The sequence below is a fragment of the Argopecten irradians genome, chromosome 3 (assembly GCF_041381155.1).
Source record: "Argopecten irradians isolate NY chromosome 3, Ai_NY, whole genome shotgun sequence".
Lineage (NCBI taxonomy): Eukaryota > Metazoa > Mollusca > Bivalvia > Pectinida > Pectinidae > Argopecten > Argopecten irradians.
The window spans coordinates 54396249-54684606 of record NC_091136.1 but is presented as its reverse complement, the minus strand read 5'-3'; the positions used below and the strand labels follow the sequence as shown (position 1 = coordinate 54684606).

General features: G+C 36.7%; 14 protein-coding genes across 21 annotated transcripts in view; 8 read left to right on the top strand and 6 right to left on the bottom strand.

Moving 5' to 3' along the window:
- LOC138319106 (GTP-binding protein 2-like) overlaps nt 1-2714 on the bottom strand; it is an 11378-nt gene extending 8664 nt beyond the window's left edge. Inside the window, exons 1-2 of the mRNA XM_069262032.1 lie at nt 2382-2714; nt 1607-1633 (exon numbers count right to left, since the gene is read on the bottom strand). Coding sequence (XP_069118133.1) covers nt 1607-1633; nt 2382-2450 — 96 coding nt within the window. The 5' untranslated portion in view covers nt 2451-2714. The remainder of the gene's footprint in view (nt 1-1606; nt 1634-2381) is intronic.
- A 2027-nt stretch (nt 2715-4741) lies between these two features.
- On the bottom strand, nt 4742-6519 carry LOC138320090 (uncharacterized). The gene is made up of 2 exons (XM_069263165.1): nt 6300-6519; nt 4742-6071 (listed from the first exon to the last, which is right to left on the bottom strand). The coding sequence occupies exons 1-2, from the start codon at nt 6502-6504 to the stop codon at nt 5548-5550; spliced, it is 729 nt and encodes a 242-aa protein (XP_069119266.1). The 5' UTR covers nt 6505-6519; the 3' UTR covers nt 4742-5547.
- Nucleotides 6520-13809: 7290 nt separating this feature from the next.
- Nucleotides 13810-21457, top strand: LOC138319742 (protein dpy-30 homolog). The gene is given in 5 exon segments (XM_069262876.1): nt 13810-13819; nt 15622-15662; nt 15664-15714; nt 20300-20442; nt 20958-21457. Coding segments are annotated over 5 exon segments (312 nt in total). The 3' UTR covers nt 21025-21457.
- Nucleotides 21458-29194: 7737 nt separating this feature from the next.
- Nucleotides 29195-32366, bottom strand: LOC138319105 (large ribosomal subunit protein uL14m-like). Its single transcript, XM_069262031.1, has 3 exons — nt 32221-32366; nt 30282-30393; nt 29195-29615 (listed from the first exon to the last, which is right to left on the bottom strand). Exons 2-3 carry the CDS (start codon nt 30368-30370, stop codon nt 29243-29245), a joined length of 462 nt encoding a protein of 153 aa, XP_069118132.1. The 5' UTR covers nt 30371-30393; nt 32221-32366; the 3' UTR covers nt 29195-29242.
- Nucleotides 32367-38252: 5886 nt separating this feature from the next.
- On the top strand, nt 38253-49337 carry LOC138319104 (uncharacterized). Of its 2 annotated transcripts, XM_069262029.1 has the most exons (9): nt 38312-38363; nt 38489-38633; nt 40285-40841; nt 41142-41485; nt 42559-42762; nt 44956-45115; nt 45501-45623; nt 45902-46049; nt 46294-49337. In XM_069262029.1, the coding sequence occupies exons 3-9, from the start codon at nt 40564-40566 to the stop codon at nt 46531-46533; spliced, it is 1497 nt and encodes a 498-aa protein (XP_069118130.1). In that variant the 5' UTR covers nt 38312-38363; nt 38489-38633; nt 40285-40563; the 3' UTR covers nt 46534-49337. The 2 variants fall into 2 exon arrangements, with proteins under 2 accessions (XP_069118129.1, XP_069118130.1); XM_069262028.1 differs by lacking the exon at nt 38489-38633 and having other exon boundaries at nt 38253-38363.
- A 21421-nt stretch (nt 49338-70758) lies between these two features.
- LOC138319100 (spastin-like) lies at nt 70759-103508 on the top strand. Of its 2 annotated transcripts, XM_069262020.1 has the most exons (16): nt 70759-71194; nt 80722-80808; nt 83906-83989; nt 87085-87288; nt 90822-90979; nt 91448-91574; nt 93069-93133; nt 93683-93757; nt 93954-94025; nt 94617-94692; nt 94811-94902; nt 95224-95303; nt 95644-95766; nt 96051-96121; nt 96630-96670; nt 97160-103508. In XM_069262020.1, exons 1-16 carry the CDS (start codon nt 70801-70803, stop codon nt 97280-97282), a joined length of 1872 nt encoding a protein of 623 aa, XP_069118121.1. In that variant the 5' UTR covers nt 70759-70800; the 3' UTR covers nt 97283-103508. The 2 variants fall into 2 exon arrangements, with proteins under 2 accessions (XP_069118121.1, XP_069118122.1); XM_069262021.1 differs by lacking the exon at nt 87085-87288.
- Nucleotides 102752-117559, bottom strand: LOC138319101 (WD repeat-containing protein 25-like). The gene is made up of 6 exons (XM_069262023.1): nt 116549-117559; nt 115208-115377; nt 110673-110810; nt 110198-110338; nt 105232-105881; nt 102752-105119 (listed from the first exon to the last, which is right to left on the bottom strand). The coding sequence occupies exons 1-5, from the start codon at nt 117417-117419 to the stop codon at nt 105660-105662; spliced, it is 1542 nt and encodes a 513-aa protein (XP_069118124.1). The 5' UTR covers nt 117420-117559; the 3' UTR covers nt 102752-105119; nt 105232-105659.
- Nucleotides 117560-117604: 45 nt separating this feature from the next.
- Nucleotides 117605-143958, top strand: LOC138319102 (tryptophan--tRNA ligase, cytoplasmic-like). Of its 3 annotated transcripts, none has more exons than XM_069262026.1 (8): nt 117605-117871; nt 139367-139475; nt 139703-139822; nt 140233-140415; nt 140651-140864; nt 141247-141420; nt 142752-142892; nt 143659-143958. In XM_069262026.1, exons 1-8 carry the CDS (start codon nt 117751-117753, stop codon nt 143839-143841), a joined length of 1245 nt encoding a protein of 414 aa, XP_069118127.1. In that variant the 5' UTR covers nt 117605-117750; the 3' UTR covers nt 143842-143958. The 3 variants fall into 3 exon arrangements, with proteins under 3 accessions (XP_069118127.1, XP_069118125.1, XP_069118126.1); XM_069262024.1 differs by lacking the exon at nt 117605-117871 and adding an exon at nt 126487-126736; XM_069262025.1 differs by lacking the exon at nt 117605-117871 and adding an exon at nt 134559-134735.
- A 1760-nt stretch (nt 143959-145718) lies between these two features.
- Nucleotides 145719-149096, bottom strand: LOC138319103 (leucine-rich repeat-containing protein 73-like). Its single transcript, XM_069262027.1, has 4 exons — nt 148760-149096; nt 147437-147597; nt 146825-147048; nt 145719-146555 (listed from the first exon to the last, which is right to left on the bottom strand). Exons 1-4 carry the CDS (start codon nt 149026-149028, stop codon nt 145944-145946), a joined length of 1266 nt encoding a protein of 421 aa, XP_069118128.1. The 5' UTR covers nt 149029-149096; the 3' UTR covers nt 145719-145943.
- Nucleotides 149097-149382: 286 nt separating this feature from the next.
- On the bottom strand, nt 149383-177660 carry LOC138319097 (nidogen-like). Of its 3 annotated transcripts, none has more exons than XM_069262014.1 (26): nt 177269-177660; nt 172011-172150; nt 169263-169404; nt 168690-168898; nt 168339-168433; nt 166791-166949; nt 166211-166447; nt 165681-165878; nt 163626-163841; nt 163172-163294; nt 159991-160113; nt 159689-159820; nt 159403-159537; nt 158517-158636; nt 158017-158238; nt 157567-157719; nt 157269-157397; nt 156982-157101; nt 156717-156827; nt 156232-156354; nt 155838-156009; nt 155112-155269; nt 154462-154585; nt 153682-153800; nt 153331-153476; nt 149383-150945 (listed from the first exon to the last, which is right to left on the bottom strand). In XM_069262014.1, the coding sequence occupies exons 1-25, from the start codon at nt 177476-177478 to the stop codon at nt 153352-153354; spliced, it is 3795 nt and encodes a 1264-aa protein (XP_069118115.1). In that variant the 5' UTR covers nt 177479-177660; the 3' UTR covers nt 149383-150945; nt 153331-153351. The 3 variants fall into 3 exon arrangements, with proteins under 3 accessions (XP_069118115.1, XP_069118116.1, XP_069118117.1); XM_069262015.1 differs by having other exon boundaries at nt 153338-153476; XM_069262016.1 differs by having other exon boundaries at nt 149383-150942; nt 153338-153476.
- LOC138319099 (RNA transcription, translation and transport factor protein-like) lies at nt 174132-193697 on the top strand. Of its 2 annotated transcripts, none has more exons than XM_069262018.1 (9): nt 174132-174278; nt 180081-180204; nt 180429-180553; nt 187161-187260; nt 188363-188452; nt 189941-190029; nt 190284-190352; nt 190624-190672; nt 193114-193697. In XM_069262018.1, exons 2-9 carry the CDS (start codon nt 180144-180146, stop codon nt 193269-193271), a joined length of 741 nt encoding a protein of 246 aa, XP_069118119.1. In that variant the 5' UTR covers nt 174132-174278; nt 180081-180143; the 3' UTR covers nt 193272-193697. The 2 variants fall into 2 exon arrangements, with proteins under 2 accessions (XP_069118119.1, XP_069118120.1); XM_069262019.1 differs by lacking the exon at nt 174132-174278 and adding an exon at nt 174499-174523.
- Nucleotides 193698-196012: 2315 nt separating this feature from the next.
- Nucleotides 196013-198355, top strand: LOC138319096 (orexin receptor type 2-like). Its single transcript, XM_069262013.1, has one exon. The coding sequence runs from the start codon at nt 196864-196866 to the stop codon at nt 198187-198189; it is 1326 nt and encodes a 441-aa protein (XP_069118114.1). The 5' UTR covers nt 196013-196863; the 3' UTR covers nt 198190-198355.
- A 3681-nt stretch (nt 198356-202036) lies between these two features.
- Nucleotides 202037-208541, top strand: LOC138319095 (uncharacterized). The gene is made up of 3 exons (XM_069262012.1): nt 202037-202446; nt 204787-205224; nt 208278-208541. Exons 1-3 carry the CDS (start codon nt 202110-202112, stop codon nt 208472-208474), a joined length of 972 nt encoding a protein of 323 aa, XP_069118113.1. The 5' UTR covers nt 202037-202109; the 3' UTR covers nt 208475-208541.
- Nucleotides 208542-219607: 11066 nt separating this feature from the next.
- On the top strand, nt 219608-285025 carry LOC138319094 (voltage-gated delayed rectifier potassium channel KCNH1-like). The gene is made up of 10 exons (XM_069262011.1): nt 219608-220132; nt 262922-263152; nt 266041-266169; nt 268998-269122; nt 269401-269796; nt 270726-271143; nt 276907-277106; nt 277499-277751; nt 279556-279752; nt 280108-285025. The coding sequence occupies exons 1-10, from the start codon at nt 220054-220056 to the stop codon at nt 281548-281550; spliced, it is 3471 nt and encodes a 1156-aa protein (XP_069118112.1). The 5' UTR covers nt 219608-220053; the 3' UTR covers nt 281551-285025.
- Nucleotides 285026-288358: the final 3333 nt, after the last annotated feature.

Genomic DNA, 288358 nt, shown 5'->3' with positions numbered 1-288358 from the left:
ATACATTTAAACGAATCATAGACGTCTCGGCACTTGGAGACCTCGGCACTTGGTCACCTCGGCACTTTGATATTCGGCACTTGGTAATCTCGGCACTTTTATTTTCGGCATTTGGAATGTTCGCACTTTTATGAAATTGTTTGTGTCAGATACACAGCTGTGACGGCCGATTAAAGTCGTTGAAAAGTTGTTATATTTATATTTCAGTCATGATACAATAATTGTGGAACAAACATAGACTATTTCTAATTTATTAGCATTTAAACGTTTTAATATATTATTGATATTTTACTTATATATAATATTTAATGCATTTTGACTATTTTTCGATTGAATTTCACGGTTCGTTTTTCAAGAATTTTCCATAAATTCTGCGGTAATATAAGTGTCCTTTCATATGTGAATAGACGATCAAAATACAGTGTAACAGAACTTTGACGTCAATATCAAGTTCCGCTGGCGATAAAAATGCATGTAACATAAATATCTCTTGAATATAAGGCCACGGAAAATTATACATTCAATTATTACGGAATCTGCTAATAATCTTTCTACGATCACGAGTAATTTGGTTAAAAAACGAACCGGTGACAATCAAGATTTATAACATAAAATTGCACGTGTCCGTATCAAATACACTGCGCCTTAATCTTGTTGTTGGTATAAGCATGATAATCTTATAGCGATTCCAGTTATGAATAGTCTACTCTATTTATTTTAAAAACGCTGAAATTAAGAAATTTAAGCATTTTGCATTCTCTTACGGGATCGCGATTTAGACAATATTTTTTTAGTTACTACACGCTTCAAAAGTCTGTCGACAGCATAACACATTCCATGCATCTTTTACCATTAAACACTGGCAGCTAGTTTATAAAGATTTTATTGCCGTAATTATTGTATGATATGAGAGACAACTGACGATCTTCATATGATATAAACGTAAAATGTGAATTATGAACAGAGAAAACTTAACTACATTATTTTTGTACCAGACTACGGTACGTATGTGTTTATGAAACAACGTTGCTTAGAATAAAAAAAATTAAGAATTATTCAATATTCTTGTACATGTATTTACATATATTTGTGTAACTCAAAATAAACAAGTGCTGCAAATTGTAATCAATCTATGTTCGTATTCTGTCAACATGTATAACTACAGTAGCATATACATAAGGGATATTTTATACATCAAGGACTTATAAGTGAAACTTTATATACTAATTATGTATACTGTTGACAAAATGTCAAACCGACAGGTGCCGAGATATCTGACAAAAGTGCCGAGGTGACCTCGGAAAAGTGCCAAAGTGACTCCAACCCAAGTGCCGAGGTCTCCAAGTGCCGAGATGTCCTGATACCATTTAAACCAGTACAGTACAAACTTCATATCTACTATATACATTTACATATAAGATTGACACATCTATTGTTTTATTATCACAATGGGGATATATATAGCATAAATGAAGATACACAATGTAATTTTATAGATCATCAATAAATTAGCCTAATTAAGACGACAAAACTTGGTAGGCACAGCACTAGTACTGTAAATGAGTGGATTTGACTAATTTAAGGTCACAGTCATACCTATACTTACTTTATATTCAATGTTTCCTTCCTCTACCTGTGAATAAAGAAATTCATAATCTCAAAAGTTATCAGAGTTTGATTTATTTATTAAATTTTTTATATATATTTATTTATATATTTCTTTTTTTGAGAAAATAAAATAATGCAATGCTAGGAACACAGATTAATGTTGTTGGCCATCTTCTTCGAACATTTGAAAGGCCAATATATGCTGTGTTGCATTTTTTTTTATTGCCCTGTACATCAATAATACTGCAATAGCTGAGCACGGTCCCACTTAATAACGACAACAAACGACAACAAACGACAACACGTTAAATACAAGGAAAAGTTAGTGACAACACAAGATATGTTATTCAGTACATCTGAGCATGTATAGAATCTATACAATGTACATTCCAACAAAGCAATAACATTTGAACATTTAATAGTAACGCTATAATACTAACTACGACCTATTGATATAACGCCTACAGTACTTGGTCTATTGTGTACATGTTATAATGCACGAGTACCAGAGCACAATCGTTCATTGGCAGATGAATGTTTACAAACAAATGATGACGCGATACTTTTGGACAGGGTTCAAATTTCCGTCTGTTGATATGTGAAAATCCGAGTAACAATAGAAATACTATAAGTCAGACTCTAGCATTGTGGTAATAAATACATACATAAGAAAAATAAGGATACAGTAAACCATAAGTATAAAGGAAGCTAGGGGTAAATTTGTCATTGAACTGATAGCCTACGGTCTGTCACAAATGTCAAAACAAACTTACCTCGGGCGGTAGTGAAGCAGGTAGCTCTTCTGCTGAGCTAGTTCCAAACAAATCGACCAGATCGTCCATATTTGCCTATGTACATCTATCGTATATGAATCGATGTGTCTATATGTATACTAACTACTTCGTTTGCGTTCCTAGTTGTGCAATAATAGTCGCGGAAACTTGGCATACTGAATCAGCTGTTACCACTTTCCGGCGCCATATTGCATCAGTTCTAAGAAGGGGAAGTAACTCTAAATCAGTTACAGTTATGTGGCACTGTGTTGGCGGGATTTTTTGTATGAAACTTTGTTCTATCATTTGTCCAGAATGATGCACATGGCTTTTTATTCGTGTTCAGTTGTATCACAAGGAATAAATTTATAAAGAAAACATTCATCATCATATAATAATATAATATGGAAAATGAGTTTTTTGTTGTTGTTATTTTTTTAAATACTTTATATATATACAAGTACATAGCAATGACACAATTTACGTATAGCCTGTATATGACGACGTCTTGTTAATTGTATTTGTAGACACGCGCCATTTTTTGCACTGGTTGCAAAATAAAATAACATTGTTTTGTGTTACCTTTCATACAATATTTTTTAGACATAGCAGACATGCATGCTGATGGTAAAATTCAGAATAATAAATGGCCTTGACTTTAGGAAACTTTAATAAGCATCGGTGTCACGTGTAATTTGAATTGTTAGGAAATAGTCTACCTTTGAACAGTCTTACATGTATCTATAGAAAACTATTCTATCCATTTTGTTAGGTGCAAAATAGTCTAATTGGCAAGTGTTCAAATGCCACCTAGATTTTCAAAACTTCGCTCATTACTAGCTAAAACTGAAAATTACTTGAAAGTGGATATAGAATGATAGAGAAAAAATAGTATTCTAATATACATGTATGTCTCATCATTCTTATCTACCAGAGCTATTTCCCTTCGTTCCGTAACTCTGGTACGGTGTATCAGAATTGCAGTTTTTTTTCAATTACATAATAACTTTGCTATAAACACAAAGTTAACTGGTTGAGAAAGCACGAAGCAATTATATTAGATCTAGCCAAATCATCCCAAATTGGCTAAGTCCCTACGTTGCAATATCAAAAATGTGAATTTCTATTCTGTGACTTTGACAGATATTCCCACTGGGACATGACACGATTGTTTTAACTAACAGTATACATACATATATATTATAGTATCATAATATATATATATATGTATACTGTTGGTTAAAAATTTTCGTGCCAGGTCCCTGTGGATATTACCACCATAATGGAGCTTTCTTTATGATATGAAATGGAAGTTTCTTTTTGACCAAATACTTGAATAGGTCAGTTTTTTTTTAGTTTTTTTTATTTCTCTATAATGGAAACGGATGGGGTTTACATAATTTTCAATAAGATAATGAAATAAAATAAACATTCTATTTCAATTTTATTGCTGAAAATCATCACTGTTCTGATTGATTTACTGGCAAAATCTTATGACAATCGAATAAAGCATTTTCCAAAAATCAAGATTTTTGTCTTGCAGATTTACGGTCTTTGCCATATTTTGGTGTTCAGGCAAATTTACGTGATAATTAGTGTTTTTACTACAAAATCATATATATGGTAATTAATGGAACTCGTTATGAATAGGCTGGATAAACGCTGGCAGCTCAAAGACAGAAGCTTCATCACCAACACAAACAATAATCACAACATACCAACTGGAAGTGACAATATAATTACACTTACATACATTGAGGATCTGGATCTGAATACAGAGGCCTAAAGGCATGCGTTCAGTATCAACTAAGTAAGACTCAAGTAAGTATATACTATATTATATAGTCAACCCATGGCGTTTCGATAGAGTTATAATACGTGGGGTATTGGCAAGGGGTTGCAAACAAGAACTTTTTATAAGTGAATTTTAGCAAGCGAGTACATTTTTGTCCACTGAGCCCCTTGAAATTCCAAAGTCCCATGTTTTAACCCTAAAATGACTGCCTATATCCAGGCTATGTGTTGGGCCTTAAAAAGACAAACACAAACACCGACGCCACCAGGGCGATTCCATAAGCTTCATATCTTCAATAGGCGAGTTTAGGCGAGTCTTTTCTTTTTATTGGTTTACGACAATAACGAATTACATGTGGTTGTTGTCACAAAATGTGGTTTTCAAAGATTAAGTGGTGAGCGCCAAATCAATAGTATAGTGTAGACAATGTTAAGATTACCTTGGCGTCATATCAAGCAACTTCAATTTTTGAAGACAGCTTGAAATACTAAGAGCAATTTGTCAATTTCTCATTTATTGAAACGTATCACAAAACGTTTCACAAAAAGTTTCACAAAACATTAAGCGAATGGCGTCACTAATGCACCGACAACCAAAGTTATCAAACAATGCCACCGATCACAGTCTAAATGTGAAACAGACCCTTCACCCTACTCCGCTACAAACATGTGGAAGATCTGACAGCATCCTACAAGAGTGACGTCCTTCTTACAGCTTACTCTTTGTCACCGAGTCATTTCACGATAACGTACATATATGTATAGCTGAATTAGATTGTACATACCATATCAAAAACACCCACTTTATTACGACTATACCTGATTACTTTCAAGGTTAACAGTAGTCTTACAAGTGAAGCATGTTGCAGGAATGAAACACTTCGCCAAAGTATCCCTAATTTCAATTATGTATATGTTGGACGTAAGCCATTGTCACAAATACATACATGGACCACCTAATACAATCATCATCATTATAGATGTATTTCACGTAAGCTTCATTATAATGACCAACGTCGACATCAGGTGACTTTTTCAAAGACACCATTGAAACTGTTTTGAGGACAATAAAATGATGCCGTCGACAGACGCCCACTTTTGATACACAACACTATTGTCGACCACCGACGAATTACATTGATTTTAATTGTCATTCCTACAATGTTTCCAACAGAGTTGACCCATTTCACTGAGTTTCTCTAAATTTCAGTAACATTTATAAATCGAGCATAGCAACCATACATGACACATGTGTTCCTGCACCCGACTACACGTATTACATTTTCCCGGCAGAAAATTTATACGCTTGGATCGTCCTAAGGAAACGTGAACAGTATTTGTGATTCTTCCTGATGCCAGATCTGAAGTTCTGTTACTGTTGGACATTTTGCCGAGATTCGATGTAGCGCTTGGTTTTAGACACACAGAACGCCACATTTTTGCCTCCTCTACTGAAGTCAAGTCTGAGTCTACCGAAGTCGAGCAGGATGATTCCACCAACAACAAGTATAAGTATGACGATGCCAGCAGCTCCGATGCCACACGCACTCAGTCTGTAGTCGGTGGCACTACTCTTCCGTCGTTTGTGTTGCGACGTTGTGCGCTTGTCCACACGGGTTTCAGCTTTCAGCCACTCCAGTCGGTCTCCTAGAGTGGTGTTCTTCTCCCTGTAACAGACACACTTGTCCGTTGATGGACTGGCGGTTGAGGAGACGGACACAGAACTTGTGGTATGGACTGTAACACTTAAGATAGGTGACGTCAGCGTATCGTAGTCATACTGACAAGGAATGGGTGTGACGTCAACACTAACATCACCAGAACAGTTGTTATTCGGCACAGAGGAAACGTCAGGAACAATTACTGGATTCACAAAGTCGGTACCAGGGAAGGTCACTGAAAAATATAGATATACAGAAAATATACTAAATAATTCTTAAGATACAAATCATATTTAACATCGTATGTAAACTTCACTTTGACAATCTAACAAAAGAAATGTTGAAGACATTGATATAGGATGGAATTTTTTCAGTCTAAAAGTCTTTCCTGCCCTATTGTTTACTCAAGACCATTCACTGTCATCAGTGCCTATGGTTTTTATTGAACTGAATGGCACCTTACATGTGAAGCAGTTCTTTGTGTAGAATACTGAGTCCGGAAGACAGATATTTGAATATGCGAGACGTTCATGGAGGAAGCACGTTCCGTTGTTAGTGAGGTAGGTGATGGCCCAGCATTCGTCTCCCCCGTTAATGTGGTACATACACTGCGTCAGACATGTACCAACGCTGGACACTGTCACTATGGTACTCTGAGTTTTGCTCATATCCGCACAGGCTATCCCTGTATCCATATCACACCCGCCTGTGATAATGAGAAACAACCAGAGATTTGTTTGTGTAACAACAAATGTAATACCATACTACATAAGTATGAAAAGTGTTGAAATCACCTTAACGCAAATAAAAGATGGTTAATATCTGGATTTCTGGTAAATACTAAAATGACCTACAGTGTACTTTCAGTTTACAGTCCTTCATCTATTGGTGATTAAGGCATAAGGTGAAATAAAGAAAACAAAAAGATGAACTATTCTGTCACGTCTCTAAACTAACATGTGAGATACCACAAGTTCCTAGTCAAACGCATGTATCATTAACTTACATGGTCGGTAGGATTCACACAAAGCTGGCAGGAGTTCCGAACAGTTGGTCGGATGCCATTTGACGTCCGTGTCTAGGGAGACACACATGTGGTCAGTGGTGTTTTGGATGTTTGTTTCATTCCAGGATTGCCATGACGTCAGGTTAGCACAGTCACTCCAAACGTAGTCACTAGTGATGTCATCGTCTCTGTGAAGTCCTATCCATAGCAGCTTTGTGTTCCTACAAAAAATGTAAACCCCTCGCGATGAAACTGTAAAGTCATGCACCAGAAAACATTGAAATGAGAGTCCTGATTTCTTTTTCACGTCAAGAGTGCCATGTGTATGACCACATGTACCCTTGGTGGTGAATCAAAATTGATACCTGTCCTCTGAACTGTGAATTGTGCTTTATTTAAGACATTCAATACATTGAAATTTGGCCGGACACCGAATCAAGATCATGAACTGGTGCACGATTCTTCAAACCATGAAAGGTCGAAATGGTCTTTGACAACCACAAATCGTGGCTGCTAATGACAAGAAAATATTATTCATGCACGAATTTATCATTGCGGTGACAGTAAGTAAAGTGTATATTGTTGCGTAAAAATGAATATCATGACAATGGGGCAAAACGCAGTTGCTATTGAACTATTTACTAGACACGCAATATAATGTTCGAACATAATAGCAATGCGCCTATTATTGAATGTGAATGATATAAAAGTGTCATGGTCTTAGATTCCAATGTTAATGCTTTCGAACGCAGACATGTTTCTGCACTGGTGATAGCGGAAATTGGGCTGGTCGACACTGATATGGGATTCCAGTGGTATTTCTTGGCACCGTTTAAAGCACAATCGGCTAGAAACGACATGGAAGAATTTGATTGCCTAGCCTTGTAATTTTATATTTCAAAACATTCTTTAATCTTTGAATAGCCGAATTCGTGATATGTGTCGGATGTTCTTGTCACATCATATGACATTCATCCCATTCTAATGACAGATTAAGAAATCCAATATCATCCCGCTTGAACAACGACCTGTACCTTACAGGTTCCGCTTGTCAATCATGATTTCTGTATATCATTATTGACATAAGTGGAATCAGGTTCAATAAGTGCTGTGTCCAATAAAAACAGATTTAACTGAAATCATAGTGTACCAGGTAACCGGTATCTGAATAGAAACTGATTCTTGATTCAACTTTCCTTTTATATTTTGTCAAACTTATTACAGGTTTAATTTTTGTAGGTTATAGAGCTAGTCTGTATAAGTATTTAGTCCTTAGCACTGGTCAGAAAATCAACACCCTGATAGTTACTTACAAAAGGCTCCGGCTGATCAAGTGATTGACTGAGCTGACCATTGAGGCTTCCTTGACTTCGTTTTCTACGTTTGCTAGCTTCCCGCCATTCGCTTCGCAGACGATGACGGCGTCATTCCAAGAGAGTGGGTTACTGAGAAATGTGAACTCAGTGATGGACGTCTGGGGGACAGTGGGTACAGCTGTAATGACAGATTTCTTTTGTTACTTCAACGACGCTGTTGACTTGCTCAGACGGAGGCCTAAACAGCTAAATCAATTGGAACAATAATAAGACCCGGAAAGAAATCAGAGTAAACTATTTATTCATTTGTATGATGTTCATTGATGAACCACATGACTAAAAGAGCAAAACATCAAATCAAATTCCAAATTGCAATCTTGTGTGTATGAAGCGTAGTTTGAAGATAGGTACACTACTGTATTTGCCATGGGAAACAGCAAAAAAACATTTATATTTATCGGCAGCAGTTGAATATCATTACGCCACGCGACAAAGCAGCAAAATGACTGTTACATAGTATTGCACAGGAAACCATTGGTGTTGTAAGATGTTCTGGTATTCAGGATATGAATCTCTGAATTGTAGCCATAAAGCTCTTGAAACGTCATGTAGTGTATCTAGTAGCCATAATCTATTGATGAAACTTACAAGTAGTTTCCATTATTATGACAATATTTATTGTTAAATGGCTAAAAGTGTGATATATTTGAACGGTTATCAGTAAGTCGATATAATGAAGATTAGGGCTACCAGCTTGACAACAAAGTTTCAAGATTCTAGTTTTTCTGGGTTGTCAGATAGCGAGAAGACAGCACAAAGAATTTAAACCGAAATTTGTAAAACACAATAAGTTTTACCTTCCAGGTAAAAAATTTAACTAAAGTGCCATCAGTTTGACTGAGCTCGCGATTTTTGCTATGCGTCCGTTAGTTTCATAACAAAAATTAAGTACGTTTTTAGCCTTTTTATAAAAGCAATTTGAATAAGAAATAATAATTCTAAAATCAACCTAAACGAGAACTTAGCTGTTGTTTTTAGACTTAATTAATACATGTGAAGTTTGATAATTATTTCATGCAATAAATTATTTCCGTGTCATTTCGAATAGCATATAAACTATTGAACACTGGTTAAAATATGAACTTTTATAAATAGTGCAAGCTATCGATGAACGTTTTTTTTTTAATCTCAACAAAATTCTCTGGTTGAATTTTTATTTTGTTTCAGCAAACTCGAAAACGCTTTCAATTTAAAAGAAAAAACCTTTATTTTAATCATCTATAAAATTTAGTCAATTTGTGTGGATATTTTATCTATATCTTATTACAAGCTAATGTGACTCACCATATACCGTTGCTACACGGATCATAACGCCAACAAGGAAACGAGCCTCCATGATAAATATTTCCTCAACCAATAATTATTAGCTCGCCTCGCCTATTCGACTTCGTTACTTTGGAGTCTCAGAACACCATTTGATTTTCCTATGAAATCGGGTGACATCACACCCTGGTATTTTTATTTCCGTACGATTTCTGATGACAAGCCTTTAGCTTTGCGCCATTTATTGACCGTCTGCTGACAAGAACTTCCTATTCTCGATATTACCTAACGATTTTCTCCCTCAATTCACCGACCCGTTTTTTTGTTCTCTATATAAAATACAGTGATGAAAACAGCATTATACAATTAAGTTGACAACAACGTTTGGTTCAGTGATTAAAAGACAGCAAAATGTTGTTTCTTTTGTGACTTTGCAGATAAAAAGCTTTATCCTGCATTAATCCGATGTTATTGGAGATACCGGAGAAATTGCCGAGGAGGGTGTGAAAACATCCTGCAAATCAATAGCAATGGTTGACTTCAAAGACATCGCTGGTATATCTGCTGATATGATATAGAAATATCATAAATAAATCGGTCGATTGTTTACCTACCTGAATCTTATTGAATTCTCTTGATTTTCTTATCTCTAAATTGTATAATACAGCCGATGTCGATTATCATTAAAAAACATATTTACAACAATAGAACACCATAGAAGCTTTTGAAATGCATTATTTTGTAAATTTAGGATGAAACTGTTTTATAATATGTACATGTGAGTTAAATCTTATTATCTAGAAGCGAATGTTTAGATACATTTTATATTATTTCAAGAAAATAACCAAGAGATCCGAGATAGCACCCATTATAGAATTATCTGTCAGTCAATGGAAAGAAGGATGTTTCTCCTGCTTTTTTCTTTTCTATCCCCCTTTCTTAAAAATATTCATGAAATATATATGTATACACATATTCACAAACACTATACATTATATCTACACACTTCCGTTGTCAAATTCAATATGGTCATTGTTCGCCATGTTGTATTTGGATTGCCGCCTATCGACTGTTTTGTTTTCTGACCAATCAGTGCTTTATGGGAAATAGTGGCAATAAACATTTCCCAGAGCTATTAAATCCATGATAGCTGCCGGTTAGTCGCTAGTCACTAGGGTTCTAGGGAACCATGTGCATATAATTTGGGACATATTCATTCAGTACTTTCTGAGAAATAGCAATAACAGCCTAACAGCAATTGCTAACGAACAGAAGGGCGGACGTCGACGGAATGACGGTCAAACGGTCCGTTTTTTCTTTCTTTTACAGTTCAAGACTAGGGCGCAATATCAAATATGGTCTAGATTGTGCGGAATCCTGTTAGGCAACCTGAACGACATCGAGCATTACACATAATATGATGTTATCTCTCATCCAGGGGCGTGGGAAGCAGGGGTGGGGCAGTGGGGGCAATTGCCTCTCTCCCCGTCCTAGGACGGGGGGGGGGGGCAAACATGTCTTTTTGGCCCCCCCCCCCCCCCCATTTTCGCCGAGTGAAATGTTCTAAAAATGTACATTTGAAAGAAAAAAGTCCTCCTACACATTTTCCGTACTTCATTTTAAAAAAGTTCAAGCAAGTACAATGTCCAAACCTTTAATAATGAAAATTCAATACACACAAATTAGACTAAAAATTTCCACCGAGGGATTATACTTTTTCAAAAAAAAATGTCTCTTAAAAGATGAATTTGTTTATATGTCTTAGCAAGACAATAAATTCGTTATCATTTTGAGTTACACAACAATATGCCGATGGTGTGAATCCGGTATGTTCAGATCGAGCAGGGTTGCATAATGGTATGACGAATTTAACAATTATCATTTCTAAATGCAGGTAACTTTAAAACGAAAACTTACCGTGTTATGAACGCTTTAAAATCATAAAAATATGTTGTAAAATTCCTTTCAGCAATTCTTACTATTAATATTTTTTCCGAAGGAGACCCCCGGACCCCCCAAACATCAAAATCTCGCGTCTTCGGCGCTCGCAAAATCAGTCAAAATACATCGTGAAACTCATCTCAATCATTCTAAATACAATAAATTGTAATATTTTTCCCGGGGGAGACTCCCGAACCCCAAAACATCCAAAATCTCACGACTTCGGGAGGTTTACAAAATATTGAGGACCATTGCACCCCCCGTCCCCCCATTACGTTTCATCTTTTTACGCCACTGCCCTCGGTCGCTCCGGATGGCCTGTTAGGGTCACATTGAAAAAAAAATATTATGTTCGTAATAACGACTTAGTATGACGTAATAATGTCGTAAAGCAATTATAAAGCTGAACATTTATTTTAATACAACGGTAGAGAGAGAGTCTTACAGGGCATGCTTAAAAGGCTCCAATGTTGAGGCACATATACTACCTCTCCTCTAAGTGGTTCCAGTCAATGACTGTACGCACAAAGAAGGAATTCCTGTATTACTCACAGTTGAGTGTCGGTACCGTGAGGGGTTTTGAATTTCTGGTGACATTTTTTTCAACAATATTTGTGGTGATGTGATTATCGTAATACTAAGCTTTGATGTTTGTTTTTGGTCGTTGATTTGTTAAGTACTCATATGGGGGTATTGATGGTAGCATCCCCCGGGCCCTCCACCACTTTATACAGGAAGGTCACTCTCTCTTGTTCACGTCTGATCTGAAGTGATGGTAGTTTCAAATCCTCTGGCATTCTTGTGACCTGGTTTTGTAACCGTTGGAAATTAATCTGGCTGCTAGTCTTTGTATTCTTTTAAGTTTGACAATGTCTTTTTTTATATAAGGATCCCAAATTATTGCAACTCATTATTACTCAAGAATGGAGCGCACCAGTGAAATATATGCTGGGCTGTGTTTCAGGTTCCGTTTTAAAAGCCTAATGTTGAGCTAGCTTTTTTTTTGCAATTTTTGTAATATGAGTGTCCCATTTCAAATCGTCCGAAACTGTAAGACCAAGATAGGCATATGCATGGATTGGTTTCTTACTTGCTCCAGGATATGTCTTTTAAAGGTGTAGAATTTGTGACTTTTTCCTTTTATGTTCATAATATAGCACTTTTTTTTTTTTTTTTTTTTTTTTTGCGTTAAAGCCCACTACCTTTCCGAAACGGCTTTAATTTTTAAAATGGAAATGTAAAAACGAGATGGATAATTTTTATAGAGTCCCGCACAAATGTTATCAAACTTAACCGTTAATACTACACTTTATCTTCACCTTCTGAACATATTTAATTTACATAAATTAAAATGTTAATTTTTCATAACAGCGCGGTCGTTCTTATGTTTCCCCCGACCGTCGTCCTAATTAAGCCCTCGCGCGGTACAAGTTGATTAATCACTCTTGTGCCAACAGGCAAATCAGAGAAATGAAAACCAAACTTTTTATAACCAAAATTAAGCAGGAATATCTCTGCAAAGACTTCAATGTTTAAGAAACCTATTCTTTACGGCATCGATATTGATTTTTTCTTGGTTATCTAATATTTTTAGGAAACATTATTAAATTTTTTGCTCCGGAACAAGGTAGTGGGGCCTTTAATTTTCTTTCCCCAATTGTTTGCCGATTGTTCCAAATTGTGTAGGTCATCCTGTAATAATTGATGGTCTTGGTATTTTTTTTTATTCTCGGTATACGAGACAGTCATCTACAAAGAGTCGTACTATTGATGTGACAGAGAAACAATAGCGGTCCGAGTCCTGTTCCCTGAGAGACTCCTGAATCTACTGAGGCTTCTCGGGAGATTTTTTTCTTCAAGGGTTACTCTCATCTGACGCTGTGTCAGGAAGGTTGAGAGCCACTAATGTAGATCGATTTCCTTTGATGTCGTATTGGTTAAGTTTGTATAGGAGATTTTGGTGTGGTTTCACATTTTAAAAAAAATCTATCGGTATTGGAAAAAATCATGATAAAAATTATTAAATTGAATGCAAACGTGAATAATTAATTTTCTCTTCGTTTCTGGCTTTCTGATTGGCCTATTCATATTATCATTCCACGATGAAAAAAAAATCCGAGAATGGCGCGGAAACCCGACATTCACGCGGATTCACACAGTTGCAAAAATTTCTTTCATACTCCGATGAAATTAAAAAATAGTGACTTCAATGCTTAAATGAATATGAAAACGTTTTAAAAGAACAGTGGGTTTTTTTCTCATTTTCAAATATCCACACACAAACGCGCACACGGATTGCGGCGGATATTTTATTTGATCGGTTTTATTATTAATAAAGACATTTGTTATATCGCGAGAAAATACGTGAATTGCTATTGGTGACCAAAATGGCGGATGGTGAGCATTTTCGGGTTCAGCTGCGGTCGAAAGTTCATAATATCTTTTCATTTTCTAACCTTATCGACATCAATGACAATACTATTGTAATCGAATATGTATTTTGATTAACGAATTAACATAAAACCAGAGGTGTGCATGGATCGAACAAAACTGGCGATTTGTAAACAAGAAAGATTTGGCATTTGGCGCGCCGGGTGTTTACATCAGTGTTAACACTGATTCTAGATAATTCTATACGTCATGCCTATCGTTGTTGAACTTGACAAGATCGAGAATGTTTTTAGCAAAATGACATTTTCACAATCGGAATTATTCAACGTATCCGTTCATATACACTAGAAACTGAAATGGCATTTCAATTTCATAAATACAGATTATAACCCTACAATTGATAATGACATGTCACAGACTCAATACATGCCTATTTACCTCGGTAACTCAGAAAGACACCGGGTAGCTTATTCCAGTGGGCTCCACTTAGCGAGTAACAACACCAGCAGTTAGATTCACCTCCGCTAATGTACTAGTCATCAAGTGCTGGTATGTGACCAGTTCTAGCCAATTACCCATTCTCGCCATCACATTTGTGATTACCACTTAAATCACGTCAACAAAGTAATCATAGAAACACTACCATGCTGATTTTGACACAAAATTGTCTGGAAATTTGCATGTGATCATACAAGTACACCTGCGATGCCAGTAACCATCGTACTACAAAACTGTATACACTAGCTGTACTTCCTTGGCCTATTAACACAAGCTATGTTGTATCAGTTTTTAGCCCACCATCATCATATTGTGGGCTATTCAAATCGCCTTTAGTCCATGGTCCATATCCTAGTTGTGCATATTGCATTTTGGGCCCGATCGGTCAACAAGATGGCTGACAGGGCACCATCTTGGATTTTCACAATTGAAGTTTGTTAACGCTATTTCTAAGAATGTACAGAAGGGATTTGTCTCAAATTTCATGTGCAGGTTCCCCTAGGTCCCTAGCTGTGTATATTGCATTTTGGAACCGATCAGGGAACAAGATGGCCGACAGGATGCCATCTTGGATTTCGACAATTGAAGTTTGTTTACCGCTATTTCTCAGAAAGCACTGAAGGGATTTGTCTCAAATTTCATTTGCATGTTCCCCTAGAGGTCCAGTTGTGCAAATTGCATTTTGGGACCGATCGGTCAGGTGACAGGCCACCATCTTGGATTTTGATAGATGGAGTTTTTGTTACCGCTATATAATTCATAAAGTACTCAAAAGGATCTTTCTCAAATTTCATATGTAGTATGTAGTAAAAGTTTGAAAAGCACAGAAAAGATCCCTCTTTCCATTGTCAGATGTAGATAATTCTTTGATGGGCTCCAAGATCCCTCCGGGATCTCTTGTCTTATTTCTTTTTTTCTTATTTTTTTCGCCAGTTTCTAGGGGTAACAGGACTTGCAACCATTCCTTTGCGAGAATTGCAGAGTAATATTCATGAGTTCGTACATGGGCACCAATGTATATAGTGCAGGATGTTACATAAACAAAATCACTGCCTCTGCTATGGATCAAACTCATTTTGAAATAATGACAATACCTTGAGTTTTCACTTGCAAATAGAGCTTTATAGTATAGAGAATCAGATTGTAAATTATGAAAAACCTTCTAAATAATATTTCTTGGGAATCTACAAATTAGTTTCTAACTTTTTATTTCATTTACTCATTCTCAAAGAGATGTAGATATACCTGCTTCATCTGAAAGTCTTGTTTTTGTTTTCTATAGCTAAATTTAATTTCTTTACTCATTTCAGATCAAGCAAATATAGGTGGTTCAGTGACAGGAGAGGCAGTTTATGGAACAAACATCTACACCAACCCCATCGGAAGTTCCCGAGAATGTTCAAGTAAAGTATGACATATAGTCTGGCAATTTGTGTCAGTTCCTTACAAACTTTAATGATGAGATTGACAATTGCCACTTTTATGATCAGAAAAGTCTGTTTGAATTTATATCAAAGGGCTTCAACATTTAAAATCAGCATTCAGAAAACATCAGTGGCATATTATCAGCTTGCATTGTCCAATGAACTGTTGTTTGGAATTATAAGGTTGAATGGGACTGAAAAGGTTCAATGGGTTTATATTTATACTTGTATTTACTATTACTATAACATAGAAACAATTTCTAAGTATCTATGCTATAATTTGACCAATGCAATTTTCTACCCACCTCAATCATGATTATTATGATGGTGAGCTATTCAATTTGCTTTTCTTCAGATTGTTCTTGAAGTCCATCTGATACACAATCCAGTACATTTTTTACATTTCTCTTATAGATGCATTTAAAGTACCTGCATATTCTCGGCTAAATGCTTAGTTTGTTCGAGATTGCTCTCTATTGTTCCTTACAGAAGGAAAAAAAGCAAAATTTTTAAAATTTAACCGAATTTGATGTATTATTTTGGATGAATACCATGGTAACAAGGAAAACTACCAGCTTTAAATACACAGGGGATGTACTACATATTTTAATTACAACAGCTGAATTACTGATACTATACCACTTAGTTGTAAAAATTAATGGATTTGGGGGCCAATAATTACTGCAGTGCTACCCCCATACATGCCATACCTCCCGGCGTGAGACAAAACTCCCGTATTTTAAAAAGCCTTTTATTGTCTCCCGGCAGGAGAGTCTAAATTCCCGATTTCTATAAACTCCTCCGTTTTATTTTCGTTGCCACATTTGTGTACATGCTAGGTTAATTTCTTAGCACGAGAGTAACCACTCCCTGACCCCTGACCAACACCCAAGTGGCCCTAATTAGCAGCCTTGGGCTATTTCCCACCTTGACTTGTTGTGTCACTTTCACTCATGTCTGTGTATTACGTAAACTGAAGTCAAGAAGCCGATTCGGCCGCCTAGAAAACAATCAGCTGGCCTTTCAATAAATTTTATGACTACAGCTAGTGAACAGTAGAACAAAACAAATACTGCTTACAACTGTGAATGATTTACTCACGTTTTTAATGTTAAATAGGCCAATCTGTATTTGATGGATGTCACAAACTTTGCAATCGTAATGGCCGCCATTTTGGGTAATTGTAATAGATGATATGGATTTTATAGAATTTCCGGATTTCCTAATAACCATGTTTTTAAAAATGGAAAAAGTATTATTTTTTTTTAGAATTTCTGTGTGAATTTATTTTTAGAAAAAAAATATATTAATAATAAAGATTTATCAGTAGTAACTGAATTAAATAAAATAAAATTAAAAAGAAATTTACTGTTTTTCTCTCTCAGATTAAATTACATTTTGAATACTGCAGTAACGATTCTGTTTTTTTTTTAATTTAATGCTTGTAAATTTAAAGTGAACAGTCGGGCAAGGATGGTTAAAGTCGGTAAAAATGGTGTGAATGTATCCAGTATAATTTCTTATGAAAATGGAAAAATAAAATCTCTCGTCAAAATCCTGGTCTGCGTACGAAGAAATTAATTTAAAGTATGGAAATTCCTAAAACGTCCTCCCCGGCTCCACTATGTCCGTGGTTACATTTCCACGCAGCCTCGCTTTCAACTTTTCTTTACTTTTAATGGGTCAGAACTGGGAAAATAAGCAGAACTTAGCCGTCATATTAATATGTGAGAACTTTTGGAAGGCCAATGAAACGCATTTAGACTGGTTTTTCTTTGCCCGACTATTCACTTTAAGAACTTTATCTAAGTTAATTATCCGTTCGTTGTCAGAGATTATTAAAAAAGCCCAGTCTAATATTTCGAACAATAAAACTGCTACCAGAACTGGGTGTATATAGGGATGTGACTACTTTTGCAAAACCACACATTCCTTTATTTTTGTAAAATTCAATATGAATGCAGAATTTCATCATAAAAAAGCAGATATTTAAATTTATTCCATATATGTCGCGCGTATACCCTCCCTCTTTTGAGACCAAAATCCCTCAAAATGGTTATCAATCTCCCTTTCCACCCCTAGAAAAATATGGCATGTATGTACCCCAAACAGAGAACGATGCGTGTATATAAACCCCTACCGCTCTGGTGCGCTGACTTGTAGTCGATGTATTGAATGAGTGTACTGTAGCCGTGTTATTTATAGACTCGAGTACTGTCGTCAAAGCCTCAGTTAAATTGGTACTGGATGCTAACGCTCGGGCCTCTCATCTAGCTGAACGCAAACTGAAAGTACCTATGTGGTCTACATTTTCTTAACCAAAAAACTATCACATTTTCAGATGATTCGGTCAAGTTATCAGCAAGCATGGACAGAAATAACATCGATGTGTTTTTGAGACAGATAATTCCGGCTTTGTTGAAGTCAAAGCTCTGTGAATGAATGTCTAGTTAGCTTAACTAATATATATATGTATCATCAACAATACGTCTGTATCTACTTAAAAAACAAAGCAAATATTCTTCAAATTACATCAACATTCACTTGACTAGTATGTCTTTATTTTCAATATTTTAACAAATCTTCATATTTCAAGTAAAGTTGCACATGAAACTCCTTATAGATCTAGCAATGCTCATTAAGTAGGGAACCGCCATACTGTTCCATGTCCTGGCTGCAGGCCGTGTTCAAAAAGTCTAAACACAGGAGGGATTTTAAAGATGAGGTCTAAAACTGACTTATGTTTTAGGGGGGGGGGATTTTCAATAAGTGGTTTGCAGTTTTATTTCTGCAACAACTATACAAGCACACAAGGTAAGTGGTCATTTTTTAAACCTTACGTTTATAATAAGTATATAGCCATTCAGTTTGGATCTGGTTTACCTACTAAGATCTGGTATCGTAGTGAGTGCACTTACAAAGTGATCTCTGCTCTCTGATTGCTCTTTTAAAAGTTTGCTAATGATCTCCAAACTCCACTATATAACTTTTTGTGGCAATTTTCAAGTAAACTAGATATTTTATATATATTTTTTCAAAATAGTTCTGATAACTTCTCATATGTAATATCTCACCCCCCCCTTTGACATGTGTACAGAGTACGGCGGACTGCTCAATGTTTTTGAACATGTGTTCTGAAAGATATTTCACTGTTTCAGTTACGGTGGGCCAATAAAGAGAAAAAAACCAAAATGCAACTGGCTATATCTGTACTAAATACAACACTCTCTTTTTGAAGGTGTTCAAGCATAGTTTTTGTGAATGTTAATGCATGAAAATTACCTGATTTAGTGTTCAATCTTTTTCCGCCAAATTTATAATGCCCAAAATTAACCCTGATAGCAGCAATTTTCAGCCCTAGAAAATAAACATTCAAAGAATAAATACTTTATTTGTAACACTTACTGGTTTATGAGAAAATTTTTAAGTGTAACCGTAGAAGTGATGGTACAAGCTGATGTAGACCAGAGCTGCCAGCGGATTAACCTACAGAATTTTGTGCGAAAGTACTCGTGTCTATAAATAACACTTCTACACTGCATTCAAATATATCGAATTGCTCTTTAAAGTTTGCTAATGATCTCAAACCCACTAAATAACTTTTTGTGTCATTCAAACAATCTCACTTTTGGCAATTTCAAGTAACTAGATTATAATATTTTTCAAATAGTTCTGATAACTTCTCATATGTAATATCTCCATTGACATGTGTACAGAGTATGGCGGACCGCCAATGTTTTTGACATGTTCTGAAAGATATTTCACTGTTTCAGTTACGGTGGCCAATAAAAGAAAACAAACAAAATGCAACTATATTATGCTATTTCTTCTAAATACAACACTTCTTTGTGCAAGTTGTCAAGCATTTTTTGTGAATGTTTTGCATTGAAATTACCACCTTTATAACATCGATTTAGTGGTTACCTGGACATCTTTTCCCCCAAATTTATGAATGCCCAAAATATACCGATAGTAGATTTTTTTCAGCAATTTCAGCCCTAGAAAAAATACATGTGCAAAGTACACTGGATTGTAAGTTACACAAGTTTTTACTATATTTGTAACAATTACTATTGTGTTTATAGAAATTTTTTAAGTGTAACCCGTAGAAGTGATGGTACAGCTTATGTAGACAGAGCTGCCGCGTTTTACCTGCAGATTTGGCGACAGTACTCGAGTCTATAAATAACAGGCTACACTGATTCAATATATCGAGTCAGCGGCAGAGCGGTAGGGGTTTATATATACGCATCATGCTCAGTTGAGCTAGCACGGCAGTAACAACCCAAACCATTCATAGTCCTTTGAACTATCAAGTTGGGCAATGCATTTTCACCATGCTTACCTGGTAAATTGGTACATATTTTCAAGATGGACAAATATAACCACCAAATTGCTGTTAATCAATAACAAATTCAGTAGTAATATCCTTGATTTTAACATTTAAATGCATTTCCAAAGTAAATTGAATGTGAATGTCTTGCATGCATAAAAAAGTTTGAAATAGACATTAGATAAGTGTTTGTTTTTGATATATGTGTCATTCAAACAATCTCACTTTCAGAAAATCATCACCAGTGAAAAAGATCTCGACATGTCAGCAAAGAGACCTCGTGTAGATCTACAATCCTTACCCACAAGAGCATACCTTGACCAAACAGTTGTCCCTATATTATTAAGTGGAATGTCTGTTTTAGCAAAAGAACGGTAAGAACTAAGTTTAACAATACTACTGTTGATAGAGCATAATTGATAGTTATTATTTATACAAATAGTTTTACCTTTGGCTGCATTTGACAAACAAAATCTAATGGAGATTCTCATTTGCAAATATGGTGCTGTTTGATGCATGCGCCCATTGCTTGTGCAAACTGTGCAAATCAGCCAAAATATTTTAAATTGTTAATTTTAGCTGAGTTTTCCAGCTTTTTAAACCACTGACGGAACATTTTTTCTAAAAGCCAAATATTGTTTTGGAGACCTTGGATATCGGTATCCGTCAGACTAAAATGTTAAATAGAGTTTTGAAATTTTACATATAGTGGGGTTGTTTTTGGTCCATCGGATCCCGTGTCCTTTTTTTTGCTCTTGTTTTAAATGGAAAAGATATAAAAAGAACAAAGAAAATTACATATTGAGGACAGTCACAAATGTCCTTAAAAACACAAATAAAAACAATGTCAAGAGTTTAAGAATTTAATTATTTTCATTTTGATTTACAGGCCACCTAACCCAATTGAATACCTTGCTGCCTACCTTCTAAAAAACAAAAACCAGTTTGATCAATGAAAAGGAGTAAAGATTGGAGGATGTGGAATTCGAAATTCAATGAAAACGTACTGTTATTTCTGGGAGTATTAACATAAAAGGAAGATCAAAAGATATTTCCGATTTCATAATGAAATGAAGAACCAAATTAAGAGCACATATTATTTCATATCCCATTTTCGTTTCACCTACATTTATTTATAATTTCCTTAAAACACTTCTGTGACTAAAGGATATTTAGTGCTGATCATGAGATAAAAAAAAGTTGTGATACACTGAAAGGGACTGAATAATTCTGTGGAAACAGCTGGATTTTATGACAGAAGTTTTGGAAATTTTAAGCGCAACATTATGTGATAAGTGATTCTGTATTGTATTGTCAATTGTTAAAAGTTAATAAAATGTTGTATATTGACTAGTAAATAAATATATCATTTTATTATGTCTATATAAACATTTTATTTCTTCTTTTCAAAACCATTGAAAATCATTTTTTCCATAAAATGTAAAATATCTCCACTCTATCTTTAATAGTAGAGCCCTTCTATCAATTCAATGCTTTTTACAGCAAATTAACTGTTATCCTGTATTATCAATAAAGTCTAAATTCAAAACATTTGATGACAATTTGAAATCACCAACTTGAAATGAAATCACTATTTAAATAACAGCAGTTAGCTGGAAAGTTGAAACAAAGAACCAGGTTAACCTATTTCAATTGCCTTTTTTCGGGCATCGTGTGTTGTAAACAATTTACATGTTCTACATCTCAATAACCAGGTGGTGCAGAGATAGATCTGATATAAAGACTGTGGTAAAAGTGTACAGTAAAATGGTGTAGATATGGGTGATATTCCCTGTAATATTACCTTCATTCAAAGTCACAGGGATTATAAATTCTAAAAAGCATTAACTTCTGAACAACCAAGATAATGCGAGACCTAATATTGAAGCTGCTTAGATGAAGAGCTACAAAGTTTGCCCAAGTCAGTAACAAATGTCATGTAAGTTCATGGGTTAAATAGGCTAAAAAGTCTGTTAACAGCTTTACCATGTACCCAAAGACCTGATGTTTACATGTCAACATAAATGACATTGATCTTCATGCAGAGTCACATGGGTCAAACATATTAAATTTTTAGCTTATGTCATGGCGCGGCGTCCGTCGTCCGTCCGTCCGTCAACATTTCCTTTAAATCGCTACTTGTCATAGAGTTCTGCGTGGATTGTAACCAAATTTGGCCACAAGCATCCTTGGGGGAGGGGGAACAGAACTTGTATAAATTTTGGCTCTGATCCCCCAGGGGCAAGAGGGGCGGGGCCCAATAGGGGAAATAGAGATAAATCTTTCAAATCGCTACTAGTCATAGAGTTCTGGATGGAATGTAACCAAATTTGGCCACAAGCATCCTTGGGGGAGGGGGAACAGAACTTGTATAAATTTTGGCTCTTACCCCCCCGGGGGCAGGAGGGGCAGGGCCCAAAAGGGAAATAGAGGTAAATCCTTTAAAACGCTACTTGTCCTAGAGTTCTGCATGGATTGTAACCAAATTTGGCCACAAACATCCTTGGGGGAGGGGGAACAGAACGTGTATAAATTTTGGCTCTGACCCCCCGGGGCAGGAGGGGCAGGGCCCAAAAGGGAAATAGAGGTAAATCCTTTAAAACGCTACTTGTCCTAGAGTTCTGCATGGATTGTAACCAAAATTAGCCACAAACATCCTGGGGGGAAGGGGAACAGAACTTGTATAAATTTTGGCTCTGATCCCCCGGGGGCAGGAGGGGCGGGGCCCAATAGGGGAAATAGAGGTAAATCCTTTAAATCGCTACTTGTCCTAGAGTTCTGCATGGATTGTAACCAAATTTGGCCACAAACATCCTTGGGGGAGGGAGAACAGAACTTGTATAAATTTTGGCTCTGACCCCCCGGGGGCAGGAGGGGCGGGGCCCAATAGGGGAAATAGAGGTAAATCCTTTAAAACGCTACTTGTCCTTGAGTTCTGCATGGATTGTAACCAAAATTAGCCACAAACATCCTTGGGGGAGGGGGAACAGAACGTGTATAAATTTTGGCTCTGACCCCCCGGGGGCAGGAGGGGCAGGGCCCAAAAGGGAAATAGAGGTAAATCCTTTAAAAAGCTACTTGTCCTAGAGTTCTGCATGGATTGTAACCAAAATTAGCCACAAACATCCTGGGGGGAAGGGGAACAGAACTTGTATAAATTTTGGCTCTGATCCCCCAGGGGCAAGAGGGGCGGGGCCCAATAGGGGAAATAGAGATAAATCTTTCAAATCGCTACTAGTCATAGAGTTCTGGATGGAATGTAACCAAATTTGGCCACAAGCATCCTTGGGGGAGGGGGAACAGAACTTGTATAAATTTTGGCTCTTACCCCCCCCCCTGGGGGCAGGAGGGGCAGGGCCCAAAAGGGAAATAGAGGTAAATCCTTTAAAACGCTACTTGTCCTAGAGTTCTGCATGGATTGTAACCAAATTTGGCCACAAACATCCTTGGGGGAGGGGGAACAGAACTTGTATAAATTTTGGCTCTGACCCCCCCGGGGGCAGGAGGGGCAGGGCCCAAAAGGGAAATAGAGGTAAATCCTTTAAAACGCTACTTGTCCTAGAGTTCTGCATGGATTGTAACCAAATTTGGCCACAAACATCCTTGGGGGAGGGGGAACAGAACTTGTATAAATTTTGGCTCTGACCCCCCGGGGCAGGAGGGGCAGGGCCCAAAAGGGAAATAGAGGTAAATCCTTTAAAACGCTACTTGTCCTAGAGTTCTGCATGGATTGTAACCAAATTTGGCCACAAACATCCTTGGGGGAGGGGGAACAGAACTTGTATAAATTTTGGCTCTGACCCCCCGGGGGCAGGAGGGGCAGGGCCCAAAAGGGAAATAGAGGTAAATCCTTTAAAACGCTACTTGTCCTAGAGTTCTGCATGGATTGTAACCAAAATTAGCCACAAACATCCTGGGGGGAAGGGGAACAGAACTTGTATAAATTTTGGCTCTGATCCCCCGGGGCAAGAGGGGCAGGGCCCAATAGGGGAAATAGAGATAAATCTTTCAAATCGCTACTAGTCATAGAGTTCTACATGAATTGTAACCAAATTTGGCTACAAACATCCTTGGGGGAAGGGCACAGAACTTGTATAAATTTTGGCTCTGACCCCCTGGGGGCAGGAGGGGCAGGGACCGATAGGGGAAATAGAGGTAAATCCTTTAAAACGCTACTTGTCCTTGAGTTCTACATGAATTGTAACCAAATTTGGCCACAAACATCCTTGGGGGAAGGGGAACAGAACTTGTATAAATTTTGGCTCTGGCCCCTCGGGGGCTGGAGGGGTGTGGCCCAAATTGGGGAAATAGAGGTAAATCCTTTAAATCGCTACTAGTCATAGAGTTCTGTAGGAATGTAACCAAATTTGGCCAGAAATATCCTTGGGAGATTAAGAACTGAGTTTGTATAAATTTTGGCTCTGGTCCCGGGGGGCAGAAGGGGCGGGGCCCAATAGGGGAATTATAGGTAAATCCTATAAATCGGTACTTGTCCTAGAGTTCTGCATGGATTGTAACCAAATTTGGCCATAAACATCCTTGGGGGTAGGAGAACAGAACTTATATAAATTTTGGCTCTGACCCTCCGGGGGCAGGAGAGGGGGGGGGGGGCGCCCAAATTGGGGAAATAGAGGTAAATCCTTTAAATCGCTACTAGTCATAGAGTTTTGCTTGGATGGTGACCAAATTTGGCCATAAACATCCTTGGGGGAAGGGGAACAAAACTTGTATAAATTTTGGCTCTGACCCCCTGGGGGCAGGAGGGGTGGGGCCCAATAGGGGATTTAGAGGTTAATATTAAAATTCCTTCAGAAAAGAAACAATGAACCTGTATTCAGAACATTACTTGGAATTACAAACCAGGTGAGCGATACAGGTCCTCTGGGCCTCTTGTTAGGTCATCTGACCCAAAGAGTCCGGATAACCTTGTCATTATGCTTCGTCTGTTGTCATCCACTGTGCACTGTCGGTAAATTTTAAACTCTTTTGTAATATGATCCTGAAAATGGACCTGATTAAGTGTAGTTATTTGTTGGGTCAATCCAAAATCTAATATGGTTGCCATCTTGAAAACACTTAAGTTTACCTGTGTGATTTTGCTGAAATGATCCTGACAAATTGCTAATATTCACGTCGATCCAAAGTCCAAGATGGCAAACATGGCTGCCATCTAGAAAACACATTTAGATCTTTTTCTCAAATCCAAGATAGGCGTCAAAGGCACAATCTTGAAAAATGCTTTTCCGATTTAACTGATGCCAAAGTTGTCAGATGATGAGTAAGGGCCTTGGGCCTCTTGTTTAATAGATTCTTATCAAAGTGAAAGGACTAGAGCAAGCTGGGATTAAAGGCTACAAAATTTGTTAAGGATGCTAAACCACAGGGACCTGGCACGAAAATTTTTAACCAATAGTATACATATATATATTATAGTATCAAGGGTATGAACTCGGCGGTCGAAAAAAACAGACCTATTTTTTTAAAACCGTGATTATTTTAATAAATTGGTTCTATACAACATTGACGGATATCTTACATTAAAGAGAAATAATTTATCTTATATATTATCTTATTTATATTATAGTAATCCATTTATTAAAATAATCACGGTTTAAAAAAAAATAGGTCAGTTTTTCTAGACCACCGAGTTCATACCCTTGATACTATATTATATATATGTATACTGTTAGTTTCAAAAAAATCGTGCCAGGTCCCTGTGTGCTAAACCACCGACAGAGCATAAATGATATTCATCATTTGAGCAATAATTTGTTTAATCGTGTATATATATGCCTAATGAGCACAAAAAATAACATAAAATAATTTAGTTCGCCTTTGGTGCATGCGCAATCATTACTTTGTTCCATATAGGATATAGTGCCACAGAATTTTTTCGGGTTGCAATTAATTATTTTTCATATATTTAACTTGAAGTAAAATTAGAAGCTCAAACTTTTCAATGGTGGTAATGGTGTAAAGTAAGTAACTTTTGTAGCTGCAGAAAAATAATAAATCGTCTGTTCCTGTTTTTGGTATTGAAAAAATACCATTTGTCAGCGGTGGAGCATCTTTAAAAGTACCCAGTTAATAACTTGTGACCTTCATAGCTCAAAATGCTAACGGTAATTCCATTGCCTTAGAATGACTTTTCAATAATTTAAATGCATAAGGATCTAATATTGGTCCTATAGTATCTAGCATGGAAGACAGTCAAGTTAAAAATAGCCAGTAATCTTGTATTAGGCCTTTAGCATGACTAGTAAAGGCTACAAAGTTTGTTCAAAAGAAGTCAAATTAGTTTAAACAAGGACATAGTCATTCAGATCCCCCGCCAATGGAGATATCAAAGCTGAAGTAAGTTTGATTGTGGAGACTTATGTGTATGAAAAAAAAAACAGGAAAAAGGAAGTTGAGCTAAAGAAAGATGGAGTATAATTCAAGTAGAGCGGGGCTGCAATTGTTGAATCAGGTATACAGCCTTGACATTTATATTAGACTATATACACAAAGATGGGTGGAGTTTTGCAAAGTAACATTTACCATTTACCATATTTTCAGCAATGTTTCCATGGTAACGGAAAAAGTGCAAAAAATGAAAACCTAAAAATAGCAAAAGGTACTACTAGACCATAACAAGGACATAGTCATTCAGATCCCCCGCCAATGGAGATATCAAAGCTGAAGTAAGTTTGATTGTGGAGACTTATGTGTATGAAAAAAAAAACAGGAAAAAGGAAGTTGAGCTAAAGAAAGATGGAGTATAATTCAAGTAGAGCGGGGCTGCAATTGTTGAATCAGGTATACAGCCTTGACATTTATATTAGACTATATACACAAAGATGGGTGGAGTTTTGCAAAGTAACATTTACCATTTACCATGATATTTTCAGCAATGTTTCCATGGTAACGGAAAAAGTGCAAAAAATGAAAACCTAAAAATAGCAAAAGGTACTACTAGACCATAACAAGGACATAGTCATTCAGATCCCCCGCCAATGGAGATATCAAAGCTGAAGTAAGTTTGATTGTGGAGACTTATGTGTTTGAAAAAAACAACAGGAAAAAGGAAGTTGAGCTAAAGAAAGATGGAGTATAATTCAAGTAGAGCGGGGCTGCAATTGTTGAATCAGGTATACAGCCTTGACATTTATATTAGACTATATACACAAAGATGGGTGGAGTTTTGCAAAGTAACATTTACCATTTACCATGATATTTTCAGCAATGTTTCCATGGTAACGGAAAAAGTGCAAAAAATGAAAACCTAAAAATAGCAAAAGGCACTACTAGACCATAAGAACAATGTGTCTATGAAGTTTCATGGAAATATCTCTGCTGGTTTTAGAGTTGTGCTCCGGAAACGATTCTTACACAAAAATCTGCCATTTTCAGCAATGTTTCCATGGTTACAGAAAAAAGTACAAAAAGTGAAAACCTTAAAATAGCAAAAGGCACTACTAGACCATAAGACCAATGTGTCTATGAAGTTTCGTGGAAATATCTCTTCTGGTTTTAGAGTTATGCTCCGGAACAAACCTGGTACAAAAATACGATATTTTCTGCAATGTTTCCATGGTTACGGAAAAAATGCAAAAAATGAAAACCTAAAAATTGCAAAAGGCACTACTAGACCATAAGACCAATGTGTGTATGAAGTTTCGTGGAGATATCTCTACTGGTTCTAGAGTTATGCTCCAGAAACCATTCGTACGGACGGACGGACGGAACCCATTTGTATATCCCCCGCCAACTTCGTTGGGCAGGGGATAATTAAAGAGATTCTTAATCTTAAGAACCAAAACGGCCAGAGAACTGACAATGTGTCTGATGTGTGCATGGATAATGGACAACAAAGATTTTTTTAAAAGTTTATGACAGATTATAACGGCCAAATACTGTATGCTAAAATTCAAAATCACCAACAAAGCCAGAGAACCGATCAGATATGTGTAAAATTGTAGCGATTTTGATACCCTTTCAATTTAAATGTATCTGTCTAAGCATGTTTAAGATTTAATGTTAGATTATTTTATTGTTCATACTTTCATTTCTGTATGAGCTTGGTTTTTCATGAATACATATACAACCAGAAATCATCAGTGTTTTAAAATAATACATACTGGTAAATATGAATATTTATGGAGGATAGGAAATTTAGAAATGATAGGTAAAGGATGTATAAAATTGTCATTCAATTGACTTCTCAATAACTAAATGGACCAGCGTACTCATATTGAGCCTGTAGCAAGCTAGGCTACCAGGTTTATTCAAATGAATGACCAAGTCCGTCATTCAGTAATACCGGTTAGCTTAAATCTTTTTAAATAATCTGGTTAAAACACAGATCCTTATTATCACTCCGTTTCATAGAAGATCTGATATCTCATTACGGAATCACCAATCACATTACAACCAGTACTTCAAATTTCATGACAGGGAATAAAAATGTCATGTCAGTGCTATAGCTTGCTAAAACTAAAAGACCCAAATACCTAATATTCAGAAGGATGAAGGACTACAAAGTTTGTTCAAATGGTTAATAATGGTTAATTTGAAGGGCTATAAAGTTGGTTAGCTTGAATTACCTTGACAGACATTCAAGGTCACCGGTCAAATAGCTAGGCTTACACCTTTAAAATTTCCAATAACTTGGGGCCTGTGACAAGCCGGGATGAAGGGTTACCAAGTTTGTTCAAATGAATGAACTTAACCTTCATTCAAGGTCATAGGTCAAAAATGTTAAAATCTTTAAACAACTTCTTGTCAATAACTGAGGGGTCTATGGGGTCTATAAGTATGCTAGAATGAATTAAGGGCTTGGGTACGTTCATGGACCTTTTTGTTTTAAGTATTATAAAGTGAGAGGGGGTGGGGTGGGGGGTAATATTGGCCGAGTGCTTTAAAAGGTATTCCAACACATTACTATTACATTAATCTTATGAATTTGAAACCAACATAGGGCAGTTATAGATGGTAGCTCATTTATATTTCTCCAGGCATTCCTGCTTTCATTTGCCTATATATATCTACCTAACACTTACTTAAATGACACTGTCTGTTACTATATTAAAACGAATCAAGATTAAGTATAGTAGCTTGAAGCATATTATAGTGACAAAAATGCTATTCAAAAATCAAAAATTTTTATTCCTAAAATCATACTACATGTAAATATCACACAAATTTTGTGGCAATTGATAAAATTTTTGTGAAGTCTCCACTAAGTCCCCTTAGATGGGAAGGCACTGGCACTCGGATTCTGGTGCCAATAGGTGCTCCTGTATCATCAATTAACACCGCATTGTTACTGTCAAACCTTGGTCGCATTGTCTTCTGTTTCTGTACACACCCTACAATGATTGCCTTTTTCTTCTCCCTCTGAATGGTCACTAGCACCTTGTCTCCTACATGGGCTACTTGATTCCTAGTATACACCTGTATAATTTTCACTTTACTGCCACTCTCCATTGCCTTCTTTCCTATCACACTGTTATCCACTATTTTCACAGTCGACAGTTTCCGTAGTTCGCTCAAACTTTGTGAGGTACTGTGTAAAAATAAAAGATTATAAGTACATTTGATGACAGAGTACCTTTGTAAAGATGTCAAGTGATAGGATTTAGAATGATATATGTGTTCCAGTAAAATACTTTCAAAAAGAAGGATTCGTAGATCTGCCTTTCTTTATAAAATTAATTTCTCTCTTTTTTCATTATCTTGTCTTCAAATAAAAACTTCACCTAACCTGATATAAACCACGGATGTCACAGGAATTGATTTCTAGAGTACTCTTGGTGTCCTATATGGACAGAATCTCTACATCAAATTCTGATTTTGTGCAAATTAAAAAACAATACTTTTAGTTGTTATTTGTAGCTTGATGATTAACAGATAAAAAGTGTTTGGATAGGTACTGATTATATAGGACAGGCAGGTTCAGACACACAATGATTTCTTTGCATGAGCAACTGAAAATTTTACTGGATAAACCTAATTGATAATTCAGGGCTTGCTAAATAGTTCTTGACTAGTCTTCTATGTCTGGCATTTTTTAAACGTTACACACAATGAAATGTAGCTTGACTCTATGTACCTGTCAGTGGTACGAGACATTAACTTTTATTATTTTAATTGTTGCAGTCAATCTTTGAAGTTTTTAAATAGCAAAGATTGACTGTAATAATATAACAGCCATGACAAATACATAACTTACCTGAAATTACAGTTAATGGTACACTGTAAACATCTTAATGCAGGTGTTGGCACAAATTTTCCAACAAGTCTTGAACTGGTGGCAAACATTGTGTTTCTGTTCTTATTCCTTTCTGAAATAAAATTAAAATAGATATTCAACCCAGATTGCTACAGTGAGCTCTAACTGCATAGTCCAAGCCTCATAAAGTGTGATCGAACTGTTGTGCCAGGTGAGGAGAACTTTATTTCACCTTGGAAGTATGTTATTTTCAACATCTATTAGATGGATTGTACAGAACTTTTAGCAAGTGCTTGCTTGTATCGGAAGATCAAACAAATGAGTGAAGGAAATTACTTTAATTACATCAGACATGCGCAACTCGATGAAATCTACACGACAGAAGTCAAAAGTAAAGGTGGTCTAGAAGCCAATGGCTTTTCAATAGACCGAAGATCAGGTAAAAAATTAAGCACCTCATGTACAATAGAGTAGTAGAAATGTACAATGAAGAATGTTATGTATATTCTAAAAGCAAAACAGAAGTAAATTGTTCAAATTACCTTCAGGTAAAAGTTATCAGTAAACTTAAACTTGATACAATTACTGCAGAAAAGCATTTGATGCTAATGACAACTTTTCATACTTTGATTCTCATTACATACTGAAAAAATGTGCATTTTCTTGTCAGTACCTGGTATAAGTCCTTCACTTTAATATGACTGAAGGCAAGGCCTTATAGGGTGCAGCCAGATGTTTTAATGTGAATCATGCACCGCATACGAAGAGCGAAGCTCTACATGTTTATTTTATTTTTCATGTAGAAGACGTAATTTAGAAATAAAAGGACGCACTTTAAACTATAGAAGTATATGATGTAATAATTGTCTAGCATAAACTCAAAGAAATGAACTCAAAGATTCAGATTTTTCTGTGTCCATTCAAGGCCTGGAGTGCCGCGTATGCGAATCCTATGATTTTGCGCCATTTGTTGACGCTATGTGACGTCATGATTTCTTGTGTTTATCTTCACCTTGGTGGATATTTTGACTGCATTCTATAGCTTTTAATTTTCAAAGTGTTATTATTATCATTTAAAAAACAATAAAAATTGGTTAATTACTCCTGTTATGCATTTGCATTAGTTAAATATATATTTACTGGGGAGAGCAGTAATAGATTGCATTTGCATTAGTTAAATATATATTTACTGGGGAGAGCAGTAATAGTGTAGGATTGAATTTTGAAGATAGTGTTTTTTCTTATATTTTCGTGTATCTGTTACCTTAGAAGTGCTTTGCACTTCGCTGTGCCCTTATAATTCTACCATTTTGATGTAAAAGACTAAAAATGAGGTTTTCATCTTTTTGTTTTCTTGTGTAAGCCAGTGATAATCTCAACATTTGAGCTTTTTAAAACTCTTAACTGAAAGTCCTGTATGGAGATTCTGTTATACCGTTGTGTTAAAACCGGAGACAGGTTCTACAACGTATCATATATATAGAACCTCTATTTATCTTTCATCAATTTTAACAGAAACATAAATATATATTTTCAGATCAAGTTTTTTTTGTCAGCCAACCTCCGATACCCCGTGTCAGAAAGATACTGTATCAATCATTTTATAATATTCCATATACAGTTCAAGCATAATCATTGACTCCTTAATGTATTGTGATGAACGAGAAACTTTGCAAGGGCATTCCAAGTTACGACAAACATCATTAACATGTAGTTCTAACATTACAGTAGAGGCCTAGTATATCTGTACGGCCCCTGATTAGCTACTGTTGTAGCAGAAAAGATATCACCTTCTGACTGACTTCGGAAAAGTCAGTCAGAAGGTGATATCTTTTCCGCTACAACAGTAGCTAACGTTAGCTCCTGATATAAGCTGAAATTAAAGAAAAAGTGTTTGGTTTGGAAGTAAAAATATAAAGAATGTACTAAGTGACTATACCTTAATATAGTATGTCAACCACCACACATGTCCACAGCTACTAAATAGCCTATAGTCACTATCAGTGACTTTTTTCTCCTTGCCGGTTTATATTTAACCGGACATGCGTATCATGTCTCTAATGTCCGGACCCAAATGACGGAAATATCCTACAGTTCCGTATTCTATTCAATAATAATAGGTAAAGTAATAAGTAATGTAGGATCCAAGAAATCTGATATTATGAAAACTAGTGATTGTTAATGATATAAATTCAAATATCAATACTTCAGAAAATATATAACCGAATAGTCGCGTACACCAAGGGCGCAAATCCCAGCGTACATCAAGGACACCAACTTCGATCTTTTTCGTTGTTATCTCAAGTAGACTTAAATTCTGACTGCTGACAGACCTGCCATTTTGATACGGGCCTAAGAGGGCTTTGTCAAGGCTCGTCTGAAAGCAATATAAAATCACCAAATACGTCTTCATTTAAAGATGCTCCACCGCTGACAAATCGTATTTTTTCACTATCAAAAGGAGGAACAGATGATTTAGTATTTTTCTTCAGTTACAAAAGTTACTAACTTTACACCATTACCACCATTGAAATGTTTGAATTTCTAATTTTATAAAAAAAAATATAAAAAAATAATTAATTGCATCCCGAAAAATTCCGTGACACTATGTCCTATATGGAATGAAGTACTGATTGCCCATGCAACAAAGGCAAATTATATTATTTTATATTATTATTGTGTTAATTAGACATATATATACATGATTAAACAACAATTATTGTTCAAATGATGAATATCATTTATGCTCTGTCGGCGGTGGGGCATCTTTAACCGAAAACGGCATATTTGTCATGCCTTTATGTTTCTGCGTACACGCGTCAGAAATTTAACATCTTATTCATCTTTTAAAAACAAAATGTTAAGTTGAACCAGATTGAACAGCATTTTATACAGACACTATCAAAAACAGGAGCAGAAGATTTAGTATTTTTCTTCAGTTACAAAAGTTACTTACTTTACACTATTACGACCATTGAAAAGTTTGAGCTTCTAATTTTTCTTAAAGTTAAATATATAAAAAATAATTAATTGCATCCCGAAAAAATTCCGTGGCACTATATCTTATATGGAACGAAGTAATGATTACGCATGCACCAAATGCGAAATGAATTATTTTATGTTATTTTTTGTGTTAATTAGGCGTATATATACACGATTAAACATCAATTATTGTTCAAATGATGAATATCATGTATGCTCTGTCGGCGATGGAGCATCTTTAATACATTTATCATCTACAGAGAGTATTCAGGAAATCTTTAGACGAAGGGAAAATTCCAGACGACTGGCGAATTGCTAATGTGACTCCTTTATACAAGAGTGGGAACCACAACAAAGTGGAGAACTACCGTCCAATAAGTCTGACTTCAATCCCAGGCAAAATTCTCCAAAGAATCATTAGGGACAAACTCGTAATTCATATGGACGAGAACCATCTCTTCACAGAACATCAACATGGCTTTAGATCTGGTAAATCGTGTACTACCAACCTATTGGAGGTCCTTGAACATTGGGCAGAAGCCATAGATAAAGGGAGTAATGTCGACGCAATTTATATTGACTTCAGTAAAGCTTTTGATAAAGTCCCTCACAAACATCTACTTAAAAAACTAAAGGGTTACGGTATCACTGGAAAAGTACTGAAGTGGATAGAAGACTTCTTATCCAATCTACAGCAACGAGTTGTTATTCATGGTGAAACTTCTGGACTAGTAGATGTGACCAGTGGTGCACCACAAGGTAGTGTCTTAGGTCCTGTTCTATTTCTGATATATATCAATGACCTGCCCGAAGTAGTCCAACATAGCACCATAAAATTATTTGCTGACGACTCTAAAATTTTTAGAAACAATAACAACCCCACCGAGTCTCAAGAACTTCAAGCAGACATAGACAGTGTAGTCATTTGGACTAGAGACTGGAAAATGGCCTTGAACACTAAAAAATGCAAACACCTCAATATAGGCAATCTAGAACAAGACACGCATTATTCCTTCCCACAAAGTGAACAAATAGAGAAGGTACAGTGTGAGAAAGATTTAGGTGTACTTTTCGACAACAAACTTAAATTTAGTCAGCATGTTAGTCAAGCAGTTAATAAAGGAAATCGCATACTGGGTCTAATATTCAGGACATTTGTCTATATAGATATATAACTATGTTCTTAACCCTGTACAAAAGCCTAATTAGACCTAACTTAGAATATGCAACCCAGGTATGGTCTCCACTGCTAAAAAAAGATCAGATCGCTCTCGAAAACGTCCAACGTAGAGCCACTAAAAGAGTTCACTCTATTGAAAATTTACCATACCATTCAAGACTTAAAAAGTTGGGACTTCCCACCTTAGAATATAGACGTAAAAGGAACGATGTGATCGAAGTCTATAAAATTCTGAATGGTATAGATAAACTAGATAAAGATAAGCTATTTACAATGTCTTCAGCTAATACTAGAGGTAATAGTTTAAAACTCTTTAAGAAACAGAGCAGGACTAAAGTCACACAAAGTATATTTAGTCGGCGAGTGGTAGATTCATGGAACTCCCTTCCCAACTTCGTAGTAGAAGCCCCTACTCTGAACTCGTTTAAAAACCGACTGAACACTCACTGGAATTCAGTACCATGCAAGTTTTACCCCAGTTTTTATATGGCACAACCGGACAACTATTTAGTAAATGAACAAAACGCGCCACAACTAGCTGGAACCAGCTAACTACGGTGTCTAAGAAGAGGTAACAGGTAACAGGTATCTAAATCTCTGGAGTAAGCGATGATTAAGGTAACGTAGGCCTATTGGCCAAATTCTACATGGATTAGCATAGGATAACTGCAGCGATTTAGATAGTAACTCTCTAAATCTTTGCTTTTGTGGTTCCTTACAGCCTATGTGATCTATTGGTTTTTTTTTGTCAAAACACAAATTATGAAAATAACTGATTATATTTTATTTGAAATATTTATCAAAATCAAGTTAATGTATAAACAATATGTACATGTACATGTATATATAGATAGATATCTTTATTTCCTCCATGTGTATGAAGATTACAAAAATAGTTCATGATAATGAGTTAGAAAAAAGAAGTACATTGTACACTATATACAAAATATTATTGTCACTGATTACTTTACAATTATGGTACGATGGCCATATAATTTACCAGGATATGTGAAGTAAATTACATTTGTCACAAATATTTTCCAATATTATTTCCTAGTCGTGTCTCCATAAAGAAAGAAATCTTCAAAGAAACTACTAATTTTATACTTCTTATGCAGCCTAACGATATTCGGAATAAATCCTGACGTCATAGTTCATTAACGACGAAATCGCACATACGGGCATAGAAATTTCGGATCTCCTCTACTAAGCCGATTCCAAAATATTAGTTAATAGTTGTCAACGAGGGACTGAATATCCCATAGGCCTAAAGATTGAGTTGTCACACACGATGGTGAATCGAATTCGAACCCTCGACATCTCCTAGCTACTTTTACATGTATATACATATCTTATTATCTTGGCATATACACTAATACACTTAATGAGTCTAGCGTTTACCTGGTTTGCAGTTATGTTTGAAACAGGAAAAAAATGATTAAAGGTGTAGATTCAAATGCCGTAGCAGGTCAAAGATGGGATGTAATTACGTCAAGTAACTGTATAATAAAACGACATTTTGTGCCTAAAAATCATTTCTTTGTCATTTTAAAGTTCAAGCGTTATAAAATTAAACTTTTATGTACTTTAATATGACAGAACATGAAACAATAGTGCAATTACACGTCATTTTGTATGGAAAATCAATCATCTACATGTATGTAATTTTCTTTTTTTCTTCCAACTTTTTTATTTTTCAAAAAGAAATGTTCATATAATAATGTGATATTACATCATCATTTTCATCTTCTTCATCATCTACATCATCTTCTTCATCATCTACATCATCTTTATCATCATCATCATCATCATCATCTTCATCATCATCATCATTTTCACATTCATAGTCATTAAACTCATCATTGCCCTCATCTTTAACATCATCACCATAATCAACATCATCATCATCATCATAATCATCATCAACATTCATCATCATTCATCATCCTCATAATCATCATCAACATTCATGAACATTCATCATCATTCGTCATAATCATCCTCCTCATCATCTTTATCTTCATCATTGTCTTAATCATAATCATCATAGCCCTCGACTTAATCATCATCAAACAACAAGAACATCATCATCATCATCATCAACCATATGTAGTTATCCTCAATAATTAGTCACATTATCATCATCTACATAAACAAAATCAACATCATCATAATCAATCATCATCTTCATCATCATCAGCCACATTATTGTCATGTCTCATATTTTCATTTGACATACACAACTCTATACTCCCACATCCACACACCCAAAAACATACATTCAATGATATATATACAAGGGAGAGAGAGAGAGAGAGAGAGAGAGAGAGAGAGAGAGAGAGAGAGAGAGAGAGAGAGAGAGTGAGAGAGAGAGAGAGAGAGAGAGAGAGAGAGAGAGAGAGAGAGAGAGAGTACTGAGTATATTATAGATTTTATAGCTGGAGGTTGCAGTTATGTAAACTTTTGTATAAATACTTAATGAAGTTTGTTAAAACAATTTTGTAATAAAGTATATTTTATATCATACTGTCAGGGATTTAGTGAAGTTTCTATAAGTTTAATCCATTTTTTCCAATGACGGTTAAATTTTTCTATGTATTTATTATCTTTACCAATATTAATATATTTCTGAATATCATAATTTTCCCTTATAATAGATTTTAATGATGCTACAGACAGGTTTTGTTGAAGACACCTGGATCTGTAAATGTACTGTTTCATGATTAGTAAAATCAGGTTATCAATTATATAACACATGTTTTTATTGTTTGTTACACCGAAGAGAAGTGTTTCTTTTTTGAAGGAAAAAGGAATAAGTAATGCATCACGTGAAAATTCAAAGTGTTCAAAAATAGTTGTACTTCGCTGCATTCCCAAAATCAATGTGTTATTGTTTCTATCTTTGTCATACAAAAAAAAAGAAGTGTGGATTTTCAGATAAACCAATTTTAAATAAATATGAGTTTGTTGTAAGGATATGTTGGTTGACTCTGTATTGCAGCCATTGCAGTTTTGAGGTTGTAGCAACTCGGAAAGGAGTAGAATATATTTTTTTCCATGTTTCATCATTTATCTCAATAAGTTATTCCATTTTCTTTTGCCAGCGGACATAGTGTTATTTTGACAAAGTATACGGTAGATTTTTTTAGATTCTTTTTTTTATGATTAATAAGAAATTCTTAATTAGAATATAATTTTCTTTGTAACATTTGGATTTCAATGAAGATTTTTAATACATTTTCAATATGCATGGAATTAATAATTCAATATGTTCTACTTTGTTTCGACATTTTACATAAATTTACATAGTATATATCAAGTGAGGCAATGTGGATTATATAGCTGTTTTGTTATAGCCTTGTACAGAGTATTATACATGCACATGCGTTTGGCTATATATAAACATTTCAAGTTTCTCTCTATATATGTAGTACTGTAGTATATAGAGAGAAAAATGTCTATAGAGCCAAACGCCTGTGATATATGTAACATTTGTGTCTAATTGGTAAAAACGATTTTGCAACATTTGTGGGTACGGGTTGGAATGGGTACGAGGAGAAAAATAACGTTAGATAATATAGCTAGGTTTCTGGTACGGGTTACTAGATTCAAGTAATTTTTTCCGAATCGCTGCTAACAGATAAATGTTTCGGATTGTAATAAAAATGTCATGTAGTTTAAAATGTCCGAATACAAGGTATTTCATAAAAGTCTCTATTGAACACATATGTTATATTATTTTCCTGTACTTTATAGGAACGTCACAGCTCGTTAAAATCATTTCCCGCCGTTAGTATTCTCAGCTGTGAAATCGTACACGGTCACTTATTTGTTTCCTGTACAAAAGAGTTCCATAATTATTCCAAAAAGGAAACACGGCTTGTAGGCCTAACTCTCCGTGAATGATATTGAGGGAAAATGTGAGTAAATATGTAAATGATTCGTTTGTAACTATGATATATATGGCATTTACTAAATTATTATTTCCCTAACACTATACAGTAGGTCGTCAATGTTTCTTCATAAGTTCCCTTTAAATCCACAGTGACATTTGACGGTGCAGTACGCTTGGACATGTCAGGAACTTGATGTTCTTTCATCGGCCCGTTTGCTGCGCTCTCTATCACAGGAGCTTGACGTTCTATCAACACAGTATATATTAGGCGAATGTGTTTTTATATTGTATAGAGGTATTTTTATTTTTTATATATTTATACTATATATTATTGACAGAACGTCAAGCTCTATAGCTATAGCATATAAAAATACCCCTAACATACATATGTAGACTAAGTTATGTACTGATGCTATTAGTATTATATAGTGTATAGGGATATTTATATATATTCATGATATATATTATTGACAGAACGTCAAGCTCCTATGGTTGTAAATATCAAACGTATGTTGTCTGTAATAAATTGTTATATGATAGAAAGAGTCATTCCTCACCGCAAACAAGCAAGCAAAAAACATAAAACCCATCAAACCTGGGTTGCTTCTATAGTAAAGGGTCGTTCATTGATACGATACATATGTAACAGGAGAGGAGAAAAACTGTAGCGGCCAGACTGGGATTCAAAACCTGGTACATCCGAATACAAGCCCAATGCTCTACAGCTGAGCTACCTGCAGGTACCGATGATTGACCCAGTCCAATCCTGCTACACTCCTCCATCCTGTTTCAAAGTCTTTGCCCATGAAGACATATAAGACCCTTATGCCATCACAGTGGGTATTTTCGTTGAGCGCCAAGTTTGTAACAGGAGAGGAGAAACTGTAGGTGCAAGACTGGGATTAAAAACCTAGGACCTCCAAACACTAGCCGAATGCTCTACCGTTGAACCGATGATCGACCAAGTCCAATCCAGGCATTCAGCTACAAATATTTTATAATTAGAATGATCCAAGGACGTACATGAGAAGGATAAGTCACACTGGGTTTTGGGGAAGTCCAAGGCAGGCGCTTTTGTGTTTGTGCACTGACCGTGACGTTGGGCGACGACTGATTTTCCTTTGATATCCGCCGGCGCAGCCTTTGATGTAGCTTGCGGGTGCGAGGGTTACCGTCTTACTTTCTGAAGCGGGGCCGTCATTTCATGAGCTGTCGATTATTTTTAACGAAAATTTAAGACATATCCTCTAAATAATCTGTCTTTAAAGCAAGTAATATACGTCGTGAAATTTAATAAACTTTACAATGGTGTTTCGTTTGACTCGATAAGACAAGTATTTGTTGATAAAAACGGTTTTTATTCCCGGTTCATAGGCGTCTCGCGTGGTGTTTAGTAATGTAAAGAGACAGTCACGAATCCTTCTCACTTATAAATCCTTGGAATAATCATAAATTCATTTATACTCTGCTAGATATGGCATGGCATGCAATTAATTGTGTAGTAGCAGAAACAAATATTATATGTTGCTAGAGTAGTAAGAGCAGAAAAATGCATGGTAATGCAGACCTGGGTTTGAACTTGGGATCCTCGGTTGGTTGTGGTTGAGTGAAGTAAAGATTTGAGTTACAACCTCTACTTGAGACTTAATCATGGAGGTGTTAATTATGATCCCCTCTTCTTTTTTCAACATGGTCTTAGGACTGCCCACGATGGGAGTTACCTGGGACCATCCAAACACTTTGTGATGCTCTGACCAATAGGTTACCAGGCAATAGACCCAATCCATAACCATTACATTTGTTTTAAGCTTCTGAATGAGATTTCGAAGATTTAGCGCTAATACATGTATTAGATATAAAAAAATATTCCCTTGCATTTGTATGCAGATCTTGACGCATGTAATGAATTTGATATTTTTTAATCTTTTTTATTTTTTTTTTTTAAGGTGAGCTTGTGTTCAATCACTGGGCAAGAAGATGACATACACCAAAATAGGATGCAGTCATTTGCAATGGAAGTTGACTATCAACATCTGCTTTTATCTGAACAATCACAATCTAATTTAGCATATTTTTCAACCAAACGAAACATGTTTTACTTGTTTTTATAGTTATCAGCTTAAATTTTGGGCCTAGTTCAATGAATGGAAATGTCATTACACCAGTGACTTAGAAACAAGAACAAAACTTTTTATTTAATGGGGTTGTAAAATTCATATTTAAATATGAAGAAGAAGAAGACAATAATTTATGCAGCTTTTGTTGCTATTTGTGTTTACTTTTTTGTCCAAGTAAATTACTTTAATGAAGCTTACAGTCCTTTACAAGTTCTGTCTGATGCTAGGAGTGAAGCAAAGCGACTACTTCGGTTTATCACTCTTCAACATTTACAATGTAACTCTACTATACAAATCTCAAATAACACCTACTGGCCCATCTGTACGGAGAGGGAAGGTGGCATTAATATTGACAGTAAAGGCAAGAAAATCGCATATTCTATTGGGCAAGTATTTATTTCTTTAGTCATTTGCATATATACAGCACTTCAATGCAATATTAACTGAATTATTAATGTTTTTGATTGTACATATATGTGCATGTGTAGGATATAGATTTGTATGATTTCCTTATTCAAAATAGATCATTATTATTTCATCACTGAATTTGAATTTGAAGATATTAAAGTGTAGAAATATTTGGACATGGAGGCATGTGATTTGATTGTTTTTTATTATGAATTTATATTATTATGGACTAATAATAGCTACTTGATTTATTTATGTACTCTCCCTTATTTTTACAGACCCAAAGGGGATCTAGAATTTGAAAGGATTGTTGCCAAAAATTTGTCTTTTTACCTGTATCTGTTTGGGACTGGTCTTACAACCTCTGACTTTTCTGTGTACTCTAACAACACATGGAACATGCATATCTCTGTTGTGCCGAATGACCCTGCTGATTTTGTACGGAACTCCTACGATACTCAGACAGTTAACAATGTGATGCTCAGTCTTGGCCATACTTATATAGACATTTTAAAGATGGACCATTTTGTGGACAGCACTCATTCACACGATGTTCTCTACTTCATGATCAAAGATGATCTCTTGTCTCGAGTTGGACAGCTCCATCTTGCCCTACATATTGGTATGTAACACAGTTTATCACATACCACTAATCTACATTATCCAATGAATTTGCCTAAGTAATATTTTTGTGATCTAAGTTGATATATGACCATTGTGATATATGGGCAATGACATGATTGGCTTTTAGAAATAAAAACTAACAATCTTTTATGATCCAGTAAGTCTCAACTAGTTGCTGGACATAAGCATTCAAACTCAGAATGACTAAACACCAACTCTTGTTTACAGATGGATCTCAAAAAGTATTAACATGCAAATATATTACACCGTTCTTGTGCTGTAAATGGAGAAAATGCATTGTTTTTTGCTTTTTCAAGTTCTAAAAACACAAATAAATGTGAATAAAACAAAAAATATCTAGAAGCGTTGTACAGAAACTGCATCTAATATATATACATTTCATAATGAAGTGAAATGCTGTAAAATTAGAGCAAGTGATCAATACTGAAGGTATTAAAAGAAGGGAAGTAACTCTTATATAGACCAGAAGAAACCCAAAATAGATTGATCTAAATGTTTGTAGTGCGTTACCCTGTGAAATACTGATGTCAAGCTTTTTTTTCTGTAATAACAAATAAAAAATATTTTCATGCTTAGATACTTATAATATAGCTATACTTTTACCTCCACCCATGTATAATATAGCTATACTTTTACCAAGCTACACCCGTGTATAATATAGCTATAATTTTATCTACATCCGTTTATAATGTGTATAATATAGCTATACTTTTACCTACACCCGTGTATAATATAGCTATACTTTTACCTACACCCGTGTACAATATAGCTATACTTTTACCTACACCCGTGTATAATATAGCTATAATTTTACCTACACCCGTGTATAATATAGCTATACTTTTACCTACACCCGTGTATAATATAGCTATACTTTTACCTACACCCGTGTATAATATAGCTATACTTTTACCTACACCCGTGTACAATATAGCTATACTTTTACCTACATCCGTGTATAATAAAGCTATAATTTTACCTACACTCGTGTATAATATATCTATACTTTTACCCATGTATCTGGTATAAGATCCTGTATTTGTGTTACAGACAAGGTTGATGATGACTACCTGTACAGCTGGTACCGTGCTTTATACAACCTGTTCCACGATGCTGGTTTCCGTTTGTACCACACTGCTGCAAATGACCAGCTCTGTCTTCAGGTCACCCTGATGGAGTCGTGTGTTTATTACATGTCGTGGGTGAGGGACCCTGGCCCTAGGGTCTCCATCCTCTACCCTCCAGCCCAGGATGGTGAGTGTAGTGTTTTCTTTATTCTTTTTCAATATTTGAAGCTGAAAATATTTTCCTCTTGAGGATTCATTTTTAGCTTGCCTATTCGAAGAATAGGGGGAGCTAATGTTGTCACCCCGGCGTCGGCGTCAGCGTTGGCGTCCCATTTCACGTTAAAGTTTTTGAGCAAGTTTCTGTTTCGTCAATTGTTTAAGCTTAAGTCATCATAAATGTTTATGATTTTATTTTCCTAATGTGTATGGATGCTGAACGTGATAATACAACCAATTTGGGACCCTTTAGGTTTTTTTTGAGTCTGTTAATTTGTCATATTTCCATGTTAAAGTTTTTGAGCAAGTTTCTATTTTGTCAATTGTTTAAGCATAAGTCATCATAAATGTTTATGATTTTATTTTCCTAATGTGTATGGATGCTGAACGTGATAATACAACCAATTTGGGACCCTTTAGGTTTTTTTTGAGTCTGTTAATTTGTCATATTTCCATGTTAAAGTTTTTGAGCAAGTTTCTATTTTGTCAATTGTTTAAGCATAAGTCATCATAAATGTTTATGATTTTATTTTCCTAATGTGTATGGATGCTGAACGTGATAATACAACCAATTTGGGGCCCTTTAGGTTTTTTTTAGGTCATCTCAGGATGACCTATAGTCATCATGCTTCGTCCGTCGTCGTGCGCCGTGCGCCGTCCCGTCCGTAAACTTTTCACATTTCAATCTTCTTCTCAAGTTTGACCTGTGGGATTGAGCTGAAACTTACATGAAATGATCCTGACATGGTCCCGACAAAGTGTTGTTATTTTTCGGGTCGATCCGAAATCCAAGATGGCCGCCACAGCCGCCATCTTGAAAACACATTTTGAACTTCTTCTCAAGTTCTATCGGTGCGATTTGACTGAAACTTGCAAGAAATGATCCTGACATGGTCCCGACAAAGTGTTGTTATTTTTCGGTTCGATCCGAAATCCAAGATGGCCGCCACAGCCGCCATCTTGAAAACACATTTTGAACTTCTTCTCAAGTTCTACCGGTGCGATTTGGCTGAGACTTGCATGAAATGATCCTGACATGGTCCCGACAAAGTGTTCTTATTTTTCGGGTCGATCCGAAATCCAAGATGGCCGCCACAGCCGCCATCTTGAAAACACATTTTGAACTTCTTCTCAAGTTCTACCAGTGCAATTTGGCTGAAATTTGCATGAAATGATCCTGACATGGTCCCGACAAAGTGTTCTTATTTTTCTGGTAGATCAAAAATCCAAGATGGCCGCCACAGCCGCCATCTTGAAAACACATTTTGAACTTCTTCTCAAGTTCTACCGGTGCGATTTGGCTGAAACTTGCATGAAATGATCCTGACATGGTCTGGACAAAGTGTTCTTATTTTTCGGGTCGATCTGAAATCCAAGATGGCCGCCACAGCCGCCATCTTGAAAACACATTTTGAACTTCTCAAGTGCTACCAGTGAGATTTGGCTGAAACTTGCATGAAATGATCCTGACATGGTCCCGACAAAGTGTTCTTATTTATCGGGTCGATCGGAAATCCAAGATGGCCGCCACAGCTGCCATCTTGAAAACACATTTTGAACTTCTTCTCAAGTTCTACCGGTGCGATTTGGCTGAAACTTGCATGAAAAGAGCCTGACATGGTACCAACAAAGTGTTGTTACATCTCTGGTTGATCCCCAAACGAAGATGGCAACCATGACTCTATATCTAATTAATTTCCTATATGATTATTGCCAAGGTACTCAGATGACCGTTAAGGCCCATGGGCCTCTTGTTGAGTCTGTTCATTTGTCATATTTCCATGTTTAAATAGTAAATACTTGAACATCAACTTCTTCTGAATAGGCGAGCTTTGCTGTTCTCCAACAGCTCTTGTTTTCATTGATATAGTCTATTGAACTACATTGTACATTTACAACCCCCTCCATCTGGAGCCATAAGAGCTGGGGTCAGAAGGGGCTACTTTGACTATATGAAATACTTCTATTTTACTAGAATAGATATTATATAAAACCATGTACTTCACTCGCACTTAGCTGGTAGTATATGTCCTTATGGGCTGAGACATGTATAACATTTAGGCAAGAGTCATATGCAATAACTTTATGATGTAGCTGATGGCCTTTGTTCTTTTCCATTTCCTTGTAAAAATGTATCCACACATCATGTAATGTATGATTTCAGGATCCGAGGAATCTGAAGTGGAGCGTCTGGTTGACTACCTAGAGGATGAAGAGGCGTCCTGTTCAGAAAGTCTAGATATTGGACTGTCCAACTCACTGCCACTTAGCATTTGTTTGAATGAGGGGTACTTGCACAAGCCGTGTAACATCATTATTATTCGGTATGTGCTACCTGTAGGTATTTTATGCATGCTTACTTCAGGAAGGGAGGTCAATAAATAAGTGATTTCTATCAGACAGGCAATGATAGAAAAAAACCATTATTTGTTGAAACAATCTGCTTTGATTCAAATATTAAAATAATAAAAGATACAGAAATGATTTTTGTAGAAAAGTTAAGGATGCTTTTGCAAATTAGACATATTCATATTGAACTGATAAGCAAAATAATGAATTACAAGATATTTCTATGAAATATTTAGAGTACATGTATTTCATTCTGATTGATAAAATCAAGGGACATACTGTCAACCCTAATTGTGATTATATTTTATTGGTTGTAGAAATAAGGGACATAGTCATAATTGTGAATGCATGTTATTGTAGGAACAAAGATACCAAGTTTACAGTGTCCAGTCTGTCCAAAGGACAATGCCATGCGGTGGTACTGGAGACACAATCATCAAACTACAACTATAACATCCATGAATTCTTTGTAAATGTTAAAGGGTAAGTATTATACATATGTATGTATTAAATTTGTATTTCAGGGCTACAATGTAACCATAGAACTGGATTTGGTGGTAGTGAGAGCATATCTGCCAACTGTATACTATGACATCAGTATTATTTCATTTCACAGTTGTCATGATGGTGATTACTGAATATGGCTGCTCTGATAATGATATGCTTGTTCAATATTGAAGCAATCTTTAATCATGATAAAATAATAAAAATATTTTATTTGAGAATGCTGAAGACTGATACCATTACTTTTCGGGTAATAGGTCCTTGTTGCCAGCGATGACCCATATGACCCTGATGGATGCTTTAGACCAACATCTCCACACTGGCAGCTCAAACATTCTGTACCTAGACTTGCCAGAGCTGTTCTGGGATTTGATTGGTCCTTTACTAGACTCGGGACATATGCAGGTATGTCTACTACTCACTCTGGTGTCAGCTCAAAATCTCTTCTAAAATTCTTAGATTAGGAATACAAATTTCAGGATTTTCCTTCTTTGTGAGGTGGAGAGAAGAGGAGAGTGGGGACTTAAAGTTTGAAATGCAAATGTATGACAATGCTTCCATCAAAATTTTCTTGCAAATTAATAGACATTTAAATTAATTGTTTCCATTGTCATTCATTAATTTAACTTACCTATTATTATCATTTCAGAGCGTAAATCAACTGATAGCGGATATAGATGTTTGGAATGAACATAGTGTAAAGTCTCCACTCAATATCCGAAGGAGATACAGTGAACTTAAACGAATCGCTGCTTATGGATTCCAGATCTACAGGTCAAAGACTTTGTTGGACTCCCATGCTTTACACTTCCAGAGCAATCTTAAAACAAACAAGAAATGTTGTCATAGAGTTAACCTTGTACGTACCAAGCATGTTAGTATTACATAATACATGTCTCACGTTAGATTTGCTATAGATTTGTGTGTAATAGAGAGGTAGAGTTATTGACTTTTAACTGAACTTCAGGTTTTACTTTGTTAAAAAGCTCAACACTGAACAACTTGTGCCATGATTTATGTTTATCCATCTTTTACACTTGGAATTTTGATGCAGATTTTAAACTGAAAAAAATGAGACCACATGGTACGGTCGAGAACATATTCTTTGTCTTTATTTCATCATATGTTGTATGCAAGAGATTCAGAAATGGATTTTTGTTAGAGTTTCAAATTAGCACATGCTTGTAAAATTTAACAGCACTTTATTACACTTCATGGTTTACATGAATTTAAACACATCACATCATGCATTAAAAATTATTTGTATGTAAATTATGTATTTGAAAATTCTGTGAAAGTTTGTAGTTATTTTTGAGAAAGTACAATTTTTTATTTGTTTTATAAAATGTTAAAGGGACAATTCAGTCTAAGAGAACATTAAAATTTGTACATATATAAACAAAAACCCAGTTCTAATGGAAATTAGATCAGTCGGTTTTACTGTGATATGTCAAAAAAGTCCATGGTGGTGAAATGCGTGCGAAATGTTCAAACTCGCTCGCTGTCCGCCATTACACATTGTGGTCGAACATTTTGTATGCCGAACCCTGTCCCTTGCTCTTAGAGTAATGCTACTTTTGTCTAGAACTGCTCAAATCGCTCTGATAGTATTGTGTTTACCTTATTAGGTGAAGAGTCTTGTCCTAAAAATCATTTTATCACCTCCTCAGTGGTTATGTAGTTCATTTGTGTAACGTGCATGACTTTGGCTCGGATATCCTTTCGATGGCCGGCAGGATTCGAACTTGACTCAATTTTGATAGTAGGTTATTACAAATGCCATCTATGAAAGCAGTTTGCATCTAGATTTCGGTTTGATGCCATTTTCACGATGATAACAAACAGTACACACTACAAACAAGCAAAAACAGTCACCGGAAGTCCCCTAAAGGTCACCACGCACGGGTCATGGGAGGCAGAAACCTGCGCGTGGGACTTGTTTTTTTTGGTTTTTTTTTTGGAAATCGGTGCTATTTTCTCCTTCCTTTTCCCTTTCTCTCTATTTTCTATTACTTTGATATCTCTTCTATCGTTTAAGATCATCTGCCTGTCTGTATTTTGATAATTAAGCTCACAACGACAGGTTTCCGGGCACACCCTAAAAAATCCGGATTTCAGACCTCAATTTTTAGGTCATCTGACCCGAAGGGTCAGGATGACCTATAGTCATCATGTTTCGTCCGTCGTCGTGCGCCGTCCGCCGTGCGCCGTCCGCCGTGCGCCGTCCGCCGTGCGTTAACTTTTCACATTTTGAACTTCTTCTCAAGTTTGAACAGTGGGATTGAGCTGAAACTTACCTGAAATGATCCTGAGATGGTCCCGACAAAAGTGTTGTTATTTTTCGGGTCGATCCGAAATCCAAGATGGCCGCCACAGGCGCCATCTTGAAAACACATTTTAAACTTCTTCTCAAGTTCTACCGGTGCGATTTGGCTGAAACTTGCATGAAATGATCCTGACATGGTCCCGACAAAGTGTTGTTATTTTTCGGGCCGATCCGAAATCCAAGATGGCCGCCACAGCCGCCATCTTGAAAACACATTTTGAACTTCTTCTCAAGTTCTACCGGTGCGATTTGGCTGAAACTTGCATGAAATGATCCTGACATGGTCCCGACAAAGTGTTGTTATTTTTCGGGTCGATCCGAAATCCAAGATGGCCGCCACAGCCGCCATCTTGAAAACACATTTTAAACTTCTTCTCAAGTTCTACCGGTGCGATTTGGCTGAAACTTGCATGAAATGATCCTGACATGGTCCCGACAAAGTGTTGTTATTTTTCGGGTCGATCCGAAATCCAAGATGGCCGCCACAGCTGCCATCTTGAAAACACATTTTGAACTTCTTCTCAAGTTCTACCAGTGCGATTTGGCTGAAACTTGCATGAAATGATCCTGACATGGTCCCGACAAAGTGTTGTTATTTTTCGGGTCGATCCGAAATCCAAGATGGCCGCCACAGCCGCCATCTTGAAAACACCGAAGGGTCAGGATGACCTATAGTCATCATGTTTCGTCCGTCGTCGTGCGCCGTCCGCCGTCCGCCGTCCGCCGTCCGCCGTGCGTTAACTTTTCACATTTTGAACTTCTTCTCAAGTTTGACCAGTGGGATTGAGCTGAAACTTACCTGAAATGATCCTGAGATGGTCCCGACAAAGTGTTGTTATTTTTCGGGTCGATCCGAAATCCAAGATGGCCGCCACAGCCGCCATCTTGAAAACACATTTTAAACTTCTTCTCAAGTTCTACCGGTGCGATTTGGCTGAAACTTGCATGAAATGATCCTGACATGGTCCCGACAAAGTGTTGTTATTTTTCGGGTCGATCCGTAATCCAAGATGGCCGCCACAGCCGCCATCTTGAAAACACATTTTGAACTTCTTCTCAAGTTCTACCAGTGCGATTTGGCTGAAACTTGCATGAAATGATCCTGACATGGTCCCGACAAAGTGTTGTTATTTTTCGGGTCGATCTGAAATCCAAGATGGCCGCCACAGTCTCCATCTTGAAAACACATTTTGAACTTCTTCTCAAGTTCTACCGGTGCAATTTCGCTGAAACTTGCATGAAATGATCCTGACATGGTCCAGACAAAGTGTTGTTATTTTTCGGGTCAATCCGAAATCCAAGATGGCCGTCACAGCCGCCATCTTGAAAACACATTTTGAACTTATTCTCAAGTTCTACCGAAGGGATTTGGCTGAAAACTTCATAACAACTTTGGTCCCATAAAGGTTTCTAACAAATCTGATTCGAAGATTTACGTGTTTGGTTTTTAGTCTAGTATCAAAAAGTATCCGTTTAGCCATGTAACAATTTTGATCTTGATCATGTGGTGCCAGAGTGATTTAGAGGTCTCTCTAGAGAATAAAATCATGTTATACATGTACTTGTTTTTGAGGGCGATGTCACTCTGTCACGGACCTAGGCCAGTCCAGTATGTACTTGTTTTTTTTATATTTTCGTGTTGTTTTTTTTTCCGGGGCTCAGTTTTCAGTATAATATTAACTGAATATTTCTTGGTCTAAAATCATTTCTGTTCCATTTATGGTGAAGATGTTTTGTTTTTTTGTTACCTATTTGAATATGACCTTTTTTATTTCTTCATACTCTTTTGAACGTCATGAATTACTTGTATCTTTTTCAATTATTATTTATCTTTTAAATGCTTTTATTAGGGTATCATTAATTGCTTCTTTATTTTCAAACAATCTATTTATTTTTTTGTACCAAAAGCTGGAATTAAAGGTAGTAAAGGTTATGCAATTATATGTCCTAGTGTTTGTTGTGTGTGGTTGATTAGAAATATATGGAAGTATTTTATATATATTCTTTTGCTGTGTGTACATTAATCGATCAAGTAACACTAGGTAAAATGTGATTGATAGAAAACCTGTTTTTGGTGGATGACCAACAAAATATTACCTTGATGAACATACAACAAAAGATAGGAGAATTTAAACGATGGATATGTATCACTCCATAAGGATTTTGCCCTTCTAACTCCCAGTAAGGATTTAAATGATAAGGAACATTTTCGATATGTACCATATCTGCATGCTATTGTGTTATATTATAGGCACAAAGGTTCGGCCCTTATGTGTTGTAAATTACATTCCCTCTTACATGTGTTTCAGTTAAAAAAACAAAAGGCCCAATGGGCCTTGATGACTCATGTCACTAGGTATTACCTTTTATCACAATAACTGTGTTCATAAGCAACCTTTAGTGTGAGACACTCAAAGTACATTCTGATGGTGAGACTATTTCAATTTCTCATTTTAGTACGTCGGTACGTGGTCCCGTGGTCAGCCTGCATACTTGTTAACATTTCTTGAGTTACCGCTATTTTCTCAGAAAGTGGCTATCTTTGATGGGATCATTCCTCTAAAGTTTATCTTGTAGGTTCCCCCCACAGGGCTTAATTGTGCAATATTGCATTTTGATTGATAACCGATCCCGTCAAACAAGATGGCCGCCCCAGGCAACCATCTTCGATTTTTAGATATTTAAATTTTGTGTTAATCCTGCTATTTTCTCTAACAAAGGTATAAAAACATCCTCTTCAAATTTCACAATATGTTCACTTGGTAGATTCCCCTTAGGACCTATAGTTTGTTCATTACATGTATTAACATCATATGGGATCCGATTGATCAACAGATGCCATGCAGCCACTCCTTAGGATCATGATAGTAATAATTTTGTCACTGCTATTTATTCAGAAAGTACTAAAGGGGTCTCTCTCAAAATTTCACATATATAGAGTTCCCCTAGGGGTCTAGTTGTGCAATATTGCATTTTGGGACCGATCAGTCGAAAGGATGGCCAATAGTACGGTGGCAGATTATGTTGCCATTTCGTCTTTTCCGTCGTTTCGTCATTTCGCGCCAGATAAAGACCGAGGAATTAAGAAAACCTTAAATTTCCGTTTTTTCGTCGTTTTCGCCACCGAAAAGACGAATTTTAACAACATTATCAATTTTCGGCTTTTCGCCTGCACGGAAAAAGACGTAAAGTCCAAACACGCAAAGACGAACAGTGATACAGCGCTAATTAAGCGACTCTTGATTCTAGTCTTTTCCATTCGCCTTCAGAAATTCTCGTCATTTTAGTATCGTCTTTTCGCCTAAGGTATAAGACGAAAATTAACCAACACTTGTAATTTTCGGCATTTTCGTCTTACTTTTCGTTCTTTTCGCCACGCCGAATAGACGAAATTTAAATAACCCTTAATTTTAGTCTTGTTCGCACCCGAAAAAGACGAAATTCACAACACCTAAATTTTCGTCCTCTTTCCGTTTTGAGTGCGCCTTCCACTCAGTTTGGTTAGTGGAAGTCCAGTGGTACATGATTTTTTATCGTAATATGTGTTTAATTCCGTGTATAGAAGCATTTCAAAGTAATAGAACTGAAAATTTCTAGTTCGATTTATTTCGTGTTAATTATGTAACAAGTATGTTCATTGTTAACTAAGATTAGTAAAGAAGTTGTTAATAACAGAGTCATTCATATTTGTTTACAGCAGTTTTAGATTTCTCATACTCGTTGCAAGCCTGATGTCAACTACGTATCTTTTTCATTATTATTCATTCTTTTTAAATGATATCATTGCGGTTATGATTGAATGCAATTATTTTCAAATTCATTTATTATCTTATTTTTTTGCTGGAATAATCGTAGTATAATGTAGCAATTATATATGTCCTAGTGTTTGTTGTTGCCGTGTATATTAGGACCATATTGGAACCTTTTAGATGCTAATAACATTTGTTGTGATACTTACAGAAGTTGCCCTCCACCTATGAAACTTGTGAAAAAAAACCTGTTGTCGGCGGGTATAAATTTGAAAGCTTGATGACAACAATAAAGATAAGAGATTAAAACATTGGATAAAGTAACACACCATATGAAATTTGGCCTAACTCCCCATAAGAATTTTAAGTTAAGAAGATTTTCGATTGTTACCATAATCTGCCAGCTCATAGTGTTATTTTTAGGCAGTCAAAGGTGGCCATGAGTAGTAGTAAACTACCAATCTTGGACAAGTGTTATAGTTAAAAAACAAGAAGGACCAATGGCCTTATTTGATCATTTCACTATGTATACCTTTTATCACAAATCTGTTAATAATAACCTTTATTGTAGACTCTACCATCATCATATGGTGAGCTGTATTCATATATCTCTTTTCGGTCAGATGGTCCGATATAAATGGTCGGTGGTCCGAATCCTTCCCGCTTGTTAAAATTTCTTGTTACCGCTATTATCTCAGAAAGGGCTGAAAGTTTAAGGGATCTTTCTCAAATTTTCATATGAAGTTTTCACCACCAGAGGCCATAAATTGTGCATATTGCATTTTGTACCGATGTTCGTCGAACAAGAAAGGCCGCCAGGAAGACCAACTTGGAAGATTTTTGTATTTAAACTTTGTTACCTCTATTTCTCAAAAAGTACATCTCTCTCTCTCAAATTATTTACCCTTAGGACCATGAGTTGTACATACATGTATTACATTATGGGATACCGATTGATCAAAGATGCCAGGCAGCCATCTTGGATCCTTGATAGGTAAAATTTTGGTTACTGCTATTTAGGGAGCAGAAAGTACTGAAGGGGTCTCTCTCAAATTTTCACATATAAGGATTTCCCCTAGGGGTCTAGTTGTTTTGCATATTGCATTTTTGGGACCGATCAGTCAAAAGGATGGCCAATAGGCCACCATCTTGGATTTGCTATTTCTCAGAAGTACTGAAGTGATCTCTCTTAAATTTCATGTGCAGGTTTCACTTAGGTCCCTAGTTATGCATTTTACATTTTGGGACTGATCGATGAACAAGATGGCAGACAGGCCACCATCTTGGATTTTGATAATTGAAGTTTGTTACTGCTCTTCATCAGAAAGAACTGAAGGGATCTGTCTCAAATTTTATGTGCAGGTTCCCGTAGGGGTCTAGTTGTGCACATTGCATTTTGGGACAGATCGGTCAACAATATGGCCGACAGGCCACCATCTTGGATCTTGATAATCAAAATTTGTTACCGCTATTTTTCAGAGAGAACTGAAGCAATCTGTCTCAAATTTTATATGTAGGTTCCCCTAGGGCCCTAGTTGTGCATATCGCATTTGGCATTTTGGGACCGATAAGTCAACAAGATTGCCGACAGGTAACCATCTTGTATTTTGATAATTTAAGTTTGTTAGTGTTATATATCTCGGAAAGTACTGAAAGGATCTTTCTCATATTTCATATGTAGTAATATGTAGCAAAAGTTTGAAAAGCAGAAAAAAGATCTATCTCTTTCCATTGTCAGACGTAGATCATTTGGCGGGCGCCAAGATCCCTCTGGGATCTCTTGTTGGCATTGAAAATGATATTTATTCAATTAACAACATTTATGAAGAAATAATGAAGAGCAATAAGTCTAAATTAGCACCTGCTGACTGATCTGTATGAAGATTGTGGTTATGATGAACATTTTTTAGCCCACCATCATCAGGTGGTGGTCTAGTCCGCTAAACCTGCCTATATTATTAGGCTTTTTAATTTTTTTTTTTTTTGCCTAATATATATTAGGCAAAAAAAAAAAAAAAAAATTAAAAAAGCCTAATAATATAGGCAGGTTTAGCGGACTAGTGGTGGTCTATTCAAATCGCTTTTCGTTCGTGGTCCCTCCGTTTACAATTCTTGTTATCGCTTTTTCTCAGAAAGTACTGAAGAAATCATTCTCAAATTTCATATGTAGGTTGCCCTAGGGCCCTCGTGCATATTGCGTTTTGGGACTGAATGGTGGCCAAGATTGCTGACAGGCCGCCATCTTGTTTTTGGACAGTTGAAATGTTTGAATAAGTTTGGAAAGCAGAGAAAAGATCCTTCTTTCCATTGTAAGACATAGATCATTCTTTGGTGGCGCCAAGACCCCTCTGGGATCTCTTGGTTGCTTTTTCACCTTTAATCAACATTTTTAGCGGCTATTCAAATCGCTTTTCGCCCGTGGTCCATCGTCCGCCTTCCGTCGTCCGTCCGTCCGTCCGTCTGTCCATCTTTCTTTCCATTAAAGGCCCACTACCTTTCCGAAACGGCTTTTAATTTTTAAAATGGGAATGTAAAACAAGATCCACGATAATTTTGTAGAGTCCTAAAAAATATTAACTTACCGTTAATACTACATTTATCATCACCTTCTGAACGATTTGATTAAAATAAATAAAATGTTTATTTTCATAAACGCGGGTCGTATTATGTTTCCCGCCGTCGTCCCTAAATACCGCGCGTTAGTTGATTATCACTGCGCCAGACGGCAAAACAGCGAATTGACTTTCCACTGTTTTCATATATTACGCATGCAATCTTGCATATGTTTGGTGTCGTAACCTTATTTTAGATCATCGGGTATGCATTTTCTGGTGTTATTAATGTTTTTTAAGAAACCTTTATATTTTGCTCCGGAAAGGGTTATGGGGCTTTAACAATTCTTGTTAATGCTATTTCTCCGAAAGAACTGAAGGGATCTTTCTCAAATTTCATATGTAGGTTCCCCTAGGGCCCTAGTTGTGCATATTTCATTTTGGGACCAATCAGTCAACAAGATGGCCGACAGGCCGCCATCTTGGATTGATAGGTAAAGTTTGTTACCGCTATTTCTCAGAAAGTGCTGAAGTGATCTGCTTAATATAACCACAATTTCACATGCAGGTTCCCCTAGGGCCCTAGTTGTGCATATTGCATTTTGGTACCGATCGGTGAACAAGATGGCCGACAGGGATCTGTCTAAATTGCATGTGCAGGTTCCCCTAGGGGTCGAGTTGTGCATATTGCATTTTGGGACCGATTGATGAACAAGATGGCCGATATCTAGGATTTTAATAGTTGAAGCTTGTTACCAGTATTTCTCAGAAAGTACTGAAGTGAATTGTCTCAAATTTTATATGTAGATTCCCTTAGGATGCAAGGGACAGATGAAAAATGGTCATTATAGCCTAGTTGTCTTTATGTACACAGGTTGAATGGCGTTCAAATTGGTCATTTGGGACCCAAGAAAAGTGGTTTCATTAAGCAGTTGATCTTTGTACAGAAGTGGTAGTTAAGGCAGATTTTGCTGTACACAATTTTATCTGCTCCAACGTATGCATAGTAATATTTTTAGGTGTATCTGTAGAAATGCAATACTATTTGTAATCTTACCCCGATATTCCTAAGCCCTGTTGTATTGTACACCCTTTTTACTTTATAATCAATTATTATTTTTATCTGGTAGTGTTAATCATTCTGTATTGTAGCATTCTTTTACTTGGAACATTCATCTGTAATTTATCACCCTAATATCACCTGGTGGCCATTTTTCAAGATGGCAGCCTCCATTGTCACTAGAGGGAGCAGACAAAGAAAACACCCAGAGGCCTTCACACCTAACAAAGATAACACGTCCAGCTATAAAGTAAACAGAAGAACATTGGAGCAAGCATAAGGGAGCACAACTGTGAGGTTTCTATGACGCAAGGCAACTTTGTTTATTTTGGCTGCTTTAGGGATAGTATAGGGCGCCGAGTAGTAAAAATGATTTCTCCGTCGTTTGTGTTAGTGAAACTTGGAAGATATCGCCTGTAGATCATAGAAAAACCGCACCATCAATCACCTTAAAAGCCCAAGTGAATGGTGAAGCAACAAGCCAGTTTATTATACACAGAAGAAACAAGATATTTTTTCCCAACAAAAATTTTAAGAAGCATTAAAAAATGGACTCAGAACTGCTTGCCAATTTAAAACTCAGAGGTAAGCAGAAATGTTACATCACATCACCCTCTACAAGCCATAATAATAATCCTAAGGTCATATTTGAAAGAACAGCAATCTCCACAAGTTGCAACCAAGCAAATTATATGTCGGAAGTTACTTTTAAAGATGAGCATAATGCTACTATCTAAACCACCCACACAAATCTCCCTCAGTCCCCACACTCCATGCAACATCGGTGGAAGCAACAATTCACAAGTCATTATCATCGGACAAATCCAAAAACCATAAAGATTCTATCGACAACATGACTGCATTACGATGCTTACGAGAAGAACTGAAAACCAAAGAACAAAAACTGTGGGACAAGAACTTAAAATCTTAAAAGGGTAACCCCTTAATGAAGAGATCAAGAGCTCGGCTATACTACAAGCCATTGTGATACAGTTAAAAGAGAATATAAGCAAACTAAAACATACCAATAGACAAACCTAGATCAAAATTGCCTCGCAATATGACAGTTACCATAGTGAATCTCATGTTTGCAGAAATAAAACAAAATTACGACAGCAACATTCTACTTCATCACTGTGTGCTACAATTCCAAGCCCCTGAGTATGTCATTATCGTCTCGCAGACATTCCAGCCACTGTGGACACCTCGATAAAATTAGTTTGGAGCAATCCATTTATAATATGAGGCTTAGATCTACTTGAAGGACAGCTGAATATTATTGATGAAAAGCGATCTATGGCTAAGAAAACTCATGGCATAAAAATGAAGCATCTTGCACAGCGTATCAATCTTTAGAAGGAAGAAAGTCACCTACGCCCAACCCTTTTTACTTCAATACATTACAAACTTTTATCATTTTACCCCACCAATCTTTAGCATGGTATCACGATTATTCAAGCTCAGACGAAAAATGCCGGCAAAGCACAAAGTAGAGCTAGGCAGTGAACATGAAACACTCTTGCTGCACATAGTAGCACCAACCCTGATGTCACAATAGCAGACTCTGACAAAGACCACATTGACAAAGTCACCCAACGTTCACCAAGCTCATCGGGATATCAATTACACCCGAGACTGTCTAGATATCAGACCAAATATGGTATAATTGTAAGAACTGCAACTCAATAGATTGTGTCGAGGAGCTATCGAGATCGCCTGACATCAAATGTCTGCAGGAACGCTGGCTTTTCCACAATGAACTTGACAAACTATGCGTCTGGGCAATAGGATAGATATATCGATCATCCTGTCGCTACCGTCACGTTGAAGAAGGAAGCAAAACGCACCTAAAATGCAAAAAGACTACAGATCGCCCGGAGAAAAGATACCTAATTCAGTTAAATAAACGAAGTCAATTAAGGAACATGTTAATAATACTTTCCATAGCCTGATCCAGAAATCAAAGACTTTAGATAGTCTTCTCCATTTTAAAGGTAACACCTACAAATTCTATCATACAGGCTAGAGGTCCTAGCATCCGAGCAGTAGTTTTACGAGATACCGTTCAGAAAGTTTCTTAAACAATTTTTTTTCTCTTCCAACCAACACATCAGATGTTCCGATATACATCCTCACATGGACCATCTGCTTTAATGCCGCATTCCAAATCAACTCCTTAAAACTTGTTGTATGGTATCCATCCATTTCAGAAGAAAATGGACCTCATAGAGGAAAACACCTCGACGGATTGTTAGTACAGTGCAATTTACCTCACGTCCAAGAAATTCAACATGGAAAAATAAAGTGAAAAATCGTCGAGACGTAGTGGGAAGCATGGATCACCAGCCGACTGAAGCACTACAGCTTTCTTATATTCTTTGAAGTTAATTAACTACGGACACTATTGAGTATTATGATTTATGTTACGAAATGGCCACCATAACGTGTTTTACAAATGGGATCCTTCTACCTTCTTACCAATTTGCAGCTCAACCACACCGCTAGAACAAAGTTGATTTCAAGACCCGTCGGAAAATCAACACATGATAGCCAGGAGTATATATCGGGATCATTCCAGCAAGGTTCATCTCAATACAACTAACGGGCCTTCGATGTTTAAAATGTGAAAAGTTTACGGACGGCGCACAACATGTGGGAGTCCACTAATTCTGAATGTGTTCAACAGGTAGGGAAACGAACGTTCGCAATCGCCTCGTGAACAGGGCAAAAGTTGTGAATGTCGACCAAGATTGATTAAAAAAATGCTACTATAACAAAATTGACATAATCGGCAATATATTAGTAACAGTTGAATGAGGGTGGGATAGACATATATTCACATAAGAGAACAAATCCAGTAAATGGGCAAGTGAAGATAGGAGAAGAAAAGGAAATCAATATCGACTTCATATGTATCTAAGTAAAGGAACATTTGATTACTCAAAGGTAACATTCGTAACTACGAGTGCAAGTGGCACAAGCCGAAAGGAGGTCAAGATGGTGAGTCCATTACTCATGCAGCTTTATCACGACAACATCGGGAATGTCCACTGTATACTTGGTAAGTTTTTTTTTCTATCATTTTCAGCTGTAATTCTTTGTCAGTTTTGCTTATGATGATATTTTGTGACAGCCATATACTCAATATTTTAGACGGACAGACTCAACACGGTAAACCAACTTATTTTCGCGGGGATCAAACTTGGGGGTATTCGGGGGGGGGGGGGGGGGGGGGGTCAAACTTGGGTAATTCGGGGAGTCAAACTTGGGGTATTCGGGGGGGGGGGGGGGTCAAACTTGGGATTATTTGGGGGGGGGGGGGGGCTCAAACTTGGGGTATTCGGGGGGTCAAACTTGGGATATTCGGGCGGTGTCAAACTTTGGATATTCGGGGGGTCAAACTTGGGATATTCGGCGGAGTCAAACTTTGGATATTCGGGGGTCAAACTTGGGATATTCGGCGGTCAAACTGGGGTTTCAAACTTTGGATATTCGGAGGGGTCAAACTTGGGGTTTCGGGGCGATCAAACTTAGTATTCGGTGGGGGGGGGGGGGGGGTCCCATTGGGATATTCGGGGAGTCAAACTTGGGGGAGGGTCAAACTTGGGATCAAACTGGGGGTATTCGGGGGTCAAACTTAGGTATTGGGGGGGGGGGGTCAAAAACTGGGGGGTGGGGGTCAAACACTTGGGATATTCGGGGGTCAGTACAAACTTGGGGATATTCGGGGGGTCAAACTTGGGATATTTCGGGGGTCAAACTTGGGATATTCGTGGGGTAGGGGTCAAAACTTGGGGTAATTCGGGAGGGGGTCAAACTTTGGGTATTCGGAGGGGGGTGGGTCAAACTTGGGGGTATTCGGGGGTCAAACTTGGGGTATTCGGGGGGTTCAAACTTGGGGTATTCGGGGGTGTCAAACTTGAGGTTCAAATTCGGGGGGTCAATCTTGGGATATTGGGGGGGTCAAACTTGGGATATTGGGGGGGGGGGTGTCAAACTTGGGATATTTGGGGGGGGTCAAACTTGAGATATTGGGGGTCAAACTTGGGTTATTCGAGGGGGGGGGGTCAAAACTCAGGTATTCGGGGGGTCAAACTTGGGGGTATTCGGGGGAGGTGTCAAACTTGGGGTATTCGGGGGGTCAAACTTGGGATATTCGGGGGGCGTCAAACTTGGAATCTCGGGGGGGGGGGGTCAAACTTGGGGTATTCGGGGGGTCAACTTAGGGGATATTCGGTGGTCAAAAACTTTGGGGTATTCGGGGGGGGGTCAAAACTTGGGATATTCGGGGAGTCAAACTTGGGGATATTCGGGGTGTCAAACTTGGGATATTCGGGGGGTCAAACTTGGGGTATTCGGGGGTCAAACTTGGGTTATTCGGGGGGGGTCCAAACTTGGGGTATTTCGGGGGGGGGGTCAAAAATTGGGATTTTCGGGGGTCAAACTTGGGGGTATTCGGCGGGGTAGGTCAAACTTGGGGTATTCGGGGGGGTCAAACTTGGGATATTCGGGGCGGTCAAACTTGGGGTTTTCGGGGGGCGTCAAACTTTGAGGTATTCGGGGGGTCAAACTTGGGATATTCGGGGAAGTCAAACTTGGGATAATTCGGGGGGTCAAACTTAGGGAATTCGGGGGGGGGGGGTCAAACTTGGGGTATTCGGGGGGTCAAACTTGGGATATTCGGTGGCGTCAAAACTTGGGGGTTATTCGGGGGGTCAAACTTGGGGTATTATTCGGGGAGTCAAACTTGGGATATTCGGGGGGTCAAACTTTGGGGTATTCGGGGGGTCAAACTTGGGGGTATTCGGGGGGTCAAACTTGGGGTATTCGGGTGGAGGGGTCAACTTGGGGGTATTCGGGAGTCAAACTTGGGTATTCGGGGGGTCAAACCTTGAGGTATTCGGGGGGTCAATCTTGGGGGATTATTCGGGGGGGTCTCCTCAACTTGGGATATTGGGGGGGGGGTCATCAACTTGGGTATTCGGGGAGTCAAACTTGGTATATTCGGGGGTCAAACTTGGGTATTCGGGGGGGGGGGGGGGTTTTCAAACTTGGGATATTCGGGGGGTAGTCAAAACTTGGGGATATTCGGGGGGTCAAACTTGGGATATTCGGGGCGGGGTCAAACTTGGGGTATTCGGCGGGGGTGGGTCAAACTTTGGGGGTATTCGGGGGGGGTGGGTGGTCAAACTGGGGGTATTCGGGGGTCAAAACTTGGGGTATTCGGGGGGTCAAACTTGAGGATATTCGGGGGGGTCAAACTCTTGGGATATTGGGGGGTCAAACTTGGGATATTGGGGGGGGGGTGGTCAAAAACTTGGGATATTTGGGGGTGTCAACTTGGGATATTCGGGGTGTCAAACTTGGGGTATTCGGGGGGGGGGGGTCAAACTAGGGGTATTCGGGGGGCGGGGGTCAAACTTGAGGTATTCGGTGGGGTCAATACTTGGGATATTCGGGGGGGTCAAACTTGGGATTATTGGGGGGGGGGGGGGGTCAAACTTGGGATATTCGGGGGGGGGGTCAAACTTGGGATATTCGGTGGGGATCAAACTTGGGGGAATTCGGGGGGGGGGGGGGGGGTGGGGGGGGGTGATGGTGGTCAAACTAGGGGTATTCGGGGGGGTCAAAATTGGGGTATTCGGGGGGTCAAACTTGGGGTATTCGGGGGGGGGTCAAACTTGAGGTATTCGGGGGTCAAAACTTGGGATATTCGGGGGGTCCAAACTTGGGGATATTGGGGGGGTCAAACTTGGGGTATTGGGGGGGGGGGGGTCAAAACTAGGGGTATTCGGAGGTCAAAACTTGGGGTATTCGGGGGGTCAAACTTGGGATATTCGGGGGATAGTCAAACTTGGGATATTCGGGGGGTCAAACTTTGGATATTCGGGGGGGTCAAACTTGGGTATTCGCGGGGGGGGTGTGTCAAACTTGGGGTATTCGGGGGGGGGTCAAAACTTTGGATATTTCGGGGGGTCAAACTTGGGATATTCGGGGGGTCAAACTTGGGGTATTCGGGAGATCAAACTTGGGATATTCGGGGGGTCAAACTTTGGGTATTCGGAGGGGGGGGTCAAAAACTGGGGGTATTCGGGGGGTCAAACTTGGGGTATTCGGGAGGTCAAACTGGGGTATTCGGGTGGGGTCAAACTTGGGGTATTCGGGGGGTCAAAATATAGGGGTATTCGGGGGGTCAAACTTGAGGATATTCGGGGGGTCAAACTTGGGGTATTCGGGGAGGGGTCAAACTTGGGATATTCGGGGGTCAAACTTGGGGTATTCGGGGGGTCAAACTTGGGATATTCGGGGGTCAAACTTGGGATATTCGGGGGGTCAAAAACTTGGGATATTCGGGGGGTCAAACTTGGGGTATTCGGGGGGGGGGGGGGGGTCAAACTTGGGGTATTCGGGGGGTCAAACTTGGGATATTCGGGGGTCAAAATTTGGGTATTCGGGGGGGGGGGTCAAACTTGGGGTATTCGGGGGGTCAAACTTGGGGTATTCGGGGGTCAAACTTGATTGGGATATTCGGGGGGGGGGGGGGGTCAAACTTGGGATATTCGGGGGGTCATACTTGGGCTATTCGGGGGGTCAAACTTGGGGTATTCGGGGGGGGTGGGTCAAACTTGGGGTATTCGGGGGTCAAACTTGGGGTATTCGGGGGATCAAACTTGGGGTATTCGGGGGGGGGGGGTCAAACTTGGGTATTCGGGGGTTCAAACTTGGGGTATTCGGGGGGGGGGGTCAAACTTGAGGTATTCGGGGGGTTCAAACTTGGGATATTGGGGGGTCAAACTTGGGATATTCGGGGGGGGTCAGTAACATATTCGGGGGTCAAACTTGGGGTATTCGGGGGTTCAAACTTGGGATATTCGGGGGGGTCAAACTTGGGATATTCGGGGGGGGATCAAACTTGGGGATATTCGGGGGGTCAAACTTGGGGTATTCGGGGGTCACTGGAATTGGGGGGGTCAAACTTGGGATATTCGGGGGGGTCAAACTTGGGATATTTGGGGGGTCAAACTTGGGATATTCGGGGGTCAAACTTGGGGTATTTGGGGGGGGTCAAACTGGGGTATTCGGGGGTCAAACTTGGGGTATTCGGGGGGGGGTCAAACTTGGGATATTCGGGGGGTCAAAACTTGGGATATTGGGGGGGGTCAAACTTGGGGGGGGGGGGGGTGGGTCAAACTTGGGATATTCGGGGGTCAAACTTGGGGTATTCGGGGGTCAAACTGGGAATTCGGGGGGGTCAAACTTTAGGTAAACTTTCGGGGGGGTCAAACTTGGGATATTCGGGGAGTCAAACTTGGGATATTCGGGGGGTCAAACTTGGGGTATTCGGGGAGTCAAACTTGGGGTATTCGGGGGGTCAAACTTGGGGTATTCGGGTGGCAAACTTGGGGTATTCGGGGGGTCAAACTTGGGATATTCGGGGGAGTCAAACTTTGGATATTCGGGGGGGGTCAAACTTGGGATATTCGGGGGGTCAAACTTGGGGTATTCGGGGGGGGGGGGGGTGTCAAACTGGGGTTATTTCGGGGGGTCAAACTTGGGGTATTCGCGGGGGATCAAACTTGGGGTAATCGTGGTTATCAAACTTTGGGTATTCGGGGGGTCAAACTTGGGTATTCGGGGGGGATCAAACCTGGGGTATTCGGGGGGGTCAAACCTGGGTGATTCGGGGGGTAAAACTTGGGGTATACGGGAGGGTCAAAATTTGGGATATTCGGGGGGTCAAACTTTGGGTATTCGAGGGGGTCAAACTTTGGGTATTCGCGGGTGATCAAACTTGGGGTATTCGCGGGGGATCAAACTTGGAATATTCGCGAGGGATCAAACTTGGTGTATTCGCGGGGATCAAACTTGGGTATTCGCGGGGGATCAAACATTGGGTGTTCGCGGGGGATCAAACTTGGAGTGTTCGCGGGGGATCAAACTTGGAGTGTTCGCGGGGGATCAAACTTGGAGTGTTCGCGGGGGATCAAACTTTGGGTATTCGCAGGGAATCAAACCTGGGGTATTCGTGGGGGATCAGACTTGGGGAATTTACGGGGGATCAAACTTGGGGTATTCGCGGGGAATCAGACTTGGGGTGTTCGCGGGGGAACAAACCTGGGGTATCCGTGGGGGATCAAACTTCGGGTAATCGCGAGGGGAATCAAACTTGGGGTGTTCGCGGGGGCTCAAATTTGGGTTTCTCGTGGGGTCAAAATTGGGGGTATTCGAGGGGATCAAACTTGGGGTATTCGAGAGGGATTAAACTTGGGGTATTCGCTGGTGATCAAACTTGGGATATTCGCGTGGGATCAAGTTTGGGGTATTTGGCGGGGGAATCAAACTTGGGGTATTCGCGGGAGATCAAACTTGGGGTATACGCGGGGGATCAAACTTGGGTATTCGCGGGGCATCAAACTTGGGGTTTTCGCGGGGGGTATCAAATTTGGGGTGTTCGCGGAGTTCGCGGGGGATCAAACTTTGGGTATTCACGGGATAAGATTTCAGGAAAATTAATCGCAGCAAAATATTCAAATTTAGGTAGAGTATAAACACGAAAAGTATGCTGGTTTCGCTTCGAAAATAAGTTGGTGTCTGTGTTGAGGATGTTGTCACAAAACCAATAGGTCTTCACTCCTCTGAAGTACATGGTCCCGATTATCTTTACTCATTTATTTGAATCTTTCCTCTTATATGTTATACGCTCATTTTATCAAATTCCATTTACATATGCAAGAACACTGTATGTTAAATTTTGCTTTTTATGTCATTCCCCTTCGGGTTAATTCATCGTGCTTCGTCCGTCGTCGAAGGTCACAATGATCTAATATATTAAACTATGAAACGACTATTTCTCAAGTTCTAACAGTCTTTGAGACCCGATATTGGGCTTGTATCATGCTGGGGTGAAGGACTGCCAGTTTTGTTCATACGACTTTGAATTTCATAAGGTCGCTGGGGTCAAATAGATATTGGACCTATAGCAAGCTGTGATGAAGGGTAACGTTTGTTCAAATGAATGACTTTGAACTTCATTTAAGGTCACATGAGTCAAATAGGCTAAAAAACCTCCAGACGACTTCTTGGCATTAACTCGGAGGTTTTGAGTCCTTTTATTGAGTCTATATCTTGCTGTTTGTTCAAATTAATAACATTGACCTTCATTTAAGGTCACCATAAGGCTAAAATATTTAGTCAGTTTCTTGTCAATTACAAACGGCCCTAGAGACTTTATATTGAGCATTCGCTATGGCAAAGTGGTTAAGATGTCTCGACATAATACCACAAGCCCTCCACCTCTGGGTCGCGGGTTCGAATTCCATGTGGGGCAGTTGCCAGGTACTGACCGCTGGTCGGTGTTTTTTCTCCGCCAACAAACCTGGCACGTCCTTACATGACCCTGACCGTTAATATTGTGTAAAACTAATAAAACTCCTATTGGGTAAATAGCAAGCCAGGATAAAAGACTATCAGTTGGTTAAAATAAATGACCTTTATTGTCTTCATATCTTTACACGGTTTCTTGTCAATTAAGAGGCATAGAGACCTGTATACTGAGTACGTAGCATGATAGGATAAAAGACTGCCAAGTTTGTTCAAATGAATGATCGAAACTGACCTTCATTTATGGTCACATTTGTTGTCAATAAACTAAGAGGCCCAGAGACCTTATATAGCACCGGTTGGATGCAGGGATGAAGGACTAACTATGTTCATATTTTGCCGACTCTCTTTAAAGTTGGGTTCGGCCTCATTTTCAATTTCCATGTGTTCGCAGTTGGATATGCTTAATTGATAAAGAGGGCAACATTCATCGATACCATGTGAAAAAAGCCATCTGGATAACGGCATGTAGAGGGAGGGGGCAACGACGTTCTCACATCTTCGACTGTCCGTTTTCAACACGGGATGAGTTAACTTCTTTGAAGAGGACAACTTTGATAGTATATAATTGATTATTATTAAACGCCAAATAGTATAACACTTACCTATAGTCAATTTTATAACAGGTCATGTGAAGATACAGTCGTTATCGAAATGTCACAATTGCTCAAATAATGTTAAATAATGGCTTACATAACTATCTGCTCAGAATAGTCAAGTCTGTGGTGGTTGTTTGATTTACGTGCATAAAAGTTGCTGTAATAGTCCTTATATGTGTAAGTGTTGAGCAATAAACGGTGTATCAAATTACACTTAAGTACGAGGTGTAATGTATAATCCTAGATGTGTTGACCTGCTCCACTCTTATAATTCACTAGTCATGTGTCTCACCTCCTACACAGTTCCTCTCCGTACATGTCGCGCTCAGCGGAAACTCGCGCATTGTACTGTTCATATTTCCTGCTAAAACTTAATAGTTACTTAAGACTCCTGTCACTTGGAAATACACCAGAGTGTGTTACAACATATTTGGAAGGAACGTGTGTGAAGTGTAAAATATACAACATGTGTGTGCCACACTTGTTACCATACCGTGTTACAGTACAACGCGTTGAATGGGCTCCATAAAAGGGCATAATAAGATGCATGCAAACAAACAACACAACAACAAAATAAAACTAAACATTTTCATTTCAAATGCAAACAAAATTAACAAGAAAAATAAAGAAACAAAAACAAAATAAGGAAAACAAGTATATATGACTGGAATAAAATGTTAAACAAAACGCAAAACTCAACGAAACCTTCATATGATATAGCTCTGAAAATATATATGGGCTAATGGAGAGAATACATTCAAATGATAAAAATAAACAAACAATATTTACACGAAACTGGAAGACAGTGTGATGTGTTGTGCATAGAAGTTCATGCTTTCTAGTCTAATAATATTTATACAAAAATACAAGGAAATGAGAAAAAATGGGAAATAGCAATTAACATTTAAATGCATGCACATATACTAAAAAATGAGAACAATGGTCAATCATTATGAAAGAAAGGGAATTGGCATTACATATATATGGGAAACAGCGTATTGGTCATACAGTTCTAAACTGTATGTTACTAGTGATCGGCTGTTTCATACCGCATTTTTCATTTCAACATTGACAGGTGGTGTAGTCATACCGTATGGTTATTAAGATCAGTATCCAAAGTGGATCATTACAGACTATGAACTATATGATGTATACCATATATATATGCATAGGTATTCTAGAATGTGGTACAGTAAGTGTATACAGTATCAGAAGTTATAAGTGTAAACAATCTTGATTTATTGCAATATGCGCATGACAGGGCATGCACGCCTAGTAAATTATGATTATAAAAGTATACGCGAAAAATAAGCTGTATACACAAAAATGACATTTTATTTCACAGTTTATACAAAAACATTTTTACACAATTCACTGTGACGTTGTAATATTTATACACAATGTGATGTAACAAAACAAACCAGATCAGACAAGTGGTACATGTCGTTTTTGACTGTGTACGTTACCAGTAAATTATCCACTGGTTTTCTGTAATGTTCTGACATTAATCATCATTTCTATTCTCGACTGACATGATACCACGTCATCTATCACACCAATACAGGTTTTCACAATTGAATTCCTTTGTATTAAAATTTTTTAGCTATTGAAATATATGTATATATATAAAAAACCATTAAAAATAAAAGCACCGCTTTACAAAATGAAATTGCTTAATACATATATATTGATCTGCACAGCAGAATTTGCACCAAAATTTATTAAAAATCTGATAGGTATACAGTTTAATATATACAAAATATATGCACATATACCAATATATCAACTCTAATACAAAAATATATAATTATTTGTATAAAATGGTGGGAAATCGTCCACTCGGTTGGGATAAGATTTTGGCTATAGAGTTATTATTTAAGAATACTAATGAAACGAGTGATCAGACACAGGTTCATCAAACCAGGCGATAAAGAGAAATCCTAACAAGTTCGTAATTCAATTTCCTCAACAGTAGACGTAACATGGTCATTGCCACAGTCACCTATTGTGGCAGAGCGTATTCTAAACAGTATCGTGTTTACCGATCAACGATATCTATAATTTGGATAGCAATTAACCCTTTTGACCGAACCGGGTGGAATTAATGAAAACGACACTTGTTTTATATTTTATTCATAGTGTTGCGGCAACACATGGATTGGGTCGCTTACTTCAAACGGCGTGCGCGCTCACGCCTTCTATGAATCTGTATAAAAGTGCAAAAGTGTTAATATGGGGAATGTGTACTTTCGGACAGTCTGGCATATTAGTGACATAGATATTGTACTTTAGTAGGCCCAGCTAAAATAATGCGTATGAATGAAATATCCAATGTAAGTTTGTGACATATACGATTAACTATCGATTCGAACCTCTATTCTCGCGTCCTTATTGCGATAATTGAACACGAAATCAACGGGATGTTTTATAGTTTTCGTAAAATGTGATAATTAAATTCTCGTTATCGAGTTGAAATAAGGCTGGGTCGTGAACATCAAAATACCAACGGAGAGTGACGAAAGGTCGAATGTCCGTGGGAGACCGCTGGGTGATATTTAAAACTGTGAATAGCTGGTAATAATGTGTGAAACAGCCAGCATTGTGTGGCTCCCGTCATGACCTCTTACGCGACCTTGGAACTAGCATATGCAGTTATGCCAAAATGACAAACGAACAAACGGATTTGACATGCCTGGTCTTCTATGACTAGGTGGCATTCCATTGTTGGCTATAGGAGGGGGATTAATCTCGACATTAACATGATAACTAGCATGCCGGGCGAGGAATCCGACGTGCCGAATCAGCCACATGGGGACTATAATACCGCGGATAAGGCAAAGAGATATTGTAGTTTTATCAGATATATATTCTACCTTTGTGTAAAGAACGGATGTGTTTATTTCAAATGTTGTTCCCATGACTACGGTCAAGAGCAAGTGAAAACGGAATAGGCTCTTAAGACTACGTCTGCATTTTTTTTTTTTTTGAAAAGGTTCGGACACTCGAGTCCAACTTCCATCTGGCAAGTAAAACTGATAAACTACGTGACGGAACTTTGCCACATCTGGCTAGCCCCGTCACAAGATATATAAACACTTGTATATACATATATCCGGATAGGCTGCACTTGTATATACGAACAATGGCTAAACTGACGTCCTCTTTACAGTTACGCCCTGTATCCCTACAACGCCAGCTTTGTATCAAATGTCGATTACCAGACCTCTACCATTTGATAAAAATCTTGTAACACGATCGCACACACTTTCACTTGCGTGTAATTCAATTCAAAACTAATGAGGCGTATTTATATACGCCTTTTCAAGCACCAAAAATTATATTTAGACTGAATTATAAAATTTTGAGAACTACATTATAAAACGCTGGTACAAAATTGATCCGCTAATCGGATTAGCGACAGCGTCAAAATAAAAAATATTTATATCTCTGCTAAAACTATACACAACATTCCTTAAAAATCCAAAGGATTTAGTTTATAAATACAAAATCCACCATTTATGTTGTAGATAAATGATCACTAAAGGCATTGCATATATTACTGCGTTGTCCACTAACTTAAAAGTAAAGTATTTTACATATGCAAATATATATATAATACAGTTTACATCTTGACCCACATAGTCTATTTTCAGCGAGTGTAATATTTTGAGGCATTTGGTATCGTTGTCTATTCACAAATTTCCCATCTTCATTACATCTGTTTGCTTAATATTTTCAGAACATTCAAAATTATATTAGTCATGTATGATATTCTGGCAAACAAAACAAACGTTAATTGAATCATCGAATTTGATGGGCTATTCTAAATATGAAAGAGAATGAGGGACTTTACAAACATTTGTATATTACCAAGTGAATCCAAAGCCAGCTGCCGTACCATTTAATTAAGGGGGATGCAGACAAAGCTATGCAGTGGTCGTATAACCTGGCAATGATACTTATTTCTGCAGATTTGATATAAACCATATCGCTGCGCGGTATATCATTTCCTTTGATGATATAATACCTATTTGTGTACTGCTCGAAACAGTTCAATCTGGTCCACGGTTCACTGATCCCGCGATAAGAGGTCAAATTTCATCACATTCTCGAAGCAGATCCAAGAATGATTTGGCTCCGTCAGCAGTCCAATCTGGTTTCGAACTTTTCTTTAGAGAAACTTTGGCACGGTTTCTCAGTTTTTTCAAAGTTGGCGATTTTTTGGAGGATGGTAGGAGACAGTCGGCGATTGTGTTCTGTAGAGCGACCGAATATCGATCTCCAGTGCAACACTTGCTCATGTGATGACTGTTTGAACGGCCACCTGTGATGCTTGGAGCCGCGATAATTGGCGGGAAATTTTTGTAATGAGTTTCCAACTTGGACAATAAAGCAGACGGAATGTGTGCAGTAAGCTCACGCAGGATGCAACCCAACCCCCATATTAACGTCTGGGGTCCCTTCAGTTGACCTCCCCTCAATTGCTCTGGCGACGTGTACGCTGATAAGGCATTAGACGAGCCAGTGTTGAAATGTGCCCCACTTTTTAAAGGTAGATAGAGTAACATGTGCTCCAGTTTTATGTTTCCCTTCTCCCCTATCACAACGTGTTGAGGGTGACATAGTTCCCACGGGTAAATTCCGTTTTGTTCGAGGTAACTTAAAACATCGGTTAACTTTAACAACACTTCCCAAACCAAATGTTCTGGAATCCTTTTATTGAAAACGTGCATTCTAACGGCAAAATCTTCCAAATTGATAATTGGGAAATCGAAAACGTATGACATCATCTGGGATTGTGGATTGTACATGCTGAAGTGACAGTTCATTAAATTGTCGTGACGTAGCCACACCCACTTTTCCCGCTCATTCTGGTGTAGCATTGTTCGGTGACCTGTTGATTGACAAATTTTACATGGATCGTACAAATGCTGAGTTCTCAATAAAATTTTAGATCCATCAAACATACACTTGCCTGGGTGAATCTGATGCGTCTGGTGGTGTACGTGGTTAGGGAAGTTAGAATTATAATCCATGTATATCCCATCTAGGTCAAAGTCCATCGGAATGCGGAATGTCAACAAATACTGTTTGATGACACTGGGCAAGGGCAATTTGGTAACTTGTTGAACTCTTCTTAAAGTGAAACAGTTTAGTATTTTAGTTCTACACAAGTCCTGTAACGAATGTAAATGATGACGATCTTCTCTGTTCCCCACCAAAGTGAAATGTTTGCCTGATCCAGCCATTGAAAAGTGGGTGTCTTCTGCTCAACACGCCACGCTAACTCCAGTTGTACCTCTGGCGTGTCACACTTCACTTCCCGCAATTTATTTGTCTGGAGCGTCACCCCTTATCTCTGCATATTGTGGTAGTGAAACGTGTTAACCAATCAAATAAACAGAACAGGAAATCCCGGTGATGACGTCAGAGGGACTTCCCCACTATCCCATAATTCAGTGATTGTCAATAAAGTATGGCGGCATACGATGCATCGGCGGGGAAATGGAAGGTTTTGGGGTAGAAAAAGAGGCGATAGGGGCAAAGGACCGCCAAGAGACCGACCAACATTTCATAGCAGAAACGTTTATATTGTAGCAGCTCCACTTTTATTTATCTTTGCTATTCTTCGAATTATTGCCTATCAATTGTGGGTCGTTTTGGAGATTCTCGTTGGAAGATCTAAAGCAATACTGCCTTCGGCATGTCTACCAAACCAAAAGTCAAAATACAAATGCCAATCTGAAGCTGAAGAAGGCATGTCGGGGGCTGCCAAAGCGAGCGTTGGTCCCGCGGCCCCGGCCCTGGCCACGCAGAAGCACCACCACAGGAAGGCATTCGAGTACATTTCCAAGGCCCTGAAAATCGACGAGGAAGATTCAGGTAAGTTTGTCATTGTGTATCCAGGCAACTATCTGCAATTTCCATGTACATGTGTCTTAATAAATTATTATAAGGCCTACCACCACCATTGCATCATCATCATCATGATATCCCTCATCATCGTCATCATCATTATCATCATCATCATCATCATCATTCAATGTATCAACATCATCATCATGATACTATCATCATACCACCATATCATTATCTTCAACCTCATCATCATCATCATCATCATCATCAGATCACCACAACAACCATCATCATCATATCCCTCATCATTAACATCATCAGTTTTCATATTGCTGTAACAGGAAAATGACCACTGGCTTTGTCTATTTCAAATACTTATTTTAAAATTTTATCTAAAACAATAGATGAGTTAATTGCAAGATTTTTCACAAAATTTCAATCTCAAGAGTGTATTCTCATCATAAACTCTCAGTTTACTTAGGGTATAACTTTATTTAGAGTATCATTTTAGTGATACATTTCCATAACATAAAAATAAAAAAATGATTCATGTTAATCCTTAATGATTATATTGGTGTGCTTATCTTCTCCATGGCACATACTATATGAGAACGCATCTGTATATGATGATCTGGTATCTTCGGTCCTTATAATACAATACCAAGTAGTTGCAAAAAAATAATTACTATCAGAACTGCATGTGTATAAGCATTTTGTTTAGAATTGAGAAAGGTCATTCACTTAATGTTTTGCTTAGAATTACCGATGCAGGTATATGTATAATATGCGAAAATATGAAACGGGCATTAAAACAGCGAGGGTATAGTTTTATTTACCACTTAAATTATTGCATTTATCATCAAACTTTGTTAAAGTATGACTATTATACCTTAAAAAAAAAATTTACAGATAACCTAACTATGAGGAGAAGAGCATAGTGAAAAAGTAAGAAAAAGCAACAGTAAATATATAAAAAAAAATTGATATTATTTTCACAAATTTCAGAAGTTTACATGCAAGCTTGAGAAAAGCCTTGTATTATTTACAGTTACTAAGTTACCTTTTGATGTATTGCATTAAATTAATACACTACCCCAGGGCCATGTTCATGATGGCTGCACAATTAAATTCTGACATGAACTGCTGTTAGTCATACATGATCTTATATGAGATTTATCTCCCTTCTATTACTTGGCGATATAAATGTTTCACCTGAACACAGGTGACATTCATTTTTAAAATGGTAGTGGTAATTGATAAGGCATGGTTATGTTTGTAAACTTAAAGATACTCCACCGCTGACAAATAGTATTTTTTCTCAATAAAAAAACAGAAGCAGACAAATTAGTATTTTTCTTGAGTTACAATTCTGATTGTTGCTTGTCCTCAAATTGACATTTTATTTTAAGAGTCCCCATATGCACTCCCTAGCCATTTTTTTGTGTCAGAGATGTAAATACTGTAAATGCCTCAGGGAAAACTCTGGTATTTTCATGCACTGCACATGATGAATACCTGGCATATATTATATATAACTGACTGTACATAATGACACAAACTGATTTGTCCTATGTGTACAGGACTTTTTCTAGATAAATTGGGAAAAGGCCCCTGAGTGAATTTGGGAAAAATCATCGGCATATCGACATAAGATTCATAAATCCATGATCAGTAGGAGAAAATACTAAACTCATCATATATCTTAAACATGTAATTTAAACTGCATGATGTTACAAAAAAACCGCATTTTTAAATAGAAAAGTATTCTGTCCTAAATAAAACGCAAAGGTAACTGATTAACGCAATTTTTCAGGTGCGTTCGATCGCAATTAGACTCAAAAGTCGTGGGACTTTGCCACCATTTTCTAGGGCTGGGTATTGGAAGGTCTAAAACGATACGATACATATTGACAATACACCGAAACAATACACGATACGTATTGAAGATACAGTGGACCTCTTTTTCAAATTCAGTTGACCATTGTATTTCAAATATTGTGACAATAAAAGACAATTTTGATAAAATATATTCTATTACCAGGAAAAAATCTACCAAACATTTGATTGGGTTTATCATCTGTGTTAATTAATTTCTGTCAATTCGTATTCTTATTTATGAAAAGGCATTTCTAATCCATCTAGGTGACACAGATGCTTTAAACACTTCCTTTTGATTGAAATGCTGTTACTTGAATGATGTTTTAGAATAAATTTTGTTTGGAATTTCCTATGTCTATAACGAAAACAGTAGGGCGAGTTGTTAAAACGATACAGCGATATACAGCATGTTTGTGTATCGATATTTGATACACTGCCAAAAACTGATACGTATCGGTATATCGATATATTGATCCAGCCCTACCATTTTCAGATTGGGAAAAAAAACCCATGAGGTTGGGAAAAGTCTAGCCTAAATATCATTGAGAATGGGGCCGAATATCGGCCCCTGAGAGACCCTAGATAAAGCCCTGGTGTATATACTACATATATACAACCAGATATATGCCAATTGCTTGGTTTAACTTGATTTGTACTTCTGTCCAGTAACACTGAAATGCATGCATTGGCTAGTTGTTTCATTACACCTTTTAAAATCTTTGAAATATTAGATATAAATAATATATACTAGGTATATCTTGTCATATTTGTGTATCAAGCTCTGGAGATCTTCAAACTGTTAGAAGGAACCAGAAGGTATATATATATAAACAAGAGAGAAGAGAAGGTGTCTAAATTTATATATATGCTAGATTTGTTTGTATCTTTATAAACAACTCATCACTAATGAGAGACTTTTTCCTTTTGCCATACATAAAGCAGCCCTGTGTAGCGTGTACATATGGTGCGTGCTGAAAGATTGAATTCTTATGCTGCTGCTCTGTACAATATCGTTTCATTTCTATTTTCTCATTATTTTCGAAAGAGGAAAGTTAAGCAATGGGGTTAGATATCAATACTCTCGTGTGATTATATAATCAAATCTAACATTTGACTCATATTTATTTAAAAATTATACTAAATATAATGAGCCCTTTGAGTTGCATTTTTAGCCCACCATCAACAGATGGTGGGCTATTCAAATCGCTTTTTGTCCGTGGTCCGTCGTCCGTCCTTCCGTCCTTCCGTCCGTTAACAATTCTTGTTACCGCTATTTTTCAGAAAGTGCTGAAGGGATGTTTCTCAAATTTCATATGCAGGTTCCCCTAGGGCTATAGTTGTGCATATTGTATTTTGGGACCAATCGGTCAACAAAATGGCCGCCAGGCAGCCATCTTGGATTTTGATAGTTAAAGTTTGTTACCGCTATTTCTCAGAATGTACTGAAGGGATCTTTCTCAAATTTCACATGTAAGTTCCCCTAGGGGCCTAGTTGTGCATATTGCATTTTGGGACCAATCTGTTAACAAGATGGCCGACAGGCAGCCATCTTGGATTTTGACAATTGAAGTTTGTTACCGCTATTTCTCAGAAAGTACTGAAGGGATCTGTCTCAAATTGCATGTGCAGGTTCCCCTAGGGGCCTAGTTGTGCATATTGCATTTTGGGACCGATCGATGAACAAGATGGCCGACAGGCCGCCATCTTGGATTTTGACAATTGAACTTTGTTACAGCTATTTCTCAGAAAGTACTGAAGGGATCTGTCTCAAATTGCATGTGCAGATATCCCTAGGGGTCTAGTTGTGCATATTGCATTTTGGGACCGATTGATTAACAAGATGGCCGACAGGCCGCCATCTTGGATTTTGATGGTTAAAGCTTGTTACCACTATTTGTCAGAAAGTACTCAAGGGATCTGTATCAAATTGCATGTGCAGGTTCCCCTAGGGGTCTAGTTGTGCATATTGCATTTTCAGACCCATCGATGAACAAGATGGCCGACAGGACGCCATCTTGGATTTTGATAATTGAAGCTTGTTTACCACTATTTCTTAGAAAGTACTGAAGGGATCTGTCTCAAATTTCATGTGCAGGTTCCCCTAGGTCCCTGGTTATGCAAATTGCATTTTGGTACCGATCAGTGAACAAGATGGCCAACAGAGCGCCATCTTGGATTTTGACAATTGAAGTTTTTTTTCCGCTTTGTCTAAGAATATACTGAAGGGATCTGTCTCAAATTGTATGTGCAGGTTCTTCTAGGGGTGTAGTTGTGCATATTGCATTTTAGGACCGATCGGTGAACAAGATGGCCGACAGGTAGCTATCAAGGATTTTGATAATTAAAGTTTGTTACCGTTATATATCTCAGAAAGCAGTCAAAGGATCTTTCTGAAATTTCATGTGTAGTAATATGTAGTAAAAGCTTGAAAAGCAGAGAAAAGATCCCTCTTTCTTTTGTCAGATAAAGATCGTTCTAAGGTGGGTGCCAAGATCCCTCTGGGATCTCTTGTTTTCTCATATCACATACACTAGTGTTGTGTGTGTGATGACAGGAACATCTGTATTGCTGTATTGGTTAGTTCGATCTCAACCCCGGGGATTCAGCTGAAGCCAGACTCCATCATTTATACAACTGTAGTGTTATGTATACAGCTTTCATTGGAAAATAAAGCTGTTGCATTATTATTTAGTTTCTTATATTCATGTAATTCATTGCAATGAAATTTATAAATTAACTGTGAAAGTTCAAACAATTTCAAATTATCAGTTTTAAATATATTTGAAGCCCCATTCTCCTTCACAAGAGTTTCTGTCCAAGGCCATGTTAGTTTATGAACAAATAAACCCGTAATAAATGGAGACCAGCTTATTCAATTGGTGATTAATTTTGCCATTTTGGTTTAGTGTTAATAATGTGGTCTGATAATTCACCTTCAGTTATGGTAACCATTTTAAGGATTGCAGTTCTCTCCAGTAATGCAATGTATTGCATGATTCAATGACAAATTTTGGGAGAATGAGGTATATTTGTGACATTGCAGTGTCTCCTTGTAATAGTGGAACTCTTGCCCCTTTTTAGGGATTAGTACTATTTTATTCCGATGCATGCTATCAAATACATTGAACAGCACACCCCACATTCTTGTATATAGGGCAAACCAGTCATCTACCTTTTAGCGACAAACACTCGTGATCACCTCAAGGTAAAAGTGAGGCGGTGTTAAGGACTTCAGGCCTAAAGGGAGACTTAATAAGTTAATGATAGGAAGAAGAAAATATTCCAAATTTAGCTGCCCGTTACAATCATACAATGGAAACATTCAAACAGCAATACAATTCTAATGCCCCTACCTACAGCACATTAATACATGTATTCCAAGTTTCCACACATTCTGAAAATGATTTCAAGCTTAACATATTTGAATGTAAGATACCATTGTAAATTTAAAGTTACTAGAAAATTGTGATTGTACAAGTTGTATAGCTTGACTTGTTTAAATTGACAATTATTGTTATGAAATTATGATTGAAAATTAGAAATAATTTTCATAGAATTTTTAGGTCACCTGAGACGAAGTCTCAAGTGACCTATTCTAATTGCCTTTTGTCCGTCGTCTTGTGTCGTCCGTCGTATGTCTGTAAACAATTTACATTTTCAACTTCTCCAAAACTGCTAAAGCAATTTCAATGAAATTTTGCATAAACCTTCTAAGGCATAAGGCCAACCAAAATTGTGAATTATATGGTCCCCACCCCACAGGGAGCTATGGGAGGGGCCAAAAGGGGTAAAATTGACTAAAATTTCAAAAATCTTCTTCTCCACTCACAGATGTGATGGAATTAAATACTCTTCATAGATAGAAAGGTCCTAAGGTCCTTTACAAAAATTGTGAATTATATGACCCTGGGGTCTCAGGTTTCCCCCTGGGGAGGGGGTTAAGTTTACTATAGTTTATATAGGGAAAACACATTTTTGAGTATTGTTTTATCATTTGTAATAGGAAATGAGTCAATTATTGTCAGAATTATCAGTATGAGATGGCCATTGAATCCTATTAACCAATTTTCCATGACTGACCCCCAGGGGCCTTAGGGGCGGGGTCAAAAGGGGTCAAATAGGCTAAAACTTCAAAAATCTTCTTCTGAAATTCTGGAACTTGTAGAATCACATACTCTTCTGGAAAGGTCTTGAGGTCCTTTACAAAAATTGTGAATTATATGACCCTGGGGTCTCACGTTTCCCCCTGGGGAGGGGGTCAAGTTTACTATAGTTTATATAGGGAAAACACATTTATGAGCATTTTTTGCTCAATTTTCATAGGAAATGAGTCAAACTTGTTTAGAATTATTAGCCTGAGATAACATTTTAATATCATAACTATATTGGTCCTGGTCAACCCCCTCGGGGCAGAGGGGCGGGTCCAAAAGGGGCAAATAGGCTAAAACTTTAAAAATCTTCTTAAATACTGGAAATGGTAGAATCAAATACTCGTGATAGATGGACAGGTCTTAAGGTGTTTTATAAAAATTGTGAATTATATGACCCTGGGGTTGTTTCCCCCTGGTGAGGGGGTTATGTTTACTGTAGTTTATATAGGAAAAACACAATTTTGAGCATTATTTAGTGATTATAATAGGAAATTAGTCAATTGTCGTCAGAATTATCCCTATGTGATGGAGATTGAATCTTAATTATTACCAAATTTTCCATGACTGATCCCAAGGGGCCTTAGGGGCGGGGCCAAAAGGGATCAAATAGGCTAAAACTTCAAAAATCTTCTTCTGAAATTCTGGAACTTGTAGAATCAAATACTCGTCATTTATAAAATCACTGACTGACTTCAAGGGCCTTAATATATAGTGTTTACATGCATGTCCTCGTTTCATTCTGTATCTGAACTCAGGTGACCGTTAAGGCCCATGGGCCTCTTGTTGGATCTCTTGTATTCTTCAATGGCTTCTTGATCTGATGCATGATAAGACACGTGTAATTAACATTGACCAGCTATATATGATTAATTGATTTACTAGCAAAGATGAGCCTGACATGTACACTATAAGCTCACTTCCATAAACTTGTTATGTACATAAATTGATAAGAGATATCCTCTCAGTCTTACACAATCTCAGTCTATCAGCAGTGTAGGGAATGTCATGTAGGACCACTTTAGGTTTGGCCCTGTCTCTGTAGCAGTTGTAAGGCCTTTGTCCTAGTAATCCAATTAGCCTGACAAACAGATTGTTGTGATGGCTGGCTGGGAAGATCCTACATACAGACACTATACAGCTTCTGGCCACAGAAGCATCTCTACAGATTAAGTCGAACTATTGCAGTGTAAACAAACACTGGAATCATTTAATGTTAAAATGCAATGTCATTGTTGGTCAAGATTTGCTTTAGGTCTTAAAAATACAAGAAATGTGTATTTTAGTGATAAATAATCATTTGCTATCTAGAAGCTTAAAGATAAAAAATACAGTGCACAAGCAAATGTTCAGTGCACACAAGCTAGCTATATAGTATTATACTATAAGGAAGAAATGAGATGTTCCTGCTCTGAAGTGGGGATGGAAATGGTGTTGTTCTTGTCTATGATGTCCTACAACATCAAGTCTGTATATATACATCCCATTTGGCCTTCAATCTAACAGCTCAACAGCATTTTTTTACAGGTTTTAGTCTGACTTAGTAAAGAAGACCTGTTACATTACTATTATTCAAGGTTTCAGTTGATAGAGATACTGTCATGTCAGCACCCAGATGGAATGACTAACAACTGTAGTCACATTGTCTCTGACAATAGCATCATTAGAAACATCACCTACCGGGGGGTATATATAATACTATATAGCACTGGAATTATAATTACCCGACTAGCTCATGCAGCATTTATAAAATGCCATATTATATGTAGCACCATTGAAAAGTAGAGACCAGTCAGAACAACAATAAAGAGAATTCTGATGTCCATAAATGGGATCCACTCTGAGAAACAGCACCATGTTATAGGATTTACAACTCTGTGGGAGTAATTGATAGTGATTGGTCAGTGGAAATAACCCATCAATTAGTGGTTTAGTTCATTGTGGTTATTCAAGTATTTCCGGCTGATATCGGATTTTGTATATCCTGGTAATCAAATCAACAAGTATCAGACTAATAACTAAGAGGCCTAGATACCTGATATTAGGCCTGTGGCATGCTGGAATGAAGGGCTGCCACGTTTGTTCAAATGAATGACCTTGACCTTCATTCAAGGTCACAGGGGTCAAAAAGGCTAAAATCTGTAAACAACTTCTTCTCAAGAACCAAACGGCCCAGGGTACTGATATTGGGCCCGTAGGATGCTGGGATGAAAGGCTACCAAGTTTGTTCAAATAAATGACCTTGATCGTCATTCAAGGTCACAGGGGTCAAATAGGCTATAACCATTTAAACAACATCTTGTGAATAATGAAGAGGTTTAGAGACCTGATATTGGGCCTGTGGCATGCTGGGATGAAGGGCTACCAAGTTTGTTCCAATGAATGACCTTGATCTTTATTCAAGGTCACGGGGGTCAAATAGGCTAAAATCTTTAAATGACTTCTTCTCAAGAACTAAATGGCCCAGGATACTCATATTGGGCCTACAGCATGCTGGGATGAAGGGCTACCAAGTTTGTTCAAATGAATTACCTTGACCTTCAATCAAGGTCACAGAGGTCAAATAGGCTAAAATCTTTAAACGACTATGTTGTATTGTACTAATAGTCAGATGACCGTTAAGGCCCATGGGCCTCTTGTTTTATCTAAAAGACATGAAGAGAGACTGTCAATAAGCTTGTATTTTACACAATATACACAGGCATATGTTTCTTTCATTAGGTTAATCACTTTTTAAATCACCTGTATGTATTATATTGGACTTGTGGAATATTTTGTAATTTAACATATAGATGTTGTTTGAGCAAAACAGGACCTCTAAGACTATGTCAGTGTGCATCAGTATCAGCTGTATGCATGAGTCATATGCATGCTCTTCAATAATACAATGTATCAGCTGTGGTATTCCTACTTGTGGCTGTATAGCAACAGGTCCTTGTAATGTGATTCACAGCTAAATTGATGTTAAATCTATATATGCTTTACAGAAGTGTACTTGTTTATTTATTCTCCAACTTATATTGTATCCAATATTTACCGAACAAGCATAAAGACATTGATGATAGAGCTTATAGTTAAAAGATCCTTTTTTTTGGCCTGTCAAAATTTGTATGGACTTATGATATAGCATTGCCTTAAAGCTTGGTGTCAGCCTTTCCAGAAGAGCATTTATAAACTAGAGTTATGGCCCTTTTTGCATTTTATAGAAAACTGGCATTGTATCTTTTCCTCTCAAATTATAATTATTTTACGCGTAAAGAATGATTTAAAGAAACTTGTTGTGAAAATGGCTTTTTACTAGGTGTTGGTGTTAAAAGAAAAGACACTATATTTGCCAAAAGTTGTTTAGGTTCATTTTCAAATATGAAATGTCTAGGATGGCTGGTAAAACGTTGATCAAAAGTTATTGTGATGTACAGTTTTATTGTCTGGTGTAATAGGCAAGAAAGGAAGGATCCTTGATTACCATACATATATATGTGACAATGTAAGTTGAAAGTGTACATTTGTTTTTATATATAACAGGGAGGAAAGAACAGGCCATTGAGATGTACAAGAAAGGCATAGCAGAGCTGGAAAAGGGTATAGCTGTCAATGTGGGCCAAGGTCAAGGTGAGTGATGCCATGATGTAGATTTTGGCCATTAATTGTCAAAGCTGTGAATCGTGTTAAATTGATGGCAATGGGAAAATATTTAATTAACAAGTATAAACAGTCATTGCCATGCCATGCTATTTACATGTTAGTGATATATCTGCATTTCTTTTGTCCATCAAGCTAAAAATCAGAAGACTATTTTTGCTGAGACAACTATCATCTTAGAAGTTAACCATGGTCAAATAACATTCAAAATACATCAATCAAGTATAAACTGTAGTAGTGGCTATAGTCTGATTTTTTTGCAGGCAACTAATTATAAGCAGTAGCTAGCTAACGCTGTTCTCGCTGCTACATCAAATTCTTAGAATAATTAATAGTTTATTAGTATACATAAAAAATGTTATGATTTATTTATTAATATGTCTTTTCATTTCACCCTAACATTGCTATGCTGTTTTTTCCTAATGTGTCTTCCTGTCACTTGTTTTATCCAATTTATTCACAAGTGATATAATTACATTGATAGCACGTTTAAATGAGTTGCGATTGATCTTGTGTATTGATTGGTTTCCAGTTCTGTGTAGACGTTATGGAAAACACATAAACTGCTAACATTTAGAGGAGATGAGTTGTGCTATATTAGCTATAGGGATTAAATGGGAAATTGCCTTGATGTCCTGTACTGTTTGGTACTGTACAGTGTATGCTACATGCATTGCATATCTAACTCACCACCAGTTTTAGTCAGCCTGTATCTTGTTCAGACTGCTATATAATGTTATGGCCAAGGAGATCTTTCATTTTTAGGTCACCTGAGACGAAGTCTCAAGTGACCTATTCTAATCGCCTTTTGTCCGTCGTCGTCCGTCGTCCGTCCGTCGTGTCGTCGTATGTCCGTAAACAATTTACATTTTCAACTTCTTCTCCAAAACTGCTGAAGCAATTTCAATGAAATTTTGCACAAACCTTCTAAGGCATAAGGCCAATCAAAATTGTGAATTATATGATCCTATGGGAGGGGCCAAAAGGGGTAAAATTGACTAAAATTTCAAAAATCTTCTTCTCCACTCACAGATGTGATGGAATTAAATACTCTTCATAGATAGAAAGGTCCTAAGGTCCTTTACAAAAATTGTGAATTATATGACCCTGGGGTCTCAGGTTTCCCCCTGGGGAGGGGGTTAAGTTTACTATAGTTTATATAGGGAAAACTTATTTTTGAGTATTATTTGATCATTTGTAATAGGAAATGAGTCAAATATTGTCAGAATTATCAGTATGAGATGGCTATTGAATCCTATTAACCAGTTTTCCATGACTGACCCCCAGGGGCCTTAGGGGCGGGGTCAAAAGGGGTCAAATAGGCTCAAACTTTAAAAATCTTCTTCTTAAATACTGGAAATGGTAGAATCACATACTCTTCATAGATGGACAGGTCTTAAGGTGTTTTATGAAAATTGTGAATTATATGACCATGGGGTCTCACGTTCTCCCTGGGGAGGGGGTCAAGTTTACTATAGTTTATATAGGGAAAACACATTTATGAGCATATTTTGCTCAATTTTCATAGAAAATGTGTGAAACTTGTTTAGAATTATTAGCCTGAGATAACATTTTATTATCATATATCTTTATTGGTCCTGGTCAACCCCCTCGGGGCAGAGGGGTGGGGCCAAAAGGGGCAAATAGGCTCAAACTTTAAAAATCTTCTTCTTAAATACTGGAAATGGTAGAATCTAATACTCTTCATAGATGGACAGGTCTTAAGGTGTTTTATGAAAATTGTGAATTATATGACCCTTGGGTCTCATGTTTCCCCCTGGGGAGGGGGTTAAGTTTACTTTAGTTTATATAGGAAAAACACATTTATGAACATTATTTAGTCATTAAAATAGGAAATTAGTCAATTGTTGTCAGAATTATCCCTATGTGATGGCCATTGAATCTTATCAACAAATTTTCCATGACTGATCCCCAGGGGCCTTAGGGATGGGGCCAAAACGGGTCAAATAGGCTAAAACTTTAAAAATCTTCTTCTGAAATACTGGAACTGGTTGAATCAAATACTCTGCATAGATGGAAAGGTCTTAAAGTCCTTTACAAAAATTGTGAATTATATGACCCTGGGGTCTCAGATTTTCCCCTGGGGAGGGGGTCAAATTTACTATAGTTTATAAAGGAAAAACACATTTATGAACATTATTTGCCTATTTTTCATAGGAAATTAGTCAATCTGGGTTAGAATTATTAGCCTGAGATAGCATTTTAACATCATATCCATATTGGTCTTGGCCGACCCCCAGGGACCAGAGGGGCGGGGCCAAAAGGGGTCAAAATGGATAACATTTCAAAAATCTTTCTTCTGAATTCACATAATCTTCATAGATTAAAAAGTCAAATTTATAAAATCACTGACTGACTTCAAGGGCCTGATGGGCCAATATATAGTGTTTATATGCATGTCTTTGTTTCATTCTGTATCTGAAATCAGGTGACCGTTAAGGCCCATGGGCCTCTTGTCTATTCATATTTTTCCTTTCAGACATGGCAGCCATGGTAGCTTGTATTGATGCCTGCAAATATTTACTTTTTCTTGACGGAAAATGTCTGGTATATGATAAATATTTGAGAAGGTTATCTGATGATAGACAGGATACATAAAGTTTGAAGGGCACAAATCAACAGTGTTATATAAATTTTCACCAGCAAGTCATATCAAGATTCTGTTGTGAAACTCAAAATTCATAAATTGTTTATATTAACTGCAGAATATAGTTATTTTGCACATGAAAAGAGGGTTCTGTTATAGGAAAAGAACATAATTTCTGGCATGCTGTATATGTTTGATATATTCGTGTATTTTGATTCTTTATTCCCTTTTGGGTTTATAATGTATTCCAATTAAGTTGAATCAGCAGAAATTCATTGTATCCATATTATGCATGGGTAACTTTCTTCCTCCAAGTACAGGTACCAGCAACAGGGTATTAAAAGTTCCTCCTTCCAAAGTAAACTAAAAATATATCTTTTACCAATAGTGAACTGGTAATTAAATCTTGCAGTTGTTATAAATTAGATAATTTACCTTTACAATGGTTTGATACTACAGGTGACCACTGGGATAAAGCTCGTCGCCTACAACAGAAGATGATGACCAACATGGTGATGGCCCAGGACAGACTGGACATTCTAGGTAAGTATGGACACAGCTGATCCTTAGACAGAAACAAATTTACAGCTGACCCGCAAACAAAAACAAATTTACAGCTGACCCTCCAACAAAAATAAATTTTCAGCTGACTCTCCAACAGAAACAAATTTACAGCTGACCCTCCGACAGAAACAGATTTACAGCTGACCCTCCAACAGAAACAAAGGAGTAGATATGATAGGACCAGTATCTGGCCTTAATTTTTCAGGCCGAAAAAAATTAACTCTGATCCCCATCAATTTCATATCAATAAGTACTCTCATACTTGCCATCATATGTCATCAAAACATATTTTTTTATAACCATGTACACGATGTGTCCCACCTATGACGTCATCAAATTGATGATTTTCCTCTTCTCCCCAAATTTTGCTAGAAATTCATCATCTTTAGGTTAGAAAAGGCTGGATTTGGCCGCCACCTTGAAGCAACTTTACATTTTGCATGGATATGCGTAAATACACGATACACAACGTGTGAAAATCTCTTTCTGCTCCACGAAGGCGGCCACATTCATTTTTAGAGAAAACCACTCAAAAAGTATGATTTTTCAAGGATTTTTGTGAAAAATGGCGGGAAACTGCATGTTGATGACGTCATAGTGAACATAATTGGCACATGCGGGATATTTTCGAGATGTAATGTGTTAACAAATGTATTCAGCTGTTATATGGCAAAATATGTTGTTCTTTACTGGAGAATGAATTTTGAGGCCATATTCGAGTCTTAACGTGCCTTCTCCTTTACAACCGATACTTTGACAGAAATTTAGATTTATCTTTTTATGATTTTCTGATAAATATTCACCTTATTGTTATGTAAAGAAGAAACATTGATGAAGACAATGAAAATGCACATGTTCTCTTATCTATTTGTCTGTCTGTCCATCCTCATATAGCTGTTGTGTTGTTGTTATGCATGTATGTCCATTACACTCTTTGTTGTTGTTACTTATACATATATACCCAAGAATGTATAATTCTGATTTTCAACCCACCATCATCTGATGGATAAGATATGATTGATCACAACTGTAACACAAGTGGCTGATAAATTATTGATCATTGGTAAATGAGGTTAGTACATGTATATGAAAAATTGTAATAAATTATTGATCATTGGTTAATTAATGTGGTTTGTACATGTATATGAAAAATAATGATAAATTACAATTTCAATGAAGATCCCTTTCAACTGATCATGGTCTAATCATCTTGTTACCTGAACACTGTAACACTTGAGGCAAAAAATTTAATGATATGCATGTATAGATATTGAAATACAAAAAAGTGTACTATATTTAAAACATTTTAAAACAGACACTGTTTTAAATAAATGGAAGAAATGATTAAAAAATGATAATTTTGCAGAGTATACATACAAACGTACAGTTATTAGCTCACCTGGTCCGAAGGACCAAGGTGAGCTTATGGGATACCGCAGCGTCCGGCGTCCGGCGTCTGTCAACAATCGACTTCTTCTCCATAACCTCTGGTCGGATTTCAACAAAATTTGACTGGTAGTATCCTTATGGGCTACTAACTGAAAATTGTACAAATGATGGGGCTGATCCCCGGGGGGCCTGAGGGGCGGGGCCAAAAGGGGTCAATTTGGCTATTTCCATATAAACGACTTCTTCTCTGAAACCAAGCATGGGATAGCACCCATAATGCAATGGTAGCATCCTTATAGGGTGGGGATTCAAAATTGTACAAATGATGGGGCTGACCCCCCGGGGGCCTGAGGGGCGGGGTCAAAAGGGGTCAATTTGGCTATTTCCATATAAATGACTTTTTCTCTGCAACTTAACATGGGATTACGCTCATAATGCAATGGTTACATCCTTATAGGGTTTGGATTCAAAATTTTGCAAATGATGGGGCTGACCCCCCGGGGGCCTGAAGGGTGGGGTCAAAAGGGGTTAATTTAGCTATTTCCATATAAACGACTTCTTCTCTGCAACTAAGAATGGAAGAGCACTTATAATGCAATGGTAGCATCTTTATAGGGTTGGGATTTGAAATTGTACAAATGATAGGGCTGACCCCCGGGGCCTTAGACGGCTATAGATGCGAGGTCAAAAAGGTCAATTAGGCTACTACTTCCATATAAATTACTTTGTCTCTGAACCTATGTATTGGATAGCATATTTGTATGGTATCAATAGCATCATTGTATGGTTGTGATTCAAAATTAAACTTTGGGAGTCTATTTTGCTTATTTTTCTAATTGTCAGAGTCTTGTGATAATTACTAACAAAAAACCAGGTGAGAGATACAGGCCCTCTGGGCCTCTTGTTCAGGACTACCATTTTGATGCAATATATTGTGCAACGTTTCTATTGTTAGCTCATTCTTATTGATTGTTGAATATGTACCATTCTGCTAGAAAATGCCAGATTTTCAACAGATACATAGACTAATCAACACTGCACTAATAGAAGGCAGCAAAGCCCAGAATAATAGTATGGATCACAAATGTGATAGTCTAAACATTTACACATGAGAATTGTTACACCTAATGACACCTACACATAATGAAGGCCAGTCTGGTCATGATCCTTTATCAATTTGAAACTCATCACCATGCAGTTCATAGCAGCAGCGGATCAGAATTTGTTTTTCGCCCACAAAATGTAATGGATGTATGGAACATACATGTGTTTTGAGGTTTTAACTAATTAACCTACAACTGTTGTTATTTTCATTACTATAATTAAGTAAGTCTTATTTTATAACAAAAATGTCAAGTTTCCACCTATCATACAAATTCTGCTGTTACAATAAGATATGGGCATACTGCACTGTGTCGTACTTATATGTGATGTAATTGAACTTGAAATCTAACACAAAAAATGAATACATTTCTATGTATTAGTTTCGTGATATCAAAAATCTGAAAGGAAGTTGCAGGTGTATAATCTAACGATAAAACCATACACTTCCTTCTAAGTATTTCTTTACTTTCAGATGTTTCAATTATATCAAGATTTCAAGGTCATTTATATCCCTTTTTGCTTTACGTGTTGTTTTTTTCGTTTTAATCCTGTAGCCTGCTATTGTTTCTTTTTTTGTGTAGATAAGATGCTACATTCCTTAGCTGTTACTCCCGTCCCTACTGATGGTGCTACATGTTTACCAAATCCGTCCGAAACAAAGGAAAAAACACTTCCCTTCCCTAATGCCAACAGCACAGACACAAAATCCACTGTGCGTGCCCGGAAACCTATCGGAAAAGATGTTCCAAAAAGCAATAATAAGTCTAAATCAGACGAATCCACAGGTAGTTTATTTGTTGTCAAAAGCTATTTTATTTTGTCACTTGCACACTTAAACAGTGTTCAGCTATATAATACAGCATACTAGATTTGCCAAGAGAATGTTATTGATGCGCTCTCTAATTTGTGGTTTGTGGTAAAATCTAGATGGATGCCGTGTGGTGTTGATAGAGTTAGTGTAACACATGTAGGTGGAAGCTTCAGTGATATTTTAGGGGCAGATCTGTCTTCAGTGTCGGGCCTAATTACTAAAGATATCCAGACATTGTGTTCAAATTAAAAGGTTTGTCTGCACCTTTACACAGAAAGAAACTTACACGATTGGAAAATCAATGGATCCCTATTGGAACCAAACAGTTGTTGGGTTTTCAGACAATTTTATTACAAGGCCATCTAAACATTCAAGAAGCCCAAAAGCTTTGTCTACCACCTAATATGGCTTTGTCAATTGTACAGGCAGGATTACAAGTCTTGTATCTTAGTGTAGTTGATATCCCGACAATGAACCTGATGAGTGTTTTGGTGATAGAGATATGGTATTCTGTGTTGATCACTCTCCATTGATCTGACTACCTGTGTGTGAGTGATGCTGACAGCTATCACATAACATACCGCTTCATTACACCTAATAGCGTGCTAGCTTTATATATCATTTCAAACGTTCTAGAAACACTTCATAAAAGGTATTGATCTTGTTACATTCGTATTACATGTCAATCAACCATGTTAAAACTAGCATGTGTGAATGTTTCCTGTTTTATAGGGAATTGATGTGTTTAAAGCTTTATATTTTTCATACTTTTCTTTTCATACTTTTAATATTCAGTTTAAGTTCTAAGAACAGTGAATTACTCTAAAAGTGATGTAAGGAAATACATCTACATTCTAGGTGCTATTAACTTCTTTAGCATTAGATGACCGAACAGTATGAGATGATTCTAAAACGTGATTGGTAAATTTTAGAGGTTTTTATCCGAGATATGCAGAAATCATTCTTCATTCAAATCACTGAATGCTACAGACAGTAAGCACATTCTAACCATTTCCACCATATCTATACCAAAATAAAACCTTAATTAGGGCCCCACACCCTATAGCAATCATAGTGTCTGTCCGTCTGTCCGTCAAGAATTGCATTTTGTCTCAACAGATTTCCTCAAAAACCAATGGATATAGCATGTGGTTATAACTGATAGTTTGTAGATTGTAAATTATTTTTGAGATGGCTGCTATGACTTAAAATTTGTCCAATTTCAATGAAGATTGGCATACAGGGGTTTTATAGTTTTTAAGAGGTCTAAAAATCCAAATTGATACAGTAGCCCCGAAAGGGGTCAGTTTTTCCAGTTTTAATAAAATTGTTTTATAAAGGTTTCTGGGGACATTGAAATCAAGTACGTTTATACCATGGTCATAGTTATCCCCCGCGAAACGCGTTTGCGGGGGATATTGATTTGGGCTCTGTCCGTGCGTCCGTGCGTCCGTCCGAGTATCGTTTCCGGGCTATAACTCCTAAACCGTTCAACTTGGCTACACGAAACTTTCTGTACATGTTAGGCTAGTGCTCTAGTTGTGCCTTTTGCTAATGGGAACCTTTCATTTTCGATACTTTTTCTGTTACCATGGAAACTTATTCAAAAATACCATATTATTAAAGTTTCCTTTCTATTCCGGGCTATAACTCGAAAACCGTTCAACTTGGCTACACGAAACTTTCTGTACATGTTAGGCTAGTGCTCTAGTTGTGCCTTTTTCTAATGGGAACCTTCCATTTTCAATACTTTTTCTGTTACCATGGAAACTTATTAAAAAATACCATATTATTAAAGTTTCCTTTCTATTCCGGGCTATAACTCGAAAACCGTTCAACTTGGCTACACGAAACATTCTGTACATGTTAGGCTAGTGCTCTAGTTGTGCCTTTTGCTAATGGGAACCTTTCATTTTCGATACTTTTTCTGTTACCATGGAAACTTATTCAAAAATACCATATTATTAAAGTTTCCTTTCTATTCCGGGCTATAACTCAAAAACCGTTCAATTTGGCTACACGAAACTTTCTGTACATGTTAGGCTAGTGCTCTAGTTGTGCCTTTTTCTAATGGGAACCTTCCATTTTCAATACTTTTTCTGTTACCATGGAAATTTATTAAAAAATACAACTGGGCGCGGGGGATAATGCCAAGCTTTGCGGCTCCTTGTTTTAAAAGGGTCTGGAAAGAGCCAGTTTGGTGCATTACTACAGCTAAGGTTTCACTCAGTAGGAGGCGGTGCAGTTTCTGATGGATGTCGGTTTTCTACTTTCAACATTACATGTAGTAAAGGACTTAAGGAGTATTTAAAAAGTTGCAGTTGAGTAATGTTTGATAGAGATAAAAGAAATATTAGCCCCATAGTCATTTTGGGATATTTTCAAAAATATCCTGGTATATTTTGTATCTACATGTACATGTAGCTTGTAATGTCATTCAACAAATAATTTTGTACTGAAAAGGATTCTTTCTAACCTTGCATGGTAGTATCAGTTTTCTGAAGTTGATGATACATCACTTGTCTGACAAAAATGGGAATAATTTCACATAAAGTTAATTCTACTGTGGAAATGTATTGATTTGCTGGTATCTAACACTGTCCATCATTTTAGAACCCAGAACACTCACTTGTATTTAGACTAAATTGATTTTAGATTTCAGCTTTTCAATGTGTGCTCAACAATTTTATCAAATTTGCATCAAAATTCACTTTGTACGTAACAATCAAATTAAGTAGCTTCCATTATTTTCAAACAAAGCTGAATGAACTGTCTCCCCTTAATATAATCAAGAAGCCACACTAATTAAATGGTGAAGGGTAAAAGACACTTTATAGATTCACCTGAGTGAAACACTTCAAAATCTTCATCAAAGTATAAATAGTTCAGGTAACTGTGAATTGTGCTAACTTTGGATTATTCTACTTTTATGTGATCTAAGCATAAATAGTTGATTGATATGTGTTTTCATTATTTACTGTACTATAAAATGATTGATATCTTTCTTTTTCATCTTCATCTTTATGGTTTCGCCCTCGTCAAAAGTGACGATTATTAGCGATTCGGCACAGTGGCGTTGGGAGGGGGTTAGGCCAAGAAAAATTGTACGCATGTTTCAGGTTACATGACTGAAAAAAATTACCCGAGATTGTGTAAAAGGGCAGCATTTTAGCTTTAGTTACTGGATCCTTTTCAACTTTACCATCACAATCTAAGTATAGATGATATCTGTTTCTGATATTCTAAGTATTCCTTTTGTGCTGTTATCTGTTGTTGTTATTGGTTTAAAGTGTGTATAAGTTCTGATTTGCATGAACCTTAAAGTTTCTTTTGCACTTCTCACATGGTATTTATATAATATTACATTGTATATCATTCACTCACTTATAATATAAATATATGTATAATTTCACATAAGTCATTTTTCCACTACTGTATAAAAGCATCTATAATTTTACATTCCCCCACTGCTGTATCCTGATGATGCACTGTTGAACCTGTTTCTAGCTTCCAGTAAGATGTGGAAGCCTATGAAACAGCCTCTGGCAGTACACAAGAGTAACACCCTCCCCCGTAACAGTCGGCCGGCCAGTACAGGAGGCTCCTCCTCAGCCACCTCCTCCCCAGCTCGCAAGTTCTCTCACCAAAGGCAGCACTCACAACAGGTACTGTTAAATCTAATGATGGCTTTTAATTAGGTTCAATGATTTTTACATTCCCAAGTACATACACTAAAACACCATTATATGATCATGCTTACAACAAATTCATGGTTATAATGAAGTAATTTTGATTCTCTGTCAAGGTTCATTTAAAATGTTTGTACAGTACACCAAGTATGTGTATAATGAATTATGTTTTAAAGGAACTTAATTTAGTTGGCCTTCAGAGATTCGTTAAAACCGTGTTTTACTGTATATATAATAAAACAAGTTGATTTATTTATCTCTTTATCTTTAAAGTAGAAGAATCACTATCATCAGTTAATATGAAAGATTTCATTTTTAGAATATAGCCAAATGTATTATTTCTTGTCGTAAGTCTCTGCAGTTTTGTGGGAATCTATTGATCTATAGACATTAATTTCATTTGTGCACATCCTAATTTTGATAATATGAAATTTCCCTTCATAGAATCCAGGAGCCCGTCCTAAAAAGGACTTGTCTTCTCTGAAGTTGAAGAACATAGACAAAAAGCTTGCTGAGACAATCATAAATGAGATAGTAGACACTGGTCCCCCGGTACAATTCAAGGACATCGGTAAGAATATACACAGAGAGAAAAAGAAAGATCTAATGTTAATTCAAAATATGGTAAAACCCCTCTAACTCGAATACCCCCTATTCTTCGAACTGGTCGTACGGTCCCGACCGTCTCCCTATATAATCTATGTAGCAAAACCCTGGATAGCTCGAACAGCTATTCGTCGAATACCTCTTATTCCTCGAACAGAAATATGTCCCCGTTTCATCAAATACATAGTATTTACCCATGTATTCATCGAACAGGTGTTCAGCCCTTGAGATTGTTTTACCTGTGCCGCACCTGACTGCACCGACCGACATGGATAAATGCTCACGATCTTGTGTTTATACAGTTGGCGTGTCGAGCCTTTAGGTAATTAAGAGATTAACGGTGTCATTATTACCTACCTACACGATCGTAAGTCGTTGTTTGATGCTTACTTTATTTGAATATTTCAGAAAAGGCATTAAGTTATTAATGTTTCTCTCGTAATAATATTTGCTGTAAATACGAAAATACGGAAGTTGTTGATCCGTGTTAATAGAAAGTACGCATTGTGAAATGACAAAAGAGGCGAAAGATATTGCTGACGTCCGCCTAATTATAAAAGTTTATTTTTTTTAATTTCTTTGTTGGTTTCATTCGACAGGCTAACACAATGTTATTTATCGAAAGATGTAAACGATATCAAACGATATATGCAAAGTACATTTTATCAGTGCGTTCCGTATCTCGTAAATTGTATTTTGTAACATAACTCGTAAAGACTTGTAACCCAACGTTACGCTTTTACTAAAAAGACGTCTATAAAGATCATTTCTTATGTCCGTAAATATGCTGGTTAATAACTTTATTGTGAGTATTTATTTTGTAAATGTTTTAAATGATTTATGATCATTAAATATTAGAAATGTACTCCTTGTTGACCAATATGGATTCTACATTGACCTAGATGACGATCGCTTACTTTGCTGTGAATAATTTAGAGCGTTCTCGTTAGCTTTTTCAAACGCTAAATTTATGTTATACATTTTTTTTGCAACTTGATATTGCTATCAATAAAACACTTAAATAAAGAAATCCAAAATGTTGAAAGATAGGGTAATTAAAATGTCATTGTCGTGCATTGTTTGTCATAGTTTGAGACCGGACATTTTGACTGTCGATCGTGACTAACCTCAGATGAGTCGAATACCCCGTAGTCCTCGAACGATTGACCTGGTCCCCTGCTGTTCGAGTTATAGGGGTTTTACTGTATAGGTCAAATTGAAACTTCTATTTTGAAATATAAACTTGATCAAATTGACAAGAAATGTTTGGAAAGCAATTGATAGAAATGAGTAAAAATGAGTTAAAGTTATCTGTTGCGGGGTGTATTTACTTAAACAGCATTTAGTCTCCATTGTTAAATAACAACATTGGTGCTATGTAATTTTACACAAAACAGTCGCTTACTATTTTAAATCATAAAAAAATACTTTTACTTTATCAGTACATTCTTACTTTCAGCTGGTCAGGACACAGCAAAACAAGCTTTACATGAAATTGTGATACTCCCTGCCTTACGACCAGAGGTAGGTTTAGATAATCTTTCACTGTTACATGTACCTTTAGCTTTCACTTACATTTCGTTTGGCAATTTCAGCTATGATAAACTGTTACGCTTTAGAGCTAAAGATAAACTTTAAATCTTTAGATGAATATTTTGAAGGTTGCCAATGAATGGTTCAATTTCTGGCTAATAATTATTAATTGTAGACAATACACTTTTGATAATGATATAGAAAACTTGACAATTTAATTAAAATTAGACTTGTAATTCCACTCCACTACGATGCTCTATGATACGCTCCATACAACATCTAACAATGCCCTGTTTGGGGTCATCTCAGCATGACCCATTGCCTAAATCGGAACATCTCAGGACAAAGATTCTGTAGGCGAGACGCTGATTGGCTAACCACAGGGGACATGCTGAGGTGACCCCGAATGGGGCGTTGTTAGATCTTGTATTGGAGCATAACGTAGAGCATCATGGTGGAGCGGAATTACAAGGCTAATTTTCATTAGATTGGAAAACTTGAGTGAATTTCTTACACAATAATCATTCACGTCTGTTACAGTTATTCACCGGTTTGCGGGCACCAGCAAGGGGCTTATTGTTGTTTGGTCCTCCAGGGAATGGGAAAACTATGTTGGTAAGTTAAACCAACAATATCAAGATTCATACAGGCAGTTTACTATGCTGATCAGTGCAAGTACATATACCAAACACCTGTATTGGGGTTTGACGCAGAGATTCAGTTTTAGTAGTGTGTGCGTAGCTTTGTTATGTAAGTACTATTTTTTTATACTGTCTAACTGTATCAGTTGTTGACTCTGTTTGTGTTACAGGCTAAGGCAGTGGCCAATGAGTCCAATGCTACATTCTTCAACATTAGTGCCTCAAGTCTCACATCCAAATGGGTAAGGCACTAAAATATCTCATTGAATTTCACAGATAAAACCTCTATATTATGAGAACAATTCAATTTAATTTTTACCTGGAACACAATTTGTTTCCAATATCAAGCACAGCATGTTGGTTCATAGACCTGAAGCAGTGTTTGTATCCAAAACATTATGCTTGATTATATTATAAATGCAGACAAATGTCCAACAGACCAGATCTGATGTGAAATCTCAGTGAATTACTGAGCGTTTGTGTCCCTATGTCTAACAGACCAGATCTGATGTGAGTTCTCTGTGAATTACTGAGCGTTTGTGTCCCTATGTCTAACAGACCAGATCTGATGTGAGTTCTCTGTGAATTACTGAGCGTTTGTGTCCCTATGTCTAACAGGCCAGATCTGATGTGAGTTCTCTTTGAATTACTGAGCGTTTGTGTCCCTATGTCTAACAGACCAGATCTTATGTGAGTTCTCTGTGAATTACTGAGCGTTTGTGTCCCTATGTCTAACAGGCCAGATCTGATGTGAGTTCTCTGTGAATTACTGAGCGTTTGTGTCCCTATGTCTAACAGACCAGATCTGATGTGAATTCTCTGTGATATTGTAGGTAGGGGAAGGAGAGAAGTTGGTGAGGACTATGTTTACCCTGGCCCGAGAACTCCAGCCTTCTGTTGTGTTTATGGGTACGTGATAACATCTTAATACCAATATTTCTCAATTGTGATATTTTCTCCAGTCTGTGTTAAGTTTCGTCAAATTGATTCTTTAAAATTTGATTGACATAGTTTGTGTTTGTTGTAGATGAAATTGATTCTTTGCTTTGTGAAAGACGAGAAGGAGAAAATGATGCTAGTCGACGATTGAAGACAGAGTTTCTAGTGCAGTTTGATGGGGTATGTTATATGACAGTAGAAATATTGAAACAATAGAACTAATGTTCTCCATGTTATGTTTGTTTCAGTAATGATATCTGCTTTCCTTCCATTTTTGCTGCCTCTGTTTTTCTGTATCTGTATAGCTTATACTTGTATATTCTGTCATTGACAAATAAAGGCTAAATATATTGAGGTTTATTTTGTTCATTTCAGGTCAAGATTTCAGACAGATGATAACAACAACTGTAAATGCTAATTATCATTGCCCAAGATAGAATGGTACTTACAAAAAGTTTTATTTTCCTTTAAATGATTATATCAACCCTTGTTATTTGACAGGTGGCCGGAAGTTCGGACGACAGGGTGTTGATAATGGGAGCCACCAATAGACCACAGGAATTGGATGATGCTGTACTGAGGTAGGTGTAAACAGAAGCAGGTGAAAGATAGTCATTGTTGAAATGGTAAAATTATTTTGACAGATGTTGAACAATTTTGTCAAAATTTGACATGCATCTTGATTTTGTTGCAGAATGATGGTCACAAAAATTTTGTGTTTATTTTTGGTCATGAAATTTCGACATTTCTTACCACTGGTGGCTTGACCTTGTAAATCCTTGTTTCAGTTACATATATTAAAACAATTCAACATTGTATGGGATTTTCCTATTTTGGTTTTTGGTGTTGTTCTCAACATTCAGACAAACTCTGTACTGTATAAAGTCTTGTTCTATCAAATTTTCCTCACTTTCTTCACAGACGGTTTGCTAAGAGAGTGTATGTAAATATGCCTGGAAAAGAGACACGGAAGTCTATGCTTACACAGCTACTAGCCAAGCACAGTAACCCACTGACCAGTGATGAGCTGTCTGAGGTAGCAAGGTAAGGCCTGGACTGGACGTCATGTTATTGATGTTATTTACAAAGATAAGATCTATGTGGCGGTTTTCAAACAAAGTTTTCTTTAAAATAATAATAAATAAAATGTTTAGAATGCTGATAATGTTCTCAATGTACCCTGTATTAGAGGAAATTGCAGTGATAGCCTTTACCGGTACATACAATTCATAAATGTGTTGTTATCTTCAATATGATCCACAAATTGTGATATGTGTTTGTTAACTGTATTAATTTGAATTGAAATTAAGATTTATTGGAATCGACAGGTTAACAGAAGGGTACTCTGGTAGTGACCTCAATGCCTTGGCTAAAGATGCAGCACTGGGACCTATCAGGGGTGAGGAAACTTTACTGTTGTACGCATCATATCTGGGAGTTGGCATATTGTATGAAACTAGTAAAAAGAAACACTTTCCATCTATTCAAGTTACTCTTTATATAAAATTATAAATTATAATAAAACCTGATAGTAAATTTAAGACAAACTCTGCTTATATAGTAATACAGTACTGGATGTCACTTAGATCAGAATATTTGGCTAGTATAGTCAAGTTTCCAGATTATTTGGGTTTTAATGACTATTAATTAAAAAAGAATAGGATATAAAATACAATTATGCCAGAATATTTACAGGGATCCAGATTAGCTAAGAGCCAGTTTTACAATACTATTGCAATTGCAGTCTGCAATAGTTAAGCTATTGCAATAGTGTTTTCCTGATAACAATAGTATTGCAATAGTTAAAATTGTAGGCAATAGTCACCCCTACTTCCCACGTAGTAAAAGTATGCAAGTTGTAGATTACTACAATTCAGCTATAAATTATATTTACATCTAATTTTCAGATTTATCAGCTACAGAGGTCAAGACTGTGGATGCAAATAAGGTAAATAAACAGAAAATTAAAAAGGAGACATAATGGAGGCTGAATGTAGGTTCAATCTTACAGAGTGTGGCTGAGTATTGTGGATCAGAAACGGGATCTCATGGAGTCTCTGGCTACCTAAGTTACAGTATATGACCATCAAACAATATCTAGAGCAATTTGTGTTATGTTTGAAGAGATTTAAAATGTTTTAAATCTTCATTTGATGTTAAAATACTATAAACTCCACTATTTTATAAACTGAAATTTCATATAAATATTTCATTTCATAGGTTTGAATGTTGGTATTTTCTTATTAGCCATTTGTTTATTAACATAGTATTAAAGTGATGTTGAAGCCTGATTTGTCACTTGTCTGACTTATACAGGCAATGCTATGTATTTGGCTCATGTCAAATCAGTAATATTCTATGTGAGAAAAGATATAAACCATTGATATATGAGTCACATTTAGGCACCTTGTGTATATCTACCGACATTTGGTTACAGGTTAGGGGTATAAAGTACAGTGATTTTATGGAGTCTATAAGGAGAATCAGGAAGAGTGTGCCTGCCGACACGTTATCCAAGTATGAACATTGGAACCAGGAGTATGGAGCCCTGGGGGTGTGAAGTTTTAGACTCTAGGGTGAGAGAAGAGACAGGACGGAAGAAAATAATTGACTTCGGCAGTTGTAAAGAGGTCACAAGATCAAAGAGGTCACAAAAGGTCACACAGAGACAAGTACAGCAATTTTAACAAGAGTTCCACTAACAAGGATTTACATATTAATTCTAATTACTCAGTACATATATTCATAAATTTTCAAATTCATTTAAAAAATTTGAAGTTTTGACCAATTTTTGAAAATCATTAACTGTTCAAACTACAGATATTTCAGTGCTATTTTGTAATTAAAAGAACAATGACTAATTACACACTTGAACTGAGATGCCGATAGGGTTGATTTTGAATCAGTTGATTTTGAATCTGTATGCAATGTGACCTTTGACATTAGCAAGGTCAAAGTTTGAGTGTTGGTATGACGACTAGTTGTTCAACTGCTGATGGTGTAGACATGCAACCTTGTAGATTACAGTAGTATGTGTTGTGTATTACAGACAAATTGTCACAATATCAGTATACAGACAGTGATTTCAGAGTGTAACTACAAATATATCTATCTTTTGAGTTATATCATGAGTTGATTACAAGTTTTACATTCCAGATATTATGATGTATATTTTATGTGATGTTGAAAAATTTATTTTGAATTCTTCAAACGTTGTTTGGAGTGACTGGTGATCATATTACAAATACTCCTATGATTTTGTCCATTATGGTATTAATTGAAGTCGATTTCTGCACTTTTGTATTACAATTTAGTCTTTTCCAGATAGATCAAGTCTTCATAACAAAAAGACTACACATGTATATTAGAACTTTTAATAGTTGTGATAAGGAATACACCAAAATAACGCCAACGGCAAAGTACCAACACCTGATTTTAATAAGCTTAAGGGTTTGGTCTAACAAAGTTTTATGTATTTATTCCATATAAACATTATAATGTGTGTACTATGAAGTTGTTTTGGCATGGAAGATCCATATTGGGTTTGCTTTGAATTCGTTATTTTGAATCATTATGTAAATGGCAGCCTATATTATATATCCTAGCTTGAGAAAGTCCTCAGTGACCTTGAACATATGTGAAACTTTAATTAATATTAATTTGTACAACACAGGTGTCTGATTATTCATCTGAAATATGTATATAATGCAAAATATTGCACAATTAGTTTTGATTCACCATAATTCTTGCTTATATTGTTTAGGTAAAATGTCTGCTAAATAAAGTGTGGATATTTTATATTGCTGTACATGTAGTGCTGCTCATGTATACAGTCATTACTATCAATGCCTTTGACTATGCTTAATTAGTATTCAAATTGTTTAAAAATGAAGTTGTTGAAATCCAAAATATAAATATTCATGAGGTGACTATCATGTTTGTAAACATTCACTTACACAACATAACAGTAAATGTGATGTCATTTTATATGATGGAGCAAAAGAACATTCTTATTATATAAACAAAATGGATATGGACTTGTATATTAATTATAGAATATCGTATAAATTTGTTTGTTGATTGCCAGATAATTCAATATTTATCGGAATATAATCACTGATTTTACATGACGGTAGAACACCCACTAATCTAGTCATTAGTATATTTAATATATACAATAATTGATGTGCTATTGTTAACATTACTGCTAGCCTGATGATATCTATATATACCTATTGTAGTGGTCACCACATTATAGAAGTGACCCTGTAAATGTGTCAGTGAGAAAAAATATATAAACCTCATTTGCTATGTACCATATTCGACCCAATAAGCACCAGGCCACTTAAATAATTGAGAAAAAGAGGATTGCTTAATAGAACAAAATTTTTACTACCATTTCACAAAATTAGTGCACATAGTATGCCATAAATCAATTTACAAAAGAAATCAAAGAAACCAGTTTGGGTTTTCATATTTCCAGTCTGCATTTAATTTGAAGTAAGTGAAATTGAGGCTTCAAAATGTGGGCTGGATACTTCTTGGGTCAAATATGGCAAATATAATGTTATTGCTTTGATCTCCATTTACACCATCTACAAGTCTAAGAACATACCAGAAAATGTAAGTGATATTATTGTATTACCGTGGAGACAACCAAATTGTATATGGTAGTAGTTACGCCCCACCTACACTGTCCTCATTTACCTCACCTGTCACACACTCCTAGACATTCACAAGTAGATTCCTGTATTATAGGATAATTGTTTCTGCTTATATTTTCAGTCTACTATGCCGTATAGTTCAGTAGGTAATTATGGCAGACTTATTTTCCTTTTTGAGATATGCACTGGACTGCAAACAAAGGACATTTCTCTGGGACATTTTGGCTAGAGCCCGATTATGAAGTGCAGATTAAATGAAATCTGTGTCCACCATCCAGCTATGTGGAGTCAAATAATACAGAGAAATGACTACCAGGTTTATTTAAATCAAGGACAGATGTACTTTATATATATATTCAAGATTTTTGTGTGCCATAGTTTTCTGCATTTCCTTTTGAGGTCACTATCCAAGTAGAGGAAATTCATCGGTAAAAACGTTCTAGAATTTAATGATGAAAACGATTACAATGCATGCTACATATGATTGTTAGCATAATTCCTATACATATTCAAGTTTTTCCCTCCATCTATGTGACATTATTGTTAAAAATTTGAGGTCCAAATCGTGAAGTGATACATTTTGTACATGTATTACTAATGACCTTGGAGTGGTACACTCAAGTATCCGTTGTTCTGACAGATCGTGTAGGAGTAGGTCCCTTATTGTGTGTTCATTTGGTGTCTTTTCTGTATTTATCAGATAGTCAATGGATAGCTCTATGCATGTATGTAATTGGTATATGTTTGTGTGATTTGTTATTGCATGTGACTGGCATTGCAGTTTGTGTTGTGTTTTACCTTTAATGGTGTAGACCTGTGTATCTGTATGTTTGTGCTGTCACATCTACTCAACCTGCCTTTATTACCCTTTGTATGTGTCCTACACACCATAAAACCTGCCTACCACCAGTGTATTCTAGGGATATAATGGCCTTGAGAAACAACAATACACCAATAACTGTAATAAGTATGTTGTGAATGTTAGCATTTACACAAAGAATTCAGAGAATGTTGGCATTTACACAAAGAATTCAGAGAATGTTGGCATTTACACAAAGAATTCAGAGAATGTTAGTATTTACAAAGAATTCAGAGAATGTTGGCATTTACACAAAGAATTCAGAGAATGTTAGTATTTACACAAAGAATTCAGAGAATGTTGGCATTTACACAAAGAATTCAGAGACTGTTAGCATTTACAAAGAATTCAGAGAATGTTGGCATTTACACAAAGAATTCAGAGAATGTTAGTATTTACACAAAGAATTCAGAGAATGTTGGCATTTACACAGAATTCAGAGAATGCTAGCATTTACAAAGAATTCAGAGGATGTTAGCATTTACAAAGAATTCAGAGGATGTTAGCATTTACAAAGAATTCAGAGAATGCTAGCATTTACAAAGAATTCAGAGGATGTTAGCATTTACAAAAAGAATGTTGTTAGCATTTACAAAGAACTCAGAGAATATTATTAGCATTTACAAAGAACTTGGATAATGTTATTATCATTTACTAAAAGAATTCAGAGAATATTATGTACTGTCATGATAATAAATAGAAAACTATGACAAGAAGATTACAGGTATTTGCTGACCAGTTCTTTATCTTTACCTGTGTTGTTCAGAATGTGAAAGGTGTGTATTGAGTAAAAGATTGGGTGAATTAACTCCCTTAGACAATCACATTGTCTTATGCATTCATTAAACCTGAGTGCCACTTGTAAAAAAAATCCTTGATTTAACAAATTATATACCAGTTTCCTGGTGTGTAGAGGCAGTACATGTATTTCAATATAATATACTGTGCAGTGAGAGATCAGTGTTACAGTATGATAGGTAGTTTATTAAAATATAACACCAGTCCTTTAGTTCATAAAGTCTATGGTTGTATGAAAAAACTAAAATGTGCCTGTAAATAGTGTTCTTGTGAGAAACTGGTTCTGTGTTAGAAGTGATGATGAGGAAATTCATATGGAAATAGATGTTCATCTGTGCACAATTTCTTCCTTGTTTATGTTGACATTTTCTTTCTTCTTTTTTTTTGTCAAATTTTCTCATGCAATAGTGAATGGGCAAGCTGCAATTGTGATTTTAAGACCGATTATTAAAGTAATATACAAGTTAAATGCTGTTACAGCTGACTTTAACCACAATTAGATTGGATTGGATTGTATCTAGATCTGTCATATACGTTTTCTTCGATCCCAGTTTCAAACTCATTGTACCAAATATGCTACTTTCTGATAATATTTGATGTGATATAAAAAGAAAATGGCACCTGTTACATTATTTATGAATGATTATAATACTGTATTAAATTGGCATCCGAGAATGTTGACAGAGTCTACAGTGGCATACTTGTGTAGGTTGTACAGCTAATAACACCAACTAAAAACATTATACTGGCGTCAGTTGTTCAAGTTCATTATCTCAAACATCCTTTGAAAATTACATAAATTTATCATTAATTTATTAAGTTAGTATTTTCTCAGTATTGACAAAATTGGCTTTATTGTTTTTAGAAATTGAAGTCAAAATAAAGACATCTGTAAAATGTCTGAAACAGAATATCATTGGAATACAGGTGCTAGAGCTTTGAAACATTTAGATCATCTCACACAGGATTGTGACATTTTGCTAGACTTGGCTGCGATATCGAGTACCATCCTCTTGAATTTCTTTGAGCAAAGCAATGCTGTATTTAAAAGGTTCTTCTAAAAGTGCATTAAATCTCAATGTTTGCAATCAAATGATATTTTACATGCTAAATATTATTTGCTTAAATTGAATAGCATGTAGCCTTATTCAGATATAGCCCTACTTATTGTTACAGGACTTGTTGAGATATTTTGCAATAACAGTGCATCAAATATAAAATTACATCACTAAAAGTACATCAGTTTCTTGCTGTACTATTATGCCAAACAAAAAGTTACTGTAAATTGGGATATTTTGGATGTGGTCATATTTTGGCTTATTTGGCGTTGGGCATGAAAGAGCCAAAATTTAACACACCAAAATTTGGCTACATATTTATTTGTTTGTACAACTATGAAAACATCTACATGCCATTTATTAGGTACTCTCAGGTAAATTACTTGATCGCGTTACATAAACAGACATTTCAGGTATGTGCTGTCAACCGGAAAAAAACGTTACCTGTGTGAGTCTTTCTTTTGTGCAAACATGTATATAAATAGATGTGTGACTATTTATCACTTATTGAAGACCAATATTACAGGATTGTCTTTAAATCGATAAGGCTTAAAAACTAATCATGTCAGTTTTTCATTGTTGCAGGATCTATGTGTATAGACAAAGTAAATCTTCAGATTTGTTTCTACATGTATTTTGTTCAGCCACGACAGCAGATTATATAATTACTATCAGCTTTGCTGTTAAAGTGAATAGTCGGGCAAAGAAAACCAGTCTAAATGCGTTCATTGGCCGTCCAAAAGTTCTCACATATTAATACGACGGTCAAGTTCTGCTTAGTTTCCCAGTTCTGACCATTAAAGTAAAGAAAGTTTGAAAGCATTGAAAGCGAGGCTGTGTGGAAATGAAACCACGGACATAGTGAGCCGGGAGGACGTTTTAGAATTCCCATACTTTAAATTAATTTCTTCGCACGCAGACAGATTTTGACGAGAGATTTTATTTTTCCATTTCATAAAAAATTATACTGGATACATTCACACCATTTTTACCGACTTTAGCCATCCTTGCCCGACTGTTCACTTTAACACATTTGTACAAATGGACATTTCAACTAGATAATTATTCCCTAGCAATATACTCACAATGCTAAGCAAAATGTTTTTATTCCCCATCGTCTAAAGAAATGTATGTTGAAACTTTGAAGTATTTTTTTGACATTTTGTTCATAGATTGATCTTTATTTATTGTTATTTGTTTTATAAAACAAATTGAACTTGTTTTTGCTTAATTATCATACAATTTTATTTTATGAAAAGATTTTGTTAGAATATTTATTTGTATACAAACACAGGCTCGTAATATGGTATAGTGCTACACAGTACCGGTATATTTGTTTCACGTTGATGGGTATTGTGTTTTTATGCTTTTTCTAACATACATCAATAAAACTTCATCCATATCTTATTCTGTGGTCTTTGTTGCTTGTTGATACAAAGTATTTTGATGGAATATCATTATATTGATGTATACTGCAGTAAGAATGATGTTAATCCCAACATTAATGACAGAAATGTCCAATAGAAATTTCCTGAACTTCTTATGGTACGCTAACCCAATTGCTAAATACACGGCGTTTCTGGCGATTAGTTATTTCCAGTAGAACTGTAAATACAATTTTCAGTAGAACGAATCATTCCTATATATAGTGACAATAAGTCGGTAATCGTATAATTGTGCCGATTTTTGTCACTATAAGATGGTCTTTATCATAGAAATGTCCAGACACCATTCCATTTAACCAGGAAATTGTCCTTTTCAGCTTCACTTTGACCAATACATGTCATTCCTTTCCCATAGCAGCGGTCATCTCCATACCTGTATGTGTCCATTGGTATAGTAGAGGTCATCTCCATACCTGTATTTGTCCGTTGATACAGTAGAGGTCATCTCCATACCTGTATGTGTCCGTTGATACAGTACAGGTCATCTCCATACCTGTATTTCTCCATTGATACAGTAGAGGTCATTTCAATACCTGTTTTTGTCCGTTGATACAGTAGAGGTCATCTCCATACCTGTATGTGTCCGTTGATACAATACAGGTCATCTTCATACCTGTATGTGTCAGTTGATACAGTACAGGTCATCTCCATACCTGTATGTGTCCGTTGATACAGTACAGGTCATCTTCATACCTGTATGTGTCCGTTGATACAGTACAGGTCATCTTCATACCTGTATGTGTCCGTTGATACAGTACAGGTCATCTTCATACCTGTATGTGTAGGTTGATACAGTACAGGTCATCTCCATACCTGTATGTGTCAGTTGATACAGTACAGGTCATCTCCATACCTGTATGTGTCCGTTGATACGGTGGAGATCATCTCCATACCTGTATGTGTCCGTTGATACAGTACAGGTCATCTCCATACCTGTATTTGTCCGTTGATACAGTACAGGTCATCTCCATACCTGTATGTGTCCGTTGACACAGTACAGGTCATCGCCTTACCTGTATGTGTCCGTTGATACAGTACAGGTCATCGCCTTACCTGTATGTGTCCGTTGATACAGTACAGGTCATTTCCATACCTGTATTTGTTGATTGATACAGTACAGGTCATCTCCATACCTGTATGTGTCCGTTAATACAGTACAGGTCATCTCCATAACTGTATGTGTCCGTTGATACAGTACAGGTCATCTCCATACCTGTATGTGTCAGTTGATACAGTACAGGTCATCGCCTTACCTGTATGTGTCCGTTGATACAGTACAGGTCATCTCCATACCTGTATTTGTCCATTGATACAGTACAGGTCATCTCCATACCTGTATGTGTCGGTTGATACAGTACAGGTCATCGCCTTACCTGTATGTGTCCGTTGATACAGTACAGCTCATCTCCATACCTGTATGTGTCCGTTGATACAGTACAGGTCATCTCCATACCTGTATGTGTCCATTGATACAGTACAGGTCATCTCCATACCTGTATGTGTCCGTTGATACAGTACAGGTCATCTTCATACCTGTATGTGTTCGTTGATACAGTACAGGTCATCTCCATACCTGTATTTGTCCGTTGAAGTACAGTCAGGTCATCTCCATACCTGTATTTGTCGTTGATACAGTACAGGTCATCTGATACCTGTACAGTGATACAGTACAGTCATCTGCATACCTGTATGTGTCCATTGATACAGTACAGGTCATCTGCATACCTGTATGTGTCCGTTGATACAGTACAGGTCATCTTCATACCTGTATGTGTCCGTTGATACAGTACAGGTCATCTTCATACCTGTATGTGTCCGTTGATACAGTACAGGTCATCTCCATACCTGTATGTGTCAGTTGATACAGTACAGGTCATCTCCATACCTGTATGTGTCCGTTGATACGGTGGAGATCATCTCCATACCTGTATGTGTCCGTTGATACAGTACAGGTCATCTCCATACCTGTATGTGTCCATTGATACAGTACAGGTCATCTCCATACCTGTATGTGTCTGTTGATACAGTACAGGTCATCTCCATACCTGTATTTGTCCGTTGATACAGTACAGGTCATCTCCATACCTGTATTTGTCCATTGATACAGTACAGGTCATCTCCATACCTGTATGTGTCCGTTCCAGCCACAACATGCTACAGTACTGGGTAATACAGGATGTAGTGCCACATCAGTACACACTGGAAGACCTGTATTCAGCGTACGAATTGGACGACCAGTGTGGTAATTGTAGAAGTAAATATTACCGTCAGCACTTCCACTTGCTATGACTGATCCTTCTAGAGACACATCAAATCCAACAGCATACCCCAGTCCCTGTAACAATAGATTGGAGATAGTGATTACTGTTCACTTGATAAAGGAATCTAATGCACCTATGCATTTACAACTGAAGACTATAATTTCTATAATATAGGTAATCTAATACATACATTTTTCTAGACACCTGAACATTTTGTAACAATAATAGATACTTCTTCAATGTGTTTTATTTATTTTAGAGCTGTCATTGATATAAATTTTAAGTATCGATATATCGAAAGGAAAATATCACAATGTGTCGATATATATCGAAACAATGGTGTTGTTGAGAAAAAGAAGAAATCTGGAAAGGTTGTTTTGTGTATTACATAATCGGCGCATGAAGGTAAACATTCAGGAACTATTTCGTATATAATTTGTTGTAATTGTGAACAAGAGGCCCATGGGCCTTAACGGTCACCTGATAATTGATAAAAATTAGTTACAGTATGTCATTTACTAGCCAACCAATATCTTTTGTTCACGAAATTGGAACATACATCTAATAGGTCTACATACAAAGTTTCATTAAGCTTGGTACATATTTACTCACATTACCGTTCAATAATTATTATTGGAAATGGCAATAACTCCGTAAATAAGTTAGAGTAGAATCAAGCTTAATTTCAAACTTGTTCGATATATTTCCAATGTTAAGTCTATATGCAAAGTTTCATTAAGCTCAGTGCATATTTACTCAAGTTATCATGTTCACAAGATTCAATAATTATAATTACAAAGGGCAATAACTAAGTAAGTTACAATCTAATCAGGTCAATTTTCAAACGTGTCCAAGATCTTTCCAATTTTAGTCTAAATACAAAGGTTCATAAAGCTGATTGCATATTTATTCAAGTTATCGTATTCAAAAGGTCCAATAATCCTGACAAATGGTATTTTTTCACTATCAAAAACATGAACAGACGATTTATTATTTTTCTTCAGTTACAAAAGTTACTTACTTTACACCATTACCACCATTGAAAAGTTTGAGCTTCTTACTTTACTTCAAGTTAAAAATATGAAAAAATAATTAATTGCATCCCGAAAAAATTCCGTGGCACTATATCCTATATGGAATGAAGTAATGATTGCGCATGCACCAAAGGTGAACTAAATTATTTTATGTTATTATTTGTGCTAATTCGGCATACCTATACACGATTAAAAGCCAATTATTGTTCAAATGATGAATATCATTTATGCTCTGTCGGCATCTTTAAACTTGGTTTATATATACGAAAGTTTTCACATTCACAAGGTCCAATAGTAATTACTAGTGCAAAGGGCAATAACTCCATAAATTACCGTTGAATCATGCTGATTTTTGAACTCGTCCAAGATTTTTCTAATGTTAGTCTACACAAAAAAATTCATTAAGCTCTGTTCATATTTTCTTAATTTATTTCATTCAAAAAGTCCAATAGTAATTATTAGTGCAAAGGGCACTAACTCCATAAATTACTGTTAAATCATGCTGATTTTCCATTGTTAGTCTACACACAAAGTTTCATTAAACTTGATTTATATATATTCAAGTTATCACGTTCACAAGGTCCACAATAATTATTAGTGCAAAGGGCATTAACTCTGTAAATAACTGTCGAATCAAGCTGATTTTTGAAATCCTCTGAGATTTTTCCAATGTTTTTTTTTTTTTATAATTTTTTTTATTTTTTGAAATCATTTTCATTTTTACAGACAATACAGACAAAGACAATTCATTTAACATCATAAATACAAAAACAAAAGTATTTCATTTGTATCAATTTTACATGACATTCACATTTATACTTTTACACACACAAACACACACCCTCACACATATACCAAAGAGTTTACTTAAATCATTATATACATTCAAAGGTTTCCATACACCCACATTCGTTCAAACATACATGAACATTTATAAGAGGTTAAGAAAATAGGATAGAGAGGAAATAGTTGTATAGGAGGATAGAGTCAAGATGTGGAATATATGTATTTTTTTATCTAATGGTAGAGAATTTGTTGTAAAGTAATACCGGTAAGTTGTCAGGATTTAAATTAATTATCCTTGGTTCTTAATTTTTTTCGTAATTTAAAAGAGTTCATATATCAAATTGTATAAACGGTGTCCACTTACTCCAACTTTTTATAAATTTTGCTTTCAAAAAATCATTTTGACCATTTGATATTATAATATTCTTTTATATTTTTTGCCAATGTGTTTATATTATATTTAAGGTTTTATGAAAACATCTTGTTCTGTAAATGTATTGTTTAATGATTAAAAGTATAACATTATCAACTGGTGCATTAATGTTGTTAGTTGTAATACCAAGAAGAAAAGATTGTTTGTTAATTGAAAAGGGAATATAAAGAGCATCTAAAAGAGTTTCAAAGTTTTGCAATAGATTTTGTACTTCTCGACATTCCCACATTAAATGAATAATTGTTTCTCTATCTGAATTACAGAAAGTACACATAGGGCTAGCTACTATACTATACTTAAATAATTTTGAATTGGTGGTCAGAATATAATGAGAAATACGAAACTGAAGCCATTGAAGTTTATTGTTTTTTGTTACTTTAAAAGGAATGTTATAAATATGCTTCCACTCTTCTTCATCTAATAAAAATTCTTCTTGCCATTTCAGCTTATCTGTAGGTTCTGTTTCTGACTTATTTAGAATAGCATATAGAAATTTAAAATTTTTCATATTTGAAAAGAGAATCTGTATATATTCAGGGGAACATATGGACATATAAGTGGTAATAGGTTTTGCGGCTGAGGGTTAGGCAGACGTTTACGAACAGCAGATATTAGTCCTTGAAATTGAAGGAAATTGGTGTGTAAATTATCATATTTTTGTAAAAATTCTTCAAAAGAGTAAAAATTTATGTTTATTTGATCTTTCAGAAGACTATACCAAGCCCTGTAGAAAACAGGTTTACCATCAACAGTTATATTTTTGTTATGCCAGATACTTTCTGTTAAGTAGGATTTATTTTGTAAATCTATAACTTCTTTGGAACTGTTCAATTTATACAAGGCTTTAAAAGTATCTTTCCAAAAATCATTTGTACAAAGGTTAATACATTTTAAAATATATTCACCAACATTTAATAGTAAATCAAAACAATGTGTTCCTTTAAAATAGATTTCCATTTCCCTTCGCAGGTGTATAATCTCCTGATCCAACCTAATTTAAGGGAATTAATAAAAGCATTTAAATTTACCATTTTCAAGCCACCATTAAAATATTCTTGAACGATATTGGCTGTCTTAACTTTGTCTGTTTTACTATCCCATAAAAATTCAAATAAAATTGTATTTATTTCTTTTATAACCTTTTATCCAATGTTAGTTTACGTACAAAGTTTCATTAAGTTTGGTTTACATTTACCCAAGTTATCGCATTTACATGGAAATGTTAACGGAAATTGCATGACAGACAAAAAACTATCGTAATAGGTCAGGTGACCTAAAAATTCATCTAGTTAAAATGATCAGGAACAATTGGTATGTTGTAAAAAGAATACATAATTTGTCGACATTTGAAATTCCAACATTAGTAGGTCATAGGCAGGTCATAAAGTACAATATTGGTCATTGTATCGATTTCGGAAAATAGGAATCAATATCGTATCGGAAGATGAGTCAATACAACGATATTGTTTGTAACGATGACAGCTCTAATTTGTTTATGCATGTAGTATGCAACAGTGACATCTAATAATGTCATACAATTTCTATGTATACCTAGGATATTAAAAAAATGTATTCATCAGTTCTGCTTTGTGGACACCAGTCTGTCAAGTGGACAGGGATCTTGTCCGAGGGGAAGCTTTTCGCTGGTCAACATGAAGCTTGCCATGTGCTGACAGCCAAAACCTCGCACAAGGGTGGAGATATCCCAGTCTTTTTGACAGACCCATGTTTGAGTATTTATGTATTATCATATTTTTCTCTCATACTTTAATTAAAAATAATGAAATTACAGTTGTTTAGAAACATTTTGATTTGTCAATTATCACAATTACGTCAAATTGATGATGTCAATGGACAGAGCATGTATTGATAACATCTTGTCATTATCTAGTCTTATCCCTAACCCAGTAAAAGACACTTATCTTTTCCCTATCAACCGTGGGATATATAAAACTGTAAAGTAAGGTTAAAGGGATATCTTAACCCATATATCCAGAAGAATGTCTGTTCATCATCAGACTTGCCAACTTATCCTGTAAAGCCACTTTACGTTTTCCATGTAATATCACAGGTTACAATGTAGCTATATAAGATAAGACATGAATTAAATCAGAGTCAAACTGAAGATTTGATTTACCTTGTGACCCTGAAAGCGTTTGACCTTGTTGAGTTTGTAGGGCTTGTGTGTGGAGAAGATAGCTATGTAGTCTCCGTTAGTCTGGGCTAGGAAGTGGCCTTCTGTTGGGTGCAGCTTGAGCCTTGTACAGCTGTATCTTTCCTTATCAAAGGAAGAAATTGTGCTATCATTCTGTACATTGTATCATTTCATTACCTGATCATTTTATAAATTTGATATCAGCTCATCCATGTTATGCCCAGAACATGAAAAGAATTTTATAGTCAAACATCTTATCAGAATAATCATAAAATAGACATCTCAACAGCATAGCATATATACTATGGAGTCCCATGGTGAAAAGTTATTAAAGTTACACCAAATATCAAACAGCAATCCAGAAATTCCCAGGTGATCAAATCTATGCATGTTTAAAATTACAGATTACAATGAGATGTTTAAAATTACAGATTACAATGAGATAAAGGGAGATAACCTGGTATATCTGGTTGGACAGAACCACACCACTGCTGACATCCCAGGCCATTATGTTCCTGTCTGCAGAATCACGACTCAACACATCACAGCATGAGAAAAGGATTCTCCCATCAGAAGAAAATATCACATCTTGGACCTGCAAAGAAAATATTATAACATGATTTTTATGTACGGGTACTGTTTTTGTATGCCAATAGATGTATGTGAAGACAATTGTGACGGCGACTGACAAAATGGGCCCAGATGAGGAAAAATCACATTTTCATTTTTTCACATTTTTATTTACTTCATGGTGTGTAGATCACGTTTACAAAATATTAAAGCCGTAGGATAAAGCATTTAAGAGATATGCGACTTTGAATGAGGCAACATGTAGATTCATTAATGACAAAATTAGCGACGTGAAAGCATCACGTCATGAACATTGACGTCATGTAACAAGGCTGCCAATGACGTTACATAAAAACGTATACGTGCATATGACTATGCTTTGGACTGATCTTTAACACCTGTAATTTATTAAAAGTTTAGCTCGATCAGTGTTACTAAAACTACATCATTGTCCGTTCTATCAAAATACAAGATTATCTGTGACACGTACATGTAACAATCTAATTCTACGATGTGACGGGGTGAAACACTGCGTGCTATGTGTAACAAATACTTTCGCGTGTGATTTAGTTTCATGCTTTGGAATTTTAAAATGTTTTCGTTGGTAGAGATATTCATGGTTCGACAATGATGCCATTAATAAATCAAATATGATATCTTTTTTTTAATATTCATGGTTCCACAGCAACCGCCAAAAGAACAACTTCACGAGGAAATTTTCATGCAATGATATTGATTTGTATGTTCGTATTTAAAAAAGTCAAAGATCTGTGCATTTGATTAAAGTTTACATGTATATGCTTCCAGATTCTTTTAACTAGAATGTTGGTATACGAATAACATTAATGGAGTGACCGATCAGATATATACCGAAGAAGTCAAATAAGTCAAATGCACATGCATGCGTATGCGCTCAAGTGCTAAGAATTGACGAAGTCCGAATAGATGATGTAAATAAAACCGTCAAAACTAAATTGAATGTGGATTAAATGATCAAATAAAAAGACTAATGTATGAAACATCCTATTCGGGTTAGATGATGTTTTCAAAGTACTAGTGAATCGAGCCCGAACCCTCCGATCTCTTTGCGTTCACCTTTGGAAACCACATACAGTGTACATGATTACATTGGTAACCAGTAATATATATTTTCAATTCCCCATGTTCCTTCCCGAATGACCGGAATAATGTCGTTCTATCTCATCCACAATACGGCATATAATATATACAATTATACGGATTTATATATATATATATATCTTGTTATATCTATACATTCAAGATCCATCTTGTTTTTGTATCAGTTGTTCTTAATCTGATTATAGTGTGCTGGTTTGTTAAATGTTTTTTTTAAACAATATGACGTAGACAGTACATACATGCACTTGGGATCGAGCAAAGTGGTCACAATATATAGCACTCAGGAAATGGTGGTGGGGAAGGAGGTTATTATGGTAAACAAAGGCAATTCAGTTTAATAACTGTTGTGTTTTTTAATCAGATCAACATTTAAAACACTAAAACGATGTATGTCTTTTACTGGGTTTTTTTCTGTTAAATGTGTGTTTTAAGTCAACTATTTAGATTTCTTAAACTGTGAATCAGGAAGTGTTCGTAGTTCTCCGATTCACACATTTTAAATTTTATATCAGGTAGATATACTACTGGATTTAGTATACTGACCCATTATGGCACATAAAACAAAAACCTGTGGATGGAGTGATCAAATTTAAGAAACGATTGATCGCATTTACATTTCAGACTCTTTCCTTTCAATATATCTTATAGACAACTCAAGAACTAAACCTATTTTTCAGAGTTCTACTTTATATATATTTCGGATAAAAACCGTTAAGAGAAATTGCAATGCACACGATTGAAAAAAAAGACGAAAAAAACGTTTCAAACAGAGGGTTTTGAGAATTAGTAACAGTTTATATCAATTTGAACCCACCACAATGCCAATAGATCACTATATAGAGGTCCTAATGCTCTGGATCAAAAGTTCCACAGTTTTTTTTATCTTGATTATAAGACCCCTAAAACCAATATATGTATACTCTGGTACACAGATAAAAATTGATATAAATTGTAACTAATTCTCAAACCCCTGTGGTTTCTAAAATAGTTTTTTTTCTACATAAAGCTCTTTCTAGATGATGTAGATGAAATGAAAAATACTGTTTCACCCTAAGATTTAAGCACTGATGAGTGATTTGACTAGACTGGGTGGGGTTGGTGTGCGGGATCCTCACAAAACTGAACAAAGTATATAAATCATCTTCGTCCATTGACCACTCCCTGTACCCAGGTACCATGTACTGTATAATGTCATCAAAATTAATGCTATGGTCACAATGATCGGTCGGTATCCGGAGATAGGGGGTAATCGGGAGTACACCGCTGGTTTTGGGCCATTTTCCGATATTGGACAACACCGGTCAAAAAATTTGTCCGACATAATTTACATTAAAAGGAGGCCGTGCGGTAATCGTACGACGTCTGTTTCCAAAGATTTTTTTTTTTTTTTTTTTTTTTTTTTTTTTTGGGGGGGGGGGGGGGGCAGTGAATATCAATCTAACATATCTAATGCTAAATCGACCGATTATCATATGATGTCCGGGCGATAACTGGCCTATTCACTGGACATCGTACGAATATCGCCTTAGTTGATTACGGACAACGAAGGACACTTGTACCCCAGGCCCGGCCAAATGTCGGGCGATGTGATTGCCGCTCGATTAAACGATATGTGAAAGATATGTGGCCGATTATGAAATTCTACGGGACACCGGGAATATTCTAACTTCGAATTAAAAATCTTCGGGCACGTCCCCGATGCTGTCTGAGACACAGGGACCTGGCACGAAAATTTTTAACCAATAGTATACATATATATATACGTATACTCTTAGTTTAAAAAAAATCGTGCCAGGTCCCTGTGGTCTGAGAGTCCCATCCACCGGCCGGCCATGTCTGGTGTCCGTCCGGAGACCAGGCAAAAATGGCCAAAATGCATGCCGGGAATAAATACATCTTAAGCCTAATCGGAAGGGGATGTGACCAAAGCATAAGTACTGAACTCTACCGACGTCCACTATAAATGCCACATTCCTTGTTAGCATCGTCGCATAGTTCTACAAGAAAATAGATATCATTTGCACTGATCAGAAACTTAACTTATTCTCAAACAAAATTAAAGATCATCCACAGGTGTTTTGTTCTATAGATATTTTTGTTCTATCTCTATCTACTCGAATTACGTATGTATACATGTAAAGAGAAAACAATATGTATAAAGCCAAACACCTGTGGTTCATCTACAGAATTCAATTCTCGGCTGATGAAATCTGCTTCCTTGTCCTCTTACAATTCAGACGGAATATTTCTAACACAATTTTCTTGCCTTTATTTTGTCTTTAAAACAACATCACGCTGTTTGCATTTTAAGTTTCCGTACTCGTGATATGTTTGCTACATGTATATCAATGTATTCGGTATAATTTCAGTGACTTTTACGACTTTGACTTTCGATATTTTATTTTAAATATGTTCCGACGTATTGCAAAATATTATCAACTTGTGAAAGAGCAAAGCCTGTGGAATTTCCAGAATATCCTTGAAGAAACAGTATTGCTAGATAAGATTTGAAAATGTTAAAACTGTATTAAATTTATTTATAAATATATTTGTCCGGATCACCTGACATGTGGCATATTGGAATTTTAGTCGAAACTAATTGAGATAAATCAGAAGTTGTTTCACTCTTATCTTTGATTGATTTGCCATGAATATATTAATTGCTATCTCTATCAACGATGAGAAAAACAATCTCAATATTTTTTCTAATGTCCTGTTTGCAGCTATATTTATTTATTTATTTGTATTTTTGTTAGAAAGTACCTACATGTACCTACTGATCACCTGATACTCACCAGTCTACCCTTTATATTATGTATTGATACTGTACAGGTAGTTAAATTTATACATAAAATGCGGGCTTTATGAAACGTATTTTATTGAGAGTTTCCGCAAATAAACGTGGTGACGTCGGCAAAAAATGTGCGTAACTTTATAACGTCATTTATTCCAACGTCATAATCGCCGCATCTGGGCCCATTTTGTCAGTCGCCGTCACAATTATGGATTAATCTCGTACAAGTTTACAGAAGTAGCATTGTTCCAAGTTAAATTTCTACAGACGTGACTCTGATAAAAGCTTCTTTGGGAATAAACAGTGGATGACGCCAGGTATGAACAACTTTCACAAAAATCTCATCATTGTGAATTCAAGTTTCTCCAAACGTAATACGAGATAAGACGATTATATCTCATTGCTATATACAAAAGTATCACCATTATACTGTTATTATGTGTGATGAGAATACTTAAATCCTCGTGTACAATTCTGTAGAATTTTACCTGTCCAGTGTTATCCTTATAGATGAACTCCTGTACAGGTTGGTCTGGTGCGCGCTTGTCCCAGGCCTGTAGAATGTTATAGGATCCAGACACAATCACATTGGTATTATTTGGGTGACATTTGACACAATTAACGTAGTTTTCATGCTGAAAGGTCACTAATGGTTTACCTTAGAACAAAAGAAAAACCAAACATAAAACAACTTTCTGAATTGAAAGTTCTATAGAATGTGAGTAAAAGTGTAAATTCCTGAAAATTATGACAAAAACAGAGAAAGTCTCCTGAAGGAAATCTAAAGTGATATAACCGGTACCCTAAAATCTTGATAATAAGACGAGCCTTATGTAATTCTTTTTTTTGGGGGGTAGGAAATCCCAGGCTTATTTTCGAGACCAGCCTATTTCCATACCCACCTTCTTTTCGAAATCATTTATCCTGTATGGCATATACAAAAAGCCTATATTAATATTGAGATAAATTCCCTGTATGGAATTCAAGGCTTATTTTCAAGTTTGGCCTATTTTCAAAATACATTTGACATAAAAAAAAATCCAAGATTTACTTTCAAGAATGGCCTATTTACGATTAAGGCTTATTATCAAGATTTTGGGGTATTCAAATTGCTTTTCATTGTGCATTATTACTGTATTTACCGCAAAAATCTGCACCTTCTACAATAAGTCAGTAGGGTAAAATATGCAAGCAACCTTTTTCCTTAATACCTGACATACCCATTGACAATACATAGGACATTAATCAGGCTGGCGTGAGGAAAATCAAGTTTATTTCAATGAATGATTTAAGTGATAATTATCAAGGTTACTATTATGCAAAAATCTTAAAACTTCAGGTGGATTTGGGACTAAATAAAGGATCTTTCCCTCACAGAAAACAATTACTTTCTTGACAAAATAGATACACATTTCAAGGAAGAAGATTCTGTTGTTATTTCCCAAATTTAAAAGGTATATACATCCCCTGATATTATCAAGAAATTATAGCAAATGTGGTATCAAGAATTCTGATATCAATAATGTTTTTTTTAATTCTATAGATAAAGGTTAAGTAACTTAGTTATATGACCAGTTCAACGTTTTGTTAATATTCACCTTTTGACTGTCCCCAAAAAGCTGATATTAACAAGCTATAGATATATAGTGCCAGAAAGGGTTGAATTTTCTGTAATTATGGTAGCAATACCATGCATGTACTTCAGTTGGCAGCTGCATGGCTATTGATAATTTTAATCAATATGTTTTAGAAATAATGTTACAATGCAATCAATTAATTTTATCCACAGTATAATTTCATTGATTGATTAATTTTAATAATACAGATACCTCCTTCAACGTCAGATATGATTGCTCTTTTGTCATAGCCACAGGATATTATTTCTTTCCCAGAATGGCTCCAACAAGCATCTTTCACAGCCTTTGTATGAACACCCATTGTTTGGACACAGGGGTCTAAGCTGGACCAGAAGTTCCATAACTTCACCATACCATCCATTGCAGCAGACAAAAGTAAATGACTGTACTGTGTATTGTTCCATTTCACTCTGGTCACTGGACCTGAATGACCTATTATATTGTGTCCTCTGTCTTTTGGTATCTTAAAGAAGGGTTTCCTTTTCAGATGAGGTTTGATAATTGAATGCAAGTAAAATAATTTTCTGTTGTTGATTTGAGAATCAGTCTTTGTTTCTGCACTTTTATCTTCAACTTGGTGTTTAGAATAGATTTGCTTTGAGTCAAAACTGTGGTCTTTCAATATTTTGGATTGTTCATTATTCTTAGAAACAGTTGCTGCTTCAGCTAGCTGTGAATGCCTGTAATGCGATTGACCATATTGTCTTTTAATGCCAGTCTGTGTGTCATTACTTCTATTTTTGGTTCTGGAGGTCTTGAATGGAGTAATACCAAAAGTTTGAATAGCATTCTTAGGCTCTTTCGTTTCTGTGACGAACTTGATGTCCTCAGCAGAAACAGGTTCCCAGAACTCTTCGGCAGGCACTTCAATAGAGAGACCTGATGGTGTCCTTAATTCCCGCTTTAAAAGTTTCTGTTGGTCATCACTTGATTCTTCGTGATTACTTGAGGCCAAATTAAAGAAATCCACTTTATCATGTAGAAAACACTTTTCTTCCTCAATATCCTCGAGTTTATTGTCATCATGGGAGTCATCGCTTCCGTAATCAAGTAAAGCATTCATTGCACATACTGTGTTGTAAGATCATTGCCAACTCCAGTCGTGTTAGAGATGTAGAATGCGGTTTCCACAGGGCGCTGACATATTGTAGCTCCGCACAAAATTTTAATTTTCGACCAATCAACGACCCCGTTACAAAAGCCTAGGACGTGGTGATGCAACACGTGAGAAACCGAAAGCTGAAATATTGCAATATTGTACGATGTACGCGACATATTTATTAACATGATATAGGAGTTTTACTTTTAAAAACCCTGATTGATACTTGAGATTTAAGTGTTTCAGCCTTATGTTAGGAACATTAACTGGAAAATAAGTGATCTAGGACTTAATAATGGCCACAGACGCAGAAAAGCTTGCCAAATTGTCCATGGAGGAAGGAAATGGAGATGTTGTAAACCCATGGAATGTGTCGAGTTCTTCACAGAAAGGCATTGACTACGATAAATTAATCAGTAAGTATTAATTCAAACATACGAACAAGCTGCATACATACATTTTATTGGAAGTACATGACATTGTACAAATGTACTGGGTAAATGGAGTAATGGACCATCCAGATGTCGCATGTATCATGCATGTACTAACTTAATGTAGTTTTATGTGTAGATATCTATGTATAATGGATTTAATGGAAAATAATGGACGCAGGCTAGAAGCCTCTATGTCCATATCATAAGACACAATATAAACTAATTATATTGTCACTGGTAAAGTTGTATAGAAGTGTATTGATTTTGGAGATACAGATTGTTTTATTAGAATGGTTATTAGTTTGGTAGAGATTGTGTATATATCTGTATGATGCGGGAACATAGATTAGTTATTGTCAAGTTAATTCTACTCGAGTTGCTTCCCTTTAGGTGTAGTACGTATATTGTTAAGGCTTAGCTAGCGCTGTAATGGTTCGGTTACTAGGACGTCTGATACAGGTTAACGCATCTCGCTCAGGTTCGTGGATAGCGCTCTGCCATTTAAACTCTATAGTTTGCATACACTGAAAGTCAGTTGTTTACAGGTAGTGGATTTTGGGTAGAGACATATATGGTCAATTTCGGTCAGTGTCGCATTGCGGACAAAAGCCTTGGTCCATATTAGGCATGATGCTGATCTATCAGGAGCACGTGCACACGTTTAAGGTTTAGATTGGTCAGTAGAATAATTTGGGAGTTAATGAATATTAATTGTTATTGAAGCGGTATAAAAAGAGGTGCGCGCTTTACTTATGAGAGTTTTTTTTCCTGTAGTTTTAGAAGTTAGTGGAAGTGCCGTTACTTTGTGAGGATGGACTTGTAAATACTTATGTGAAAATGGTGTGAAATGACTTGGCCAAGTGTGAATGTACGATCATGGAACAGTGTGAATTATTAACTGTGTTTTGAACTTGCTGTGGATTAATAAAAATGTGAACTTTATCTATTGTGTCAAGTAGTTTATCTCACCACATTTCATCCCAAAAAGAACTTCGAAAGAAGTCTCGTCATCGCTAACATGTAGGCGGCCGACGTTACACAAGTACTCAATAAAATTATTTATCAGTAATTATTATAGATATTGTCCTTCATATGGTTATCTAGCAGTATCTCAAAATCTTTAGTAGTCTCTGCATTAACGACAGACTCTGGTAGACAATTCCAGGTAACAACTACCCTAAACGTGAAAGAGTTTTTCCTTAGCTCCGTGTTGCAACGTTGTTTATACAGCTTAATTTTATGGCCTCGAGTTCTTTCGTTCGTATCATAAACAAATATGTTAGAGGTAACCCTCTCGTCAAATTTTTTGTTTACAATTTTAAAAACGTTTATTAAATCCCCTCTAATCCTGCGATGTTTAAGTGTTGGGAGTTTCAGTTTTTTTAATCGCTCTTCGTATGACAGATCTTTAAATCCTGGTAGAAGCTTGGTAGCTCTCCGTTGTACGTTTTCTATCATCTGACAGTCTTTAAGTTTATATGGGCTCCATGCACTGGCTGCATATTCCAAGTGCGGTCTTACCAGTGCCTTAAATAACTGTTTAAACATCGTTTCGTCCAGATATGTAAACGATCTTCTGATAATGCCGAGGACTGAGTTTGCTTTATTATAGAATTTTGAATATGGGTCCGAAAGTCCAAATTGGCATCTACCGTTACTCCTATGTCTTTTTGCTGACAATTTTTTCCAGTATGACTTCTCCAGATTGGTTCGCGAGATGATATGTTCTGTTATTATTTGGCGATCCCTTAACTTGCAGTACCTTGCATTTTTTGATGTCTATCACTTAGAAAATTTTCTACCCATTTAACAGTTCTTGTGCTGATTCCATAATTGTAGAGTTTGTGTATTAGACGGCGATGGGGTACCTTGTCAAACGCTTTCATAAAATCCATATAGATGACATCAATTTCTCCTCCCGTATCCAGCATATGCGTCCACTCATCTAGGACAATTAGCATTTGAAGTGTTGTTGATCTTCCGGGGAGAATTCTAATCTGAATTTTGCTGAATAAATTATTCAGTTGCATGTGTTGAACTATACTATCATGTATAAGTTTTTCCATTGTTTTAACGATGATGCTGGTGAGACTGACAGGTCGGTAGTTTCCGGGATTGGTTTTTGAATCCTTTTTGTATATGGCTGTAATATTTGCGTCCTTCCAAGACTGGGGTAGTTTACCTTCAGATAGGGATTTGTTGAAGATTATCGAAATTTGTGTACATAGAAGGTTGTGGAGTTGTTTTAGGGCTTTCGGGTGCATCCCGTCGGGTCCTGGTGATTTGTTAGCTCACCTGGTCCAAAGAACCGAGGTGAGCTTATGGGATATACCGCAGCGTCCGGCGTCCGTCGTCCGGCGTCCGGCGTCCGTCAACAATCGACTTCTTCTCCATAACTGCTGGTCGGATTTCAACAAAATTTGACTAGTAGCATCCTTATGGGCTACTAACTGAAAATTGTACAAATGATGGGGCTGACCCCCCAGGGGCCTGAGGGGCGGGGTCAAAAGGGGTCAATTTGGCTATTTCCATATAAACGACTTCTTCTCTGAAACCAAGCATGGGATAGCACCCATAATGCAGTGGTAGCATCCTTATAGGGTGGGGATTCAAAATTGTACAAATGATGGGGCTGACCCCCGGGGGGCCTGATGGGAGGGGTCAAATGGGGTCAATTTGGCTATTTCCATATAAACGACTTCTTCTCTGAAACTAAGCATGAGATAGCACTCATAATGCAATTGTAGTATCGTTATAGGGTGGGGATTCAAAATTTAAATGATGGGGCTGACCCCCGGGGGGCCTGATGGGCGGGGTCAAAAGGGGCCAATTTGGCTATTTCCATATAAACGACTTCTTCTCTGAAACTAAGCATGGTATAGCACCCATAATGCAATGGTAGCATCCTTATAGGGTGGGAATTCAAAATTGCGCAAATGATAGGGCTGACTCCCCGGGGGTCTGAGGGGCGGTGTCAAAAGCGGTCAATTTGGCTATTTCCATATAAATGACTTCTTCTCTGAAACTAAGCATGGTATAGCACCCATTATGCAATGGTAGCATCCTTATAGGGTGGGGATTCCAAATTGTGCAAATGAGGGGCTGACCCCCCCGGGGGCCTGAGGGTGGGGTCAAAAGGGGCCAAATTGGCTATTTCCATATAAACGACTTCTTCTCTGAAACTAAGCATGGTATAGCACCCATAATGCAATGGTAGCATCCTTATAGTGTTGGGATTCCAAATTGTGCAAATGATGGGGCTGACCCCCCGGGGGCCTGGGGGGCGGGGTCAAAAGGGGTCAATTTGGCTATTTCCATATAAACGACTCCTTCTCTGAAACTAAGAATGGAAGAGCACTTATAATGCAATGGTAGCATCCTTATAGGGTTGGGATTTGAAATTGTACAAATGATAGGGCTTACCCCCTGGCCTTAAACGGCAATATATGCGAGGTCAAAAAGGTCAATTAGGCTACTATTTTCATATAAATTACTTTGTCTCTGAACCTATGTATTAGATAGCATATTTGTATGGTATCAATAGCATCATTGTATGGTTGTGATTCAAAATTAAACTTTGGGAGTCAATTTTGCTTATTTTTCTAATTGTGAGAGTCTTGTGATAATTACTAACAAAAAACCAGGTGAGCGATACAGGCCCTCTGGGCCTCTTGTCAGTATCTAAATTGAAAAATAGTTTCTTAATTACGACTTCATTGATTGTTGTGTCTTGAAATACTTGACTCAAAGGTCTAGCTGTGAACGAAGGTAGTTCCCCGGGAGGTTCGTTAGTAAATACACTGGTGAAGAAATTAACCAATACTTCTGCCTTATCCAAATCACTTGTTGCTACTTGTGTTTGATCTCCGTTCAGTCCCTTTAGGTCCGAAATCCCCGATCTCATTTTTCTCTTAGCATTTATATATTTCCAGAATCGTTTAGGTTGATGTTTAGCGGTAAGTGCAATCTCCTTTTCCATCTCCTTTTTTGCCTTCCGGAGTTCCCATTTATCTTGGTTTCTGAGTTTAGCATACTCCTTATATCGATCTTGTGTTTTCGTTTCCATAAACCTTGTCCATGCGCGATGCTTTTTGTTAATTTTATTCGTAAGGTCCCTGTTTAAAGCCAGGCCGTTTTTTATATTTGTGGATGCGCTCTTCCTTTTTGGAATATGCTTATCTGCTATATTATGAAAAATACGAAGAAAGGTGTTGTAAGCATCTTCAATATCTAGGTTAGACAAGGTTTCGTCCCAGTCCACTTCCCGTAGTTCCTTCTTCATGTTGGTATAGTCTCCTTTGCGGAAGTTATAATCTGGTGGAACATTTTGGGATTCCGTTTTGCGGAATGCGTATTTAAAATATATAAGGACGTGATCACTGTTCCCTATAGGGCTATCATAAGTAATATCATTTACCATCCCTTCTTCGTTACTTAATATTAAATCAAGGATGTTTACCTCGTTTCCCTCTCGGACGCGGGTGCATTTATTGGAATGTTGATGGAGGTAGTTGTCCCTTAAGAGCTCTATAAAGTTTTCTCCTTGTCTATCTCCCCTTGATATCCATGTGCTCCAATCAATACTTGGGAAGTTAAAATCACCAAATATTAAAGATGCTCCACCGCCGACATAGCATAAATGATATTCATTATTTGAACAATAATTGGTGTATTATCGTGTTTATATATGTCTAATTAACACAAAAATAATATAAAATAATTTATTTTGCCTTTGGTGCATGCGCAATCAGTACTTCATTCCATAAAGGATATAGTGCCACAGAATTTTTTCGGGATGCAATTAATTATTTTTCATAATTTTAACTTGAAGTAAAATTAGATGCTCATACTTTCCAATGTTGGTAATGGTGTAAAATAAGTAACTTTTGTAACTGAAGGAAAATATTAAATCGTCTTCTCCTGTTTTTTATAGTGAAAAAATACCATTTGTCGGCGGTGGAGCATCTTTAACAAGCGTGAAAACTCTTTATCTGCCAAAACTTTGTTAATTAGATTATGTAACTCATCATTGTTATCCTTATCGGAATTAGGACTCCTATAGATACAGCCGCGATCAACACTTTTCCGTTATCTGGCGATGTAAGTTTAACCCAGACGCTCTCTTTAAAGCTGGTTTTAATGCTCATTTCCACTGGTTTAAGGCCATCCTTGATATATATACCTATCCCACGGTGTCGATTAGGGTCGTTCTCGTTAGGGCTGGATCAATATATCGATATACCGATACGTATGACTATCGGTTTTCAGAAGCGTATCGAATATCGATACGCAAACAGGCTGTATATCGCTGTATCGTTTTAACAACTCAACCTACTGTTTTTATAATAGAAAGAGGAAATTCCAAACAAAAGTTATTCTTAAACATCATTCAAGTAAGAGCATTTCAATCAAAGGAAGTGTTTAAAGCATCTGTGCGTCCTAGATGGATTAGAAATGTCTTTTCATAGCTAAGAATACAAATTGACAGAAATAAATCAACACAGATGGTGAACCAAATAAGATGTTTGGTAGGTTTTTTGCCAGGTTATAGAATGTTTTATCAAAATTGTCTTTTATTGTCACAATATTCAAAACACAATGGTCAACTGAATTTGAAAAAAGAGGTCCAGTATATCGTCAATACCTATCGTGTATTGTTTCAGTGTATTGTCAATACGTATCGTATCGTTTTAGACCTTCCAATACCCAGCCCTATTTCTCATTGATGAAGAGTTCATATCCGGGAATATTTAGCTCTGCTTTGCTTGGTAAAAATATGTAATTTTTAGGGTAGATTTCAGTTATACCTATAACATCTGTACCGCTCTCGTTCTCTTGAACCCTTAGTTTTAATTCATCTAGTTTGTTTAGAAGACTGTCGGCGTTTGTGTAGCAGCAGCCCAGACTATCCTTTAGTTTTCTCCCCGAGTTTTCTTTTTGATCTCCACAATTTTTTTGTTCCATGGAGGACCTTTTACTCTGTGGGTGAAACCCTCAGTTTCAGTATCGTTCCGTTTTTTTGCTTCCTCTCTTAGTACAGCTTCCTCTTCTCTCTCTGTTTTTGTCAGATCGTTGCTAATCCGAATTGAATATGTATAGACATATGAAGAAGAACAACTTAAATATAAACACTCTCTCACTCTCCTCATTTCTTCCATGTGTGAGATGTGTAAGGATATGAATGATTATGACTGTGATGATTTCTCCCATGTGTGAGATATGTAAGGGTGTAAATGATTATGACGGTGATGATTTCTCCCATGTGTGAGATATGTAAGGGTGTAAATGATTATGACGGTGATGATTTCTCCCATGTGTGAGATATGTAAGGGTGTAAATGATTATGACTGTGATGATTTCTCCCATGTGTGAGATATGTAAGGGTGTAAATGATTATGACTGTGATGATTTCTCCCATGTGTGAGATATGTAAGGGTGTAAATGATTATGACTGTGATGATTTCTCCCATGTGTGAGATATGTATGGGTGTAAATGATATGACTGTGATGATTTCTCCCATGTGTGAGATATTTAAGGGTGTAAATGATTATGACTGTAATGATTTCTCCCATGTGTGAGATATGTAAGGGTGTAAATGATTATGACTGTAATGATTTCTCCCATGTGTGAGATATGTAAGGGTGTAAATGATTATGACTGTAATGATTTCTCCCATGTGTGAGATATGTAAGGGTGTAAATGATTATGACTGTAATGATTTCTCCCATGTGTGAGATATGTAAGGGTGTAAATGATTATGACTGTAATGATTTCTCCCATGTGTGAGATATGTAAGGGTGTAAATGATTATGACTGTAATGATTTCTCCCATGTGTGAGATATGTAAGGGTGTAAATGATTATGACTGTGATGATTTCTCCCATGTGTGAGATATGTAAGGGTGTAAATGATTATGACTGTGATGATTTCTCCCATGTGTGAGATATGTAAGGGTGTAAATGATTATGACGGTGATGATTTCTCCCATGTGTGAGATATGTAAGGGTGTAAATGATTATGACTGTAATGATTTCTCCCATGTGTGAGATATGTAAGGGTGTAAATGATTATGACGGTGATGATTTCTCCCATGTGTGAGATATTTAAGGGTGTAAATGATTATGACTGTGATGATTTCTCCCATGTTGTGAGTATGTAAGGGTGTAAATGATTATGACGTGTGATTTCCCATGTGTGAGATATGTAGGGTGAAATGATTATGACGGTGATGATTTCTCCCATGTGTGAGATATGTAAGGGTGTAAATGATTATGACTGTGATGATTTCTCCCATGTGTGAGATATGTAAGGGTGTAAATGATTATGACTGTATGATTTCTCCCATGTGTGAGATATGTAAGGGTGTAAATGATTATGACGGTGATGATTTCTCCCATGTGTGAGATATGTAAGGGTGTAAATGATTATGACGGTGATGATTTCTCCCATGTGTGAGATATGTAAGGGTGTAAATGATTATGACGGTGATGATTTTCTCCCATGTGTGAGATATGTAAGGGTGTAAATGATTATGACGGTGATGATTTCTCCCATGTGTGAGATATGTAAGGGTGTAAATGATTATGACGGTGATGATTTCTCCCATGTGTGAGATATGTAAGGGTGTAAATGATTATGACGGTGATGATTTCTCCCATGTGTGAGATATGTAAGGGTGTAAATGATTATGACGGTGATGATTTCTCCCATGTGTGAGATATGTAAGGGTGTAAATGATTATGACTGTGATGATTTCTCCCATGTGTGAGATATGTAAGGGTGTAAATGATTATGACGGTGATGATTTCTCCCATGTATGAGATATTTAAGGGTGTAAATGATTATGACTGTAATGATTTCTCCCATGTGTGAGATATGTAAGGGTGTAAATGATTATGACTGTAATGATTTCTCCCATGTGTGAGATATGTAAGGGTGTAAATGATTATGACGGTGATGATTTCTCCCATGTGTGAGATATTTAAGGGTGTAAATGATTATGACTGTGATGATTTCTCCCATGTGTGAGATATGTAAGGGTGTAAATGATTATGACGGTGATGATTTCTCCCATGTGTGAGATATTTAAGGGTGTAAATGATTATGACTGTAATGATTTCTCCCATGTGTGAGATATGTAAGGGTGTAAATGATTATGACGGTGATGATTTCTCCCAATGACATGGGAAACCAGTATAAAATGAAAGTAAGATTTTGGAGGTTTTATCAAAGCAGTTAGCTGTCTTAAAAGATATTTTTTACCATCTTGAAATACCATATGATTGTATATTATATGACTGTATGCATTCTCATCCCCGTTTACAAAATATTCTACATATTAAAAAAGACAAGCAAAAGAAGAATATTGAGAGAAAAACTTATTTAGTGATACTCAACAGTACATAAAAACAAAAAAGAAAGAACAAATTCCATGGTATTTGAATATACTCAAATATAGAATTTGGTATTTCCTTATCAATGTTCTATATAAAGTTGCCAGTTATGTAGTTGAAAGCTATAAATGTTTTAAATCTTTGATTATGTCATCAATCACTTTGATCATATCGCCAACTTGGTAAGGTCCTCTTCACTGATAAACCAATGTACCTATATGGCCGAGGCTGCTATGGCTGATCAACATCCCGCGGAGGAGGAGGCTATAGTTGTACCTAAGGCCGAGGCTGGTATAGTTGATCAACATCCCGCGGAGGAGGAGGCTCTAGTTGAGGGGGATATGTTGGTGACTGGACGGACACATAGAGACAGTAATGTAGATGATGATATTGTGACTCCACATTTTGTTGAAATCAAGTCTAAAACTGGTGTTGATCGCCAAAAACTTATAGGTAAAGCAAATTTTTAACTGTTTCTAGATAACAGATCATTGTCATTTAGTACTGTTTTAGATAACACTATCTGGAATGTAATACATGTATGTAGTTAATATCACTTGGAATGTCTGTATGTACCTTGTATGTGAGCTTTGTAAAAACAAAATAATGAGGATCATTTCAATAAGTGTGTAATGAGAAAAGAATAACTTCAGTGAACCATGCCATTATTAGCTCACCTGGCCAGAAGGGCCGGTGAGCTTAATTATGTCATGGCGCGGCGTCCGTCGTCCGTCCGTCCCTATGTCCCTCCGTCCCTCCGTCAACATTTCCTTTAATTTGCTACTAGTCATAGAGTTCTGCATGGATTGTAACCAAATTTGGCCAGAAATATCAGTGGGAGAAGGGGAACAGAACTTGTATAATTTTTTGATCTGACACCCCGGGGGCAGAAGGGGCAGGGCCCATTAGGGGAAATAGAGGTAAATCCTTTAAATTGCTACTAGTCCTAGAGTTCTGCATGGATTGTAACCAAATTTGACCACAAACATCATTGGGTGAAGGGGAACAGAGCTTGTATAAGTTTTGGATCTGACACCCTGGGGGCAGGAGGGGCGGGGCCCAATAGGGGAAATAGAGGTAAATCCTTTAAATTGCTACTAGTCCTAGGGTTCTGCATTGATTGTAACCATATTTGGCCACCAAACATCACTGGGTGAAGGGGAACAGAGTTTGTATAAATTTTGGCTCTGACCCCCCGGGGGCAGGAGGGGCGGGGCCCAATAGACGAAATAGAGGTAAATCCTTTAAATCACTACTTGTCCTAGAGTTCTGCATGGATTGTAACCAAATTTGGTCAGAAACATCATTTGGCGATTGTATAAGTTTTGGCTCTGACCCCCCAGGGGCAGGAGGGGCGGGGCCCAATAGGGAAAATAAAGTAACCAAATTTGGCCAAAAACATCATTGGTTGAAGGGGAACAGTGTTTGTATAAATTTTAGCTCTGACCCCCCAGGGGCAGGAGGGGCGGGGCCCAATAGGGGAAATAGAGGTAAATCCTAATAAATTGCTACTTGTCCTAGAGTTCTGCATGGATTGTAACCAAATTTGGTCAGAAACATCATTGGGGGAAGGGGAACCACTGGGTGGAGGAGTGGCGGGGCCCAATAGGGGAAATAGAGGTAAATCCTTTAAATCGCTACTTGTATTAGGGTTCAGCATGGATTGTAACCAAATTAGGCCATAAACATCATTTGGGAAAGGGTAACAGAGTTTGTATAAGTTTTGGCTCTGACCCCCCAGGGCCAGGAAGGATGAGGCCCAATAGGGGAAATAGAGTAGAGGTAAATCCTTTAAATCGCTACTTGTCCTAGAGTTCTTCAGTGATTGTAACCAAATTTGGTCAGAAACATCATTTGGTGAAGGGGAACAGAGCTTGTATATATAAGTTTTGGCTCTGACCCCCAGGGGGCAGGAAGGGCGGGGCCCAATAGGGGAAATAGAGGTTAATCCTTTGAATTGCTACTTGTCCTAGGGTTCTGCATGGATTGTAACCAAATTTGGCCAGAAACATCCTTTGGGGAAGGGGATTAGATTGTGGATAAATTTTGGCTCTGACTCCCTAGGGGGCATGAGGGGCAGGGCCCAATTAGGGACATAGAGGTGAATCCAGTAAATTGCTATTTGTCATTGAGTTCTTCAAGGATTGTAACCGAATTTGGTCAGAAACATCTTTGGGGGAAGGGGATTAGAGTTTGTATAAATTTTAGCTCTGACCCCCTTGGGGGAAGGATGTGTGGGGCTTGATTTACTATATAACAGGTAGTTGCCTATTTAAAGTATAAGCAACAGAATATTGGCTCTTCGACTCAGGGACTATACCTCGCCAGACAACACTATAGGAGAACAGTTCCCTCTGGAAAGGGCCATAATAGATTTAGTACGTCATATGACATTCATTATGACGTCATATATTTGGTCGCATGCTCATTCCCAGGGGAATATACTTTGGTATAGTTCCCGTAGTCAGGTATAGTCTCCCGTAGTTAAGCAGGTTTGATAAATATGATAAACAATATACACTTGTTGAGGAACCTTTATTTCTACTATGTTTTATGAGAAAATTTAATTTAAGTTAGTTTACCCATGTTTGTCCCCATCCCACATGCCCCTGGTGGGAATGAAGACCAGATATTAAATTCAGTTTTTAGCTCACCTGGCCCGAAGGGCCGGTGAGCTTATGTCATGGCGCGGCGTCCGTCGTCCGTCCGTCCGTCCGTCAACATTTCCTTTAAATCGCTACTAGTCATAGAGTTCTGCATGGATTGTAACCAAATTTGGCCACAAACATCCTTGGGGGAGGGGGAACAGAACTTGTATAAATTTTGGCTCTGACCCCCCCCGGGGGCAGGAGGGGCGTGGCCCAATAGGGGTAATAGAGGTAAATCCTTTAAATCGCTTCTTGTCATAGAGCTCTGAATGGAATGTAACCAAATTTGGCCACAAACATCCTTTGGGGAAGGGGAACAGAACTTGTATAAATTTTGGCTCTGGTCCCCCGGGGGCAGGAGGGGCGGGGCCCAATAGGGGTAATAGAGGTAAATCCTTTAAATCGCTACTAGTCATAGAGTTCTACATGAATTGTAACCAAATTCGACCACAAACATCCTTGGGGGAAGGGGAACAGAACTTGTATAAATTTTGACTCTGGTTCCCCTGGGGGCAGGAGGGGCGGGGCCCAATAGGGGAAATAGAGGTAAATCCTTTAAATCGCTACTAGTCATAGAGTTCTGAATGGAATGTAACCAAATTTGGCCACAAACATCCTTGGGGGAAGGGGAACAGAACTTGTATAAATTTTGGCTCTGGTCCCCCGGGGGCAGGAGGGGCGGGGCCCAATAGGGGAAATAGAGGTAAATCCTTTAAATCGCTACTAGTCATAGAGTTCTGAATGGAATGTAACCAAATTTGGCCACAAACATCCTTGGGGGAAGGGGAACAGAACTTGTATAAATTTTGGCTCTGATCCCCCGGGGGCAGGAGGGGCGGGGCCCAATAGGGGAAATAGAGGTAAATCCTTTAAATCGCTACTTGTCGTAGAGTTCTGAATGGAATGTAACCAAATTTGGCCACAAACATCCTTGGGGGAAGGGGAACAGAACTTGTATAAATTTTGGCTCTGACCCCCCGGGGGCAGGAGGGGCGGGGCCCAATAGGGGTAATAGAGGTAAATCCTTTAAATCGCTTCTTGTCATAGAGCTCTGAATGGAATGTAACCAAATTTGGCCACAAACATCCTTTGGGGAAGGGGAACAGAACTTGTATAAATTTTGGCCCTGGTCCTCCGGGGGCAGGAGGGGCGGGGCCCAATAGGGGAAATAGAGGTAAATCCTTTAAATCGCTACTTGTAATAGAGTTCTACATGAATTGTAACCAAAATCTGCCACAAACATCCTTGGGGGAAGGGGAACAGAACTTGGGTAAATTTTGACTCTGGTCCCCAGGGGGCAGGAGGGGCGGGGCCCAATAGGGGTAATAGAGGTAAATCCTTTAAATCGCTACTCGTCATAGAGTTCTGAATGGAATGTAACCAAATTTGGCCACAAACATCCTTGGGGGAGGGGGAACAGACCTTGTATAAATTTTGGCTCTGACCCCCTGGGGGCAGGAGGGGCGGGGCCCAATAGGGGAAATAGAGGTAAATCCTTTAAATCTCTACTTGTCCTAGAGCTCTACATGAATTGTAACCAAATTTGGCCAAAAACATCCTTGGGGGAAGAGGAACAGAACTTGTATAAATTTTGGCTCTGATCCCCCGGGGGCAGGAGGGGCAGGGCCCAATAGGGGTAATAGAGGTAAATCCTTTAAATCGCTACTTGTCATAGAGTTCTGAATGGAATGTAACCAAATTTGGCCACAAACATCCTTTGGGGAAGGGGAACAGAACTTGTATAAATTTTGGCTCTGGTCCCCCGGGGGCAGGAGGGGCAGGGCCCAATAGGGGTAATAGAGGTAAATCCTTTAAATCGCTACTAGTCATAGAGTTCTGAATGGAATGTAACCAAATTTGGCCACAGACATCCTTTGGGGAAGGGGAACAGAACTTGTATAAATTTTGGCTCTGACCCCCCGGGGGCAGGAGGGGCGGGGCCCAATAGGGGAAATAGAGGTAAATCCTTTAAATCGCTACTAGTCATAGAGTTCTTCATGGTTTGTAACCAAATTTGGCAACAAAACATCCTTGGGGAAGGGGAACAGAACTTGTATAAATTTTGGCTCTGGCCCCCCGAGGGCAGGACGGGTGGGGCCCAATAGGGGAAATAGAGGTAAATCCTATAAATCACTTCTTGTCCTAGAGTTTTGTTTGGATTGTGACCAAATTTGGCCATAAACATCCTTGGAAGAAGGGGAACAGAACTTGTATAAATTTTGGCTCTGGTCCCCCGGGGGCAGGAGGGGCGGGGCCCAATAGGGGAAATAGAGGTAAATCCTTTAAATCGCTACTAGTCATAGAGTTCTGAATGGAATGTAACTAAATTTGGCCACAAACATCCTTGGGGGAAGGGGAACAGAACTTGTATAAATTTTGGCTCTGATCCCCCGGGGGCAAGAGGGGCGGGGCCCAATAGGGGAAATAGAGGTAAATCCTTTAAATCGCTACTTGTCATAGAGTTCTGAATGGAATGTAACTAAATTTGGCCACAAACATCCTTGGGGGAAGGGGAACAGAACTTGTATAAATTTTGGCTCTGACCCCCCGGGGGCAGGAGGGGCGGGGCCCAATAGGGGTAATAGAGGTAAATCCTTTAAATCGCTTCTTGTCATAGAGCTCTGAATGGAATGTAACCAAATTTGGCCACAAACATCCTTTGGGGAAGGGGAACAGAACTTAAATAAATTTTGGCTCTGGTCCTCCAGGGGCAGGAGGGGCGGGGCCCAATAGGGGAAATAGAGGTAAATCCTTTAAATCGCTATTTGTAATAGAGTTCTACATGAATTGTAACCAAAATCTGCCACAAACATCCTTGGGGGAAGGGGAACAGAACTTGGGTAAATTTTGACTCTGGTCCCCAGGGGGCAGGAGGGGCGGGGCCCAATAGGGGTAATAGAGGTAAATCCTTTAAATCGCTACTAGTCATAGAGTTCTGAATGGAATGTAACCAAATTTGGCCACAAACATCCTTGGGGGAGGGGGAACAGACCTTGTATAAATTTTGGCTCTGACTCCCTGGGGGCATGAGGGGCGGGGCCCAATAGGGGAAATAGAGGTAAATCCTTTAAATCTCTACTTGTCCTAGAGCTCTACATGAATTGTAACCAAATTTGGCCAAAAAAATCCTTGGGGGAAGAGGAACAGAACTTGTATAAATTTTGGCTCTGATCCCCCAGGGGCAGGAGGGGCGGGGCCCAATAGGGGAAATAGAGGTAAATCCTTTAAATCACTACTTGTCATAGAGTTCTGAATGGAATGTAACCAAATTTGGCCACAAACATCCTTTGGGGAAGGGGAACAGAACTTGTATAAATTTTGGCTCTGGTCCCCCGGGGGCAGGAGGGGTAGGGCCCAATAGGGGTTATAGAGGTAAATCCTTTAAATCGCTACTAGTCATAGAGTTCTGAATGGAATGTAACCAAATTTGGCCACAAACATCCTTTGGGGAAGGGGAACAGAACTTGTATAAATTTTGGCTCTGGTCCCCCGGGGGCAGGAGGGGCAGGGCCCAATAGGGGAAATAGAGGTAAATCCTTTAAATCGCTACTAGTCATAGAGTTCTGCATGGATTGTAACCAAATTTGGCCACAAACATCCTTGGGGGAAGGGGAACAGAACTTGTATAAGTTTTGACTCTGGCCCCCCGAGGGTAGGACGGGTGGGGCCCAATAGGGGAAATAGAGGTAAATCCTATAAATCACTTCTTGTCCTAGAGTTTTGTTTGGATTGTGACCAAATTTGGCCATAAACATCCTTGGAAGAAGGGGAACAGAACTTGTATAAATTTTGGCTCTGACCCCCTGGGGGCGGGAGGGGTGGGGCCCAATAGGGGATTTAGAGGTTAATATTAAAATTCCTTCAGAAAAGAAACAATGAACCTGTATTCAGAACATTACTTGGCATTACAAACCAGGTGAGCGATACAGGCCCTCTGGGCCTCTTGTTATTAGGTCACCAGAGATTAAGCCAAAATCACTGAACCAAGTTCATTGAAATTTTCCAGAATCCTTTGATGACCAAGTGTCAATCAAAATTGTGAACCATATGGTCCCCAACACGCAGTGGCCTGTGGGGTGTGGCCAAAATGGTCAAAATGACATTATATTCATTTAGCTAGTGGTTAAGGTGTCTAACAATGTTCTACTATTTATTGGGGCACTGATTTGAAGGCCTGTTTTGGATAGTAGGCCAGACAGGTTATCGCTGAAGGCTAATGATTTCCTCCTCACCGAAACCCAAGCATATTTCAAAATGGCCATATAGCTGTTCAATATTATCTCTTGTACAATAACATGCACATGGATTGTTTCTTACATTTTTCAGTTGGGTAAAAATATGCCTATGACGTTCTGGATATTTGTATGATACCTGGAAGATCTATTTATAAAATCTTGAGATTCGTGGAAAAGGTCAATGTCTGTAGTGCTAAAGGGTGATGCAATCACACCATATAGCCCTTGGCATGCTGACTTGAAGGTATTCCAAATTCTTGGAAATATACTCAATAGCTATGACTCACTGCTATTTTGTAGTTCTGTGGTTCAATATGGAGTGTGTGAATGTTTGTAGTCTTGACTTATGTGTAAATATTATTGTGTTTGTATGATGCAACAACCAGTCATAATGATATATCACACAAGTGTGCTTATCTTCACTTAAGATTGATAAGCAGGCTTATTTATCATCCAGTCAACATGAAATATCTCTTTGATATGATATCAAAATAGCTGAGACAATCAGACATCATGCATACATAACAGCAACCTTACTTGGTATATCTTGCTATCTGATTACAAAAAACAAAACAAAAAAATGGATGCAGTTTAAGTTACTGCATGTCTACCTATATATTGGAATAAGGTAAAAAAAAAAGAATACATGTGTTATTTTAGTAATTTTTGATATATACACATATCATCAGACAATAGCATTAGCCAGTAAATAGCACACTTCATGTTTGATTTTTTTTTCATTGTGAACAAAGCAAGAAACATGAGTTTCTTTGTCCATGTATAAATTAAGTTCCTGTAACCATAATCTAATAGTTTATAAGACAATATAATACCAAGAATTGGGGAGTATACTGCTTTGTTTTACTGACAATTTATGGAAAATATGGCATTGCTCCAGCTTGAGATCAATGTAAAGTATATATGAAATGAAAGTAGCTTTTTATAAGCTATACAAATCATCTATCAGGTATTCTGGTTATTATAGGGAGTTGCTGATGGTTAAGAAAGTGAAAGTTGATATACAATATAGTGTTAGATACACTTACAAATTAATTAGTTAGTTGGTGTAAACCAGCAACACTAAATTCTAAATGATATTAACCTGGGGCTGTCTCTGGTGACATATGATGAATGGTTCTATTTATAAGCTATATATTATGTGGTACTGATTCAAAATGGCATTGGTCCAGAACTCTAAGCAATACAAATTACATGTGAAGTGAAAGCAGTCTCTATGCAGACTACACAAAATAGTTTTTCCTGGAAATTCTATTTTTTGTAATATATAAAATGAAAGTACGTCCACACATGGTGAGTAATGCATTCTAAGTAAACAATGATGCAACACTAGAAATCCCTCATGACCTGGCACTATATATAAGTGGCCCATTACCTGGTATAACTTAGATCTCTGAAGTTGGACGACTACACTCTCAAGCATGGCTTCGACAGATCAGGTACCAGACATTGAACAGCCTGATCAAAAGGCTACAGAGGAGGAGGATGAAGTTACTCCCTGGACAGTGTCTAGTAAATCTGAAAAGGGTATCAACTATGACAAGCTTATTGGTAGGTGTTTTACACATTACCGGATAACTCATGTCATGATTCATTTTGTCTAGTTCAAAGACGCATGCACAATCAAATGATCAACCCATGGCTGCATGGTGAGCTGAAACTTCATTGTTAAAAGTCTTATCTTACCAAAAGGCATTTGTAAACACAATTTAAAATTTTGCAAACCAATGCCATGATTATTTTTGATAAGGGGATTATAACTTATAGTAGCTGGTAGCTATCTTTATACACTGTAGGAGGACTACTGCAGCCTGCCCTCCCGATATCACATACCAACTTCTCTATAAGGAACATAATTTGTCCTAGTGTGAAGCATTGAATCTATGACACATCTCCTGTAAATACCTCTGCATGTACACTTTATTACTTTCGCCTTGCAATAACTGCCATAATATGATAGGCCACTAGCTATATATAGTCAACCAATTTACTATTGGATGTTATTTTACTGTGTCTTATGTAAACATGACATAAGTGTCTGGTCAGCCAGTTTACTATTGAATGTTATTTTACTGTCTCTAAGACATAAGTGTCTTGTTCTGCTGTACCTGTAACATTGTTGAAATAGCCTTGCAATAAGCTTATTTGATGTTTCAAGCCATTTAACTAAATTTTGCTTCTTGTAGCTTTGGTAGAATTTGCTTGTTATGCTATACCTTATAGACCTGTGACACAGTTCACACTATGATATATGTTAGGTTATTTTAGATTTATAACATGGAGTTAATACAAAATTTATCAAAAACATTTTCAAAGTTAATCAATGAAATGTCTGTTGCATCTTGCCATTGATAGTTTTGTCATTTTATTGGATGTATTGAAAGTTTTAGTTCTAGTTGCCTTCTGTTATCAATACTTTTGGTCTTTTCTGATGATCACCATCTTGATGGAGTCCTAGAAGGACAAACAGTCCCAATCTCTTTTACAGTAATGCAATGCTTCAAGATAAGGGTAAGTGTATTACTCAGCCCCATGGTTTGAGGTAACAGGTGGTCGACACAGCTGGTGTATTGTTTAGTCCCTGTGGTTTGAGATAACAGGTGGTCGACACTGCTGGTGTATTGTTTAGTCCCTGTGGTTTGAGATAACAGGTGGTCGACACTGCTGGTGTATTGTTTAGTCCCTGTGGTTTGAGATAACAGGTGTTCGACACTGGTGGTGTATTGTTTAGTCCCTGTGGTTTGAGATAACAGGTGGTCGACACTGCTGGTGTATTGTTTAGTCCCTGTGGTTTGAGATATCAGGTGGTTGACACAGCTGGTGTATTGTTTAGTCCCTGTGGTTTGAGATAACAGGTGGTCGACACAGCTGGTGTATTGTTTAGTCCCTGTGGTTTGAGATAACAGGTGGTCGACACTGCTGGTGTATTGTTTAGTCCCTGTGGTTTGAGATAACAGGTGGTCGACACTGCTGGTGTATTGTTTAGTCCCTGTGGTTTGAGATAACAGGTGGTCTACACTGCTGGTGTATTGTTTAGCCCCTGTGGTTTGAGATCACAGGTGGTCGACACTGCTGGTGTATTGTTTAGCCCCTGTGGTTTGAGATCACAGGTGGTCGACACTGCTGGTGTATTGTTTAGTCCCTGTGGTTTGAGATCACAGGTGGTCGACACTGCTGGTGTATTGTTTATTCCCTGTGGTTTGAGATAACAGGTGGTCGACACTGCTGATGTATTGTTTAGTCCCTGTGGTTTGAGATAACAGGTGGTCGACACTGCTGGTGTATTGTTTAGTCCCTGTGGTTTGAGATAACAGGTGGTCGACACTGCTGGTGTATTGTTTAGTCCCTGTGGTTTGAGATAACAGGTGGTCGACACTGCTGGTGTATTGTTTAGTCCCTGTGGTTTGAGATAACAGGTGGTCGACATTGCTGGTGTATTGTTTAGTCCCTGTAGATTGAGATAACAGGTGGTCGACACTGCTGGTGTATTGTTTAGTCCCTATGGTTTGAGATAACAGGTGGTCGACACTGCTGGTGTATTGTTTAGTCCCTGTGGTTTGAGATAACAGGTGGTCGACACTGCTGGTGTATTGTATTAGTTTATTCCCTGTGGTTTGAGATAACAGGTGGTCGACACTGCTGGTGTATTGTTTAGTCCCTGTGGTTTGAGATAACAGGTGGTCGACACTGCTGGTGTATTGTTTAGTCCCTGTGGTTTGAGATAACAGGTGGTCTACACTGCTGGTGTATTATTTAGTCCCTGTGGTTTGAGATAACAGGTGGTCGACACTGCTGGTGTATTGTTTAGTCCCTGTGGTTTGAGATAACAGGTGGTCGACACTGCTGGTGTATTGTTTATTCCCTGTGGTTTGAGATAACAGGTGGTCGACATTGCTGGTGTATTGTTTAGTCCCTGTGGTTTGAGATAACAGGTGGTCGACACTGCTGGTGTATTGTTTAGTCCCTGTGGTTTGAGATAACAGGTGGTCCACACTGCTGGTGTATTGTTTAGTCCCTGTGGTTTGAGATAACAGGTGGTCCACATTGCTGGTGTATTGTTTAGTCCCTTTGGTTTGAGATAAAAGGTGGTCCACACTGCTGGTGTATTGTTTTGTCCCTATGGTTTGCTATAGTTGTGCTGTTAGTCAGATTCTTCAAATAATGAAATTCAGAAATTACATACTGGTATGTGCTTGAGGTTCTTGAAGATTTAAGTAGATTTTTATAGTTCAAAATTCCATAGCCTTCTGAATCTTTCAATGCAATGTTTTGCTTTTTGTTGGAACTATTTCTAATTTGTTATCTTTTTGGTTCTCATCATCACCGAATGCTCGAGTTCTAGAAAGATGAAATGGCTGTATTGCATAGTACAGTTTTACAGGTGCTTTATATCTTTTGTGCAATCCTCCTTTAGGAAAGAAACACTAAAGGTCTGCCATTGATGCCATTAATGTGTCACTGATACTAGGTGACATTAAAAAAAAAGAACATTAGTATGCATTATTTATCATTCCCAGTTAATATCATGAATATGGTATTAAAAATATACCTATACAGTACTTAACAATTTTATACTGTTAAAATTTGCATGCAGCACAGGAACCATGTCTTTCATAACCATCAAGTATAATTATACATATTAATTAAGTATGGCCTTGTGCCAGAGTTGTTTAAGATTTTGTTGTAATAGACATGTGATTTGTACACATTGGTTTATGGATTTTATTAATGATAGATATTGGTTAGGTGTATACAGCTCCACGAATTTATACATGTGTTGTGTCCTTGTTTATCATATTTCATTTTTTGAAGTCTGTGAAGCATAAAGTTATAACATGTACACTTTAGGTGGTACTTAACTTATGACTGCGGTGTACTTTGATTACACATATTCTTAGTAGTCCTCATGTGAAGTCTGTCTGAAAATAAACAAAAGAAAATGTACAGAGGCTATTATTAGTCAAAGATAGACATTGACAGTTCGCCACAACCAGCTGTCAATCAAACTACTTGTAACTGCATTTTGTATTGTGTTTGCTATGACATTTTCTATGACATTGAATATGTGCATGTGCGTGTGCAAGCATGAGGCGTGGCTACATACTACCGGACGATTGATCAATTATGGAAATTACAGTCACCATATTTTGTAAATATATACGTATACTAAAGGTCACAATTCACTGGAGATATGCACACTTTGGGCTACCTAAGCCTACCTTCATTGTAAATGGTAATACAATATGATTGCCAGTATCTTCATTGTTACCTGTAGAGTGAACTGGTATGTTGTGTAGTGATGTGTGTAAAAAGAAGGAACAATGGACAATGTTAGCGCCCCAATATTAGCCTCATTATTCTGTATATGTTAGCGCCCTAATGTTAGCCTCATTATTCTGTATATGTAAGCGCCCCAATATTAGCCTCATTATTCTGTATATGTTAGCGCCCCAATATTAGCCTCATTATTCTGTATATGTTAGCGCCCTAATATTAGCCTCATTATTCTGTATATGTAAGCGCCCCAATATTAGCCTCATTATTCTGTATATGTTAGCGCCCCAATATTAGCCTCATTATTCTGTATAGCGCCCCAATATTAGCCACATAGCAATACAAACACTGTTACTAAAACCAACATTTTTGCAGTCACTTAATTTCAATTTTCATACCTATAGTGACCTTTTCACAGCAATGTACTTTTGTGATTTATAGCCATGATTCTATTTTAAATATACTCAGAACATATTCACAGCAGTTTATTTGGCAATTTAATATTGTTCAACTTCTCAAAATGTGCAAAATTATTGCACATGGAACTAAGTAGGTTTTCAATAAAAGGTCCTAAAACAACACACTAAGGATCAATGGTAGGGGGATGTAGCATTGTTAGGCTTGATATTTTTTGTTAGAATTATGTCAGACCTGTAACCCCTGACCAATTTCTGTCTGTTCTGACTCTATAGACATGTATGCATACATGGTCCCATATAGCCATCAACACCTTCACTGATCCTATAGGTGGGTTCATGTTGATGTACCTGGTATGATAACCTTTGCCACCTTTCAGTGAAGTATCTATTTACACAATGGGGTTACTTTGGACCATTACAGTTTTTGAGCTAACCATGGACCCTATTACCTTTAAATCTTTTGTAACTTGATTGTTATCTTTTTTACAGATAGATTTGGGAGTTCTAAAATTGATGATGCCCTGCTCAAAAGGATTGAGAAAGTCACAGGCAAGCCTGTCCATCATCTGTTACGGAGAGGCATTTTCTTCTCGCACAGGTATGGTACTGGTCACAATGGTCAGCTGATGGACACATTAAATGTTAATATTGTCATTATAGTAAAGGTATCTTTCATTGTTACAGGAGTCAAGTGAATAGGTTAAGGTCATTGTTGACTTTACTGTTTTTCTTATCGAGCTGTACAGAGCTTGAAGCTGTAATGTTAAGATGTACGTAATTAGTTATGTCCATTAGCTATATATAAAATGTTGATTTAATCTTCAGAGAAATGGACCTGATCCTGACAACAGTTGAGCAGGGAAAGCCTTTCTACCTGTACACAGGGAGGGGTCCTTCATCAGAGGCCATGCATCTCGGACATCTCATCCCCTTTATATTTACTAAGTGAGTATCCTACTTAAATATGTATGAATTCAAATAAACCAACTTTCATTCGTGGCTACTAAATTTCACAATTTTTATTTTGAAACAAAATTGCAAAAATTAACATTTGCTGATTTAGAAATTGAATTGGAGTTCCTTTCAATATAAATGGTGTAGATATTAATTCATGGAGATAAACCTTCGTGAATTTATTATAAAAGTTAGCTCTCTTTGCTGTAAATGTATTTAAGTGACCTTTTGTGATATACTGTAACCAATGGTAACAGTTTGTTTGTCAAATTGAAGCAAAGGAATAGTAAAATGAAACTGATAACGGTGCTGAATTTTTCATGTTTTAACATGATTGATGACTAGCTATTATATGAAGGGTGTTATCTTGTTGATAATTATTGTTTACACCTGTAAAAAAGGTGGCTGCAGGACACGTTTGACGTACCTCTGGTCATCCAGATGACCGACGATGAGAAGTTTCTGTGGAAGGATCTGACTATTGACGAAGCCAACAGACTCGCCCATGAAAATGCAAAAGACATCATTGCCTGTGGCTTCGACATTGAAAAGACCTTTATCTTCAGTGATGTAGAATATATCTCGTAAGTTGTTGTCTGACTCCACCAATAAGTTCCTATAAACATATCAAACATAACTGTTGGAACGTTACTATCATTGATGTTGGATTAGTAAAGTGCAGGTTCAGGTATAAGCAATCTTTTTAATGAAGAAAATGCAGATATTGAGAATATCAAGACTCCCCATTCCCTTTCAGCTAAAACATACTTGATTTCTTTATTTTGCAACTGAAGTACCATTAAATTGTTTCTTTTACAGCTCCTGTCCAGACTTCTACAAGTACATGTGTCGTATTCAGAAAGGTGTAACATTCAACCAAGTCAAGGGTATATTTGGCTTTACCGAGAGTGACTGTATCGGCAAAATCTCCTTCCCTGCTATCCAGGCTGCACCAAGCTTTAGTGGAGCTTTCCCTATGATCTTTAACAAGAAACAAGATATACAATGTCTTATCCCATGTGCAATAGACCAGGTATGGTGTACATGATATAAAATATCTATGTTTAATGTGACTCTGCTAATCATTTTATCATGTTATATGTTTAACATGGGGTAACCCTGTTTACCCTGAAATAAATTTGTTCCAATGAAAGTTGGAATAAAGTCATTTACACATTGGGGGTAGCAACATCTTGTAACTTGGACTTTAATCTTTACAAGCTGAGTTAATCATCTTTCGTCTATAACTATTCACTTCACTCTTATTTACCAATAAACAACTCCTAGATGGTTATTTGTGTTCCCTATGAGATTACAGCTCAGATACACTTTGTATTTGCTTAATCGTATGGCTAAATGGATAGGAATTTCATTGACTTTAATCAAAATAGTTGACAATGTAAATATGTTTACAGGATCCGTACTTTAGGATGACCCGTGACGTGGCTCCAAAGCTCGGCTGTAAGAAGCCAGCACTGTTACACTCAACGTTCTTCCCTGCCCTCCAGGGAGCCCAGAGTAAGATGAGCGCCAGTGATCCCACCTCCTCCATTTTCCTCACTGACACAGACAAACAAATCAAGGACAAGGTATGACACCGAAAATGAGATATCTCAAGGCAGTTGTGTGGTATTGTGATCTGATCCTTCTGAAAATGAGATATCTCAAGGCAGTTATGTGGCATTGTGATCTGATCCTTCTGAAAATGAGATATTTCAAGGCAGTTATGTGGCATTGTGATCTGATCCTTCTAAAAATGAGATATTTCAAGGCAGTTATGTGGCATTGTGATCTGATCCTTCTGAAAATGAGATATTTCAAGGCAGTTATGTGGCATTGTGATCTGATCCTTCTAAAAATGAGATATTTCAAGGCAGTTATGTGGCATTGTGATTTATGGCAGTTATGTGGCATTGTGATCTGATCCTTCTGAAAATGAGATATTTCAAGACAGTTATGTGGCATTGTGATCTGATCCTTCTAAAAATGAGATATTTCAAGGCAGTTATGTGGCATTGTGATTTGATCCTTCTGAAAATGAGATATTTCAAGGCAGTTATGTGGCATTGTGATCTGATTCTTCTGAAAATGAGATATTTCAAGACAGTTATGTGGCATTGTGATCTGATCATTCTAAAAATGAGATATTTCAAGGCAGTTATGTGGTATTGTGATCTGACCATTCTAAAAATGAGATATTTCAAGGCAGTTATGTGGCATTGTGATCTGATCATTCTAAAAATGAGATATTTCAAGGCAGTTATGTGTGCATTGTGATCTGATGATCATTATTTTCATTTTATGTTGGCATTGAATAACTGATCAGTATATTTATCATATTTGATTTCTTACTTGATCATCTGTGGTTTAAACCTGTAGTTTACACACTGATAACCTGTAGTTTATACACTGATAACTGTAGTTTATACACTGATAACTGTAGTTTACAATATGATTTAACCTGTACTGTTTTACACACACGATAACCTGTAGTTTATACACTGATAACCTGTAGTTTACACACTGATAACCTGTAGTTTACACACAGATAACCTGTAGTTTACACACCGATAACCTGTAGGTTACACACCGATAACCTGTAGTTTACACAATGATAACCTGTAGTTTACACAATGATAACCTGTAGTTTACACACAGATAACCTGTAGGTTACACACCGATAACCTATAGTTTACACACTGATAACCTGTAGTTTACACACGGATAACCTGTAGTTTACACAATGATAACCTGTAGTTTACACAATGATAACCTGTAGTTTACACAATGATAACCTGTAGTTTATACACTGATAACCTTTAGTTTACACATTGATAACCTTTAATTTTAGACTGATAACCTGTAGATTATACACTGATAATGTTTTACGTGTTTTAATGTGTGTGGTTTCTCTGTTTAGATCAACAAATACGCCTACTCTGGTGGCGGTAGTACAGTAGAGGAACACAAGGAGAAGGGAGGCGACTGTTCTGTTGATGTGGCCTTCCAGTATATGAAATTCTTCTCTGAAGACGATGAACGTCTGGCACAGATAGAAAAGGTATGTGTGACTTGGAATGTTGTTTATCAATATCCAACCAGTCATAGAATATGCCAAGGAAAAAATATTGCGTTTTATACATAAATCTTTGTATGAGATCCACAAATTTATTGACATAAAAAACTGTGCTGACATATTAAATACATTTATAAGTCCACTGTCATCAGATGGTGGACTATTCAAATAGCCTTTTGTCTGTCGGCCGAGGTCTGTCGTCTGTCCGTTAACAATTCTTGTTACTGCTATTTCTAAGAAAGTGCAGAAGAGATCTTTCTCAAATTTCACATGTAGGTTCCGCTGGAGTCCCAGTTGTGCATATTGCATTTTCAACAGTTTCGATCAGTTTCAACAAGATGGCTGCCAGGCCACCATCTTGGATTTTGATAATTAAAGTTTGTTACCGCTATTTTTCAAACAATACTGAAGGGATCATTCTCAAATTTCATATGTAGGTTCCCCCTTGGCCTTAGTTGAGCATGCCTATTGCATTTTGGGACCGATCGGTCAACAAGATGGCCGACAGGCCACCATCTTGAATTTTGAAAGTTGAAGTTTGAAAAGAGAGAAAAGATCTCTCTTTCAATTGCCAGACATAGATCCACCTATGGTGGGCACCAAGATCCCTCTGGGATCTGCACAAAGATCCCTCTAGGATCTCTTGTATCTCACATCAATTATATGGCAAATGCCACCAAATAAATTACAATTTTGTTTTATTTCTTTACCCAGTTTCTTTTTTATGGTTTAATGTGCTTTTTTTCCCAAGGATTACACAAGTGGAGAACTTCTGACTGGCTATCTTAAGAAGGAACTGATTGGGGTGCTCCAGAAACTAGTTGGGGAACACAGAGAAAGGAGGGCAAAGGTCACTGATGAATTAGTGCGTGAATTTATGACACCACGAAAATTGAAGTTTGACTATGGGACAGATCAACAGGCCAAAAAATAAATAAGTTAAATTATTCATAGACATTTCATTTTAGTAAGTTATCAATTTGACCAGCATTGCACTTTATCAATATGCAGAATTATATTACATCTATATAGATGTCAGCGGCTGAGCCTGTATTGGAATCTGCTGGTTAACAAATGGCTTCCTGGTGTGATTAACTTTCTGTGTAACTTTGGTGTTAGGGTGATCTTCGGATGAACTGTTTTTCATTTACATATTTCCGCTTTATAAAAAAGAAACATAGAGAAACAAACAAAAAATATAGATATATATTTCTGTTTTCTAGTACATATTTCTTGGCTTTAAGTGTTTAAATGAGCATAGGTACTTTTCCAGACTTTAATTTTGTCACAAATTCTAAATCTTAATCAAGCAATAAAAACTGCTGAACCCCATTGTACTTTATAGCTGATACAATCCGGTGTATCCTAGGGGTCAACAATCCGGTGTATCCTAGGGGTCAACCTATGGGTCAACACAGAAATACACAAAGTTCAAATGAACAAATCATTGACTCTTTCTTAATTAGCTGAACACTGTGATACTTACCTCACTCTCTTCCAATCTTAAATTTTAGTATGTCATTCAATAATTCTCAGTCAAGGGTTTTGCATTTAAAACACTCAATTATATTGTGCAGTTGAATATAAGGGTATCCCACAAACTGCCAGTATTTTTAATATCTATTGATAAGATAATAAATATTTATTGTTAACAAACAACACACTCCATTTATAGTTAATGGTATTTACCACTTTATAATACAGCTTATTAAATATTTTTCAAAGTGAAAATATCATGAAACATTTACATTGTAATGTCACTCCTGTATTTTGATGTAAACTCTTCAAGTTTCTATATCAAATTAGTAGTATATAATAATACAGAGATTTACCCTGGGTACACTAGAAATACAGTTTCTGTATCTATAAAGTGAAGCTTTTCTCAAATTGAAATCACTGAACTAATTGTTAAATTAATCATGGAATTTAATAAAACAATGAATGAACTAGAATAGTTGTTTATTATTGTTTACATTATAGTATATTTTGTTTTAACTTAATGAACATGAATAAATTATGGTCATCAACAAATTGGTAGTCTCTGATCACTTGGCATGCTGCAGATCCATCAATTAATCTAGGTATCACTTGTTTATATTAAGATGATGTTTGATTGTTTGGTATAGTAAATGTTCAAAATTCAGAAAGAAGAAATGTTTAAGCCTCTTATTTATTGAGAAGTACTTGTAAATACTACCGTATATCCTGCTATATTCGCTGGCATGTTTTTGGGATCTTATGTTTTTATCCTGATCTTTTAGATGCAATCATTGTTTATATCCTGATAGTCAAACACAAACAAACAAACAAATCCTAAAGTTGTTTGAAAGGTATGTATAGAAAAATAATTCCAAGAAATCTCTAGAGGATCGTTATAATCATGTATTATCAAACAGAGATAATATCACATGACTGTCCTGATGCACAATGGCTGACAAATGGATTTTAGAATTGCGGTATATTAATTGTGACATTCATTGAACAGTAACAGCTACCTACATATTTAATGGTATATGCTAATTATAACCTATACTTATATTTACAGTTAAGCAGATGAAAAAAAATTTTAGTTTGACATCAAAACATAATACCAACTTATACACTATTTAGTGGTAAGTATTGAACATCAGTGTAAATCCAGACAAAGAGAAGCCACCAGATGTCCAATGTGGTGACACAGACATGCATTGCCTTAGACTCTGTAGATACAAATAGGCACTGTGCAGTGACAATGTCAATATAAAATCACACAGCTAAAGAAATAGTTTGACCATGATGTTGGTTGTATTGATAAAAATAAAATGATAACCATTTTAAACAAGTTAGTAGACTTTATTAAACATGAGGATTAAAACCTCCATTGTCACATGCGTAATTACAATTTTAATATCACAAACTCTGTTTGGCTGAAATGGGAAACATATACTTGTGTACTACATAATCATGCAGTGACTAGTCAGATTCAATAATGCAAGGTTTATTTTTGAAATTTGAATAATGGATTGACATGGTGTCGATATAGACCTACATATGACCTTAATTTATGAACTCTCCTTCATCATCGTCAGCGTCCATAAGTTCACCAAGACTTTTCCAGTCAGTAGTGTGAGATGGTTGTGACACAGTAACATTCACTAATTTTCTATTTGCTTCCACAACTGGTACTTCATTAAGAATATCACCTTCGTCGTCCTCCTCTGGTACCACGTCCTCGTTAGTCTGCCCTGTCAGGCCGAGGTCACTGGTCCCCCCCGTACTTAGTCCAGCCTCCAGGGCCTTGGCTAACACTTTATAATCTTCATCAGTGGCTACCGTATCATCTTTTATATCACCTTCAGTTTCACCTAGGGTACTGATGGTAGTGTTTTTCCTATTGTTCTTTTTCACCTTTTTAATCTTTTTGTTTGTACCGACCGGCTCCACCTGCTGAATTTTGACCTCCACAGGTTTGGGTAGAGGATTAAGACTGTCGTTACCAGACTGACCAGTAGTGTAAAGGTCAGTGCTGGCTAGACTTTGGACCTCACTGTTAATGTCATCCCCTAGACTCTGTCTAATTTCCTCCTTCAACTCCTCGTTTATTTTGTTTTCTGCTAGGATTACACGCCGTAACTTCACTGGAAAGTTATCCACCAAATGGGCCACAAGCTTAAATGAAAAAAATTATTAACATGTATATCAAACTGGAATATAAAATGTACAAATTTGTAATTCAAATGTTTTACAGTACCTTTAGAAGGTCATGGTAAACCAAAATCACTTGTCTGCATTATGATTATCTTTGTCTTACTTCACAAAGAGTGGAATGTAGATATTATTTCTGCAAAATTAAGTACTTAATTTGGGCAGATGAGTTTTGAAAATAAAATATTTGCTAACCTTTGATAATTTACAGTAGAACCATACTAACTAGTTACCTTTGCAGTATGATCTGTGATCCTAGTGCCCTCCAAGTCGAGGACCTCTATTTGTCGTTTAGATGTAAGTCCGACCAGAAGACAACTAGCAGCATAATCTCCTAGTCTGTTATAGTCCACATACAACTCACGTAAGTGGCTGCTCACAGCTAGGGCCACAGCAAACTTGGCCCACGCTTCAGGACTTATACTCGTGTTGGCACTCAGGGTTAGGTCTGCCAGTCCTGTCAGCAGCAGAAATAAGAATGTCAAAATAACAAGAGAAGCAACTTCATAGCCAGGTTCCAAATAGTATTCCGCATATTCTAGTTTTCAGAAATTCTAGAAATCAGAACAGTTCAGATAGAGGAAAAAAATTATGAATCAAGAAACTTTTCTCATTAGAAAGTCATAACCTTTAACAAAATGAACTCAATAAATCAGAATAATATACATATATGTAATACCGTAAAAAATAATAAGGTCATGATTTGAGTTTGAATTGTAAAAGTGTCTTGCAGTATTACTACACAGTGACAGATTCTTTTGATTTAGCTATAAGGATTAGTACAATACACCATGATGACCAGTTGGCCACGCTTTCGAAGCTATCCAAGTATCCAGAATACCCACCAGGTTTGGCTCCGTTTTGAGGTAAAAGGTCACTAATGAACTCTAGGGAATTGTCACCAAGGTTACAGTCTCCAACATCAAGGGCGACAATGTTTGGGTGCTGAGCAAGTGATGTGCCAAGGATCTCCATTCCTTCATCTCCAAATGCATTTCCATTCACCCTACCGGTATATATATATGTACAGCTATTAATACGCCTAATGATTTCTGGGAAAGCTATAATAAATAATACTCTGAAGAAAATTACAAAATAATGATGTGATGTATTGAGCACTTAATTCAAATATCTTTGTGCGAGACTTGGTGATTCTTCTTCTTTGTCGTTATAATATGCATATTGCTCTCTGTATCTAATTGCCTAGTGATTTTTTTTTTATTGCAGAACCTCCCCCACTCTCTCTCCCTCTGCCCCCCCCCCCCCTCCAACCAAAAAAAAAAAGTATACTGTATTTGCCTTTGTTAGCACTCCTCCTCGCTTCACTTGTTAAAATATGGTAACTTTTTTAGAGTGTTTCCATCCATAGCTTACATTGTGGTTCCCTAATAAGCATCCCCTTTGCTATATATTTTTAAGTGCTCTTGACCCAGTTTCATGAACATTTCTTAAATCAAAGGAATTCCTTACCTTTAAATCTTCCATGGGAAAGCAGTACATGTTTTTAAGGAAAGCCCCATAACTTAAGATATTTTATTTAACTTCTGTAATTGCTTTCCTATTGTGAATTTTAAGTTAAGGAATGTTCATGAAACTGAGCCCTGGGCACAAATTATGGCAAATACAGTATATTGACTGCAATATAAGCTTACACGAGATCCATGTGATGAATAATTAATTGCAGTAAGCTATGTGTGATAGAATCAATAGTGATTCGTGTATTAATTAGTATACAGTAGTAGAGCAGGTAAGTCATATTTGAGAAAAGGTAGGCAAGACATATTGATCTTGGATATCAAAGTATTGGTTGATATGTGTGCTTGTAAGTTCCACACACCTAACTGATGAATAATATATAAACATCAACAAATTAGTGGAGTGTAGTCTTGATTAGCTCAATTTGTGCGACAGTTCCAATTGTGCATTAAAATGAATATAGACATACGTTCAGTCTCGTATGTCCGTCTTTATTTTTTAACCTTCCGAGGTACTGTAACTTTACCTATCAACGATCGAAGGGAAGAAGATCTAACTAATTTATTTCGATATTTCTTTTAATTATTTATGCACATTTAAGTGAATCTGTGATTTATATCATAATTGGACACCATGATTCCCATAAAATTTCGATAAAACAATATTAGCATCTTTTTTTCTAAATTACTTACAAGAGCGATACCAGTGATCTGTTCTTCTGTAGAGCCAGCGCCAGAATTTTTACTCTTGCGATATCGTTGATCACTCCGACACTTAGAGCCAACTGTAGAATGGTTTTACTGTTCGCCACGCATGCCATTATCCTTTTGAATGAATGATCGTCAATAACACATTTCCTGAGTGAAAGCATACGTAGCTTCAACCCCAATAAGGCGTCACACACGCCTAAAACACGGGCATCAGATAAATTTTCTTCTGCAATCTCAATCGTGGCCGCCATGTTGTTTGACTTGGCGACTAATGGGGCGCGACTAAAATAGGACCGGAAGTGGGTAAATATACCCGGATATAACTTTTCATAGATTTTTACAATAAAATAAGGTTACATGGTTACATTATGTGTGGTATGGAAACAAACATTTTAGAATTTTGAAAAGAAATTTAAAATTAGAAACATTTAAAATATTTTAGCAATATATTTTTTTATTTATACACTTTGAATGGACAGCGCAAGCACACTTTAAACTCAGCTGTAGGCCTATTTCATCAAGTGCACATCTAAATGATACGTCAATAATTTATTTCCACATATTGCTAAGTAAGTGAGCTAAAAATATACACAGACACTCAGAACTCTTGTCTAAATTTATTTAATCCAAACTTGTTTTGCATAGACACATTATCAACAATGCAGTTTCAATAGAGATTCCAGAATATGTTAATCTTGTAGAACTGGATAACAGACATTTTCCTTAACACAATTTTGCTTTTTGTAAAAATAATATCTCAATCACTTTGATTTCTTATGTTTATTTCAGCAATATGAATATTAATTAACATATTTTACCGGTATATGTTCTAAAACATCAATACAATGTTTAAAATGTTTATGAGTATTATATCTAAGTTATAAAGTACTGTCATAGTGTCACATAAAATGAAATTAAAATTGATACACATTTTCAAGCATTTGGCCATTGCTTACACAAACGTTATTTTGATTTTCAATAAGGCTTAATATAAAAATGCTATTTGAAAGAAACATTGTATATAAATGAAATAGTATATTACAAGTACGTGTATAAAATAGCACCATTTACTAAAAGTATAGTCTATTGGACATGGCACAAAGTGCTTATGTGAACAACATATGTTTTCATGCTAGAACTAGGAATTTAATTTATCTTATTTCAACTGATTATTAAGCTAAACAGAAATATATATCATATATAATATAATTTGGAAAGTAAAAACACAAGCTGGAACAGATATGAAAAACATAGTGGCGCCTACCATGGAAACATGGAATCCTTCTAGATTATGAAGCAAATGTCCAGTATCTACATAATCACAACACAATGTGAGAGAGGACAGTTACACACTGATCCCGAACATTTCTCTTTAAACAATTATACATTATTATAGTGTCAACCGACTTAATACCACATAAAATATACAAACAAAAATTTCTACAATATCAAATCTACACTAATCCCATGGCACAGGTTACAAAAATAACTAAAACAAATGTCTTCTAGATTCTCCTTAAAACTTTTTTCATACCGGTATACTTGACTAAAAATTGATCTCAAAACCAACAATGTACTTACAAAATACACTATAACAGGTCTACAGAGTAATGGCACAATGGCAGGATATCATAACATGTACAATGTTTGCACTTTAGTAAAAGAGACTACTAACATACGGTACAAAAATATCTGTACAAATACAAATAATTTTTGGGAGGAGTTCATATAGGATCACTGAACACTTGAAATTAATTTTTATATTGAAAGGGAGATAATCATGAATAACTGGAGAGAGACAAGTAAAGTTGATCACAAGCTTTCCTGAACTTAAGTAATACACAAGAATATAGTGTGAATTGAAGCGACAGTACCTTCACTATTCATATACGATTGTATTGACAATCGATGATAAAACAATTCAACCTTCCATTGTTCTAACACTTCATCTAAAGATTCAATGGAGACAAAGCTACAAACAACTCAATGTTCTTTGTAACAAACTGATATTGTTTGATGTTCACAGAGTGATTCCAGCAGATATGTCATTGAGCAAATAAAAGATAACATATAAAGTTCCCAGAGATGTAAAACATTGTCTCCATCTCCCCTCAACTATCCAGGAACTAGTCTTCTCGTCACTTCTCTGCTTTGAGGTTTTCTTCCTGCTTCAAAAAGACAGAAAAAAGGTTCTCTGATAAGTAATATTTTTTTATAGAACTAAAATATATAATTTCAAAGAGGTAGAAAATAGAACATATATCTTGTACAATAGATAAATCCCCAGCCTGGACACTAGGTAAATACCCACCCTGTACAGTAGATAAATACCCACCATGTAAACTAGGTAAATACCCACCCTGTACAGTAGATAAATACCCACCATGTAAACTAGGTAAATACCCACCCTGTACACTAGGTAAATACCCATTCTGTACACTAGGTAAATACCCACACTGTACAGTAGATAAATACCCACCATGTAAACTAGGTAAATACCCACCCTGTACAGTAGATAAATACCCACCATGTAAACTAGGTAAATACCCACCCTGTACAGTAGATAAATACCCATTCTGTACACTAGGTAAATACCCACCCTGTACAGTAGATAAATACCCATTCTGTACACTAGGTAAATACCCACCCTGTACAGTAGATAAATACCCATCATGTAAACTAGGTAAATACCCACCCTGTACAGTAGATAAATACCCACCATGTAAACTAGGTAAATACCCACCCTGTATAGTAGATAAATACCCATTCTGTACACTAGGTAAATACCCACCCTGTACAGTAGATAAATACCCACCCTGTACACTAGGTAAATACCCACCCTGTACAGTAGATAAATACCCACCATGTAAACTAGGTAAATACCCACCCTGTACAGTAGATAAATACCCACCATGTAAACTAGGTAAATACCCACCCTGTACAGTAGATAAATACCCATTCTGTACACTAGGTAAATACCCACCCTGTACAGTAGATAAATACCCACCATGTAAACTAGGTAAATACCCACCCTGTACAGTAGATAAATACCCACCATGTAAACTAGGTAAATACCCACCCTGTACAGTAGATAAATACCCACCATGTAAACTAGGTAAATACCCACCCTGTACAGTAGATAAATACCCATTCTGTACACTAGGTAAATACCCACCCTGTACAGTAGATAAATACCCACCATGTAACTAAATACCACCTGTAAAAATACCCACCCTGTACAGTAGATAAATAACCCACCATGTAAACTAGGTAAATACCCACCCTGTACAGTAGATAAATACCCATTCTGTACACTAGGTAAATACCCACCCTGTACAGTAGATAAATACCCACCCTGTACACTAGGTAAATACCCACCCTGTACAGTAGATAAATACCCACCATGTAAACTAGGTAAATACCCACCCTGTACAGTAGATAAATACCCATTCTGTACACTAGGTAAATACCCACCCTGTACAGTAGATAAATACCCACCATGTAAACTAGGTAAATACCCACCCTGTACAGTAGATAAATACCCACCATGTAAACTAGGTAAATACCCACCCTGTACAGTAGATAAATACCCACCATGTAAACTAGGTAAATACCCACCCTGTACAGTAGATAAATACCCATTCTGTACACTAGGTAAATACCCACCCTGTACAGTAGATAAATACCCACCATGTAAACTAGGTAAATACCCACCCTGTACAGTAGATAAATACCCACCATGTAAACTAGGTAAATACCCAACCTGTACACTAGGTAAATACCCACCCTGTGCACTAGGTAAATACCCACCCTGTACACTAGGTAAATGCCCACCCTGTATACTAGGTAAATACCCATTCTGTACACTAGGTAAATACCCACACTGTACACTAGGTAAATACCCACCTTGTGCACTAGGTAAATACCCACCCTGTACACTAGGTAAATGCCCAACCTGTACACTAGGTAAATGCCCACTCTGTACACTAGGTAAATACCCACCCTGTACACTAGGTAAATACCCACCCTGTACACTAGGTAAATACCCACCCTGTACACTAGGTAAATACACATCCTGTATACTAGGTAAATACCCATTCTGTACACTTGGTAAATACCCATTCTGTACACTAGCTAAATACCCACCCTGTACACTAGGTAAATACCCACCCTGTACACTAGATAAATACCCACACTGTACACTAGGTAAATACCCACCCTGTACATTAGGTAAATGCCCAACCTGTACACTAGGTAAATGCCCACTCTGTACACTTGGTAAATACCCACTCTGTACTCTAGGTAAATACCCACCCTGTACACAAGGTAAATACCCACCCTGTACACTAGATAAATACCCACTCTGTACACTAGGTAAATACACACCCTGTACAATAGGTAAATACCCACCCTGTACACTAGGTAAATACCAACACTATGCACTAGGTAAATACCCATCCTGTACACAGATAAATACCCACCCTGTTCACTAGATAAATGCCCACCCTGTGCACTTAGTAAATACCCACTCTGTACCCAATATTAATACCCAATTTGTACCCAGTTTTATCTCCTCAAGCCACCAGGTTACAGTCAGCAGGATCCACATCGTCAGGACAACCACAGGTACGTCCTCCATTAGGAGTGGGCAAACATAGGTACTGGCAACCACCATTGTCGCGGGCACAGGCATTGATGGCTGATGAGGAAATTAATAAAGTTACAATGATTTCATACTTATTTTCAGCTGTAATGTGATCAGGGTTATATATATGGTGTATCAAAGCATAACAGTTGGAACCACAATAAAACAGAGAGCTAATGATGGTGACTATAGGGTCAGTGGTAGGATACAGGGCTGATGACATAAGGCTCTGTGATCAAAGGTTCAGTGGTCTACTTACCCCTTGGACAGGAAGCCCTTACAGCTGTTATACCATACAGCTTTCCATTGCCCCCTACAGGTAGATCGAGGGGGTCGGCCACCTCTCCGCCATTATGACTAACTCTGAGTACGCCTGGACTGTTATAAAATAAAACAACACATTATAGACATGACTTGATATCGAGGCTTGGACATTATAAATTAAAATACTACATATCTCTGATAGAAAATGTATTACACTTTAATAAGCCGACTAAAATACGGTACATGTACTACATTGTAATTTCGTATTATTTAGATCATGCACCCATCATGAGCAAAACAGACCTTTTCCTCAACATGAGATACCATATGACCTTTGAACCATGTTCATGAAGCAGTTAACACCTGTTTCCTGTCAGATGTGCTTAATCAACAAGTGTTGTTTAAGTACCACATCAACATACTTGAAAATTAATGGAAACAGGAAGTCACAGATTCATGGAAAGTTTCCTTTTCTGGAATTAAATCTCCTAATAGACTACATTTACACTAATGAAGAAGTAATTTAAACATAACTATATTTAATAGCTGTATCTATGCAAATATTAGAATAAAATAATGGTTTAATAAAACTATAAAGATATACAGCAGGCCTAGAATTAATATACATAACAAAACTATATTAACAATATTTGTGTGTGTAAATGATTAAATGGACAAAAGACAATCATTTATATGCATTTTTGTAAAGCAAAAAATGATGTACAGGTCTCATAAGTTTTTTTTATGTAATGTTTAAATAGTGACCATTACTCACACTGTCCAGTCTGACCAATAGATGTTGTTGCTGACCATTGCGAGGTCGAATGGATAAGCTGCAGTATCTACAATAGTTTTCCTTCCTATACCGTCTGATCGTATACATTCTATTTTTCTTACACCTGTAACAAATCACTTAGAAGTTGGTATATATGTCACAAAGGAGATATGTATACTGTACACTATAAACTTGTGCTCTTTATACAACTTGTTACTTGTTCCAAACTTCATTCCCATATCAAATACCAATTCATATAAAACACTTAACACAATGTAGCATGCATAGATCAACATGGGAGATAACTCCATCAGAATGTAAAGTGTACAGTTTCTTCACAGATATACTAGGAAATGTCTTTATACAGGATCCTCTACTTACACCATGTATACAAATTAGTATCATTGACATTGTTATTCAGGAAACAACACCAATAGGGATACCTTGGATAGATCGAAAGGCATTGCAAATCCATGACTCCTATTAATGGATTAGGACATCATATCCGAGTAAATGCTTTGTAGTGCTGAATTGCCATATCTAAAGTTGAAGACAGCCATCTGGAGTGATGAAGATGAGTCTGGAATAGATTACCAATAGGACGACTTGCTGTATATGGTACCCCTGGAGTTCTATTGTGTAAATCTTACCTGCATCACCCCAGCAGACCTGCTGTGTATGGAAGTCAATGGTGAGACCATTTGGTAATCCTAGATCAGTGTCGACCAATATCTTCCTGTCTTCTCCGTCCATATAAGCCATCTCTATCTTAGCCCCAGCCCGATCCCAGTCAGCCCAGTACATCATACTGAAACAATACACTCTCACAAATCTCACACAATACACTAAAAAAACTGCATATCAACCAATCCAAAGTCAAATGTGTCGTTCAAGGTTACAAAATATCAGAGGTCATGTATTAGTCACCAAATTCAGATACAGGTAAAACTAAGAAGTTAGAGATGGCATAAGGGGACACAATGTAGCTCACGGTCACAGTATAATGACCAAAGTCACACCATATAGTCCAAGATCACACTGTATAGTCCAAGATCACACTGTATAGTCCAAGATCACACTGTATAGTCTAAGGTCACACTGTATAGTCCAAGGACACACTGTATAGTCCAAGGTTATACAGTAGAGTGAAAGGCCATGAAATGTAGACAGATGTCACATACAGTCTGGAGTCACATTGTTCAGTAAGATGTTACACATAACAGCCAAGGTCAATGAGTGTGGTCAAAAACCATACAATACAGTTAAAAAAAGTGCAGTGAGATCGATTCACATATTTGTGTTATATCATGCCAATGGCATCGTGATGACACCTTTACATAACAAAATTGGCAAAGAAATATCTTTATTAATCTTACCCTTTTGATGGGTCAAGGACGATGGCTCTTGGGTTGACAAGGTTTCCCTGGACAAGAACCTTTTTGTAAGTACCATCTAGTTTGGAGGCAGAAATGACATCAAGACCAGAGTCTGTCCAATACAGATTCCTGGACAGCCAGTCTACTGCTACGCCCTCTGGTGAGCTCAAACCTAGTAATGTATCATTAAGCTACGTAATCAATTGTCATATGATAATAAGCACAAATTAGCTCCTCATACATGACAATCTATTTTGTCTTCATCTCTCGACACATTAAGGTGATTATTGTAAAGACAGATTTAAACTTGATATACAAAACCAGTGCAATTTAAATCACACATTGATCAGCATTTATAGCAAGCCATTGTCTGATAGAAGTAGTAGTGACTTACCTGTGACGACTGGTGTGGAGTCTGTCCCATCCAGGTTGGCACGGTGAACCTGTCCGTTATTAACATCTGTCCAGTACATTGTTCTGTCCTCACAGTCCGAGTCAATCCCAATGGCAAGCTGACCTACAGCATACACATTGAATCAAGCTTTGTGTTGGATACTCTAGGTCATAAAACTAACTAGGTATCTTTACTTTGGTTAATTTAACATCTTGCATGAAAGTGCAATATTTTACACACCATCTTAACCAAATTCAGAAATCTTACATGTACACAATGTGTGATATCAAGGGAGATAATTCTTCAATGCCATAGAAGGGAGGTAATTCTTTAATATGGCCTCCCAAAGGGAAAGAATGGTTGTTGTAGCAGTAAGACCAGAATTTCAAAGGGCTATATACCAGTGATTATACAATTCCCTATTTTTATGATAATGGACTGTTTGTCAGGGGAGATAATTAATGAAAGTGGAGACAACTCTGTACCTGGGACATAAAGGACTCTTTTTCCTTTGTCATCATCTTTAGGCATGTAAGGCACACGTTGGATGGAGTAGCCACGTGAGAACAGCAAGTAATTGTTGTCATCATCCATTGCTGAAAAGTTCAAGGGCAGAATTATTCTACGGGTGAGGCATTCTGATTCTTAACATTACAGCATACAATTCCTATCTTATGTTCCAATGAAAAAACTGATATCATATTGTGTAACAAACCAAAATCTTTTGTAATGTTTACAGAGAGAACCTACCTATACAACGAAGGCCATCTCCTCTGAAGTTCTCATTACAAACACAAATGAATGTGTCTACGTTGAATACACAAGATGCATTAGGATCACAGACACGGGGGTCCCTCCGACAGTTGTTACCTAGCAAAGACACACAATTCAAAAAAAAAATAAGAATCCATTTCAATATCAAAATAAATCAATAGATAAAAAATATTTCTTTTCTTAGCTTAGCTTGTTTCTTTAAAATATATCTTTTTTCATTCTCATATTTGATTTAAAAAATCAATTTTCTAAGAGAGTAGTACCTCTTGGTCTACATGTTTGTCCATTGCCTTCGTAACCCGAGGAGCAGCGACATCTGTAGGACATGTCATCAGGACTGTAAACACACTCAGCATTCTGTCCACAGTTAAAGACTTGGTTACATGGTGTCACTGCATCATAAAAAGATAGAGATCAGGATGGAGAGAAAAGATCAGGATAGAGAGAAAAAGAATCAAGGTGAGATAAACTATAACATATCTCATTAGTGAATGTGGAAGTATGATAAAGTCACATAAAAAGCAACACACAACAAAAAGGTTGAATGAGAAATCTCTTTACCTCTCTGTCTGCATGTCATTCCATCTCCTTCGTAGCCAGGGTTACACCGACACATATACCGACTATCGGTGCGAGGATCAGGTACACACTGGGCGTTGTAGTCACAATTCCTTGCCACACTGCAATCGTCAGGCTCGCACACAACGCCATCACCTGAGGAAAAAGTCCTTGGAGTAACTATCTGTATTCAGCTTTAACACATGGATGTAGAACTATAGCAGGTTATTTTTGGGGGTGGTGTATTTAACAATTATGCTGAATATCATCATGGTTGCAAAAATATCTGTGAAATAATCATGGTATCATAGATGTTGTAATAAAATCACAAAATTCTGAAGGATGAAATTCATCATTTATCTCATTAAGTGAAAATAACAAATTGACCCAAAACATTACTGGTTATACAGTGATTCCTTAGAAGTCTCTGTGAATATTATATATAATGCTTACCTGAGTAGCCATTTTTACATAGACACCTAAATCCTCCAAAGATTGTATCATTAACACAATCAGCGTACATGTTGCAGTTTTGCTGTGTCCGGCAATCAATCGGAGAGCAGAAGTAACCATCTCCTTGGAAGCCATTGGAACACTGACAGGTGTACTGACCGGCCGCGTCATCGTACACACACCGAGCGTACTGGTGACAGTCAGAACACTGGTCAGGGACAGCTACAAAAGTGGTCAGAATTAACAGTGACAGTTCAAAGGTTAAACAAAACTTGTGTAAAGACAGCTAAAAGATAACATATCACACACCTTATAATTAATAATGACTTTTCAAAAGTTAAAACAAAACATGCAAAAATTCACAAACTATTTTCTAGAAAATTCTTCAATGATTTCTTACAGGTCAATTAACGTAACACATTTCACTGCTTCAAAAGAATTCTTGGTTATAGAGATGTCGGAGAAAAAATTTGACCTGGTGTCCTTAAAACAACACTTACTGATAGGTGTACACGTCTGCCCATCTCCGGAGTATCCAGGGTTACACTGACAGTAACGCACCAATCGGGTAGGATCAAACACACATTGAGCATCGGCACTACACAGACTGCAGTCAGAGTCTGTCCAAAGGAAAGACAAGAAAACGTTTAGTTCTATTTTAGAAGTTTTTGATAACTATGAATTTATCATTTTGTATAATGTTAAAGATGTTCCACCACTGACAAATGGTATTTTTTTCTCTATCAAAAACAGGAACAGACGATTTAGTACTTTTCTTCAGATACTTACTTTACACATCATTACCAACATTGAAAAGTTTGAAATTCTAATTTTACTTCAATATAAAAATATCAAAAATAATTAATTGCATACCAAAAAAAATCTCTGGCACTATGTCCTATATGGAATGAAGTACTGATTGGGTATACACCAAAAGCAAAATAAATAATTTTATATTATTTTTTGAGTTAATTAGACATACAAATACACAATTAAACACTAATAATTGTTAAAATGATGACTATTGTTTATGCTCCCTCGGCGGTAAAAATGATGAGTATCGTTTATGCTCTGTCGGTGGTGGAGAATCTTTAACATTGCTTTGGTCACAAACATATAACCTGTGTATCAAAGGTAAACCCTATTGTACTCTTACAGCCTCATCACAGAATTTAAAGTGATCAAAATTTTAAAGTGTTGAAATTCAATTTCCTTTAAATTTAAAATGGCAAGTTTTTTATTCTTTACTCTATCATAAAACTCTACTGGTAACAGAACAGTATCAAAGAAAATACATTAACTGTATTCTACCAAGCTAGTTGTTTGTAGTAAAGACAAGTATCTATACACCTGTAGTATTTGCACCTGTTCATAACTGTATCTTACCTATACCATAACTCTCACACACAATGCCATCACCGCTGTAGCCCTCGTTACATTCACAGATATACTTGTCCTCTTGGTCATTGTAGACACACTCAGCATCTTGGTGGCAAACATCTACCTCATTACAGTTAAACTCTGGATAAAAATCAAACTTTATAAATATACAAAGTCCAAGGTCCAGTAAGAAGTCAGAAATATAAACTGATTAAATTGCTTTTTGCTTTGCATATGGGTAACAGATGACAAAACGTAATGAGAACAGGCCATGTGGCCTAACACAACTCACCAGCAGAGCAGTAGGTTACGCCATCTCCACGGTATCCTTGGCGACATTCACACATTGGTTTTCCCAAGTCGCTGTTGTAGACACAGCGTCCATTCTCATGACAAATATCAGTTCCGCACATCTGTACTTCACCTGGAATAAAGGGTGTTCTGTTACAGTTTTAATGTTCTTTTAAAGCTGAAATATCTCCCAATTTAGACCTTATCATTCCTTAAGAAATTTCCTATCCACAGAAGCATATCATTTTACATAAGCAGCATCCTATGGTAGCACCAGTGATCATTATTAATGGGACTACTTACGAGTACAAATACGTCCATCACCACGATAACCAGGCTCACACTGGCACTGGAAACTCCCAGGTACATTGTAGCAGCGTGCATTGACATCACAAAGGTCAGAGTAAATATTACACTCGTCAATATCTGTGAAGAATAGAGTAAATGTTACACTCATCAATATCTGTGGAGAGGAGAGTAAATGCTACACTCATCTATATCTGTGGAGAAGAGAGTAAATGTTACACTCGTCTATATCTGTGGAGAAGAGAGTAAATGTTACACTCATCTATATCTGTGGAGAAGAGAGTAAATGTTACACTCGTCAATGTCTGTGGAGAAGAGAGTAAATGTTACACTCATATCTAAAATATCTGTGAGAGAGTAAATGAGAGTAAAATGTTACACTCATCAATGTCTGTGGAGAAGAGAGTAAATGTTACACTCATCAATATCTGTGGAGAAGAGAGTAAATGTTACACTCACTCTATATCTGTGGAGAGAGTAAATGTTACACTTGTCACTATATCTGTGGAGGCATGTAAACATTGTTACACTCGTGGAGAGAGTAAATGTTACACTCTCATATCTGTGGAGAAGAGAGTAAATGTTACACTCGTCAATGTCTGTGGAGAAGAGAGTAAATGTTACACATGTCAATGTCTGTGGAGAAGAGAGTAAATGTTACACTCATCAATATCTGTGGAGAGGAGAGTAAATGTTACACTTATCAATATCTGTGGAGAGGAGAGTAAATGTTACACTCGTCATATCGTGGAGAGAGTAATGTAACATTCTGTGAAGACACTCGTCAATGTCTGTGGAGAAGAGAGTAAATGTTACACTCGTCACTATCTGTGGAGAAGTAAAGAGTAAATGTTACACTTCTTCTGTGGAGAGAGTAAATGTTACACTCTCAATGTCTGTGGAGAAGAGAGTAAATGTTACACTCGTCATATCTGTGGAGAGAGAGTAAATGTTACTCCATTCTGTGGGATGAACAAATATAAACTGTATTCATGTGGAGAGAGAGTAAATGTTACACTCATCAATATCTGTGGAGAGAGAGTAAATGTTACACTCTCAATTCTGTGGAGAAGTAAATGTTACACTCGTCAATTCTGTGGAGAAGAGAGTAAATGTTACACTCATCATATCGTGAGAATCAATCTGTGGAGAGGAGAGTAAATGTTACACATGTCAATGTCTGTGGAGAGCAGAGTAAATGTTACACTCTCAATATCTGTGGAGAGGAGAGTAAATGTTACACTCATCAATGTCTGTGGAGAGCAGAGTAAATGTTACACTCGTCAATATCTGTGGAGAGGAGAGTAAATGTTACACTCATCAATATCTGTGGAGAACAAAATGTTACACTGTGGAGAGAGAGTAAATGTTACACTCGTCAATGCACTCGTCAATGTCTGTGGAGAGGAGAGTAAATGTTACACTTGTCAATGTCTGTGGAGAGGAGAGTAAATGTTACACTCATCAATATCTGTGGAGAGGAGAGTAAATGTTAACTTCAATTCTTACACTTATCAATATCTGTGGAGAGGGGAGTAAATGTTACACTCGTCAATGTCTGTGGAGAAGAGAGTAAATGTTACACTCGTCAATGTCTGTGGAGAAGAGAGTAAATGTTACACTCATCAATATCTGTGGAGAGGAGAGTAAATGTTACACTCGTCAATGTCTGTGGAGAACAGAGTAAATGTTACACTCGTCAATGTCTGTGGGAGAGAGTAAATGTTACACTCGTCAGTGTCTGTGGAGAAGAGAGTAAATGTTACACTCGTCAATATCTGTGGAGAAGAGATTAAATGTTACACTCATCAATATCTGTGGAGAAGAGAGTAAATGTTACACTCGTCTATATCTGTGGAGAAGAGAGTAAATGTTACACTCGTCAATGTCTGTGGAGAAGAGATTATGGTGGGAAGAGGATCATTCGTAGAATGAGATAAATGTTACACTCGTCAATATCTGTGGAGAGGAGAGTAAATGTTACACTCGTCAGTGTCTGTGGAGAAGAGAGTAAATGTTACACTCGTCAAATGTACACTGTGGAGAAGAGAGATTAAATGTTACACTCATCAATATCTGTGGAGAAGAGAGTAAATGTTACACTCGTCTATAGCTGTGGAGAGGAGAGTAAATGTTACACTCGTCAATGTCTGTGGAGAAGAGAGTAAATGTTACACTCATCATCAATATCTGTGGAGAAGAGAGTAAATGTTACACTCGTCAATGTCTGTGGAGAAGAGAGTAAATGTTACACTCGTCAATGTCTGTGGAGAAGAGAGTAAATGTTACACTCGTCAATGTCTGTGGAGAAGAGAGTAAATGTTACACTCATCAATATCTGTGGAGAGGAGAGTAAATGTTACACTCATCAATATCTGTGGAGAAGAGAGTAAATGTTACACTCGTCAATGTCTGTGGAGAAGAGAGTAAATGTTACACTCGTCAATGTCTGTGGAGAAGAGAGTAAATGTTACACTCGTCAATATCTGTGGAGAAGAGAGTAAATGTTACACTCATCAATATCTGTGGAGAGGAGAGTAAATGTTACACTCATCTATATCTGTGGAGAAGAGAGTAAATGTTACACTCGTCAATGTCTGTGGAGAAGAGAGTAAATGTTACACTCGTCAATGTCTGTGGAGAAGAGAGTAAATGTTACACTCATCAATGTCTGTGGAGAAGAGAGTAAATGTTACACTCATCAATGTCTGTGGAGAAGAGAGTAAATGTTACACTCGTCAATGTCTGTGGAGAAGAGAGTAAATGTTACACTCGTCACTATCTGTGGAGAACAAGGTAAATGTTACACACCTCAGTATCTGTGGAGAATAGATTAAATGTTTGTTTGATAGTTTTTTTGATAAATTAACGACCTTTTAACAGCTAGGGTCATGTAAGGACAGCCTCCCATGTATGCGGTGTGTTGCGTGTATGTGTGCGAGGTGCGTGTTTTGGGAGACTGTGGTATATTTGTGTTGTGTCTTCTTGTACAGTGGAATTTTTAGTGCTATATCACTGAAGAATGCTGCCGAAGACACTAAGCAATACATGCCACCCTGTCACATTCGTCAATGTCTGTGGAGAATAGATTAAATGTTACACAGATACAATACTAGATTATATTGCTGACATCTGAATTTTCAGTCAACCCAGTCATGAATATAATAATATGTCTGACCTTGACAAGATCCGCTGACCTCCTGGAATCCTGACAGACAGGAGCAAGTAAAGGAGGATCCATCAGGAATACACTCGGAGTACTGACCACACACCTCCTCAGGATTGCGACATGGGTCAGTGCCTACAAACAAAACAATATCAGGACTCATTCAAAACCATGAATGTTTTGATTAGGGAATTTGTTAAACAAGTTGTTTAGCTAGAAAAGTCAATTTTGATGACATTATGAAAATATGTTTGGTTTCTGCTTTATTTTATAGATATTCACCGCCAAGAACAATGATATCATTGTGAGTTAGCATAAATGTTAAAGGAGATGTCTGGCTTTTTGGAGCAAAGAAATACTTGGTGAAACAGGTTAAAGATTACATGTGTCTGTATATAAGCCTAACTGAAGTTTAAATTTAGAGAACATTTACAATTTTTCCCCATCCTTGTCTGTTTATACTAACCTGTTAATGCACCTATTGTGTTTGTCATGGCATATCGCAGAATTTCATTGAGGTTGTCGTAAATGACTCGGTTACGTTTGCTGCTCAGCCTCATTGTGTCCCTTTGTGGCTCAGGGTCATAGACACACTCCTTAAACATGATGGTCTGGTTCCATGTGTACTGGTACGCGACACCATCCACAAGGTAGGTCCGTGTGGAAGTGGATGTAATCACACCTAAATAAACAAAGAAATATCTTATTTATGAAGTGTATTCATCGTCCTGCCATCACTATTGATTACAAAGCTTTTGACACAGAGAAGTTGTGGTTACTTTAGAGGCCCTGACCTTAGCTCTCAATGACAGTAGGTGTCCTGGTCATGGTAATGCATACCATACACCATAGATTATAGAAGCAAAGAAATCACGATATCCAGTGATATTGTCAATGTTACCATGGTATCTTGCTAGTAACTGCCATCATAATGCTCCACATACCAGAGTTAGTGATTTTTGTCAAGGGAAGTTGCTGACATTTTTGGACTATTCTTTTGTTACTTATATGTCTCTATTAAAGGGAGATAACTAAACATAGTGAACATATAATCAATGTTAAGGGGAGATAACTTACCCTGACCAGTGTGTAATACTCCTTGTCTGTTATATAGTCAATGTTTAGGGGAGATAACTTACCCTGACCAGTGTTTACATACTCTTCCTTGTCAGTTATATTGTCAATGTTAAGGGGAGATAACTTATCCTAACCAGTGTGTACATACTTCTCCTTTTCTGTAATATATTCATCCTCCTTTTTTGTAATATATTCAATGTTAAGGGGAGATAACTTACCCTGACCAGTGTGTACATACTCCTCCTTGTCTTTAATATATTCAATGTTAAAGGGAGATAACTTACCCTGACCAGTGTGTACATACTCCTACTTGTCTGTTATATAGTCAATGTTAAGGGGAGATAACTTACCCTGACCAGTGTGTACATTTCTGTTATATTGTCAATGTTAAGGGAGATAACTTACCCTAACCAGTGTGTACATACTTCTCCTTTTCTGTAATATATTCATCCTCCTTTTTGTAATATATTCAATGTTAAGGGGAATAACTTACCCTGACCAGTGTGTACATACTCCTCCTTGTCTGTAATATATTCAATGTTAAAAGGAGATAACTTACCCTGACCAGCGTGTACATATTCCTCCTTGTCTGTTATATTGTCAATATTTAAGGGAGATAACTTTCCCTGCCCAGTGTGTACATACTCCTTACTTGTCTGTTATATATTCAATGTTAAAAGGAGATAACTTACCCTGACCAGCGTGTACATATTCCTCCTTGTCTGTTATATAGTCAATCAATTTAAGGGAAGATAACTTACCCTGACCAGTGTGTACATACTCTTCCTTGTCTGTTATATTGTCAATGTTAAGGGGAGATAACTTACCCTAACCAGTGTGTACATACTTCTCCTTTTCTGTAACATATTCATCCTCCTTTTTTGTAATATATTCAATGTTAAGGGGAGATAACTTACATTGACCAGTGTGTACATACTCCTCCTTGTCTGTATTATATTCATTGTTAAAGGGAGATAACTTACCCTGACCAGTGTGTACATACTCCTACTTGTCTGTTATATAGTCAATGTTAAGGGGAGATAACTTACCCTGACAAGCGTGTACATATTCCTCCTTGTCTGTTATGTTGTCAATATTTAAGGGAGATAACTTTCCCTGACCAGTGTGTACACACTCCTCCTTGTTTGTTATATAGTCAATGTTAAGGGGAGATAACTTACCCTGACCAGTGTGTACACACTCCTCCTTGTTTGTTATATAGTCAATGTTAAGGGGAGATAACTTACCCTGACCAGCGTGTACACATTCCTCCTTGTTTATTATATTGTCAATATTTAAGGGAGATAACTTTCCCTGACCAGTGTGTACACACTCCTCCTTGTTTGTTATATAGTCAATGTTAAGGGAGATTACTTACCTGGACCAGCGTGTACACATTCCTCCTTGTCTGTTATATAGTCAATGTTAAAGGGAGATAACTTACCTGGACCAGTGTGTACATATTCCTCCTTGTAGTCACCAATAGTGACCTTTCCTCCATTGACCACCTCGGGGACCACTCCACTAATTTGTGTCTCCAGACCTGTCTGGTCAAGTGTGTCTTGACCAAAGAATCTTTGACGTAGAGTGACCACCTCACCACTCTGGTAAGAAATGACCGCAGTCCTGTTAAACTCTCCACCTGTATCATGTACACATAATAAAATTGTATAAGTATATTGAAAGTAAAGCATCAAATATTAGAAATGTTGACATTGTTCTATTACATGTTCCACTTAAAGTACATGTCAGTAGCAGTCATTCTAGCCCATATGGAGACATTGTGATGAAGATAGGTTGTACAACTTTTACATTCATATCTGTAGTATTTTATGTAACAATGTAGTAATCTCACCATTCAAATGACAGTAGGCAGGTAAAATGTAACTATGATAATATTATGATTGCAACATTTCATTATAGCTAATGTATTTTAGATCTGAATTATGGAGATAAAATGTGATCATGCTTTACCTGTGATCATGAAGCCGTTGCGGGCCAGGGGGCCATTGGGGAGGGCAAACATCCAACCAATGATTCCTCCGATGGTGTTCAGTGTGAGCATGAGGGCTCCAAGCTCCGGTGTAACCTGACTGATAGCGGTGTAGGCACGGCCATCGGACGTCACCACATAGGCATGCATGTCCAGGTTATCAATGGAGATACCATTGAGGGTTCCAAACACTTTACCATTCAATCTCTGTGGAGCTTCTGTAAACGGAATGTCAACCATTACTTCTAAATAGCTCACAATATAATAGAAAACCTTTTTACAGATAATGGGTACAATGAACACAGACTAGTAGAAAATTCTCTCCTGCATATTGGTAACCTTTGTACAGTGTATGTCTAGGTTATGAAAGAGGTTGTCTAACAGGTTTATGTTAGCAGTGAGGTGCCTGTGAAATTACCCGACTACAAAAACAAGAATGCCTTACTCACCCTGTATCATGCAGATGAAGTTTTAGGTAAAACAGACTCTTTATGTATACCACATTTCCTTATATGGTAATTACTGAACCAAGCAAGGCTAAAATGTTGTAAGTACACTTACCAAATGTCAGACAGTTGCGTCCATTGCCATAACTAGGTGGTATACAAGCACAACAGATACCAAGAGCATAATCCAGACAGCGAGCACTGCTGTGACACTGCGGGTGTGTGCCTTCCCTCTGGCAGATCTGTGAGGCTGTGTCCGGGTCAAAGATTACCACTGTCAAAGAAAAGAGGCTTAATTAAAATTTGGAGTGTAAAAAGACATTGAAATGCTGGGAAAAAAATCATCATTCCGAAAGAAAATTTTACAACTGCACTACTGGAGTTTAATATCATTAAACAGATGTAATTCTTGTGAATAAGATGTAAAGGACTGGCAGGACAGAATGACATTACAATTACATGAAGGCTAACGTTCAGGGTCAAGTTAGAAATACTTCCTTTAGATATGGAACAAATTAAAGTAAATCGGATTGACGGATAAAGCATTTCATATTGACGGATAAAGCATTTTGATATTGATAGGTAATGCATTTTATTATTTTTCTTGGTTTTTCCGCCAATCTCATTGGACGTCAGTACCCCACATGACCCCCTATAAAACAATGATCGACTGATAAAAGTTGATTTAAAAAAGTTGATTGACCGATCTGACTATAAATAGATAGGGATTTCCCGATTCAGTGCATTAAAGTATTGAAGTCATTTCAGCGTTTGAATGCGACATGCATTATAATGTTTATAAATTAAGCATTTCTAAGATGCCGATTTTTTTGGTAGCACATTTTCGTTGAACACAGCGAATGATAGATAGACGGGTTTACCTCTCTGCCGGTAGTCTTGATGAGAAATGAAACATGCAAAGATGTAATTATGATACACATAAGGGCGGTGCTTTTATTTAGACAGTAATATAAGCTATACACGTCGTTTTTCGGATTTTGAGAACTATGAAAACTACTGTAGATGTATCTGGAAATCAGGATTAATAGGAAAACTGTATCTTAATCCTCGTATCATTGGTGTGATCATTTTGATATTTACTCATTCAATTTCTGGTGATATATCCTGAAATACAAATGCGGATGTATACACTAGATTGTTGTATGTCTTTTTATTTATTGCTTGTAAAGAAAAACAATTCAATTCAAATGATTTTGAAACAATTGATAGCATTTTGACATTCGGTCAACCGACTACGCGTTTTTTCTTTGACCCAAAGAAAAATTATCAACCTCGGACTAAATCCTCCTTTGACTACGTCCTCGGTCGATAATTTTTCTTTGGGTCAATAAACATGCATCGACCTAATCATGGAAATGCTATAATTGATGGATAAAGCTATAATTGTATTTTGTATTGATGGATAAAGCATTTTGTATTGATGGATAAAGCATTTTGTATTGATGGATAAAGCATTTTGTATTGATGGATAAAGCATTTTGTATTGATGGATAAAGCATTTTGTATTGATGGATAAAGCATTTTGTATTGATGGATAAAGCATTTTGTATTAACGGATACACAAGTTTATCCAGCAGTAGTTATCCGTCAGTATGTGGGACAATTACAGGCTAAAACAGTATAAATATCAGTTATAACTCACCATCACCATCCTCATCTCCCGGTCCTTTGATATCATCTCCTAGTGTGTTACCAATCTTATACATCCACACTCCATCCATGCCTACGTTAGATTCCCTACAAAGTAGAATTAATATCCGTGTTATATACCAGTACTGTATGAGTACTTTATCTGTGTAATATCTGATAGACTGACCACCGGTCACTAGAATATTAAAATTGTCACTGTGTTGACTAACTTTTGTCTCTAGATATGTCTAGACTAGGGGCACAATAATCTATTAATACAATTCTGCTGAGTCTCAACAATTTCGGGTCTGGTGGGCAGTGGACATTTCTGAGTTAAACACTTTTCTTAACATTTTCCACCTACTGAGCAAGTCGGCGAACTTCCTCTGTGCCTGAGTAGGGTAGTTTAGTATGAACGCGTCCCTCTCCAGAGTCAAACCCAGCCTGAGCTGGTGGGTCACTCTGTTGCAGTTTCCCGGAACTTCGGATCCATCTAATCCCATCATCGAGATAGTAGAAAAAGGCAAAGGAACTTTCCCCATCAGTAGCAATGGCTATTTGGAAACTATTTAACTGTGAAACAAAACAAAAAAGAAGTATTATTGGTACAGTGTAAATTAACAACTCCTGACATGACTACCAATCTAAAACATACAGTTCTAGAAACATTACTTGTCATATATTAACACTGTTTTTGATATACGTGTATTCAATTTACTTCCCTTGTACCTAACTTCATCCCCATATTACCATTTGATAACATTCAAGATCATAGAACTTGACCTTAGAGAATTATTTCTGGGATCAATCTTATCTTTTTAATTTTATCCTTGGTTCCAACTTACATCTTTTTCAGCATCTGAATTATTGTGTTAGTTACAGCATTAACAAATTCCATATTAACTGTAATGTTAGTCCCAATACAGTCCTAACTTACCGCTGAGTCATTTGTCCTATAGAAGCCAACATTGTCCCATGTCACTATAAACAGGGTTTGAGGGATGTAGGTGTCAAATCCTTCAAATTGGGCCTGGATGTCCTGGGCAGCCTTTTGTAGTAAAGCCGTCTCTGTAGATTCTCTGTAAATATAAATAATCTACACTTATGACAAATGACAAATTTCCTGGCATTTGATTATTTTGTTAAGTACTACTTTGTAGCCTAACTAAGATTAGTGAGAATTCTCCTAAAAGTTGATGGTTGAATAAAGACTATAGTTTGAGTCCCAGAATTCCTTCCTATTACAGATTTGAGTAAAAGCTATGGAAGATTTAACTTGTAAATAATATGCATTGGTTTGTGGTCAACTAACTAGTTGGAAACTTTGATAATGAGGGAACAGTACAAGAGGTAAAAAGCTAGTAACCAGCTCTTGTTTCTGAGAATTGTTTTCCATTGTCTAACTACAAAATGATTGCCATGAGAAATCAATGGTTTGAATTCCAGCATGAGCAAGGTGTTTTTCATTACTTATTTGTAATATTTAAATTAACTTGTCCAGTATGATGGGTTGATTCAACATGTACAACATGCCATTCTTCAACAGGAAGTACAATAATACAAACATAAGTCAAACATCCAGATCTCTGACTACTGTTCAATAACAGATTTATCTCCCCTACATATCACTCTGGTTAGCCTATGGAATCAAATGACAACCACTTTTGATGTTGATTAATGATTAGCATAGGAAAATGTACATCTGTAAACCATTCACAACTTGATTGATCTGATAATTTTCTGAAAATTTTGAAAGCAAAACTTATATACATGTGATGAAGACTAACTTATATGTGATATTAGATATGATATCAATCTCATAGAACTCAACACAAACCAATAGCCAGGAGTCAGTATTTACAATTTGAAAATCAAACTTTTGATATTTTCAATAACATCAATTAACTTTGATCCTGTATTTTCGGCTGTTATTTCTACATTTTTGTACACCATAGAAACCCATGCCTTCTTATGAAATGTCAAAATATTCTACCACTAGTTTACAACCTTCCAAACCTTCTGGTCACTCTGTTTAATGTAATGTACTAATTCACCATGCAAATCATGACATTAAGTGCATACAATATATCAGATATAATACTTCAGCACTTTGTACAAAGCAGCAACAAATGTGAGTTGTTACATAAAAGAATTTTCAATGTGTGTTATCCACCAAATACATGTTCTGGGCCATTTGGTAAACAGATGGCGTCCCTTGTCAACAGAGCTGCTTCAGCCTCAGTATCCAGGGGTTCTCATAGGGGTTCTCATACCAGCACAGGTTTGTTGGAATGTCTAACACAGGAGAGAACACACATCCTACATGTAATCTATGGTACAATGTGGCTAGACTCCACTGTTTTGTAGACAGCAGTTTATACACTGATAAATATTAGGTATATATAATATGTGGTACAATAAAATAGGTTGCATTAATTAGAGGCCCTGATTTATCATATCTCAGCAGATAATTTTTCTGATTGAAGTCCAGTGACCTTAAAAGTAAGGGTTGGCCAATGCCATCGTTTTAATAAAGTTTTTAACTGAAAATGCTACCAGTATAATGGCAGCTCTCTGAACTCATAGTTATTGGATGATATTGCTTTGAAATTCAATAAAAAGTAACTTCATCTGATCACGCCACATACATGTCTTATATTTAGGTATCTGGGTCATCCAAACCATAAAATAAAGGTCATGACTGTTTGCTTACAATTTTGATAGCTCTTCATCGCAGTAGTTTTAAGCCTAATATTAGGTAACTGGACCTAGGTTTTTTTTGGGTTTTTTAACAATGTTTTTTATTCAAAGGTATACATACATATACACCAATACATACAGACAGCTAGGATGGGAAAACAAGCTAAAAGCTTATATCAATTTCTCTCCTGAAACAAAAGCACAGCGTTTTGACATGAACATATACACAATAACAGGACAACCAGTGAGACAATAGATTTATACTTATAACTTGACCAAGGATGACTGGACCTAGTTATTTATAAGAAGTGCAGTTGACCTCTGTGACCTTAAATGATGATGAAAGTCAATCATGTGAGCAATCTTTCATAGCCTTCATAACCTAGTCCGCTAAACCTGCCTACATTATTAGGCTTTTTCAATTTATATATATTAGGCCAAAAAAAAAAAGTAAAAAAGCCTAATGATATAGGCAGGTTTAGCGGACTATTCATAACCATGATATTTTGACTAAAAGACGGTCTCTGGATCTCGTTGCCATTGACAAGATTTTGCCCCTGACCTTGAATATAGGTCAATGTCATTCAAATTAATATAAACTTCAAGGCATTTCATTCTAGCATGTACACATTGTGTCATAAAGTCTCTGGACGGTCTAGTTATTGAGAATGTTGAAAGATTTTGATAATTTGTGCCCCTGTTATCTTGAATGAAGGCCAAGGACATTAATTTAAACAAAATGTATCAAGTATTTATCATCCAAGTCATGACTAAATTTTTATAATGAAGTTTATGGTAATTTATTTAAACATCCTTGATAACTTCTTATCGAAGCATATCTAGACCAAATCAGAGAAGTTTTCTTATGAAGATTGTAACAAGCCCTACAGTCCTGTTGATTTACGAACGGAAATAGAAGATGGCTGCAATAGGTAAATGTGCATACATCACTTTACACACGACGTGTACAAGATAAATCACCCACCTGTAGTAGACTGATCCAGCGAATGTTGTGTCTACATCGGCCAGGAACGCTGCTATCAACTTAAACCGATTGGGGAGCACGAAATTGGCCTGATATACCGGTAGCTCTGATTCAAATGATAAATGTCCGTTGTTGTTCACCTGTTGGGAAAAAATAGAGTAACATAGTCAGGTAATCAAACTCGGGACAGATTAGAAGTTCTTCACAGCATTGTCAAGATATAAAGTACATGTAGATACGTAAACTCCGGTCCAGGAATATGTCCAGCTTCCGTACAGCGAAACAATATAATCGAACTACTGTACGTTCCCGTCAGCTCTAAAAAGAATACTGCCAGAACTACCACGTATACAAGTATATTCAGAAGATATCACGCTAGAACTACCACGGACACATTCGGGAGATATCACGCCAGAACAACCATTGATAATCGGGAGATATCACACCAGAACTTACTAACATTGATAATCGGGAGATATCACACTAGAACTGCTAAGGACAATCGGGATATATCACGCCAGAACTGCCAAGCATAATCGGGAGATATCACGCGAGAACGTCCATTAATAATCGGGAGATATCACGTCAAATCTACCAAGGGTATCTGGAAATCCGTCTGTACTTAATGCAGTCAAACCTGTCTATACAAACACCTAAGAGACAGAGTGAAAATGGTCTTAATAGTCAGGTGGTCTTTATACACAGGTTGAATTGTGTTAGAATTGAATGTTTGGGAACCTAGAAAAGTTAAAAGAAAAGGGGTCTTATGAAGCAGGTGGTCTTTTTACAGAGGTGGTCGCTAAGGCAGGTTTGATAGTATTATCGGGAGATTTCCGTCATTACTTTAACATCTATAACGTATAATCGGAATGTGCTTCCGTTGTTGTCATGGTTTCCTCATCCGTAACTTAGTAACAAACTACTCTACTTTTCTCTAACAATTGCTTGTAACTTAATACACTCCATATAACTAAGTAATTTGATTTTTGGTGGTGGTATGAAACGACACAAACATATTGTACTGCAGTCACGAAGACATAATGTACACTTGCTACGCGGTCAACATACCGCGCGTAAAAAACACCGCGGTCATCCATAGCGGTCAGCTCGCCATCACAGCCTCTCCATCAGATACACACACCTGTTTCCAATTTAAACGGTTGCGGGTTCTTGTTATACAAATTAAAAGTCATGCCACCTGCTACGATAAGACTTGACATGGTAATATGAATAATCAGTTTCAAATGGTTCACAGCAAGCACGTGTCGAAAACCCGGGGCCATGTGGTGCCCGGACCGACATAGGCATGTCTGGGGCAAGTATCTCCCGAATTTCACTTTGAGTGGTGATGTTTTTATGAATAATAAAACAGTCTATCGACAAAATAACCTTAAGGAAAATATTTTTGATAAAAAAAATACATTATGGAATCACCAAAATGAGCGAAAAATCACATTATTTTTGTCGATATTCATTCATTCCTATTATGGGTACTGTAGAAGATACTCTCAAAGTCAGAAGGTACAGCAACTGAATCGTTCAAGAAGATTAACAAACACAATCCTAATGAGGATGTGTGTTATTGGTGTATTTGGCCATACGTATAGTATTACAGTGTTAATGTTCCCACGGCGTCAACAGGATGTTTTGAGTGACCGGACAGATGTATCATAAGGTCATCCGTCAATCCATTCAAACATGACCTGAATTGCTCGAATATTTCATAGCAAAACGGGAAAAATCCACGGAAATGCACGGTGCTTACACACTTTTTTAACCTAGCATTGGTTCACATATCGCCCGGCTATCTTATCGTTGTTAAATTTAGATACAATCTATAGATGGGGTTTACATCTTTGATTGACGTCCATATTGTATTAATATAACTATTACATGAATCAAGCTAGTATAAGAATACACGTGGTTTACTCATTTATCGTTGCCAAGAATCACTTCTGGTTTCGCACGAGTGTTTTGGTGATTTGTCCCTTTAGAATTCTATATGATGCTACAGCATTGCGAGGTCATGTCTCAGCCTCCTCCTCTCAGCAGCCACTTCCGGTTTGAAGCCCGCGATCCTCTGTTTTTGTGTTGCGAGAGTAGTTCTTCCTCACAGAACACTAGCCATGTGTGTCGGAACAAGTGTAACGTACCCAAATATAATGATGTTATGGATGTGATTGATAATGATGGCTGGTACAGGCCGTTAGTGTTAAACGTTCCCTAACCTTTGATGTGGAGCCAGACAGTACCCACACTGTCACGACGGTGGGTATAAGACTAGAGGGACAATGACCTCTGCCATTAAGTGATCAGAAACAGACCGACATTGTTACGGCTGCTGAGGGGCTAGATTTGACACTGTTTGTACCAGGCTCCAATTAATTCATTAGTACCCACGTATTTACAACAACAATCATCAATATATAAGTCAGGTGATTTGGTTCATTAATTACGCGCAACGTACATGTGTTCACAACTGAACTCTTTTTGTCTTCTCTCCGTGATACTAGGTAGGTCAAAAAAGTCGTTAAAATTTAGGTCTTAATGGCAATAAAGGGATGACATTTACTAAAACACAGTACATGTACTCGTATATACCATAGTTATAAATTGGTATTGTAAGTGACACTTCGGAGTTCATGTACATATATTTCAAAGTATATGTACACATTGTCAGCGAGTCATAGATGTCTGGGTCCTTCGGGTAGCCAGAGAAAATGACTATAACAAAGATTGTGTATCTTGAGAGATAAATTACTAACAATTGGAGGTTAAGAGAAAACGAAAAATGACAGGAGTGATAGGGAGACAGAAGACTAACAGGGAAGACGTGTGTATCTTGTGAGACAGTAGACCAAGTGGTTGGGATATCTTGTGAGACAGTAGACCAAAGGGTTGGAGTATCTTGGGAGACAGTAGACAAAAGGGTTGGAGTATCTTGGGAGACAGTAGACAAAAGGGTTGGAGTATCTTGGGAGACAGTAGGCCAAAAGGTTGGTATATATTGTGAGACAGTAGACCAAGCAAAGGGTTGGAGTATCTTGTGAGACAGTAGACCAAAGGGTTGGAGTATCTTTGGAGACAGTAGGCCAAAGGGTTGGAGTATCTTGGGAGACAGTTGACAAAAGGGTTGGAGTATCTTGGGAGACAGTAGGTCAAAGGGTTGGGATATATTGTGAGACAGTAGACCAAAGGGTTGGAGTATCTTGGGAGACAGTTGACAAAAGGGTTGGAGTATCTTGGGAGACAGTTGACAAAGGGTTGGAGTATCTTTGGAGACAGTAGGCCAAAGGGTTGGAGTATCTTGGGAGACAGTTGACAAAAGGGTTGGAGTATCTTTGGGGACAGTAGGCCAAAGGGTTGGGATATCTTGTGAGACAGTAGACCAAAGGGTTGGAGTATCTTGGGAGACAGTAGACCAAAGGGTTGTGATATCTTGGAAGACAGTAGCCCAAAGGGTTGGAGTATCTTGGGAGACAGTAGCCCAAAGGGTTGGAGTATCTTGGGAGACAGTAGCCCAAAGGGTTGGGATATCTTGGGAGACAGTAGCCCAAAGGGTTGGGATATCTTGGGAGACAGCAGAACAAAGGGTTTGAGTATCTTAGGAGACAGTAGACAAAAGGGAAGTATCTTTGGAGACAGCAGAACAAAGGGTTGTGATATCTTGGAAGACAGTAGCCAAAAGGGTTGGAGTATCTTGGGAGACAGTAGCCCAAAGGGTTGGGATATCTTGGGAGACAGCAGAACAAAGGGTTTGAGTATCTTAGGAGACAGTAGACAAAAGGGAAGTATCTTTGGAGACAGCAGAACAAAGGGTTGGGGTACAATGGGAGACAGTAGACAAAAGGGTTGGAGTATCTTTGGAGACAGTAAACTAAAAGAGGGTATTTTTGATAGAACGTAGACCAAATGTGGGTATCTTGGTAGACAGTAGACAAAAGGGTGGAAGTATATTGGGAGACTGTTAACTAACCAAGGGAGATAATTATAATGGACAAAAGATGTATCATTTGATAAATGACAAAGTAGACTAACAAATGGTAATTGACTAACAGGGCGTATCTTGTAATACAACCGACTAACGGGGTATTTTGTGAGAACGTAGACTAAAAGGGTATTGTGGGAGACGGTAGATAATCAGTGGAACGGACTAAAAAGTATATCTACTGTGTACGAAGACAGTAGACTAACAGCAGAGTACAATAGGGTGTATAGAGAGACAGTATCATGGGGTGTCTAATAAGACAGTAGAGTACAATGGGGTGTTTAAGGAGACAGTAGAATACCATTGGGTATCTTGAGAGACAGAAGAGTACCATGGGGTGTTTAGGGAGACAATAGAGTACAATGAGGTGTCTAGGGAGACAGCAGAGTACCATGGGGTATCTAGGGAGACAGTAGAGTACCATGGGGTATCTTGGGAAACAGTAGGGTACCATAGAGTGTCTTGAGAAACAGAAGAGTACTACAGGGTGACTTGAGTGACAGAAGAGTAATACGGGGTGTCTAGGGAGACAGTATAGCGTCTTAGGGGTGTCTAGGGAGATAGTAGAGTCTACGGGGTGTATATGGAGACAGTAGAGTCTACGGGTGTCTAGGGAGATAGTAGAGTCGACGGGGTGTCTAGGGAGACCAGTAGAGTAACATTGGGTGTATAGAGACACTGACATAGTTTTTTTCAGGCAGAAATCAATTATCTATTCTACCGTCTGAAATCATTCTAAACACTATTTTAATTGCGATACCACTTGAAATGTAAACGAAGGCAATGGACTATCATCTGAAATCTTACACTACATTATATACCTCTCTAATTTCCACATCATCGCCGTCCAATTACAAATGAGAATGGTGTCGTGTTTCGTGAATCCTTTACATACACAACTATTTATAGGACGATCATGGTGACTTGTATTTACATTGAAGATCACCTCATTCCTGACCAGTTATCTACCGACTAAGCCTGTGGAATGTCCATGTATAATACAAATCTGATACTACGTGACGTATATAGGGAAATTTGGGGTGTAAATTGAATCATATACAAAATATACATAATGAACAAATGTACATGTACATGTTAACACCCCGACACGAGCCCCGAGTGTCGGAGATTGTTTGTGTTTGTAGGCTGGAGATGGTACTGATGCTGACTGCTTATCGTGAAGATGATGCTGGGACGGGCTGTACATGTAGACCACTATAGAGATATTAAATAGGCGAATATACCCATAGAGAATAATTGCAATACTTACGTATATACTATAATAGGTTTTGTCGTAGAACACAATCGGTACAGTAAGAGGTACTTCATCCGAACTTAAGTCGTCCCCGGCATCCAGGAACTTATCCCCACGTTGTTCTCCAAACGGAAACAAAAACTTAATAGGAACGGCTTTGGTAACAGATCCAAAATTACACAGAAATAGTAACAGTAAATTTAGAAGTAAATTCCCGGGCTCCATTGTCTAGTTTTATAAGTTTCGATGTTCCAATAGCGTGGGTTCGGTGTTAATCCATGAGCGAAGAGCTGGTTCTAATCTATAAATAGAGGATATTAGTGGTAATCTGCTTAGCTCGCGCGGACTCCCCCCTAACTCGAAGTCTCCCGAGGCTGCCACACTGATTGGCTGCGCGGTAGATGAGCAACACGCGTATGCCTGGCACATTTTCACCAAAACTAGGGTCAGAGTTGTGTTTAGAATCGGAAGTTCTGATGTGTGCTCAGCTGGGTGTCTGGCTTATTAACGGGTTAATGTATGTATATATCAACCCATTGAAGCTGTCAAAATCTGTGGTTCGTCACAAAGGCACCCATACCTCCCTCCTCTCACTCCGGGGCCAGGAGTCCATGTACAATGGGATTATAAAACTCAACAGTTTGATAGTTGAGTAGAGTTTTTTTGTCTTTCATTTCAAGCGTAAACATTTCCATTGAAGGTCTATGCGTTCATTTATCATATTTTTTCTTATTTATTGTTTTTATTTATAGAATTTTATTTTAGTTAATTAAATTATAATTGAATGGTGATTAGAATTCACACCTTCAATCAATAGGCTTATTCATTACTAATAGCTATATATACAGTACCATGAGTTTGTCAAATGGAAAGTTCAATGACTATAAATTAAGTTTTGCGTAGAAGATTGATCTCGATATGAAGCGTTCCTTCGAGCCTCGAGCTATATTAACTACTGCTCGTTAGATTATATTGTTAACTCTTATCGCCATATCCGTTAGGACGGCAATGGTTTTTTAGATTAATCACTACATGTATACCTCTAACTCATGAGTTAAGCTGTTGAAAGTTTCGCTCACGCGCTTTCTCCCGCATTGCAGTTGACAGGCTTTATATGAGTAACCCCCCCCCCCCCACACACACACACAAGATTAGTGGTCAAGATTATTTCGGTGAAAAATTATACTCTGCATAGTGTATAAAGGGTCGTATTATATGTGCGTAGACTGGCCACCAGACCCTAAGTTGCTGATAAGACTTTCTCAGCAGAGTTCTTTACTAGATTATCTCCCCCTAGTTTAAAACTTAGAATCAGGCATGTAGTAGAGACAAAAATAATCAAGCCAATTTTTAGTGATTTGTTTAATATTCTAGAGACTGGTAGCCAGTCTATATATGTACGTAGTGTATGAGCTATACAGATGTTTGATGTAGATCCCTAAAACCTCTAAAATGGTCGGTGGGCACTCTCGTGGCCAACGACAGCCGGGTAAAATATACCCTCATCTGTTGATTGGTCCTATAGTATTCAGAGATTTCCTATAGAAAGCCAGAGAAAATGTGTTGAAATATTGCTTATAAGCCAAGTTGATAATATAACGTAGCTAAGTGCAGTCTAGCTATAGATCATGTGAAAAAGGGGTTTGAATCCCCCCCCTAGAAATCCAAGAAGTTTGGTGTAACCCCTAAAGCCATGATCTTTATTTTGAAGAGGTATGGAAATCCAAAGAAATAATCATAATAATAAGAAATATTCCATTATCAACGAAAATTGGTAAACAAGGATTCATGGGGACAGTACATGAGTGTCCACCATGGTTGCAGTGGCCACTTCATTAGACTTTGTCTTTTCAATATCAGTAAAGAATTAGTTAATACAAAGCTACTGATTATGAAAACTTCTCTAATATTAAAGTTAATTTTCTATCATACTCAAGAATCAAGAAAAGTTTTTTTACCTTATTTACTATCAAAAGTTGCCAACAGTTTGAGAATTGCAATACTTACAATGCATAAATTTTAACTTTACAAGTACAAATAATTGCTCAAAATGAATTTTGACAGTACTGCCAAAAATCTATATATTTCCATCTAAAATGCGATACAATGTGTACATACGGTCAAAACTAGTCCTTAACCTGCTTATATTATTTGTCATTTTTGCCTAACACATACATATTACACAAAAAAAATAACTAACAATATAGACAAGTTTAGCGGACTAGGTCAAAACACGAAGCCAAGTTGTGGTCTACCATTTCATTTCACATTTTAACTGTTATTAGTTAGGCATAAGGTATGAAAACAAGAACGTTTGCATTGTTTAAATTCGGTATTGTAAGATATGTTTAAAATGCATCATGTTTTGAATAATTTTCACAGCTGAATTTCTCAAATGGTATGGTTTTCAATAGATTACATAAGAATAAATAACATGTCAAAATTTTTGCCCATTTATGTCGCATATAACTTTGTAAAACAATATCAAAATAAAGACCCCGAAACAGTAATCCCATTTACGGTAGAGCTATATGTACATTCAACTTCGCTAGCCAAGGGTAAATCTGTACGATAACTCTGCCTGAATATTGGCAAGCGAAGTTGCATGTATTTTAGCAGCTTAGTTCTTTGACGTTAGATTTCTTGTTTGATACTATTTTTTCGAACTTAATGATATTTCCCCGTCACATCTGGAAGTTTTATTTACCTACACCTACAAATTGTAACGTTTTGTCGCTGAAATCATTGTACCCCTGTAAGTGAGCGATACAGGCCCTTTATGCCATTGTTTAATTAGAGTAATCTCCCTTTGACTTCCTACTTTCAGAAAACGTGAAACGCAGCATCGGCGAAATAATCTGCATGAGTTCTTACTCGCCGTTGTCAGACTATGTTCAGACGGAAACTTTGTGCATTAGAGTATCAACAGGCAGACACGTTCGACCACGATAGTAAGTTAAACGTTTATTTAGTCTCCTTTAAAACATTAATTTTCTTGAGCCGACGAGATGCGTTACTCAGTACAGTAGTCAGGTACTGAGGTAGGGCCTAGTGTATTTGTCTAATACTGTCAGAAGGCAGAGTGTATAGAAAGGGTTAAGCTTCCATTATGTGGTGATGTTTATAACATCAAATTTATATGCTTTGTAAAATTACCTTTTATTTTCTCTTCCAGATGAGAATGAGTTTAGGAACCTAATACTGTGGCTAGAAGATCAGAAAGTTCGTCATTATAAGATAGAGAACAGAACAGCACTGAGGAACATCAATGGTGGCGACTGGACAAAGGCTCTCCAAAGTGTAAAGTTTTATCCTTAATTTACATGTAACATTGTATAGGGTGTTTTGCGATGATTATCAGTAACCATAATCAATCACTATACATATTCTTTGTAGTTTCTTGCACATATACTTGTCAATATATCTTGTTTGGGGGGGGGGGGGGGAAATGGAAATGGCATATAAAAAAAAATGTACTTGGGCCATACAATTGGACTAAAGGTTACACCCTTGTGCACACGGAGTGCACTACGTTTAGACTACAGGTAGACATGGAGTGCACGAGGTTTAGACTACAGGTAGACACGGAGTGCACAAGATTAAGACTACAGGTAGACACTGAGTGCACTACTTGTGAACACGGTGTCCACTACAGGTGGACATCGTGTCCAGGTACATTGAGACCTAGACAGACAAGGTAATGTGTTACAGTTAGGGATCGGGGAAGAATAAGTTCTTCAATTTGAAATAATACATAATTATAATTTTCAAGTGTTTATTTTTTTTTAATTACAACATCTACAATTTAATGTACAGTTTATATAACGTGGTCCAATAATTATAACTTGTCAAGCATACAGGTAAACTACAGTATCCAGCTATACAGGTGCCTCAAGTTGACCATCGAGAGGGCAGAATCGTTGCCTTCTGTGTTTAGAATTGTTACTTTGGAAGTTTGTTAAGACAAACAAATAATACATGTATATATTATAATCAAAATTAATTTAGATTAGGTACTTATTAAAGAATTTGTGCAGCCAAAATTTTTTTTTTGATAATACGTCAGGATATTGCTTTGGATTAATGAAAAATTAAGTCCCACACAACGAATCGCCTAGCGTTTAGTGCTATCGGTTGGTTTTGGTCGTGATTTACGGGTAGCGTCGACTACGGTTCAGAAATAATGAGCTAGGTGGTCACGTGGTCTTGTGATGTCAGAGTAGTCCGCGGCTACACAAGGTAAGCCTAGTACATACATGTATATAGCACATATACGTATACGTTAGATCTACAATTTGAGTTTTTCGAGTAAATGGTTATTCTAGCTTTATGATGTAGATATTTTCAGTTTCAAAACATTCCATTTACGACACTTAAAAAATTCAGACAACCATATATCTAACTTTAGATTAGATAATCAGTCTAATTTGATAGCGATATCAAAAAGATGTTCAGATCAGTATGGACTTAGATTTAGATAGCATTGGATGTAAATTTCAGTGTAATAAACAGTATAATGTAACACTATCTTTTTACGAATAAAAATCCCGAAATTTAGCATGAATATATCTAGAATCCGTGTTTTTATTTCAAACTTCTGCTATAACGATGCAAACACGGCACAGTTTTTGAGTAAAAATAAAATGTGGTTATCAGTTATGTGATATTGGAGTAACAGTACCGAACTTATACCGAAAATAATATGTATATCTATATTGTTGCCTTTGAAACTTTATCCCTAACGTTAACTAAAAAGCAGAAATACATCAATGGTATTTCTGATATATGTTCCTAAATCAGTTTAAGTGTAGATTTAAATTCATTATTTCAAAATTATACTAAATCCTTAAAATAGTATATTCATTGTCGACCGTTTTGTATATCATGCCGTGATTTAATAGTATGATATATGAACATTTATCATATAATCCAAAAAGTAACCACATATAGTGTTCAAATGAAAATTGAAATTACTTGTATACAGGCATTATAAAAAGATATAATATCTTGTACCTTTTTAAAAATATACTAAGTGATAAGCATATTTAGTGTGATAATGTTGTAACCTTCTTGTATGACTATACATGTACATTTAGATTCGAAACGGTGAAAATACATGCTTAGAATTTTTACTAATACCTTAGAAATTACGGAAGATTGGTATATGCCACGATTCCGTAATTACAGTACTAGACTAGAATAATTTTTAAGGTTAAACCTTTAGTTGAAATAGTTCTTAGAACCACTTTTGTTTCTGAATAAGTCCATTTTTGTTTCTGAATAAGTCCATTTTTGTTTTACCTGTGTACGACATATATATATGTGTTTGTAATATATATTCCTAGGTATGATCAGGTATATTTTACTTCCATTTGCTTTTACATCTTCATTTTAAAAATGGAGGTGACAATAAAAAACCTAGAATATAGATGTACGGGGTTTCCATAATTAGGGCCCCGCATCGAGATGCGGGTGCCCTATAGTAATCAGGTTGTCCGTCCGTCCGTCTGTCTGTCTGTCTGTCTGTCCGTCCGTCCGTCTGTCCGTTTTTTTTCTTTTGCACATTAATGATGGAAGGGAGTGGAGTATTTTGCCCATATTTTACATGATGATTCCCCATCCATCCTAGATCTGCTTTGTAATTTTTCAGGCTGAAATTAAATTAAAAAATCGGCCATCTTGGATTTTAACATTTAAAAAAATCACAATGTTGTTGCTCTTAACTGATAAACATTTTGTTATAACATTATGATGCAAAGTTGTTCAGAATTAAACAAGGAGTTGACTGTCCAAAGGTAAGGTCATGGGCCAAGGTTACTAAGTCAAAGGTCAAGGTCAAATTTAAAAAAATTATTTTCTCATGAACATTTTGCTACAACATTTATAATGAAGCAGAGTTGCTCAGAATTAAACAAGAAGTCAACTCGCCAAAGTTTTGACTGACCAAAGGTAAGATCATGGGGTCACTGCATCAAAGGTTGTGGACACATTTTCCATTTTTGGACTTATTAACAATTTGTTATGACATAATAAATAAAATAAGTTTTTCCAGAGACAAAGAAAAGATATACCATTCCACAGAGTTTATTTGCAGATACAACTCTTATGGAAAAAAAAACTTTTACATGATTAAAATATTTGAGCAAGACCTTTATTCCCTTCCTTTCACATTTGTTATGTTTTTCTTCAGCAAACTATGAGGTTTACCTTGTTTAAAAGGGGTATTTGAGTTAATTGTATGCTCTTAATGTAATGTTAGCTTGGAATCAGGATTCATGTTAAATACTTGAAAGACTTTTTCCAAAGAATTATAATAATGTACCATCATCGGTTTCCCAATTAATGTTGACATTAATTATTTATTAGCAACATATAGCTAACACGGAAGAATTCGTTGTCAAAATACTACTTTTCCACTTAAGCACGTCAGACACATAGCGGGGCCCTTTCTGACGTGTCAGTGTTCTAGTTCAAATCACAATCCAATTAACGGAGGTCCTAACCTGATTGACAGTTAGACAATAGCAAATACCCGATAAAGTCCACTTAATAGCAAATTGCCAGCGGCCAGGTAATTACAGGTGAGTTCGATGAATGGCGTTGTGTACAGGTAAACAACATCCTGGTCAAGGTATTACATAACCATCAAACCAAAGGCATGGCTAATTATATATCTATAATATCGGTGTATCTACTCGTATATCGATTAAAAATTGAAAGCGACCGCACGGTCTGAAAAATAGTTCGTTTTGCTTAATATCTCAATTATTTGATCTTTTATAATATCAAAAGTAAATTCTTTCTACCACATGTTGAAACGTTTTACGGTATTGTAATAAATGTATCTCGATTTATTCGGTTAGCAACACACAACACTATGTTTGTAATGATCAATCATCGATGTGTACGTATGTCAAGCATCATATCATTGATGCTTTAATCAGAAACATATATATTTCTGCTTTAATCAAGGATTTCTTAAATTGTTACGTAAAATTTCATTTTACAGTCACAAACTTTGCAATTAACATTGTATCAAAGATACAGCATACAGGAAAATATTATCTAATTTAAGCTTATTCGTTGCTGAACTCCTCGACAAAAAATCTGAAACTTTTATTTCTGTGTGGATTTTCTTTCATAATTACACGAAGATACCTGCTATTAGAGCATAAATTAGTGTATTTGAAACATCAAATTTCACTCTTTTAGTTATTTATATTCGAGCCAAAGTTATTGTACGATTAACTTCACTCAAAAGTAATCATAAAAAATCTTTGATCGGCTTTTCCTGTGACCGTCGATGTAAGTGATAGAACATCAGTTATAGTACAGCTATAAGCCACGGACTATTGTGACGTCACACGGTTTAGAGCTAGAAAATATGCATAATCGGGTGGTCAGAAAATTTGACCTTGATATCGGCGGTTTACAGGTTATTCCGGTCGCGCGCAGCACGGAGAGATTTCTACATGGTCTAATAAAGCCATTTCCAGCATAAACTGAAATTATCATTTTTGACTGCGCAAATCCTTTAAGACAAACAAATCTACTTTACAGTTTAAAAATCATATAGGTTCATGAGTTTGAAACACACAAGTACCATTCCTATTAGATACATGTACATGCTTGTTGCAGAGCCTGGGTAAACATGTACGCCGTTTCCCGGGGGCGGGAAGGGTGTAGATTGGGATGAGGTAAGAACTAGCTGGCAAAACATATAGTAAATGATGCTGAATACATCTCAATTATTGTCATGACTGGCAGCCGTGAAGTGGAGCTGATGGGAGCTGTACAATGCATAAATCAAGCATGTCTGTCACAACCTTGAATTTACCAATAATACATGTATATATTATAATCAAAATTAATTTAGATTAGGTACTTATTAAACATTGTAATATGGTATTTTATATACATAGTCATGGTAATCAGGTTTCTGATATATGTAAAAAGCCAGTGTAGAAAAAATGAAATTAATGAAAAAAGATATTGGATGAAATATGATATTTCAATAATCTTGAAATAAATGTTTTAGTTAATTATACACTTGGTATTTAGATTATTTTTAATTTTAATATATAAAGCTTCATTATCAAATAAATTAAAATGCACTACCAGTTAAAACACATATCCCTATTGACTAGCATTGTTGTATAACTGTACATATTTGTGTGATGAGTGCAATGTATGTTTGTAGAGAGGCTGTAGCCTAAGTACAGCATGCTATAAATGGACCTCCTGGGGTTGGGATAAGGTACTACATGTATACAGGTGTTGTTAGTCTGTGATACACTTGGCTGAACTTATTGAAGGGTGCCCAAAGAAGGCCCCTGCCCCCACTCTGGCCAATGTTAGGTAATTTAGATTATCATACCAGTGTGGTTGATGGAACAGTATGAAGTCCAAGTGACCATATGGCAACTGCAGTCCTAGCCTAGGGTCTACCTTTCGAGCAGGCAAATTTTAAGTGTACAATATACTACGGTATTGATCATACATTGTTATCACGTAACTCACGCGGTTTGTAAAAGAATGTCAGAATAGGATATTGTCAAATCATCAAGGTTCGTTTCTAGAATTAAAATAATTGTGACAAATTCAGAATCTAATCAACAACTATGAATCTACAGTTTAAATGGGTAGAAGTTGGATTTATTTTGATTCTGTCTGTTTGATTTGTTATCAGGCATGTGACCTACATTTTAGCGATCGGTCCTTTGAACAGTGTTGATGCTCACGAGCAGCCACATGCCCGATGCTAAATTTTTGCTTTCTTATGCCAGTTCTTACAGGTTCCTCAATCGGTTGACACAATAAAATGTTTCTAATGCCGATTTTTAACGTCTATGGACGATTTCTCATCTTTCCAATGCTTTGCAACGCGCCAGGTTCCATGTAGCAAATGTATACATATTATACATTTGACAGGATTAAAACTATTTCGAGCACCTTGCCGTTTAGATAACTATATTCCATACATACATAGTTAAACATTTTAAGAAGAATTTAATTTGTTTATGTTTATATGTCCTTGCTTTTGTTAAGCCCATCAATATATTATTTTTAATCAAAATATTTCTTTGGCGACAATTTGCTTACACTGAACATCTAACTTCATGCAAGGTTCATCACTTTATGCGTTCGAAAAAGAATTTCATCTTTAAACTACATATCACTAGCTAAGAAAAATAGTTTTTACTGGGAAAATGCGGACTTGAACTATCCATTGATGAGACATAACCAGAACGTGGTTTACCATACGCAGTTAATTTGCAACGCAGTTAATTTGCTTTTATAACTTCTAATAAACATCATTATTTATAAATTAAATTGTATGATAATATATATTGATACATTTTACTTCATATGTACATATTCAAATAAAAATTACAGTACAAATGATTTCCAGTAATTAACGGCAATTTTTATGTTGCAATAAATATTATTTTTCTGATCGCAATAGATATTTCTATCTGTCAAAGTCCATGTAGACTGCAGAATAAATACATATTTTCTCATATCTCTGTGGCAAATCATCTAGTCTGTTTGTGGTCTGGATGTAGTGGACATTTTACCTAGACACGATGTCCACCTGTAGTGGACACCCTGTTCACACGTAGTGCACTCCGTGTCTACCTGTAGTCTAAATCTTGTGCACTAGTCTCGGTGTCTACCTGTAGTCTAAACCTCGTGCACTCCGTGTCTACCTGTAGTCTAAACCTCGTGCACTCCGTGTCCATTCGTAGTTCACACTGTGTGCACAATGTGTAAACTTTAGTCTACTACCAACTGTACATGAACATGTAATCATCTTTTATTTTTTCTACACAGATATGTAAGTCTTCATTTTTATTCATGTACATTTTATAAAACACTATGTTTCTGACTTCTGTGGATGTTTCAGTATCTAGAAGAACTAGGCTGCCCCTATCAGCTAGCAGAAAGAACTGTATTGATTGACTGGTTGTTAGGCTATGCAGTACGTCTGGATTATGGAGATTCTGGTAAGTAGTAAATTACACATTTTACATTCTACCACAATAGGCGGTGTTATTCAACTCTCAGGACATTGAATAAATGATGCAGCTGTTGATTAACAATTTGTTTAAACCACACATGGTATAAAATCTGTACTCATTCTGATTGGCTGACACAGTGAACTTTGACCGAACTACTTATTTCTCAGTGCTCAGTGTCACGTCATGATGACTTTTGAATACTTATTATTGTCTTTTTGCTGATGAAAATATTACTACACCTTATTTGCATATTTCGATAAATACACGATATCGTATCCCTGCCGTATTTCTATCGGCTAAAACAGAATATGATTGTGGTAGAAACAGGTCACACTACTCGTGGTTGTTGAATATGGAATTTATTCCACACTCGTAAGTTATTTTTTACAAGTTACAAAAGACACTGGCTAAAGCTCGTGTCTTTTGTAACTTTTAAAAAATAACTCGCTCGTGTGGAATAAATTCAATATTCAACAACCACTCATTGTGTAACCTCTATTTACAATGTACAATGAAATTGGGTTTATGAGTAAAATCATTTATTTGTGGTTCCATTATACACTGACATATAGATACAATATATGCTAGATTTGGAAGTATCACTATATAGCTAACAAAATATTACTTTTAAAAAAAATGTGTTAACATTGTCAATTAATTCAATAAATTATTAAAGCAATCAGTTATCATTAATATTAATGCTAGCTAACATATACATGTAAAATGATCAATTGTTTGCTTTGCTTTATTCTAGAGCTTACATTAACCCAGAGATCCGATTGTTTCACATTTGAATGATCATGATTTCTAAGTTTGCAGTTCTGTATCCGTTGAATTAGCAATAGAGTGAACAAAATTACTTAACTTTGATGCAAAATTTAAAAAAAGAAAAGATTGAATATACATTCTATTAATCAACAGATAACAGTAACAAAAACAAAATGGAAAATATCACATCGCTTATCTAAAAACTATTATATATGTTATGCTAGTTCTTATATTTACTTAGCTATCTTTTTTCATTAAGGTGAAATTCATGTGAATGAGAATTAATTTTGATTGTCTAAGTAACTGTTTTGTTCCACAGTTGATCAGTATAAAACTGTTACACCAGACAGTGTGAAGGTCAAGGCCGCTGCCCCTGCTGGCTCTACCAATCCACTTGACAATCTAGACTGTGAGTATCCATTGGACACATGTACAACTTTCTACAAATTCATATGACAAGTTACATATAGACTAATTTACTTTTGTGAGAGAACTCGTGATGTCTATGACATATTCAATTATCCCTTGGACACAATTGTATACAAACTCATAATATACTTTATATATGGACTCGTTTTCTGTTGTAAGTGGACTCGTGTCTATGACCTATTTGAGTATCCTGCAATAAGCTCATCCTTATAATTAGTAAGTTAGATCTATATAAAGTCAAAATTTGTTAACTCTCCTATTACAAATGGTAAATGTTTATCTTTAAATTAATATTTCCTACTTCTAGACAAAAGGGTTGATACATGTGTGTTTTGTCTTTATCATGCTATCACTTCCTATTATACAATGATTTCCTTTTACTTCCCAACAGAATGATCAGAATCTCTGAATTGCTTAAAGTTGCTCCACCGCCGACAAAGCATAAAATGATACCCATCATTTGAACAATAATTGGTGTTTTATCTTGTATATATATGTCTAATTAACACAAAAAAATAATTTAAAATAATTTATTTTGCTTTCAGTGCAGTCACAATCAGTACTGCATTCCATATAAGACAGTGCCACAGAATTTTTTCAGGATGCAATTAATTATTTTTGATCTTTTTATCTTGAAGTAAAATTAGAAGCTCAAACTTTTCAAAGGTGGCAATGGTAGTGTAAAGTAAGTAACTTTTGTAACTGAAGAAAAATACGAAATTGTCTGTTCCTGTTTTTGATAGAGAAATAATACCATTTAACATCGGTGGAGCATCTTTAGAATGTAAATGCCTTGGATCTGCCCATCAATCTGAAAGTGTTTTGTAAAAGTATACTTTTTTATATTTGTTATTGTATTATGTGTTTAAGTAAACACCCTATTCTTTCTTTATATAAATAAAAAACATCCCTTTATATCATATTTTGTTTGCACATGTAATGTCTCCATATTATATTATTATGTATTAAGTTGAGGACTTAATGACTCGTGTGTCCAATCCTTTTGTTTGATTTCAGTAAAATATGTTTCCATTCCTTTAAGTTAATAGGAAATTATATTAAAAAAACTTACATAATACATATACAAAAGGTAGTTTATATGAATCTAAAATGTATGTACTTTTAGTTTTCATGATATCTGGGATAATGTCAGTACAGCATTGCTTTAAAGTTCACTACAGTGTATCAATGTACTGTTAAACAGTCGGTACAAAGTACTGTAGGACTTCCTGCCGTGTTGTTGTCCTAATAACTTCATGACCTATTATAACAGCTCTTCCTTGTATACATAATGATAATACATAATGAAATTGGTTCAGAAATAGAAATGGGGTATATTATATAGGGGAGTTATTTTTTAACTACAGGCAACATACATCTGACTGAGATAATTTTGGCAATACCTTTTTAAACCTGTTTTAATGTGATTGTGAGTTATCAATGACCTTATATCATTTCTATATTTCAGTCAATGATGCCGATTTTAAAGCAGGAGTTGCCTCCCTTTCTATGATTCTTAAAGTACCCCCACATACTGACCATTTAGAACAGTTAAAGGTAAATAGCACATCTTTAGAATGTTTTACAATAACCCCCTTTAATTGTTGTTTTAACAAATGCACTTGAATGTTTAATCACATTATAATCTGTTACTTAGGTTGAAGTGGTTTATGAGTTCAAATCCTCAGATAGTACAAAGATATTTAATTGTCTCACCAATTCTATGGATTTGATTGTACTTAGAATGATTCCTTTTTCAAGCTCGATTTATGTTTAAATGTTGTTACTCATGAAGATGTGACTATTTCCAGGCCATATGTTTACTGGTGAAAGACAGACTGTCAAAGGAGGCTATAGAAAAGACATCATCACAACCAAAGGTAGCAATGGATTTTATATCAATGAAACAATAGATATTGAGGGTAACAATGGGTCTGGTTGCAATTCCTCAAAACAAACTTACGTAAGATGACTTAAGTCAGTGCTTTTTGACTTGGGAAATCAGGAGATTGCTGTTCAAGCTGTCAAATTGTAGAAAACACAAAATAATTTGATGGAAGGTCATCATTCAATCATAAAAAACTGCTAACTGTATATGTGGTTGTTGTGAGGTATTACCATTGTTTATTCATGATTGGATGTAATTTACAGGGAGTACAAGTGCCGTTAGACAAAACAGAACTAGGATTTGAAACAGGAGGTAAGGTGTATTTTTAGCCCACCATCATCAGATGGTGGACTATTCAAATCGCCCTGTGTCCGTGGTCCGTCGTCCGTGGTCCATCGTCCGTGGTCCGCCGTCCATCGTCTGTCCGTAAACAATGCTTGTTATCACTATTTCTTAAAAACTGCATCGTCGGAGACCCACGGGTGATCGCACTACACTACGCTACACTTATGAACCCGTGGGCGTACTCGATCTCATAGCTTCGTTCAATAACGTCATTCTATAAATAGAAACCAATCAACATAACTTTTTCAAAATGAGAACTCTTCAGGCTTGGAGGGAAAATATTTATGGATATAAATGGCTGCGCCCATGAAGACATGCCGCTTCTGTGGCAACTTTGTGAAATGTCATTATCTTCCGACGAGTCCTTCCCAATGTAAGTGGCCCGAAAGCCTCGAGATTCTAAAAAGTCGCTCTGTTCTTTCATTATTGAAACAAGTGGTGAAATAACCAACACTGCACAATTTGAATCTCCGTCATTCTTTTCTGTCCATAATTGTTGAAAGGCCTGATAGCACAGACTCTTACCCCCACCTGTCTTCACCGACAGATAAACATCTTTTCCTTCCAATAAAGCCTCAAAACTTTTCTTTTGAAATTCTTTTAGTACCGGAATGGCAAATCGTTCCAATACACTCGAAAACTGAAAGGGCGACGCCATCTTTATTTCTAGACTACCTATTCGGTTTTGTTAAGTCTAATGTGATTGGTCAAATTATGCGATGGGTGTGCGTGACCGAACCAATGAAAACGCCTCATTAATTATTCAGGAGTTCGAGATGAAGGTCGCGATTGCTCCCAGGGGATATTAACGTTAGTGTATATATCGCCTGGGTTACCGAGGATGAAAAACTGCTGCAGGGATTTTGTTCAAACTTCACATGGAGGGTCCCCTTGGTCCATATTTGTGCCATACAGATTTTGAGGCTGATCGGAAAAACAAGATGGCCGCCAGGCAGCCATCTTTTATTTTGGCAGTTGAAGTTTGTTATCGATATTTCTTGAGAACTACTGAAGGGATTTTGTTCAAACTTCACATGGAGAAGGATTTTGTTCAAACTTCACATGGAGGATCCCATTGGTCCCTAGTTGTGCCATACAAATTTTTAGGCTGATTGGAAAAACAAGATGGCCACCAGGCAGCCATCTTTGATTTTGGCAGTTGAAGTTTGTTATCAATATTTCTTGTGAACTATTGAAGGGATTTTGTTCAAACTTCACATGGAGGGTACCCTTGGTCCCTATTTGTGCCATACAGATTTTGAGGCTGATCGGATTTTGATAGTTAAGGTTTGATATCCCTATTTCTCAAAAAGTGCTGAAGGGATCTTTCTCAAATCTAATATGTTGGTTCCCCTAGGGCCCTTGTTGTGCATATTGCATTTTTGGACCAATCGGTGAACAAGATGGCCGCCAGGCCGCCATCTTGGATTTTGATAGTCAAAGTTTGTTATCACTATTTCTCAGAAAGTACTGAAGGGATCTGTCTCAAAATTCATATGTAGGTTCCCCTAGGGCCCTAGTTCTGCATATTGTGATTTGGGACCGATCGGTCAATAAAATTGCTGCCAGGCAGCCATCTTGGATTTTTATATTCAAAGTTTGTTATCGCTATTTCTCAGAAAGTATTGAATGGATCTTTCTCAAATTTTACATGTAGGTTCCCCTAGGGCCCTAGTTGTGCATATTGTGATTTGTGACCAATTGATCAACAAGATGGCCGCCAAGGAGTCATCTTGGATTTTGATAGTTGAAGTTTGTTACCGCTATTTCTCAAAAGGTACTGAAGCGATCTGTCTTAAATTTGATATGTAGTATGTTTGAAAAAGTTTAAAAAGTAGATAAAAGATACATCTTTCCTTTGTCAGATATAGATCATTCTTTGGTGGGCGCCAAGATCCCTCTGGGATCTCTTGTTATAATGATAGGAGGTTATTTGGTTTTTAAGGTTTTTTCATTTGTGTATGAGATTATTGTTTTTTTTTAATGTGTATTTTACAAAATAAAGGATGAAATTATGTAGTATTCACAGCTATAGAAGGGATCAAATGTTACTATTCCCAGAGAAAATCTACCTGTAGTGATAAGTGTATGTATCTGACAATTGGCCTTTTAGTGGAAGCTGTAATTGAGTAACCGAGAACTTACAATAAGATTGAGACATGTTATCCACTTGGCTAACTTAGTGACAGTCATTTGTAAAGACAACTCAGTCATTTGTAAAAATAAGCATACTGTTCAACGAAAATTCAACATGTTAGATGTCATTTGGAAAGTCTGCTTGGAAAAATGGTACACATACATGTATCAATATATATCTTAACGATTTTGAAACTTTATTGTATCATATCTGTGGAGTCAGCATAAAATAAATACAAAACTGTACATTAATCAAATGCATTTTGTTGTAGATTACATCATCAATGAAGCTGCCAAAATTGTGCGTTTGTTACATATAAAGGACTTGAGAGATCTGCAGACTAAGATTAATGCTGCTATAGTAGGTGTACAAACGATAACGGCTAACCCGAAAACTGACAGTAGACTGGGCAAGGTCGGCCGCATGTAAACACTCAGCAAGGCCAACAAGCTTCTCTTGTAAGGCAGGTTATTACAACTCAAACTGAAATGGAAATCCATACAGATTTGTTAATGCAATTCTAAAATATAGATGATACAAAGTATTTTGTATTCCTATTAAACCCCTGTAAGCCATGTAAACGTTTCGATAAACCTTAGCTTAGATAAAACCAATTATAATTCCACATGAAGGTTGTGGGGACCTCTAGTATCCCTGCCTTAGGTTTGTCTCAGACAACGTCTTGTGTTGTTAATTACTGAACTGTTGGCTGGAGATAGAACACCCTATCTGATGGGATGGCTTGCTACCTAATAAAAACGATTTGTTCACGAAACATTGATTTTAAGTGCTATGGATACTGTAAAATTATGACATTGTAAACTGTAATAAATTGTATATATGTCAGAATATAGATTAAGTGGTTCTTATTTTTACTTTCCTGAAAAAACAAGTATTGGCTTAAAAATATGTGGAATATCTGGTGATGGAACTGTTTATTGCTGCACAATCAAAGATTTCAAAGGAATTAAACACCTGACACTGTCAACATCATACAAAGGGTTCAAGAAGAAAGAAATACTGGAAAATGTAATGCTAATGTGACTTTAAGGTTTCGGTAATGTGAGAAAGTATGTACATTGTTAATTTTTACCTAGAGTTCTTTACAGTTTTGTCAGAGGTGTAAGATATTATAACCTATTTTGCGCCTCTGTACTGAAGACAGAAATATTCCTTTAAAAGTAATTTCTATGTTTATGTATAATGAAATTGACGAACGTATATATGGCCAATTCCAATATTGAAATCTCATGTACTGTATGTAACCCATATACAATGTATAATCAGTCTCTATATGACCATCTAATGTGTGAAACCAGTCCCGGTATAACGATCTATTGATGTGTAACCAGACCGGATAAAACGTGTGTAACCAGTCCCGATATAACGATCTAATATGTGTAAGTAGTCCCGATATAAGGATCTAATGTGTGAAACCAGTCCCGGTATAACGATCTATTGATGTGTAACCAGACCGGATAAAACGTGTGTAACCAGTCCCGATATAACGATCTAATATGTGTAAGTAGTCCCGATATAACGATCTAATGTGTGAAACCAGTCCCGGTATAACGATCTATTGATGTGTAACCAGTCCGGATATAATATATGTAATCAGTCCCGATATAACGATGTAATGTGTGTAAGTAGTCCCGATATAACGATCTAGTGTGTGTAAGTAGTTCCAATATAACGATAAAATTTTTTTAACCAGTCCTGATATAACGATCTAATGTGTGTAATCAGTCCCGATATAACGATCTAATCTGTGTAACCAGTCCCGATATAACATTCTGATGTGTTGACTAGTCCCGATATAACGTTCTGATGTGTTGACCAATCTCGATATAACGATCTAATGTGTATAACCAGCCCCGATATAATAAGTGTAACCAGTCCCGGCATAACGATCTAATATTAGTAACCAGTCCCAATATAACGATCTAATGTGTGTAAGTAGTCCCAATATAACGATCTAATGTGTGAAAGTAGTCCCGATATAACGATCTAATGTGTGTAAGTAGTCCCAATATAACGATCTTATGTAAGTAGTCCCGATATAACGATCTAATGTGTGAAAGTAGTCCCGATATAACGATCTAATGTGTGTAAGTAGTCCCGATATAACGATCTAATGTGTGTAAGTCCCAATAGAACGATCTAATATGTGTAAGTAGTCCAATATAACGATCTAATATGTGTAAGTAGTCCCGATATAACGAACTAATATGTGTTAGTAGTCCCTATATAACGATCTAATGTGTGTAAGTAAGTAGTCCCAATATAACGATCTAATGTGTGTAAGTAAGTAGTCCCAATAGAACGATCTAATGTGTGTAAGTAGTCCCAATATAACGATCTAATGTGTGTAAGTAAGTAGTCCCAATAGAACGATATAATATGTGTAAGTAGTCCCAATATAACGATCTAATGTGTGTAAGTAGTCCCGATATAACAATCTAATGTGTGTAAGTTGTCTCAATATAACGATCTAATGTGTGTAAGTAGTCCCAATATAACGATCTAATGTGTGTAAGTAGTCCCAATATAACGATCTAATGTGTGTAAGTAGTCCCAATATAACGATCTAATGTGTGTAAGTAGTCCCGATATAACAATCTAATGTGTGTAAGTTGTCTCAATATAACGATCTAATGTGTGTAAGTAGTCCCAATATAACGATCTAATGTGTGTAATAGTGTGTAAGTTCCAATATACGACGATCTAATGTGTGTAAGTAGTAGTCCCAATATAACGATATAAACAATCTAATGTGTGTAAGTTGTCTCAATATAAACGATCTAATATTTAATGTAGGTAGTCCCATATAACGATCTAATATGTGTAAGTAGTCCCAATATAACGATCTAATATGTGTAAGTAATATAACGTCTCCAAATAACGATCTAATATGTGTAAGTAGTCCCAATATAACGATCTAATGTGTGTAAGTAGTCCCAATATAACGATCTAATGTGTGTAAGTAGTCCCAATATAACGATCTAATGTGTGTAAGTAAGTAGTCCCAATATAACGATCTAATGTGTGTAAGTAAGTAGTCCCAATATAACGATCTAATATGTGTAGGTAGTCCCGATATAACGATCTAATGTGTGTAAGTAGTCCCGATATAACAATCTAATGTGTGTAAGTAAGTAGTCCCAATAGAACGATCTAATATGTGTAAGTAGTCCCGATATAACAATCTAATGTGTGTAAGTAGTCCCAATATAACGATCTAATGTGTGTAAGTAGTCCCAATATAACGATCTAATGTGTGTAAGTAGTCCCGATATAACAATCTAATGTGTGTAAGTTGTCTCAATATAACGATCTAATCTGTGAAATCAGTCCCGATAACGCCTCCGACGTTTTCTGAAACAAAAATTAATATGACCGTGATTATTGCCGTTTCCAAATGATGAAACAACAAAACGTTAATAAACCTTTTTATCATTACTCGACCACAAGCAAATACTTATACATGTATACATATTATAGTGACGTGTAATGGCATCGTAACATTTATTGAGGCTTGTTTCGGCTTGACTGCGATTTTCAAAAACTTTTTTAAGGGCGTTTTATTTGGTTCCATATCGTTTTGTAACATGTTGGCTCGAGTTTCAAATTTAACTAGAGAGTGACACATCGTTCCTAGATGATTAGGAAAATTCAGCTTTATCACACTTAAATACTATTTACAACAACTACTTCCTTGTCATTTCAAGTAAATGTATCCGCCGAAAGGATAACTGTGTGTACTAAAGTTAACATCTACATAGCATGGCTAAAATGTGTCAGTCAGGGAAGTATTTCTCCGCCATATTAATGTTTCGTATCTGGGAGATGTAGTTCATATGCATTGTGACAAAGACTCCTTTAGACTGAGAAGTGTGGAATACCTGTATGGAGCCTATCTAATTAGGACTGTTCTCCGTCCTACAGGTGCTCATGGCGATTGGCAAGCATTGCATCAAAGCATTGTCTTAATGAAGTTATAATATTTCTGTCGGTACTGGAAATGGCGTCGTCAAACAGCACCTTGGCCTCGACTATGGCGCCGATCATGGATACTTCTAGTGTTGCCATGGATGCTGCGGACGATGCCGACGTTTTATTGAAACACTGGAACACCAGATTAGCAAATTTGTTTCTACCTCTGAACGTGTTATTCATTCTCACAACCTGTATAGGCTTCATTGGGAATATTGTGGTGTGCATCGTCTACAAGTTCTGTATGAAAGGAAAAATCAACGACCGTTTCTTCATTCCTTTGCTAGCTGTAATAGACGCTATGGTGTGTCTCATCGGACCGATTATCTCTCTTATACTCAGCATCCGACCCGTTACTTTCTATGGGAACGCCATTTGTAAAGTGTCCATATTTGTATTCCGGGTTATGCTGAATTCTTCAGTTCTACTAATGTTAGTTATAGCTACTCAGAGATACCGAAAGGTGTGCAATCTCTTCAAAGGGACATATGATCTGAAACGCTGTAAAATAGATGCAGGCATCAGTATAGGTGTAGCAATTCTGATGGCTGTTCCGAATCTGATTTTCTTTGGGGAGATCCCAATAGTGGACACGATTAAGAACACCACTGTGATAGGACATCGGTGTGGACTTCGGACCGAGGAGTCGGACGTACTTCACAATGCCATATACGCTTACCAAGTTCTCTGTTTCATTGTAGTGGTGGGTATTGTGTTTGCACTTATAGTGATGTACTCGTTGGTTGGTAAGAAAATCTACGTACAGGCAAAAAAAGTGGAGAGTTCGCGTACTAGCAGCATGGCATCCGCCTCGGAGAGTGACAGTCAAGTGAGGTCATCCACGGGCACTATCGGCAATGGTAAATTGACACTTAAAATGCCTGAAACAAGGAGCTACAAAGCATCAGAAAGTGAATCTTCGTCTAAACAAAGTATGGTGAAATCTAACGGAGTCCGTGGGTTACGTTTGTTACGTGGCCCCTCCTCGCCTGTATCGCCCTCTACACCCTATTCACCCACTAGCTCCATGTCCAAACCACACTTCAAACAGAAACGAGCAAAGTCTGTGAGCAGACGTTACACGCTGTTGTTTATGGCCATTTCCACGTTCTTTGTGCTATCCTATTTGCCGACACTTTTAGCAAACATTATCTCCAAAAACATGTGGGATTCTGCGTCCTTCTGGACCGAAAATTCAGATTATGAGAAAACGTTGTATACATATTTGTTCTTTACTTACTTTATCAACCATGTCGCCAATCCTTTCTTTTATGGATTTTTTGACTCCTCATTCCGCCGTAAAATTGTGAAAACCTGCCGTTGCAATTGTATGGAATATCGCTTTGGGAAGTGATGTAACTAGACATTTAAACAAACTGCACAGAAAATTCAAACAATTTGCTAAGTATCTGCATATTTTCAAATTGTAACTTTTACTTCATATATTGATTTTGGTATAAGTTTTGTACAAAATCAAAACATACGTATGGAATAAAGACCAAATCCATTACACACATGTACATTATTGTTTGTTATGGATATTTATATTGTTTACTATTCAATTTCCGGCTTTGTGACTTTTGCGTGATATAAATTATCTCTGAATTTTTTCGTACTTTTGGTATGTAAATTAGCGACTATCTTCAAACCCAGGAATACGGTATACCGGGTACTATTGTCTATGACATGCTAGTGTGCTTTACCTCGGATATTCTCAATGTCCAGTGAGGGTATAATGTCTCATTTAACACAACCAATATGATGTCCCTGTGGTGTCCCCCTGACATAGGTATACTTTCCCCATGACGTACCCATGACATAGATATGAAATCCCCGTGGAGAACCCCTGGCATGCAAATGTAGGTATGATTTCCCCGTGGAGTACCAATGACATAGATATGATGTACCCGCACAGTACCCCTGAGAAAGATGATTTCTCCGTGGCGTACCCCTGAGATATATATGTCCCTGTGGAGTTCCCTGGCATAGTTATGATGTCCCTGTGGCGTTCCCTAACATAAATAAGTTGTCCCTGTGGTGTTTCCCTGAAATATATATTATGTCCCCGCATGTGGTGTTCTACTGAGATAGACATATTGTCCCCGTGGTGTTCCCCTGACATAGATATGATGTCCCTGTGATGTGCCCTGACATAGGTATGTTTTCCCCGTGGCGTTCCCTGACGTAAATATGTTGTCCCTGTGGTGTTTCCTGAAATATATGTTATGTCCCCGCATGTGGTGTCCTACTGACATAGACATATTGTCTCCGTGGTGTTCCCCTGACATAGATATGATGTCCCTGTGATGTGCCCTGACATAGGTATATTATCCCCGTAGTGTTCTACGCCCTCGGGAAATAGAACATGCCTTGGGTAAACAAAGCGTCATGTCTCCCTACTGCCAGGGCAATAAATGTATAAGTGTTCCATCACATAACCATGTTGTCTCCGTAGCGTTCCCTGACAGATATGTCGTCTCGGTGGCGTTCCCCTGACATAGGTATATTGTCCTCGTGGTGTTCCCCTGACATAGGTATGGTGTGCCCGTGGTGTTCCCTGACATAGGTATGGTGTGCCCGTGGTGTTCCCTGACATAGATATGTCGTCTCCGTGGTGTTCCCCTGACATAGGTATGGTGTTCCCCTGACATAGGTATGGTGTGCCCGTGGTGTTCCCATGACATAGGTATGTTGTCCCCGTGGCGTACCCATGACATAAATGTGATGTCCCTTTGGTGTTCCCATGACATAGGTATGTCGTCTCCGTGGCGTTCCCCTGACATAAGTATGTTGTCCCCGTGGCGTACCCGTGACATAGGTATGTTGTCCCCGTGGCGTACCCATGACATAAATGTGATGTCCCTTTGGTGTTCCCATGACATAGGTATGTCGTCTCCGTGGCGTTCCCCTGACATGAGTATGTTGTCCCCGTGGCGTACCCGTGACATAGGTATGTTGTCCCCGTGGCGTACCCATGACATAAATGTGATGTCCCTTTGGTGTTCCCCTGACATAGGTATGTTGTCCCCGTGGCGTACCCATGACACGGTATGTCGTCTCCGTGGCGTTCCCCTGCCATAGGTATGTTGTCCCCGTGGCGTACCCATGACATAGTTATATTGTCCCCGTGGCGTTCCCTGACATATGTATGTTGAACCCGTGGCGTCCCCTGACATAGGTATGTTGAACCCGTGGCGTCCCTGACATAGGTATGTTGTCCCTGCGGTGTTCCTGGCATAGGTATGTTGTCCCCGTGGCGTACCCATGACATAAATGTGATGTCCCTTTGGTGTTCCCATGACATAGATATGTTGTCCCTTTGGTGCTATAAACATACCTACGTATACAGGAACCATCAATTTGGGATGAAGGTTACACCATTTTTGGATGAAGGTTACACCTATTTTGGATGAAGGTTACACCTATTTTGGATGAAGGTTACACTTATTTTGAATGAAGGTTACACTTATTTTGAATGAAGTTACACCAATTTGGATGAAGGTTATACCTATATTGGTTGAAGGTTACACCGATCCTGGATGAAAGTTACACCTTTTTTGGATGTAGGTTACACCAATACCTTTTTTGGTGTAACTTAACACTCAAAAGTTTACAATGTATACATACACAAGTATACACAGCAGACATTCTCACAATCTACGTTACTAGTCCCTGTGTGTACATGTCGTTTAAATACTTTGCTGTGTATATGCAAGGGATTTTTTATACATTCATTTTACAAATTTTATCTTTTCAGTGGTCCTCTTGTGTGAAGTACTCTCACTTCCTAATCAACATTTTGTTTATTGATAACTGACAATTCCCACTAAGTAAGTTTGTAACAAAGGAGCTGTTTTTAAATAGCTACATGTAGGATTTCCCAGAAAATCCGCTTCACTACATATTGTATGTAGAAAGATGCTTTTTCATAAGTGTGATGTTTAAAATTCGGTTTTTAATTTTAAACGAAACAACGTAAATAACACAAAAATACGGCATTTGGACAATAAAGTATACAAAATCAACAGGAAGAAGGTAGGGGAAAAAAGACTGGTTCTGAAATTAAATTAAATGCGATTTAAAGATGCTCCACCGCCGACAAATGGTATTTTTTCACTTTTAAAAAATGGAGCAGACGATTTAGTATTATTGTTCAGTTACAAAAGTTACTTACTTTACACCATTACCACCATTGGAAAGTTTGAGCTTCCAATTTTACCTTAAGTTAAAAATATGAAAAATAATTAATTGCATCCCGAAAAAATTCCGTACCACTATATCCTATATGGAATGAATTACTGAATGCGCATGTACCAAAGGCAAAATAAATTATTTTATGTTATTTTTTGTGTTAATTAGACTATTATATACACGATTAAATACCAATTATTGTTCAAATGATGAATATCATTTTTGCTCTGTCGGCGGTGGAGCATCTTTAAACTATAAGTTGAATTGAAACCATATTATAAGATTGTTCATATAACGCGCTTGTGCATTGTGACAAGGACTTCATTAAAAGTTATTTTGATAATTTTGTAAAATACTTCTTTGAAGGAAACGTTTTTTTGATGTTTGCTTAACAAAGCAATTTAATCAAAATCATATGCAATTTCATCCTCGGTAACCCAGTGTCAGCAATGTATCATTTACTAATATTAACGCTAGTGTATATATCGCCTGGGTTGCTGAGGATGATGCAATTTGGAACTGCTTTAGGCTAAATATATCCCAAAGTACCTTTAGAAAGTCAGTGGCGTTTGTGTTATAATAAGTTTATATGACAAAGTCATTGTTGAACTCTAGTGTTCACTGTTTTGTTTGATGTTGTCAAATAGTTTTAACAATAGATTATGATTTGATTTTAAAAAGTTTTTAATAGAATTTGAATAACTTTCGAATTTAATATAACCTTTAGGTTTACCGTGACAGAACGCTGACATGAACGTCACGTTGATTTGAAAACGAAATCCGCTATTGTTGATTGCGTTAGAGTGCAGAGGACTGTAATCTAACACAAACTACTTTTGTACAGTAACAGTTCAGAACCTCACTGTTTTACCGTAGGCACTATAGGTAGTTTCTTCTTCTGTCCACCTATGAATTGAAATAGGTTTTGATTCCGAGTGTCGGAAAAAGCAGATGCTGACCGAATAGGACGATAATATAATATTACGTCATAGATTAATTTACGTCACAGATCGAATACGTCACCACTTAGCAACCTTCTCAACCGTCCAAGCAACGATCCTCAGAACGTAGCTAGTTCTCATCATGGACAGGAGCTACTTGTCGCGGAGAAGGATACGACCGGACCAGGGTAATGCTCCCAAGGTAGGAGCGTGTGATTTCTGCTATCAGAAGAACATCAAAATTCGACCACTGGAATGCCAGAACCATTTCTACTGCCAGGTATGCGAAGAATTCTGCCCGAAAATCAGAAATGGCGATTTCACTTGTCGGAAGTGTTCTCAGCGGAAGCGTATGCTTGATAACGAAAACAGAAAAAGAGTTGATGATTTTTTTGTGAAACAGGAAGGGCTGAGTAAACCGAAAGGTTTCGAGGAGGTCATCATCAGCATTGACGGCTCCAATCTCATCTCGTTTGATGGTGTGTATGATTTATAGTGTCAGGGATTTGTTACCGCTGATTAATCTCATTTTAATTATTTATCTTATGTTTATGTTATATTTGGTAGATAAAGATTTATATGTCGAATGTCTTTTTATTTTATTAACTAAACGTCACTGCGTTAGAGTAGAAATATAGAGGTTCTCCAACAAGTTACTGTTGTTTATCATGTTTATTAAATTCGAGTTAGTTAATTTTCAAATTCTGAAAAGACACGAGCTTTAGCGAGTGTCTTTAAAAATTTGAAAATTAACCTGTAACAGCCACGCGTTGGGGAACTTGAAAATTAACCTGTAACAGCCACGCGTTGGGGAACTTATTTATCCTATGACTTGAACTATATATATGTACAGCGATGACCATTTCTCGACTTTATTCAGGGAAACTTAACATACAATGTGTAGTGATATCTTTCCGCCATAAAATATAGTGCCTAAATAGAGAGCCAATATTCTATTGTTTTATACTTTGAATAAACGTTTAACTGTTATTTATAAAGTAAACACAATGTTAATTAAAAAATAAAATGCGTTATGAAAAGTAGCCCGAAGTTGAGAGCTAATCGGAATCGAGAGATCTTGGAGTTGACCAATCAGAGGCGCGGTAGGTGTTTACATGATAACCAACTGTTATGGAATTTATGACATGGTTTTTCCATTATTAAACATGCATAGCTATGGGATAAATATATTTCTGGTTAGAGTTAGCTACGGCAAAAACTCAAGAGTCTTGTTTGTATGTAGCGTGTTATAGACAGATTCTCATATTGTTATTTCCAACAAATCATTCCCTGTTGAGTTTGTATCGGAAACTGTACCGATCTACCTCCTGGTTGATAACATACACACGTATGTTGGTTGATTAGCAGCTACATATACATAAATTATGTAATCTGTGGACAGACGAGCTCGCGGATAAACTGAACTTCGGACTTCTGCGTGGCCACACAATTTATCAAAATGCTTGCTTATTTAAAATCATATTTCGGTGCTCTGGTTATTTGCTATAAAAGCTTCAAAACTTTATATAAAAATAATTATAAAATAATCACCACAAAAATATGTCTAGAAAAACATTCTTTCTCTTCTGTTAGAATGGTTTTATCAAGCGCGCGTAGTTGGAAAGTTGGCATTGTTCAATCCAATTCGATTTAGCGAGTAACAAGAGTTATCTCGCTTTATTTAGTAAATATCAAGACTATTTATGGAAAAGCTCCCTTGTTTCGGAATTATTGGTCAGTAAAAACATATTTAATTGACGGAACTATCATTGGACACGGGGCCACTTCAGCTCATATACATGTATCACGAACTGAATGGCAATATTGTCCAATCGAATTAAACAATAATGCTTACCGTGAATAATGTACATCAGTGATTATTGAATAATGTACATCAGTGAATATTGTACATCTGGGAAAAAGTATAACAAATAGTCTCTCTTCCAATAATAAAGGGAGTTACAACTTCATGCATTACAGAAATTGTTTTCGAAAATATAGTCTAACAGGTGTTTTCGTAATTCCATAAGACTAAGGTTGGCAACTACGCCATGTGAAATACGACACCTCGCCTCACTTGTATAATCTACAAACACATTTATTTCATATAACATGTCACAAATTAGGCACAAGGGTACCATTCATTACGAATTCCTAAAACGCTGTAGAAATTTCTGAAATCATCTGAAAATCATCAAACCTACTAGCAGCTGGTATCCAACAACCTGATGTGTGGTCAAATGCTGGTCGCGTGTACATTTGGGGGTCGCAATTGTAGTAGAAGGAACACGTATAGTTTTTCCCTTATTTTGTATGTTTTATTACCTCTCAGGAGATGAATCAGAGCGTGCTTTGTGTACCGTGATCAGAAATCTAACTAGCATATATCAGATTTACAGATACCGCGCAGAACTGAAACGTCACGGGGCGAGGTTCATGTTTGATACGAACATTACATCCCAAAACAGCATTAAAAGCCACGTTTTAATTTATTATTGTAGATTGTAAAATAAAATTGATCTGAAGAAAGCGATTCATCAACATTTGTACAGAAATCAATTTTTAAGGTGGATGCAAGTCTTCATTGCAATATCAAAACCTACTTTCTTTGTCTTAATTGGAAACCTTGAAAATTATAGGTCAAATTCTTTGCTTTCAAATATTAGTATTCCCAAGGTAGTTCTCAATATTGTCATTGAAGGTTGGAAAATTTCTTTAATTTTAACATATCTGATAAAGATCGTCTTGAATAAAATGATCAGACATTTCTATATGATAGGTGGTATAATACCTTATTTTGTGACATTATCCCCCTACAGATAACGAAGAGGAGGAGGATTTATCGGGTAATAACACCGAATGGGATCATCTGTTGCAGTCTTTAACAAACAATGATACAGGATCCAAGAAAGAATCTATCAGCACCAAAACCAAAAACCACAAAAATGAAAATGAAAAACAAAAAAGAAACAAGAAACATAAGAATGAAGTTGAATTAGATATCCCAGAAATACAGTCTTCGTCAACGAGCAATTTGATTGGCATGGACAAATCGAATTCCTTCACATTTTTGGGTCAAATGGGAATCACCGGTCTCAGCATCAAACCGGAAGTGGAGAATAAATCCTCGACACTAGAAGTGGCCCCAGGAAGCTCTACCAGCTCCCCACACCAACTCCTTCGGGATCCAGAAGAGCCCACTATCCTCCCAGCGGACAGCGATTCGCTATCGGAGAGAGGAACGTCACCTGTTAAGAGTAAGTAGATTATGTCCAATGTCCAAGTTATTTACGTTATATAATTATAATTCAACATTTAATAGATAATTTCAACTAACTTAAAATGTTACTTTTTATCAGCCCCTATGTAAGTAGACGGGATTGCACGCCGTATTTTTGGTGACCGCCTTATTTGACACCCTTATATCCCTACGGCCTGATAGTCCGAAGGTCTAATAGTCATAAGGCCCAATAGTCCGAAGGCCCGTTAGTCCGAAAGTCAGTCAATATTGCAAGTTATACCGTTGTTATAATTCACATTATTTTCATAGTTTGGTATGTTTTGGATGGGTTTTAATAAATACATGTTTTGGTACTTCTTTAAAAAGTAATCGATCAGCCAATTTATATGGACGACAAGTTGTCAATTTTATGCACAGGGGGCCAACTCAATGAAAATGGATGTTGTCATACATTTTTTGTATTTGGTGGATGAACTGATGAGTATATATGACAGTCATGTGATTTTTTTCGAAAAATACGAGATTTGAAAAAATTATTAAAAAAATCTGGATATTTACTATAAAATCTCTGTTTTATAGTAAATATCCAAATGGTTTTAATAATTTTTCAAATCTCGTATTTTTCGAAAAAAAAAATCACATGACTGTCATATATACTCATCAATCCATACACTAAATACAAAAATGTATGACAACATCCATTTTCATTGAGTTGCCCCCCCTGTGATTTTATGTAGCATTGCATGATCAAAATTACATCAAAACTTTTTAAAAAGTCATACAAAGAAAAATATGTCCCACATTGTATCTCATAAACATATACAAGCTTTAAGATGTCCAAATGTGAACCTTATGCGCACTGTAATTTGATTGTATTATGACCTATATAAATCATCAAATCTTACCAAAAATGACCTTTATATATATACACCTGTAAACGTCGCTATATTTATCAATTATGGAATCAAAGGTTCTCAATTTCTATATTAGATTAGGTTGTTTTTTTGATAAATGCAAAATTTTTGTCTGATATATATGTTCAATACACGGTAGGAAGAACGCTGGCTACAGGATACCACCCTGAAAAACTAAACGTTTGGGTAATGGCGTAACAGGGCATATTGACTCGATGTGTTAGATATGCTCTGATTTTGCTCTTTTCCCATTGGTTTATACTTCCTGTAACCTGTAATTAATCATTAAGCTTATAAACGACTTTCAAAACGAGAGCCAACTACCGATATTATTTACTTGGCTTGGTTTGAAGCGATACGCTTCTTCTTTATTGAGCAGAAAAAAAAATCATTCACTAAATAAGAATAATAGCGTACTTCAGCGCCTTCGTAAACAATTCCATTAGTCTCTAACCTGTAATCTCTAATCCAGTTTTTAAAGTTCAGAGTATAATATAATATCACTAAAACGTGGAACGAGCATTTTCATTGGCTTAAAAATTTACTTTATCAGCCCATAAAGGAAATAAATGGCGTCGCCGTTTGTAACGTTGCTTCTGATTGGCTGAGATGACGGCGTAATGATTTCATAGACAAAAGAGTCCCAGAATTAATTTTGAGTATTGAAGAGCTCATCTTTAGTAATTTGAATTGTAAGGATTAATTTGAATATATTTTTTATGTTATGGAGATATAACACAAAAATCTGAGTGTACTCTCATCATAAACCGCTTCGCGGTTTATTTAGAGTACACTCAGATTTTTGTGTTATATCTCCATAACATAAACAATATATTCAAGTTAATCCTTAAATATCACTAAAACGTGGAAAGCAATATTTCCCCAAAAATGAATTATTTACAATACATACCTTTGTCATGAGCCAAGAAAAAAAACCGATACTGCATTACTTTGTTAATGTTCGTATAAGCTTATCTTCAGGACTATAAGCCGCACCTACATAAAAAAACGGCAGCACGGTCTGTATTCCGGTGCGGCTTATCTTATGCATGGATAAAAACTAAAATCTGAAATCAGACGATGCTTTTAACAAAAAAAAGCTTCAATTGCCCCCCCCCCCCCTGCCCACCGCTTCCTACGCCCCTGGTTATCCAAGTGTTGCGTTTGGTTTTATGTTAACACGTTTCTCACTTAACAGATGTCCTCACGAACCGGCCAGTTTTACGAAATGAACAGATTTTTGGCTCGAAAGCACTCCAGTAATTTGTTATTGTACTTTCTTTACCTTACACTAATCCTAAACGCTACTTGGCTGTGCTTTAGAGGTGTGAATTCTGGGGTGGGTCAACATTTCAGTGCGTCAAACTTGGGTACGACTGTAACGCTATGGCGTTTGCTCATGCTCGACGCTATAATCACTTCTTGGCGTATGGTTCATTGTAAAATTGTTAAAATTCATACGTGTGTATTAGTTTAAGCGGATATGCCAGTATGGCTAGTACGTGTAGATATAACGCCTTGACGCAGAAAAGCCCGACTCTACTGTTTATTATTAGATTTTCGGAGATTAGGTTTCACACACTGCCATTCACCACCCAAACCTTGCCATCAGTCATTGTTATGATTACTTTTTTAATAATTCTTCGCCACATTGTCATTACTTTCTGGTCTAATTATGTCTTCTGAGTCTATTGCGGTACGGAATGCTATCCTCGTGGTGTTTACATCGCACGTGACCTCAGTCCGAGCGCGGCCCGCGTCGTCCCTCAAATTCTCTCTACTCCGGAACATAACCAATCCCGCCTTGTCGCCCGACTTGTGGAATCTAGAATGAAAATTATCACCTACCCTCATCCGCTCGTCTGCTCCTTCCTTTAGGGAATCATTTCGCTCCGGATTTTTCCGTAATCTGTGAATCTTTATAGATTCGCAGATTCCGAGCGATCTCGACTGGTTAGCTTTGCCTCATAAATATTATTGCCGCATTGTATCGGCCATCACCTATTACAGTCATGCATCACTCACTTGTATCTGAAAAACACATGAAAGCTGCCCAACGTATGGCAGAGGATCTAACATTGTTGTCGATTTGTTCTGAAAGGGAAGAGTTTATACAGTTTGGGTACCCTCACGTTAAACATATCTTATATTTCAGAACCTTCAAAGACGCTGGATGCTGCCAGCTGGCTGGGTCTTCGTGGGCAGGCGAAGGACGACGGCACTCCACTGATTGACATATACGAAATCGAGGGACCGTCGTTTAAGGGGAGAGACTTGAGCCCGATAAACGATGACTTCAGGTCAGCATTCGAGCGGGATATCATTCAGGGTGATGACTTCTGGGACTTTTAAAATCAAAGAAAATGTGTTAAAAATGAAGAAATAAAGATATTTTTTCTTAAAATTTCTATACACATTATTGAGGAAGGATTTCTGTTATTTTTTCTCGAATTTTTATTGACGATCCCTTTTGACCTACGGAGTTCTACATAATACCGTTGATATTTTGTACTCTAACACACTATAGGTATCCAGGACAAAAAAAATATATGTGTGGATAGTGTAGAGTTTGAAGCAGACGTTCTTCTGAATCATTGTTGATCAATGACTGACTACTGCATCAGAACCTACTTTTGAATTAAGTTCAATTAACGTGTGACGGGATTGTGGGCGTCCTATATACATGTACTTTAATTTACGTTAGGGTGTGTATTAACTTTGAGTAGGAGGTGAACTTTTAATACAATTATTGAAGTGTGATATTAATTTTATATTTCAAGCTAATTTCACTATAACGATATGTTACTTCAACATATGATATTTGAACATTGACATGTAACTTGATGATTTAGCTCCCCAATATTATATGTCGGCCTATAAGACAGCCGAAATCTAGGGATCATATTTCCTGGTTTTGAATAAAGCGCCTTCAATCACCGCCATGTTCAGTGACTTCGGGTTTTGCCGGATTTTGAATCTTGTCACGTGACTGACGTTCGACACGATCTGCACGTGGTGAGCCAGAAAACTTGCGTAAGCGAAAAATGTTCATTCTGGCTAATTCTGGCTAATATGAGAAAATCATGCTGGTATATGTCTACAGGATGAGTATTTGAAACATCCAATTTACACATTACCGTAAAATACAGTGTGTATCAAATATTGTAATGTGTTTGTGACGGGGTCGGTAGTATGACGTTTACGTGCCCTGTGTGTGTTTGTAACGGGGTCGGTAGTGTGACGTTTACGTGCCCGGTATGTGTTTGTGACGGGGTCGGTAGTATGACGTTTACGTGCCCTGTATGTGTTTGTAACGGGGTCGGTAGTATGACGTTTACGTGCCCTGTATGTGTTTGTGACGGGGTCGGTAGTATGACGTTTACGTGCCCGGTATGTGTTTGTACGGGGTCGGTAGTATGACGTTACGTGCCTATGTGTTTGTAACGGGGTCGGTAGTATGACGTTTACGTGCCCTATGTTTGTACGGGGTCGGTAGTATGACGTTTACGTGCCCTGTATTGTTTGTACGGGGTCGGTAGTATGACGTTTACGTGCCCGGTATGTGTTTGTGACGGGGTCGGTAGTATGACGTTTACGTGCCCGGTATGTGTTTGTGACGGGGTCGGTAGTATGACGTTTACGTGCCCTATATGTGTTTGTAACGGGTCGGTAGTATGACGTTTACGTGCCCTATATGTGTTTGTAACGGGGTCGGTAGTATGACGTTTACGTGCCCTGTATGTGTTGTGATAGTATGACGTTTACGTGCCCGGTATGTGTTTGTAACGGGGTCGGTAGTATGACGTTTACGTGCCCGGTATGTGTTTGTGACGGGGTCGGTAGTATGACGTTTACATGCCGGGTATGTGTTTGTGGGTAGTCCCGTGGCTGTATGTATGTCACGTTGACTTAGCATGTGTTGCGGTAATTAAGCCTAAATAGAACGTAAGTGAAGGTGTAGATACTGTCACACATCTAACTCTAGTTACTTCACAACTGTTAACACTTATCAATAATTAACATCGACACACTACACAATCAGAATTTGATGTGATGTGACTATTGTAAAAAATTGTGCAGCACTGCATATTTTCTACAATAAAGAGGAATCGGAGTAATTTTCTGTCCATCAAATACAGTTTATATATTGTATGACCCCTAGAGACAATGCTTTGAAAAAGCGTGCAATGTGAGACATTTTGAAACGACAAAACGTAATGTTAAAACAGTTTCAGGTAGTTCCATCTTATTGTCCACCTAATGACGCCAGAATGGTCATATTTCACTAGTAACACACATTATTACATTACATGTGCGAATCCACAGGGTAATAGGGTGATTATGAGATATTAATAACGAAATGATGCATGTTGTAGTGATTTTACTGTACGCCATCAACCCAGATTGCTGAGGGATTAAATGACTTGTGTTTTAATAGTGTATGGGCCGGGAGTGAGGGGTTTCTTCAGTAATGTTGTAGTTATCAATATTTAATATGCCACTGTCAGTGAAAGAATAATTGATAAAGAATGGAATGGTGTAGGTGTTTTGTTTATCAGCCTGTAGATAACACAATGTCGGTCGTTCTTTCACTGATCAATTCTAAATAAATAAAACTACGTCTGGGACGCTATTCCCACACATGGGGCGAGCTCTATCTCGTGACATCCAATACAAAGACAATAAGTCGGCCATTTAAACTCCGTAACAGAGAGTACATGTATATCGCATTATCATACCTCAAGTGAGAATCCTGCATTCTGATTGGTCGAGAGATATTTGGTATTATATAAATAATACCTGCATTAGAGGGTGACAGTGCCTAGTGTCACTCCGAGGATATCACTGTCACCCGAGGCGAAGCTGTCTTGTCTCCCGCGTTTGTTAAATGAATTTTGGTTTTGTCCCATCGTCTGTTTACAACATTAGCAACGTCACGAAGACGCTTGAAATCGCATGTCTTCCGTTCACCTACTCACAAACGGGTTCATAAAACCAACATAGCGCTTGGATGGTAAGCGAAAAGGCGTAAACGGAAAGCTCCGTCCTTTATTTGGAAAAATATATTGATAAACAGACTGATTTGGCAAAACTATTACTAAGTAGCTCCAGATAAATTTTGAAGCGTCGCTTCAAAAAACAAAGATGGCGTCGAAAAAAGAAACGCGTGCGCATCTTTTTCGGGCGGTTAATATTTTGCACTGTCAAAAATACACAATTACCCGTTGCTAGGGTGTTCTAATGTTACTTGCCGTGTGATAGTGTAAAATACCAAATATCTCTCGACCAATCAGAATGCAGGATTTTCACTTGAGGTATAATAATTTACACTATCAGACGGCAGGTAACATTAGAACAATAGGAAACAATAGACACGTTCGTAGTAACCCCTAGCAACGGGTGATAGTGTATTTTTGACAGTGCAAAATATTAACCGCCCGGAAAAGATGCTCACTCGTATCTTATTTCGACGCCATCTTTGTTTTTTGAAGCGACGCTTCAAAATTTATCTGGAGCTATTTAGTAATAGTTTTGCCAAATGAGTTTGTTCATCAATAAAAATATCATATTAAGGACGGAGCTTTTCGTTCACGTCTTTTCGCTTACCGTCAAAGCGCTATATGTTGGTTTTTATGAACTCGTTGGTGCGTCTTCGTGACGTTGCTAATGTTGTAAACAACGGGACGAAAGCAAAATTCATTGAGATTTACAAAAACGTTAAGATTTAAACAAACGCAGGAGACAAGACAACAAGAATTTTCACTAAATGCTTATTGTGAGTATTCTTTTTTATAATACAGCGAGTAGAAGCTGATATGCTATTCTACTGCCGACGGTGACTGTTCGGCTTTTGCTAAAATCAGTTAAAATGTTTCAATATATTGCAAATACTTGAAAACTAGTTTTGTTTTTAGACTTTTGGTATTATAAAATAAATACTACCTGCATTAGAGGGTGACAGTGCCTAGTGTCATCCCTCGGAATATCATTGTCCGACCCGAGGCGAACAGTGATAGGGTAAACTGACCGCGAGTCGGACACGATCGTGAGTCGGACATCGTTTTAAAATAGCTCTAGTTACGTTTCTACTTACTTTTGGGTGCATTCCTTTCGCATTGTCTACTCATTTAATCCTAACTTTTATGCGAGTTATCTCCCTTCCTGCATCCGGTAGCTTGACCTTTTCCCTAGAAGACAGCAAAGCGGGATATATATTTCAAACCACGGTAAAATACCCTAATTTTTCTAGATTTTCTTTAGAAAAGTAACCAAAATATTACCTACGGTAAGAGATCTTTTAGACAGCAGTGTATTTATCAAAAGACGACATAACCCCAAACCGAGACATTTGATGATACAGTTTTTCAGAAGAAACAGAACTAGTACGGATCCAATTAGCTTGGGAGGCAATCTTAAAGGAGGAGGAGAGTGTCTTTCAAATGAGTGTTTTGTCTATTTGTCTAACCTTGTTTAAGGAATTTGAACGGGGTATTCACATTTTTTTTTATTAATAATCGGCCAAATTCCCAAAGTTTCCAATTAAGAGTAGGCCTACAATTTTGCGGGATCTTGACATCGTATTAGCTGACTTACCTGCACCTGCACACGTGTATATAAATTGACTTATAACAAAAACGAAATTTTCAGCATATCTATAGCTAAGCCAATAGAATTGAAAACACTTGTAAATGTGGATCCAAAAACGACTCAAGTCAGGAATCGAATGTCCGACTCGAGATCAGTCTGTGTCCGACTTTAAATCATTGAAAATCAGCTGTCCGACTCACGGTCACTTTATGTCCGACTCGCGATCAGAGTTGTAGTTCTTCTTTCTAATTTGAAAGAAGGAGTAAACCCCCGAGAAACCCGAATGCTTCTCATCCGGTACTTTTTCATTACATCTCACGGCGATGTCCGCCTCCAGAAACGATCTTTCTAATAATGTGTCCGACTCACGATCATCAGTTTACCCTATCCTCCTATCCTCGGGGTGACACTAGGCACTGTCACCCTCTAATGCAGGTAGTATTTATATAAGATTGAGATTTACAACTAGGCATTACTTGTGGAATAAACCAATTTTAACAATTTTACAACAAAGAAGAAGAAACTAAACACTAGAACAGGGAATAACTAGTAGAGAACAATATTTCATTTATAGTTAAAAACAAAGATATAAATTGGCCTATATTTTGACATATAGTTACGGAAGCAACACTCGATGACCTATATTTTTATGAGCAAAATACACTAGGTCCTAATGTTTATTTGGGTTATGCAACGAGAAATAATCTATTTAAAGATGATTTATTATTCTTCGTTGGCCTTGCTGGAATTCTATAGTGCTTACTTATAGGCCCACTACTTTTCCGGAGCAAAATTTATAGGTTTCTTAAAATCATTAATAACAAAAGAAAATATATATCGATGGCTTAAGATGAGGTTACAACACCAAACATATGCAAGATTTCCTGTCTAATGTACGATAACAGTGGAGATTCATTTCGCTGTTTTGCCGTCTGGCGCAGTGATAGTCAACTACCGCGCGGCATTTAGGACGACGACGGGAAACATAAAACGACCCGCGTTATGAAAATTAACATTTTATTTATTCTAATTAAACAGTTCTGAAGGTGATGATAAGTGTGCTAGTAATAACTTCTGCGACTCTACAAAATTATTGATCTCGTTTTACATTCCTGTTTTAAAAATTAAAAGCCGTTTCGAAAAGGTAGTGGCCCTTTAAGCTGTATTTATTCTGCATTGATAACCTAAAGTAAATGTGATCTTTACAAGAAAATTATATTTTATTTCAAGATGTGAAGCATATGAATTATACATTCAAATCCAAATCACACAAAATCAATTTAAGTTGATACATTGTGTATGTACTATTCACTACTACCGCTTTAGTATGCGATTTTACCTGATTGGTACCTGATGATCGGGTGTTGAATTCAAATATCGATTTCTGATTTAGAAAATGTGTGAAAACCATCCCTGATATAATTTTTTTGACGTCAATTGGTGATATATGATATGTTCAGTTACAACATTTCACATCACGATAATGCTGCGCGTACCTAAATCGTGAGTTGTACATGTTCATTGTTGATAGTAAAATCACAGAAAATGAGCTTACCCACCTTCCGACGGCATGATTAAACTTCGATGAGCATACCAAGTTAACAACAGCATCCAGTTCCATCCTGAATGCTATTTGAGTTCAATGAACACAAACGGCCATTTTCACATAAAAAATGATATGGTTTTTAGAAAGTGTGCATCGTTCTTAACTTGATGGTAAAGAACCTTGAATAAAAAAACCATAAAGAAATGCTATAACGATTTAATTCAATTTTGCTTGTTACGAGCATTTTCATTGGCTTAAAAATTTTCTTTATCAGCCCATAAAGGAAAAAATGGCGTCGCCATTTGTGACGTTGCTCCTGATTGGCTGAAATGACGGCGTAATGATTTCATAGACAAAAGAGTCTTTTTTAAGTATTGAATAGATTATATTTAGTTAATTGAATTATAAAGATTAATTTGAATAGATTTTTTTATGTTATATCGCGGTTTATTTAGAGTACACTCAGATTTTTGTGTTATATCTCCATAACATAAAAAATCTATTCAAGTTAATCCTTAAATATATGCAGGTCACAACGCAAATCCAAGAACTCATATCGATATAATTAATTTTTATTAGTTTTCATAGTAAATCTAACTCTCTGATTGGCAGACGTAATCATGACGTTACAATAGAGACGTCGACGTTGCGTATTGATTTAAAAAAAGATAATCCATTTGAAAATCAATAGAGGCGTATGCTTAATTAAACGTATTTTCTATTATCTAGGAGTCTGAAAATTTAATTATAAGCATGCTTAAATAAATATTATAATATCCATGTGAACAAACCTCAGTGAACCAAGGCTGTTTGTCTCCAAATGTGTAAAAAGCTTGTTATTGCGCTAGAGTTTATTAGGATGGAAGCTCGTGTCTTTTCAAACTGTGCAAAATAATTAATTCAATAAGCATGGAAAACAACAGTCACTCGTTGGAGAAACTCTAACTAGCGGGTATTCTCCACTAAAAACTTTTAGGAATGGATACTTAAGGAATCGTATTATACTTTTTGTAAAACGTTTTAAACGCATGAATACGTTTTTATAATTTATCATACATGTATGGTATTTTGACCTTATATTCTGTCCATGTTGTGTTTACTGAATACGTCTTGGAATCATCTACACAGTTTTAATTTACTCGTCAGGAGGTTTAAAAGCATTGCCATTATATCTAATTTATTATCTAAATATTCTTTTTCATCCTTGCCATAACCGCCTATAACCTCTATACCATGAATTGTATTTTTTAAAAGCCTATGTTTATATCAAGTAATTCTTCCATAGCCGAGGTAGTATAAATAGTACCCAGACATTAGTTCATGGAAAACGATTTTGCTGTTTTTTTTCTTTATTATTGATAGTAATTTCCAGTTATCAGAGCTTTTCCAAAATATTTTGTATTCTGTAACTTGGTCCATTTATTTTTTTATTAGCAACAAGCGACTATTCATTTAGGATAGAAATATTTTCAGAATTTCATTGATATCAAGGCACTGCCATTATTGATATTAGTCATTTAAAAATTTAGGTATATCTTCTGGAGACTCTAACAATAGCAAAATATCGAATGCAACGAGCCATAGTTCTAACATATCAATACATTGGAAAAATCATAATCCAAAGAATGGAAACAAATCAATTATTTTGAAAGGAAATGTTGTTAAAGCATTTGTATACATGTATATGGCACTGAACAGGTTAAACACGACTTTTTATATGCCATCACGAACAACAATTACACAAGTCTATAATGAATTTGAGAATAAAGTCTCTGGTGGTAGCTGTCGATGATCACAAACCTTAGCGTGGATTTTCTACCAAACTAGATAAATCTTTTATCAATACTACTAATAAAAGGAGACAAAAAACACAAAACTAGACCATGTTAGAGAATAAAAGACTTCAACAGTATGTTTACACAGGAGGTTGCTGCCAAAAAGGTTTTATTTGCCAAAAAGCAATGCCTGACTAAAATTTATGATAAGCATAATTTTGTTTGGAAGTTTTGTTAACATATTAAATCTGAAATACACTATGCACATTATTATGAAAATATTTTACAAACAGCGCAGATTTGCAACAAAGAAGTGAAGATCTAATAGCAACTCTGAACAAACTCACTAAGCAAATTAAGCTCAATATATATATTTTTTTATTACTTTATATTATACCTATGTAAGGCATACACAGATAAGACAAAATCCTGATATATTTTTTTCTTCCAAAAATGTAAAATAGATAAAAAAATAATTCATTTGTTTTACTTTGACGAATTTCTTTTTTTTCTTCTTCTTTTTTTTTATAGATTTTTTGGACCTCGTAGTTCTTAGTAGACCTAACTCTATATATTAATCAATACTTATGAAGTTATTGTCTGAAACCGAAGAAAAGTATTATGCTATCTTTGCAGTTGATTTTATTGTTTTCTTTTCCTTTAATACTTACCTGCAACCCTCGACTTGAATAACAATTGTTTAGACCTGGTTCTTAAAACACACGCGTTGTCAGTTATTGACTTTCATAACTGCCTTTTTGCTTTGGAAACGAGGTATCACAATATTGCTCTTTCCGAAAAATGAAACGAAAACTTAAAACGGTAACAGGTATTTTCACAGCCATCATAGAGAAAATACTGAATTAAAACCATCCTAAATTTTTTTTTTTAACTTTCTATGAACTGATTTAAGTTATAAGTGACTAGAAAAGCATACTGGTGATTTTTTTACTCCAATTTATAATTAAGCAAGTCAACAAATTGTGCATCTACTGTGTGATTTATGGTTACAACATAATGCATACGATTTTTAACGAACTTAGTTCTGTTCAACTGCACCAGAAAAGTGATAATTTAACGGCGAGGTCTTGGGGATTCCTGTTCATTATTTCCAACACAAATATTCTAAGTTTGGCTCAATGTTTTATAATCAGATCATTAACTATTAATTTTAATGTAGTTATGGGACTTTGGCATCCTATTGCTATGACATAACGCACAATGTTTGGTTACTTTTACGTCACGCCGGAATTTCATTGGAAAAAGCGTTGAACAGTAAAATAATATAAGCGCAATACTATTTTTTAAATTGAAAAACAGAAAGGATATATTTATTCAATTACGGGAGGACTTTTATCAAAATGTCTGCAATATTTTTTTCTATTGATGCGTTTTTGTTGAGAAAATGACGTTTTTGGCGCGACAGATGTAACATGCATCTGTATGCGGTTTCAGTTAAAGTGTCACTGTGGTCAAACTCAACACCACATGTCGGTAAAATTTAACACAGAGATTCCCTGAAAACGCACTATCATGACGTGACGTCATACTTCAAAATGGCGGACTTTGTTTGTAGACTTGCCGATCGACAAGTTCCGAAAAGTGAAAAACCACAAATAACAAAGACACACAGTACGAATCGGTACTAATTTATGACATAGAGACATGAATTGTTAATATAAAAATACATTTTTCTTCTATTTTAATAACATGTCAGAAAATATAGACTGCGACGTCGTTCTACTTTTTCAAAACCTTTGTCTTGCAGAAATGACACAAAATGAAATTTTTGGATTGACTGTTCTGTCACGCAAGTTCATGACGTTTAAAAATGACTTTATATTAAAAATTATGTTTTCTATTCTGAATAAAAAAAAATACGTTTTTGCTCAAATATACGTATGCGAAATCTCTACTGAAAATTCAAACAAGTATTCGAAAAATTGCGTTTTTTCTTTGTTGCAGGTTTGCCGAATGTCGGAAATGACGTCAATTGTGCTCGTCATGTTATAACATAATGACGTCTTTTACATTCAATGACGTTACATAAAAGTGACGAACATTGTGCGCAACGTCTATAGACTAAGTGTAAATTTACTGATTGGCAACGGTATAATCATTTAGGTTAGCATTTGGAATACTTACTTGTCCTTCTGAAAGATTCTTGTTACCGAGTCGTGTATGTTAGGAGCGATTGCTGTTTACAGTCGTTTGTTTAGGACGGAACTTAGAATAAGTGTGGGCTTTTATTTTTTTTTTATCTTGCCTTCATCCCAGGGTGACTTTGATACAAGCACACATGAGTTAACTTAAATATCGAATCTTTAGTTTTGAATGCTAGAATAAACATAAGGTCAAGTAAAATATATAAACATCTATTTTTGATTGTTTTTGTTTTTATTATAATTGCTTTTTAAATTTTTGATCATTTTTTTTTCAAAAGTTGTGCAGGTAGACAATGCAGATTTGTAAACATACACCATCTTATTAAAACATATTTCTTTGTATTTTGCTAATATTAGTTGTTTTTTTTCTCTTGGTGGCAAAGACACGTGTAAGATTTATGCAGCTGTCCTTCTTTAAAGATCAACATAGAACACATGTGCCACAGCTCTGTGACAAATACAATGACTTGCGCACATTTAGTCACATTCATCTTTGACCCCGCTACTAGTAATGAACGTTTTGATTTATTTTAATTTATTTTATTTATTTTATTATTATTCATTTGCCATTTTTCAAACATTTTTTGTAATTCATAATAATCTTTCTAAACTGTTTCGTTAAATCCTCTCCAGTTGTACTGATTTCAATGTAGAAGAAATATTTTCAAAACTTCTTTATACATCATAGCATAAATAGAATGTTATCAATAGTTTTAGACTTGTTGTTTTTTTCGAAATTATAATATTAGTCAAATGAGTTACCTATATTATTTAAACCATAAATATACATACATATGTATGCTATTATCTGGTATATATGTTTTTGCCTAAATTGGTGATAAGCAGCGTGGTGAGCTATGTATAGTAACACCTGTCACCCTAATAACACCTGCTTGGCCAATACTTAGACACAGTTCAGAGTTCTATGCGCTCGATAATTGTCAAATAAAACACCGTACCTGTGTTTGTGTGTGTTTATATGTTATTAACGTAACTCAGCAGTACTTCCTCTTTCTCTCCTCGCGATACTAGAGAGTTCCGATCGATAGCCTTTGATGTAAGCTATTGCGCTGGCCTGGGATGCTGGCGACTTGTGTTTTAGTTTGGGTGCTGAGCCGGGGCGGTGACAACACGGTATTCGCGACATTACAGGCTGCTCAGTAAAAACTCAATGACATACTATCGACCGCCGACTGATGCCTGGCCAGCCCTCCGATAACGTTAAGTTAAGTGGTTTCATATTAATTATTCAGTGTATACTATTGTGACAAAAATCAATACCCACTATAGAACAATATTTCCCCCTGCTACCAACTGCTAATAGTGTTTTTCACTAATATACACCTTCACATAACACCAACTCTTCTTTACCTTCTCATCAGCTCAAAGTTTCCCTCTTGGAAATTGACGCGAATCCGACTAGCAGCTATAACCATTTAGTGTCGAAATGGCGAATAATTTATGAAAACATAGCTTTTTGAGCTTGTGACTACGATGAATCGTTAATAGGCGAGTGTCACGGTGTCGCCATGGTGACGAGCGCATCATAGCTTCAGTCTTGTCGTAAATTAGCGACATGAAACAATTTCTGGCAGGTAGACATAATTACCTGTAACAGACATGCGCAAACGGAGAAATAAGATTATTAATAATTAAGTTGGTTTCCAAACGCTTTTACCTGGAGACAAGGATAGTAGTGGTTTTATTCCGGGAGGATGGAGAGCCCGTAATAACTTGACTTTCGGGATGATTACGGTGAAATAGTGTGACAGGTAGAGGTTTTTACCTTATCAGAATGTTTTGGATGTGACCTAGTGCTGTCGTTTGAGTGGGTAGGAGTAGAAACCCCACCCAAACATGCCCGGGGCCAGACGGGGTCTCGTGGCCCCACAAAATACATTTTTGGAAAATATTATCAGAAGATCCAGTGGCCAACGTAAGTATTATTTTTATGATGAGCAAAATCGTGACATTGTTGTGGGAATGTTAATTTTTCGCTCTTGTAGCCATTTTCCATTTTCAGTCTGTATTCGGATTTATACACGGAGTATTAGAATCTACAGCAGTCTTTGATTTGGCTTTTAATTGTAAAACAGGTGTTGGATTACTTAGAAACAATACACATTGTATTTTTGTAAGGAATGAATGAACAGAAACCCATTTACACATCTAACACACTTCCATAACGGATGAGTATAGAATATGAAAAAGGACCGCGCTATTAAGGAACCCGTGTGATGCTTTTTGGTCAACGGATGTTTTCAAGTTTCGTGTCAAAAAGGATTTCAACAAACCGGAGAAATTAAAACCATTGAATCAATATATTACATTGAATATACATATCAAACCGTCATTGGCATATAAACATTATATAACCGATCGTGTCTAGTAAGCGGATCAAATCAGTATTGCAAAACTGTATTACTCACACAGTCATTGAGCCGCCAGATATTTGTTTCAATAATCAAAAAAGAATATTCTTTAATAATTTCTAGATATTGTTTTTCTGATAGCCTTATTTCTGACCTGATAAAAAAAAATCATCCCCGGAACTCTGTTAGCTTCAATGACACAATAGAATATACATACTTGCTGAAAACGAAAGAAATACATTGTTTATGGAATCAATATATAATTGATTCTTTTCTGGTTTCAATTGTGCTCAAGAAAATACCAATACCTTGGATTTTAATATTGACACGTAAAATTAACAGACCAAATTTGTTCACAAATAAACCTTAAATGTGCCGGTATGGGATTTTTGTCATTCTATCGAAAAGTAGTGCAAATTTTTGCACCTAATAATAAATGCCTGTTACCTAGATAACGTTATCGATAAAATAAAGTGACACATTTACATTGTAAGTAATATGATACAATCATTCTATCTTTTATTCTTAAACAACATATGTCTCGAAATCGGACCACTTAAGTATTTCTGACAGGATCTTGGTAGCCCCATTTATACTTTGTCCGTATAAAATCTGGCTTTCCCGTATTTAGTATGTCTGGAGTATTCCAGATTCAAACTATTAGGACACGCGAAATGAAAATTAAACCATATTGGTTATAATTTAACTACCAATTTTATTTTAAATTGGGCATTTTCTGAAAAGGAATTGCTATCAACTTTTCGTGAATGTATTTACTCTTTTGACGATGTATATCTATGATGTTAGAAAACTGATGTACGAAGGTCACTTGTTTATTTTTTATTTTTTTTTTTAAATCTTTTTTATTGTGTCAGCAGAAAAGGGATCTTCCTTAATCTAGATTACAATTGTAATCAGGAAAGTGATTGGAATGGCGATTAACCCTGTCGTTCTACAATGTCATAATTGCATAGAATTTTAACTAATTTTTAGACCATAGAAAACAATAAAAAACAAATCATACGCTTCCTGAAAAAAGATATGTACAACAAATCATATTTTTTCCTACAGCTATAAGGTATGATACACAAGCATTTATATTATGTGTAATATATTTTTAAGTAGTAAATTATAACACTACAAAATCGTCATGCATAGAAATGTTTATACAGTCACAATATGTCCCAGTGATTTAAAAACAAATCAAACAATATAATGTGTCGCACAGTATTCAAACACGTCTCTCAAAATGGTATAAAATATTTTACCAACTTTAATGTCAGCAAAACATTTTAAGGAACAATAAGTTTAAAGCATTCTTTTTGCCATTATATTAATATTTAATAAATATGCATTCCTAACTTTACCATCACTCGTAACCACATTTACAATAAAGTTTTTACTTATTATACTTTATATGTCAATACAATAGTAAAGACACTTTTATCCGTTTTGATCTTGAAGTATAGATGCAAATTTTCCATGTTTCTTACGAGTATCCAGACCGGAAGTGGGAATATTCGAGATAATAGTAATTTAGAATAATTAAACTGACTTATTTATATTTTATATAATTCACTTCAGAATTAAAATCATTGATGGAAATACACCGTGTTACTGCACATCAACAAAACAAACCAAGTTCTATCTCCACACTGTGTGAACTCCTTCATCAGAATCAAGTATACCATTTGTTATAGACCTTGTATATCTCTATTCCTTTTATCGACGTCTGATCAGTGTAAATCGTGTAGAGTTTGTCTGAAAAGTATAACTTGTGTATAGTTATCTCTCGACCAGTACAATCTGTGCGGAGTCCTGGATCATTATAACTTGTGTTGAATTGTCACCACTGACGAGTATAACTTGTGTTGAATGTCTACCACTGACGAGTATAACTTGTGTTGAATTGTCTACCACTGACGAGTATAACTTGTGTTGAGTTGTCTACTACTGACGAGTTTAACTTGTGTTGAGTTGTCTACCACTGACGACTATATAACTTGTGTTGAGTTGTCTTCCACTGACGAGTTTAATTTGGGTTGAGTTGTCTACCACTGACGAGTTTAACTTGTGTTGAGTTGTCTACCACTGACGAGTTTAACTTGTGTTGAGTTGTCTACCACTGACGAGTATAACTTGTGTTGAATTGTCTACCACTGACGAGTATAACTTGTGTTGAGTTGTCTACCACTGACGAGTATAACTTGTGTTGAATTGTCTACCACTGACGAGTATAACTTGTGTTGAATTGTCTACCACTGACGAGTATAACTTGTGTTGAATTGTCTACCACTGACGAGTATAACTTGTGTTGAATTGTCTACCACTGACGAGTATAACTTGTGTTGAATTGTCTACCACTGACGAGTATAACTTGTGTTGAGTTGTCTCCCACTGACGAGTATAACTTGTGTTGAGTTGTCTACCACTGACGAGTATAACTTGTGTTGAATAGTCTACCACTGACGAGTATAGCTTGTGTTGAATTGCTCGACAGTTGTCTACCACTGACGAGTTAACTTGTGTTGAATTGTCTACCACTGACGAGTATAACTTGTGTTGAATTGTCTACCACTGACGAGTATAACTTGTGTTGAATTGTCTACCACTGACGAGTATAACTTGTGTTGAATTGTCTAGACCACTGACGAGTATAACTTGTGTTGAGTTGTCTCTCCCTGACAAGTATAACTTGTGTTGAATTGTCTACCACTGACGAGTATAACTTGTGTTGAATTGTCTACCACTGACGAGTATAACTTGTGTTGAATTGTCTACCACTGACGAGTATAACTTGTGTTGAGTTGTCTACCACTGACGAGTATAACTTGTGTTGAGTTGTCTCTCCCTGACAAGTATAACTTGTGTTGAATTGTCTACCACTGACGAGTATAACTTGTGTTGAGTTGTCTCTCCCTGACAAGTATAACTTGTGTTGAATTATCTACCACTGACGAGTATAACTTGTGTTGAGTTGTCTCTCCCTGACAAGTATAACTTGTGTTGAATTGTCTACCACTGACGAGTATAACTTGTGTTGAATTGTCTACCACTGACGAGTTTAACTTGTGTTGAGTTGTATACCACTGACGAGTATAACTTGTGTTGAATTGTCTACCACTGACGAGTATAACTTGTGTTGAATGTCTACCACTGACGAGTATAACTTGTGTTGAGTTGTCTACCACTGACGAGTTTAACTTGTGTTGAGTTGTCTCTCCCTGACAAGTATAACTTGTGTTGAGTTGTCTACCACTGACGAGTTTAACTTGTGTTGAGTTGTCTCTCCCTGACAAGTATAACTTGTGTTGAGTTGTCTACCCCTGGTCTGTATAACATATGTGAAATTCCATGATCAGAATAAACAAAGAAATGCTAAAGGAATTTACTTTTGGTGTGTCTTTTTGGCTAATATAACATTACAATTAATGATATTAGTTACTGTTATTAATTTAGGACTTTTTCGAATTAGTTTCAGCATATGTTTCAGTTTGAAGTACGGGTAATAATTCCTAAAGCATGACTATTTCAATAGATTGTACAGTATCTAAACATGCCGTGAAGAGCGAACCATTGCGGGTTATGGTATGAAGAATTCACGGACCAATGAGGACACTGTGTCCGTGGTATATTGATTGATAGACTGGTAATGAGTGTGTTATGAAGAATGATGAACAATTGATGAACTAGTCACCGTAATATAGTTAGTTTGTAGTTCAATGTTTGATCAACTATACCATGGTGACTGATATAGTAAGTGGAGATTATTATTAAGTTGATGAACTAGTAAACTTAGTTATAGGGAAGTGTTCATGTTTGGTTACCATATTTGAATTACAGTTTTTGTTTTGATGAATGTTATCGAAAATTATAATGCTCAGTGATCCTGTGACTTATTGGTGTAGTGACAGAGGTCAAGTTCAAGATCTTGAAAAGAGTCATGCATACAAATGGTATAGACATATAAATAAACACAGTACTAAATTAAGAGAATACCTCATTTTTATAAAAATGTTTTTGTTTTGCAGTAGCACATTTAATATGTTTTCATAAATTGAGTAATTCATAAAACATTTATTATTTTGCTTTATTACCAAATTCAGAGTTGCATCGACATTCTGAAACAAAATAAAATCATTATCGACATGATTTAAATTATGTCTGGTACAAATTAAAAAGAATCAATGTCTTTATTTTAGATGACTCTTTCAGGATCTTTTCCCGTAGATAACATTGTAATCCGAACTCACGGGAAAGACGCATTAAAACATTTATCGCAGTTCCGATCTATCTAAGGAACTCTTGTTTCTGAAATCGATTTTGTTTTTTAAATTATGTAAGAAGGCGTTTGATATAGTATATACTTTTGTTTGCCAAACATTACTTACATCCATTATATGTATCGATCGTTCTTAAACCCATGATCCGTATGTTATTGTTTCTTGATAACCTAATGTTTTAATACCTTAAAAGAAACAAAGGATCTACCAAAGTCCTGGAAATCCATATTATTATTTTACGAAAACTCAGTGGGTGTATCGCCCTATGTGAGTGGGTTTTGATATTGATAACTCCTGTTTTATTTAACTCTATCGATTTGTGGATGTGTTGACTGGTCAATAGTTGAGTAGACTAGATATATGTCAACACATCGACCTATGGCACCCGCAATCAATCGGCATTTCCTTTGGTATTATATCATTAGACTGCAGGGTTTTTTTTTAAACAAGAGGAAAACATCAGAAACTTACTGGTACTAGTACATCTTATCTTAGTTTATCTACAGGCAGCAGTAAATGAAAGGATTAGTGAAACAAAACACCCGTATGCTGGACATTTTAAATAACGTATTTCAGAGCTGAGTAATGATCATCACCGATATCGGGGCCTGTTACACAATAAAATGTAAACAGCGGTAAATATAATCTAACGCATTGCAATTTCACAGTCAGCATCGCATGTCCGTGTACTTTAAAAAACGTTTATTGACTAAAGCTCCGGGCCGTAAGTAGCAAAAGAAGTTCTGAAAAAACATTAATGCGGTTTCCTCAAAAACATTTATAATAACTTCTCTGGTAAATATATATATATTCCAATTTAGATATCTTTCACACTTTTGTTTAGTAAAAGGCGTAAAGAGTCTGTAAAGTTTGAATACTTATACGGACACATCTAAATAATAGAGTTCAAAAACTAAATACTGAGATAATTGAAGTAGCGTAAAACTTAGATAGATGACATTTTGCTCTTGACATTTTCATCCATTCTGATACAATGCTTAGAGGGTACAGAAATGCTGGTGTATGGTAGATGCTTTCAATGAAATAAAGATACTAATAAAACATTGTCTACTAACATGGTACACTTCGATTACTAATAAAACATTGTCTACTAACATGGTACACTTCGATTACTAATAAAACATTGTCTACTAACATGGTACACTTCGATTACTAATAAAACATTGTCTACTAACATGGTACACTTCGATTACTAATAAAACATGTCTACTAACATGGTACACTTCGATTACTAATAAAACATGTCCTAACATGTACACTTCGATTACTAATAAAACATGTTACTACATGGTACACTCGATTACTAAAAAACATGTCTACTAACATGGTACACTTCGATTACTAATAAAACATGTCTACTAACATGTACACTTCGATTACTAATAAAACATGTCTACACATCGATACTAATAAAACATTGTCTACTAACATGGTACACTTCGATTACTAATAAAACATTGTCTACTACATGGTACACTTCGATTACTAATAAAACATGTCTACTAAATGTCACTATCGATTAAAAACATTGTCTACTACATGTACACTTCGATTACTAATAAAACATTGTCTACTAACATGGTACACTTCGATTACTAATAAAACATTGTCTACTAACATGGTACACTTCGATTACTAATAAAACATTGTCTACTAACATGGTACACTTCGATTACTAATAAAACATTGTCTACTAACATGGTACACTTCGATTACTAATAAAACATTGTCGATTACTAATAAAACATTGTCTACTAACATGGTACACTTCGATTACTAATAAAACATTGTCTACTAACATGGTACACTTCGATTACTAATAAAACATTGTCTACTAACATGGTACACTTCGATTACTAATAAAACATTGTCTACTAACATGGTACACTTCGATTACTAATAAAACATTGTCTACTAACATGGTACATTCGATTACTAATAAAACATTGTCTACTAACATGGTACACTTCGATTACTAATAAAACATTGTCTACTAACATGGTACACTTCGATTACTAATAAAACATTGTCTACTAACATGGTACACTTCGATTACTAATAAAACATTGTCTACTAACATGGTACACTTCGATTACTAATAAAACATTGTCTACTAACATGGTACACTTCGATTACTAATAAAACATTGTCTACTAACATGGTACACTTCGATTACTAATAAAACATTGTCTACTAACATGGTACGTATTTGTTTAACAATCTTAATGTGTCTTAATTCCTACAGAGTAAAATTACGATGATTTATCTTAGAGTTATATATACAAAGATGAAACATCATCGAGAAAAATAATCATTGATTCTGAAGATGGAAAACTTAAAAAAATAAATAATCTTTAGATAATAATTACGTGTTTTCAAGAAAATAGTTAATTCAAATGGATAGACTTTTCTTGCAAAACATTTTGATATATAGAATGTATGTTTTATTTTTCTTTAAACTTAATAACTCTTCCTCAGAAGCACAGTCAAAAAGGACCTTCTATCTTAATATATTAAAAAGTACGATTTAAAGATTGCAAACACACCCACATGCTTTACTTGGTTTGGCCCATTGACTCAGTTCCTTATCCTTTGTACTCCAGCTTTCCTCCAGGTTCTATAAACCAAATATACCATTTCATACCACCATAATTGAGGAACGAGAACGGAGTTGTCAATGTGCATAAACAATACATGATTGACATCTGAGGGCCAAATTATCTTCACGCTTTTCAACTCAAGTGTGAAGATAATTTGGCCCTCAGATGTCAATAATGTATTATTTATGCACATTGACAATTTCACGCTTTTCAACTCTAGATATTATCTTTCGATATCATATAATTCAGTTTCAAAAAAGCTTAAAATGTGATAATATACTTACTTTGTCAGGACCCATACGTTGTTACGCCTAACATTGACCTATTTTCACGCATGTGGTGGTGGATCTCATGTTTAAAATTGTGACATTTTGTTGTATAATCATGTTAAATTTGTGACGGGTGTATGAAAATCGTGTTAAGATTGTGACGGTTTGATGGAAATATGTTAAAAGTATTGACGATTTGATGAAAATTATGGTTAAAATTGTAACGATTGTCTGAAAATCATCTTTAAAATTGTGACGGTTTGATATGTTTAAAGTATTGACGATTTTTTGGAGATAATGTTTAAAGCTTGTGTCAGGCTGATGGAAATCGGGTTTGTCATCTAAGTCTGATACGAAGTTGTAACGATTTGATTGAAATCATCGTGTTTAAAATTGTGACCGAGGTATGGAAATGATGTTAAAATTGTGACGATTGTATGAAAATGATGTTAAAATTGTGACGATTGTATGAAAATGGTGTTAAAATTATGACCGAGGTATGAAAATGGTGTTAAAATTGTGACGATTATATGAAAATGGTGTTAAAATTGTGACAATTGTATGAAAATCGTGTCAAAATTGTGAGAGTTGTATGAAAGTGGTGTTAAGATTGTGATAATTGTATGAAAATGGTGTTAAAATTGTGAGAGTTGTATGAAAGTAATGTTTAAAATTGTGACGATTGTATGAAAATAATGTTTAAAATTGTGACGATTGTATGCAAATCATGTTTTAAGTTTTGATGGAAATCATATGTTTGTCATCCAAATCTGATACGAGATCTTAAAACGGTGTATGATATCATATCAAGACGTATATGTGTTTGGAACACTTTACGAACTAGAACACAGAATACATGTACTCTTGTACAATCCGGACAGCACAGCGCATGCACAATTCTCAGCATTGAAAGCCGGATGTTAGCCTGATCATTTCTGTGTTGATACCCTTGATACCAGGACAAGTACATGTTACCCGTTAAAGTAACACTCACCCGATCTACAGTTCGATCCAGCCCTCCTCTCGGGACTCCGCCAGTCACAACACACGGATGTGTAACTTGGAAATATGTATTTCTATCAAATCTTACGTCAAACTCAATCCTGTTCAACTTGTTCGGGCTGTAAATTATACTCCCTTTGGATATTGTTTAAGCCCGGTATTTATGTCAGATGTCAGCGTTTACCAAACTCCAGGAAACTTTACTCGAGCTTTTTGACTTCAGGTCCCACTAACGATACATAAACGTGACTAAATACCAACCATGATAGTCCCCAAGCACGCCAGTACAACACGGGTTAGTATTACAGGAACTGGACAGGCCAATTATTCAATATTGCACATGACGGCCAATATGGACAGTAGAAGAAGGCAAGTGCACAGATCGCAAATTAGAAAATAAAATATAAAATCACATAAAATAGACGGCAACCGTAGCAAACAAGACGCGCGATTGGTTTGGTTTTGTTCAACACTTCATTTATGTCGGCCTTCCCTGTGTGTACTGCGTTGCGCGTATGAATGTTTTGAGAGGCCGCAGTATATTCATGCTGTGCCTCCTTGTAAAAGTGGAACTCGTCGCCCATTTTATAGTGTTATCTTACTGAAATGCCACCTAAGATATCAAACAACACACTCCACCTGGTCATATTTTACTGACAACAGGCTAACCACTCATCCCACCTCCTTCATACTGAGCGCTACGCAGAAGAAACTACTACTTTTATAGCCTCTGGTTTGTCTCGGTCACGGGAGACATGATAACCCATGGGAGAATGCGCAGTTTAAGGCCAAAACCTTTGGTAACGGCCACCTATACAGTAACGCGTAATGAAAATACCTCAATAGTACCAAAATGCAAATCTTGCACGACATGCACAGTAATAAATAATGCACGTGTTAAGCACGCGCATTAGATAATAAACATTGTACATAAGTCCAATACGTGTTTTGTCCATCAGAGTACCACCACCATGACGATAGGTTCTACATCGTGAATTAATGTGTAGGACACTGCTCGTTAGCGTCTGTTTGATACAACAACAATTTTATACCTTTATCGCGTGACCTACTGATGTACCTGGCGCGCGCTAAACAGCTCAGGTAGTTATCGATTACCACCATCAACATCAATAGGCAATATATTCTACAACGAAACTACTCGCAGTAAAGTAATTGCATAACACAGCAGTTTATTTCATTGGACAAAAATATTATGAAATTTTCTAATGGCTAACTGACAGTTTGAAACTCAGCCGAAATAGAATTTAAAACCAGAAATGTACATATACCGCCTGTGACTTCAATTGTACAGTATGGCAAACCGAAATTACATGATCACCCACATCGAGACTACCTGGAGATAAAAGCGGTATGGTCGAAACAATCAAGTCTTTACATTGAATATGCTTTTACATGGAATTGCTTGTAAAATAAAAATGCAAATTTAATTTTGACTCGTGCCTTCAATATAATTCTCTAGCTATACATAATGCACTAATTAGAGGATGTGTGTACGTCTTTCTGGTAAACCATTTTTTTGTATGATTTTGTAGATTTCGGACTGAAGAAGGCCCTATAGTGGCTGAATATATATTCCATTGAAATGATTTTGATTTTACTTTGAATTTATTTTGGCCTTTTATTTCGGATTATTAATATACTAGCTTTATACCGTTTTTCCTCATTATCATTTTTTTGTAAATCAATATTTTGTTTTTAACTATAACGAAATGCATAAACTGTTTTTTTTCAACTTATATATTATTTATATGTCTAAAATATCGATTGCATCATTTCTTTACATATCTTTGTGAGAGTCCATAATCGTGTGTTTGAAGGTTAGCTGATTGGAGTATAGATGAAGTAATAAATAGCTAATAGTGGTATCTAACAAAATAGATGTATTATATCTCCTTTATTTAGCCTTGTCGTTTACAGGGTTACACCTGTAGTCCCCATGTATCCTGTCTAGTTGGTTTCTATCAGCAGTTCCCGGTCTAACACTCCATTGGATGGCTATTTTTTGAGACCGAGACTCAATTAAGAACTCATGTTACGTCAAGGTATCGGCCCTGCAGAAAATATAGAGGAAATTTAATTGACGTCCGCAGTGAGTTCTGCGTCTTTATAATTGTCAGCGGTTTCTATTCTTGCTTTACCCAACTTTTCCCAACTTCACAAAAAGTGGGACATGCTTAGAGCGTAATGCATAAAAACAGGAATATTGATGGATGAATTGTCTCTGCTGGGGAAATCTATTTGTTTTAACGAAATTATCCAACGTAAAAACTACCTGTGTTCAATACTGCGATACAAACATTTTATCGCATTAAGCGAAACTTTCACTATCTGCGTATTTGTAAAACTACGATTACTGTAGCCATTATAAGCTACTGTTGTCTATGTAAAAACTAACGAAATTTCCGACCCACGATGTAATGAATTTAAATGTGCCATAGTAAAATTGGACTACAGTAGAGGAAATGCGTCGGTTTAACCTTATGGTTGCAAACACAAGAAAAGGTGTATGGAAAGAGGTTTCACGAAAGGCATTTTGCCGGTTTACCGCATTGGTACAGAGTGAATTGGTTACTACTTAAATCAGAGAAGTTAAAAAAAACTTGAAAAGATCGAGTAATGAAACGTTGTGTCAGTTAAGGAAGACCAGGAATCCAGGACACTGACTAATTGTTTTTATTCACATCATATCCCATTAGTTGTCACGTGTCACTCTAGTCAAAGAATGCATTTTAATAACATGGGCCTGTAGTTGTTGTTTATGAGCTTGAGTGATTTTTTGTTTGAGTAAAATTTGTATATACCTGACACAACAGATTTTGACCTCAACTTTGCCCTTCAAAAAATAGCAACCCCTGCCTCGATCATCTGTAGCAGTGACAAACATAAATTTCGTCCTGACGTCATTTCCGTTTCTAGTCATGGCAGACCGGAGACGTCGAGCTCGAGGGACGAAATATTATTGTCATTTATCATAAAAATCTGCATTTCCAAGATGAAATTTGTTTGATATAAGTGGGAGCGGGGTTCCCGCTGGGACTTTCTACTCTACGGAACCTGTACGTCTGGATATATATCATACATGGATCAATCTACTCGGCTTTATATAGCGGCAGTCATGTGACAAAATACCGACGCCATTTCTGTTTTTTTTTGAGATTTATTGGAATCTGATGGTATGGATGTCACACATCGGCTATCCCACAGGATCGTTACTGCGGCTTCAGAAATTGTACACGATTTTTTTTTCTATGTGGAGAGAATGTTGAAAAAATTATAAATAATATGGATATTAATTCGGCTGCAAATTTCTTCATCTTAACACGGATGCTAAAACTAATATAAGGACATGACGAAGATAAGAGCAAAATGGTTGATTAGCCTATTATGGATACTCTACATGGATGTTAAGAGGGCAAAGAATAACTTCGGGTATAGCGATCAAACACGGATGTTATGTTGGAATAAGAGACAAAGCAATTAATTCACAGGACATATTTGTCCAAAACGAACTTTGAGCTTTGAATTTTCATCAAAATTTATTTTGCAATGATAGACTTAAGGATAATAGACTAACTCATTCTTTAAGTAGTTTTTACTTTTATAGTCAAGACATGTCGTCACCAACGTGTGATCAAATGCAATGATAAATGTTGTTTAGCCTCGCCTGTAAAAATCGGAATAACCCTCTGATCCGTAGTCTCCGTGACAAGCATACCCTTCCGTAATCCGTGACAGGCATGTCATTCCGTGATCCGTCTGGGCCTTTATAGAGCCTTCGTTCATTCACTGTGTAGATAGAGCCTAACTGATACGATCACAGAAAATGGATCGCTATTCGTGTAGCGTTAATTATATAAGTCACCGAAAACGGTTAAAAGCAGTTCGTTTTCTCGCGTGCGAAAGGAATCTGTTAGCAATGTCACGCGATCTGGGAGCGATATGGTCCGTAGTGTTTACCCGGGTCTACCAGACGGCCATGTGCAAACATTGACAGCCACGAACATAACACGGCCTAATGGCGAATAAAACATTACTCTCAATTATCGGGTACAAACATCTCCATGTTTCTTAACGGACCATCAATACAGCCACTGCAACTGAATTACCACTCTAGTTTCCTCTTATCTTACGGTGCACGTGTAAGTGACATTCAGTGACATTCTTGGACTGAAATTGCTGAACTATCGACAGCATGCACGCGCTCACAAAATTAGCAATCTTAAGGCATTCTTTGATGAATTCAAATTTTATGTAGCAGATTTATTAATAAGACATTTAAATAGCGATAGATCACACCTTGTATTTTCTGAAATATAATCTAAATTGGCGTCAACATTGATTTAAACACAAATGTTAGTTGAAACAATGTTTAGAATCACCAGGTTTATTTAAAGAACACATTTGAAAACTGGCTCTTAAAAGGAATCGCCAAAAATAGATTGTATATTCTTCACATTTTATTTGTTTGAGTGCAATGCTATATATATAGCATTGGATTGATCGTAAAAATGACTACACATACAGCAATCGGAAAAAGATTCAGAGACATTACATGTTACGTATAAGCTGTAAGTTGTTCGGTTAGGAAGTTCGACCTACACCCCTGGAAGTGTTCGGTGTACACCCCTGGAAGTGTTCGGTCTACATCCCTGGAAGTGTTCGGTGTACACCCCTGGAAGTGTTCGGTGTACACCCCTGGAAGTATTCGGTCTACACCCCTGGACGTCTTCGGTGTACACACCTAGATGTGTTCGGTTTACACCTCTGGAAGTATTCGGTCTACACCCCCGGAAGTGTTCGGTGTACACCCTGGAAGTGTTTGGTCTACACCCCTAGAAGTGTTCGGTCTACATCCCTGGACATGTTCGGTCTACACTCCTAGAAGCGTTCGGTCTACACTCCTAGAAGTGTTCGGTCTACACCCTTGGAAGTATTCGGTCTACACCCCTGGAAGTGTTCGGTCTACACCCCTGGAAGTGTTTGGTCTAAATCCCTAGAAGTGTTCGATGTACACCCCTGGAAGTGTTCGGTCAACACCCTGGACGTCCTCGGTCTACAACCCTAGAAGTATTCGGTCTACACCCCAGGATGTGTTCGGTGTACACCCTGGAAGTGTTTCGTCTACACCCCTGGAAGTGTTCGATGTACACCCCTGGAAGTGTTCGGTCTACACCCCTGGATGTGTTCGGTCTACACCCCTGGAAGTGTTCGGTCTACACCCCTGGAAGTGTTCGGTGTACACCCTGGAAGTGTTTCGTCTACACCCCTGGAAGTGTTCGGTGTACACCCCTGGAAGTGTTCGGTCTACACCCCTGGAAGTGTTCGGTGTACACCCCTGGAAGTGTTCGGTGTACACCCCTGGAAGTGTTTGGTCTACATCCCTAGAAGTGTTCGGTCTACACCCCTGGATGTGTTCGGTCTACACCCCTGGAAGTGTTCGGTCTACACCCCTGGAAGTGGTCGGTCTACACCCCTGAACGTGGTCGGTCTACACCCCTGGAAGTGTTCGGAATACACCCCTGGATGTGTTCGGTCTACATCCCTGGAAGTGGTCGGTCAACAACCCTGGAAGTGGTCGGTCTACACCACTGGAAGTGTTTGGTCTACACCCCTAGAAGTGTTCGGTCTACACCCCTGGAAGTGTTCGATGTACAACCCTGGAAGTGGTCGGTCTACACCCCTGGAAGTGTTCGATGTACAACCCTGGAAGTGGTCGGTCTACACCACTGGAAGTGTTCAGTCTACACCACTGGAAGTGTTCGGTCTACACTCCTAGAAGTGTTCGGTCTACACCCCTGGAAGTATTCGGTCTACACCCCTGGAAGTGTTCGATGTACAACCCTGGAAGTGGTCGGTCTACACCCCTGGAAGTGTTCGATGTACAACCCTGGAAGTGGTCGGTCTACACCACTGGAAGTGTTCAGTCTACACCCCTGGAAGTGTTCGGTCTACACTCCTAGAAGTGTTCGGTCTACACCCCTGGAAGTGGTCGGTCTACACCCCTGGAAGTGGTCGGTCTACACCCCTGGAAGTGTTCGGTCTACAACACTGGAAGTGTTCGGTCTACACCCCTAGAAGTGTTCGGTCTACATCCCCGGAAGTGTTCGGTCTACACCCCTGAAAGTGTTTGGTCTACAATCCTGAAAGTGTTCGGTCTTCATCCCTGGAAGCACATTAAAAATATTCTAATAGATTTTAGACTGGTCTGTAAATCCCTTACATGTGATCCTATAGAGTGATGGCGAAAGAGTCAGAAGAGAAGAGTTTTATTAGTCAGAAGAGGAAAAGAAAACACTTAGTGGAAAGAAAGAGTTTCTGCGGAAAGCGCTGTCTGGTTGTGTCACCATGACAATGTTCTTGTTATCTTCCTCCTCTCTTCTCTTCGTCACAGAAGAAACGTTCGAAGCGAAATAGAAATGCTTGATAGAACAGGAGATGAGAAAACGTGAACTCGAACACCGAGGATTGACCTTTCCCGATCCTGCTACAGTTTCAGCGTTATTTTGAATCCCCATAATGCATTCAGAGTATATTAAATTGCCCTACTGAATTAAACGTCCGAACACACACCAGTGCCACAGTTTTTTTCCAGTGTTGACTTACATCTGGCCTAAGGAGATATAATGTGATGTGCCTGATGTGTGACCCAGTATATTGATAACCACGCGAGAAGATCGTGAGCCAGCAGACGTTGATCACTTGTAAGCCGGTTACCGTCTCGGTGACAGGCGTGCAATCGCTGGAATTCTGACAAATGATGACAAATCATAGGCATTGTCTCATAAGTAAATGTGGCGTCCATTTTCACTACTTCATTCGAGCTCTGAATTCACTTAACTTTCAAAGATGCTATTTAGTTGAAAATGGAATTCTAGTGTTGAGGTCCAAATAACGATTGTACGACGGCAGGTGACTGCCATGGATACAGAATACAATCAGCCAGATATTCTTCTAATGAGTAACATCAGTTTAGAAGTCTTTATCAAATCATGCTTAAACGCTAAGAAACAAAGTCAAATCGTAAAATGAACAATATCTAGCATGTTAAAGTATCTACTAACAGTTTGTGGCAGTTGATTAAAGTGGAGGTCTCTGAGAGATGTAATTTAGTATGAGCTTGCTCATCAGGCCACGCGAATCTACTCATCAACAGTCTGTGGTCTAATGAGACAGTAGGTAGGCGCAATTGTCAGCAGAGGATGTGAGATATTCAATGGCTTACAATTATCATGGGCGCTCATCCCAAAATAATTTTGGCGAGGAAGAAGTAAGTTTGATGTTGACGTAGCGTTAATGATTACAGGCTTACTGTCAGACACCTGGCAATCAGGTGTGTTGTCAACACGTGAAACCATGGCGATAGACGACTACTGTCATTTGTTGGTCATGATAATATAATACTCAATTGTTGACTTTGTTGTCAGTTCTGAGCGCACACTTGCATGCTTTTGTTTGGAAGGAGCATGTTTTTTAGGCTCGGCCAGTGTAAAGAGCTGATTCCTGGTTGGGGCACTCGGCAGGAATGTATATTATTCCCTGTTCTTCGGTGCATTTATCGGTTTGCGCAGGTACTTCATTGGTTGCTGCAACTGCTAATAAATTTCATTTTCATTCCTTGCTAAAAATGATATACTATGTGTATCATAAATGTCACCGCATCATTTTGCCAATGGTTCTTCGGGTATTACCGATGTCTACAACGCCAAGTAATACTGTGGGTTTTGCTAACTATTGGCTACCGATACCACTGGCATTCGTCACGACTGACAATCATTGGTTGCCTTAATCCCCGATATCTCATTAGTTCTCGTCGCAACTTATTTTCTATTGGCCCTCGTCAATACTTATATTTCAATTGCTTTCTTCACGTCTTAAATCATTGGTCGACTTCATTAATGATATCTCATTGGTTCTCGAAATTTCTTAATTTTCATTGGTCAAGGTCATTACTTATATTTCATTGGTCATCGTTACTACTTATTTCATTGGTCATCGTTACTACTTATTTCATTGGTCATCGTCTTTACTTATTTTGTATTAATTATCTTCACGACCGATAAATCATTGTCCGACTGACATCTGATATTTCATTGACAAAAGGTATGTTTACTTTCATACGGACACATCAATGTGTCCATTTCTTAGTGAAATCAGCATTACTGGGATGTTATTGCTAACTGTCCCATTTGAAGGTGCTACCTGACTGAGTGGTGTTCTCTTTAGTTGACATTAGTCTAGTAAAACAATCGGGTACGATCAACTCCGGATATTATGTTGTCAGTGTGGACAGCAGACAATGTTTAATTTACACGTGTTTACGACCCTGCCCTGGTGTCACTGAGTGGTCAGATTTACATGGCTTTATTGGACAGCACTCTGACCACAGTAGTTATTAGGTTTACAAGGGCTACTTGGGACACTATTAAGGAACCTTAACAAGCCTTTTATACCGCTCTCAGTTTTCACGCTGGTATAGTTAGGTGAGATGCCGCCATTGAAAGGACATTTTAGCACAGCAGTCCGACTCAGATTGAAATTGACACCGGGTGTACGTCTAACGGATCAATAGTCTTGCTGGGAGGAAATTCCGGGGTGGAAAGTTGCAGCGGCTAAATTCTCGGACAATTGGCGCGGAAACCAGCGGCCTCATTATACCATGCTACGGCTCTTGTCACCGGAGTTGTGTTGCTAAGCATTTTGTCCACATCTACTCAATAGAACGACATTACAAAACAGTGGAGGTGTTCAGATCACCGACTGTATATCGATAACCGATTATTGACGCTAACAGCTAACGGCGTTTGTGAGGAGTCGATGCATTGTCAGGTGTAAAACCAGCCATCAGCATCAACGCTAGGGTGACACAATACCATCGTTAAATAATATAATATTCCCAGGTATAGATCGATAATGGCGTCGATAACAAAAATCGCCAACATACCATAATATAGATACAATATAAATATGTAGAAGTAGTTTTTCTACCAATTGTATGATATAGTTACAAAATAGGCCACCACTTTTATCATTCAATGAATCGGAGATATAAGGTATAGTGACGGCTGGAATCTACAATGATCCACATGACACACTATATCCTATTAGAACAAAGCATGTTGGCGTATATCACCCATTGTGACTCCTAAACAAAGAGACTTCACTCACGATTTCTTTATTTTAGATTACTCGAGATAATTTCTCCACTTCAATTATCATGGCCATAAAATTAATTGCCTCTCGTAATGGTTATAAAACTCGTCGCCGACTGGTAGTGCCTTCATTTGCTAACGATTATAAAATCATCTTCAAGAATTTTGCCATTCATTGTATTGTTTTAAAGATTGCCGACTGGGTCTTGAATTTTACTCTGACAATACAATGGGTGCTGTTTATACTTTGTATACTTTAAAGTGGTTACCGGTATGAAAGTCTATGAAGCACTTTTTGGTTTTTGAAAATTATTTTGAGTCCCTTATGTTGACCCAGTGTACACGCTTTACACAAATAAACTAAGTGTTGAAACGTTCTATATTTAAGTTGCTTCGTCTATTATCTTTTCATGTATGCTAATGCAATAAAACTGATTAGGGTATAAATACTCTCGTGCTCAATCAGTAATATAAATATGGAAACATCACGTCACGGTAGAGAAAGGTTGTGTTAACACGTGTTGTGTACGATTCCGTTGCCATGGTACCCCGTCAGCGACGCTTCCATTAGCGCCAATAGGCGACTGTTTACTGGTGTAAACACGGGTATTTGGTGTTAGCCTTGGACTCAGTAACACGAGCTCTCACCAATAATTGATAGAAAGTTATTTTAGGAAGAGTAACCTGATCAGATCGGACAGGACTATTTCGCCATTCACGACAGAAGCGACATCACAATAATTGCTATTGAATTATCCAGTGGTTGTTTTGAAACAACAATTATCATTCGGATTGTTTTTCGCATTCATATTTACTTTATATACTCATTATAAACAATTATTGTATGATCAGGCATTGCGATAAACCAAAGCACATAATACAATTCCTTCAAAAACTTAATGACAAATCTACATCTGTATATTGAATGGGGATTACGTATGAAGATACGGTGTGTACTCTGAGCACTTCCCCTGATTAGACGAGTCCGGCCTGAACAGAACCTGCACAGTTGTCACTATGTCATTAAGAATGCTGAGAAGTTTTATTGTTTGTCGGTAACACTGGCCGGATTTCCCCATGACATTTCCTACATAATAACTTAGCCCGATTGATTTGCCAGTTCTACCCATGCTTGACATTACGCTCTTTAATTGTGTTAAAATTAATGCATTGCTGATATTTTAAAGTGCAAAGTAGCGTTCAATGGCCGTGTGTGTGATGAATGGACGGTAACAGCAAAAATAGTTAACATCTCCAGGCGCAAAAATAGAACATTGGACAAAATGAGGTTTTCTCGAAACTACGATTTTTTTTCTCCGAACAAAGCAACATGGGTTGTTGTAGCTAGACAAGCTAGTGATAGGACGTATGATAAATCTCATTCCCAAAGAAATGTTTGGAACAAATGTTTATTGTTGACCTCATGACAAAAATCGACCTACCTTCCTTTTATGAATAATGATAATGGGAAGAGGGACCTAGTGTCCTCGATCTTGTGAATATAATTGTTGTATATGTAATCTTGTTACAGTGATTCTACTATAAAACAATCTCTTCTCCTTCTATAAACATGTCCCGGGGTTGGTGTATCCGTAAACGGTTACTTTAGGATTTCTGTAATATGTCTGATGGTGTGATGTAATTTTGAACAAAGCCGTTAGAGGAGCAGTACATAGGGAGCGGGAACCGTGCCAAGGGAGCGGTAACTATGCCTAGGGAGCGGCAACTGTGCCAAGGGAGCGGTAACTATGCCTAGGTATTGAAATAAAGTAGGGAGCGGGAACCGCATCTAGGGAGCGGTAACTGTGCCTAGGTATAGGAGATTTCAGAAAAGATGGCGTGACGTCACAGAAAGTTTACATCCGGGTCCTCAAAGGTACAAACACAGTATGGCGACTAATAAAAACAATAACAGATACGTACATCGCTGCTACACAATCGATACTTTGACAAAAGTATACACATTCATACTTGCAAATTCCGATTTTAAAATTGTTTCTTATTGTTCAGAGGTTACAGACATTTATATTTTTGTATTTACAATTGTTTATTGCTGAATATATTAATTTGTGTAGATAGAGTGTTGAAGCCAGCTTGCCAAGCGGTGTCGGGCCGTCACAGTACCCGTTTTTTTTCTTCACAGGTAGAAATCCTTGTTGTGAAAAGTTATGAATAGATCATTGATTTTATTGTTTAACGTTTCTGTTATACATGAAAAACTTGTTCACAATACTATTAAATATAACGAAATGTGAACCACATTGCCAGACCACGGCCGCTCGTGCATGGAGCCTTCGCTGGTAGATCACCTCAGGACACAGCCCATAGTTGGGAATTTAATAATATAAATACGTAATTACCAACACATATCTCAATAAGTACTTGTAAAAAATATATATTTTCGTTCTTTTCCGTGTATATCTTCCTTTAAAGGAATGCTATAAACCACTGTGTTACACTTATATGCAGATCTTCGCAATGTACATGTTTACGTAAACGTATGGCTGCCGAGATCTCGAAAATTAAAATGGTGAAATCGTTCAGTTTTAATGCTGTAGAGTTTATTTTTTAATGTCAATCGCTTTTATTCCATGGACTGCTAGTGAAGTCTCAAATTGAAGTGATATTACTTTAAAATAATTTGAATGCATGTTAGATAGACTACATTTAGATTTATGAATACAGATCGTAATACTGTAAATGCCGACCAGGACACATTGCGCACGGCTTCGAAAATCCTAAAATACTAAAAGTTTGTTTAAAAATACGATAAAAAGTAACTATAAACTGACTCATTTGTATGTCATGAGCTAAAATCCTAAATTTCTGACGAACAAATTATCTAGAATACGTAATTTTGTGACTCTAAAAAAGGGCGAAATTCGAGATCTCGGCAGTACTGTACGTAATGGCTGCCGTGCGCTTGGGGTGATGTACGAAAGCAAACTTTAATTTGGTGACAATCACACATCTTAAGGTGTTTTACAAAGTAAGACTAAGAAAACAGTGATCGCTTATTAAAATTTCAGTACTATATTTGCGGAACTTGGAATTTAATTTGTAATTTCAAGCTGATATTTGCAATATTCTGTCAATGTTTACACATAATGGCGACCGTGTTTTTCCTTGTGGCGGCCGAAAATGGAGTATAAACATCGTAAAATATATGCATACCATATATTTATATCTGTATATTATTGTTACATATTTTTATTTACACCTTTTGAAATTAAGATAAAGTAACAATTCTCGGATGGTCGTACTATTTATTACAATAAAATGTAAACAAAAATCGAAGCGGCTGTGTTCCCACACCATGTTAATGTGTACAGATATACAGAGTTGTACCTTTGAGCGCCCGGATGTACCTTTGTGTGACGTCATCGCCATCTTTTCTAAAATCTCCTATTGAAATAAAGTAGGGAGTGGTAGCTGTGCCTAGGGAGCGGTAACTGTGCCTAGGGAGCGGTAACTGTGCCTAGGTATTGAAATAAAGTAGGGAGCGGTAGCTTGTCTAGGGAGCGGTAACTGTGCCTAGGTATTGAAATAAAGTAGGGAGCGGTAGCTTGTCTAGGGAGCGGTAACTGTGCCTAGGTATTGAAATAAACTAGAGAGCGGTAACTGTGCCTAGGGGCGGTAACTGTACCTAGGGAGCGGTAACAGTGCCTAGGGAGTGGTAACTGTGCCTAGGTATTGAAATAAAGTAGGGAGCGGGAACCGTATCTCGGGAGCGATAACTGGGCTTAGATTTCAAAATAAAGTACCAAATTATATTACATGCTAGTTATTAAAATATATACGAAGTCAAATGTCAATTAAAAAACATGAGAATGTATTGACTAAAGAAAAAGATGCGTTTTTTTAATAAACATTAATCAAGGAAAATAAACTAGCTTCTTGGAATTTTAACGGTGCATACCAATCATTCAAATTCGTCTTAATATCCGATCGGCTAGTTGTAGTTTAGAACGAAACCAAGAATAGGAAAACAGAAATATACACTTTCAGGATTTCCAAACGTAGTATCCGATTATCTGGATAGGTTGTTTAATGTTGGCACGTGATTAACATAAACAAACACCCTTCTCTAGGTTAAAGTGACTATGATGCGAGTAATAAAGTTTTGGAACACAGACGATCCAACGTATACAGCACGTATAAATGTATCCGAAGATAGTTTTGAAACGGCATTGGATCCTTACTTTTGGCCCGAGGGCGTTCTCGTACGCGAATGGGAGGATCGTGTCGACAACCGAAATGGAAGCCGCGAAGGTGAATGGTCGAGAAGGAAAAATCGCCGATTTGACAATCAATATTCATGGTGATAAAGTATGTTACATTGGTGTGGTTCTTATTTATCCTCACCGTGAAGCTTCTTACGTGGAACACTCGTGGGGTAATGTATGGAGCCCCATTGCTCGCTGATATTTTGAGAGATACAGACATTGCTGTTATTACCGAGCACTGGTTACTTCCAGAACAGCTCTACTTTCTCGATACTATTGACAGTAATTTTGAATCTTTCGGACGCAGCGATACACGAATTCCTATCGAATTGGAACTGAGGACGCATCCGCGAGGGTTTGGTGGAATTGCGATACTGTGGAACAAATGTTTTGAAGGTATCTCCTCTTCTTAATGAAGGAAACGATCGCATTATAGGCGCGTCGATACAACTCGATGACAAATCGTTTGTATATGTGTTTGGTGTTTTGATGCCGTCAACTAACTTATCGATGGTTTTATATCGAGAAACTCTTCAGACTTTAAATGATTTATACCAGTTATATAGTGAACAAGGGCAAGTTATAATTCTTGGAGACTTTAATGGACACATATCTGAACGCTTCGGTAAAAAGAATATGCGCGAAACCAACGACAGAGGAGCACTCATTGAAACTTTCATCACTGAGAATTATCTCGTATCGGTCAACTCACAAGAATGGTCGAAGGGCGGCAATGTAACGTACGTTTCATGGGATGGATTGAATAGTTCACTGATTGACCATATTTTAATAGAAGCACAATACATCGACAATGTAACACAATGTGTTATACACGACGATCATTTTCTAAACGCGTCAGATCATCTTCCTGTGTCCTTTGAACTCCGATGCGCAATACGAAACAAGCCTCGAAACACTTCGACTACGGCAATACATTGGGGGAAAATATCCTCAGAACAGAAAATCGTTTACACTGAGAAAGTCTCGCAGTCGATCAAAAAGGTTATCAATAATTACGAGAAAAACTGTAATGAGCTTGACAGTTTCGTACAGGACATTGTCTGTGTTATCAATGATGCATCGAAAACGCTGCCAGTTAAGCGATATCGTAAATACTTAAAACCCTACTGGAATTTTGGAAGTGTCAGACAATATCACAGGAACATGAGGCAATTCCGTAGAGCTTGGATAGAGAATGGTCGTCCGCGCGGTATGGAACATACAGTGTACAAAGACTACAAGAATTCTAAAAAAATATTTTCGTAACGCATTAAAAGAAGCAAGAGAACTTTACGAACAACAGCAGCTCGATAAGCTACAGGAAGCGGCCGAAATCGATGTCGGCACATTCTACAAGGTCGTGCGCGCACGTAGATGTTCAGATAAAAAAAGGTTCAGGACTAAAAGTTGAAGATAAAATTATTCGTGACTCCGATGAACTGAGGAATGTGTGGTGTGAGCATTACAGGCAACTAGCTCTACCATCTGAGGAAAATGATTTTGATGATATTCATAAGATCAGGGTACAAATGGATATTCAGAACATGGTTGTAAATAGCTATGAGAATGAAGATGGCATTTGTGGTCGCTCAATAACTTTAAGAGAAGCTGAAGCAGCAGTCAGAAGTATGCAAAATGGTAAAGCCGCAGGCCACGACGGCATAGTAATCGAACATATCCGTTATGGCGGCAAAAGCCTACTAGAAGCGATTGTTATGTTGTTTAACCAAATACTAATCAAAGAGGAATATCCCGATCATTTTAAAAAAGGCATAGTTATAACACTATTCAAAGGCGGAAATAAAGATAAACTGAACAAAAACAACTACAGAGACATTACATTAACATCGGTTCTACAGAAGTTATTTGAAAAAATTCTTTACCAACGCATATCAGCTCGTTGTGCCGAAATTCAGTTTCCACATAAATTACAACAAGGATTCAGACAGGAATGTGGCAGTATCATGGCCGCATTCACGGTAAAGGAATCAATCTGTCATTACATCGAAAATGGGTCCAACGTATTCGCAGCTTTCCTGGACAATGCCAAAGCATTTAATAGTGTATGGATAGACGGGCTTCTACACAAAGTGTACAACTTAGGTTTCAATGGAAAATTCTGGAGAATATTAAACAATTCATTTCAAAACGTAACATCACGCGTATTATTTGAAGGTAAACTGAGCGAACCCTATCCGGTCAAGCAAGGGGTCGGTCAAGGGAGAACATTGTCAGCCTGGATGTTTCTCGTTATGATAAATGATCTTGCGCGTGACCTTGATGACGCAAAATTTGGCCTACATATTCAGACATTACACGTTCCTTGTGTTTTGTTAGCCGACGACACTCTCGTATTGGCAGGTAGTATTGCAAATCTACAAGCTCAACTTAATATCGTTAACGCCTATGCTAAAACCTGGAGGCTAAACTATAACTCTTGCAAATCTTCGCTGATGCAATTTTCTCACAAGAAACGAAATGCCAGTTACCCTACAGCAGTGTGCTCACTTGGAGGCGCAATAATAGAATGGACTAACTCGAAAGTTTACGCGGGAATTACCTTTTGTTCTGACCTTAAAGCTGACGTTGGCATAGTAAACGCGTGTAACAAAGGTAGACGGAACCTCAACAGTTTAATAAGTGTAGGTATTTATCCTGGCGGGTTAAACCCTCTAAAAAGTGCAAATCTCATTAAGGCAATTATCATACCAGGTATGCTCTATGGATGTGAACTTTGGGCGAATACTACGCAGAAATCGAATGATGTATTGAATACAACAATACGGTACGCTGCGCGAAGATGCCAAAGCTTTGAGAAAACATCACCCTCAGCTATAACTGCCAGGGCTATAGATCTACCTGACGATATATGGTCGGATGTGGAAGTTAGGAAACTGTATCTATGGAACAAGCTGTGTCGTGCTAAGTCGTCTTTTGTTTGGAAAACTCTCTTTATTATTCGTTTATGTACATTTATGTTTACGCCACAAAAACTTAGAAACGTCAGCTTTATCGTGGATATCCTCGACACAATGGTGAAATTTAGCATTGAAGCCTTCTTCTTTGACTTTGTTATCTCCGGTGAATTTTATAGAGAATTTCAGTGGAAATCGTTCATTAAAAACGCAGTGACAAATTTTTACTTTGATATATGGTCGGAAAAATGTAAAAATCGTCCTAATTTATCATATTATAAGGCAGTTCACCATTTTCTCGGACCAAATCCCTTATGGGATTTAACACTGAAATTTCCAAAAAATACGTGGAAAATCTGTGAATTGGTCAAACTTTCGTACCGGGTTGAGCTTAACGATGCAATTTGCAAACTGTGCAACAAACGAGTGGACAATGACGTAAAACATTTCTTAGTTGAGTGTCCATCACTGTACAAAAGCAGGGACAACTTATATGATCAAATTGTAAACTGTATTAGCGTAGAGAAATACGTTAGTTTTGACACATTAGAGCCAGATGAAAAGTGTTCATTCATTCTCGGTGGAAGGACACTTATTCAATTGGAGGATATCGAATGGCAGAATATGATCGTTGCTCTAAGCAATGCAGTGGAAGGGATGTTTACGGAGATGAATGTACTCCTCAATGACTGAGTTCTTGTAATTATAATGTAAATACGTCCGTTTTGCAGTTAAATTGAAATGTTAAAATGACATGTACGCAATCTCGATTTAGAGGAAATAAAGAATGTCTGTCTGTCTGTCTGTCTGTCTGTCTATTAAAATGTACTACAAAGCGGTAACTGTGCCTAGGGAGCGGTAACTGTACCTAGGGAGCGGTAACAGTGCCTAGGGAGTGGTAACCGTGCCTAGGTATTGAAATAAAGTAGGGAGCGGGAACCGTATCTAGGGAGCGATAACTGGGCTTAGATTTCAAAATAAAGTACCAAATTATATTACATGCTAGTTATTAAAATATATACGAAGTCAAATGTCAATTAAAAAACATGAGAATGTATTGACTAAAGAAAAAGATGCGTTTTTTTAATAAACATTAATCAAGGAAAATAAACTAGCTTCTTGGAATTTTAACGGTGCATACCAATCATTCAAATTCGTCTTAATATCCGATCGGCTAGTTGTAGTTTAGAACGAAACCAAGAATAGGAAAACAGAAATATACACTTTCAGGATTTCCAAACGTATTATCCGATTATCTGGATAGGTTGTTTAATGTTGGCACGTGATTAACATAAACAAACACCCTTCTCTAGCTGTGATGTTGGTACCATAATAATTGGAAACTGTCCTGTCTTCAATAATACGTGTAAATCTATAGGCCACTTCACTCAAAACAAAGACCTATCGACTGTGATGGGAACATTTTGAATTATTAATTTTAGCGTATAAAATTCGAAATAGACTTTATTAATTGGGAATAACCCGTTGTGTAAATAATTGCAAACAACGCTTTATTTGCCGATTGTATTAAATTATTAAAACCTAATTAGGTACTGATATATGATCATCTAATGTATAGTTGGAAATTTAACCGGATCCGGATATTCCAGGTCAGGATTGGGGCATGGTTGATGTGCTGTATCCAGGCAACCATGTCTGGAAATAAAACATGGAACATAGTAGTCACGATTTTTAGTGACTCACAGAAGAAATTCATTTTTGATATTTGGAAGCATTAACAATTTTCACTTGCATAACATAAAATGAGATTGATGTTTCATACGCACATCAAAATACCGTTCATATGGTGAACATTCCATTGGCATATAACATACAGATTATCATGTACTAGTTCAGCCATCCGTGTTTGTTGTTCACATTTCAATAACGTTCGATATCAGAATCATCGTGTACCCTAGTATGAGAATATACGGCGTATATGGATTCGCAATAAACTGCAGGATTGAGAGCAAGAGAACAAAAGCCCCATGTTCTGAAAATAAAGGTATAAACTATTCATGAGTTAACCGATACTAAAATAAACAATACAGACATCAGCTTTACATTGAAATATTGATTTAATGATGTCTATATAATTCATACCAGGTAAAGCGCTTCATTTAATGTCTATCAAATGACATGTTCAAATAACGGCATCTCTGATGATACCAAGACAAAGGATGTAAGTCCGTGTTTATCTGACATGACAGTAAAATAGCGGAAACAAGAGATGCCGATGACATTTTAGTGATCCAACTTCAAAGTTGACTAGATAGGGACGGGTATAAACATGTTTGTATAAAGACTAAGATACAGAAAGGTACGATCACAAACTCAGGTGTTTCAGAAAAGTAAGCGTTCTCAGTCATCAGCTACACAGGCCGAGTCCAGATCAAATCACATTTTGAATATGAAAGGCCGCAACAAGACCGAACCTGTACAGTGTATTGTATTTGAATGATGGCATTGAGCCGACCGAATGTCTAAAATGACCGAGATCCTCCGTCTGCCCGATTTGAACGGATATGTTCCGTCCAATACTCAGATTCTGGAATCCGTTATCTGAACAAGTTCTTAATTACTCTATACTAGAGATAATCATATTTATACTTTGATGACCCTTTACGAATGATTCCTGTCATAGGACGACGGTTCTAATACCTTTAGAACAGTGCTGACGTACTATAACGTCCAGTCAGATACGCCATTGTTATAAGATGGGAAGTGTACACGCGAACACGCAAGTTACTTAATCGCATGCCTTAGTCGAGCCAGTGTTCTTTTTAATAATTCAGGGGCTATGAGCACTACACATTAATCCGACGATTATACTTTGTGCCGATGCATACACATGTAACATTTAGTGCAATCGGTCTTACATCTTATAGGGTTGCTATTTGTTTTCATCCAGTATTCACAATACGTTATTTCTTACTGCAGTGTCCGCTCATTCCTACTCTTAACACTACCTTATTGGTATACATCCTAACAGCTTCTTCTCTTCGGGATCATATTAATATAGAGCTTCCTTTTGTGAATACCCCGAACAACGACTCAGTTATTACCAATACAATCTTTACCTTTTCGAATACATTGGTTCATGCGCTTCATAAGTACTGTGAAAAGTTGGCCTTCTTTCTAGGGTCCTTTGGAGCATCTGGTTATCTTGGAACAGGGAATTCGTACTTTGTAATATAAAGTGTTCTGTTCAGAAAGGATTATATTGGTAATTCGGCACTCTGTTGTTCCATATATAAAAACTTCCTTTCAGATACCTTAGACCATGCGCTCTGTAGGCGAAGATGATGTTTATCTTTTCACTGTGAGACATGGAACATTGTTTTTCAATACCATAGAACAATAACTATGTAAGCAATATGCAGTGTAAAGAATTCAAACAGTGGTTTATATTGGGTTTCCGTAGATATGTATAGGTAAGCCGGAACTGTTTTATTGGTAATAAAATATCTTCTAGGGAATGGCTTAAACTGATGCCTTTGAAATAAAACTGTTTTTAAAAATGCGACATAAAATTCCTCGGAGCACCCAGGAGAGAAGGAGGAGAAAATACTCCCCTCCGTGGACTGATTAAGGGACATTGTGACAACAGCTTTATTGTTTGTTTAGGAATTAATCATCCTCAGTTCGGAGTGTTTGATTTTATGCATCAACGTGATAATTTTATAAGCCAGGAAAAATAATTCATCTGTTACAATCCCAATGAGACGATGCATTCTGCGGTTCCTTTTCTTTCGCAGCTATCATTCAAACGTGAGATTAGTGTAACATGTTTTGTAACGTCATGGCGGCTGGATTGACACTAGACCCACTATTTTAGGAAGAGTATTAGCCTATTGTCACCATAATGAATACTGGTATTGATACGATACGCACGGTGTTACGTTAACGAATAATGGGCTTAACAAACAAACATTCTTCTGTCAAAGCTGATTCAACATCCCTACCATCTGTATAAGGCCAATAGAGCTAGCTATCTTCTCACTGACAAGCCAGCACGACTTTACAGAAGTTATTGTTTAATTATTGTCCTAGCTGCTATAGTACTATCTACCTAACCGGGTACTAGTGTCCTTCACAATCTAGACCAGGCCCACTGAAGGTTTGGTTTAACAATACAAATACGGTGTGGTAGTAAATCAGTGTACAGGGGGTGATGGGTGATGTCCTGATTGCTCCACTGGGTACCCCACTATTGTCCTTGGTGCCATCGTATTAGTCTCACTTTCCCGGTCATTACACAAACATGGACACTGCATTTATCAGGTCCTGACAATCACCCAGATACCCCACGCATACGTTGCGTACATACTATTGCATACAGTAAATTATTCGGTGAAGAATTTCAAACCAATGGCTTCGTCAAACAAACGGGCACAGTCATAACTCATATTTCGTATTTATAATTTGAACTCAAGCATAGGCTGTTTTTCAGAAGATCAGTTTTGAACTTAATTAGACGTGTTTTTGTATCTTAAAAATTAAAAACCGCTTCACCTCGCAGAATAAAAATTAACCTTCTCCATAATCAAGCAAATTTTACACAAAATAAATATAACAAATTGTTAAATCATTTCAATGACGCCCATAATTGAAAGCTACCTTGGATAATTGTATAAAGGTATAATATGACTGAAGGCAAGGCCTTAAAGGGCGCAGCCAGATGTTTCAGTAACCATCAATTATGCAATGTTAAAAAGTTCAATTTAGGGAAATAACGGAGCCGAATTTTCTGTTTATTTTTAGTCATATATTCTCACTATTTCCTTGTCCAAAACCCCCATTTGAGAAAGAAAATCCACATAAGAGAAAGAAGAAATTTTTATTTCCGTAACAGATATTCCTTTTTGGGTCAGTTGATTATATTGGAGGTGGTCTTTTACTTGATCGCTTGCAAATAAAGAGCAATTGCACTGAGCTTCTGCCGGATGAAGATTACGTTCGTCGGATCATAAAAGCGTTTGAACCACTTGATTATATATTGAGCTGACTTCAAAGCATTGCATTCACGCTGATTGGATTTTTTACAGTGGGTAAAAAATGGCGGCCGCAAACTGAAGCTGTCAGTGAATAGAATTGACAGAATGTGTTTTTTCTTATATTTCCATGTATGCGTTACCTTACAAGTATTTCGCACTTCGTGCCCTTCGCGCCCTTATTAATATATCAGATTGGATGACGAGCCAATGCTACAGAGTGGTCAATGTACAAAGCTACCCATTAGTTCCCATGCCATCCTGTTATGTGTTAACCTTCTGACGTAGCTGTTTTGTATAGGACCTAATACCTCCTACATCAAGGTAAACAATGATCTTCTCTTCATTCTTCCTTGTCCCCACTCTACTTCACCATCGATCCAGTCTATTTGTTTATCTCCAGTTGAAAGTCATACCTAGTCTGAACTTCCCGATAATTGATATAGACAGACCAGGAACCGTTCCATATAAAAGAATTGCAGTTCTCTTTTCATCTGTTTCATCCCACTTGATATTTCGTAATATCGATTTACCCATCCGTGTTTGTCCGCCGCCATGACACCCTCGGCCAGGCGAATCTATCGAGTTGATTTAGTCGTTTAACGGCTATCGTCTATCGATTCAAGGATGTTATGATCTATACATTTATTGATTATAATTTCTTTGCCACCTACATACCATTCCACGTGCTACTGTTATACGTACTGGGGGACGGCCACCCCGTGGGGAAATGATGAAATAAGCTATGAAAGAAGTGAAAAGGTTTTTTGCATGATCACAAATACTTATAAGCTCTATAGAAAATGGGCAAAGAATAGACGTTCGGAAGATACTGGGCATAAACAAACCGGAGGAAGGAAATAATCATGAATGTACACTGTGCAGACCTTATAATTACTCTTGTGATAGTAAGTCTTAGTTCGCATCGATTACTATGTATACTATTTACCACAAACATTACACTACGACATTTCCAGGGCCAATGGTATTGGATTTGACGTGTTATTTGATTTCTAGTGCCATTCCTTTGGTGTTACCTGGGTCACGTGCTTCACACCACTGTACTTTTACCTAATCAAAAGTCTATGTACACAACAGAACACTAGTTTGCCCACCGTAACCATTAGCATGTATTGTTCAGAACAATAAACGGGTATTGTTCAATACCTGACCATAGCCCATTATGATGTATGTCCATTATAATATTCCCATTATCGAGTAGGATCCATGGCTATTTATCAGCATAGTGTTTATTCTATTCCACATAACTTGCTGCTGTTCAATACATATTACGTATTGTCCCGTATAGTTACGTTGGGCACTAAACTATTTTGTTATTATACACGTACCGACAACTTTCAACAATACTGTCCATTTTCAAGTTCACGATTCATATCTACGTTTATACCAAATGCATTTTCAGGAACGCAATCTAACCATATCAACGGCCAGAACAGGAACAGCTGAGCTAAATCCGCCACAAGAAGATCGGTTTATTCGTTATATAGTTCCCTGTGAGTCGTCATTGACCCCATCAATAAACCGCTGTATAAGTTTTTGTCTATGATCCTACGATCTTGTTTTTGCCTCTGTTCCCAGGTTAACCAAAATGTTCTCACAATGACTGCGGAAATACTCATAGTTTGTCATCAAAGTCAATTGTAGGTGAACACGGAATGGATCGAAGTGCCATGCTGGAAATCAAGAAAAAGAACGAAAAAGATTTGTAGTTAAACACCAGCGTGGTATTTCTAGATTACTTTTCAAGGTTAACAAAATAATCCATTCTGGTTAAAGGAGGTGTTACAAAGGTCACCTGACACGTGAATGTCAGCTCTGTACTAATGAAAGGCAGTATCCATTAATAATTCCGACATGTTAACTATTTCGGTCCTAACTGTAGCTCTGTGTTCTACAATCTGGTCGAGTTCATTAAAAATATGTGGACTTTAGGGTGGACACCAACCGGGAAACGACCGCCCGCAACATCACGGAACAGCAAGCACTTACAGCTCGGGGACTATTATTGAAGAGTTGGACTAAACTAGAACGACGACAATGGTCCGTTTAGACTAAGCCGAACTGCCTGCAATATTGTTGTTATATCGTAATCGTACCATGTACGATGTTTATGCCAATTATTACTTTTTAGACCTCAATTATTCTTTGAAAATATCTATGGAGTTGATAAGTATGCAATATGCTATATTTACTCGTAAAATGGGAGAATAACATATGATGTAATATGTTGCATTTCATTTTCAAAGACTATTTAAAGTACTTACAATAATCACTCTGATTGATTTCGAAGCAAAAGGGCTGTATTCATGACATCAATTTATTAATATGTAACCCCCCTCCCCCCCAACTAAGAACAACTGAAACTGACGCCAATCTGGTTTAGAATGGTAGTTATAACTTCTCTTCGGTTCTAGACAATTTATCCCTTGTGTATCCCGGCTGATATTCACTATCGGGGTCAGCAAAAGAAACCACCACAAGCAGAGCTACAGGCTAATATATTTTGTGGATAATTGGCTGGTCTTATGTACCTATGTGGCACTCGATAACTATAAATTGACCCTAGCCTTGATAATCATTATACTCCTGTGGTAGTATTCATACCTTTCAGATTGAATTGGCCCTAGCCTTGATAATCATTGTACTCCTGTGGTAGTATTCCTACATTTCAGATTGAATTGACCCTAGCCTTGATAATCATTATACTCCTGTGGTAGTATTCCTACATTTCAGATTGAATTGACCCTAGCCTTGATAATCATTATACTCCTGTGGTAGTATTCCTACATGTACCTTTCAGATTGAATTGACCCTAGCCTTGATAATCATTATACTCCTGTGGTAGTATTCCTACATGTACCTTTCAGATTGAATTGACCCTAGCCTTGATAATCATTATACTCCTGTGGTAGTATTCCTACATTACAGATTGAATTGACCCTAGCCTTGATAATCATTATACTCCTGTGGTAGTATTCCTACATTTCAGATTGAAATTGACCCTAGCCTTGATAATCATTATACTCCTGTGGTAGTATTTACATTACAGATTGAATTGACCCTAGCCTTGATAATCATTATACTCCTGTGGTAGTATTCCTACATTACAGATTGAATTGACCCTAGCCTTGATAATCATTATACTCCTGTGGTAGTATTCCTACATTTCAGATTGAATTGACCCTAGCCTTGATAATCATTATACTCCTGTGGTAGTATTCCTACATTTCAGATTGAATTGACCCTAGCCTTGATAATCATTATACTCCTGTGGTAGTATTCCTACATTTCAGATTGAATTGACCCTAGCCTTGATAATCATTATACTCCTGTGGTAGTATTCCTACATTTCAGATTGAATTGACCCTAGCCTTGATAATCATTATACTCCTGTGGTAGTATTCCTACATTTCAGATTGAATTGACACCAGCCTTGATAATCATTATACTCCTGTGGTAGTATTTCCTACATTTCAGATTGAATTGACCCTAGCCTTGATAATCATTATACTCCTGTGGTAGTATTCCTACATTTCAGATTGAATTGACACCAGCCTTGATAATCATTATACTCCTGTGGTAGTATTCCTACATGTATCTTTCAGATTGAATTGACCCTAGCCTTGATAATCATTATACTCCTGTGGTAGTATTCCTACATTACAGATTGAATTGACCCTAGCCTTGATAATCATTATACTCCTGTGGTAGTATTCCTACATTTCAGATTGAATTGACCCTAGCCTTGATAATCATTATACTCCTGTGGTAGTATTCCTACATTACCTTTCAGATTGAATTGACCCTAGCCTTGATAATCATTATACTCCTGTGGTAGTATTCCTACATTTCAGATTGAATTGACCCCAGCCTTGATAATCATTATACTCCTGTGGTAGTATTCCTACATTTCAGATTGAATTGACCCTAGCCTTGATAATCATTATACTCCTGTGGTAGTATTCCTACATTTCAGATTGAATTGACCCTAGCCTTGATAATCATTATACTCCTGTGGTAGTATTCCTACATTTCAGATTGAATTGACCCTAGCCTTGATAATCATTATACTCCTGTGGTAGTATTCCTACATTTCAGATTGAATTGACACCAGCCTTGATAATCATTATACTCCTGTGGTAGTATTCCTACATTTCAGATTGAATTGACACCAGCCTTGATAATCATTATACTCCTGTGGTAGTATTCCTACATGTATCTTTCAGATTGAATTGACCCTAGCCTTGATAATCATTATACTCCTGTGGTAGTATTCCTACATTTCAGATTGAATTGACACCAGCCTTGATAATCATTATACTCCTGTGGTAGTATTCCTACATTTCAGATTGAATTGACCCTAGCCTTGATAATCATTTATACTCCTGTGGTAGTATTCCTACATTTCAGATTGAATTGACCCTAGCCTTGATAATCATTATACTCCTGTGGTAGTATTCCTACATTTCAGATTGAATTGACCCTAGCCTTGATAATCATTATACTCCTGTGGTAGTATTCCTACATTTCAGATTGAATTGACCCTAGCCTTGATAATCATTATACTCCTGTGGTAGTATTCCTACATTTCAGATTGAATTGACACCAGCCTTGATAATCATTATACTCCTGTGGTAGTATTCCTACATGTAAGATTGAATTGACCCTAGCCTTGATAATCATTATACTCCTGTGGTAGTATTCCTACATTTCAGATTGAATTGACCCAGCCTTGATAATCATTATACTCCTGTGGTAGTATTCCTACATTTCAGATTGAATTGACCCAGCCTTGATAATCATTATACTCCTGTGGTAGTATTCCTACATTTCAGATTGAATTGACCCCAGCCTTGATAATCATTATACTCCTGTGGTAGTATTCCTACATTTCAGATTGAATTGACCCTAGCCTTGATAATCATTATACTCCTGTGGTAGTATTCCTACATGTACCTTTCAGATTGAATTGACCCTAGCCTTGATAATCATTATACTCCTGTGGTAGTATTCCTACATGTACCTTTCAGATTGAATTGACCCTAGCCTTGATAATCATTATACTCCTGTGGTAGTATTCCTACATTTCAGATTGAATTGACCCTAGCCTTGATAATCATTATACTCATGTGGTTGTATTCCTACACGTACCTTTCAGATTGAATTGACCCTAGCCTTGATAATCATTATACTCCTGTGGTAGTATTCCTACACGTACCTTTCAGATTGAATTGACCCTAGCCTTGATAATCATTATACTCCTGTGGTAGTATTTACCTACATTTCAGATTGATTGACCTTGATATCATTATACTCTGTGGTAGCCTACTTCAGATTGAATTGACCCAGCCTTGATAATCATTATACTCTGTGGTAGTATTCCTACATGTACCTTTCAGATTGAATTGACCCTAGCCTTGATAATCATTATACTCCTGTGGTAGTATTCCTACATTACAGATTGAATTGACCCTAGCCTTGATAATCATTATACTCCTGTGGTAGTATTCCTACATTACAGATTGAATTGACCCCAGCCTTGATAATCATTATACTCCTGTGGTAGTATTCCTACATTTCAGATTGAATTGACCCCAGCCTTGATAATCATTATACTCCTGTGGTAGTATTCCTACATTTCAGATTGAATTGACCCCAGCCTTGATAATCATTATACTCCTGTGGTAGTATTCCTACATGTACCTTTCAGATTGAATTGACCCTAGCCTTGATAATCATTATACTCCTGTGGTAGTATTCCTACATTTCAGATTGAATTGACCCAGCCTTGATAATCATTATACTCCTGTGGTAGTATTCCTACATTTCAGATTGAATTGACCCCAGCCTTGATAATCATTATACTCCTGTGGTAGTATTCCTACATTTCAGATTGAATTGACCCTAGCCTTGATAATCTTTATACTCATGTGGTTGTATTCCTACACGTACCTTTCAGATTGAATTGACCCCAGCCTTGATAATCATTATACTCCTGTGGTAGTATTCCTACATTTTTCAGATTGAATTGACCCTAGCCTTGATAATCATTATACTCCTGTGGTAGTATTCCTACATTTCAGATTGAATTGACCCTAGCCTTGATAATCATTATACTCCTGTGGTAGTATTCCTACATTTCAGATTGAATTGACCCAGCCTTGATAATCATTATACTCCTGTGGTAGTATTCCTACATTTCAGATTGAATTGACCCCAGCCTTGATAATCATTATACTCCTGTGGTAGTATTCCTACATTTCAGATTGAATTGACCCCAGCCTTGATAATCATTATACTCCTGTGGTAGTATTCCTACATTTCAGATTGAATTGACCCCAGCCTTGATAATCATTATACTCCTGTGGTAGTATTCCTACATTTCAGATTGAATTGACCCTAGCCTTGATAATCATTATACTCCTGTGGTAGTATTCCTACATTTCAGATTGAATTGACCCTAGCCTTGATAATCATTATATACTCCTGTGGTAGTATTCCTACCTTTCAGATTGAATTGACCCTAGCCTTGATAATCATTATACTCTGTGGTAGTATTCCTACTTCAGATTGAATTGACCCTAGCCTTGATAATCATTATACTCCTGTGGTAGTATTCCTACATTCAGATTGAATTGACCCTAGCCTTGATAATCATTATACTCCTGTGGTAGTATTCCTACATTTCAGATTGAATTGACCCTAGCCTTGATAATCTTTATACTCCTGTGAGTAGTATTACTACTTATTTGTGGGGTAACATTAACTTTTTAATTTTAAGTACAACTTTATCAATATTTTTATCTTTATTTTCAGATCAAATGGAATAATTTTTCCATGAATTAGTATTGGATTGTAGTCTTAGTACATATGCTTATGTTTGGGATCAAAAGTATGTCAAGAGATCTACAACAATGTATACTAAGTATAATGATGTTAATATCAGAAATGTATACCTCGATGCTATGATGTATAGGAATTAATAGCCTGATCCAGGATATGTAATTGAAGGTGAACGAGAAAGGTATCTTCCACATTCAGCAAGAATGCAATGGAACGATTTAATCTTATATCTGTTTGATAAACATATCTTACCCTAAATAAGATTATCTTACGTGGATTTGTATGACTATCTTATCCTATATGAAATATTTATGTGGATTTGTAAGACTATCTTATAAAAATTAAATTATTTTTCACGGATTTGTAAGACTTTATAACCCTATATGAAATATTTTACGTGGATTTGTAAGACTATCTTATGAAAATAAATTGTTTTTTATGGACTTGTTAGACTATATTACCCTATATGAAATATTTTACGTGGATTTGTAAGACTATCTTATAAAAATAGATTTATTTTTTCATGGATTTGTAAGACTATCTTACTATATATAAAACATTTTACTTGAAATTTAAGACTACAGCTTGTATTCTACACTATATTAAATGTTAATATGGATTTGTCAAAAACATTTAAATTATTAGTTTACAGTTAACCATAATAATCGAGTATCCATTATGATGAACCGTTTGTTCACATATTTAAAAATGTATGAAAAGGTTCAGATGGTAATTTTATGCAGTAAAAGTCGTGTTACAACCGAATGTTTTAGTGTTTATATGACCTTAAGTATTGATTCCTTATATCATTACTATTAAACAGCTGTTCTTCAGTAATAAAGGTATTGTGTTTCCCTATAACAATTCTATTAAAATAAACTGAAATTAACCGTCTCATTCACTTAACATATGCATCATATTGTCGATCCTTGTACATCCTCCATCTTTCGTGGGATGTACTTTGTACACGAATAATTTGTGCTGTAGTTATTGCTATGATAGGACATGAAAAACGTCAGTATTCAGTGATAATGTATCCACGTATAATTCTGATAAAATTCAATAAATGTAAATGTGTAGGGAAAATACTGCAAAGTCTTCTGTATGAATTTTTATAAGATGTACAAAGTATTTCAAATCATATAAGACATTAACAGAACAAATATCAATAACAGAAATGAATCATTTTACTTCAAATGCAGATATAACCACGGGGATGTTGTCCTTCACTATTTACTAGTATATACCAGGTTCATAGCAATCGGGTTATTTAAAATGTTGACATAGATATCCTACAATAAGGTCTTCTCAAGACGAATTTTTATATTGATACACCATTGTCTGCTGGAAGGACTAAAGCAATCTATAGAGGCTTATCCTTGATGTACTAAAGTACACACGTACATATTTGAAATATCGCCCTGTTCCTGTTTTGCCATGTCAAGTTCAGTAATATTGTCAGAATATTACAGGTGTATTTCACAGGTACCAATCGTTTTTAACCTGTTTGCTTATATTGATTACCAAATCAGGAGCCGTGGTTAACCAACATGTATATAAATGTGTTATAAACTATAGGTCAATATACATCAACGTCCTACATGTAGGAACTTTGCCACAGTGAAAATGCTGTACACAGGAGCTCGCCTCCTATATACAAATATACTTCCATTTTAAGGTGTTTTCTATTGATAAAGACATTTCATGAACATAGTGTGTGACAGTTTAACATATCACAGTGTAAAACAGTTTAACATATCACAGTATGTAACAATTTAACATATCACAGTATGTAACAGTTTAATATATCACAGTGTCTAACAGTTTAACATATCACAGTCTATAACAGTTTAATAAATCACAGTCTATAACAGTTTAACATATCACAGTGTGTAACACTTTAACATATCACAGTATGTAACAGTTTAACATATCACAGTATGTAACAGTTTAACACATATCACAGTGTGTAACAGTTTAACATATCACAGTGTGTAACAGTTTAACATATCACAGTGTGTAACAGTTTAACATATCACAGTATGTAACAGTTTATCACAGTGTGTAACATTTAACACATATCACAGTGTGTAACAGTTTAACATATCACAGTCTATAACAGTTTAACATATACAGTAACGTTTAACAACACATGTGAACAGTTTAACATATCACAGTGTGTAACATTTAACATATCACAGTGTGTAACAATTTAACATATCACAGTCTATAACAGTTTAACATATCACAGTGTGTAACAGTTTACATAACACAGTGTGTAACAGTTTAACACATATCACAGTGTTTAACAGTTTAACATATCACAGTGTGTAACAGTTTAACATATCATAATGTGTAACAGTTTAACATATTACAATATGTAACAGTTTAACATATCACAATGTGTAACAGTTTAACATATCACAGTGTGTAAATGTTTAATATATCACAGTCTATAACAGTTTAACATATCACAGTGTGTGTAACAGTTTACATAACACAGTGTGTAACAGTTTAACATATCACAGTGTGTAACAGTTTAACATATCACAGTGTGTAACAGTTTAACATATCACAGTGTGTAACAGTTTAACATATCACAGTGTGTAACAGTTTAACATATCACAGTGTGTAACAGTTTAACATATCACAGTGTGTAACAGTTTAACATATCACAGTCTATAACAGTTTAACATATCACAGTCTATAACAGTTTAACATATCACAGTCTATAACAGTTTAACATATTACAGTGTGTAACAGTTTAACATATCACAGTTTGTTACAGTTTAACATATCACAGTCTATAACAGTTTAACATATCACAGTATGTAACAGTTTAACATATCACAGTGTGTAACAGTTTAACATATCACAGTGTGTAACAGTTTAACATATCACAGTATGTAACAGTTTAACATATCACAGTGTGTAACAGTTTAACATATCACAGTGTGTAACAGTTTAACATATCACAGTGTGTAACAATTTAACATATCACAGTGTGTAACAGTTTCACATATCACAGTGTCTAACAGTTTAACATATCACAGTCTATAACAGTTTAACATATCACAGTATGTAAACAGTTTAACATATCACAGTGTGTGACAGTTTAACATATCACAGTGTGTGACAATTTAACATATCACAGTCTATAACAGTTTTATATATCACATTGTGTAACAATTTAACATATCACATTGTGTAACAGTTTAACATATCACAGTGTGTAACAATTTAACATATCACAGTGTGTTACAATTTAACATATCAAAGTGTGTAACTGTTTAACATATCACAGTGTGTAACTGTTTAGGCATGTCATCTTTCACTATACTTCGCAATATCGTCGTTGATTAAAGTCCCATGATGTTGTCGACTGTGTGGCACCTGGATTCCACCTTTCATACGAGGGTTATTATTCTGTTATTTTTGAAAAACATTCGGCATTTTTCGTTTTACCGGATATTTTCAAAAGGAATTAAGCTCTATCATTCAGCACATTTTGGTACCATTATGACGATGTTTTCAAAAGCAAAACAGGTCTTTAATTTCATTTATGTTCATAAGTTCAATATAATCTGTCAGAAGTGGACCCAGTTCATGACTGATCTATCGATTAGACAAGAACACAGGCATAGTCGATGGTAGACTATATGGCTACTGTCATCTATCAGGATGTGGTACTTGAATTCCCAGGTCTCTTCCAAACCTGGTACAGAGGAGTGAACTCTGTTGAGACTTTGTGGTGACAGACCTACTGACCTACTACCTCCGACTTCATGATGGATACTATGTCATTGTGTCCACAAGACCACAGCCGTACTGGGTCAATTGACTATGATCAATAACGGACATCCTCGGCCTAGCGAGTGGTCTTTTTTAGTCACCAGATAAACTGGTAGATTTTTAACTTTATGCCCGAGAACGGAAAACAAGTTCGAATATGACAACCTTTCAGCTTTGTATTGATTTTATTGCTTTGCATTCATTTATAACGTGATTTTTATCATCTACTTCGTTGCATTTTTTGAATTTTTTTTATATTTTCTGTATGTACTATTGTTAGGGTCTACGATGGTTTTAATTCATCCCTAGCTCTTGTGCTGGCAGGTAGATATGATCCCATCATATCGCATGTCACGCTAAACAGCGTCGCGGTGATGCACGAAAGGGCTATCGTGACGCGCCCGGTATCGCTGTCCCTATGCATATGGTAGAACCTAGCCTGAAATGTATTGTCTCAATGTCTTACCAAAATTATATTTACACACTCTGTACGCTCGCAGCTTACACACATATTACATATAATGCTGTTGGTTAATACGAAATGATATTAAAAAAGCTATTACTTTCCGGCTATCGCTTGTGGATTATAGAAGCGCGAGTAGCCAGAGGCAGCAGCCATGGATGACAGATTTAGAGGGAAAAATTTAATCGGCTCACATAAACTATTTGGTTACCAAGCAACATATATTACAGTTAGGATGCAATCATATTAGGAGTTTGAATAAAAAGATAAACATTCCATACGCTAATTTTGACTGCTGACGGCTTGTTTGTGTCCGAACAGCGATGTAAATAACGTCACTAGCCGGTATCTTTAGACTCGTGTAAGCAAAGTCATCGTCGTTATTTGATACTGCTAACTATACGAGTTCTATACAGTATATATATTGATGAAGTCAAGTACAATTGTTATTTCTAGGCACAAAGGTTGAACACGTATATGCCTTAGTTTTGTTTTAATCATCAATTTATGACAAAGGGAAAAACACTAAACAATAGATAAACAGTATTTATATCCGTCATTAAATGTTTTCCATCAGTAGAAGACCCTGCGGAATAAACACTCGTGTATGTTACAATCACATCGCGCAAAATTTGATAACAAGATATGTATTCCCCACATAGATGAAAGGAGATTATAGCGCAATCAGCATTACATCAGACCTGTTTCCGAATTAGGAACAAATGTTTGACATAACGTTATATTTTAACACTTAATTTCTTTTCGCTTACAAAGATATATATAATTGATCATTTCAATATATAATTGACTTAAAGGCCCACTACCTTTCCGGAGCAAAATTTAAAGGTTTCTTAAAAACATTAATTACAAAAGAAAATATATATCGATGGCTTAAGATGAAGTTACAACACCAAAAATATGCAAGATTTCCTGTCTAATGTACGATAACAGTGAAGATTCATTTCGCTGTTTTGTCGTCTGGCGCAGTGATAGTCAACTACCGCGCGGCATTTAGGACGACGGCGGGAAACATAAAACGACCCGCGTTATGAAAATTAACATTTTATTTATTCTAATTAAATAGTTCTGAAGGCGATGATAAGTTTGCTAGTAAACGTATAGTTAATAACTTCTGCGACTCTACAAAATTATTGATCTCGTTTTACATTCTTTTTTTAAAAATTAAAAGCCGTTTCGGAGAGGTAGTGGCCCTTTAATATAGAATTTGAATCATCATTGTTTGCTTTTCCAATTTGTTCTTGGAAAATTTTGTTTATATGTGTTTCTTGTCAAGGACTGATATGAGTGTGTAACTTAATTTGGTGATGAGTTAGGATTTTACAGAAGTTATTTTGTCATATGTCCGCTTCATATTCCATTTTGTTCAATGTTGTTATTGGGCTTAATTGCCTTTCTAATTTGATATATATTATGTCCAAACATGGTTGTAATTTTACAGAGCAGAAACGGATGGTCAAATTCTGTTATAAAAGACACTGACACAAACTTCAAGGTTGATCAATTGACAAATCGTGAAAGAAAACTTGTAAATCTTACAAACAACTCTCATAAAAACACCAACAGCTCAAAGAAACTCCAATTATGTATCTCATTCATAGCATTAAAGTTTTATCAAACATGTGCTAAATACCTAGTATTTAAATCAACCGATATAACATGTGTAATGAGTTAAAGGGGGGATTCAAATTAATTTCCTGTCGATTTTTAATGAATTGTTTTATATCAATTTACAGATAGCAGTTTCCTGTTGGCCAATGCCCGGATCGTGGAGTATCCTATAGTGTACTGTAACGATGGGTTCTGTAAACTTTCCGGATATAACCGAGCGGAAGTGATGCAAAAAAGTTGCACGTGCAGTTTTATGTACGGTGATTTAACTGACCAGGATACTGTTCTAAAAATAGAACAGTCTTTCGAGGGTGTTGAACAAGAGCAGGTGGAAATTCTACTATATAAGAAAAACAGTAAGTTTCTTCTTTATTATTTTTTGTTTTTCAATATACATCAGTGTTATGTGTAATGCCATGAAGTGTACCTATATTTTATATATACTGATACACGTGTATTATGAGTTAAAAACAGATACGTGTGTTGAAATGTTACACATATCTTTACTTGAATTCAAAGCTATATTTAATAACCTAGCAAAGTATTAATTTTTGACGGGGACAGTAAACAGTAATCCGCTAAATTTGCCTATATTATAAGGCTTTTTAAATATTTTTTTTTTTGTCTTATGATATTAGGCAAATTAAAAAAAAAACTAATAATATAGGCAAGTTAAGCGGACTAAGTAAACAGAGGCCAACGAGGCATCTACACTATACGTATTCGTAGAGTTATTTTTAAGTGCAATAAGTTATGCCTAAAATCAATTTCTATATAGAGCAGTACTGATAAAAGCCTCTCTTGTGTATGATAAAGATAAGGTTAATTGCCTAAGACAATGCCGAGGTTAAGTGATTGATATCTATTTGTGTCATTCTTTCATTATCAATTATTTACTGGATATATTTTAGTGATACACTGGTTTTGTTATTTATATTTCTGATAAATGATATATACTATTACAAAAATAAATAGGAACAATAACTAGATACCGTCAGCATGGAAGAACATTGACTAATATGAGATATTTGTTGCAGAATTCTTGATATCTAGAAAGAGATTAAAATTACTATCCTGAAACAAGTATATATTCAGATGTCCATGCGGTAGACGGTTACCTTTAAGTGTCCATGTAAACTACAATGGCCGATAGCGGAATGTTCACAAAATGCAATAGCTATTTTTTTGTACCTATATTCAGCTTTGTTTCAAATCGGCAGAAAACAAAAAGTGTTGTAATAACCCTTTTTTGTATTAATAACATCCTTATGACAATCGTGATCTAAATTTAGCAAACGTCTGCTGTACATTTTCATAGCGCCATATCTTCGGTTTATATAATCCTGACACCATATTTTCAAATTGTCAAATAAGAGTCATGTTTAGCGAAGAAAAGCATGGAAGACAGCTGCGATTTTGGGAGTGTTCATTTAATGTTTTGTTTAGTTTAAAGCGACATCTGTAAATGTAAAATCGCCAATAACTAACTAAACAATACCTCTCAATTCAGTATTGGAAAGAGCAGAAATTACTAAGCTAGGGACTCGTAAATGGTAACGAAAAATTATTTTCACATGCCTTAAATGATCTGTTTTCAAGAACTTATCACATGTAGGCACATTTTAAATCTCTCTCTGGACCAATGCTTACTGGTACAACATATTGTGTTTCAACGTAACATCGACAAAGTAGTTTACATAATCATTTTGTACGTGTTTGGCCACAGACAGTGTGGATATCGTCACTTGTGTTACTTGTAAGAAATGAATGAGTGTCTCCACGTATTGATTACGGTTTTCATCACCTTTTATCTGTTTATTGAGTTAGCTCTTCTAAAGTTCATTCACCTCGAACTACTTAAGACAGCGCGTTGGATATTTCTTCCTCTGTGTGGTGCAAATACTCTTCCGTACAGGAATCTTATAACGTCATAAGAAAACAACCAGGCTGATAGCTGGACTGCTACTACACTGAATTGTGTCATTATCATACCGGTCATTACCATGGCTGTAAGCTCCAACCACTTATTATTAAGACTACAAGTTCACCCTTAAATAGTACGTTTTCATGTTCGACTGGTTTTTTGTTAAATTTCTTCATAGCTTTCCACGTGTTTGTGAGTAAATTTAGATGATTATAAAGATACCGATAAGGAGGGAGATAGTAAAAGGAGGGCTTTGACAAATACCCAAGTATAAACCTAAAACATGTGGATGTTTATAGTAGCAAATGTTTCATAATTTTAGATGTTTGTAAAATAATTCATGTATGCCTCTACAACTTTAAATATGTAGTATGCAGAAAAATCACACTATATGCTAAGCCACATTTAAGGTTATATTTCTGGACTGACATACTGCTACCGCAATAACCCTCTGAAATGTGTTTAGCTAGAACATAAGGGCTCAATTTAGTTATATCCAATCTATTGAGGTGATGAAGTTAAGTATTCTTGAGATATTTCAAACAGAATCACACTTTTCTGATTTAACAAATTTGTGTCAAGGCCAACTCAATTAAATTCGCCACTTTGATGACTAAATCAACATTAACTTTATACAATTCCAAGCTTTGAAAAACATAGCATTTATTTGTCATGACATTTATCAATAATTGAAAGGATTAGTCGTTTGATGGATGGACCTTTTTGATTTTGTTGATATAAAATCATTATTTACCACTTGTTCTTATTATTGATATGACCTCAAAATCACCATGTTTCACAAGTGGAATATCAATCATATAATATATAAGGAATGAAGAAATTGAAATTCTATAAGTTCATCCTAAAAAGACTAGTGAGTAATGTTCTAGATACTGACAGTCTGTCTCATATAAGACAATAGGGGTCTGGGCCGATCCGATTTAGTCAGTTATTAATTTAGACTGAATCTCAGTTGATAAAATTTGTCTCCAAGCCAACCCGATTCTACCACCCCATGAAATCGACAAAAACATAGTAATCCTTTAAATGAAAAATTGGAGAACGTTTCTTTCGTCGAATGCATTTATTTGACATCACATGCATCTCGAATTTGTGTAATGAATATAACATTTTACGTTTACAATTGGAATCTACTAATTTAACAGGCATATATAGCTTTGAATGTGTCGTGTCCCAAATCAGCAGTTATCTTATTAATGTTCGTCATTTGTAATATACGCTGGAGTAAAGGTTATTATAATAAAGTTAAAAATATATATGCTATTGATATTTATCATTTTCCTTTATGTTACCCCACAGGAACACCATTATGGCTGCTGCTGCACGTGGCACCAATCAAAAACGAGAAGGACCAGGTTGTGCTCTTCCTTTGCACGTTCAAAGATATAACTGCTTTAAAACAACCAATCGACGAGGAAGGTGGCAAAGGTAAACTACAAGGACAAAACAAACATGGAGACACTTTCTGAAATTATAAACAAATCTTCTGACAACAAGAAAAATAATTACATTACAAAACATCAACCCTAAATCGAAATGACTTCTTGCAGCTCCGCCTTGTCCTGAAACCATTTGTTTTGTCATGTTGTGGCAGTTGATATTTAAACTGTTAAAGTAACACAATTACCGTGAGAAATGTGATGGTGAATTTACTGGCACACTGCCTCCCCTTATCTAGACAGACAATGTCACAACGTTCCCCGTACATCTCACGGCTCCACCGTCCGCAGGCAGATTCCAGTCGAGTTCACAATGATAAATGAACCACCATCGCTCTCCATCTCTCTTGTTAGGAGTATGGATTCGCGTTTTAATTGCATTTTGGAAACAAAGTTTACATATAGTGTGCATGTTTAAACCAAGTTATACTAGTCCGATGTGCACATCTGCTACATAAAATGCTGACATAGGCACACTTCCAAGATACTAACACACAATGCCAAACTACATATCGATAAAACATACCATATAGTTGTTATACGTAGAAAAACATCTGGCAATGAATGAATCTTGTTTTAAATCTACCTGCGACTGCTAAATCTACCCAGTGATATTTAAGCACGAGCCAGCGGGTTATCTGTTGCCATTGGTGATGGCGGCACCTCGATCATCCAATGGCCACCACTGCTACTTGCCAACTGTATTTTTGTTAAGGGACAGTAACCTTTTGCAGGTGCTGATTCCGCATATATTAGGCGGTATCGGCTCATTGTGAATTCTAGAGCCATACATATCAGGAAAAGATTCGGTTTTTTTTTATAATTTAAGCTGTTTTAGACTAAAGTGCATATTTAAAGTACAAGTCTAAATGGCTAACTAATGAATCCAGCCTAAGTAATGGTCAACGTAAAACTTCGGCACATCACACATAGGCCACGGCATTAAACAAAGCAATCCTACCACTAACAATGACTCCGTTTAGTTAGAGACTGATCGACTAGTTTCTGGAAATGTTTGATATGACTGTTACCCGATAAAATAAAATTCGAAATTTCTATCGAGACATTTTTTTGTACTTTAGAAAGCTGATTTTGACTATCGATTTGAAACGGGAATATTTTATATATTATCGAATAATCTTGTGAAGTTTGCGGCATTATTGTCTTATTCCTTAAGGATTCGTGTACTCCTATTCGCAATGAAAGCTAGAATAGTTCATGATACTCAATAAACACATTTAAAGCTAATACAGTTCCTGATACACTGGCCCACTGCGAAGTGAAAACGTCACTGTCGGGCCAGACCTAGACAAACCGACACTATTTCTAGCCGTCCACTCCGTGGCTTCGTTTGAACTACACTGCCACCGCTTGGCAAGCCGTGCCTTGGGGGGCGACACGGCAACTGCGCCGCTGGTCGAGGCATGCAGTGCTGTAACATATATACATCACCACCAATGATAGAGCACTATCAACCGTATCATCAATTCAGGCGATTGAAAATAACACCTTCTCCTGAATCCGTGTCAGTCTGATTGAAGTCTATGGGAATCTCAGGAAATAGCCCGATAGAATATTTCCAATCCAGAACCGTTTACGTAAGGTCTGAGATTCAATGATCACCCCTCCGCAGATAATTGATTAGGATTTCTATCGAGGAATTAAAGAACGTTTATGAATTATTGTTGAGAAATGTGAGACGATTATAGCGGTATTCTATATAACGATGCACCAAGCTGCTTCATCACCTACAGCAGACATGCATATAACCGATCCATTCCACATGGGGTGATCTACCACCGGAACCCAATCCCAGACACAATCATTTCTATGGGGGAAGGTACGCCGAACGAACATTTCAAATAAAGCCAAAAGGTATAATTGCTGAAATACATACATACATTACGCCACGGGGAAACACTATACACAGCTATATAGATGCAGGTCTTGTGTAAGATCCTCCCCTATGTGTCTATTCGATTTATTTTCAATAATTGTTATGTGGTTCCTTGTTTGATGTGGTATACGGGTACAAGGACATTGGATAAGTTTGCTGTACATAAACTAACATCTTAGGGCTCCCTAGGCGTGAAAGCCAAATGTCGATCGGATGTCTAGACAAATTGTGGGATATCATGTTCTGGCGTTATAGAGCTGTCCATAATTATTGTGGTATTAGGATATCAATGAATACCAATATCATTTACCCCAAAATCGAGGAAATGAGAGTAAATACAAACAAGACTGCAAATGTGTAAAGAGAGTGATAAATATATGAAAGGGAAACAAAACCAGAAGTTTCTAAAGAGTAAGTTATTCTCGAGTGTCTGTATCCTTGACGACACTCAAGTAATACGTTATAGAATAAGTACTGAATAAAAACTATCATTTTGACATAAGATCTAGTATTTATATATTTACATTGTAATACAACTATAGAAGGCATACATTGTATTTCTAGTTCTTAAGAAGTATTGACATTAGACATTAGATTAAACCCCAAATTAGCTAATTGGATACCGTGATACACATTCCCGATGTGCGCCTTTTATTATTACTATGATATTCGAAATATGATTGGATTGCAATACAGATACTCAATAAAAGAAGTGTGGTAACCGTGTTTTACATACCTTTTAACTATCAACTGTCTATTCATTTGATACGTAACACTACAGAAAACGACCTGAAAATGAAGTAAACCTCAAGTTAAAATATGTAAACATTCACTCAAATTTAAAGACTCCTCGCCAGGAATGGACTATATAACATACTTTAGCTAACACATTCTAATTTAAACTTTTTATTTTTATACAGCAGGCATGAGCAAGTTCGCGCGTCTGGCCCGATCTGTGACGCGGAACAAGTCCACACTTCTCCAGTTCTCATCACATATACCCAACACAAAGTTCGACAACTCAAAACCTTCACAGCTCGCAAATGTAAGTATCATAATCACTTTGTCGTAGGACTTTAAACTATATCAATATTAAGCATAATTCAAGAAAAATTAGGGGGGAATACGATACTTTGTAGGTAACGATTAGACATGAACGTCATTATGTTAACAAATTTCGCAATTTTGAAAATGAAACTCTGTCAAATAAATTATCGCTTGCTTTCTGAATGAATACTTTAAAATTTAATAAGATATATTATTTTACATTATTTTCTTATGAAATGAATACAGCTGTAACCAGAATTTGTTTTTAACTTTCAGATGATGAACCTGAACGCGGATGTGTTGCCTCAGTACCGCCTGGAGGCTCCAAAGACTCCACCTCATATCATTCTACATTATTGCTTGTTTAAAACCATATGGGACTGGATGATACTGACCTTGACATTTTACACAGCGGTAACGGTACCGTATAACACTGCCTTCAGAAACAAGACAATGGACCAGGTGCCTCTACTGGTCCTGGACAGTATCGTAGATGTTGTGTTTTTCGTGGATATCATACTTAATTTCCATACGACATTTGTAGGCCCTAGTGGTGAAATCATCTCCGACCATAAGATCATTCGTATGAACTATTTAAAGAGCTGGTTCGTGATTGACCTTCTGTCCTGTCTCCCCTATGACGTCTTCAATGCCTTCCAATATGTAGATGATGTAAGTATGATGAAAGCTACTCAAAGTAATCACTATCCACTCCATATAATATAAGAAACGAAAAAGACAATGAATGAATAATAAATGACATGCACGCTTAAAGTCCAAGGACAAAGTATAAATAAAATACATAAACCACGACTACCAAAAATGGTAATTTTACCAACGTCCCGTAATAGAATGTGTTCTTTGAATTGGATAAAAGTTTCCCATTTTCACACTTCATTCCCTTACGTTGTTTTAAAAGTAATAGGATATAATGTTAATGCTAGTCGCGATAGCACAATGCGTTTGATTATAATATGTGGATTATTTCCGACCAAAAAGAACACTAAGAAGGCAAAAAATCTGCTGATTTGGCGTGAAAGAATAATATAATGTTATATGGGAGTAAATAAAGGTAATTATTGAAATGTATACCATTTTGCGAACATGGGCGAGGTGAACACGATCTTCAAATGTGACCCGAGATATACGGAATAGATATTTGTAGGAGCATTTTGGTTTGTTTAGTTTTACGTCCTATTAACAGCCAGGGTCATGTAAGGACGTGCCAGGTTTGTTGGTGGAGGAAAGCCGGAGTACCCGGAGAAAAACCACCGGCCAGCGGTCAGTACCTGGCAACTGCCCCACATGGGATTCGAACCCGCATCCCAGAGGTGGAGGGCTTGTGGTAATATGTCGGGACATCTTAACCACTCGGCCACCGCGGCCCCTGTAGGAGCATAACACATACCGATCTTATCTTACACACAATAGGAATATAAGTATATTGTAGTCCCTTTCAGCAAAATATGGCAAATTCTTTCATAAAGTGTTACTAGAAATATCTGTTTTGCCTGTTTTCCATATAATGTGAAGTAATGTACCCTTGAATGATGTACAATGTAGCATTATTTGCAATTTATTTTTTCTGTTTTGTTTTACAGGGAATAAGTACACTGTTCAGCGCTTTAAAGGTTGTCCGTCTTTTACGGCTCGGGAGAGTTGTCCGAAAGTTGGATCATTATTTAGAGTATGGAGCCGCCATGCTGGTTTTGCTCATTCTTGTTTTCATACTGTTTGCTCATTGGTTTGCTTGCATTTGGTATTCCATCGGCCTAACAGAACTTCAAAGTGGTTTGGAATATGGCTGGCTTTCTACACTAGCAAATACCACATTTGAACCCTTTATTTGGAGTAATACTACAACAAAAACTACGCTCACCGGAGGCCCAGGCAAGGGAATGCGATATCTCACTTCCCTATATTTTACCTTATCTTGTATGACTGGTGTCGGCTTCGGCAACGTGGCAGCCGCAACGGAACACGAGAAACTGTTCTCTATATTCATGATGATCATTGGAGGTAAGATTTTCTAAACGAGTTATTATATTCATTGCTACGTTATTTGTCTAAGAACGAAAGCATGGGCAGTATTGCTAAGGGAACGGCAGAGTAGTTTGTATTATGATTTAAGGTTTTGGTTTTCCATTTGCACTACATTATATCATAACTGTGTAAAACACTTTCTTAATTTTATATCCCCCGCAATAAGTTTATAAGATTATAAAAAAGACAAGAAAAAAGTGATTAAAATACAATTAATAAATGAGCAATCCCCTCAAATAAGTATCATCTGACGTCCCCAATCCCACGTCCTCCTGAGAGTATATAATTCACCTCCACCTTCCCAAAAAAAACCATTGACCTCCCCTGTGTTTCACAACACCTGACCTTGTTATCCTTTTAACAGCCAGGAGCCCACAACAATATTGTGAAGTCGCATTAATTCAATAACATACCTTAATTTTCAATAATTATATTTTCTCCGCGTGCTATACTGTACTGGTATTGGCTGTTTGATGTCGTGATTAAGTTTGACCATGATGTATTAATCAGTAGATACTGCCGTGATTTTATCAATTGAATTAATGTTTTATTGTAATCCGATATACTGATGACCTTTGTCAGTGACTTTATTGTGATCTAAATCTAGTGATGACCTTTGTCAATGACCTTATTGTGACAGCAAAACAGTTGCAAGATAATGATTATAAGGAGATATAGTCACGTGATACTAATTGCAAACAAATAATTACAAATAATCAATATGGCGGCATGATACCAATATACTGTGTTTGTTGTAACTGATGTCCGGGAAAACATTTATAAAGTATTAAATCGTTTGTATCATCCTGGTTAGATTTATACTTTACGTTAACGAAACATTTACCTCTATCTTTACTACGTTGTGTATTCGACTAATCATTTCATAAAGTCTTCTTTCTACTTATGATTGTTTGTGGCACCAATAAAGGTAGATCTCCCCTGTCCGAAAGAGGCTTTACTATACGGGAACATATCTCTTCATTCACATAAACTAACTGTACAAAACATGAATGATAAACCTATCTACTTTCTTTTGTTAATGTAGCATCACTTTTTGTAACAGGGATATTAATCGGCTGAAAAGTGGCGCGATAACTTTTATGACAAAAAAGGCCTAAAGTAAAATGGTGAATTTTGAAATTTGAAACAAAATGATTATCTGCAGGGATGTATTCGGTTATGTTTTTACTCATACCCCTGCTGTCTATTTGTTATAAGATATTTCTATTTATTGAATAGTCATAGGGAAGCTATAATGTAATTTTTGTTTGATTTTAAGATTCCAGTACTTGTAATATATATTGAATGAGGCTTTTAGATTAAAATATCTTAATAATGTGACTTAATATACACTTTTACTTTAACCTTTCTACCTATATTGACAACTAAACTCATTACGTAAACATTACAACAGTATCGTTTTTTCTTATTTATTAATAAATAATTCAATTTTGCAACAAGCATTTTCATTGGCTAAGGATCTACTTTATCAGCCCAAAAAAGAAAAATGGCGTTGTCGTTTGTAACGTCGCTTCTGATTGGCTGATATAACGGCGTAATGATTTCATAGAAAAAAAAGAGTGCCAAAATAAATTAGGAATTTCGAATAAATTATCGTTAGTAAATTGAATATAAGGATTATTTAGAGTACACTCAGATTTTTGTCTTATATCTCCATAACATAAATTATATTCAAGTTAATCCTTGACTCATACAATAATTTGTATTTTTGTTATTTCGTACAATAGTGAATTCTTACACGATGAACAATATGGAATACGTCAAGCTTATTAACGTAAGGTGAACTAGGGATAGACTGCCTTCTTCTTAGGGGAAATGAATGAAATATTGCAGGATCGAGCTATCGACTTTCTATCGTCCCGATACAAAATAACGACACAATCCCTAAGGAGCAAGTAGTACAATAAGAGTGGCTAAGAAATGATTTATTATCTAGTTCAAAGCCGACTTATACATAATCAATCGCATGTAACGGATAACGAACCATCAAAAGTATTGATTCGATAAAACAATTATATTAAAAATTTGTAATATGCAGAAGGTGGAGTTGAAATTGTCAATGAATACATCAACATATCACAAAGAGATGTAAAATTTGAAATACGTTTTAAAATCTTTATCAGGTTTTCCTCTGAATTACTCCCAATCATGAATGGAAAACCATCATCGTCATTAAGTAGACAGAATCACAGATGTATTGATATCAAATAAATGTAAACGTAATAGCCAAAACACATATGGGATAAATATAATTATCATAACCAACATCGTCTTTACAGGACATATCTCTAGACACTTCAATTCATAATTATCTATTATGGCCTGGTTGAGAGGGCACTATTGCCTCATAGTATTGTCGAGGGATGGAATAGTGCCCGAGCCGAAGGCGAGGGCACTATCCCATCACGAGACAATACTATGAGGCAATAGTGCCCTCTCAAACAGGTCATAATGGGTTTAGTACATCACCCTCACATGAGACCCGTTTTCATGTCATCGTAACAGAATCACGTCAAGCCAGACATGAAGCGACACCTTGCAACGCTATCTTCATTTCCACACCACTTTGTTACATTAAAAGTGCAAGATATGAATTGTCGTAGAAATCTGTATTTCTTTTAAACGGGATTCAGCTTCATGAAGATTAAAAGTAGATCAGTAGAAAATGAGTGCTCTGTAGAAAAGCAACATTTGCTTCCATCCCCGCACACAACAGCCTGTCCGCCATCTTGACGTCTTGGTCGAAGCGCAACGTTATAATGACGTCACGTTCAATATCGCGCCACTTCAATAGTGCCCGCCTGCCCGGGCACTATTGCAAATAGTACCCATGTGTGTAGCCAATCAGAATCCTGTATTCTGTCACGTGATGTACTAACTATCATTAGCGTGCAGAGAAAGGATAGATTACGACACATCCGGACTTATCCACTTTCATAACGCAAATAAAAAAAGAAATCAAAACAAGTTGTTTCTTACTTACTGATACATGTATTACACATTAGCCTTTTTAGTTATTAAGTTATGTAATCGACATAAATACGAAAAAACGTATACAATTGGTGTAAGAAATAATATTATCTATGAAGAAATATCCTTTTGATAAAGAATGGAAATATTTTAAAATATATTTTAATATTACATATACGCAAGAAAAAGCGTATCTTACCGTTATACATGCAAATACTATATACTGTACACGTCAAGTGCCATATGGACCAAACATGTCCGTGTTTATATTACCGTTTGTATAAATCGCATCCGTTCATTTTTTATATAAGTTATAATAAATATCATAGTTTACAGTGATGTCTTATGACGGGAGTTCTCCTTCCTGATATCGGAACGTGGTATTTCATAACAAGGTTTAACTGAAATCTGATACTTGTACACAATCTAACTCGCTGATTCCTTGAGATTTCACCAATAGAGTTCTCTGAAGGGGTCCGTGTTTAAACATGGCCATATTTAGAATGCGTCTAACCAAATCACTATGGACAGTCATAACTCATATTACAGGTTCATTAACACAATTGGATTTAAAAAAAGTTTTGACACTCTTCCTGTGGGAGGCGCCATTCTGTATCGATTCCGGTTCAGCATCAGGAATCGAGGCATATGTACTGTATTGATCTAATATCCCGTTCACCACCTGGGAACGAGGCTGACGTTTTGTAGCTACATTTAGGTTGACAGATAGGTGTTAATTGCTGTCGATCATCACAACATTGACCATTATCGACAACACGTCACCCTAAATAACACAACTCCACGTGCATTCCGTGTAATTATATCACAATTAAGACAACAATAGGACCATCCTTGAAAAACACAATAAAACTGTCGTTAATAAAGGAAAAGTAGGTCACACAAGCTATAAACCTACTAAATGTGCAGTCGTGTGAAATGTCCGGGTAACAAGGGCAGCGCAAGATTGGTTTAATATCTTCTTCTCAGTAGAACAGCAATACCTGCTCTTAGTTGGTGAGGAAAAAGAAAAATATTGGACAGTTTGATTCTTTAATGTTACTGAAGTGTGAGCGCTCTTGTCAGTTAATGAGTGGAGTTAATATAAATATGAATAATTAAATATGGACGTGTGAGGACCACGTGCTGCCTGTCTGTGTACATCAGCACGTGCGGCGTGATTGATGTCACGCTCGCATCACGTTTCTCCTAGTCCAACTGGATGATTCCTCTAGAATCGGCGTTCGAAATTAGCTGTAAATTTCCTCTACTTAAAATATCCATTATTTGAAATTTAATCCGGCTGTTGAAATTTAAATTAATTCCAATTGTCTGTTGTCAGTTCGATAATGTCGATATGACATCAGTTATCCCACGTGTGTTGTAATGTACACTCAACGCAACATCTATTGACGAGGATTTGTCAGTTAACTTCACAAAAATAGAAATCAAAACTTAAAATCGAAAATGTACACCATAAAATGAACAATACCTTATGTTGTGGCATAATTTTGTCATTATCGGCTGTTATATTCAACACAAAGTTGAGATTTAAAGATATATGATTCGCAGTCGTACCTGTTACTTTATACAATGGAAGTACGAGTTCGCCTAAGCCTTCATTTATGGGGTTTTTAGCTGTTTAAAGTTGTATTTACATATATTGTATATGAATTACAATATGGATATAAAATGGTTCTGTATTCAACGAAATGATCGTATATTATAGAAGACAATCATGTTGTCCTGTAGTGTGAATAGCTGTGACACACGCCACTGGTAGGATTCAGAAATATAGATAACAAAAAAAAACGGCACAAATATATGACATAATGAAGGTAAAGTAGTGTTTTTAAATATTACATATCCATAAATCAGTAATACTGATATTAAATGCAATGGAACCTTAAAGTTGTATTTCTGGTAATTTTCACTGTAACGATATGTCGTTTTAACATTTGATATTTGAACATGGACATGTAACTTGATGATTTAGCTCCCCAAAAGCATATGTCGGCCTATAAGAGAGCCGAAATCTAGGGATAATATATTCCTGGTTTTGAATAAAACAACTCCAATCTCCGCCATATTCAGTACCTTCGAGTTTTGTCGGAATTCCGAATCGTATCACGTGACTGGCGTCAAAACACGTCCTGCACGTGGAGATCCAGGTAACTAGCGTAAGCCCACATGTGTTTGTTTACGTTTTCCTTCTGGCTAATATGAGCAAATCGTGCTGGTTTATGTCCACAGAGCGATAATTTGAAACATCTCATTCACACATTGCCGTAATTCAATAATGTGTGTATCAAAAATTGTAATGTTTTAGCAATAATTACTTTGTACATCCAGTCTGCTGAGGTCGACCACGTGTTTTGTTTGCGAAAAATTGTTGAAATTTCTCTTGGTTTCACAACTCTCGTATTACTTCGAGATTGTCGCGACGATGTTCGGAAGAGTTCGGAATAATTCGGTATCTTTCGAGCCTATTTTTTACGTGTACACGTTAAAAAGATTTTTTTACTTTTGTAATTAAAATACTCCCATCGCTGCAACTTTATAAAAAGTGGTAAAATTAGAAAGTTTAAACCTCGGACAGACGGAGAAAAATGTGTATAGCACCTATACAGTTTTTACTATGACAAAAAGAGCGAAAGTGATAGACCATACAACTTTAACATTATTTATTGTTGCCAAAAACACCGATAAAATTCTATAAATAATACCATTTATTTCCTATTCTGTTTTCAGCACTGCTCTATGCAACAATATTTTCCAACGTGACCACCATATTCCAGCAGTTCTACGCAAACTTTGCGCGCTATCATGATATGTTGAACAGTGTCCGAGACTTCATGAAACTACATGACGTCCCCAAAATCCTGGGCGAGCGTGTGATGGACTACATCGTATCCACGTGGGCCATCACCAAGGGCATAGATGCCACTAAGGTATATTATTACGTCAGATCATATGTACATGCCTACTTAAAATTTCTGTGCCGTAATACGAGATTTTAAAAATCCCATAGTGAATTATATAAACAATATTTGTTGGATTGTTTCTCGTTTAAAACAAAATGATTTTTTTAGATAATGACAGTCCTTTAAAGTTAGTTATAATACCACTGCTACAACAGCGTCCTTGAACAATTTTGATGATAAATTGATATAAATTGATATTGATACAAATGTAATTATTTTGTAGCTTGAAGGGAAATGATATTGATGTTATTAATTAATTGCAGCATTAAAATGATTTATACGGAAATTATGAAGATTCCTGTTTTCATTGGCGTTAAACGGTTCAAGATTTCCAAGGATTTTGCTTTATGTGATTTCAGGTATTGAATTATTGTCCCAAAGACATGAAGGCCGATTTATGTGTCCATCTTAACCGGAAGGTGTTCATGGAGCACCCGGCCTTCCGGCTGGCAAGTGATGGTTGTTTAAGAGCGCTGGCCATGCATTTTAACATGACGCACAGTGCACCTGGTGACCTCATCTTCCACCAGGGTGAAAGCCTGGATGCCTTATGTTTTGTGGTGTCGGGGTCACTAGAGGTCATTCAGGATGACGAGGTGGTCGCCATACTGAGTACGTACTATTGGTTTTAATGTCAATCATTTCTCAATACAATTTAGAAAAATTTCGTTGTGTATGCGTATGCTTTAATTGACACATTTTTGTGTATATTCAAACTCGAGTCTTTTGATATATTTGTAAAATCATCCTCGATCTCCAGGAATTACTGTCATTACCGTTGTATCTCTGGACCATATCATAGCAAACATGAAAGATCGGTGTGTGGCAGTTTGTGTATAAAATAGAACAGTGTAGGTAAGCTATTTGATGTACATATCAAAAAGAATGTGTTTGATCGACTAACAATGTGATTTATTGGCTTGAAGATAGGCGTCGCTCTTCTGTTATTTTCAAAATATGTATGTAAATGTAGGCATGTAATTGGTCAGTTTTCTAATGAAATGCGTTCAGTTTTAGTATTACATTGTGAATATAACGTCAATGACAGCAACCCTGAAGTATCGATGATACCATTTGATATGCCGTATAAATAACACTATTTCTGACAATAACTGTCTTTTTTCAACACGGACCATATGTCTGTTTGTGACCTTACGTGTCATCATAATGTAGTTAGATACTGTACAAAAATTACAACTGCGCGTTACTTTGTCACTTAATGTGGTAACCAGCAGATCTAGATAGGACGAAAATACGTGTTCAGCTTCACTTTGTTTTCAGAATAATTGGATATAAAATGCTATAACCTGAATAACTGATATATCGTTCACTCATTAGGCTTTTGTGATGGCGACATGGGAAATAAACTGAATTAAATATTTATATATTTCGTTAACTCTATTTGCAAAAGAGCAATTAAATTTGCTCACAGTGAATTATACATATACTAATGTTCTCATTTATGGTAGTACTTCGACATCATCGTCACGGAATGTCAGTCATATTGGATCTACCATATTGAAATAACACCGTATGGATGTAGATCATACACAACACCAAACAATTCAGCTTCCCCATGCATAATCCGCCAGCAAATGATGATCCAATCATATTCTGTCGACATTATACAATTACATAAATTATTTCCACTTATGTTATCGTTTGCTTAAAACACGTATCCACTCAACACTTTACCTCTAACAAATGTCAGAGAATCTTCATTATTACTTGCGAGCCGCGGTAGCCGAGTGGTTAAGATGTCTCGACATATTACCACAAGCCCTCCACCTATATGTCGCGAGTTCGAATCCCATGTGGGCCAGTTGTCAGGTATTTACAGCTGGTCGGTGGTTTTTCTCTGGGTTCCCCAGTTTTCCTCCGCCGCCAATACACCTGGCACGTCCTTACATGACCCTGGCTGTTAATAGAACGTCAAACTAATCAAACCTTAACCCTCCTAACTACCTTATCATTTTTGTATTTAATTTGATATTACATATGTGTACAGTATTTCAATACTCGAGTTGCTTGATGGTGTGCCCTTCGGTATCTATACCCACCAGTTATTTATATAGGCAAAATCAGCACGAGCACGTTAATAGCGTTTTTTATTAGAATTAGTCGTATATTCCATGAAAAACAAACACCTTCATTGCAGGACCGAGTTTTAACACCTAGCCTAATTATTACCAACGTTCAAAAACTTTCAAGAAATTGCTCATAGTAAAGGCATTTCACAATTTGAGGACGTTTTCTTCACTTTATACTCAATTCTTTCCTATGGTGAATTTTACGTTTAAGATTTTCTTTAAATTACTTTGTAGGGAACGTTGATAAAACTGGGACTGAAATTCTTGAAAATTCAAAAATTGTATCTATTTCATTTGAGCTTTGATGATTGTTCCTATTTCTTCAGGTAAAGGCGACGTATTCGGTGACAATTTTTGGAAAGAGCAGTCGATCGGCCAATCTACAGCCAATGTTCGAGCTCTGACCTATTGCGATCTCCACACTATTAAAAGAGTGAGGATATTGGAAGTTCTCGAATTCTACCACGCCTTTGCCAACTCGTTCGCCCGGAACCTGACACTCACGTACAACCTCCGGCACAGGGTTAGTATGCTGCTTTATACCCAGGGGACATGGTTGTTCTCCGGTAATCTCCTCAGTGCTTCCAGGCATATTTATACTTAGTCCTCGGGAGTGAAAATGATAAAATATTGACGAACCTCTATCGAACATCACAAATGAGTATTATTATCTTCATCAGTAATTTGTTATCCGTAGATTCAACGTACAATATTTATAATGCCGTTTTGTGTGACTGGTTTGTTTTGTTTATTGCTGTATTTCTGATGCTGTGCTCCTAAAATAAGAAAATATATCTGAGGATACAGTATGGTTTTGATATGGAGCAAATACACCAACGCTATATTTTTTTACAATTAAAAAAATTTTTTTGTTCCAGTTGATTTTCCGGAAAGTTGCTGACGTGAAAAAAGAAAAAGAATTGGCAGAAAAGAGGAAGAACGATCCTCCGCTGGAACTGTCCAGCGATCATCCAGTCCGTAAACTGATTTCGAGGTTCCGAAAAATAAGCGATGCCAAGGCCATGCAGCCAAACAACGATCCTGAGCATGGACGCATGTCCGCGATGGATATGGCAGAAAGACCACGCAGTTTTACAAGGCTGATCAATGTCTCGGAGGGCTCACAAGGTGGTTCACCAGTCCCAAAAGTAGGCGGCGGAGCCTCCAAATGGGGAAAAATAATGAACGGAAGTGTTCCTTCCGAAGGAACAGCTGATAACAACCAAAATAAGGTAAATGTGGAAAAGGAAAATTTACAGACAAAAATAAATGAGGCTCCGAAAGCCACAGTGAAACCCTTATCTAAATGGGGTAAAATGATGGCAAAACCCCCGGAGCCAATTAATGAAGCACCTGAGGATGATGAGAAATCGAATCTGAAAAAGACAGATTCTACAGACAGTGGAATTCTCCGTAGTAATGTGAAATTAGATCAGTTAGCAGAAGATACTGTGAGTGAGGGTCCTCAGACTTTGAGGGAGTCGACCTCCGGGGCACTCTCGGTAGCTGAACGTCAGATGCTGACGTCATTATATGATATAAGGTTAGAAATTAAGGAGGAAATAGATGTGTTACACCAAAAAATGACAAGAATAGACGAACAAATGTCGGAAATGATCCGAATGTTTTCTCCTAGTACAACTCCGTGTTCGTCACAAGAGTCAACATACCCGGTGTCGAAAATCACGTCACCGCGTAATACCACCACCAACATCACGGCAAGTATGGATAACACTCCCAAATCATCGGTAGAATCCTCGCCCAAGCGACGTGTAGCCGACGTGAACTTTATTTCAAAATCGTCGACGACGTCAGCTGCAAGACCGAACTCGCCGGCTAGTGTTAAGTCACGTGATTCGCAATCAAAGACGTCTCAGGGTTCTTCCGTAGATATGTCTAGAGGGTCTCAGAGTGGCTCTCGTTCTTCCTCGCCAGCTGGACGAAGCTCGACACCTGTAAAGAACGTCACGTCGATGTGTGATGATGTTCTTAAAATGGATGTAAAATCTAAGTTGATAAAAGCTCACCCAAAAGGCCTGCAAAACAAAGCAAGTGGTGTTCGATATAGTGCGCATGTAAGCAACCAGCAAAAACAACTCCATTCCCCACCGAAACATGTTCAACTTAGCAGCTCATCAGAACCCTCGGGATCTGTAAGTGATTCGGGGTCCCAACAGTCTCAACCGTCCCACGGGACTTATTCGTCTCCAGGAGATGGAAAGTCAGGGTCAGATCGAGGTCAACAGGTCTTAGCTGGACTTCGGATCCCATTGGACGATAACGATGCACACATTAAAGACAGAGACTTGGATATCTTATGAGGAATATATGTTCTGCGGTTGTGGAGGCAATATGTGATTATCCATGACATTCTTTGTAATGATTAAATAATTACAATTGACAACCGTTATACCCAAAGTAGATTCCTGTGTTTAAGGGTAATACTAAATACTAGTTTCCCGATAATTCAGCAAAACGTAAAAATCTTACATTGGTTAATCTAAATACAATTTTTGTTTGAAAATTTCGCTTTATAAACCTTGGAAAACGATGGGATAGCGGTGTCGAATAATACGCTGGCAGGTGTGGTGTCAGGGATTGTGATTCGCAATATGAATGTGGAGTCGAGAGCAACGAGTCGTTATAGTGTTCGATGTAAATTGATTTATTCAAAACCAAAGAAAAGGAGTCACATGGCATATTTTTATTAATAGGAGTTACATGGCATGTTTTCATTTCACTTACACAGTAGTTGAATTCATTTCCTTATAAACAGGGAGTGACCCTTTGTTTCCACTGCTCATTGTTGAACAAACTGACTGCCACTTCATTGGTAGAACGGATACTTTGTGATATATAATCTGCATTTGCTCACTGTCCAGCTCTTGAAGCTTAGTTCTTGCATTCTATATGATTTCCAATAGGGATGGACGCTGAAATGACGATCATCAGTAGCGAGTGCTAACTGTCTCAACTTCAACTTTCTCTTCACGGACGGCCACCTTACAATTGTCTGTCCTGTGTATCGATACAGGGACTACAATACAACGATTCTTTGTATCGGTACAGGGACAGGCGACGGGTGTCATTGTATCTGTACATGGACGGACTTGTGTCGGTGCATGAATAGCCGATAGAGAGTCACTGACATGTGTATTGGTAAATGAATGGTCATAACTTCTAATTTATGTCTCTCGCATACAGGAATATATATTAGTACATGATTAGTTTAGTCAATAGCAAAAGTACTGTTATCGAAATATCGACTGTTCAGAGTCGTCACCCGCCGACTCGCTATAACTACTTTAAGTCGCTAACTTCAATCAGTTACTCAAATGTATAGCTTCGTTATCCTCATGGAATGTACTCAAATCCATAGGGAATTTTGAATTTTAATCTTGATACATGTTACTTATATGGTTACCTTTTTATTACTGTTTGATGATTAGGATGATATTATTGCCATCCTTTTAGGAGATATTCTTTCTCCCACCAGGGTTATCCCCAACATTCCACCGCCTTCCAATTATAGCACTCGATACATGCATTCCTTGTATGTTTGTTCTAACAAACAGATCGTTATGGCATTTTTAGTTATTTGTATGTTTTCTGTACCATCAACGCATTGTGTTCAGTCAGAAATGCTACTCAATTTAGTGTAATACATGGACTCGATTTTAATGTTAATGCTTTAGGAATATTTCAGGAACAAAAAGCCAAATAATAGATCAATATATTTCTAGTGAAGAAATCAATATCTTTTCGTCTTGTTTGAAGTCTAATCTGGTCTTATTATTCAGATAGAAATAGGCAATAGTGAATATATTTTCCATATATAAAAATCTTAGCAGTTAGTATTTAGAGATTTTTTTTAGTCTAGATTTCCATGCAAAAATAATGTTTTATAATGTTGACAGAAATAGTGTCCTTATGAAGAGAATCCGATAATATTTCAAAATGAGAAGTTGGACTTTGGATAATAACTTCAGAAATTATTAAATTTAATGGTACATAGTGCCACTAGAGTATTACTAGGGTCATTACAGTCCTTTGCTGCATTACTGCACCATGCCAAAGTGAGACCTCGGTGTATGTTTCCTATATATGATTTGTATTTTATACTTTTTTTGCATGAAGATAGAGCCTGCCTTTCAAGATCATGATATTAATAAATGGTCCAATGTTTATTTCCAAAAATATCATTATTTTGTGCATCTGACCGAAAAAAAAACTTTGCTTGCTTATTTGATACAGTTTCTACAAAAATACACACAAATCGTATACCAAAACTACGTCTATTAGTATCATTACATAGACAAGTTGAGAAAATTAAAAAAAAAAGAACTTATACATAGAATATGAGTGAAACCTAAATAGGTGACTCACTTTTGGCATGGCGTTGTAGGGATCAGCACTACAAAATACGGGTTTTACGCAGCCATTTATTGGTAACAAATTTGAATATAACGAGTAATGTATCGATATGTTACATTGTCATATTTTACACGATTATGGTGATTTTTTAAAAAATATTCCTTAGTCTATAGTGCTCAAACGATGAAAATACAAAAAAAGCCCTACAAGGAATCGTGTATAACATAACTAACTGTTAAAGACCATGGTTAATCACGTTAATCACACGATATTTACCGATACACTATTGATATTCTTCCTTAAAGGTGAAAGATGATTCTAGTCAAATATGACAATAACTATATATTTATAACCAGATGTTTTCTTTCATTATAACGTTATATTTTGATAAAATACTTTGATATCACTTGTTGAATACAAAATGCCTTCCAGAAGCTTCTGTCACATAAAATATGTACTATTGAAAAAGTCACTGACACCGTGCTCGGGTTCTCGGAATACGTTAATTTGTATTTTATAAGTAATAATATCATAGTTTTAAATACGTCAGATAAATACCGTATTTTAGGCAAAATAGTTGCATATCTTTTTCAAAACATTACGGAATAAATATCATTTTAACAATTTTACAGACACATGGTATATAGTGCGATGGCCTATAGGTTGGATGTTGTTGACAAGTATAGTCACACGTCCGCCTATACTTATCCTGTCCTGTACAGAACATCCTTAAAGGAATTCATTGTGCAATACAATAGTTCCAATAAAATATCGACTAAATTCGTTTAGGAAAGTAAACAATAAAAAGCCTCTGTTTATGACTTCAAAACAGAAAGATTGAGGATTGGTTGGGGAGAAATAACTATTGTTATTTTGCAATCAAAATCAGTTAGACACTTGAAGCAAATGATAAATTGTTTTTCTTTGTAATTATGAATTAGACTTATTGTTTGGTGTGATTGATGCCTGTTCATGCTGTATCGATCTTAATTAATGATGATGAAGTTGTCTATTTACTTCATGTAGTTAAGTTGGTATCTTAATTTATTTTAATTTGTCTAACCTAAAACAATTTGAGCTATATATACGTAGATAGATTTTATAAGACTATTTGCTATCATGTGGTGTCTGTGCACGCGTAACTTGGCCCCGCCCCTCACGCCTCTTAGTCACGCCTGCGCCTGGGGGACGGCGCTGACAATGTAAGAATTCACAGCTCACTTTGGACTCAGTTCCATGTGATATTTTCATCATTTTATTGGCATAATAATACATTCACATAGAGTCTTTCACTCCGGTATTCCATCCAAGGTTTTGTTGATTTGTTTCCCCTCACGTGTATTATATTAAATGTTTTTAACATTGTTAATAAACCACCCACCTTTATCAGTCATTTTCGATTAATAAAAATTAATTACTTTTTATTTGAGTTATATTATTTTTCCATATTTTCATTGCATTGTCATCATGTTGTGTGATATATTGTGTTTAGAATGATATCTAATTTTTATTATTGAATATTTCAATGTCACATATGTGTTTTAATTACATGCTACTTTCAGTTAACAACGTATCAACACACTTTCAGGCCTTGTGTATACAGTTTATCTCACATAACCTCTTATCTGAATGAAATAGACAAATATTAGCCTAATATACATGATCTGATTCGTATGCATATCAGATTGGTGGACCTGGGGTTTCACGAACCTGTCCCAAAGCGACCTTATAAAGAGATACTGTTACTATTTCTGTTGCTCAATTTAATATGACCTAGAATATAGATTTAATACAGGCAGTTTAGTATTTTTTTTTTATTTTGTTGGATTTTTTCAAAATACAAATTCCTAGTACATATCAAAGACATTGTGAGGTTATATGATATAGAACGAACATCCAAATCTACTATATTTATATCTTATAACTTGTAAACGTCGTATTGGACTAATAACAAAGCGAAAAACAACTGGATGTGAAATATTTTAGGTTCTAACGCTGTCGGTAACGAGACTACAAAGATGCTAGATAACGAACAATAGAAGTACAATTTGCTATATTGCGAACAATAGTAATACACCTTGTTATATAGCGAACAACAGTAAAACACCTTGTTATATAGCGAACAACAATAATACAACTTGCGATATAGCGAACAACAGTAATACACCTTGTTATATAGCGAACAACAGTAATACAACTTGTTATATAAACGAACAACAGTAAAACAACTTGTTATGTAGCGAACAACAATAATACAACTTGTGATATAGCGAACAAACGTAATACAACTTGTTATATAGCGAACAAACGTAATGCAACTTGTTATATAAACGAACAACAGTAAAACAACTTATTATATAGCGAACAACATTAATACACCTTGTTATATAGCGAACAACAGTAATACACCTTGTTATATAGCGAACAACAGTAATACACCTTGTTATATAGCGAACAAACGTAATGCAACTTGTTATATAAACGAACAACATTAATACAACTTGTTATATAAACAACAACAGTACATAGCAACATAACAACATCAATAATACGAGTTGTTATTTAAGAATTACAACTAATTTTGTTATAGAATTTTGACATAAAAACTCAGAGCGTACTCTACGTAAAAACCCTGAAGCAGACTATAACGAGAAAACATTGGTTTTTAAAATTTATATTTAAGTTAATCCTTATAACTAAATCTAATCTATGAAATTCAAAAGACAAACATTGAGAGATTTTTCTTTTCTATAAAATGATTGCGCCCGTATTTCAACCAATCAGAGGCGGTGTTACAAACGCCATGAGTCTTGAATTGTATAACTATCAACGAACATACCATATGTTACATAATACTGCATGCCACTTGTTATCAACGATACGTACCACACCTATGTTATTAATGCTTGCTGTAACCACCTTACATGATGTACCATCAAGTACTACATGTAGTTAGTATAAAAGATCATGTTTCTGAAACTATTTCGAAAAGGTATTACATGTATATTTGGAATTGTAAACGTGTGGTATCCTGGGTGGTAAACGTGACTATTGTGTGGTGGGATTTACTGATGTACGTGTAACGATAGCTGTCCATTATCGACCAAGGTCTACATAATTAGATGAAACAGGAAACCAACACGAATGACGTTAGGCAAGGCAGGCTTATCAGCGATATTCTCGGCTAACCGGAAGTGCCGATATTATACCTACCATTATCAGACGTAGGTAGCCAATCAATAACGGAGTTAACGACTGGGACGCCTTACATCACCACAGTACCCGTCTCGCTACACCAATCACGTCCTCCGAGTGTGCACATTGTGATGGTGGATAGGACGGTACCCAGACGAACATATATATGACCATGTAAAGGCAGGTGTGGTATCCAGTTTCACAAGTCGACATCAAAGGCTAGTCTGCATGGACTGGATAATTAGGATCGATTATTTCTATACAAAACTTCGATTAATACCCGAATCAAACAAAATGTCAAGTCACGATACTAATCGGAACAAGTGAACACGAAGTCAAACCCATGTCTACCATCAAGTCACGGAGATCAGTTGACACTCCGTATACTTGGCCTACATATTGGAATCAACATACTAAACAAAAGTAAAACAAAAAACGATATCGACCAGACTCCGGAACAACTCATAGTGTTCGACAATAGTGAGCGTCTTCTCCTTCAACGACATTTCCCTTCCAACGAAACGATGTCAAACCGACGACTTACTTCATACGGATATAGGTCAAACCAACGACAAATTTCATTTTCACAAAATCGTATTTCAATGATAATAAATTGACATAGAATTGAACAACATAATGAATATATGTACGCATGAAGTCAATAACTAGATATACTAAGATATAAAAAGGTTAGTTTCAGAATAAAGGAAATTGAAGTAAAAGATATTTTCAGAAGTAATGACAATACCAATTGTAATATAATGTAAGGATACAATTGTGTTTAGCAAAACATATAATAATAATAAATAAGTTTTATCACACCAGCCATAAAGGAAATATTTTCACCTAAAGGATACGCATCTAAAACGACACCCTTTATTTCATACGGATTTAGGTCAAACATTTTCCAAACTCAATATACATCTAAGTCAAAATCATGACATTCTATATACAAATCTAGTCAAACCGACGGAATTCTGCATTCAAATGTAAATAAGATCCGAATCAAGTTAGAATCAGGTAGCAGCCGCAATGCCATATGGCATATGAAAAAGTAATGAATATGTCTCGTCGCACAAAATGCAAAAGTTATCAGGGTATTTTCTAAAGTTATTTAATCATTTTGGATTTAACTGGCGAACATTATCATATACAATTATATAAATCATCAATAAATTTAACCTTCAAAATAAATATAATGAAATGACAATTTGTCAAACGGAATATGAATATAAACATTTATCATAAGGACATAATGACAATCACCCAGTAGACATGGATCATATCTACGTAACTCATTGTGTATTTTTCCGATAACACATCATCACGAAAGATCTTTCTTAACGAGGCATGGTAAGGGTTACTAAGTACAAAACAACAGAAGATGCCCTTCACTACCTTCAAACAAACGCTGACAGGCTATCCATTTGTAGCCAGTGCTAACGTCAATGAGGCCATGTTGGTACCGGGTACCCCGCAATCACTACACACAACTGTCACGGAATTAACTGACATCTCCTCAGGAGAGATTCTACGTATTGGAGCGTAGGATCTGTACAC

Bases quoted from the DNA above. Each gene is read 5' to 3' on its own strand.
- LOC138319101 (XM_069262023.1), bottom strand. From the start codon at position 117,419: ATGAATGCTTTACTTGATTACGGAAGCGATGACTCCCATGATGACAAT. The intron at 115,378-116,548 runs GTATCTGTATTA...TTTTGTTCTAAG, and splicing joins CATATCTGACGTTGAAGGAG to GTAAACCATTAGTGACCTTT. The intron at 110,339-110,672 runs GTTATCTCCCTT...TCCTTTGATAAG, and splicing joins TGTCCAACCAGATATACCAG to GAAAGATACAGCTGTACAAG.
- LOC138319105 (XM_069262031.1), bottom strand. From the start codon at position 30,370: ATGTTTGCCACCAGTTCAAGACTTGTTGGAAAATTTGTGCCAACACCT. The intron at 29,616-30,281 runs GTAAGTTATGTA...ATTTTTACACAG, and splicing joins ACCATTAACTGTAATTTCAG to TACCTCACAAAGTTTGAGCG.
- LOC138319104 (XM_069262028.1), top strand. From the start codon at position 40,564: ATGAAGAAGAAGAAGACAATAATTTATGCAGCTTTTGTTGCTATTTGT. The intron at 42,763-44,955 runs GTGAGTGTAGTG...GTATGATTTCAG, and splicing joins CTACCCTCCAGCCCAGGATG to GATCCGAGGAATCTGAAGTG. The intron at 46,050-46,293 runs GTATGTCTACTA...TTATCATTTCAG, and splicing joins TAGACTCGGGACATATGCAG to AGCGTAAATCAACTGATAGC.
- LOC138319103 (XM_069262027.1), bottom strand. From the start codon at position 149,028: ATGGCGGCCACGATTGAGATTGCAGAAGAAAATTTATCTGATGCCCGT. The intron at 147,598-148,759 runs GTAAGTAATTTA...ATATACCGGTAG, and splicing joins AGATCACTGGTATCGCTCTT to GGTGAATGGAAATGCATTTG. The intron at 147,049-147,436 runs GTGGGTATTCTG...TGCTGCTGACAG, and splicing joins TCAAAACGGAGCCAAACCTG to GACTGGCAGACCTAACCCTG.
- LOC138320090 (XM_069263165.1), bottom strand. From the start codon at position 6,504: ATGAGCAAAACTCAGAGTACCATAGTGACAGTGTCCAGCGTTGGTACA. The intron at 6,072-6,299 runs GTAAGGTGCCAT...TATATTTTTCAG, and splicing joins CACAAAGAACTGCTTCACAT to TGACCTTCCCTGGTACCGAC.
- LOC138319096 (XM_069262013.1), top strand. From the start codon at position 196,864: ATGGCGTCGTCAAACAGCACCTTGGCCTCGACTATGGCGCCGATCATG.
- LOC138319094 (XM_069262011.1), top strand. From the start codon at position 220,054: ATGCCCGGGGCCAGACGGGGTCTCGTGGCCCCACAAAATACATTTTTG. The intron at 266,170-268,997 runs GTAAACTACAAG...ATTTTTATACAG, and splicing joins CGACGAGGAAGGTGGCAAAG to CAGGCATGAGCAAGTTCGCG. The intron at 279,753-280,107 runs GTTAGTATGCTG...TTTTTGTTCCAG, and splicing joins CGTACAACCTCCGGCACAGG to TTGATTTTCCGGAAAGTTGC.
- LOC138319102 (XM_069262024.1), top strand. From the start codon at position 126,502: ATGGCCGAGGCTGCTATGGCTGATCAACATCCCGCGGAGGAGGAGGCT. The intron at 126,737-139,366 runs GTAAAGCAAATT...TCTTTTTTACAG, and splicing joins TGATCGCCAAAAACTTATAG to ATAGATTTGGGAGTTCTAAA. The intron at 140,865-141,246 runs GTATGGTGTACA...ATATGTTTACAG, and splicing joins TCCCATGTGCAATAGACCAG to GATCCGTACTTTAGGATGAC.
- LOC138319095 (XM_069262012.1), top strand. From the start codon at position 202,110: ATGGACAGGAGCTACTTGTCGCGGAGAAGGATACGACCGGACCAGGGT. The intron at 202,447-204,786 runs GTGTGTATGATT...ATCCCCCTACAG, and splicing joins CAATCTCATCTCGTTTGATG to ATAACGAAGAGGAGGAGGAT. The intron at 205,225-208,277 runs GTAAGTAGATTA...CTTATATTTCAG, and splicing joins AGGAACGTCACCTGTTAAGA to AACCTTCAAAGACGCTGGAT.
- LOC138319099 (XM_069262018.1), top strand. From the start codon at position 180,144: ATGTTCAGACGGAAACTTTGTGCATTAGAGTATCAACAGGCAGACACG. The intron at 188,453-189,940 runs GTGAGTATCCAT...TCTATATTTCAG, and splicing joins TCCACTTGACAATCTAGACT to TCAATGATGCCGATTTTAAA. The intron at 190,353-190,623 runs GTAGCAATGGAT...TGTAATTTACAG, and splicing joins AGACATCATCACAACCAAAG to GGAGTACAAGTGCCGTTAGA.
- LOC138319100 (XM_069262020.1), top strand. From the start codon at position 70,801: ATGCATCGGCGGGGAAATGGAAGGTTTTGGGGTAGAAAAAGAGGCGAT. The intron at 80,809-83,905 runs GTGAGTGATGCC...TTGATACTACAG, and splicing joins CAATGTGGGCCAAGGTCAAG to GTGACCACTGGGATAAAGCT. The intron at 93,758-93,953 runs GTAAGTTAAACC...TTTGTGTTACAG, and splicing joins GGAATGGGAAAACTATGTTG to GCTAAGGCAGTGGCCAATGA.
- LOC138319097 (XM_069262014.1), bottom strand. From the start codon at position 177,478: ATGGAGCCCGGGAATTTACTTCTAAATTTACTGTTACTATTTCTGTGT. The intron at 166,448-166,790 runs GTAAGTGTACTT...TTCCGTTTACAG, and splicing joins ACGCAACTGTCTGACATTTG to AAGCTCCACAGAGATTGAAT. The intron at 157,398-157,566 runs GTAAAGAGATTT...TTTATGATGCAG, and splicing joins AATGACATGCAGACAGAGAG to TGACACCATGTAACCAAGTC.